At 40.2% G+C, this 288,358-nt stretch overlaps 4 protein-coding genes across 5 annotated transcripts; 2 read left to right on the top strand and 2 right to left on the bottom strand.

The window, feature by feature from the left end:
• The first annotated feature begins 147,829 nt into the window (after nucleotides 1-147,829).
• PPP2R3B (protein phosphatase 2 regulatory subunit B''beta) lies at nucleotides 147,830-193,271 on the top strand. Of its 2 annotated transcripts, XM_065741239.1 has the most exons (15): nucleotides 147,830-147,890; nucleotides 148,162-148,243; nucleotides 148,881-149,328; nucleotides 176,287-176,472; nucleotides 177,842-177,945; nucleotides 178,491-178,593; nucleotides 179,826-179,900; nucleotides 183,236-183,322; nucleotides 183,738-183,894; nucleotides 185,035-185,083; nucleotides 186,047-186,136; nucleotides 186,965-187,140; nucleotides 190,539-190,657; nucleotides 190,802-190,908; nucleotides 192,999-193,271. In XM_065741239.1, the coding sequence occupies exons 3-15, from the start codon at nucleotides 148,981-148,983 to the stop codon at nucleotides 193,141-193,143; spliced, it is 1,746 nt and encodes a 581-aa protein (XP_065597311.1). In that variant the 5' UTR covers nucleotides 147,830-147,890; nucleotides 148,162-148,243; nucleotides 148,881-148,980; the 3' UTR covers nucleotides 193,144-193,271. The 2 variants fall into 2 exon arrangements, with proteins under 2 accessions (XP_065597311.1, XP_065597312.1); XM_065741240.1 differs by lacking the exons at nucleotides 147,830-147,890; nucleotides 148,162-148,243; nucleotides 148,881-149,328 and adding an exon at nucleotides 163,386-163,734.
• A 1,064-nt stretch (nucleotides 193,272-194,335) lies between these two features.
• On the bottom strand, nucleotides 194,336-248,387 carry LOC136051678 (cohesin subunit SA-2-like). The gene is made up of 32 exons (XM_065741230.1): nucleotides 248,235-248,387; nucleotides 243,826-243,910; nucleotides 243,069-243,215; nucleotides 241,154-241,250; nucleotides 239,975-240,081; nucleotides 237,012-237,083; nucleotides 234,284-234,488; nucleotides 233,111-233,262; nucleotides 231,819-231,892; nucleotides 231,272-231,395; nucleotides 227,030-227,128; nucleotides 224,800-224,879; nucleotides 216,685-216,792; nucleotides 214,682-214,790; nucleotides 213,670-213,787; nucleotides 212,739-212,842; nucleotides 212,219-212,311; nucleotides 212,028-212,117; nucleotides 210,826-211,029; nucleotides 209,373-209,449; nucleotides 208,324-208,411; nucleotides 207,422-207,499; nucleotides 205,574-205,666; nucleotides 204,739-204,907; nucleotides 203,201-203,352; nucleotides 202,538-202,639; nucleotides 201,091-201,245; nucleotides 200,867-200,995; nucleotides 197,634-197,824; nucleotides 196,708-196,882; nucleotides 196,310-196,397; nucleotides 194,336-195,467 (listed from the first exon to the last, which is right to left on the bottom strand). The coding sequence occupies exons 1-32, from the start codon at nucleotides 248,276-248,278 to the stop codon at nucleotides 195,459-195,461; spliced, it is 3,618 nt and encodes a 1,205-aa protein (XP_065597302.1). The 5' UTR covers nucleotides 248,279-248,387; the 3' UTR covers nucleotides 194,336-195,458.
• A 456-nt stretch (nucleotides 248,388-248,843) lies between these two features.
• GTPBP6 (GTP binding protein 6 (putative)) lies at nucleotides 248,844-259,312 on the top strand. The gene is made up of 10 exons (XM_065741220.1): nucleotides 248,844-249,225; nucleotides 252,584-252,721; nucleotides 253,132-253,202; nucleotides 254,324-254,454; nucleotides 255,183-255,253; nucleotides 255,700-255,858; nucleotides 256,915-257,123; nucleotides 257,747-257,895; nucleotides 258,194-258,346; nucleotides 258,783-259,312. Exons 1-10 carry the CDS (start codon nucleotides 248,844-248,846, stop codon nucleotides 258,922-258,924), a joined length of 1,605 nt encoding a protein of 534 aa, XP_065597292.1. The 3' UTR covers nucleotides 258,925-259,312.
• Nucleotides 259,313-260,952: 1,640 nt separating this feature from the next.
• PLCXD1 (phosphatidylinositol specific phospholipase C X domain containing 1) lies at nucleotides 260,953-272,125 on the bottom strand. Its single transcript, XM_065741219.1, has 6 exons — nucleotides 271,999-272,125; nucleotides 268,808-268,944; nucleotides 266,655-266,783; nucleotides 265,719-265,874; nucleotides 262,002-262,185; nucleotides 260,953-261,401 (listed from the first exon to the last, which is right to left on the bottom strand). The coding sequence occupies exons 1-6, from the start codon at nucleotides 272,108-272,110 to the stop codon at nucleotides 261,097-261,099; spliced, it is 1,023 nt and encodes a 340-aa protein (XP_065597291.1). The 5' UTR covers nucleotides 272,111-272,125; the 3' UTR covers nucleotides 260,953-261,096.
• Between the last annotated feature and the right edge of the window lie 16,233 nt (nucleotides 272,126-288,358).

The following is a 288,358-nucleotide window of genomic DNA, read 5'->3' as shown; positions in this document are numbered from 1 at the left end:
AGCCAATGGTTTCCCTATTGAAGCAGAGTGATTTACAGGTGATGTGTGCAGCCTGGAAGATTAATCTAAGTATCAGCCTGACAGTTTTCACACTGGATAAGAATAAAATTGATGGATGAAAAAATATAAAAATATGTGCTGCATGTTTAATATATTTTCAATCTTTCCAAAAATATACCTGGGAAATATATATGCTACTTCCTTGGAAGAAAAATACGATTTGATCCTTCTCTAAACTACCTGTACTGCAAGCAGACATCAAGATGGAAACCAAGGAATCATAACTCTATTTATTAATGGAATCACCGTGATCTAAAGGGCTGTTGCAGGGAGTGCAGTCATATCCAAGCCTGCATGATCCATACAGATAATACAGTTAAATTCTGATGGGAAGGCGACAGTCATAGGCATGATCCCCCAAAGATATTAAAAGACAAGCTCTTACAACTTAGGAAGCAACCTAAAAGGAAAAAAAAAGAGGGAGACATGTCATGTCAGTCATGAAACATTTATATTAAGAAATTGTTCCACCGAAGTTGGGTGAAACTAACAGAGAACCAGGAGAGAACATTTATAGTTCTAACACAGATTCAGGTTAATAGAAGAAACGTAGTGACACCAAGGACTGAAGATGAAAAAGTACTACACAGTTGATCTTCGTACACATAAGTCACTCTGCCACATCTGTACTTCATTCTTGGGAAACAAGAGGAAAAGATGACACTTTAGGCATTATTGAACCTGCAGTCCATGCTTCACATGAAGACCATGCAGTCCTCTGCTTAGCAGAGCAAGACTTCCTCATGTAAGTCCTCACTCAGCCACTGAAGAGCATGAATTCATACACAGGAGTCTGTCTTCTTCATCATCCCACTCAAACCCAAGCCCGTTGGTCCCGTCCACACCAGCAGTCCAGAGGCCACTTGTGAAGCCTCCTTTGAAGGGTGTACAGACAGATAGTTTAGAAAAATGCATATCTAGAGGATGCTTTTAAGAGTATGAGGAGTCCTGTAGAGAGCCATCATGCTACTCCAGCCTGAAATTACCCACAATTTTATCTCTGCAGTTATAATGATGTTACTTGGGTGGGAAGCAAAGAAAGCAGGAGCCAGCACAACCCATGTTCATGGTCACTGCCAAGCTCACTTTTTCCAGTAGTACAGATACAGTCTTCATGATCCCCAAACAGAAGTTCCACTGGGCAAAAACAGACTTCAGGTCTTTTTCTAGGCTTGTTGCTTGTTTTTTGATTTAGCAAAGCTAATTCTTCGTTTTAAAGTTCTGATAGTGTAGCAGACAAGCCACACTTCATAAGAACTGAAGGCAGGAAGAGCACATTTCTCAGTTCAAAGACACTGTCAGGTTGGAATAGCAGTGACTCTAATAGCAGAAATATTTAGACACTTTCACATGTCACATAATTGTTTGTACTGTTTTTGTGAAGACAATGAGCAAAGAACAAAATGTACTTCTTAGAAAGGTAATCAATATTGAATCTAAGCTAATAATTTTTCTATGACAAAAACCTGAAAAATTATGAAAAAATATAAAATATTCCTAGAAGAAACATACTCGTCATATTTTTGTCACTGGGCAGTACTCAAAGGTTGACAAGATTATTCATAATGCTATTTTCTCTCTTTTCCCTTCTTCCTCTTCTATTTTCATTAGCATTTCCCCCTTCTGTTAATCACACCTAGACAAAACAAGTGTTAAATTGTATTGAGCACTGGAAGGAAGCACTGAACATCTTTTGTAGCAATAAGAAAGCCTCCTCTCATATTTCATCATAATTTCATTCCTCTTTTAAGGCCTGATTTTGCAATGTTCTTCAAACACATTGAGTTTAAGCAAATTTTCCTCTACCCAGGAGCACCATGAAGGAGCCAGGTGCTGCTCTGTAGAGAAAACCAAGACGTTTCCTTTCACTGCATCAGAGCAGAACTTGCATGAGCTCATTTACCCACATAATTATTTGCCTTACATTTCCTACTTTGCCAAAGATGTTAACTTTATTGCTTGTTTCTTTAACTGTTCTCATTCCCTCTTCAGTGTTTTCTCTGTATAATCTCTTATGCATGAACTATCTGCTTTCACTTTAATAAATTTCAGTACCTTCTTCCTTCACCTCCTGTATCTACTGTTTTTGTCTCCAATGGCCTCCTAAGTCTCTGACCCATAAAACTCAAGTTCCTTGCAGATTGTTGAGTTTCCCATCATTACCGATCCTCACAGCTTTTTGCTGGCTGGACCATGAAAAACAAAAAGGACAGAGATCCAATTAGATATTGCACAGATCTAAGAGCAGATCCTGTATACTTAAAAAAAATCCCATCAAATTCATAAGTGGTACCTATTATTAATATACCTGTCATAAAAGATTGCTATAATTAGCAATGAAAGATAAAAAGAGAAACATTCTTTTTCCCCATCTTCCCATCCTGCTTACTTTGTGCATTTAGCAATTATTTGCCTCAGCTTTATGGCTCTGTTGGGAGTAGGCTTCCCTCCTCTAGACTCAGCAAAAGGAGCTTTAAGAGACACAGTAGTAGCAGAGCTATGGGGGAAAGAAAACAGGCTATGAATAGCAGGCAGAAATACACAGGAGAAGGAGATCTTTACTATTGTGTAAACAGCAGAACCCTAAGAGGTGTTCAAGACCAGGTTGGATGGGGACCTGGACAGCCTGATCTGGTGGATGGCAGCCTTGCCTATGGCAGGGAGTTGGGACTGTATGATCTTTTAGGTCCTTTCCAACCCAAGTCATTAGATAATTTGATGATTCTGTGAAACGGGTAAGCATAGAATAAAATATGTTTGACTTACACAACTGGCTGGTTTGAAATTCACCCCCCATTTTGTGGGGTGGCATGTTTCTTTCAAGAAATACTACACAGTGAACACTAGCAGCATAATGCACACAGATAACTTCAGTGATGCCTATGAGGTAAGCAAGGGAGATGCAGAGAGTTTTCTGCTCCCGGGGTCCAACTAACTCAATGGGGCAAGCAGCATGCAGGCTGTGGCACCAGCGCAGGTTTGCTGGGTGTTGTGCAGCCGGATCTGAGCGATGGGAGTTGCAGCTGTCTGCTCCTTCCCCACCCAGCAAAGCTCCCCTCAGCTCACAGTCTATCAAGTATGACAGAAGTATGCCTTAAGTCTCTAGCCAGAGGATTAAAGCTTTACAAATCTTTTAAAATCACCCAGACGGCTCTAGCACTACTTAAAGCTTTTGCCTCATTTCAAGCCTGGGTGCTCCCCAAAACTGGACTAGAAATAATAAGCGTGAAGGAAACCACTTAATTGTGTCGTAATAGATGGGAGGCCTGCTATGACTGCAGAGATTACTGGCACTACCTCAGAAAGCACAGGAGAAACATTACAGGTTTGCAGCAACTTGCATGAGGAAAGAACCAAGGTGATTGCTGCATCCTATACTGCACACGAGGGAAATCATGGAAAGGGCTCCAGCCCTGTAAATCTGGGCTGTTTTCCTGGTAAGAAAACAAATGCAGTGCTTCAGCTGCAGCTAGCACCATGCCCAGGTACCTACAAACTGGTTTCACCACACCTCCTCCAAACACTTCCTCCCTGCAGACCTGGCCCACATCCACGAAGATTGCTGAATAGTTTATTCTAGCAATTTTTATTGGCTTGATCTGCATGCCAGCACCTACTGACTTGTCACAGCCAGAGCCACTTAACGCACAACTTATCCCAAGGTGTGTCCATAATGCCCAGCATGGTGGCCCTGGCAGAACTGTGAGGCTTTGTGTACTCTGCAGGGCTGCTACAGGTCTGCTTTCTCTCTTTCGAACGCAAGGTGTCTCAAATGCAGTAACAGATACCAACACAGCATGTCCAAAATGCTGACCCCTTTACCCTGTTCCTGACTTTCCTGAACATGTTCCAACTGTGGGAATTTCGTTGCTGCCATTTTGCTGAATTCCTCATTGAAGGGTGAAGAGCTTGCCCTGGGACTTGGTGCTGGCCATAGGCACCCATCCATGGCACCCTCACCCATACCAGTACCCTGACATTTCTGGAGTGCTGCCTCCATCCTTCCACCACCCTTCACTTGGTTTTGGTTTTATTTCCATGGATATTCTTTAGTTACCTGGTGTGATCTACCTACCCCAATAGCCAAGACTGCTACTTTCAGCCCTTTCTTTGGGCAGCTTGCTGGACATTTTTCTCCAGATCCACAAATGCAGACTTTGCATTCTCTGTCCTCAAGATAGAAAGAAAACAGACCAGCTCCTCAGGCTTGGCTGAGGGCACCTATTTAATAGAACCATGGAATCAAAGAATCAGGGAATGGCTTGGATTAGAAGGGACCCTAAAGATAATAGAGTTCCACCCTTCTGCCATGAGCAGGGTTACCATTCACCAGATCAAACTGCCCAGAGCTGCATCCAGCCTGGCATTGAATGCCTCCAGGAATTGAGTGTTCCACTGCAAAATGATCACATCTTAAACACACTACTTATCTCCTGCCTGGTGGCAAGATAGACTTAAAAATATACAGAAAAAAGTATTTGGTTTTGTTTCAGTTACATATAATGACTTAATTTTATTCTTCTCAATCAACTTGTTTTTAGTTCAAATTAAAATTTAAACAAGCTTTATTTAGCCCTAAACATAATACATGCAAACAATCAAACTTAATTAAAGTAGTCCTTAAGCAACTGCTGTTTTCAAGTCAAACGGGTGACATTAAGCAAGTCACTGTTTGAGCACCAAACACAGCTGTTGCTGAAGCAGTAAAACCAGCTCTTGGCAGGGCTGATCTGTTATGCAGGTGCCAAGAGGAGAATTTCTTCATTTCAGCTTACTACAGCATCAATTCCAAATAACTGGCTCACGCAGTAGTGGGAAATGGAGATATGCCAAAAACCTGGAAACTTTGTTTTCCAGCTGAAGAATGTGGAATAGTGTGAACTATTGTTTTCAAAAGTTTAAAGGCCAGGGATTGCCCCAAAAAAGGCACAGTTCAAAAGTCAAACAAGAAAAACTAGCTGGCTAAGATACCTTTTTTCTTGTTAAGAGAGAAAATTTTCATTTGCCATAATATGATGTAATGGTCAGATACTTTGAATACCATGGACTGATTGGAGTCACTGGTTTCCTGATACAGTACTCATCCAATCCCTGAGCCCTTCCATTTCCTTCGCATTTTGTAGGCACTCATCCAGGGCATGGTGTGCTTCCTCCCCAGTTTCTCTGACAAACATATCCCAGATAATGCTTTCATTTCTGACAGGGAACATTTTGGCTTACATCACCAGAGATAGAGACTCTGCCACAATCTATTCTGCCTTTACGGCCCTCCACGGTCTAGATCTGACTTTCCCTGGCTTGTGTGTGGGAGACCTGCACAGTCTCCATTACCAGAGTCAGCACTCAGAGTATTCCAGAGCTTTTCCTATAGACAACACCAAAAGGAACAAATCTTGGTGCAATGTGTAGAGTGATTTTGATTAGATATCACAAGCGGAGAAAATTCTCTGGATTCAGTACATAAGGAGAACAACAGGGCATCCTGTGGCATTATGGTTTTTAAAGTAAGGCCAGAAGATGGACTTGGACTAGACTTCAATACACCATGTTTGAGGAGACAAAGTTTTCTAAGACTGAGTTTGTGCTGAAAAGTAACCTGTGATTTTATTTCTCAATATTTACTGGGAAAATATTATTAGTCATTATTTATACTTTAGTTGGGAAAAAAATGAAAGTTAGTTTACTGAAGACTTTAAATACGTTCCTGTCTGTAAGATGGAAAGAATTTTTAGGGTTCTCTTTCAAGGAAAATTTGAAAGCTTTTCTTCTTAAAATGAAATACACAAAAAATTATACATTCAAATGAGCATTTAATAAAAACAGCAATTATATAAAATGTTTTGTCTGACACCTCAGCTTTAAATCCCCCTAAAACTTACATGACTCACTTCTGCAGTGGACCATGCTGTGAGATCAAATTACAGAGCTCTCGGTCAAGAAAATATAGTTCAGAGGTTGTTGCAAGTAATTACTGACATGGCAAAACAGTAAATTAATTCACACTGTGAAATAATTATATCCTGCATCACTTTGACTTTATATTTATGCCATTACCATTATTATTACTCTCTTCCATCTGAACTCTTGACTGAATTTGACTTATAAGGACCATCTTCCCATGTTTCTGAACTTGCATCACTAAGTGAATCCCCAAGCAATGAATGACACTTGCTTACATAAATTTCAGTGTTATCAGTTCTTGAGAGCTTACTCGAAATTTCTTGATAGTGCTCTTCTTAAAGCTTCAGTTCCAGAAATCAGTTACTTACATGGAAATTCCAACTTTAATTTCAAGAAAGAAAGCCTCTCACCCTCAAGATTGAAGGGAAAAGTTTGAATGAAAAATAAAAGATAAGGAAAATACAAGCATCCATAAATGATTACTCTTTACAATCACATTGTTATTAAGTCAATCTCTTTATTTAAGTGTCTTTGTAGGGGATATCTGGAAGGACATTTGTGATGGGAGCTGCTGATCACCATCTTGCAAGATATTCTGTCTTCTGTTCAAGGGGATGCAATGAATAATACACTCACCTACTTTTACATTTGCAAAATTTCTATTAATGCCCTTCAGTGTTTAGTAACCAGAACTAGAAGTCATCCCCATCATATTTTGTTCCATAAGAGTATTGCTTTTGCTATTTCTGGAGTCAGTAACATAAACTGAAACTTCTTTGTTTAAAACATTCCTTGTCCCTAATACCATTTGAGTCTTCTGTTCTTCATCTACTATGCTGCAACATGTCACATAGAAGTTCAATAGACAGAAGAAAAGTCTCATGACATTAACTTGTGAGATGGCAAGGACTCAATTTCCCTTTTCAAATGTATTTTCCCCTTCCCAAGTCATTCCCACTGTATGTGCTGCAAAAAAGTACTTTTAAAGTCTTATCCATCTTGTAATTGACAAAGATATTGGTGGGCTGTAAGATTTGAATTGTAAGATTATGTCCTAGGAAAAAAAAATGTCATTCTCTGCTCAAAAAAGCAATTCAATATAAAAAGAATGTTTATTTCTTGGTTCACCCAATGGTAATACTATACAGCAAACAAGTCGTTATTTAGAAGAAACCAGAAGTCAAACCAGATAGACATCTAGCTACCAAGTGTCAGTTTATCACTTGCAAAACAAAATTTCCCTTTTCAAATAAATGTCCTTCTGCATTATGCACTTTTACTGCTTTAAACTATTAGACTGCTGCCCAGCACTGCAAATATGGATGTGCTTAGAATGCCAACATATTCAGACATCTACATCAGCAATAAAATTTGAATTCACGCTTCTTAAAACTAGGCTGCATAATTTGAATTTGTATTCACCTTCCATACTCAATCTTGTCCACAATTTACCATGCATATCTGAAAGTAAAATGTAAATCCAAAACAGGTTCCAGGGTGCTTAGGGGTTTCAAGACTTGCTAGCACTAGTTTAAACAACAACAAATGGTTTTCTCTACTTTATTATATGGACCACATTCTGGACAGAGCTGAGCTTCCTGGATAAGAAAAACCCTTGTAACTTCCTACCTCCATTTCTTGCCTCTTTTTTTTGGGCTTCTTGAAATGATGTATCTGTGGGGTAAATAACTCCCAAGGATGGTACTACGCAAAGAAATAGTACAGATGATGGTATATTTTAAGTAGTTCTATAGAGATAGGATACAAATAATCCAAAAGAGAAGATAGCTCACCTTCAGAATATCAAGGCTCACAAGGGACTACACATGGGAGGGATCTCCAAGAAGAGATACTTCCCTGGTGGTGTTCAGCCCTTAAATGGGGTTTGGGAGACGTGGAGCCAGGCTCCACCCCTTCCAATCGCACAGGTATATCACCTTCACCTGTGCCCTCATGGCTGACTCGGTGCTCACCTCAGGTGATCAATCAGTGGTTCAGGTCATGATTCAGCAGTTCTCATACAGTATGGAACAAACCAAAACAAATGTGACTTCAGAAACCTTTACAATTTTATGTTTGATTTCCATTTGAAAACTCAGTGATTTCATTTTTGTTCCAACAGGATGTTTCCATCATTGATGTACATTACTTTGTTCTAAAGTTTACATTTAAAAATATAATTCTCACCATTGCTTTTATAATTGAGAGATCAAAGTCAAAGAAAAGTATTGTTACTAAGACGCAAAAAATCTCAGTTACCACTTCTGGTCCAGAGTCTCTTTGACAGATCTGCCAGATGATTGAGCTGGTAACGCACCACTTTCCTGCAGTCTTATTTATAAGGTCAATATTTAATGCTCTAGGCGCTGATGTTTTCCTCAACAAAAATCAGTGTAGCTCTCAGCTCATGTAAACTAACACCACTATTGCCAGATCTGACTACAGATCCATCTGAAGATCTGTTTTTCTTTTATTTGAAGTTCCTTATAAGAAGATCACTCTGTGCATCATTACCTATGCCACTCTACACAGTGCTGTTTAAAACACCAAATGAAGCTACCAAGCAATATCAAAAGTCATCCTGTTGCCACATGTGATGCGTCACCATCTGTAAACTTTTAACGTGGCCAGTGTTTCTTTGTATCTGAACAATCTAAATTAGCTGCTTTTTAATTATCAGTAAATCAAAGACTCCCAGTAAACTTTCCAGCCTTTGTTGTTCACTTTTTCCCCAGCAGAAGAAAATGATATGGAGATCAGCCACAGTATCAAACGCAGCAAGACATCCAGCAAACAGAACTGCTGGGTTGTGCAGCCAGCTCCCACCCTGGCTGGTGAACAGTGCCCCATCTTCTGCCCTGATGGACTTAGTCCCTGCCCTCCCAAGATCCAAGTCACCCTGTGCCAATGCATTTGCTGTCTGAATGCCTTAAGATGCATCAGGCAGCATGTGAATGTGGGCATGCCTACATGGCCACAGCCGCCTTGTTACAAACCTACAGTGTTTTTAGCCCTCCCTGCTGACTGCAACATTACGGATGATCACTCCTCCACTCCCCAGCCATGCTGAGATGGACACTTGGCTCTTGTATTGCAGCTTTCTCCTCCCTTCCAGCAGCCAAGTGAGAGAGGACAAGGTTTAGGCTTCGAATATTCATTTGTGCTTTCTTCCTGTGGTTTGGAAGGTTGTGACACTTGTGTAGAGTATAGTCGGTTATGTTTGTGTTATGCTGAATGTGCTTAATTATTTCTTTGTTTGGATGTCTCACTTGGTATCAATCAGTGTTAGACTGGCTAAGTGAATCCTTTCCTTCTAAACTACAATGACAAGTATTAGATTATTTTGGCCCCAAAATTTCATACTGCTTATGTTTTCATCATCACAGTTACCCTTTGGGAATGCACATAGACAAAACAAGTGAGCTTTAGAGATGCCTTGGGGAAGTAATCACACAACTCTTTTTTTTCTTTCTTTTTTTTCAGTCTGAAATCCATAGGTTCATCCACAGATCACTCTGAAATTTCATGCAGCAAGTGCAAAAAGCAGTTCAGTAAAACATTCCATCTGGAGGAGAATTGATATTTCCAAACTATGGTTTACAACTTAAACAGTGCTGTAATTTCTTAGCATCACCTCATTTCCATCAAGTATACCACAATTTGTGGAAGCTGTGAGCTCACAGTCATCTTTTCTTTGGAAGAAAAAACCTAAAATTGACTTCAAGTTGCCATTTATTCAAAAATATAAGAACAACTATTTCAATATCTTCAAAGCAATTTTTTTTTCCACCTTAATATGGACCTTTTCTCTACCTACCAAAGAAGTTTTTTCATAAGGCTTAGAATTAACTTAGAAAGATTCATGAACTCATGGGACAGCGTAATCAAAAAATAAAATACCTGAACATTTATAGGCAATATAAATATTTATCAAAAACACCCACTGGACAAATATTAAATAAATATTTTGAAGGGCCGGAGAACAAGAGATTTGTCTACCACACAGAAGAAAAACATTTTGGGAAAAACTAAACCAGACTAGCTTCAGGGGGTAATACACAACCTGTTATTGGTCCAAAAGCTGTGAGAAATGCTGTTGTCATTTTGTCATACATACTTTGACAGAAAGGTCAGAGGAAGAATTTATGGGAATACTACAGTCATTAATGTGTGCTACAGAGAAAAAGCGATCCATCAGACAATGACATTTTTTTATTCTGTTTCAAACAACAAAGCCTCATGTAATGCAGCCCTTTCCCATCTTCATCATTTGATGAAAAAAAATGGTGAAAAAAAAGGCAAACAAACAAACATAATTTCATCAAATCCAAAGATTCCAAACAGCATTTTGATGACATTCATAATCCACAAGAATACATTTTCTTTCTATTTTTCCTTGAACCATGACATATTGCCACTTTTAAAAGGTCATTTCAACTGACATTCATGAGTACAGGAGAGAGGCTTGCTCGTTTGTAGAACACTGCAGAGATTTTATTATTATTTCATCTCTCAAATGTTTTTGTTGACGACTGCATCACCAAACCAGCTACGTTTTCCTTTCAGCACTTATATCAGACACTTGTCAGCAATGGTTGTCGGAAGCTGGAAAGGATTTGATGCACAAGTGATCTGGAAGTCACCTTGTGTCTATAACCCTGACAGCCTTTTGCAAGCCAAGGAGACTCCTGATTCTGGGAGTCTATGAAGAGCTAAGAGAAGGAGCTTTTACCCAAGATGAAGACTGATGATACAACTGTTCCTCTCCTCAGTTCGTAGTTCATTTACTTGGGAAGCAGCCATGTCCAAGGGAGAAGCTAAGAGAGGGTTTCTGGCTGCTAGGAATGCAAATGCATCAGTTTAAAAACCTCTAAACAAATAGACTTGACATAAGCATGGTAAAAATTACCTTCAGTTAAGAGAAACCATATTTTTTCCAAGCGACTAAGATACATGCTAATATTTACTGTTAAACATTTTTCCTCTAACACTTAGATAACTAAAACAAATAAGTATAAACCTGCTTTACAGTTGCCTATGGGGCACTCAGCTTAAGAAAGCAGAGACTTTTTAGCCAGACCAGCCCATGATTCCGAAATACCAACAGCAAGTGATACATTATGCAAGATGTGCAATCAATCACAAGTACTTGTATGCCAACCTTTTGGGTAATCTGTCCAAGACATAGTCCCTAGCAAGGCAGGCTTCTATCAGGTTTGTTCAAGAGGGTGTGGGCTCCAGGATCTACTTTGATAGCAAACCAAGGCAATGTGTTTAATTGCTCTGCAGTTATAATAGGAAGGAAAGCTTGAGAAGAAAGGTGTAAGAACATAAACTTTTTCCCCACCTTTGATGTCATGCTTCAAGCAGTGAAGAAACAGGCACACAGAGTGTGTCTAACAGAGTACTTTGCTGCACCAGAGAGCTCACTCTCTCTCTCTCCTTTCTCACGGGAGTATAACTCTATCTATCTGTCCAATCAGCCTGTTAAGAGATCACAGTGACATTTGGTCACTCACATGCATGTGGAGGATGAATATCTCAAGCCAGATTTATAAACACAGCAGTTAAAAAAATCCATGCTGTTGGAGGTTAAATTCAGTGGATGGGTCAGATGGAGATAGGACTATACCAAGCATGATCCTCGAGTGAATAAAAGCCTTGTCATAAGGTATTTTAGATGGTAGGTAAGGAAGAAGCTAGCAGAGACAACAAGACTTCAAAAGATAGCTTGTGCTTTGAGCCATTGTAGCTTAAATTAGCACAAAAATACATAGTTCACCTTCAAGAGAAAGAAGAAAGTATGATTATCATGGGCAACAGGCCTAAAGTTTGAAAAAGGCTATTTACAGACATTAGAAGATGTAATGGATAATAAAAAAAAAAGAGCTCAGCATAAGGTGGGAAGTGAAAAAAAAAACAAGAACAGGAGCTGGGGACTACTCACTCATCAGGAATAGCAGCTTTGCTGGAAAGGACTGGAGGACCATGGTGGATGGCAAACTCGGCCTATGCCTGCTATGTTCCTTAGCAGGCTTGAACAGGGGGCATGGCCCACAGAAGAAAACCCTTTAGGAGGGATTTGTCCCCTCTATACAGTACTCATCAGGCTATGTTTAGATGACATATCCAGTTTTGGGGCCCCTAGCATAGGACAGACAAGGACAGACTGTGAGGAGCTCATCAGGAGGAGCTCATCAGGTAGCCCCAAGGTGTTGGGGTCTGGAGCATTCACCCTGTGAGAAGCAGTGGGGAAACTGGGCTGGGTAAGCCTGGAGAAGGAGCCGCTTTGGTGGCACCTGATAGTATCTGATGGCCTAGAAGGGGCCACCAAGAAGATGGGACTGAGCCCCTCACAGTGGCACATGGAGAGAAGAGAAAACAGACAGCAAAATGCCAACTCAAGATGTTCAACCAGGTTATAACGAGAAGCTTTCTCCCAGTGAAGACATCCAGGGCAGCAAAGCAAGTTGCTCTGAAAGGCTGTGGTACCACTGCCACTGAGGGTTTTCAAGACCCAGTCAGACAGCCCTGAGCAGCTTGATTTGACCTCAGGGCTTTGAGCAGGAGTTTGGAGCAGAGACCTCTAAGGTCTTATCTGAATGATTCTTGGTAAGTTAAAGGATTTCCATCAGCGATTCATCCCAAAGTTTTATTCTGAGTAATTTGAAAATGTTTTAGTAAAGGTTATTTTAAAATAAAGAGCCTTTTTCCTGATTGCAAAGAAGAATCTAGCTTCTCATTCTAGAAGTGCAAATTTCAATTTGAACTGAACATACTAAAAAGAGCAACAAGTGAATAGAAATAAATAATACCTGCTGTCTCTTCCCATTCATTGTAAACTTTCCCAGTTGCTTAGGTTAGAGGTTGCAAACAAGTGCCTTTGCCACGCAGCAAATGCCTTCAGCTTTCATTCCCTTTGAAAATTCCCCCATGAAAGCTGCTTCCAAGCCACAAACTGCAAAAAGAGAGATTTGACAGTAAAATGCAAGGAAGTCATTGCTTTCCTGGAGAAAGGAAATATCTGGGTTCTCTGGTCTCTATAGCAACACTGTAAATATAATTAGCATTAACAAGAAAGTGTGTAATCTTGGGTGAATCTTTTATCTTCACTTACATTTATAACTCATTTTAAAGGCCATTCTTGGTAATATTATTCTTATATGTAAGCTCTTTATTGGGCTGTTGGAAAACTCTATGAGTCACACTCATTTCTGCTATAAATCTTCCGACTCACACTAACAAGAGTAAGTACGTCTCTCAGTCTATGACCAAAGAGACAAAAAGATTTTCTTTAAAGTTGCACAGCAAGAGCTGCATATTTATGAGAGTACGCCACTTTGAGGATTATTTATCACAAGTAACAGACTGTGCAGACAACTGAGCAACCTTATTACAAACGTGTACACACTGGCCTATTTCAGTTATACACATTTCTCCCACTCCATAACAAGAATAAAAAGACATGATAAACCTGGGTATGTCATCCTGAGCCACTGGGAACATGCACTGCACTGTTGTGCATACTGTTGGTTAGATACATGACTGTGGTCATATTGTTCCTTTTCTCTTTCTCTTCTCAAAGACTGGAGCAGGCTCCCAGGGTGAATTTCAGGGCCAGGCAATAGGGTATTTAAAGGAGATAAAATAGGGTATTTAAAGGAGATCTCTTGATATCCTAGGGTAAAATCTAGTCACTGTCTTCCCTATGCAAACACAGTGGTTATTTTCTACAGGAAAAAAAAACCTCATTTTGCAGACAGCCAACATTTACATGGACCTCTACTGGATCATCAATGATCTCTGGTGGGAGAGAAAGTATCGTACATTTTCCTCACTTTAGAAAGACAGTAGTACAGCTGAATGCTGTTCCCCTCCGTTGCAATGTGCAGTGTAATTACACGCATGCAGGCAGATTCTCTTTTTCCAGTGGATACTTCTCTTACACTTGGAAAGTCATTTTGAGTATCACTGTGAGTCTTTAATTTTTTTTATGTAAATGAACAGATCCACTAAGGCAATGAGATCTGCCTGTGTTAAAGGGATTGGAGAGAGTCCTGTCTCTCCACATCTTGTAGAGTGATGCTTACTTTCCCAGTTGCTAGGACTCATCTTTTCACTTGTATCAGGCTGTGCAATATTACACACCACCAAAAGGAAAGGCAGCAGTGAGAGAAGATGTCACCACGTCTGATTTACACTACATTTTGTGTCCCCACTGCTCCTGATAGAGAAACTTCACAAATAACCAGTTAAACTGGCAGCATGCTAAAGCCACGTGCAAATACTAATATCCCCTTCAAGGCTGTGAAGAATAAGGCCCTCCTATCTCCCACTAATCAGACTACATATCAGGTATCCTCTTGGCAGCAAAGGGATCATGTAACAAAGACAGAACATGCCTAGTATCTAAGATGAAAAAAAAAAGGTAATAAAGCTCCATTTATATCATGTATTGGCCCTTTTGGACAGTCTTTGGAGCATTACTGATGTCAGTCCCATGTGCTAGTTGCCTTTTGAAGACCTTCATCTGTTTGAAGCTTTTCAAACACTTTTGAAAGAATGTCTACAAAGTCCTGCAAACGCCAAGAGCACTTGATTTAACACGACTCTAACTAAGGCAAAATGAACTGAAGCAATTTCTCCTGTCCCTGCAGGTACTGTGTTGAAATATTTTATCTGAAGTCTTCAGAACTATCCCATTGAAAATATCTTTTAAGAAGCTTCAGTCTCTTCACACATCAAAAAAAGTGTACAGTGTATTTGGAGGGAGGGGAAAATCCCTAAAATCAATGTTGTTATTGCGGTCCTAATAGGCTCTGCCATATTCTAGGCAGTCTAGTTTTGATAGCAGCAAATTTCATTAAGATCTGTCTCGAGACACCACACAGTTTCAGAACTCCTTAGAAGTCAGAGTTTTCCTTCAAAAACATTTCAAGCCAAGACTATAAAAATAAGACTAGGGGTCTTTTCCTTGATCACAGTGGTACCTCTGGGAAGGGAGTTATTGCTACTTTTGTAGTTTGGTAAAAAGGGGCTACTGTCCGTTCTTTAATGTGATTCATTTCATCACAATGTGGGGACTGTGATGTCTGCTTGTTGTCTCTATCTCCTCCTACATGCACCTCTGTCATAATATTTCTGCTGATGCTGTATTTTGTACATTTTTAAAGAAATCTGCCAGGTAAAGATATAATTAGCCAAAAACACGTAACCCTCATGAGAACAAAGTCATTTATATTTTCATGACTTCATGTATATAAGATAGTCTGAAGAACAGTATGTGCATATCTAGGAACTGTGTGGTGTGTAGGGAGTGAGAATTGAGAAAATTTTTGAAAGCCACGCTAAAAAATATAAGCAGTTTGAAAAAATGTGTTCTCATTCTGGGGGGCAAGAGGGGTTATTAGTAATGTACATTACATTAGCAAAAAAAAGACTCACATAGAGAAAACAGAGAGAAAATGGGTCCTTGTCAAAAAAGACTGCTATTCAAAAGAGATTCCAAAATAGTTTTGAATCTGTCCTTTTAAGCAGGTAGCTCTCAGACAGACGCTACCAACATTGTGCTTTCCTAAGGCTGCAGTAACAATATTCATTTCATCTGCACATCCTGTTTTCAAGAGAACAGAGCAATTTTTTAACCTGCTCTCAGACCTTAATTGCTATTGTTCAGGTATGTCTTACACTACACTATTTCCAGGGAATCACAGACTGCAAAATTAAAGTGGATACTGATGTATTTTAGTGAAGAGTGTCATACAGACAATCAAAGAAACACTGATATTTTAACTCTTTTATCCAAGCAGAGCCTGCCTTGCTCCTGACAGTTGAATCATGTCCCAGCCATGAAGTTTCACTGAGGGTTTCCTGACCATCCCAGCTCCCAGTCATGAGTGACATGGCTCCACTGCTGGCCTCAGCACTATTTTTCTACAGAGGGACGTCTTCAGCTGCCATCTGCCTTTTATAGGTATGACAGTAGATCTAGAAGGCTAATTGCTACAGGTGAAGGTAAAGTCAAAGAAAGTGAAGTTAAACAGATGAATCAATACAGTAAAATACCTCATTAGTCTTTTGGGTGGAGGAGTTGAATACCATACGAAGGTCATACTCAGAATGGAGCGTTTTCACCCTCTATCATCTGTGATAGGTCATGGAGAATGGGAGAGATGACTGAAGACTGGAGGAAAGCTAATGTTACTGCAATCTTCAAAAAGGGCAAGAAGGAGGAGCCAGGAATCCACAGGCTGATAAGCTTTACCTCTGTCTTTGAGAAGGTGACAGAACAACTTACTCTGGATGTCATCTCCAAGCAAACAGAAGAGGATTATCAGGAGTAGTCAACATGGATTCACCAGGGGAAAAACATACTTGACAGATCTTGTAGCCTTCTATGATGTCATGACCTCTGGGTAAATGATGGGAGAACAATGGATGTTGTGTACCTTGAATTCATCAAGGCTTTTGACATTCTCCCATAATATACTTGTTGGTATGCATAGGAGATGCATGATAGATAAGCAGACAGTGAGGTGGATTGAGAACTGGCTGACTGGCAGAGTTCAGAAGGTTGTGGTCATTGGCACAGAGTCCAGGAGGAGGCCTGTAACTAGTGGTGTTCTGCAGGGGTTGGTCCAGTCTTGTTTAACATTTTTGTCAATGATCAGTGAAGAGACAGAGTGCACCCTCAGTTAAGTTTTCTGATGATACAAAGCTGGGACGAGGGGCTGACCCACCAGAAGGCTGTGGTGTCTTTCAGTGAGACCTGGAAAGGTTGGAGAGCTGGGCAGAGAGGAATCTTAGGAAGTTCAACAAGGGCAAGGTTATTGCCCTGGAAAGGAATAACCGCATGCATCAGTATGGGTTAGGGGCTGAGATGCTGGAAAGGAACTCTGCAGAGAAGTACCTGGATGTCCTAGTGAGCAACAAGATGTCTGTAAGCCAGCAGCGTGGCCAAAAAGGCCGATGGTATCCTGGGCTACATTAATAAGAGCATGGCCAGTAGGTTGAGGGAGGTGATCCTCTCCATCTACTCTTCCCTGGTGAGGCCACAGCTGGAGTACTGTGTCCAGTTCTAAGCTTCCCTGTTCAAGAAAGACAGAGGTCTAGTGGAGAGAATCCAGCAGAGGGATAAGATGATGAGGGGCCTCAAGCATCTCCCTTTTGAGGAAAGGCTGAGAGACCTGAGTCTGTTCAGACTAAGGAAGAGAACACTGAGAGAGGATCTTATCAATGTTTACAAATATCTAAAATGCAAGAGCCAAGAGAGTGGAGCCAAGTTCTTTTCAGTGGGGCACAGTGACAGAAAAAGGAGCAATGGTCATAAACTGAAATTCAGGAATATGAGAACATGAGAACGTAAGAAGAAAATTCTTTACTGTAAGTGCTCCAGAGACCTGGTACAGACAAGTTGTGGATCCTCCTTCTCTGAAGACATTCAAAACCTTCCTGGATGTTATATTGTGAAATCTATTGTAAGGAACGTGCTTCAGCAGGGGGAATGGATTACACGGTCCCTTCTGAATCCTGTGATTCTTACATAAACACTAGCCAAGTGTTCCCATATCACTATTAATTATTGTGAAGAAATCAAAATGAAAATGCAAAGCATAACCAAGGATGTTATGATCATACGGATAGGATAAGCCAGGAAACATGTGCCAGGCTGCTGTTTTCTGCAGTCCTTGTCCCTAGGCTGTACCATGTTAGAGATCCCCAAAAGAGCACACATCCCATTTGGAGCTCAGTAAAGGTGCAGTATAAGCAGATGCTATACAAATAGATGGTGTAGAGACAGGAAAGCATGCAGAATCAATGACTGCCTCAATGACAGATACTACCCCTCTGACTTGATATAACATGATTCAGACTGATAAACAGAAACCTCAGCAAGGAAACAACTGAAGACTTTACAGGATGCAACAAACAGCATTGCTAACTACCTTTATCTGTTAACCGTGGGGAAGAAAGCAGAATAATGCCCAGCTTTTCTTGCAGCAGACATTCAGCGCATTAATACTAACATCTAGCTAGAGTGATTTTAGAGACCTATTTTTTTTTTATGATGGCTGAATTGTCAAAAAACCTGTATTAAAATCCTATGAATCAGTTGTGGGGTTTCTTTTTCTTGTTGTTTGGGTGGGATTTTGGAGTGTAGAAATAGATGACTGGAACAGAAAACACTGCATTAATGATCTGTATTTTTTTAAGATATGACTTCATATAGCATTGTCACTTTATTTTGCTGAAAGATTTTGCCATCTACCTAGATGAATATTACTGCATTGGGAACTTTATTCTATGTATTTATTTATTTATTTAAGAAATCTGTTATTTTTAACATCCTCTTTTCTCTATCCATTGCATAGTCAATTATAAATTGGAAGCTGTATTTTTTCGTTTTTTTTTTACCAGTGAATGTGAAGTTATGAGCTACAAAAATGAATGAAAAGCCAGAATGTGCATGCAGTTGAAAAATGATTTTAAAGCCAACTTGTGGTGGCAAATGTCAGGTCTGCAGACTGACAGCAAGAAAAGCCTGTTCCATCTCCATATCCTCTTTAATTTTACTTGATGAAAATTGCCTTTTCAAATTAGATATATTGATTTTTGTGTATTTTTGGTGGAGAGGAAAAGTAATCATGCTTTTATGGAGTAATAATGAGCTCAGCAAAAAGGCTTAGCTATGATTATGTCAACAGTTTAGAAGCAATCTATATCTAAAGCCAATAGAGGATTTCATTTACCTAGAAAATAACCAAGGGGAAAACAGCTTGGTGAGGGCATTAGAGCACGCCCAAAATCGAGGGTAGATTTGCATACAGTTGAGACGATTAGAAAAAAAAAAGGGTCCTTATCATTTTTATGAAATCAAACTGAACCTCTGGAGTACCCCAAATACACAGGGTGGCACTGGGCACTCTCTGTTCTCACACTTCACAGGATTTCAAGTGGGTTTCCATTTCATTTTGCTAATATTGCATCAGACAGCTTTGGAAAACCAGAGAGAAATAAACCACAATGCCACAGTAGTGGAGAATATTTTGCTGTATTTTTTTTCAAAAGACAGTCTCCTGAGCCAGGCATTTGAATCATAAGGACTTCTGGGATGGGATTTTCACTCAGAGATCTCCATTCTTACGTGGATTAAGGGGATTAAAAACCATTAAATGACCATCCTCCAAGTCCCTAAAGCAGATTTGCCTTTTTCTATCCTCCTTCAACTGGGGCAGACTTGGGGGTAACAAAGTACTGCACAAAAGGCTCCCTTAGCATGACAAAAGGTGAAACAATCCACTGAACTGCCAATGTACCAGACAATGAAGTCGGTGCAGTCTACTCAGCTCATTTTCATCAGAACAAATGGTATCAAACTTGGCGATGGCATTGTTCTTAAACTTGAACATGGGGCTCCTTTTTCCCCCCTCTTCTTTTTTTATTTTTTATTTTCCCATCCGAAGCTCAAGGTGTCATATTAATTATTTAAATCTTCAGAAGATTTCAACTGTATCCTCCAAGGCTCTGCTCAGTGCCAGAAGGTCTCCAATCTGCATTAGCTTTTGTTAATTAGAGCTGAAACAAGGACTTTGATCTCAATGAATATAATAACAAAAAAAAAAAAAAAAAAGGAAAACTTCCTGTGTGATTTATCTTTTACCTATTTTCTGCCTTTACTGTTTTTCCACTCTATTAGACTTTGATTTACCTTGTCTGAGTAACATTAAACAACTAGGGTACAAAAGAACTTAAACAGCTTCAAAAGCCTGACTGAAATGGTAGTTAAATGGTACATGAAGTGATCCTGAGTCTTTAAACTTTGAGAGAAAATGACACCATTTTACTTTATTTTATTTTATTTTTCGATAGCAGGGACTGGCGTGGGGGGGGTCGGTTTGTACAGCGTGGATGCTTGTCTACTGATGTCAGATATCACAGGTTTTCCTGTAGGGATTGATCTTTCCTCATTAAGAGCCTTGTTTCTAGAGCTATAGTGCTGATAGAACAGAAGGCCAGTGATATTCTGCAAGATGTTCCTCATGCATCAGCCTTGCCCTGAGTTTGTCGCCGTGCTTAGATCCAAGAGGGTCACTGCCAGGGCTTGCCTTGTTAAAATTTTTCTCATTAGCATTTATCTTATTGAATAGCTCTGAAAGGCAAATTTTTTAAGCCCAAAAAGAAAAAACTAGCAAATTTTAGAATCAGATGAGATCTAGTTGTATATTCATTTGAGCAGGAACTTATCGCTGTTTCCCTAATATGAAAAAAAATAATCAAAGAATATCCAAACACTGCAAGTAAAATCTACATCTGAAATATGTGGGATACATGAGGGTAAATTTTCATTGTGATGGACAAAGAGTTGTGGTCACGGCCTTCATTAATAACAACATGCAGTGCTGAAAATATACCCTGTGTCTCTTACATAAGGCTCACTACAGAATGGTGCAGCCCCTGGAGACTGGTCACTCTTGGTTTATCTCATTTTGGAGTGAATAAATTAAAGGATAACTTGTGAATTCTGGACAGAAAGTAGGAGAACATAAGAGAATAGTCTTAAAAAAAATATCTAAGAAGTGTGGTAACCTGACTGAGAGGAAGGAAGTTCGTCTAGAAAGGAATAGGATTTTGTTGGGGAATTTTGGAATGGATAAAGGGCTTGAGAAAAAATGTTGCACTGCCAATGGGAGTTTCAGCTGTGGGCCCAGGAGAGTCTAGGTAGCATAGTGCAGGCCTCCCTACTCACACCATAAATGTGCTTCAGCTCCAGGGCTGAAAACAGGCTGGGAATTCAATAATGGTCCTGATATATCCCCTGCCAAAAGATGTTGAAGACTTTCAGATGGCTTGAAGATGCTCCCCATCAAACAAAGCCTTAGTAGAGCTGCTTTAATTGAATCCCAGGGACATAAATACCCATCCCTCGGTTGACTAAGACAACCTTTTCCTATCCACAAGCCTTTTTGCTTTCTTTCCAACCCACTGTACCAACAGTGGTGTCATAACAGTTACATTTCTGGCCACACTCAGCAGCCGTCTAGCCTGGACAAAGCTAGAGATGTGAGAAGAGCTGCTGCAGCTGATCCAGTAGCAGGGAGCACAGCATGTGCCACACCTCCAATGCAACATAAGGCTGCAGTCAAGAAAAAGTTTTATATACTGATCCAAAGCATGAGTCCTATTGGCTTTAACCACTGCTTCTTTTGGAGTAGAACTGGTTAGTGTTTTCTTTTTTTTCCCCAAAGCTAAGTCATTTTGTCAGTGTCACATCTATTTTCCTGTATAGAGGTGCATGATAGAGGGAGAGGACTCTCATGCAGCACTTCAAATGAATATCACAGAATTACAGAATCAAAAATGTTGAAAAAAGACCCCCAAGTCCAACCATCAACCCATATGACAATAATGATACTGCTTTGCTATTTCTCTTCCATCTTAATTAATAGAAGTTGAGCAAAGAAGGACTAGCAGATTGTCTACAAACATAGATGTTATGTTAAGCCAGGACTTTGAATGCTGCCACTCAGCTCACCACCCTGATCTGCCATCCCACCACCAGGCAGCAAATCCAGTCAATGTCCTGTAACACTTAAAATCTCCACCCCCGCCTTCCCCACTGTTCACACTCTCAACACATCACAAGTTCTGGAACTTTCCTACAAGTCTGGGCTATTTCAGACCAAGAAATATAGGGTGCGGCCCACAAACCCTTGAGAGGGGTTGCACATTGCCACCTTCCCTTAAGCTGTTGTACTCAAGGAGAGCTCATGTGGCTTTGCTCACAGATACTGCCCTTTATGGGACAGGGTCCTCCTCTATATAGTTTCCTCTTACAGGCTGGGAGCACTGACAGCACATTTTAAGCAAAATGTACTGAAAGCACATAGCCACCACGCTGAAGCTGCTAAGTGTGGGAGGATGGTCGAGGCTGGTGCCCCACATACACATGGGTACCAAATCTTCCTTCCTATCTTTCTATGCTCTGAGAAAATTGATTCTGGCTTGCTTCACTTTCATCTGTCAGCACAGGTTAGTTTAGTTCATACCAATGCTATCACAGACATATGCTGATTTTTTTTTTCTCAGCCAGGTTTGTCTCTCTCTTTGGACTCTGCATGAATGCCAGCACCTGCTCCATTATGTGCTCCTGAGAGAAGGGGAAGCAGTGTCTCCCCAGCATGAGGACTTCTCCTCGAGAGGCTCAGCACTGGAGAGCACATGGACTTTGGAGCAGGAGGGGCAGGATGCCAGGTAAGTGGTGGCAAGGATGGGCTGACTGCTATGGGTGCCTATCAAGGTGAGCTCTCACTCCCTCACTTTGTGAACTGTCCACAAGGACAAGTCCTACAACAAATGCTTCTCAGACATGCCTGATGTAAGGGGCAGGAGTGCAAAGCTATTGAATAAACGTCCCCAGTGCTGTTTTAAACTCAAGGGATGCTATCCACTGGTCTTCAGAAAGCTTATTTCTTGGAAGAAAATCCTTGGAATTTGTTTGAGGTCAGAGTTTACTGCTTACCCCAAGATGCTTGGCTGAGTTTATCAGTTAGGAGGCAGATGTCAGAGAACAAGTAACTTAGTTTGATGAAAAAGATAAGAGAAAATCCAGAGAGGGCAGGAAGTCAAAGCAATGGACTAGGGAAATGGTCACTGCTGCAGCAGTTTCCCAAATAGACTTAAGGACAGCAATATTGCTTTCATCAATGACAGAGAAAAGGATGTTGAAGTAGTTGAGACATAATCTTATTCCCCTGGAAGTCAAAGTAAAAATACTTTCTGACTTCAAAAAAAACATCATCAGCCCCTAAATCATGAACATTTCTCCCAGGGTATGAGTTCTGTTGGTTTACTCTACTCTGTGGTTTAATCTACTTTTCAACATGGTAATTTATAGAAAGTTGCCTATCATTTTAACCTACTAATCTTATATCTCACTTGAATTCTTTTTTGGGAAAGAGGAATTGATTATCACTTTTAGTTGCTTTACTTATTTTAGAAATTATCATTTTAAAGCCTTATCACAGAGTCACAGAATCATAGGGAGTGGAAGGAATCTCTGGAGATCATCAAAACCAACCCAGAGCTCAAGCAGGTTCCCTACAGAAGGTTGCACAGGTAGGCACCCAGATAAATCTTGAATATCTCCAGAGAAGGAGACTCCACAGCTTTTCTGGGTAGCCTGTTTCAGTGCTCCACCATGCTGACAGTGAAGTTCTTCCTTGCATTAGTATGCAACTTCCTGTGTTCCAGTTTCTGTTCATTGCCCCTTGTTCTACTGTTGTTCACTGCTGAAAAGAGTCCACCCCACTAGACTTGACTCCATTCCTGACTTATTATTTTTCTGTATTTATTCTACTTGAAACTCAGATAATATATCATCTTATTATGATTTTTTACAGCTATTCTTTTAGATGGGCTCAACAGCATCCTTGATTTAATTCAGTACACCTCCATATAAAACAACAGTGTGTTGTATGTGCATAGCTTTATTTGAAAATGATGTACACGATAATATATTTCTGTCTGCAGATTGTATCTGATTTAGCTGACAAAAGATTGCAGCAGTCATTGTGGCCAGAAGCTATTGGAAAGCAGCCAGCTTTAATAACAAAATAAATACAAAGCAGAAGCAAGTGGTGACATAAAACACAAGGACAGTGGGTTACACTTTTCTGCATGAAGTGGCATCGCATCATGTACACATTTACCAGTAGGGTGAAAAGAATCCCCCCAAGGTTTGTACTTCCCACACCACTAAAATGGTCCCATTCTAAAGGAAGCCCTTGGGCTCAGCACAGCGTATCCTTGGAAAACAAACACATTGCATGGCAGTCTCTGTGGGGATAACACAAGTAGATAGGATGGCTACAGAAGAAGAGCCCTTTCCAAGAGGCACTTAGTACAAAGACCTGCTATTTTGACTCTTGTGCTGCTGACAGCCATTGCAGTAACTATATTTAAGCTGTGAAAAGCCTGATGCCTTTGGCCTTGTAGAGCCAAGAGTCATGGCTAAAGCTCAGCTCTGAGGAGATGAAAAAGTGCAGGTTTCATCTTGATTTGCAGAACAGTGGAAACAGGCAGAGCAGTGACCAGGCTCCCAATCTCAATCCCACTGAACATTTTTCTGAGCACATTATAACATTTTCTGGAATGTTGTCATGAAGGAGATGAGAACAAGATCCCTGCCCACACAAGTTCTAGAGCTGCGTGTGACCTACTACAGCAACATTATCACTTAATTGCACTTCTGCTTTGTCAACCCCAGAGGAGGACAGAAAAACTCCAGTGGTGGGGGCCTCATGAGACTCTGAAGCTGAAGTCAGCTACCCATGCAAAGTCGCACATTCCTGTGATTTAAGACAGCTGCAACTTCTTCAGGAATTCCACTTCCAGACTGAGGTATGAAGCTTTGCTATAATACAGTTTCGGAAGATGTGCATGGTTGCACTCAAGTCTTTGTCTTCAAGGACAGGAATATGTATATTTTGCTAAAGATGAGAGACAAGTATTTTTTTTCATTAAGATAGTGCTACCAATTTAACCAACTGTATAGCACTGACACTCCACCACACCTGTGAGGAGAATCCTGCCCAGTGACTCCAGCTCTCCAGGAGCCAGGAACTGGCTTTGAAATGCTCCTCTGTGCTGAAGGGCACAGCTGTTATTTTCTCTGGGCTGCATTTGAGCCAGCCTCTCTTCATTCAGATCCTTCTTGTTACCCTGATAACTGGAATCAGTGTCTGCTTCAAATGAAAGCTACATGCATCACCAGCATACTGTCCTTATTTGTGCCTGCAGCATTTCATAGTGTCTTCTGGAGGTTTAATGATGATATGCAGCAGATGTTGACTTTGTTGGAGTTACATAGTTCGGTAGCACAGTTTGGACCTACTCCTTTATCTGAAACAGCAATGTTTTACTGAATTAACTGTTGGTAGATTTTGAAACACTTTCTGAATTGCAGTAACTCTCTCAATAAGGTATAGTCATTGACCTACAAATTTTTCAACTGCTGAATGCAGTGACTGAAGATGGAAGTGCAAGATGGAGACAAGAAGAAACAAAAATAGAAGACAAAGCAGTCTGAACAGTCAAGTCAGCTGCTGTAGGAACACCTCTGGAGTGTCAGATCTCTCCCCAAGTGAACTGCAATTGCAAATGCCATTGCTGAAAGACCTACAGTACTTATGCAGTGGTTCACACTGAGGATGCTGAGCTGTGGCACTTCCACTGATGCCTTCTTTCCTCAGCTTCCAGCCATTCTGGGGCAAACGACTTGGTACCAAAAATGGCAAGGATCAGAATTCTTCACACTCTTCTCACCCATGGATATGATCCATGTAGTCCTCTTACATGAAATGCAAGGCTCTCTAATGACATCAAAGCTGAAGTCAGTCAGCTTTGTCATCTCATTCCTAATGAGTTATCATAGATAGATTAATAGATTCATAGATACTTAGGTTGGAAAGGACCTACAAGATCATCTAGTCCAACCATCCTCCTATCACCATCCCTACCCACTAAACTACTAAATCAAATCCCTTAGCACCTCATGTAAACGCTTCTTGAACAGCGCTAGGGATGGTGCCTCAACCACCTCCCTAGGCAGGCCATTCTAGTGCCTGACCACTCTTTCAGAGAAAAAAATTTTCCTCAAATCTAATCTAAATCTTCCCCGGCACAACTTGTGGCCATTCCCTCTCATCCTGTCATTATTTATCTGGGAGAAGAGGCCCACCCCCCCCTCACCACAACCCCCCTTCAGGAAGTGGTAGAGTGCAATAAGGTCTCCTCTGAGCCTCCTCTTCTCCAGACTAAACAATCCCAGCTCCCTCAGCCGCTCCTCATAAGACTTGTGCTCCAGACCCCTCACCAGTTTTGTTGCCCTTCTCTGAACACGCTCCAGGGCCTCAATGTCCTTCTTGTAGTGAGGGGCCCAAAACTGAACACAGTACTCGAGGTGCGGCCGCACCAGAGCTGAGTACAGGGGGATGATCACCTCCCTGCTCCTGCTGGCTACACTATTTCTAATACAGGCCAGGATGCCGTTGGCCTTCTTGGCCACCTGGGCACACTGCCGGCTCATGTTAAGCCGAGCATCAACCAACACCCCCAGGTCCTTTTCCTCTCTACATTCTTCAAGCCATTCTGCCCCAAGCCTATAGCATTGCATGGGGTTAACACTTACAAGGTGTGGCTGGACCAAGACTGTCAGAGAAGAAATGACTCAGTTGCTTCACAATTGACAACTATGGGAGATGGATGCACTTAAGAGGGTAGTTCTTTAAGTTTTAAGCACATATTTTACAATGGGGACAATCATCCTCTGGAAAACCTTATTCTGTTTATTCCTTGTGTTGTACATCTTAATGAGTTCTCTAATTGCTCATTCTTCTAATGACTGAAGAGATGAATAGATATATTGAACAATGTCAAGGGTCTATGGTCTGGTCTGTCACTTTTCACAGCTATACCTAGCTAGTATGAAAAAGACTAGAAATCTCAGGCATACAATGTATTTCCAGCACCCTTTTCTCTGCATTTATTGAGAAAATTGCCACAATTTTGCATTATTCCTGGAGAATGATAAAACTAGTCCTTTATTCATCACCCCTCCCCCCACCCCCCCAATCTAGACTTTCAACAGAAAAATAGTGTCTCACAAAAGCATTCAGGAAAATATAGTATTCTGTTTATGCAAGTTCTCTGCAGAGAACAGGCATTTTCTGGAGTGAGGATTACATCCTTGATAGTGCTTTGAAATCTCAGCCAATGATGCAACCTTATTATGTCAGCATTGTTAAAAGACAGAGGAAAGCACTGGTCCCTTTCCCAAAGGGGTTCCAATGTGGTTTGACTAAACAAGGTGGAAATTGCGATGAAGCATTATGTAGATCTCTTGTTTCTTCTCCAGGTTCATTGATGTCCTCATCACTGTTCATTGACGTCCTCATCACTGCATAACCTAAGTACTTTCAGCAGGTCTGCAATCCACTGGTGACAGATATATTTACATTACAGTTGGCTTATTCTTCCTCTCAGGTCTGCCTGAATTTTGGAGAGAAATGTGAAATTTGTGGTAGTTTTAAATTCCTAGTGGATATTGTGGGCAAACTCTCAAGAAAGCTGGATGTAATTCACTGGCAGCGAACAGCTGTATTTTTAGTTAAACAACAAAAAACTACCAAACTAGAGCATAAGTGCACTACAGACATAAGGGCCAGTCACTGGAGAGGCCATAGTACATTTTAATGTTCTGTCATTAGAAAGCAAATAGCTCTTTAATAAATTTTTTAAATGTTTCTATCCATCCATCCATTCATCATGAAGAAAATACAGAAATGGGGCTTGGACATGATGTTTGGCTAAATCCAAAGTAAGTTTTCTTGACCACTTTCTGCATATTTTTGGTGTTCTGTCCCTTATGTTCTGTTTGTCTGTGTATTCCCTTCCTGTCTCTTAGAGAAAGGTCAACAAGAGCCCAGCCAGGGAGTTGCTCCCCCTGATCAACCCCCTTATCCTGGGAGAAGTTCTAGGTCAAGGAAGGAGTATGTTCATGCTGTCTTCCTTGTGGCTCTTTTTTCCTGACAGAGGGAGATCCAGTTTCCCCTGACATGAAAGGGAGATGTCAATCTCCATTGCTTTACAAGACAGGGACTAAAAAGGCAAGGGTACCGTAAAAGCAGACGATGAGAAACTGCTAAAGGCAAAAGGGAGTTCCTTATTACAAGCAAATACAGTTTGTACACCTCCCTCTCTCTCAGTTCTCTTTATTCTCACTTTTGCCAAAGTATGCATTGCTTTTCACAGCAGCTGTTTCACAAAACTAATGTGGTTGCTCCTCCAACTCACACCCTGTGCTCCCCACTTACATCCATTCTGACACCTCTGAACTGGTCTGCACACTCAAGTATTGCATTTGCACTGGGATTTTGTGTGTGTGTGCTTGCTTACTGTATTTCGAGGGCTTGGTTCCTTGCTTTTGCTGTTGCAAGTTCATCGTTCTTCCTTCTTTGTTTCTTTTTTGTTTGTTTGTTTCTTTGTTTTCTTTAAAGGCTGATGAGCTGGGGTGAAAAGATCAATTATTCCTTTAGTCAAGGTTCTTATCCAAGGGTTCATTTAACCTGGTTTGAATGTGTTGCTGACTCAGAGGAATTAAGCTGGAAAGTAGCCAAGTCCAGAAGAGAAAGTTAAGACACAATGAAGTTAATAGGTTCCCATTGGCTGCTTTTGTTAGACCTAGCCCTAAAAACAAAAACAAACCCACATGCAAGTCTGATTTCCTGTGTGGTAAGCTGAGTGCTTTACGGGGACTTCCGTTATGTCATGATTCATTATTTCCTCTTCTCAGCCTAAATGGAGGCTGAAAGTAGAATTAATAGCAATGGGGTCTTCATTAGAAGGGCTCTTCTGAAAAGGAGAGGACTGTGTCTTCCGTGGTAGGGGTCTCAATTTAACACTCTTTCTTTCTTTACGCAGTACTGTACGTGCACACAGCACTTTAACACATCTCCCGTTTGACAAAGTCTGATTAAAAAATAGAATATTGCCCCATCATAATTAAATAGAATTATTTGGGAACACTACACAATAAAGTAGGTGAAGTTTATGTTTCTTCAGACTTTTAAAACGGTTCTGTTAAACTCAAGTGAGAAGTAGATCCCTGCAATAAATGGTACACGGAGCTCAAAATTATTCTGAGAGCTTTACCTTCTCTATTAAATTCTTCTTGTCATAGGGAATGAGACATGATCTCTGCATCTGGGAGGGTTACAGTCTTCATGTAATAACATTTAAGCCTTGCCTTGTAAGTCAGAGATACCACACTCACTACTAGTGCTCTAGGCCATATGGAGCACTGTCTGGGAACGATTCATACTCAGTTCTGCTTCCACTTAGGGCTCAGACCCTGGGGTAGAAGCTTCATCTGATCAGCAATATTGTCAGTTGCTTCCAGTTGGGGAATTCTGTAGGCAGAAGTGGGGGGCTGTGCCTGAAGTCAACAAGACATGCCACTGCAATGGTGGAGGTGTCCCTTGTTTTTCCCTGCAGGCAGTCAACAGTAAGTCTATTGATTTGGATGGTTTGTGTACTTCAGAAGACCAAATGTTCTGCTCCCAATTAACTCCTTGCCAGTTATAGAGGATAAGTGCTACTAAATGCATTTGTTTCTAAAGTCCATCTTGGAAGAGCCCCTTTCTGTCTTTTAACGTCATAGAATCCAGATTTCCCATTTCTATGCAGCAGTTACCTTAAAACTCTTGCAAACTTTTCCCTACTCTTCAAAAAGAGTAGATTGCTATTTAATCACGATGTATTTTTCCTCACTGTTATGTCTCAGTCAAGCGCATGTTACGAAGCACGACTGGCTTAGTATGGTAAACAAAGCAAGGTTTGGTGGCTTTTGTCCCTCCAGTCACCAACCTACCTTTCAGCCCCACTCTAGCAGTTGTGGGTGAACTGTAGGATACAGAAGATTATCTTGCAAGACATTTGGCCAGCACTGCTTTCTTTTGGAAAATTAGTTGTGCTTGTTGGATGTGCCAGTCCCTTGCTCCAGGACCATCTCTACAAGGAAATCTTTTAATTACCTCTTCCCCCCAAATGACAGCTTTCACCACTGGAGTTGAGTTCTTGGACATTAGCAATTGAATAGGAAGCCTTCGTACTGTATATCATTTTAATCTTTCATGTTTAAGTAAGCCAGATGGCTTATTATTACAAGCTCTGTTTCAAAAAGGCACAAACTTTCTATCAGAGGATTTGTAAGATGATAGTAAAAAAGGGAGATTTTGCATCACACAAAATAGCCTGAATTTTAATTGCACATCATAGTTTGGCAGCAATTTTCCCGTAATTACCATTCCTGCTAAATGAATAGGTGGATTAAATGGATAACTAAAATGGCATTGAAACTTCCTAGAATGGAGATTTATCCTCTAATGTATGGAATAGCTAAGTAAAGTTGTCAGTTGCTTGGGTGTAATTCACGCAGTTTTAACATTTCTCCTCAGCTGAGGATCCGCTTTACTAGCAGTAAAACCTTGTCTGTTATTGGTGGGGCTTTTTGCTAGTGGTGCTTTATCCCAGCATTTCAGATTATGTCAGATGTCATTTAGAGTGTTTCACACAGAAGCTTTTGATCGATGAAGTTGAAAAATAAAAGATGCTTTCATTTTGGTCTTGGCTGAGTTCCTTCCACGCACGTAAGAATATTGTTCCTGTTCTTCCTCCTGGGGGTGTAATCCCACAGTCATTTATCCTTGTGACACATCTCTTGTACACAGTCATGTACATAGTCACAAAAAAGCCAAAAAGGACAGCTTAGATGAGTTATGCTCCTCCTACGCCTGAGTAATGGTAACACGGTAGCTAGTGCAATTTAAACAGATGCAGAAACATTGCTGCCACATAAAGTGAGGAGCAATTAAATCATTATCGAGACCGTTGGGATGGCAGAATATATTCTTGCTCAAATGCATGTGGATTTTTTTAAAACCATGTGCATTGAAGAAACAGAACACAGACTAAGATGTGCATTCACGGATCACCCTAAATCTACTGGTCCAAACAAAATATCATGTGATGAATAATAAAAGCTGCTATTATTCAGCAGGTCTAACCTCTCTGTAACAATGTCTGTGATCCATCCTGCATCCTTTGAATTCAAGGACAAAATTCTGTGGGCTTCCTCTCTCTTATACAAGACCAGCGTTATGCCATTCAGGCAATGCTTAGATGCCCTAAGGTCTATTTAAGTATTATTTACATCTTCTGTATGGCTTCGTGCCACTGCCAAAGTGGGGTAAAGGGCATTACTTGTCAAACAGAATCAGGCCATCTGACAGAATGGCTGTCATTGGCTGTCACCGAATTTGTGATACACAATATGTAGAGCCAGGTATGACAGCATTATTGAGCTGTCGGTCAGAAGCATTAAGTTCTTCTTTCACTGAGAAGATGTGACAGAGCGGATACATTTGCACAAATGAAGTTTGTATCTTAATCGTGGCATCCTATAGTTAGTTGGGTGGAATTCACGCGGCTTAATTTTATCTATTAAAATGCTCAGCTAAATCAGCTATGTGGACACCCACCAGAGTCAGCAAGGGGATTCATAGGCTGTAGACATCACTTTTAGGACAGGATGAGTTGTACGGGAGTAGACACTGAGCGCAGAGGCTGCTTAGGTGAGTGGCTTATACTGAATTCCTATGTCTCAGATAGCCTAAAAAGGCAAGAAAATCAGGTATCTTTCATATAAGGTGAAGAGTATAGATCTCCAAAGGAGATGGAGTTTTGTACTTCCCCTGTGACTAAATACAAACAGTTCATAAAGACATTCATGTACTTCTTTCTGCTGAAAGTCAGCAAAAAGGGTAATCATCCCTCATTTTCTGCAAAATAATAGACATTCTGCTTGTGCTATCTGAGCAGCTGCCACTCAGCATTGCTGTTTCACTTGAGGGAATGGAGAAGTTAGTAAGAAACAACAGGCACAACTGAAATGCTTTCCTGGGAGAGCAATGATTTTAGCAGGGCTTCCTAAAGACTCGGGATTGCTTGCCAATTTGGTAGATCAGGAGACAGCAACCTTGAAGCCATTGCATTTCTTTCAGTGTTACACATCATGTCCAACATTAACAAATTGCCCAAGCCACTGATCTGATTGTAGTTTAGCAACTCAGGTCGTAGCTTTATAAGGATTCATTCTGCTTGAAAAACTAGTTGATCACAGAAGTGTCTCAAACAATTGAAAGCTTACCATAAGTATTAGCAAACCGTCTGAGAAGTGAAAGGAAAATCTTTTCTGAGCATGTTTGAAATTACGTAGTTAATACTCTCAGCTGCCCAAGCCTTATTGTCTTAAGAGGTTTAAGTGGTCTTCAAGTCTATTATCCGCATTAACAAAGAGTTTGTATCCCTCCTAGAGGCACTGCTTCCCAGTGTGGTACGGCACTGTAAAGTGAAGCCGTCACTGCACCTCTGGGAACAATGACACTATCACAGATTTCAGCTCCTGCTCTCTGCTGTTCCCAGACAGGAGCACCGGGTTTAACACAGTCATGTCATTGAAGAGGCAAAGCTCTCTTCAGATAACAAATCTGGGAGCCGCCGCTTGCCGCTGCTATCTAGCATCATCACAGAACAAAAGTGGTGCTGCACATCAGCTGCTGCATCACTGCTGTGCTGCCCTGCATGCTACCCAGTGCCACACACTCCTGGGCTGCTGCTGTCACGGAGAGGATAGGGGTATTATCTTCCATGGTCTTCCCTATGAGATCTGTTGCAAAATGACTGATCAGCTGGATCCACGGATGCACTGCAATGCTTGCAGGGCACGAGTCTGCATATGCATTATGGGCAATTTGGAAACTGATGCAATTAATGAGTGTGATTCCTCTGCTCTGGTGTCACTACACCAGAAGTAACCCTTCTATGTGGTTATGTTGGTGAAAATTCAGCTTGTTCTTCAACGGAGCAGAAAATCAGAATCTGAGCATTTAGGCACTATAGATAGATAGATAGATAGATTAGATAGATAGATAGATAGATAGATAGATAGATAGATAGATAGATAGATAGATAGATAAATAGATAGATAGATAGATATGTATATAACCTGAGCATTCACACTTGCTTGAAAATACCTATTAAAATAGTTCAGTTCCAACCAACCAAGCATTCCCCTGCCATATTTGCAGTCCAAGAATCCATCTGTCTGAGTGTTTTAAGCTGCCAGCCATCAGGAGGCTCTCCGAGTGGCATCCATACAAAATCTATAGTAATTGCAGCCCTCTGTCAGTACCTGGGATCTGGGAAGTGAAATTAGCTGGTGGTAGCCAGAAATAAAATTAAGTTCATCGACCTCTAATATTTTCATTGTCCAATTAGAAAGAAATGAAATCACAAATGTGTGGCACGCTGTGAGAAAGAACCAAATATGATTTCTTTTTAATTATTTCACTGCTAATAATCTAAGAAACTGAAAGTGATCTAGGTGAAGGAACTTGAGAATCGTAGTTTCTTTAAAGAATATGCATTTTCTTGAGCATAAAGCATTGCAGCCTGGCCTGTGAAGGGATGAGGTAAATAAATCTGCAAGGCGTGCTGCTGAAGTTACTTTTTCAGCAACCAACCTTTGTGGAAATCCCACAGCAAGATCCATCTGTCTTGATAATGCAGAGAATCTACAGCTGAAAGCAGTTTAACAACTGCAAAACAACTGGTTGCTGAAGGAAAGGAAAAAAAAGGTAATAAAAATAAAGGAGGCTTTAGGGAACAGAAATCATTTTCAAACATTGTAATAGTTAAACCATTTTAACCTTACATCCATTACTTGCAAACAAATGTGACATTATGAATCAACTGTAGTTATGTTGTTAATAGACTTTATTAATAGCAAGGAAAAATAATATACAGAGTATCCTCAATGGATGTATAACTACCCTCTCAAATGGAGTTTCCTGATATTTCAAATGAATGGCGGGGTTTATTTTGGCAGCAGCATCACATAACTAATGTTTCTTATTACACGCAAAAATGATTTTGGTGCCATTCTTGAAATGAAATGTTTCATTTCAATAAAAGCATGTAATTGTAACATTTAAATGCTATCATTAATAGCGAAAAGAAAGTTCTTCCGGCAACATTAAAGAGTGAACTTCCCCACTCTTTCCTCTATTACAGCCAATGTCTTTTTATTGTCTGTTTTCATCTCCATTTTACTTTATCTGCCAAACTACTTTGCATTTCAAGACATTTCCACTCACCTTGAGTTCTTGGTTCAAAAAGAAACAATAAAGTTTAATCTTTTCACTTGACAATGATGTATGGGTCTGCTGAAAAACACTTTTCAGGTATTATCATTAAAAAGTCTCCCATTTTTTAGTTTCTCTCCAGCTCCTGGTACAGAGGGAAATACAAGATGTCACCCACGTGAGGTTTTTTATCAGAGCTCCCAATAAGACCGCTTAATTAGAAACTAAAGCCCGTTAATGTTCTTTCCGAGAGCTCCTCGGGAAAGTCTTCCCCTAGCTTTAGCCGTTCCTCTTCAGCTAAACATTGTCTAATGACTTTATTAGTGATTTCAAAGGCTTGCAAGGGCTACCACTCCACTCCTTTCTTTCCAGATTACATCTTGCTGGTCAGGGAATTTGCTGAGCTCTACCATCAAGCAACTGGTTTGAATTAGGATTTTTTCCCCCTCTCATGCAGTTAGCTACTTATTAGCATTTGTCAAAACAAAGGGAAAATGCAGCCTCTGAATGTTTAATATTGTTCAGCGTTCTCTGAGAAACGCCGTCAGACAATGAAAATACAGCAATTGTTCCCCACGCTGGAACGCGCGGCCCTGCCGAAACCCCGCCAGGCTTACCAGGAGTAAATGCCCTTAACTCAATCAGGCTGATCACATAACTGCGCCGGAGTTATTTAACTTTTCTTAGTATTTTTATAAAAGCCTCGGAAAGAATTTTTAAAATGCGTGATTCGTTATGCAGGAGCCATTCAGGAGCCCGCCAGCCAATGCAAACAGACTGCCTCACCAAATAAATGAAAACTGCCTGCCTGATAATAAAAAAGGTTTGGGTGGTATTCATTTTCTTTTTTTTTTTTTTCTTCTTTTTTTCTCCAAAAGCTATTGCTTAAATATATAACGTTACCAATTCTATTTCCAGGTATTTACCAAATCTGAGGGCATCTGTTAACAAGGGGGAAAATGCTTTTTCCACTGCAGGCTCTCAAATTCACGTCCAGCTACACTGAGCTAAAATACTCCAAGGATGGGAGCTTCCTTTCCAAAGTGGATTAATTTCCTTAAGAACATAAAGCTGATTGCACTCGTTCGGCTGCTTATGCTGAAAGCCACTGCTTTATCCCAAACAGAGAGGTGTAATGGGATGCTGGGAGAGAAGGAGGCGCAGTGGAAGAAGCCATGTTAATTACATTAAGAAGCAGATTTTGCTCATACAGCCCCTCGAGTACAGGCCGTGAATTTATCATTTCAGCTGAATGGTACATTCCATTCCGCACAAAGCTGGAGCTGAACTCCCTCTCTCTCACTCATTCACTATTCAGAAACACTTAAGAAATTATTACCACATGTCCAGGAGTCACTCATGATGATGACCACTAATGCCATTCCTCTTGTTACAGTATTAACTCAAAATATACCACTGTTGTCTTTGATTAGCATGAGCAAAGCTAAGAACAAAGACATACCACTGACATAATGACAGTTTTATGGCTCCCGTCTGAAAAAACCTCTGCTCATTAGCATTCAAAATATAAAACACTCTCTTCAGTACTTCAGTGCAAAACGACGTAATCTTCTTTTTGCTGAGAAACCTCAAAACCACTGGCAAGTTACTTATTTCCTGCAACACACGTCTGGGGGACCTGCTAAATATGGAAATGAAAACACCAGGTAAGCTGGGCCTAACTAATATTCCTCTGCAGTCCCTTCCTTCAGCCACAGGACAAAGCCTTCCTCTGGCCCAGTCCCCATAGCAGCCATCCCAGGGACACTCCAGCAGTAAAGTGTCTGCAGGTGTGGCAGGAACCAGCCCCCTCTGAGCTCTAGAGCCCACGTGCAGGCAGAAGAGCCCTTTGGCTTCCTCCTGACGAGCGGTACAAAACAGCACACATAAAGTTAACTTTGGTGGTGCCTTCCCCTCCTCCCCTACCTCTGGAAGAAGCCTGACAGATTTCCCACTGGGTTCCTCTGAAGTCCAAATCAATAACCTATTTATAAAATGTTTCCTCTAAGCATGACAGAAGCAGCTATTTATTTGCTCTTCAGTGTTTAAGCTAATGAGGTACGAGCACATCTGCAATAACTAAAAATAACACGCACCTCATTGATATTAATGAACTGACTGGACTCCCATCCAGAGATGCTTCGTTCCTTCTTTATTCCTCTGCTCAGGGAGGAGATGGACCAGAGGGGTGGGGAGCTCGGGTTACAGAACTGAGGGCCCGCAGCCAAGCGTGCTCCATCTCTGGTCCCCAGATGTTGCTATCCAGGGAGCCCTATCTCTTTGCTGCCACACGCAGACATCTCCTGCAGTTGTCCTAGGGAGCTAACTCACATGCAACAGCAATGTTCGGGTTGGGGGCTGGAGCCTGCTAGTGAAAACATCCGTGCGAATGTAGCACCATCGATCTTCAGTGCCACAGTGGTTCATCACATAGCCCACATAGGGCTGCGAGGATCAAAACGAACACATTGAGTAGCATGTAGAAATAAACAGAGAGATAGGGCAGCCAGCAGCAAGGAGGTTTTCCATGTTCCCCACACTTCGTGCCAACAAGGAATAAGCCACATTTTGCACTTGCCTAGACTCACAGATTGAAGACGTACCACATGTGAAACCTCTGCAAGGGAAACTGCCTGACACTCTCGGATAAGGCAGCGGTGCATGTGGCCTCTCCTGCCAGTCCCACCAGAGAGGCAATTTGCTGCCACCAGATCACTCCTGTTGCTGGAGTAAGCCAGAATCTCTTCATGTCTTTCTGCTCTGACTCCTCTGTGAGTATGTCTCCTCGCTGGTACGGGTGGGATGCTGGGAGACAGCTGGTGAGGTGGCCTGGCAGTGCTGGTAGCGGTTGTGTGAGCATGGGGGCCAGAGTCCCACACAGTGCAATGCAAAACGCAGAACCCCAGCTTCCTCCAGCAGATAGATCTCCCTTAGGCCTTACCACGAGAACAAACAGAGCAAGGCACTTCAAAATGCTTCCAGCACTGTGGCCTCAGCCTCACTTTGCAGCAGGGCCCTCGTTGAGAAGCTCAGGTCAGCCCCAGGGTGCAACAGGAGGAAGGCACTCACAGGGAAGCAGGAAAGGGCTGGGGTTTACCAGGGCACCAGGCAAGCAGGCAGCATTGTGCCAGCCCAAACAGCAGCAAGGTGCCCCTGCCCTCCAGGCAGCATCCCGGTCTCGATAGGCTGGGTGATGTTCTGGCAGTCAGGCTGCCCAAAGCCTTAAGCTCTACTCCTCAGTATAGTGAGGGTGTGCTCCACTCAGGCATGTTTCTATGAGGGTTTTTAAAATTACATTCTGCTTATGAATAAAAACAGGGAGGAATCCACAGTCAGAGGAATCAATAATCTAATTAGTAATTAGTGCTAATTAGAGATTTATTAGTTCAAGCTACTCATAAATGTTCAAGTAATGCAAAGCCGCTCATGAGAATACCAATGCAGCATTTAGTTAAAATAAAATACCATGTGTACTGCTCCCCAGGATTTGAGCTTTCATTACCACAGGCTCCAATCTTTCTTCCAAACAGAAAAGACACTAATGAATGGTATACAGATTGTGTGTGAGAAGAACATCAGTTTTTATTCAGCAAGATGAGAGAGACTTAAACCAGAATTAAAGATAAATTACATGTGAGGGATCAAGTTTTGCTCTCATTTACACTGATGTAAATCTGGAGTTGCTCTGTTAACTTCAGTTGTGTTGATTTCAGTGATTGCATATTTATATTAATGATACCGAGCAAATAGTAAAAGCAGTGGGGAAAAAAAAGACCAGCATTTCTTCCTTAGCAGACTCATCTGCAGCCTGGGATTTTAGAGAGATCAATTACTGAAATTTTGTAGTTGAAATGTTTGCATATGTCAGTTGTAATGAGTCCAAGAACCGGGTTTCAAGTACACAGAGCCACTTATAGTGTTCTAGTACAGTGTACAAATATGTCATTTTTCATGCCCAATTTTGCTATAAAATGTTACAATTTGAGACACCCAGACTCTTCCATACCTGCTATTATTGGAGTGTATATGGAGGCAGTGATGTTGGTTCCTTGAAAGATAATCCCTGAGAAAACACCATCACAAATAAATAAATATACTAAATAAAATATAAATAAATATAAATATAATATAAATAATATAATATATAAAAATATTTAAAAAATAATAAATAAATATACGTAAAAAGGAATTGTGGCTAAAATGAGACATCTGAAAATAAATCAGTATCCAAAAAAGCCCAGCTGAGCAGAAACAGAAGCGAAGCCAGGAAGATGAAGCCTGATAAGTCAAATGAGTGAAGACTTCCATCATATCAAGGAGTTCAAAACTGGTGCTGGCACACAGAGGGATGCTGTTTACACTGAATGAGGTGTGCAGACGTGGTGGGACCAACACCAAGCTTTTGGTTGCCAGTTCACAACTTCAGTAAAGATGAAATATAAAACAGCTTTGGGATCGGCGCAGCTTTTTGGCTCTAGATGGTGCCAGGAAGCTGCAGCCCTAATGCATCACTCGCCAGCATGAGAACCCATCAACCTGTCCATGACCTCCTGTAACACCCTGTGTGCCAGCAGGCAAGAGAGTTAGGATTCACTGATTGCAGCTCTTGCACTCATGCTTTCCACGTGGTTCTAATTCTCACAGGGAGGCACTAGTTCAAATACTGATGCTGGGAGTTGAGTCAGAGGCTGGGCTACCTGCTGTGCTGTTAGCTGCCTGGTGAATTCACACAGATCTGTACATGAGCACTGGGAACCAATGGCTCCAGTGTCTTGCACACCCACTTCTCATCAAGTTTCAGCAATGCAGATCATCACTAATTGAAGGCCCTCTGCCAAAGACAGCAGTGCTGGTGGGATCATATTTGAGAGGAAGTTAACGATCCTCCATGCCATGATGCTCCTGGAAATAAGGAGGAAAAGCAGACCCATAGTTATCAGGTTGCATCAGACACAAGTCTGGGGACCCCATGAGTCCCCCAAGCACTTCCCTAGAAGCCACCAGCCAGCACCTGCACCTCAAGTCACAGAACCAGCAGGCAGCATAGAGCAGCCCCCAGTATGGTCTCTATCTCCTCTGAGGCAGTGGAGAAACCCTCAAAGGCCAGATGCAATCTCCAGGACACAAGAATACCCCAGGCTTTTGCTGAGCGCTTGAATACCAAACAACAAAGATAGGCAGCTTACGGGATGGCCAGCATGAGATTTCAGTGTGAGTGAAGTGGCTAGATGCTTTAGAAATCCCCACTAGAGCTGCCTCCTGAGGCTAGGAGATACCTTTAAAACCCTCTCCCATGTGAGTAACAGCTGTGCATGAAACATCAGCAAATGCTCTGAGGGCCATCCACCATGGGCAGAGCTCACTTTGGAAATCATTTAAGCTGGTGTCCTTATGAACGCTGAGAGGGAGTAAATCTGTTGCTACTAATATTCCAGCTTGCAGCTCTGCTTAGTTCATTAATTGTGACACAGAACTGTGCACAAGATTCAGGATGTATAGCTTATAGCAATCTGCTTTTTTATGCTCTGATCTACTCTTGTGCTTAGATACCACAGCAATGGGCTACTTAAATTGAATAGCTAGAATTCTTTGTTCTTTTGAATCCCTTCTCCATATATAATGCAATTAAGTGTGTTGTTAAGGCAGTCCAGATGGGCACTGTGTTATCCTCTGATATACCCAAATATCAAAATGTTAATGATTGTATAGTGTTTCATTTAGTTTGTTTTTCCCCCAGTTTCCTAACAACAGCAGCTTTTGAAGTTAAAAAGACCAAAAGAGGGGAAGAAAAAGAAATCTTACCTACAGAAGTTACAGTTAAATGAAGAATGTGATCAAAATACAGTTAAGCAAATAGAAGCTCAGCTGATATCTGCCTCCTTTTCTGGCCAGTCCACAGGAGACATGAGCTTTACCATTCCCAGGTTCATGGGCAAGAATATTGCCTGAAGCTGTGGAGGGTTTTGACTTTTAACAGAGGAGAATACTCATTAAGCAAATATTGGCTGGATTCACTGCCTTCTTTGTATTTGTGTACCTGAAGAAGGAATTTGGCATACTATACTAGATGAAAAGTGTTCATTTCCCAAAAGCTCATTTTATTCACATGTGAACTGCTGAGTACTTGATATCCTTGTGAATTTCAATTATTTTTATTATGGAAGCAAGGTGTGCTTTGTGGTAGGAGACAGTTCTTGCCTGAAAACCCATACAACCTAAATATTTGAGACAGGAGGAATCACTGAATGATGGCTGAACTACAATTAGGGCCTGACTCAGTGTAGAAGTTCAATTTCCTGTTTCTCCTGGTGTTTGAACAACTCACTTTGGATGTGATTCAGCTCAAACACTTGAGTTTAGCGATTCAGCTCCCATTAAAGCAGTCACCCTTTTTTGATCAGCTGAGCAGTACAGCAGGCTGCACTACCAGCACCAATGGGAGATCCATCAGACAATTCCCAGGCCAGGTAAATGTGCACACCAGCTAGAACAAGCACACCACAGTGTCGTGCTGCCTGGGAGCCACAGCCACCCTCTGGTGCACCTACCAAAGTCTTTGGAGCATACCTGTGGAGGTAATTCAAAGCAAGAACCTGATTTATGTGGGCAGAATCATCTTCTGGAGGACCCTAGCTCTGTGTACTGCATTTACAGAGAGACAGATAAGCCAAATCCCTCAAATTAGATGGTGACAATATCACCTGAAGGACAGATTTCTTATTTTTATCCTGTCAGTACTGCCAGTGCTGTCATTGACCTGCAGGAAATGCAATAGAATTCCTGACTTCACTGCTTTTACCTTAAGTATTTATTGTTCACTGACTTACCTCGTTAATGAACATCAAAATCAGCCTCACAAAAGCTTTTCTTGGCTGACAGAATGCCAGGCAACTGCAGCAGGAAGCAGAAAATCACCCCTGAAACAGAAGGGGCTGTGCTCGTGGACCCCAGCTCATCTCTCTATCTCTGGGCTTCACTTCAGTCACTGCTGTCGCAAGGAGGAGATGAAGCAAGCCTGACTCCACTTCTCCCCATCAACCTCCTCCTTGTCCTGAGACACTAGGGAGGCAATGGAAAGAACCAGGAGGTGGCTCTGCCAGGAGCATCCCAGACATCCCATACGTCTGGCTCGGCAGCCCCAGTACCCAGGGAGCTTGCCCCAGTGGATGCCATTTGCCCAGCTTGATCCCACTCCCAGCCCCTAAACCACCACTCTGTGATTTTCATATGTAGAAAATACTCAGCGTATGTCATGCTTATCTGTCTGTCCATCCATCTAGCCACTGCAGTGCTGCAGAGCCCTGTCAACTTGCCCAGCTGCTTTTGCTCTTTTTCTGTCTCCCTGCAACCAGGTCAATGCAAATCTGTTGCCAGCACTAGTGGCATCTCTGAACGTCGAGCAAGCCCTTTCATTCAACCTCTTTCCTCATCTGGAGTTTTTAAAGATAACGTGCAGACACACTAACAACAAGACCAGCGAGTGGGAGGCTGGCATGTATATTAAAACTCCTGCAGAAAAGTGCCTCATGTGCAAGTTCGCTTGGCACTTTTTCTGTTAAATTACCGTGTTGTTTGACCTCTTTCTTCTTTCTCCCACCCAACCCCCCATTTTCCAAATACCCAAAGCAATTAGAGCACATTAGAGATTAAATCACTTGTTAAATTTCAGTTTTTAAGTCAAAGCCAATTCTTAACTGTTGCAAGCAAAAAAGAACCTTAATTGCAGTAAAGCTTAGGGCACTTTGCCGGTCCAAGCTGCCAGATTTCAAGAGGATTATTGCTATTATAACACAGCAGCAGTACGGCGAGGCAAGACACTGCTAACTTCCCGAGTGGGATGTGAAAAAAAAATGGATTTTTCCAACAGTTGAAATAGAGAATATGATGCTATACTACATTTATAATGATTGGTAAATCAAACTACGCATTTAACTCTCTGAGTAGATTTCAGGTGGGCACAGAAATTCACTTCTGGTTATTCTCCTCTTCCCTCCAAATGAATTAACAGCCTGAGGGGAAATCCTCTACCTGTCTGACACTAATGCAGACTTTCCTAACTAATACTTTTCACCTATGACAGTCACAGGTCAATCCCAATGCTTGGCGCCTGGGACGGATTCAGCCCGTATTTTCAGTGTGGGAGAACAAATAGGGCTGCTGCCACCATGGCCCCTTGTGGTACGTGGGGCTCTGCTTTTGGGGTGCTCATAGGGGAAGCAGTGACCAAGGGCCGCCCACCTGCCCCGCTGAGTGATGACGGTTGAGCCCCAGCCAGAGCCGAGTCTCAGGTGAATTTTAATCCTTCATTATTCAGGACATACTGTTTTTTCCCTTTCCCTCTAAAATGACAGTCATGCTGTTAAGCATAATAATTGTTCATGAGTGAGCACTGCTTTTTGTCCCTCTTGATTTTGCCTCTAAGGCAGGCTTCTTACTCAGCAGAGGTCAAGGGTCGCCTGCTAAATCATGCATACCCACAATCCCCTGTGAATTATGCAGTTGACAAACTGCCGCTAATGATTAGTACAACCTGCATTAAAACCCTGGCACTAAATTGATATTACTTGAGTGATGGATTACACCTCTAATGAGCGGATTATTGCCACAAGTGACCTTGTCGGCTGAAAGAGTGTTTCAATATAACTAACATCTCTCCCATTCTCATGGCACAACAGTTCTAAAAAAATATTCTTTCACCTTTTTGATTTTTTTTTCCCTCCAATGTTGCTTTCTAGTCTTTCAAACAAGGGGATAATCTGTAAACAACACCTCTAATGGGATTAGTCATTAGGCTGTACCCCAATTAGCACAGCCTCGTGCCTCTGATATAGCTGGTGCTCAGAAAGATTATTTTGTTCTGATGGAAACTGCTGGTTTTGGTTTGCTCCCTCTTCCTCGGCACACTGCATTTCCCCCACCCCCTAGCACCTCACCTTTCTGCCGGGGGCTCACCTGGCCCTGAGGTACTGGCAGACTTGTTGCCGTTATGTGAAGAAGGGATGAAATGGTGGTGGTGAACTTGAGTGCTCTTTGAAAGGCAGAACCTCCTGCTTGCGGGCTGTATGTGGCAGAGGTGTTGGTGTTCAGAGCAACCTCCTCACAAAGCACTGGGCTTGCTTCCCAGGATAGGGCAGCGCATTGGTGTTTGTGAGGCACTGTCAGAAGGGCCTGGGCTCACTACACTCAAGCGGTGCTAATTCACCAGGAGGGAGGAAGAGTCTGTGCTAAGTGCTTCCCCAGCCACCAACAGCCTCCCACCCAGGGGCTGTGCCCAGCCGAGGCCACGGCCTGTCTGTGCAGCTAATGGACCCCTGGCGGTGCCTCCTCACGCCTTTGTCTGCACACAGCCAGTGGTACATTCACAGCTGCCTGTCACGCCACACAAGTGCAGATGAGGCTGGGGGGAACCCCGCATTGATGGAATTAATTGAGCATAAGCCATGCTGACTGGCGGGGAAAATCACATGAGAGAAACAAAACACACGTGCCTCGCTGGCTATGTGCACTAACAAAGGACAAGCAGCTACAAACAAATAAAAATCGTGGCAGAGGATGTTGGCACGAGCTCTTTATCATCTCTGGTGGCGTCTCACTCCCAAGAGGGACCCTCATGCCCCTCCAACACTGGGCTCATTCCCCTAGTCAGCAGCTCTGTGCTGGGGAAAACTGGCTAAAATAAATTTGCTATTAAAGTCCTGTGACAACCTTGGGCAGGGTCAGCTTCAATCTCCTGGCCCACCTTGTTTCCCTCAAACCACAGGTCTGCCTTCCTGCTACTTTCCCCCCACACCATCCAATACGTTTGATGTTCTGTAAAATGAGGAAAAGCCTTAGCACTGTGGCTGTAATGAGAGCATGTTCTGGGGATGCCCAGTAATTAATCCTGGGAGACCCTACTCCCCTACACCCTGAGCTGCAGGCATGGGGCAGGAACAGAGGGAACAGCTGGTGGTGCACCTGTGGGCACGGCTTTGAACACCTCTGCCCATCTTGGAGCCTGCTGGACCCCATCCTTCTCCTGTTGACGGATGTAGAAGAGGAAAAGCACCTTCAGTTTGCACTGAAACATTGCAGTGAACATCGGGACTAGGCAGATCACCCCATGCACATAGCAGCTGGCCACAAAATAGCCAAGGCAGCTGGATCCAGAGGCACCTAATGAGCTTGCTTTGCCTCTTGTCCGTGGGTGTTTATGTTACATGCAAGAGCAGCATTCTCCTGGTGCAGAGCCCTCTGCTTTTTTTTTTTTTTTTTTTTAAATACTCTCAGCATTTGGTTATGTCTTGGAACAGCTTTACTGAAAGAGAAAATAAAAAGTCACAGTTTGAACCTGACATGTATGTTCATCCTAATGCTGCCACTTAGTAGTGGAAAAGGTGTGAAAAGAGGGAAAAGGATATTAAACATATCTCCAGCAAAGAAATTGTATGATGCCCTGCTTTATTTCCTGCTACTCAAAGAATAAGCTAACAAAGCTACAGAGGAATATCCTGTAACCCTTTCTGCAGTGATCATGGCACTTACTATGTGAAGCACCAAATGAAAGCAACAGGATTTGTGAGGATGCTGAAAGAGTGATGTTACCTTGGTATCCAAGCCATCGAGCGTGACGTGGCTGTCACATGCATCGGATGCCTAATGCATGGCCAATGACTTGACAGGTGGTGCAGCTCATGCTGTAGAGATGCAAGGATATGCAGTACCAGTGTTTCACAAATTCATAGAATCTGAGAATGGCCTGAGTTGAAAAGGACCTCAAAGATCATCGAGCTCCCACCCCCTGCCATAGGCAGGGCTGCCCACCACCAGCTCAAGTTGCCCAGGGCCCCATCCAACCTGACCTTGGTTGCCCCGAGGGATGGGGCACCACAGCTTCTCTGGGCAGCCTGTGCCAGAGAGAGAGCCTGTGCCCCTATTTCCTCAAGGAAGCCTTGGGAAAGCCCCCACCTCCCACCTCCATGACCTGCCCCACTATTCATGTAATGTGTCGGGTGAAACTGCTTCTCGCCTTGCTGAACTGTTCCTCATCTCTTCACCTGCAGAATAAGCCTGTACCTTTCATGTAGGCAGAGCTAAAAATTTACACCTTTTGAGTCTGAAATGCCATTTTGGACAATACCAATGAGAAAATTCACACTCTGTCCAAGTGTGTGTGAGAACGATATACTCTGTTTCTTTCTCTCTGCTGCCTGGTGTGAAGTCTGAATGCATTCCAAAATTATAAAGAAAACATATACAGACATATTTTTTCTTCTTCTCCCCAGCTCTTTTCCATTCAGAGTCAGCAGGGAATGGACTTTGTTTGTTCTTATTTATAATTGCGGTACATTGAGGAATGTTCAGTCAAAGAGATGTGTTTCACATCTTGTCTCAGAAGTTCGTGCCTATTTTGATCTTTTCCAAGCACAGTATCAGATATGTCTCTGCTTCCTTAGAAAGTTTTGTATCCTGCACATGGAATCTCTGTTCTTAAGGATGGCAAGCCAGCTTTTCTGTGGAATGTGTTGTAATTTGGAAGGAGAACATTTTGGTTACACAGCTCCTTCTAGTAAATTTGTCTTTGCCTGGTTTTGTTCATGTGAAGATGGGCCTAACACCTGCTATGCCCTATTATGAAAAGCAAAATGCAGCTCACTGGAGCAATTTGCTTTTGACAGCAACTTGCAAAGATGGGTGCCGTGTGCTGAACCAATTGTGCTGCCCACATAGCACATAGTGCCTTAATATTTTTATAGCTATGTACACAGAGAAGGGCTACTCAAATATTTTCCATAGAAAAACAGTTTAGTGAAGGTTTCCTTAAAATGCTGCTTCTTTCCAAGGAAAATTCTGACTACTGGCTGAGAAACTAAACAACTGAAAACTAGTGGGCTTTTAGTCCTGGGGCAATAACCAAAAAAATGTTAATTAAAAAAATGTAAAAATGCTGATACAGAAAACAGAACAGCTTTTCCCTTAGGAAAACTTTATAAAGCAGTTGGTGCTTTACAAGACGGATGGTTTTTATGCTTCTCTTTTATGTACAGGGTTTTTCATCTGAACTACATCACACATAACATGTGGCACTCAAAAACCTACCATGATACAATCAAGAAAATACACCGTAGTACAACAGCTACATAAATATTTGAAAGAAAAGTCACCAGTGGGAGAGAGAATTTACGCTGCTATCTTTACTAACTAATCGGTTGCCAGTCCCAGATACCAGGGACTGTTGCTGGAGAGGCCTTTCTGGTACTTATTTCAAACAATGGACAGTCTCGCTTCTACCATAAAAACAATGAAAGTGTGCAAACAGTGTTGGTTTTGGAGAAAAGATAACGTAATTTATTGTGTAATATATGCAGAAAAGTGTGTAATATGTGGAACAAAAGTTTTAGAACACAGAATGAACAAAGAAGGTTCCAAAAATACTTTATTCATTCCCTCATTTTGAACTCAATTTCACAATCTAAAAGGAAACCTAAAATAATTTTTCTCACTGACTCAAGCTGGCAGTTCTGGAACAGTTAGGTACAATAAAATGTAATAGAAGACACAGCTTGTTGAAGCTAAGGAACATCTTAGCTTTTCTTGCAATAAAATTATTTTGCTTAATTTCCCATGGTTTTGAAGCACCAGTTTTTGAGGTGCTTTGAATTGAGACAGAGATTCAAGCCAAGAAATCATAAAATCCGTGAGTCATCATGGTTTTGTTCCAATACAACAGGTTGGGGCTTATTTACCTAGTTTTCTAAGTAACTCTATTACACTAGGAATATGGTAAACATGAACATTAAAATCCTATACAAGCACAGAAATAAGATGGTTAGGTCTTCTCCATCTACACTTTCTCTGGTTCCAGGTTTCTGTGGTTTTGTTTTGATGAATTATTTCAGGAATCCTTTTTCCTATAACAATGAACATACTTGTTCTCTGTTTTAATCAGCATGAGACACAACAAGACTAATCTTGTCATATATTAAGTAATTGAAATACTTGGCCTTCAACCATGGTGATATTTCAGGAGATTACCCCTCCTGCTGGGTTACATCACTAAGACAGCACGGCTCCCATATACTTTTCCTCTTTTGGAGGGATACAGTAAAATACAAGCTAAATAGAGGAAAAGAGGAGTCAAACTGTAAGGAGTGTTGCTTTATTTTTTTCCAAATTTTTTATTGTTTTTTTTTCTTATGACAATCAACCCTTCCAGCTATCTAGAGACCACTCCAGCATGAGCTCTATGAATATATAACTTGAAGGCTAGCCAGGACTATATTAGGATCCTTTGACCAAAACCATGCTACTCTTAATCTCAGTGAACAATCTGATTGCAGTCTACCAATTCAGTTCAGTTGCCTAACTTTAGGAGCAAAGAGGAGCTGGAAGCAGCTATACTTCTGAGGACTCTTTCAAGACAAAGGATGATGTGAGGGTAAGACGCTGCCAAATGCCAAGTATCACTTTGTGACCCTTTGTGAACAAGGGAGTCTGGAAAGCACGTGTGCTGCTCTTTCTGTGTGGAAGCCAGGTAGGGGTCGAAAGAGTCAGCATTGCTTTGCTTTGTATAGTTAAAATGTTCAGTGCCACAAACTCCCACACCTCAAGAAGCCTTGGTTTAAACAAGTGATTTTGCTGTGGTCATAAGGAGCATTCCCTTACGAGCTTGTGGAGCTCAATCTCAATATAATACCCACCTTAATCTGAGTTGTCACAGAAAAAAAAAAAAAAAAGGTCAAATGAATATGCACAACTAAAATCTGAGACCCTAGGTAAAGTAGTAGGATATTGATAAAGAACCAGTATGGTCTGCAGAAACATCTGAGAGCTAAGAAATATTGCAAGTGAAATATGCACTATAGCCAGAGTGTTAAAGCATGGAGCCCTGTGTTAATGATTCCCACAGAAGCAAAAGCCAGTGTTCCAATATTTGCAGTAATCCAGTGAAATACATTAACAATGCTCTCTCCTTCCAGTAACAATGGATACAGGGAGAGCAGTTTCTTTTTTCAGAAATCACTTTCCTTTTTTCTTCCCCCTGTTTCTTTATGCCATGCAGCACAGAACATAATTACTTTACACTGTAGGCTCAAAAAGTCACTAAGCAGCTGATAAAAGGCAAAGAAATCAGTATGATTTTCTTGCTGAAAAAAGGACTTTTCTTATTGGAGCTGATAACTTTCACCAAGGGCTCCAGGCTTTTGTTACATCAATTTGAGGAGCTCATAATCTCTGCATTATGAATGTTCAACCAGGATATTTCTTGCTGTAGTGCATCAGGCACCTTCAATATCACAGCTTCTGTTGTCATTGTTGGCAAAACAGCTTTTGACATGTTTTCGATATGATTACATTAGAACAAGTGGGTCATGATTGATAACCTAATATTCAGGCCATGCAAATCATCAATCACGGGAAGTATATTAATTATTCAATGTAACCATCTAATGCAAGAATCAATGTTGGAAATGAAGAAAAGAAACTCACAGCTCCCAGCAGAGGCTACACCAGATAATAAAAAAGGAATACTAAATAATCTCAGCCCATAATCCTGTTTAATAAAATCCATTTATTTAGCTGTCAAAAACATGATACAATTATTTAAAAAAACAAGATAATGAAAAATATTTTTAATTTTTTTCCTGTGGAAAAGAGATTTTTTTGCACTTTTAAGGTGTGATTAAATGTGAGGTCTAAAAATACTCTGTAAATAATGAGAATGTCTGTGACATATGTTAAGCAAAAATATCACTCAGAGAAAAAAGATATTCTCAGTTATGCTTAGTGAGGTTAAATCAATTATGACAGTCTGACATGTGGTCTGAAACAACCCAAGAACCATACAGATCCCCTACACACCCCACAGTAACAAATCCACATAGCAGCAGAAAAATCCCTCCCTAAGTCATCCAGTGCCAAAATGTCCTCAGCAGTCAGAACAGCCCTATAGAGAAGGACCCTTGCACTGTCTGCCATACTTCTGATGTGTCAGAAATTTCATCCAAAAACGTTTGTAATTCAGAAACAGAGCAGTGCAGGTAGGCAAATCAGAAATTGCAAACTTAATGACCCACCTTGCTGATGGATTGTTGCTTAGTGGAGAGGGGAACTGATGGCACCTACCTGATCAGGTAGTTCTCTGCAGCCATTTGCTGACCCATATTCTCTGCTACCTTTCACCTTAGTGACTTTTCAAATAGTTTTGCCTGCTTTAGGCAGCCCAGAACATCTTAAACATAAAAGTCTCTGGTAACTAATGCTGGCACATCGGCATTCACCAAGGTGGGAGTCTCTGCATGGACTGCACATTTTCCTTGCAATGGGACCCCACATAATTTCCACCATAATCACTTCCTTGCTAGCTATTCCCTCCGTTCATAACAATGCCTCACCCCCACTCAACAAGGCCCCTTGCAGGTGTTAGTGTAATGTTGTTTAGACTGTCACTATGTCATCCTGACATAGCTCCCTTTCTTTTAATGCATTTTAGCTTGGAATCCCTTTTTCCATGCGCTTCCCTCCTGCATTTTATCATCAGATTTTCAAAGTATACCTTTTATTCATAAGATCTGGTTTACTTTCAAAAGAAACATAAAGATGGATTGGTTCCTCTGATAGAAAAAAAGTGAGATTTTTAATAAAAGCTCTACCACACTAGAAGGAGAAAGAAATGTAAGGACAGGATCATTTACCTTCCTCTGTAAATACAGAGCTACTCTTTTGGAAATATGTCCTATTTCAATTCTAAGATTTATAGAGGTCTTCCTGTACCGACTTTTTACATGGGCAGATAGTGAGGGGATAAGGGGGAACAATTTTAAACTAAAAGAAGGGAGATTTAGATCAGATATTAAAAGGAAATTCTGTACTCAGAGGGCAGTGAGGCGCTGGCACAGGCTGCCTAAAAAAACTGTGGATGCCCCATCCGTGAAGGCACTCAAGTCCAGGTCAGATGTAGCCCTGGGCCACCTGAGCTGGTGGGTGGCAGGCCTGCCCACTGCAGGAGGTTGGAACTAGATTGTCTCTAAGGTCCTTTCCAATCTAAGCCATTCTATGATTCTATGATTTCATGATACTCCCAGAATCACAGACTGTGACAAGATAAGAAGTCTACTGGAATGGAATGATGATCATCCATTCCATGACAATTCTCTATCAAGAAAGGTGGCTTTGAAGTTTGGATGCTATAAAGACAGCAACAGTCATAGTAGGCTTTTGCTTACAGCTCCTAGAAGCCCTAAGTCCATGAGATAGCATCCCCCTACACAGTATCTACCTCCTGAGATACATCTAAGGATATCACTACATCAGAATTATGGATGTTGTAGTTTATCTTCCTGCTAAGAAACAGCATAATAGTTACAGTGCCCAGCAGCTTAAATGGCAAAACAATTTGGCAATGTCGGGTTTAAGCTTTTGGAGAAGTGCTACAGCACTGCTTATAATCTTCTGTGCGTAGGTGGAGAATCACGGTGGCTTGTGGGAGCAGCCAGTACCCAAAGGACCATTAGTTCTCTTTACCTTGATTTTAATGTAGGATATTTGAAATTTTAAGTGAAATTTTATCTCATTTCATTAACTTTCTTTTAAATGTTGCCAATCTGGCTCTAACTTAAGTCCTGAACTGTGTACCTTCAGTTTCCAGGGGTCTAAATGTCTCCAGTGCGCACTCTTACCTCAATACCTTTGGAGTAAATTACTCAAAGAATGGTTCCCACCCATCACCTCTCTTTTAATAGTTGTCATAAGAGCTTGAATGCTTTGGACCCAGACCTAAGCCAGTTCTAGGTGCATTTCAGAATCTGAAATACAACCTTTCTCATATTCCAAACCTCTTCCCTCCTCAGAGACACATATTAACTGAATCCAACAAACCTAGAGATGTTGTAGCATTCCAAACACAATCAGTTTTTAGAAAAATAAGGATAGCTTCTAAGTTGGCAGGCCTTGATCTTACAAGTCCTTATAAAGTCATTCATTAAGAACCTGACCAGATCTAACTTGAAGGAAAAAAAGCGTATATGCATATATATGTATGCATACATGTATGTTTCATTTTGGGTTTAAACCACTCCTGTGGAAGACTGTTCTGTAATCTCACTGGTGTAATAGGTAGAAACTCTATGTTGTTTTCCAGCCACAAAGCATTCATGACAAATTTCTGCTCACTTATTCTGGTCTTAACATTGCTCTGTGCCTCTTCTCCTTCCCTGAGGTTTATTTTTCCCACTCCACTCTCCATAACATAAATATAGAAAGTGATCAAAAGATAAAGTAAGACACTCTACCTTAGTTTTGTTAGATTTACAAGCCAGAACAAGGAAACTATTCTATCTATTTCTTTGCTCATATTTCTTCACACTCCCTCAAATATTTTGGGGACACTTGTTAAATTCTGACTAAAGTTTAAAATCTCATGTGGTTTCTACTAGAAATAATAGATTTTTGCTGCCTCTGTTCTATGTAGTTATTTTATATCCTCTTGGAAAAATCCACATTAAAAAATGACCTGCCGTCATGAAAACCTGACCCTTTTTTCAGTGGTTTGCACAAGTTTTCCTCATTTCTATGCTGTCTTCTTTGGTTCTGCTTTGTCACTTGAATTACTTATCATCTTCATCAGGTAGTCAGTTTGTTTTCCTCCTCTCTGCTACCTACAAATCTGTCACTAAGTACCATCCCCACTGGATTCACATGAGAAAACAAGCTTTGATATGGACAAGACCCTTCCCATTCTTGAAAGGCAGTCCATTTAACCAGATGATCTTAAAACAACCTCTGCAAGGCTTTCCTTTGGCAGCATGGAGGTCAAAGTCTGCAGAAAATGCAGAGAAGTCCCATAGTTGTAGTACAATATACATTTTAACGCAGATGGAGCTGGAAATCTCCTGTATCGAGAATCCTTAAAGTCTCTCCCAAATTTTCACATAAATAAAATTCCTAATATTTGCTTTCTAAAAGGATGGTGAAAAATAGAAAATTAGTTGTTGAATCAAAGCTTTAAATGTTGAACCATGATAAAGGCATACTGAATTTTATGGGATCACATTTGCTTTAAAAGAAAACAGAAAATGCATATGTTCAGCTATCTCCATTCAGCTTGTAACAGTGAAAAAGTACAGACGAAGAAAATGTGTTTAAGTAACAGTCTTCCTAGACTTCTTCAGGAAGCAGTACATCTGTGCCTATCTGTTGTCTCCTCCATGACCTAGAGCACAGTTTTTCTCAGCCCAATGCACTAACACACCATCAAGTTACTAAAGAGCATTGTGATTCACAGGAGAGGACTCAGCAAAAGAAATTACAACTAACTTTCCACAATAACATTGCAAGGCATTTTGAGACTGCTAACACAAATGTTCTCATCTCTTATTCAAGCACTTGCTGTTCTTCTTTCAAGGCAAGTGAAATGATGGCACTGAGGAAAGGAAGTTCAACTGTAGTTAGAGTATTTTGATCACTACAGAAGATAGTGCCACACAGGCCTTCCCAATTCTTGCCAACTCTTGTTAGTACATTCAGAATTTTCCTTTAAAATATTTTTTAGTATATCTTTCATGTTTAGTTCTAAAACACATTGTATTTACCCCAGAGATCAGACCAAGTTTCCGCCTCCAAAACATTTAGACAGATTAAAAAAAAAATTGCACAAGAGACCCAAACTCATCTTAATGGTTTCCCAGGAAATTACATATTTAGGCAGTAAAAAAAGAAAAAAAAAATAGGTTTCCTTCCATGCCCCAGTGGGCAGTTGATTAAATACACATTATTTAGCTGTGGATTATCTTTTCAGGTTTTCAGTTTTTCAGCATTTAAATCAGAACATGTATATTGCTACCTACCTTTTTTGTATATTGCTACCTACCTTTTTTCTTGCTTGCAGAAGAGAAGAAAACCATAAGAAGTCATACAAAAGGCAACTGACTCCATACTAGTGGAAAGCTTTGGTCAAAGCCAGTGGAGCCAGATAGCCCATCAGAGAATAGAACTTGGACCAATCTGCATCATTAAATTACCTGTGACAATTTACACATAATAGTTTACCTTTTTCTCATTTTCTCTCTTCTTTCTAATTGATAGAATTGTAGTCACAACATAACTTAGACCTCACATCTTCAGAAGAAAAAGACAAAGTTTTCAGTCCTGATTGATGTTGAAAATCTCTTGGGCCAGACTTCCGTTGCCACATCCAAAGAATCTCAACGTAGCATTGAACCTCTTCTCAAGCCACCATCCTTATTCTCAGTGCTGCCACTTTAGCACATGTTGCTCACAGGACTGTGGACCAGAAGAACTCCAACATATTGCTATGTTGGTGCAGCTCTGAAGGCATTAAGTTCCTAAGCTAATATCTACATATGGAGATACCTCTTCTCCCTATGCCTTGGGTTCCTGAGTCAGTCATACCAGGACATTCAGAGCCCCAGCTCTGAATATTCTCTGAAGAGAAACTCTCTAAACCTTTTGGTTTAGAGTCAGCGAGGAGGTCACTGATTGCTTTCATAACTTCATTAGAGTTTTGATAGCGTTAATTGCCAACAGTTGGAAGAACTGACCTTATTTCCTTCTACTTGATGGCATTCATGTGCATATTTCACAGATTATTTTTACCTTCTCTCTCCAGGATATTCTCTCTGGAGAATACTGTTTCAATCTATTTTGGAAGATGTTTCTCTCATCATTGAAGATGTGGCTCTAAATGGCTTTAGGTATAGAGGATCTGATGCTAGGTTTGTCAAAATGCCTAGACAGAGGCATAGCTATCCAGCTGAGGGAAGAAAACAAGGTGATGGAGACATGCACAGCAATATGTTTTGTGCAGAAACCAATGAAGTTGGTATGCTTGTGCAACATCCTATAGGGTTGATCTGCTTGGGCAAGAAGACAGAGGGAACATCTCAATTGTGGACCCAAACAAAACTTAAACATGAAACAGGCTCTGAGCTGCTAAGACTGTCAAGGCTGATGTGCTTCTAAGAATGCCTAGAAGCAAAATGTAGGTTCCTGGAAAACTAAACACTCCTGTTGTATCAGCAGAGTTTAAATAGTAGCTGAGACGAAGTTTTCAGAATGTAGGTTTTAGACTAAAATGGAAAAGTCCCACTTGAAAACGTTTGTCTTTTCACGGATGTGGCCTTTATTTTACCAGTGCATTTATTCAAATTCTGCAAGATGAAGATAAAAAATCTTGAAGAGAATAAATGAAAAAAGACACATAAAACAGCATGTGAGGCAATGAACCTTAAAGGAAAAATGCAAGCCTTTGAAACAGAAATTACAATTCACAAGTAGCTTTTGCAAAGTAGAAGTTGAACCACCAGCAGGCTCTCAGAAAACGTGTTTTCCTTCTGGAGCAGCACAGTCATGCACCTAGCCCAGGACTGCACTGGCTGAACACATCAGTCTGTACCAGATGAATTGCCAGTGTCCCATCAGTTTTTGACTGTTTTTATCATACCATAGAACAGATATGTATGCATCATGTATGCATGTCTCTTACCCTACACAGTTCCTCCTTTGAGCTGTCCATTCTGTAGCAGAAAGAAATGTTGCTCTTTTTCCAAATAAGCCTTCTTCTGCTTCCTCCACCTTAGAAATTGACCAGAGTTCCAGAGAAATGTTCGCAGGCATTTGTTGCATGCAAATATCTGCCAAATAAATCATTGTATATTGCAGCACAACCCCTGAGGGGGTTTGTACCTATGGAACTTGCTACTGTCACTGCACTTCCCCATATACCTTAATCATGTTATTCATTCAGCAAGAAGGATGAATGTTTCAGTGTTAGACTTTAATCCTTGACTGCTGAGGATCTGATTCTCAGGGAGAAAGAAAGCAGGAAATCCAGGGAAAAATCTTTAGGTAGGAGTCAAATACCATTATTTCTCAGCTCTGGATTTAGGCTTTGGCTTTAAGGGTTGCATTATAAGAACATTTTACCAAAATACTTAAGAGCAAACTGCATAAGCACACATTCATACACATGTATATATATGCACCTATCTACTCATGTGTTTATGCACAGTCTAAACAGCGCTGTCAAAATCTTATCTACTGTCCTCTGTAGGGTAGCTCTATGGATCACAAGACTACTTGAGAAAAATGTTACCTCTACCCTCTAACTCTTGTAATTTTTTCCACAGAGACAATAAAAATGAAATAGAAGCAGAAATCAGAGTGAGAAAAGCCTAGCATTTAGTAGTAATCTAAGAGCTTGTATTTTTAATATTACTAGTACTCTGATATCTCTGGAGTTAGTGCTCTTGTATGATGGGCAATACCTAGCTTCTCAGGCTGTCCATGACAGTAACACCAAATGGATCACTTGTAGGGATATGAACACATTGTTACACCACATAATACAGCATGAAAATTAACACTAAGACTGTCTGATGCTTTTGCTTACCTATATCCTTTCTATGTTTACAGATCAACTGCTGAGAGATATGGGTTGTTTATTACTCCCTCGTTCCCTCAGCATGCCAGCTTCCATCCAGTTACAGTATTCCAAACTTAACTAGGAGTAAATAATTTCTTCCTATCATCTGATCTAAACCTACTCTCTTTTAATGTAGAGCTATTACTCCTTGTCCTGTCTACATCGGATAGAGTACAACCTTCCTCAAAAGTCTCTAATCTAGGAAAAAGCAGCATGACAAGAGTCACGAGTTTCTGAAGGTGGATATGAAGAAAGTCTCAGCTCATTGATCAAGTCGCCAGTTTCAGTAATAAATTATAATGTCATTATCATAACAGATAGTGATCAGCTGCATTTTTACTGGTCCAGGAAGGGAATGGGAAAAAATCACTTATTTAAACTACTGAAAAAGATAGACATTATATCTCTATCAATAAATCAGATTTCCCAACTTGTTAAGGAAATCTAAAGCTGCGGATACTCGCTAAAATATTGCCATAATTCAGGGATGCTGTACATCAGTACCTGTTGTTTTCACTCTTCCAGTATGTACCATTCTCCACAAGACATACTTTACACCTCTATCCATTCTGTAAGTCCCATGTGATTAGTGGTTTCTCAAGCAAGAGGAATCTGGTGTACAGGAATAGGAGAACTGAATCACATTTCTGATACTGCTACCCAGCTCAGAATGCCCACAGTGCAGAGCATAGTGACAACCATGACATTCCTGAGTCACCATGAATTTGCTGCATCAGTTTCATAGGCAAAATACAAGAGGCTATAATGAGGAATGGTGATGCAAAGTCCTTTCTCACCAAACTGGCAACGCTTGGAATGAATAATGGTATGTGGACAATCTCAGTTTACTCTCCTGCACTTTATTATTAATCATTCTATGTCCGCGAATGAAAGTACAATGGTTAACATAACAGATTAATAATTAGTGCAGCTTGATCTATAATTAAAGGATTACACGTGATAAGATTTTCAGGCGTAGGAATGGAAAAGAATAAGATGAAATACAATGTCTGTCATTAAATTCTTGCTAACTGCACTGCTGATTGCATACCAAAAGTGTTAAAGTTCTGTGCCATATCAATTCAATGTGCATCAAACACAGAGGAATGAAACTAAGGAAGCCTTCTATATTTTCAGTACTCTGAGCAGTGTGCAGATTTTCTTGAGAGCAGAAACTATTAAATCATAGGGAATATTTAGGATATGCAAAAAAAATAGTTATGTGCTCCTTTTTTTCTCTCTTGACTACTTCTTTCTATATTTTTCATAGTTCATTGGTCAATATCAAAATATCAGCAATGTTGTCAAAAACAAAAAAACAAAACAAAAAAAAAAACCAAAAAAAAAAACCAAGTAATAATAGTCAGAGTCTTTGCACAATGATATACCGTATTCTGACAGGCCATTTTCTTTTTACTTTTTTAGCAGATAAGTCATGTTTGTTTGTTTGTTTTCAGAACAAATAGGAAGACACAAGCATTACTTCTTGCAATCCAGCTTTTCCAAAGCTATAAAGGTGAGATGCTGTGCCACAGACCAGGATTTTTTTCTTGCCAGCAATGCTGGGCACTCCATTTGGCCTTCTGTTTCTCAGTAATCTCTTCTGTTAAAAGAAATGATAATAATAATAAATGGTATACTCAAATCTATGTCTGACAACACTAATACAGCATAATGGCTAATTTTCTGATTGAATATGTTATTTCTTTTTGGTGTCTGAATAAATTGGGGTATAAGAAAGAACACCACAGACCTAGAAGATAATTTCTCCTACCAACACATGAAGCTGCTGCACAGCTCTAGCCTAGAGTCTGTGACTAATGTGTCCCTTTCTTATTCTTCCTGCATGATGGAAATACCAGGGTCTGATAGTTTCTATTTCTGGGACTTGGGCATCCCCTGCACATTGCAGTGCTCCTCCACAGTGGCTGGCTGCAGAGCCCCCAACCCCCCCCCCCCCCGCCCCCCTCATCTGGCTGTATGTATAGCCAGCTACAAACTGAATGTGTAGCCAATTGCCTTTGTACCAGAGCTGCTTCCACAAGAGAAGAGCATGGAAGTATGGAAAACAGCAGATTCAGCAATATTACATATTAGCATGCCCACAAGCACACCACATAACCATGGTCAATTAGAATCAGATCCTTATCTGTTTCAGGGGATCTCCCAAAATCAACCAGCTTAGAGGAATGCTTGGATGGTGTCAAGTCATGACAGGAAATTTTGGGCCACTATGCAGAGTCTATATCACTTTGGATAGGGTTCGCCAAAGGTTTAGGGAAAAGGTCAGCTCCAGTATCTTATAGTTGATAGTGTCAAATTGATAACTAAAGGTTTTCAAATTATTTTAAAGGGTGATTATCAAACAATGTCATCAGAAAAAAAGATTATCTCTTGCATCATACAAGAATAATTTGTCAATCTGTAAATAAATATTTCTATCCATACATGTCTATATTGTTCACTGATAATAGTACGTCCTCAAAAACATCAGTTGTCAAAGAGCTGCACAGCTAGGTGGTACAGTTACTATGGAGGGAGTTTTAGGTTGACATTCTTATCTCCTTCAGAGAGCTGAAACCAGTAAGGAATGTTGGGTAATGGAGTCTTAATTCAGAATGGGATGAGTCCTCCCGAGTCCACACTGGACAAGCTTTCTCCATCACTCTCCACAACTCTGGCATTGCACCAACATCAAGCCCCAAGTCTTCAGCACATTCAGTAGATGTGGAAGAGGCAGATATCACAGTAGAGAGATATCTGCCTATCAGATGTTAAAACTGACAAGTAGGAAGCCTGATAAATATGTTGCTACCAAAGGCTGAGGACTGATATGTAATTATACACAAGGAGATTACATCTACTAAGCTAGTAGTTAGATGTCTTTTTCCTCAACATAGATTTCCTTGATGTAAAAGGGGAGGAGACGAGCAAAAAAATTATTCAATAAAGGCTCTCAGAAATTGCACCTTGTTAGCATATAAATTTTGGTGTGAGTTCTTGTGAGCTTTAAGAGAAACAGATCAATAGTATTTCATTCATCATTTTATATACCTTTATATAAAATAAAACCACCTAACCCACTCTTTTAGACTGTAGTCTTTTCATTTTCCCCCAGATACAGAGTTTTTACAATGCCTTCACACACTTCATTGCCCCCCTACTTATGCTTTATATTTTCAGTTATGATTACATTATGAAATTCCAGTATTTTCAGTGTTCATTAGTCTTCTGGTTTTCATTTCTCTTGTTTTAGCCACTGTTGCTTATTGATTTGCCCACAGTGATAGCCTAACATTTTTCTGCAGCAGTTGCAGTTTATTTAGAACCCAGAGATATGAACAAAGTTGATCAAAATATTCCTTCCAATATGTATTAACATGCATTTGTCAGCACTGGATTTCATCCAACATCATGTTCCCCAGTCGACGAGCTCTAAGTCCCACCATAGTTCCTCAGACTCTTACTTCATCTGGACTAATCTAAATAATTTTGCAGATTGTGCAACCTCATCATTTCCCTCTGCAGCTTCTTACAGTTTATAAATTGTTCAGTTAAAGGCTTGGGATTGTGCACAGTAAAATCACCACCAATTGTACCAATAATTTATTCTAGTTAAATTTGGGCCTCAAAGCTGAAAAGGGTCAGTGACAGAGTTTCACCCCTCTCTCCTCCTCTAGAATGACTGGATTTTGTTGACTTGTTTTTCTCAATGGCTTTTTGAAAAATGAAAAAAGTACCTGCTAGTTCTCAGAAGCTGAGGACAGCTCACATGTAGTCCCGTCTGGCCTTGCAGGTGCTGAATGTATTAATTTGGATGGATACCTCATCTTTTCACATCTCAGCTTCCTTATTCAGGGAAAGTCTCCTTAAATGCTTTCCCTGTTTTTATAGTATGCTATTGGCTTCTTCTGAGGCAGAAGCTGGGATAAATAGGCCTTTGGTCTAGCTTGGTATAGCCATTCTTAGGCAGTAATCTCATCTTCATTATCTGAAATATTAGGTTTCAGGTCGGGTTTTCCCCAGACTCCCTGTGATGACGAATGATTTAAAGAAATCATTAAGACAAAAATGCTCAAAAGTGGCTGATTTTGGATAGCATACGATGAAAGCTTTGTATCATGTCTGAATGTAAATAACTTCCTTCTTAGTTTCACCTTCGAATCTTTAATGGAGATGGTAAAATAAGACAAATCTTATATTAGTACACCCTGGAGCCCATCAATCATTTCCCTTTCTCAACAGAATACGATTACCTTTGTTTATGATTCTTCCTACAGTTTTGAATCCACATGACAGTGTCCATACCCAAGCACCTTTCAATGAATTAAGAGAAAAATATTTTGGAGATGCATCTTATGTTTCCCAGGCTCTTATTATCTGTATGTTCTGAATTGTATTTTATTTTAAAAAAGAAAAATAGCAGGCAAGCACACATATAAAACAGTTAATAACCCCATGCTCGTCTTCAAAACTCTACAGAAGATGTATTTCTTGCTTTTTTTTCTCTTGTATGTGTCATTTTATAGAGTTCAAATGACTTGTTAAACAAGAGATTTGATCATTTTTTATTCTGGGAGATTATTAAAATACTTGTCATTATTTAACACTAGATTTGTGTGTCTGGGTCTTAGACTTTCCCGCTGCCGTAAACTGCAAGTCTCTCAAGCAGTAACACCTGGCTCTACCTCAATTGATATTTTAAATTAGCAGCTGAAGAGTCTGGATGAAGAGCAAGTTAATAGTATTTGCACTGATTTGTTCTTTGTAGCAGGGAAGACACATTCCTTTTACTGTAAGAAGATTAATCAACAGCGAATATTGGGGAAGTATTCCTCTTCTAGCCCTGTTTCTTGCTGCCAATTTTTCAGAAATATGTGAGGTTTAGAGCAGCAGTGATTAAGCTTTGTACTTTTGGCACAAGGTCTGACATCTGGACCACCCAGGTGAAAGTGCACTGCAGTTCAGGAATCAGCTCCTTCTAAATGCCTGGGAATGACTTCTTCAAAATGGTGTTTGGAGCTGAAACATGAATTCTATGTATGCTGCAAACATCTGCTTATGCTCTCTGCTCAGAAGAACTCCAAAATATCACAATCAAGTAAACACCACAACTAATTTGTTGCTTCCAAAAGCCCAAGTCCTAGACGTCCAAATCCAAGCCTTACAGGTAGAAGAATTAGAAGGCAAGTTAAGGCAGCTGCTCAGGGATTCTCTATCATTTTCTACTGCCATTTAGCCTGAAGATGCCATGTTCCACCCACAAATCACATGTTCAGCAACCAATGCACTCAGCCACAGCCAGCCAGTAATTGTTTGCTGCACAAACTCTGTAACACTTCATTAGTTCTGCCACACATCTCCTTCCACTGAAGGCAACTTCCCAAACGAAAAAGCACAGGGCAACATTACAACTTCCATCTATTTTTAGTGCAACTTTTTAAAAAAATACAGGAAATGCAATTGAGGAAAAGAGCTGCTCGCACTACAGTTTACAATTTAAAGCAAAAATATGGCCTTTTTTTTTCTGTCAATCTTACATTTCTCCAATGAGACTGTGAGAAATGTGCAAAGCTATGTGATCATTTCTGACAGTTCTTGGCAGCTGGGCAGGCAAGCATTGGAAAGGATATCTCTCTCGCGATCCAAGATTAAATTTGGACTGAAACACAGGGCTCATTTAGGCAGCAATTAAAGGACCTTATAGACTGAGGGAGAATGAAATGATAAATGCAAAGAGGCTTATTTAATGGGGATATTAAGTAAACTGCTGGTAAAAATGCCCATTTATCATCTACTGATTCCTAATTGGTTTCCTGTTCCTGCCTGCATGTGGCATTTTCAGAAGGAATTACCTTCCTTTAGTGCGACTGTTGCAAATGCAATAAATCAAGACCATAGATTTTTAGCTAATTTAGATGGAGGCTAAATTGGAGCTAAAGCATGCAAGAGTGCTTGCAATTAATGTTCATTACAACTTTCAGCTTCAAAACCAAGAAGGATCATTTCAATGCACCATTCCCAAGCAAGGCCTCTGTTTCAGGAGTTGGCCACCCTATGTATGCTCAACTAAAATCTACTGCCTTTAAAAGCAACTGGCCTTTTTAAACACTTCCTACGAATCTAGGCTGAGTTCTAGAAACCTTCAAACACCTGTCTTTCACCTGACATTTTTTTTCACTGCATGCTTCATCTTTCTGTAAAGACAAACTTACGCTGTAAAGCTTACCTTCACCTTATCATTATTGATCCCATCTCCCGGCTATAGCAACATAGATTTTATTTCCACCAGGTATTGTGAGGAGATAACAATCTTCAGGATGAAAAATCAATGAATTAAACTCCTCCTTCCCAAGCAGCAACTTCATGAGATGGTCTACAACCTTTCTGCTTTTCCTGAAGGTCATCTTTGCAAACGAGGAGAAAATAGTCTGGCTAGATTGGGAATTTCTTCCTTTTGTCATTCTTGTAAGGTGCTTTAGAGATAGAATGTGTGTCTCATCTTATGGTATTTCATTGTTTAATAAAAGAAAGCCACTTTGCAAAACACAGTGATCCAGATTTTCTTCAGCTTTGGCACTGAAAATCTGAATGTAGCGCTGATATGTAGCATTGTGAGTGTAAACAAAACTTGATTAGCTACTGTAAATTCCAAACAGCAAAACAAACCAAAAAAAAAACCTCCCAATTCCTGAATCTGCTGAAGTTAACAGGGCTCATTCATATTCATATTCAGATTCAGATTTAGTGGGTCTTAATCCCAAGGAAAGTTTTTCTATATGTGCTGAGATTATCTTTGTTTCTCTTATCATCTGAAAGAAGTGATTGTTTGTTTGCTTTTCTTCCAAAGTTGACACAATCTAAGTATCTTATGGCACTCATGAGAAATGGATTTTGAAACACTTTCTGTCCTTGGTGTCACAAACCAGGCAAAAATCTATATTTCATTTAGACTTGAACCCAGCTATAGTCAGGTATTTTGTTCTCTCTTCTGCTAGATCATTTACCCTTTAATTCCATGGTTTTGGTTTGGTTTTTTTTTGATCACCACACAGTGAATTAACATTCAGAATGTAGTGCCTTCAAAGCTGACGTATTTGTTGCTTAAGATCAGTCTTGACTGGGATATGTTGAAACTCAAGGGGGTGATAAAGAAATCCATTAACTTACTGACATGCAAATCTTCCATCTTCCTCTGTAATGTACCCATGAATGGTTAAAGGCAGTACCCTAGGGAAGATGAGGGTTACACTTACGCTCCTCTGTATTTTTCCTCAGATAAATATTCATCGGGGGAAAAAAAATGACATGGAAATACAAATGTTGGTACTAATGTCCATAAGGAGAGATCATGCTGTGGAGAAAATGGGTTGGCAATCTGAAGATCCAATTTCCATTTTCCATGTTTTGCTACCAACTTACTATTTCGCCATATGCAAACTACTTCATTTTTCCATGTCTCATCTTCTCCTTCACAAAAGTATGCCTCACATTCCTGCAAATGACAGTTACCATACACAACTGCTACCTACGTTTACTTATTCTTTCTTATACAGATTCAGGATATGAATGGCAGCACAGAGAAACATTGGGAAATGCCTGGAAATGCTCTGCCATCACTGAAGGCAAGTAGTAAATGTTCCTGAAGTGAAGCAGTCCTTCTAGCTCTTGCCCCAGTAAGTCTTCTGGATTTATGCTTGCTGTGCACATAACTGAAATGACATACATAGCATTAAAAGAAAATTCATGATATACAGAGAAAGAGAGCACTTAAATTTACCATTCACTCTAATGATTCCAGTTTGTTTGATGTTTGATAATGCCAGCTGAATTTTCAGGTAATGAAAGTTTGCATTTCATTTAAACAACTCTTCCAACAATAGAAAGATACGATTTTACCAAGTACTTATTTCCTTTTCTTCTCTTTTTATGTTAATCCAGTACATTAATACTTCAGGGGTATGCCCAAGTTTGATTGCCCCTTTTCCCTGCTCCTATCCTACAGTCTTTTCTCAGATGATGATGCCTGCCATTTGCAGGAATTTGGCCCACTCCTTTTCAAAGCAAAAACTAGTCCTCTATGAGCCTGGGACAACCCAAAGAATTACATGAATTGGGCCAAGGTAAGTGTCCCAACCCTTGCCTCCTCCACCTGGAGGCAGGTGCCTCCTGTGTTACATGCAGCAAAATGTGTCTGCCTGCTACGAGCTCTCCTATCTTTTAGCCAGCCCACAAGGTGAATGACAGAATCACAGAACTGTAGGGGTTGGAAGAGACCTCTAGAGATCATCTAGTCCAAGCCCGTAGCAAAGCAAGCTCACTAGACCAGGTTGCAAACTAACTTCTTTCCAGTTTCTTTTTCTGATCATCAAAAGACCAGAAGCAAATTTTCCCAGCAAAAAGTATAAAGTTGCTGGGGCATGGTGCACTGTGCTATTACACTTTAAAAGGAAGGGACTGCAGATTTTGGTCAACAGACCTCTGAATTCCAAATGATTGACCTGAGCCTAGTCTCACATTCATGACTTTTATGCTACTTCAATTCCACTGACTCTACTGAAGCCACTGAAGTGTGGGGTTTTTGTCGTTGTTGTTGTTTTGGGGTTTTTTGTTTCTTTCTTTCTTTCTTTTTGGTTTGGTTTGGTTTTTTTTACCAAGGGAAGTAGCATCAGAATCTGGCCTCAGAACCCAGGCTGGTAGGTTCTATCACCTAATCTGTTTGACAGTTATTTTAAAGCCTTCTCCTTTTATCATTCTCAGGGCCTCACTGTCTTCAGAAAGGATGATGTTTGGGTTTTCTTTAAACCAAAAGTAGTTTCTCTGCCAATGTGTTTAGTCCAATTAAGTCATAATTTTATATTACTTTGCAGCCACATGTTACAACAAACAGCAGAGTAGAAACCCACATATGGTTTTTGATAGGAATAATGAAACTCAAAGAAAGAAAGAATTGAATTTCCTGTGGTTCCTTTTAAAAATATAAAATGTGTAATATTTTAATGAACTAAAATCAGTACACATGGAATATTACTTGGTCCCCACTGAATACAAGGTTGTACATTAATGGAAAAGTCCTGCTGATGTAAACGAAGAGTCAGAACACACTGAACTAAATAGCTATGAATTTATTACTCAACCAAAACCATGCACAGAGTTGGTACAAGTAAAATCTACTGGCAGAAGGAGAAAGCATGTTCACATTAAAAGCAGATGCCTGCAGCCAGTGATGGCAGCATGAGTTTATTCTGATCTCACATGCCCAAAAACGATGAGTAATTCCAGTGATTCTACAGGGGTTGCAAGTGTGCAAAACAGATATGGAGAAATCTAAATCAGTCTAAAGTGGAGCTGACTCCCCAACCTCATAAATTCATCAGCAAGAAAAGTATGATACTGCAGGTCAACTGCATTTCATTGTTTTTTAATTGGCATCCTGGTCCTGTTAACAGCCTATCTACCCTACTATGTTTGCTACCTATTTGTTACCAGTTAATGCTCTAGAGGTCTTGATTACAAAAGCTCAGTAGTGTGTGCTACTGGTCTTTCCCATACTCAAATGCATAGAATCAGTGGCCACCCAGAGTGAGAGAGGTTTAGCTCAAGCTGTTGCTATTCACACTTTTGACATCATTGATTCAGTCCCCAGTGTGTCAGCTAAGATGCCAGTAATCATACGTGGAAATTCACCATGGACTCACCTCAGGGGGCAATGGTAAATACCAACAGGGAAGGCAAAAACTTCAAACTTGGATATTTTATAGTAAACCTGGAAGATGTTCAGAGCTAATTATTTCTTCCTGTAGGGCCAAAAGAAAAATAACTGCAGAACCCAAAGTCTCTCTTCCCCCTCCATCTCTTAATCACTTGCCATGAGTTAGGAAAAGAAAGAAGTGACATAACATAGTGACCTGTGCAACTCACCTCAGAACAGTCCTGTTTGAGGAATGCTCTGTTATTAATATTCCCCTTGACATGTATTAATCCACAGTATTCTTCACATCTGTAGGGTTTCAGACACAGGAGAAAAACAACTGCAAAAATTTGAAAACAGCACAAAGTAAGAATACAATCTGTGTCTCCTGGACAACAGTAAAATGCAGCAATCCACAGGGATAAGGTGACCATTTCAAAATTAACCACAATGATTTACAGCTGAGAATTAATCTCATCTCTGTTATTATGTCAGGTAAAATAGTAGCAGTTATATGCTAACTTATATGGAATCACAAAGGAAATCCTATTTCATTAAGTGGATGAAGCATTAATGTATTACTCTTCCCGTTTTTATCTTCATTTCATAAAGTGCCTAACAGGAGGTCAAATTAAGAGACCAAATTAACATTTAAAAAAGTCGCAGTGAATGCTATACCACAGTGATTCTAACCACGCTATTCTTTATCATGATGGTACTAAGGCTATTTTAGCCTTGGTACTAGAAATTAGTAACTGTTATTTCCATAGGGGCCCGTTTTGCCTCAACGTAAATCATTCCACAAAGTCAGGCAGAAGAAACAAAAGCATTACTCATTTTCTACAAAGGTGTAAGCAGAAAGTTCTAAATTAGTTCCACTTTCTCCCCGAGTGAGTTGTAAGAAGGAGCTTTTGCAAATCTCAACTTGTGTTTATGAAGAAGCCAACAAAGTCTACTCTAAACCAATAAATCATATCCTGTTTTGAAGGTCTTTATTTAATTAATGGTTATTCAAAGCAACATGACATGATCATTGCCCACGTAACAACTCACACATGTGCAGTCTTATACACAGCTACGCAGTAGAGCAGTTCTCCAAATCAAATTCTGGTCATAACATTTTGTTTGCTTTGCCTATTTGTATTTCTTTATATCTCAGGCATTGTCCTGCTAACACGGTTTCCAAGACTGTTATTTATTGCTAGTAATTCAGATTATCCTCAACTAACATTAACGGTTTATCACTCCAATGTCATTATCTCAGCGTTCTGAGGAATTTCTACTTTATTTGTGTAATGGTGTTTATATGTCAAATGCGCATCAAGTCTGAGGGCACTGAGAGTTTAATAGCTTGGAGTATGTAGTGAAGTCACATCTGGAAAACAGCATTTCTTGGAGTCAGAATAACAAACTCATCTTACCATTATACCAATCAGGAAAGTTTTCTGTATAGAAATAAAGTACTTTGTAAAAATATTTTTAATGACAGTTTTCAGAAATATCAGTGTCAGGGTGTAGCTGAGCCATTCCGTCTAATTAGCACATATACTCTCAACTGCATTTTTCCTCATTTACTCATAACAAGGTTTAATTTGGCATTCCTTTATAACATTGGTTAAAAAAGATTTTCTGTACCACATGGGTAGGGAAAGAAGTAAAAATACCAAATGCAAATTGAACTTCTCTTCTGCCAGTAACTTAGATGTGCCATCCTTTCTACCTCCACTCCACATCTGCAAGCAACCCACATCCTCCATGTCTTTGACTAACAGCTGCTTTTTCAGAGCAAGCCATTTTACAAACATCCTTTTCCAGCAGTGCCTGGCGTCTCCTCTGTCCTCCCACACACACACATCCAAGTGTAGGTTTTCTGTTGGCTGGTATTTTTCCTTCTACATATTCCTCATTTTTTGAGGGTCAGACTTCCTTTTCATGAGGTCCACCTCCTTCCTAAGGGACTTTCCATGCTATAAAAAGAACTCAAAAACAGCTCTGATTCTCCCTCTTTCTCTATCAGCAAAGGGCATTCTGGGTGAGTTGTCAGCATGGAAAAAACTGTCTGATACCTGTGGCTGATATCTGAATTGGGAGGATAGGGGAAGACATGACTGGGAACACAAAAAGGAAGTCTTTGCTGGCCGTCAGGGTGCATCCCATGGATGAAGTAACTGAAACTGCACCTACTGTTCAGGTTACAAAACTTTTGCAAGTACATTTAGCTTGTCTGGAAGATCCATAAAACAGCATGCCAGGTCACAAAAGTTTATATGCTGGAAGTTTTATATCTCCATAGCTGAAAAGTTATTCCTTCACCATGAATAATAGCCCTGTAGCGCACAGGAGTTTAGAACAAGGAAAGGGCCAAGTATGTCTGAAATGCCCTTTTCTACCTAAGCACCTATCAATGTTAATTTTTCACAGCTATTTTTAATGTAGTTACTCTTATAGAAATGCATAAGTAGGAAGTGCTGGGTCGGTACAGTGGAAAAATTCACCAAGAAATAGTTTTTAAGATAGGAAGTTATATAGTTCTATCACAAGTACTCGAGAGTGATTCAGTATTATTCTACCTTTGTCTAGCCATTTTGTCATCAATACATCAGTGACAAAATGTAATTCATGGCAGGTAAATTCATCACTAAGACTGTGTGATGTGTGTATGGAAGGTTTTCTCTCAGCTGACTGGAGAGAAGCTCAATGACTAGTATAAAACACCTGTACTTTTACGTGGCTGAAGTGGATGAAATCAACTATGTTCATGACAGAGACCATAAATAAATCAAAACCCCTTTTTGTTGATCTACAGTAGAAACACAATTTAATGCCAGCCCCTCTCATTCAACCCAAAAAGGCAGAAGAGAAGAAGGAAAATATGATGCTACCCACTGTAGTTGATGTAGATAGTCCAGTCATCTTCTGGTTCTCCACAAAATTAATTCACAGATGTATAGATGTTCAAAGGAAACTCGTTTGTGTTGGTGCTAGCTTAACAGGGCATTTTAAAAGAGTATTTAGGAAAGATGTGTTTGATAAAAGCCACATTCATCCAGTTCAGGGAAAATTTCTTCCACGCATATCCGTTTGGACAGGGAGTCACTTGGTTGGGATCACAGATGGGACAGATTGAGGAAAGTCAGCTCAGGAGCTTTGTAAGTTCAGGAATCTAGAGCAGAGTGTAGAAAAATATGTTGAATATTTTAGAATCTGCAAGGAGTTCCGCATGGGGCAGTCAGATCACAGACCAGTTCTGTTCTGGCAAATAGAAACCAGCAAAGGGAGATGAGATGTCAGGATAGCAGAGAAGCTGCAGAATGAGGTGGGTGTCTGCTCATTTCTTCACTGCTGCTTTGGCCACATAGAAAGTAAGACCAGAAAATGAGACAGAATGGTCATACTGGCCAGCCATCCTGATGGCAGACCTCCAACAGGTGGAGTGGATTATAGAAGAAAGAATGATCTGTTTTGTACAAGATATTGCCAGATAGTTCCCAAATGTGTTTAAAAAAGGCTGCAGACTATTCAAATATCTTTGGGTGTATCTTGGTTCCTTCTCTACACTTACCTTGAAAAAAAGCAAGAGTGTTACTTATGACAGTGGCTGGCTTAATTAAGTTTAACTTTGTTCAGATAGAGCAGCTTTTGTTTGGGAAAAAAAAGCACAACATTTCCAGGAAAATCAAGAACAAATGGGACTAAGCTGATTGGCAAAAAGGGAAATGACAAACATTTGACAGAGTCCTATATGCAAAGTATCAGTGGTTTTCAGAACTCAGAAATCCAAAAGAAGGAATTGGCTTTTTTATATAGGATCACAAAGAAAAGTCCTAAACATAACCTTGCGCAAAAATGTGTAAGTTTAGATTGGTCTGAAATGAAAACACATTACTTTCAAGTACTATCAAAATGTCATGGTGGCTTATTGAGCTATGTGTTTCAGTTTTATCCAGAAGGCCTCTATTCTTCCCATCTTTGAAAGTCCATGACAAAGCTTCAAGGAAAAACTGTCTTTCCAGATACGGTCCCTTTCAGCTGCTCATTTTTTCTTTCTCTCTGCCAGTTCAGGAAAACCTCCTAGTTCCTTCTATTCAGCAAGTCCGTGACAAGCAGAAACACAGAAAACTGCTCTGAAAACAGACATTCAGACACACAGAAAATTTTGCAAACATCATAAGATTAAGGTATTCTTGGTGACTTTACCATGTTTTCTATTATTTCACTTTAATTTGAAAAACAATGAAGTTTATAGCCCTCTTTAATGCATTCACTATGTCAACCAACTGACTCTGTGGCCAAACAGACTGAAATGATAGCTTTATTCATTTAATAGGGTGTTAGCTTTTGAAGTTTAATTATCAAGTATAGGAGCTCTCCACATTCAGGGAAACACAGACTGAATTATGAAATCCAGTTGGCTGCAGATCATTTCTAGTCCATGTTAGTGCACAGAGGAATTTCGATTGCGTGCATGGAGAAGGGAAATCAGATCTGTAGATTCTTCTTGTTGCCTCTTACAATCCCAACATCCGATCCAATCCCTGCAGCCTCCTGCTAATTTCCTTCCAAGTCCTGACAAATTCTCCTCCTCCTTCCCCAGAGTGGCCCCAGGGAAAGATGAACTTGATTGGACTGGATTTTTCCTTTCTACTGCTGTCTGAGCTATCCTTTGGAGCATTCAGCATTGCAGCTTTGGCACAGACATCAACAACCACTTCAAAAATCCTGAGACTTTGGGAACCATCCCAACTGCCTAAGAATTCTCCCAGGAAACATAACGACCTTTCTCCGCTGTTCTACTCACTGGACAGTCATCTTACCTCTGTGTGAGCAAGTGAAAAGTATTTTTACCTAGTGCAAAACTCGTAATTTGCATTGCAGTGATGGAAATTAGACTGATCAATCCAACTGGCAGATCTGACCCATCCAGTCCATCCATCCTGCTGCCTTTTTTCCCGTGGCCTCAGAGGAGATCAGGAACAGTTGTCAGACCAGCACACAGAGAACAAAAGCCATTTGGAAGCCTCTTACACTTTCAGCACACGGTCAGGTACTTGCAGCAATGAGTAGCCACAGTCACATGGGATGTGAAGACAGTCCCCATGTTGGCGTTTAGCCACAGTTCAATGGAGGAAGTTAAGTCAGTCTGAATTTTAATGATCCCAGAGGTAAGATTGGCACAAGTCATGTGTATGCAGAAATACATGTCTGCTTGGGGTGAAAATTCTGGAAATCTGGAGCTTTGTGAACGTTAAACCTTAAGGTTAATAACAAGCTTCCGAGTGTTCTCTGAAAATGTCAATGCACTTCAACCAGATCATCAATCCAAATGAACCAAATTTGGTGAAAATCAAACAAATCTCCAAATTCAGCAAAGGCACTTCATCTCAGCTTACAGGCTTAAACATCAGCCTTTTTTCCTTGACCCTGGTTCTAAAGCAATGCCTGAAATGTTGCATTTGTTTCAATACACAAAAGCCCCCATTCCAGTTACTTCCAATACCTCAAAAAAAGGATAAGGAATTCATTTAAACATCCCAGAACTAAGATGGGCATTGTAAAAATCATTCATTCCTGTGCCAATGAATTAAATTAACACAACTTTTCACAAAACTGATTAGAAATCTCACATTTTTAAGATTTTTTTAGGAGTCCTATAGCTGAAAAAAGAAAAGAAAGAGAAGAAACAACACAATTATTTTGACTCAGCTATTGATTATATATCATAGTAAGCATCTTATTGCATCACTGTGGGAACACAACAGATGAACATATAATAGTGATAAGAAAGCATAAGATCATCAAATTCAGCAGGTACACTGTGGGTTTAACCAAGAATATTAAGACACTAATCACAGCCTTGATAGAATAGGAATATGCAATTAACTGCACATACAGCATTCATGGTAAACAGCTCTGTGGCTTCTCCCCTAATATTAAAAGACCAGCTAGAGAAATAAACATTTGTTTTTTTTTAAATCTCTCTTCTGACCGGAAAATTCCCTTGAACTAAGAAAAGGCAAATAAGATGTAATAATTGGGAGGTGTTATCCAATATGCAAATCTGTTCCCCAGGTTGCTCTGGAGTTGCTGAAGATTATTCAGCGGGTTTATCCAGAGACAGTGGGTTCCTTAAATAAATAAATAAATAGAAATCCTGGGAAAGAAGTCACAATGAAGGAATGAAGAGAGCCTGCCCTTTCACAGAACATCTACCTGACATGTCGCTTGCTAAAAAAATGTAAATGATTTAAAGAAAGACTAAGCAGAAATGTACATCAAGTGCCATTATTTTATCCCCCACTTTAATCACACACTGCTGTTCAGAATGGCTTGGGATGTTGGTTGTTACAGAAGAGGTTTCTGTACCATTATTAGTACCTCTGAACAAATGCAGTGAGCGGGGAAAAAAGGGGCGTTGGGGGGAGAGGGAGAGGGAGAAGGAAATGTAGCAGTGGTTAAAGCATAGTTTAATAACTCCAATCTCAGTCACTTTTTTCATATGTATTGTATGTGCAAGTCCATAGTACAGCATAATGTGTCATAATTTGGCCTCCAATTCTGACAGCACTGCTTGACTTGGGCATTAAATCATTGCCCCGAGGAATTCACATTCTGGCAATTCCTGATGGTAGGACTGTCATCTCCTCCCACACATGACCTATCATTTTTGACATGATTGAATCAAAATTAGTCAGTACATTTAGATGTAAATTAGAGACATCCAAGAATAATAATGAGCACAAAAATATAGCTCTGTGTAATTGACACGGCAACAGCTTAGTACAGTCTTCCACAGTGTCCTCGAAATTATTAATATCGTGATAACAGAAGTACTGTATCAAAAAGTGAGAAAACTTTTCCTTTCTTTTTTTTTTTTTTTTCAGAGGGACATATTTAACTAACCTTTAAATCCTAAGGAAATCTGTAAGTGTTGGCTCACCCTCACTGATGGGGATGGGCCACTCGCAGGGTCCCTCCACCAAGCAGGGCTGCCCACTGAAGGCTGTGTTGCTTCCCAAAAGCATGCAGGGGGGTCCCCAGTCCACATTTGCTTCACAATGCTGCCCCACGTAAGCACTTGTTGTTTTCTCTCTTATAAACCTCTTCTGTGCACATGTACTCTGAACCCCCAAGATCTTGTTGGGAAGGTGCCAGAAGCCACCAGCCATCCCCAGCAGCTCCAGAGCTGGCCTGTCTTTGGGCTCCCCAGCACTGGGGAGCAGAGAGGAAAATCCACAGGGAGCAAATGAAGAAGGAGCACTGATGCTCTTAGAAATAACTAGGTGGGAGAGAATGCAGCCCTTCTCCTTCAGAGAAGAGCCCTCCATGTTGACACATGTGGGGCGGTTATGCAGACAACAAAATAGGGCCTCAGAGTTCAGGGATAAGAGATCCCTCCCCTCTCCCCCATCAGATCTATAAAAATGCAGTACATAACATCACCACCTCCACACACTCCTAAAGTACTCCCAAGTCAGGTAGAGAGAGAAGGGAAATAGCAGAAATCTGGAGTTCCCCGCCACAGTTGCCCTCAGGGCAGGCAGGCACAACCACCCCTTTTGCCAAGGAAAGGACAGGCCACAGCACTAGAGCCAGGCTGAGGCAGACAAAACCAGGCACTGTATTAAGAAATATTTCCATCTGGTTTCAAATTTTTCACTACAAAATGTTGTTTAATGTATCTGGTAATGACATTTTGCACATGAACACGGCCCACCATCAGCTGTCCCAGAGCTGCTGGGCACATTGTGAGGAAAAAGCCTGGTTTTGTTGCCCCACAGGAGAACCGGTAACTGTTTAGGACCAAAACAATTCAGCAAGTCTTTTTTTTTTTTTTTTTTTTTTTTTTTTTTGTATGTTGGGAGCATTTACATGTGTTAATGTGGCACTCAGTGATCTCGATAACCCAAGTCTGTATTACTACCTTTAAGCAAGCCTAAAATCTCCTGGGGTCATGCCAACATCTCAATGGTTGCGTACTGAGTATCTCCCTAAAGTCTTTGATTACCATGTTGCCGGGGGAAAAAAGAAATTAGCTGGAACAATTTCTGTGTCAGTTGTCGGTGATGAAAGAGGAAGTGCCCAAGATTACTATGTCCTCGATGCACTTGCCATACCTTCACTCAACAGAGATGTTAATATTTTGAGTAACCAGGTGAAGCAAGTGTCAAAGCTGTTTTATAGGAATATGTTTTTCTGGAAGCCACAAATCATAAAACCATTTCTGAAACAATATAGCAAACACTACAAAAGTTTCTCTGTGCAGAGCATATATGGCCAGAAACGCTGCTTAGTGAAATGAGAGCTGGTAAGAAAGAAAATTGTCTGCCATTTGCAACTCGTTTTTCAGGGATGGTTAACAACTTGCACCCTCAACCTTGTAGTCCTCAGGTTCTTAGCACCTCTGAGAACATGGCTCATGGGTGCATGTGATGTGAAAAAAGTCAAAGCTTACTGGGGCAAGAGTACACGGCCTCAGTAACTCTGTTTCAAACAATAAAAATGCAATCCAGAAATATTTCTCTAAGAGGAAAGAAACACAAGTAGTTTTTGTGCAATTCAGGAAAGTGCTCAGCACCTTTCCCTTTCACAATTGTTGAAGGTAAAAAGCTTGTTTCTTAGATGTTTCTGCCCTAAATTGTCAATGGATTGCTACTGCCTTTTGAGTTTACTGTAGATAACGTGTGAAAGTGTCACATCTCACATTCATGACAAATGTAGTCAGGTAGCTGTACGGGTTCCTTATCTGCTTCTTGGGGATGAAAATGATCCACCCATCCATGAAAGGAAGCCAGAGAAAAAAATCTAAATGCAACTGCAGCTGGTGCCAGCTTTGGCTGGATGAGATTAGTTCTGTAGGACATATAATAAAGAAGTTCAACTGGACTCGTAAAAGATGGCAGCAGTTAAACTAATGAAGACTTGGGCACTGTACAAAGATTTACAGCCACATTATCATGTCTGTGCTAATTTATCAAAAATGAAGGACATTTCAAAATACTGTTTGGATTTGATACAGGATGCCACTAAAAGGACTGGCATTTGGGAATGTAAAAAATGCTCTCTGGTAACAAAGGGCTTTGAAATCAACACAGAATGCCTGGCTTCCTTTCAATGATTGTGCCTGGAAATGGCTGTCATCTCCCATTTCTTCTTAACAAGGACTGACTCTGTAAGGCTCTCTTATTTATGAGGCCTGTTTGTTTTTTTAAGCACAGGAGATGATGCTTCCAGTAGACATGACCGTAGTGGCCAGAAGTAACTGAAGAATTGAAGTGAAAAAAAAAGAGAGCTGTCCCTTACATTTCTCTAAGTGAAAAATAAAAATAAAAATAAAAAACCCCAAAAATAATAGAAGGGAAGGAAGACTGAGGAGGAAACAAAGAAATCAGAAATAGAAATAGAAATGGAATGCCTTTTTGGAGCAACATAACTGGAATAGGTTCATAAGACCCAGGAGAAGGACAAATGAAGGAGTTGACAAAAGACTGAGGGAAGTACATTCCCCAGTTTATGCAGGATGCAGTTGAAAATCAGTGAAGATCCAGCAAACTGCCAATGGAAATGAGTCCGGGGAGGAAAGGCCTGTGTTTTAGTGTTACCAGAGTTGGAAATCTGAATTAATCAACTATAAATTCAGTACAAGAACATCTCACTAAAACTGGAAATAATCAGGACCTACCCCTCCCACACTCCAACAACATTATATTTTAAGTCCTTGTGTTTCTGGAATGTGAATTATGTTCTCTTAGCTTGTGCTGACAGTGCTTCTGATAAGCTCTCCTGCAGTTCGCACTATATGTAGCAACCAAAAAATTCAGATTAGTGGTCAAATTCAAACCCTTCCAAGCAGCCAAAGAAATTAAGTGACATTTCTGAAGCTTCTTGAGGAGTTGCTGAATGTTTCAGAAAGTCCAAAACAAGGACCCAAAGCATTTAGAATTTTATGTTTCACTCTTTCAGACATACATACTACATGTTTGAGTCCTATCCCTTCAAATTCATTAGTGTTGAAAACAAGGGAGCAAATCACTGCATTCTATCTCGATTGTGCTATGCAGAGCTTCCCCATACAGTGAAGGAGGAAATGTTTCTTGCTCTGGAAGGAAACTGGAATTACCCACAGGAGGGAAGTGCTCTGATTGCTGCTTCCAGAATGGGGCCCTTCCCTCCAATCATCCAACTGATTGTGTATAGTTTGGCAGATTAATTGCCAAAGCAACATGTATAATTTTGTATCTGCCCTTTTTTTTTTTTTCCTTACTCTAATGGTACCAAGGAAACCAAATGCAGAAAACAAAGTTGTTAAATATTACATTATAAGAGAGAGCGTAAAGCGCCTTGATAAGGCTGACAAGATGGCCTTGTGGGGAAACATAACAAAAATAGTTCTTGCAAACTTTAGTGATGCTCTGTTGAAACAAGTCTTCAGAAATTGAGGCAAATCCCACCTCAGTCTGGCATGCAACAATAATAAAAGACAAGTGAGATACACAAAATTTCTGTCTGATAAACAGATCGACCAAGTTACATTAAATTAGGTAATTAACACTTACCTAGTTTGTCAGAGATGTTTAGAGGAACAACCTCATGCTTCAAGGTACAATTATGTCTATAGGCTCTCCTCTGGCATTCCTTTACTTGCTTGGAAAGGGTCTGATACTGCTGAAACTATAAGGTGTCTCAGATATATTTTGAAGGAGAGAGTAAGGCAAACTACATAGCTCTATTTAATGATTGCCTCTACATTGTATCAATGACTGGTCTAACTAGGACAAGGTGAAAACCCGCCTCCAGCTCTGTAGAGGCAGGAAAGCAGAATGTATGTTTATTATCATCCTGGTGAACAGAAATTCTCAAGTCAAATAATCATGCATTGTTATAAATAGGGCAACTTAAACTCCACCTGAAAAGAAGAATATCAGTATCTTATAAAAGTGCTTTGGCAAAATAAGCTATGTACCACGTAAAAAAATTATTTGGTAATAGGTATTTTAATCTCCTCTCCGTTGATATTTTTCCTTGGATTTCCACTTAGGCAAATGGGAAGCATTTTGAATATACTGTAATACTTCGATTTGTCTTCATCACAACAGGGAAAAATTATGTTATTGCACAGGCCTGCAGGAATGATGGGAGAACTGAATTATTCCCCAGATTACGTTCTAGTTGATTCAGGTGACCAGTCCTTCTGCATTGCAAAAATTCCTCAGCAAAAACATGTATCATAAAAATAAAAATAAAATAATAATAATAATAATAATAATAATAATAATAACAACTTCTCCATTTTGCCTTTGAAATTAACTGGATTTCTTTTTTTCTAATTTGCAGAAGACATCATAAATTCTGTCGTTCTGTGACACTGCAGGAATTAGGCAGCCCCTTATACTAGCTGTGTCACAGAATGTCTTTAGCAAATTAACTAACAAACACCAAGAGGATTTCGTACGAAGGAGATAAACTAAGAGTTTTGTACTCATTTGTTTTTTTTCCTCACATTCTCACAGAATTCTAATATTGCTTTGGTTTTCTTTAAGCACATTTCATTTCAAACTATTACAGAGAAAGAAGAAATTGTCATGCAGTTTGACAGACTCTTATATACTTTTTTGTTTATAAAAACTAATTTCTACAGGGACTGATTCTTTCTCTAAAAGATTTTAAACAAATTAAAGGTTTGTATTGGGACTGTAATTGGCTTTAGTAGCAGTGTTCCAGATCAAAATACTTTCCTTAGACGGAGCTAGGATTTATCCAGATTTCAAAACCTCCCTTTCATTCACACATACTCAACGCCAAATATCTAAGGCTGAGCCTCAGGAAAAGATCATCTTTTAATTCCCTGGGCTATCTTAGAATATGCTATTTTGACTGCCAAACTCTCAAAAGATTTTTTTTACACACATTGTCCATCTGTATCTCAAATATCATTGTTCCTGAATCCTGCACCTGCTCTTAGTCCAATGCCACAGATGCTTTTCACCAGATGTTGAAAAAAAAAAAAGCCTTCTCAATTGGCTGCAGTACAGTTGGCCTTGTCTTGGATATATATTTATTTATTTACTTATTTTACTCAGTTCATTCCATGTTTCTTTCATCTGCAAACTGAATGGGGGAAAAAAGAATCATTCACTTGAGCATATTGTGCGCATTTACAGTCAGAAGGAGAGCTAGAGAGCTTAAACTCAAGCCATTATGAACAGACATGCAACTCTTTATTGTAAACATGATATCTGGAAATTACCTAATGTTACATTCTTGTGTGTGTAAAACAAAACAGAAGAACCTTAGAAGAACGACTGTTTAAGAACAAGTTCCAGTTCCCCCCAAAATATGGTTTTTTTATGAAATACAGAATTCACCACAGAGAAGAATATGGTGGCCTTTCTCTTGCAAGAAACAGAGGATCATGTCTGATGAAAAGGATCACATGGAAAACAATTATCACACATTTTAAGTTTTGAATGCTCTGAAGGTACTGACCCCTGTTGATCATTTTTCTTCATGTTTCTTGCATATTTGATCATAAGTTAAACAATAGCATAGACTCTGAGACAGCCATCATTAGGCTTCAGAGTCAACAAGATATTAAAGTGAAAGGAGTGAATATAGGCCATTCTGAGCTGCTGTCTCCAGTTATTACAGAAGCTAGAGGCAACACGGCATCAATTTGCTGTCAGTCCAAGTGGGGAAGGCTATTTTTGCAATTATATGCTAGAGGCTATTTTTAATGAAGGATTAGAATTTGGAGCACAAGATGACAGCTTCCTAAAACAATAGGGCTTGTTCAGCTGCTGTGAGCCAACATCATTCATCCGCTGAGTCGTGGCCCTGATCCGTCAAAGCACTGGATCTTCAATGAGACTATTTGCATATTTTTCAGTTTTATTACTTGAGCACCTGGAAGCTTTTTGTCATGGGCAAGAATGCCAGTGTGAAAAGCACTGGATGAACAGCAACAAAACAACTCTGTTCCTTGCAGCTTACAGTATAAACTTTCTTCAAGTGTAGCATATACCCAATCATTCTCTTGGATCAAGGCCTTCCTGTATCTCCTAATCCAATGCTAGTAACACAGACGTTATAAGACAGTTGGCAGAGATGGTGCTTCTCCCTTCCAAAGTGAACCAGTGTAAAAATAAAAATAAATAATAAAATTTTTAAAAAGCTATGGAGAAATTTGAAAATTACAGTAAGACAGTAGGAAATCCTTTTTGGTTCAGAATACATGTGGGAAAATGAAGTTTGCCAGCTCATAATGCTGAATCTAAGCCGGTACTTTTTGTACTTAAGAATACAAGTGTGCTCTGTAATATCCTATTTTAGACAGTGTGCTGTCTTCTAGGAAGTCTGTAGCTTGGTTTCCAAAGCCACCAAGTCCTTTACTATGTAATTAATTTATTCCATTAAAACATACTGCAAATTCCTTGTCTGAAAGCAACAGCCTTTTGAGGGGGTGAGCTGGATTCTCAGCTGCCAACCCTTAAGCTTAGTGAAGTAACAAAATTAAAATGGGCTTAAATTGTCATTTTTGGAAGAGTACTGCTTCCCTTAGTGTTTTGGCTCATCACAACACAGACTGTTGACATGCACAAAAATCTAATGCAACATGGTGAGTCAAATTATTTGGCTAGTGTCACTCTGCAGAAGTCTGTCACTGTGTTAATACCCAGATTTGATAGATTTTGGAAAAATGTCATTGTATACCCAGTGTTCAAGTTCTTTCAGCTGGGAGTATTGTGAAAACTACTGGACCTTTAGCATTACATAGAATACTCTAGCAGGCAATTACCCTGAAGCTTTATGGTAATAACTTAACATGCAATTATGGAATATTACACAGAAATATCTGCAGATAAATGAAAACAAACAAACTCCAGTGTGGTTACATCTCAACAAGAACTCAAAGTGTCTTTCAGTGGCAAAAAAATAGCACAGCCTTTGAATGTTTAAATAGGAGAGATAGGAACAAGAGAGGAAAGTAGTTTATGGCACTGCTGAGCAGAAGTGTTCTTCATACTTTATGAAGACAATGGAAAAAAGCCTGAAATAAAATGCTCAGGGAGTTCAATGTATTTATTTTTACTGAAGCAAGGCTAAGAAGTTACACAATTTCAGTCTGTAAACACCTTCTCAGGTAAAAAAAAGTAAAAAATTCTAGGAGAGTATAACGAGAACCCAAATGCTGTGAAGCTGAAACCAGACAATTGAGAACAGAAGAAATAGATGTGCTTTTCATGCTGAAGGAAGACAAATAAAATGGAACCTCTTCAGTAGTTTTTGTTTGTCTGTTTGTTTGTTTGTTTAATTTCTTGTCCTTTTCCATGTACCATTGAACATCTTCCCAAAGATTTATTTAACAGAAGTACAAGTTATTTGGGTTCTGTATATGTAATTAAAAATCCTTAATGGTCTGTCATAATACAAAAGGCTTGATCACTTTCTGGCATTCAACTCCATATGCCCCGGGAGAACAGGTATGATTTCTTACAACAAAAATTTTCACTCTTCACTAAAATGTTCTACTTCAAAATAAAATCATTGTTAAAAATCTCCTTGTGCTCGTTGAATAAAATGGGAGTACAGGTTAACTGATTAATATTTGACTGTGTAATATCAGATTGGACAATTTTGTCTTTTTAATAGCCAGACAAGATCACTATCCCACTCTATTCAGCGTTATATAAACAGGGAATAACACATAGCCATTACCTCTAAGAGTCCACGTTTCAAGTCTGACAAACAAAGGAAAAATACATCATTATGACAGAAAACTTGCTGTTAATTCTACATTTATTCTTTATGAAAGGGCAAAGTAACATGAAGAACAAAAGGGGACAAAAGTAACATGGAAGATAGAAATGTGAGAGAAATAAGGAAGTTAAGTTGCGGCGAAGATAAGAAAAAGCCATATAGAGCTTATGATGTTTTGAGGAAGAGGAAACATGAAGGCAAATATTCAGTCAGCATATCTACTACAAACAGATTTGAATCTGTAGAGTTCTCCAATAATTTGGCTACAGGAATGGAGCCCCTTTGGGAGACATCCCTTAACTCTGCTTATCATGGAACAGAAGACTTTTCTGAAACCTCTAGGCATGCCATGCTGGGCTAGGAATTTGTGTCAACCTTGTGCACTAGTTCTAGTTAGACTGGAAAAATGCAAAAAGTAAATAAATAAATAAAACAGTGAGGGAAGTGGTACGGAATTGCTCAGTAGGAATTATCTTTCCTCTACATCAATAGCGAGCAGAGAGTTTTCCGTGTGTCTGTGACTGCCCTCTGCCAGACTCGGGTACCACACTGAGTGAAGTTAGTATTATCTATCTGGATGGAGTATTGCATCCATGTTTCCCCACCCTGATGAATGCCAGGAGAACAAAGCAGGATGTAAGGCATGAGAATTTCACCTGCCTCAGTTTGAACTGAGACAATATGCCCATAAAGAATTCAAAAACTTCAGAGAACATCACTGACTTGGTAAACTGAAATCAGATGGCACGGAGCTTCTTCCTGCATCCATATCATTGTCTGATGGAGAAAACCACAAGAACTCCTTTCCACACAATCAAGAGGATAGAAAGCACTGGCAACACCCTCCAAAGGAACATGTTACCTGTTTTGTCTCTTCCATCTTCCATCTCCAGAGTACCAGTAGTGGGGCTGTGTCCACATACCAACAAATGGGGAAAAGTTACAGCAAACAGGTGAAGAATTATGCCTTTCTCCCAACACCACTCAGTGTGCAATGGTCAAAGACAATTAATTCAGCCAATAAGTAATCATGGGTTAAGTTAAAACTGGCAGGAAAATAAAGCACAGTTCCCAGTCCAAGTTTTAACCAACCTGGGCACTGAAATAGTATTCATCCAAAAAAATGTCACTGAATTCCCAGAACAGTTTCATTAGATTTGCACTCCTGTAACTGAGAGAACTTGGGGTATTTTGTGCCATCATTCATTTAACAAAAGAAACATAATGATATATCTGATTGCTTTCATTTTTTTTCATTTAAAACAAACAAAATTTTACAAACAAACTTAATAAATTATGGGTTATCCCTAAAGATTTCTGAATTAAGATTATAAAATTAAATAGAAAATGTAATTTTTCTTTTACTTCCTTGTACTGCCATATGACATTTTCTGGCCGGAAGACAATTTTTTATTCAATTGAGCTAAACCAATGGCTGGCAGTGAGGAAAATGCACACAGTAGGAAAACATCTCTAAGTATTGTTTCAAAATATTATTTAGAACACAATTAAAAGAAAAGCAAATGCTGTCCAACGCAATGCCTTTAAGTTGTTTTTGAGGTTCAGAGGCCTAGGGCTGCAGGAGGCAGGGGGCTTCTAGTTAGGGTCCTGCTCCCACCTCAATGAAAAAGCACAGGATAGGCATAGGGGCAGTGGCCTTGACCACATGTCACAGTAGGAACATTACAACTCCAGTGGATTTCAAATGAATTACCCCATACAGATTTACAGATTCAAATTTTTTTTGCATCATAAGTAGAAAACCCTGTCCATGTCGCACACTTAGGTTTTATTTAAATGTTACTTGATGTATGAACATTAGCTTGGGGGATTAAAAATCACATTAAAAAATTACAGGAGATATAAAAACCAATGTAGACTTATGTCCTTTGAGTGTAAGAGTTTCACAAGTGACTCATGATTTTGGGAGGGCAAACTTTCAGGCATGAAGTAATTTTCATTTCCTTTAGGTCTAGTTCTTTTTTAAGGTGAGAATTTCACTGCTAAGAGTCTTAAAATTACTAAACAGCTTTTGAAGGTCTCAAGCTAAAAATGTACCTAACCACAAGAGATTGATTTCAGTTGTTTGACATCAAAACCCAATAGTTGCCTTTTCTGAGACCAAAAGCAAGGTTTCCTTTCTCTGATAAAGTATTCTCCAAAATGAACTCATTGCATCTGACGGAAAATTAACACAGGGCAAAGAAGATCACAAAAGACTATGACCTTTCTCCTATATAAATATTTAATCAGGTACTTGACCTCACTGGATTACAAATTAACAGTAATTGGGACCCAAAAGGTTTCCTCCTCTTAACAATTTTTTTTTCCATTTGAACATGTTATTAAATTGGTTCAACTATTTTTTTAGTAGAAGGGAATTAGTTACTTATGAAAAATATATTGAAGGACATAAGGAAGCCTATCATCCCTCTTGCCAGTTTTCTGAATCCACATATTTCTCTTCTTCCGCAAGAAAAAAAGTCACCTGTCCTGTCTAAGTTTCATCTGAAGAGACTGTAGATATGAGGCGTAATGCTGTTAGTCCTGAGCCCCGGTTCCAAGATAGCAGTAACTGAGAGGTCAAGAGACACCTGTTAATATAATTTTCTCCTTGTACGCATACACAACAGAGAGAGGGAAACTTCCTCCAAAGCTTTTGAACATCTCCCAAAGCAGCAAAGGATGGATTTTGACCTAACGTGGGACCTCAGATTCATTCAAGATGATGATTTTCCAGCCTGGGACTTTTGTTTGTACGCTCACAGAGCTCTTAAGTCCATAATCTGCAATCAAGCAAAACTACCACTGAAGTTTCCAAGGGGATTCTGATTTGCCCCAGGCTTTTTGACTCCAAAATAACAAAATGTTTCTTTCCTTCTTCAGTATCTGCTACTTATATTTTTATCAACAGTGCAATTATTCACCCTGTATTTCCAAAAGTTCATAAAGCATACAGGAAATATTGATATGAAAAGAAATAGTCAGCATGTTTCTGGGAGTTTTTTCTCCTTTTACTGGACATACAATAACTTGGTTCAGTTGTGTGCAAGTTAAAAGAGCAAAAATGCAAGTATAGGAATTTTGTGGGATGGGTTACTTTTTATTTATAACTGTAATTCTAAAACAGTTTTGAAATGACAGCTCTGTATTAGGACAGGGATTCGTCCGTGCCTGCAAAGTGCTATAAGCATGTTTAGTATCCTGCTCCACAAGAGCAAACAGTATGTTACAGAGGTTTTTGCCCTCCCAGGCAGGAAGATTCTGCCTTCCTGGGACTGCACATCTGCAGCTTCCATTTCAGTGGGACCTGCAGTGCTCAGTGTAGCTCAGTTGCCACCTATCAGATCTACAAAGACATGTTTTGGAGATTGAACCAGAGATTGACCCGGAAACTAAACATGGAAAGGAAGTCTGTGGAAAGAGGAGTTCAGGGTGATCTTATCAGGGGTGGTTTTTACATTTCAACTGGCCACAGCAGAAGTGAAAAGGAGTGCTCAAAGACTGTGGGAAATAGCTCTTCAGATGAATTCATATCTTCCCCATGATAACTTGAGTGCAAGGGCTGATGGAAGTATAAAGGTGACTTTGTGCTCAGAGTTGATGGCTGAGTGCTGGTGATTACGTTGTTCTAGGAGACACACAGTGCTTCTTCTTCACATTTTGAAGATCAGAAGACAGTGATCACATTCACATTCCCCCAGCCATGGGGATGACTGACTCCTCACTAAATACAGAGCTCCTGACACACCATGTGCTGCACTAGGCTTGTGCTGTGATAGCTAATGGGCAAATTCTCCAGCTCTTTTACAAGGTGACCTTGTAGATCTAATATAAAAAAGAACAGGGATATGAGCCAAATACCAAAGTCCAAATAAGTTTTCCTATAAGCAGAATATCAAGATGATAAGTTTGTCTGTGAAGTCCATTCACTGGCTCCAATCCCAGAATGTAAACCAGGTGATGTATCTTCACTCCTCTTTTCTGACAGCAGTAATCTTGCCGAAGTCTGCATTTCTCACTGTGGCAAACACCTGGTGACTGTTACAGTTTTGCATCCATTTTGGCTTCTCTAGGCTGTTTGCCAAAAATCACAGTTGTATGTCGTCCTCTGATTAAAGCTTGTCTTTGGGTCTCAAATATCTATGCAGACATCTACGGATGATTTTCCATTTTGTATCCAGGGTTCTCTTGTATCAAGTATTTTCCAAGCAAATTCTTCCTCATGCAGAGCATGTGCTCTGGTTTGCTTCTGGATATGCATGGTTGAAGGCTTAGCTGAGATGCTCACATTTGAGTACCTACTGGATTTGAAATGCCTACACTGTCCACCACAGCATCCAGCTTCCTCTCAGGAAAAAACCCATCTATTCTAAGCCCCACATCATATTTGCTGGTTCCCTGTGGATGTTCTGGGTATACCTGTGCATCTTAAATGGAACAGGCAGCCTATATACGGGTGTTATTATTCATGTGTTATAGAGGCATTTGGGTGTTTGAAATTAGCATGGTAATATCTGTTCCCTTTCTTAACAGTTATGCATCAATTGAAACACACTTGATCATCCTAAATATTTTTGACTAGTTATGTCTTGAGAGATGCTATACTTATCCTCTTAAGATCATGTTTCACTCCTTAGTTTGGAACCTGGAACATATAACTAATACAGACATCATAGTCAACTTAGAAATCTGCTTGACGCAGTTAAACCAGATTTTATTTATGTTCACCATTTATTACATCTCTCTTCATCTGTGTCTAAAGTACAGCTCCACTATGATGTTTTATGACTCATCATTTCAACGTGTCTGTGTCGATGAACCTTTTCCCTACATTTTCTTTAGTCTTACTGCGATAGCAGCTATAGGAATTTTTCCGATTTCCAGAAGACGCAATGTGAGTGTGAAAAGTATTGCTGTTTATCATTCTCTGCTTTTAGTTTGTGTGATCAATTGAATAACTCACCCATCATGTGGGTTATATGCAAAGTTTCATACACTTGTATTGATCATAAACTCTGTTACAGTTCATTTCAAGTCACCTAGTTGTATATCTTCAAACAAAGCATATCATCTTGATAGCATGCTTGTAATTACTAGTTAATATTTTAGCTGGACCCCACATTCACAGCCTCCTCTAAGCCTTCTAAAAAGTGTAGTAAGCTTGGCAATATTTCACCCAGGCCTTTCTTGAGTGTTGGAAAAAAGCAACTTGTTCTTGACTCCATGTCTTTTGATACTAGACAAAATCTCAAAACTTTCTGTGGCTCTGTGCATGTTCTACTTAGAATATGCACCTGTCTTGTCTCATTGCAGTAGCCCTTGAGGACTCTGCTGTAGACAAGTAAGGCATTGCTGATTTTATGGTCTACTTCTCCTACTAGTTTGACAATTTGGTGTTGTTCAACTTAAGGTTGTTTCTTCTTGCAGTTTCCAGTATTTTCCACAATCAGTTCTGATGTTCAATAGCAGTGCTGCCCCATTGTATTATGTTATTCTCATGCATTTTCATTCCTTGGAGATCTCCTAGTGTTTGTGTCGCTGTGCTGCAATATGTTTTTGGTGCTAAATGGATTCCAAAAGGCAATCTCAAGAAGCAGCATCTGCAAAATTGTGATTTGAAAGTACAAATTTTGAAGCATTCTGTGTCCAGGAGTATCTGCCAAAACCCTCCCTCTGAACTTGGCTTCTGCCATCTCAGCAAACATTTCATTCCTTGAGAGCAAATGGAAATGTTTCCCTTTCTAAATGATCTTGTTCAGCATCTTGTGGTCACTGCAAAATCTAAGACCAATCCTTCCTGCTATTTTTCTCCACAGCTACAAAGAACAAGCCTGTTTTATTGCCCTGGCTGATCCTGTGAATGAAGCCATCTGTTGTCATGTTTTGCTGCTCTTTTATTAGTGCCACATGTAAGAGATTCTGCATCTTCCATTAACTGTACCTTGAATGTCACCAGGTGACCCCTTTTTTTCTGTGAGCACGCTTCACTCACGCATTGGCACATTCACGTCTGGTTCAGGTTTGTTCCTGAGGCTATGAATCTACTGGGCTTTTGCACACATTCCAGTGATGAGACCAAGCTTATGCCCACGGACTACTTTCTTTCCTTAGTGCATTACCACAAAGCCTTGTTTTACTCTCTGTGCCTTTGAACATCAGTGACACTTCACACTTGGCCAGGCCTGGAATTTGTCCCCTGCTTTCAGATTTCAGTCTCACCTTTGACTTCTCCAACTTTATACTTTCTTTTGAACAAGTATGTTTCAGTTCCTCTCACTTCTTTCATTTGTGCTCCTGGGCCTAATTTGTGCGTCACATGGAGGCCATTTGTGCTTTGTTTTATTAGCCATTCTTTTGATTTTGCAGCATCTTTCTTTGTTGAGCAAATGCACAGCTCTCCCCTGCAATCTATTTATTCATTTCATTACCTGTTCTAGCCCGAGTGTTTTTGCAAACGCATGGATTCTTTTCCTTTCTTGATATTGGCACACACACTGGACCTTTTTATATTTATTCATATCAGCTGCCAAAGCTATTTTTGGCCTGAAAAAAATAAAAAAGGGAAAGAAAAAATAGGGAAGGGAAGGGAAGGGAAGGGAAGGGAAGGGAAGGGAAGGGAAGGGAAGGGAAGGGAAGGGAAGGGAAGGGAAGGGAAGGGAAGGGAAGGGAAGGGAAGGGAAGGGAAGGGAAGGGAAGGGAAGGGAAGGGAAGGGAAGGGAAGGGAAGGGAAGGGAAGGGAAGGGAAGGGAAGGGAAGGGAAGGGAAGGGAAGGGAAGGGAAGGGAAGGGAAGGGAAGGGAAGGGAAGGGAAGGGAAGGGAAGGGAAGGGAAGGGAGGGGAGGGGAGGGGAGGGGAGGGGAGGGGAGGGGAGGGGAGGGGAGGGGAGGGGAGGGGAGGGGAGGGGAGGGGAGGGGAGGGGAGGGGAGGGGAGGGGAAGGGAAGGGAGGGAAGGGAAGGGAAGGGAAGGGAAGGGAAGGGAAGGGAAGGGAAGGGAAGGGAAGGGAAGGGAAGGGAAGGGAAGGGAAGGGAAGGGAAGGGAAGGGAAGGGAAGGGAAGGGAAGGGAAGGGAAGGGAAGGGAAGGGAAGGGAAGGGAAGGGAAGGGAAGGGAAGGGAAGGGAAGGGAAGGGAAGGGAAGGGAAGGGAAGGGAAGGGAAGGGAAGGGAAGGGAAGGGAAGGGAAGGGAAGGGAAGGGAAGGGAAGGGAAGGGAAGGAAGGGAAGGGAAGGGAAGGGAAGGGAAGGGAAGGGAAGGGAAGGGAAGGGAAGGGAAGGGAAGGGAAGGGAAGGGAAGGGAAGGGAAGGGAAGGGAAGGGAAGGGAAGGGAAGGGAAGGGAAGGGAAGGAAAGGAAAGGAAAGGAAAGGAAAGGAAAGGAAAGGAAAGGAAAGGAAAGGAAAGGAAAGGAAAGGAAAGGAAAGGAAAGGAAAGGAAAGGAAAGGAAAGGAAAGGAAAGGAAAGGAAAGGAAAGGAAAGGAAAGGAAAGGAAAAGAAAAAAGGAATACCTGTATTTCTCCTACAGACCAATTAAACTTGTATTCGTAGTCATGGACTCAAATATTTAGTCTGACTATTCCAAGGGCTTTCAACTGATACGCCTTGAAGTGAGCGGTTTTGAAGAAGGGCATATTTCAGTGCTCAGATTCAGAAGAACTGGCCTGCTAGTCTCAGGTCTGTGATAAATTAGTCCGTTTTCCATTTATATTCTTGACAACACCTCTTCCAGAGGCTTCCCCCCCTTCCCCCCCGGGAGAACTTTGATCATCAAATGACCATTCTTCCACTTCACTCTTGAAAAAGTTGGTACTTCTTTGCACCAAACTCACGTTAAAAATTTTGTCCCTTTTCTGTTTTATTTGCCTTCCCATCTTTCAGATAGCCTCTATATATCTCTCTGATTTTTATCTTTTTAACATTCAACATAATGTTAAAACGTTGCAGATTTTTAGATACTCCACACTCTTTAACAAGAAGAAAAATAAGCTTCTATTTTTCTACTCAAGGAACAGCCCCAGTTGAATCTACTTTTGTTTTGGTTTTGTTTGTTGTTTCTCTCCCAGTGCCTGAAATAGATCCTGTTGGTGGCCTGCTGATCAAATCAGGGAGACACTCTATGTCTGTTAGTGATGAAAGCAATACCTTCCATCCATAAATCAGCAACCGCCCCATCAGCCATTCTGCAAGCGATCACTGCATGTCCAGCCCTTATGACTCTACAGGCAATCATACAAGATTTGCAGACCTGCCAGCTCTCCATCAATTTGTGAAAGTTGGTCCTAATGAGGAAAGGAAAATGTCACACTGGATTACACTTCCCTGGACTTTTCACCAAATCCAAAACACTCTTTTTCATTTCCCACTTCCTCTTGCAATTCATCCCCTCTCTTGGACTCCTAACACTCTGGTTTTCAGTGCATTGCACCAGTAGGCCCTCAGACTGGTGCACCAGGAGCTCAAACTCCTAAATTTAGATCTGCAGCTGATACAGAAGTGTTACACAACAAGCATCCGCTGTAACATTGCACTTTCAGTAATATATTTTTAGGGAAATCCATGGTATCTTTTTATAAATCAATCAAAAATGACCATGAAAAAATGAAACTGTGAGACAGGATATTAGAAAGCCAAGTGAGCACATTTGGATACAAATGGATGGGCAAGTGCTCCAGATACTGCAGCTGGCTCAGAGAACTGAGGCATTAAGTCTCCCCTTCTCTGAAAATGCCTTGCCAACCTTCCTGCGAGGCTTTATGCAGGACCATTTTTAACCAGAACAAAATTGCTTTGTCTCCTCTCCAGTGTAAGTAAAAACCTCACTGGCTGTACTTCTCATGAGTCATCTCAATTTCTGGCTTTGGACTTCTTTCAACGTCTCAACTGGTTCACCCGGCTCTCTTCATATTGAGCTTTGTTTCATATTTGTTATTGTTTAGCAGAATGTTCATAGACTGCAAATGTGGACTAGAAATAACTGAGATATTTGTGGGGTTTTTATTTCATTTTTCTCTTCCTTTTTTTTTCCTTTTTTTTTTCCAAATGGTAGAATTGTTATAAATGTAGTAAATGTTGTGTTCTTAACAAGTCAGGTGTAAGCGCTGTGAAGTTCATTTAGAGTCTGATCCTTAGTACTGAGCTAGGCCAGTTTATCCCAGTGAAGGCTTTACAGCATTGCTTTGGGATTTTAACTGTCATAATATTCTTCAATAATGTAGCAGGCGGTCGAGGGCTGAAGTATTATATTCATCCCTTTGAAGTATGCAGCAGGGTAGGTTGTATTGCTGAAATGAAAGTGAGCATGTCAGAGGGGTTATGGGGCAGGTGGAGTGCTGTGGTGATAAGGAGTTGATGTCATGACCATTGTACTGCCTTCAGTTAAAACCTTATTTCCAATTTGAGCTTTTTCTAGTGTTTGGATTGCCATAAGAAAACATATTTCTGATATCAAAGTTTAAATATATATACTAATATTCTTAAATTACATACTGATACAAAGTCAGCATGCAACAAGGACCCCAAGTAATGATACTAACACACTCCTTTAACATGGTTTGCTCACTTGTTTGCTTTTGAAAGTAATATAAATGAAAATCCAGCTTTGTTCACCAGAAAGTGCAAACACACCTTTCATGTTTCATATTTATTTGGAGTTGACCTTATTTTAAGAGTCAAAATACTTGCACTCAAGGGAAGGTATTATTTTCAAACCAGTCAGATCACATACTTATATTCTAAGACTAAAAAATCACTGGGTACATCACTCATAACTGCATGGGTGACAAAGGCACTTGACTGAATTTCCATCATAGCTAGGATTTGCTAGTGAGAGAGGAGGCTGGAAACCCTATCCATAAGTAGGCATCTATTTTTAATTTGGTAACAGTCTCAAATTCTAATTTAAATTTAAATTTCATTCAGTGTAAGTATTTTCAATGATTTTGGATTTAACATGCCATTACTAAGTGAGAACATTCTCTTGAAACCATTGCCATCCAGATGTTGTGCTCTAAAAGGAGCAAGCAAGTCATGAATCATGTTAAAAAGTCTTCGAAGCAAAAATGTTAGATTAACTGGTCCTACATTCCTACATCCTACATCCAATAGGGATGAAATAATAAAATGGATGAAAAAATGATGAAAAGTCACTTTTTTTCAACTCCTTACCTCCTTTGTGATAGTTAAAAAGCATTTATTTTATTTTGTATGTCATTTTATCCCTGATAATGTAAGAATTGTGCCTAATTTAAAAGTATCTACAGTCTCAACCTTTATGCTAGAAATCCTGTTCTTTTGCATGAGCTTCTCTTCAGCTGAAGTAAAAATATGCAATTGCAAGTGCAACCATCCCACTGTGCATTTCATGTGTGCATTGAGTGTTCTCTGTAAATAAGAAAAACCTACAAACTCCTAGCATCCAAACAATTGTTTCTTTTCATGTAGAAACCCAAGTAAGGTCTAGAATAGGCAAATATTAACCACTATTAGTCAAAATATGTGCTTAAGGACAGCATCATGGTAGTTCTATGCACCACCTCCTCCACAGTCCATTGAGTTAAAAGCAAAAACACAAACACAAGGCAAGCATGGTAAGTGCCATGACAGTATTTTAAGAATAGAAGCAAACCAGTGTTCATGAAAATTTAATAACCATTGACTTTTTTATTATTATTATTTTTTCTAACTGTGAATCCAGGACAAACTTTTATTTGACAACCACATGTCCTTTAAAAGAGATCCATACAACTTCAAATAACCCAGACTGTTCTTCCCTCTCCCTCTCTCTCTCTCTCTCCCTCTCTCTCTCTCTCTCTCTCTCAATCTCTTTCTGTCTCCCTTTTTAATGCCCACATCTCCACTATCAGGAACAAATATGATTTCTGATTGAACATCACTTTATTTGCCAGTTCTGTGGTCTTTTCTTATCTTGTTCCACACTTCTCAGGCTTTGTGGTTAAATTATGTATTAAGGTCAATGTCAAAACACGGAAGATCTGTAATCTACAGGGAGCTCCCTTTTATTCGTTATTACAGTGAAGGCTGAGCACAACTGTCAGGGAGCTTGGGATGTGCTCAGCATGGAGGCTTGCTACACAGCAGGGCTCTACAAAGCCTCTCTCCTTGTTCTCCCAGGACGAACCCTTGATAGATTTACCCAGATAACCCATCTCACTTTAAAGCTCTCTTGTCTCTGCTTCAATCTGAAAGCTGTCAAGTGCACCTATATAGTAATGTCATAAATCAAACGTAAAATGTGTACACTGGAGACACTGCGAGTGTCATGTATTCACTTGTACTTTGAGATCTTCTAAAGTAAAATGGTGTCAGAATAAGGAAGGCTGGGAGGAATGTTTTTTTCCTTAAAAACGACAGAATATTTGAAGAGGATGGCTGTAAACTTTTTTTTAAACTTTTGTTTCTATAAAGCCAAATTCTGGTTTATCTTAAATTAATCAGGGACAGCTATTTAGTAAATAAAAAAAAAAGAAAAAGAAGAAGTTGTAAGATATCCATCTGTAAACAATGTGATTTAATGCAAGACCATGTATTGATTTTATTTCTTTGGTTTTCTTCTTGACAAGCATTTGTCAACACAGATTTGTATTAGTTCCCAGGTTTGTTTATTAAATACGCATCATTCTTTCCCTGAACTAGAAAAAATCTCCTGAAGCAGGAGTACAACATCAAAGAGGAATCCTGAAACAAGATGCCAAGCATGACAAGAAAGTAAAGGAGCGCTATATGTGGAAGGTACCAGCACTTGACTTAATTTTTTCTTATCCTCTGATAAAGATAATTTTAATTTTTTATTGGCTGAAAAGGTTTTCTATTTCTTATTTAGCGGAGACTGCATTTTATTTTTCTTGAGGAAAGAAGGTATTGCATTTACAACATTTAGGCTGCCCTGTGATCAAATAGCTCCTAGCAAAATATAAGTGATCCTGCAATTCAGACTTTCTTGACTTAAAATGTTCTGGCTGAAAACCTGTCTGCTTTGAGGCCTGTTTGCATACAATACTTAATTAAATGTATCTGTGAATCTTTCTGTGTCAGAAGGTCACTAAACTATGTATTCCATACTGTAGCCCGAACAAGCTTGACAAGTTTACATCATTAAACTGCAAAGAGCACCAGCATAACTTTAAAGAAATTTCATGCAAAGAAACCCTACAAAAGGATTGTGTCTCCTTTTAAATCATTTGGAATTGAAAAGTATCCTGTTCAGCTGGGATCCAGAGAGTGTGCACTTTCTGGTGGAGGGTAAGGTGAGGCCCAAAAGGTGTTCTGTTCTGGAGACAGATGTTTGAGCCAGAGCTATAAACCAGCTGGTGGCAGAGGTCAGCCCAGAGGGTGCAAGATTTTTGGGGCTGGGGAACCAGTCCAAACAGGATGTGATATTAATTTTTTCACTCTCTTTCTCCTGGCTGCAAAACCCTGCAGCTCCTTCACCAAACACACCTATGGTCTGCCCAAGTTCATGGTGGCTCCTGGATCCCTTCAAAAGGCTTCATGTATGGGCAGTGACTTTCTCTGTAGCCCATACTACTAACAGAGACATCTTTGCTTTATGAGGTGCTACTTTTGCATTTTCCTAATCAGTATCATTTGTCTTCTTGTTTTCATTTGAAACAAAAACCTTTCTGCATAATAGCATCTGTTTCATCCTCTTTGAATTCGAGAATCCTTCAAAATCCCAATATGACCTTTCAGGAGCCACAACATGAGAACATAAGGTTGGCCCTGCTGGGCCATGCTGCATCATATCAGAGATTCATTTACCCAGTATCTTGTCTCCTCCTTTCTCAGCCAAAGAGAGTAGAAACCAGTCAAGTTTCACCAAACTGTTCACAAACCCAGCAATTTGTCATTCAACAAATGATTTCTTTATAATTTTTAGACATCAGTCGACTTTTCTTCCATGAGTGTATCCACTCATTGTGTCACTATTTAAATTTAAGCATCCACAGCAGGAGTTTCACAGTGTAACAACACATCATTTCAAGCAGAACCTCACTTCACACCTTTAAGCAGTTTACTCAAGATCTCTAAAATGAAAAATACACCTGATTTAAAGGAAGCCAGAAATTTATTAGAGGCTGCCTTGTCTTGTCTGGTTATCATCATCTGGAATTTTTGATTACTCTGAGCAGGAACGTTTTGTGTATCTAGATGTATAGCTCTATTTGTTGCGTTCTGAAGAAAAGCATGGTTTAATGAGCAGAGTAGTTGTAGACTGTGTGCCTCCTTTACTGGGAGAACTTTTCTTGCTCCATCTTACACATTTCAGTCATTGCAAAAAATGAGCAAGTCTGAAAAAAATTTCTGTAGTCCTCATCCATCAGCCAAATTTTTGGGGGTGATCTTCAATTACTATCTATGCCCTGTGTTACTGAAGTGTGAAAGAATCTGATATCTGCATCTTCATAATGCAGGCTTTAATTCTCTTAGAGGAGACATTGGCTACCAGAAAGAAAATACCTTGGGTGGAATAGTTGAATGTATGAATCTTTGTATATTTTTTCTTAGGTAAAAAAGCTTCTGTTTATAACTGGGATTAAGTATGGGTTTGCATTCTGAGAATCTTTACTTTCAAGACTGTTGAAGTAAAGAAAAAGGAAATAGAGCTTTACTTTTAGATAAAAGTATAGTTTAAGACGTCCATAGAAAACACGTTTTTCTCTTTGAAATGTAATAATTTCAGTTTCTTTAACTCTGTTCAAGAAAAAAAGAAACAGCCTCAGATTTTACCCAGCCTTTGCACGCATAAAGTTCTTATATCCACTCAGTGGTGTTTCCGGGTTCCAATAGTCCCTTGAATTTGTCTGCTTAGTGTAGTAACAACTAGTCTGATATGACTTTTTTTTCCCTTTCTTTTTAATAAGACACAAGTGCATTTGTTGTCCAGTGTTCCTCTTTTTTTGTTTGTTTGTTTGCTGTTTTTGTGGAGCGTGGAGGGCATGCCCTAAAAGTTCAGGGTTATATTATTACCAGCAATACCTGATCGAGAGAGCAATGACCAGTAAGAAATACAAATTGCATTATCCTCCATCATCCATATTTTGTACCTTCAAATTCTTTTCAGTGTCACCATTCCTAAATGGAAGCAACAGTAAAGAAAAGTCCCTGAAACCCCTGCATATTTTTAAGGGGTCACTCCAGAGAGCAAGTTTATGGCTTTCTTTAAATTCATATTTTTGTATTCTCAAGCAGATGAGTGTCAGGCTCACCACTGCTCCACTTTACATATATATGCTTTACACTTCAGAAGGAAAAGCTATGGTGCATCTGAAGCACACCCTATCTGAAGAGCCATGAAAATAACTTCTGACTACCAGGCCTAATTAATGCCTCCATGCTGACCTCTACATCCAGCCCATATCAAAAATGTTACAGCAGAGCTGATTCAACATGAACTTAAGATCAGGCAAGACCTGGTACTAATGAATACTAATGAACAGTAATTACTGGAACTCTGCCATGGAAACCCACTGCAGAGACATATGCTAATGGGCTTTACACAACCAGGCACAGGACTTCATACCCACTAAGAAACTTCCACTAGAATAAGAGCAAAGAGAACCATATGTTACACACAGCCCTGTTTGCATCCATTTCCTCACCTATCCCATAAGCCTGACATCCAGCTCCTGTCCTATACAGGTCAGCTCAAGTCTGGCCCATTCTGCTTCTCTCACCAAAACAGGAGGCCTTTTCCATCCACTTGACATATGAGTTCGCTTTTCTGCCCTTGGTTTCCCTTCAAGGTAGGCAAAACTTTGCATATGTATTGGAAGTGGGTTTTAGTGGGATGGGTCTCATTCTGCAACAGTTACAAAGATAACATTACCTGGCAGTGAAAAGACAGAGTGTAAAACAGATCAGAACATGACATCCATGCCTTCACTGATATATTTAAATGAAATCTACCCCTCAGAAGCAATGCACAAGATGTTTTCAACCACAGTGGTGGGCAGTTTGACTTCTCCCTTCTGCTATGTCCAGTGGTGGTCCTAGCCCCCTGTGATATCAGTGAAAGTTTTTCCTTATTAATTTTTTTTCCAATATTAATTTATGAGATTTAATTGTAGCAGTAATTAATATTTATAAGAATACATGTAAAAAAGTCAAGCCCCTTACTGAGGGCCTTATGAAATAAATTCTGAGCTAGCACAAGAGGCTGACAGAAAAAGATTACTCAGGCATAGTGCTGCATCAAGCATCAGAAAATGTTGGTGTAGGACGCCATGGAGCCAGAATGGTTATCTCTTTCTCCCTGCACTTACAGATATTTGATTCCCACAAACACCATCAGTATCTGTGTTTCTATGGAAGCCTCACCTCCTGGAATCATGGATTAGAACCTTAGCTTTCAAGTAAGTGATTTTCTAACAGTCCTGGGGATGGGTAAATGCTTGTAGGTATGACCCACATGAACAGTAATGGCTCCAAAACCAGCGCATTAGCAAAAAGTACTTATTTATTGATTTGTTTTAACTATGATATTTAAGTCAACCTCCTCTTTGGTGAAGATGTTGAATTGTAAAACTCAGAATTGTGTGCAGGCTGCACAGGGATTGTGCTGACACTGCTGCATGCCAAATAATTTGAATTCATCTTCAAGCTTAATACACAGTGACTGGTCCTTCTTTCCTCCCCTGAAATCTCTGTCACCAGGCTCTTTCTGGTCATATTTAACATGCCCTGAATTTGCCATGGGTTAGTGGTAACAGCTTCTGTGCTGGCCCTCATGTCCCTAAATACAGGAAGGAGTTTCTGGGAAAACAAAACAAAATCTCCACAAATTTCAAGCACCCCCACCTCTCTCCCACCACTCCATGTGTCCCTGCTATATGCAGAGATGTCCCAGCATCTCACACTTTCCCTGGCTTCTGAGCTGGGGACAGAGAGATTCATATGTTCTAGGGGGTTGATTTAACCTGTGAACTTATCCAGGAAGAGTGCTGTCTGCATTAACCTGCATTTAAAATTTTCCAGCCTTGTGTCCAGAATACAAATATTTCAGTTTTTCCCTTTAAATAAAAGCTTAATCCTACAGAACCTAAACCTACCACTTCGTCTGTAGGAATGCATCAAACAACAGAGAGCCATCCCATGGGCAATCTGTTTGACACCTGGTTCTTAATTCTGTACTTTTCCATCTCCTCTCCAGCCTCCTCCCTTTTCTCGTCCCTGCTGCGTTCATATCTTGCTAACTGAAATTGAACTAAACAGGACGTCACGATGTACCCATAATGGTCAGCAGAACAAGAGGTGTATTTGTCAGCTGTAACTATTTAGGAAAAACATGCAGCTGGCAGCTGAAAGCCCTCAATACACTTGACCTTCAGTCTGAAACAGCAAGCAATCGAGTTGTTCTGCTACCATCCAGACAACACATGAAAATCCATATTTCTTGACCTCTAGGCTGTTAGTGGAGTTAATCCCATTTCTCCAAGTTAAGGGGTCCTATACTTTCCTTGTCTCTTGACAAGAACTTCTCTGCCTAGCACTCTGGCATAGCTTGTACTCCTTTAGATACCTTCTGATATTCCCTAAAGACTGAAGAATGGGATGTTCATTTCCTTTCTTTTTTTCCAAAGAAGAATTTAATTTTTTTTCCTCACATTTTCTATTCTCCAAAAAGTAAGAAATTGACTTCATTACCGGTGCCTTGAATCTGACTGGATTATTTCTGCAAAAGATGGACAGTATCTTTAATCAGTTACTACAAGCTGAAGGAAATAAATACGGTGTTTATCTGCTTCGGCTGTAAGGCTGCTTCTCCTGCCATCGAGGTTATTCATTTGCCAGGCATATGGTCCCAGAGCTTGACAATTTATACTTAGAGCTGTTTGGTGTCTTGGTGGACTGTAGGGAGTTGGGTTTGACTGTTGATATACAAAATCCTAGGCAACATTGGTCCTAAATCTTGTCAGCTGTCCATTACTTCTAGCAGAGGGGGGGGGGGCAAGGCATAGCAGTAAAAGGCAACTTTGAGGACAATTTAATTCAACTTTGTTGTCAACTTGGGTGAAAATTTACTCGAGGACAGAAAAGCAGAGGAGCTCTCAAACACACATGCTCACTGGAGCATAGACGTACTCCTATTCACACAATGCTGCAACAACTAGCTTTCCCACTCCCTTAGCAGCTATAAATGACCCTGAGAAATTGTCCTATTATATCAGCTTGTCCAGTCAAAGATACTATCTAAATGACTTATAACCTTGTATCTACACAGGTAAAGCAACATATCAAATATGTATTTTATAACGTTTTAACATTAGCAATTTTCCTGAAATGTGTATTCACTACTTCCACTGCTCCTTTCTTTTTCTTTCAAAAGGTGTTTTGGAATTATATGTACTGATTCATCATTCTCTATGAACAGGATGGTATGGCAGCTTTGGTACTAGTACTCTAAGTTCCTTAAGACAGTGCACTTTGCAGGATTGGAGATGGAAAGATGTAGAAGTCCAGACTCATGAATACTTTGATAAGAACAGTGCGAGAGCCACACATGAGAAGAAGGATTTCCATCCCACCTGGTAGCACCTTTTTGTTCTAGAAGGCAAAGACCCACCTGTTTTCTAACCTCTCCTGCAAAGAATAACTTCTAAATTTGAGAGACTCTTGAAAGACAGCCTCTTTCAAAAGCTTATCTGTCATTTCTGAGGTCTTCTTGCATGTGGTAAGATATTACCTGTATTTGAGAAGGAATCCAGTCTTCCAGGGAGCTTAGAAGAGCTGCTGATTCATTCCCAACAAAAAGCTCTTCTGAATATTAATAATCAATCATCTTGTTCATCAGTATGTGAGCAATCTGCTAAGCACCTAACATACTTAAGTGATTCAAAATACAGTACGTTTTGAGCCTAAGCAATTTTAGCCTGTCTTCAAAGCCAAAACCAAACCAAGGACATGAGCAATTTGTAGCATTACTCACTCCTGAGCCTGCTTCCCGTGTCACGTTCTTCTAAGAGCTGCACAAATTCTAACAAAGCTCCACATTTCTTTATAAAGCTAGATATCATTGTGTACTTTTAAAATATGGTGGAATTCATGGCAGATTAAAGAGTCCAGTAATTTTAATCATAAAATACATCACCTGCAGGCTGGGACCTGAGCATTAAAACTTTACAGAACCAGACTACAAGTTAGCTCAATGCACCATTGAGAACCTTTAAAATATTTGGTAAGCAGGAAAATTTTCCGTGTCCTGGCAACGGAAGCAAATCAGACGCTCGACAAGCAGGATTTTACACAGCATTAGTCATGAAGCACATGAGCAATTTGGATTTTGATGAGGAATGACAATACCTCTTCTGCATGAGGCTTCAATCGTTGAAGCCTAGTCCAAAGATATCAGGACAAAGGTTAAGCCAAGGTGAACATGTATATAGATCTTGCAAGGTGCATCACAAAGCACTGCACAACTCCAAAGCAGAGTAGAATCAAATATAAAGTATGCCAGATGTAGTTATTAAAAAAGTCTAAGGAAAACTGTGATCTTACAAATCTTCTGCTGACATAACTTCAAAACTAGTAGATCCCAACATACTCTTCCCATTACTAGCAGGATATGGAATTGTTAAGCTGTTAACAGTCATTACATCACCAAAAAAGGTGTTGCTTTAGTATGCTGTCAGAACAACATGCACCCCTTAAATATTCCATAAAGAAACGTGAATTCTGCTTTGACAGGGAGCAAATGGTGTTTTAAGCTGCAGCTCAGTGGTATCCTTGTATTGCATCATTTGGGGTTCAGAATTCAGATGCTTGAATAACATGTTGAAATCACTGGGCTGGAGGTGCACCAAAAGAAGTCTATCATGAAAATGAATCACTCATCTTTTAGACTGTGTTGTAAATAGCAATGAAATAGATCTGGAATCGATAATAGATACTGAAAATATCCCATGAATTCTACAGATCTAGTGAATGGTAGGAATGGCTGATTATCTTAGACACTGCTTAAAGGGCATTTCTGTATAATAACATTACCTGAGTTTTTCCACTGACTTGTCTGCACCTTAAATCAGGTCCTACAGTGCTTGAGACTAGTTTCATTACAGTCAGATAAGTGAGTTTTTAAGTGAATCTTTAAAAATGTGTCCTCTCAGACTCTGTGTTCCTATGCCTCTTTATTCAATCACAGTGTTTTCATTGTTTTTTACTGCTTTTGACAAAATATGTTATGACAGTATTTTAAAAAATATTGTCAAATTATCACCTTCAGAAACTATCTCCAAATTCATACGGTGGTTTATTTTGCCCAACTTACAGAAAAATAATCTCATTCTGCAGTAATTTCTTCATCTTCTTTTATCCTTCAACTCACATCACTGTAAATCTCCAGATAGATCTCACTTTAATTCACTTGGTCATAATGTATGTTGTAACTTTCTGGGAATAATTATTTATACCAATTCCCTTAAAACTGTTATCTTGCATTGTTGGAGACATTTCTCAGTCGTTAAATCACAGGAGAGTAACTGGATATCAGTCAGTAACATGGGAGGAAGCTCTGTTCCAGTTCTGTGCAGGGAAAAGCTTGCTGGTGTGCTACTGTCAGAACAGGAAGCTGTGAAATCTCTGGACAGGGATCCTCTTGCCCAGAACCTTGCTTAGACCTCAGTTTGTCCTCCCTTTGACAGATAGCACATTTCACAAGAGGAAACACAAGAACAACATCCATGTTTCTGCACTGAAGGCATGAATGTTCATTGTTGTCACAGTTAGTCACCTTCATTCCAACAAGGACACACACTAGTTGACATTAGCAGAGGATGTGTAACCTCACTTACATACACATATGCCCTTATATTTATGGATGCACAGGCTTAAGACAGAGTTGAGGTAAACATCTGAGAAGAAAATTGTGTATGAATGTGTATGTGAATGATTTTATTGCAAGTGTAGCCATTTCTGGTAGTTACATACCATGACAGAACCTACTTGAGATTCTTCAATCTCGCCGTCTTTCAACTCAATCAGTTGTAAACTACTTTTCTGGACAATCCACACTATGTAATAAGTCAGAAAGTTCCAAAATATCAAAGATTTTTGCTTTCAGCTCTTCTGGTAGATTGGTGAAGTCAATGATTGTATCATAGAAAGAGATTACTGATGTGAAGGAAAGGTAAGTTATCTGTTTAGTACCTGATTTAAAATATAAAGGCAGAGAATAACTTGAAGCGTTTTTCCCTTATCTGGAAAAGCACATTTCCTGGAAAAAGAACATTAACTCCATCTAATAAAGAGACATTGGGATGTCTCTTGATGGGGAATGCCAGTGTGGTATGAAGATACAACCATTTCTGGAAGTGGCAGTATGAGGAAATGAGAGGAAGAAATGCCTTCTGAGACATTCAGAGGGAGTCTGTGGCAAGACTAGGATGAGAACTAAGCTGCAGATCCCAAATTTAAGCCCTGTGTTTTATGTGTTGATCAGGGAGGGAGAAAAGGAAAAGCATTGGGAGAAATCTATCGTTGCCAGTGTTTCAGAGCCAGTAAGGAGTAGTACCTTTCCTCTCTGGTCTTTCAGCTGTTCAGTTTGTGCTCCCTTCTTTGGTTTTCTTAAGAATTCTCCTGCCCCGATCCAGAAGTGCTGTCATTCTGTGCATACAGCAGAAATCTCCAGAGCATGGGCACTGAACTTCCATGTAATGCTTCTCTTTGTTTTTCCAGTAGCCTTTATGTGTGTCTGAAACTACTGTGGATTCAGTGTGCAGACAGTGGAATCCTGCCACCCAAAACATAATGGAGAAAGAGCAGAATTTGCCCTTTAGTCAGTCCCTGACTGTACAGCATTGTCCCCACAGACACCATTCTGCTCTTTCCCCATTGTATCCATACTGTCAAAAGTGATAAGTCAAAAGCTTTCTTTTGTACAGTTGAAAAGATTTATTTCCCAAGTCTCCTTTCAGATTTGATTGTACAGTTTTCTTCATAGATGAGATTACTGTGTAAATACAAGTCCTCATTCTAGATTTTTGATTAAAACAACCATTTCACAATTTTTCAATAACTTCTTTTACTCTTAACAAAGATATTCCTGATTCTATACGTTTCTTTTCTGAACTCAAGAATTCAATCCAATTAAATTATCATTTCTATATAGTATTTGGCATAAAAAATCTTACTGCTTAATACATGCAGTCATCTCTTTCCTCTGTTCAGTACTTTTTTTTTCTTCAGCTGTTTGTACATTGAGAAAGATATATATTTGATCAAAAGATCCTATAACACATTGAACAATTACCCCCTCCTACCTTCAAAAGATCAAAATTGTTCCCCTCTTGATCTCACAAGCTATGCAGCCTCCATCTAGTTTCTACTGGAGACAATGAAAATATAAATTCTGCTTTTAAAGCAGCTAATTCAGCCACTTGAAAAGCACCTATGGCAAATCCAGGGCATATCCAGAAGGAGGCAACACTTTCATAAGTGGAGAAAGACACCAGTTTTCAAGCTAATGGTCTGATGCTCTCATGTGCTTAAAATCCATTAAAACTATTCTTTTAAGAAATAGACAAAAAGTCCAAAATATCACGTGGCACAATAAAACCTATCGTAGCAATAAATCAGAGGTTCAGATCACAGATATTGTCTCTTATTACCTACAAAAGAAAATATAAGCCAGATATCCTATTTTGTATCCAAAATGTCTCTAGTGGTTTAGCAGCTTTCTAATGAATATCAGCTTAAAATAAGCTCATCTCCTTTGAGATCTGCTTCTGTGAAGGCAATATTCCCAAAGAAAACCCATGACTGCTAACTAACCTTTGTTATACTCATATGGCAATGATCTATTGGCCTAGGAAGCTTGTACACATTGCATAATTCTCAGTAAAAGGTATTTTTTTCCCTGGGAGGTTTTAAGAAAATCTCTTTAAAATGTTGATGTAAAACTACTTCTCTTTCCTGACTGATTAACAAGAAGTATTGCTACTGCAGAGGAGAAGTATCAATGAACGTGACAGCAACCCGGCCTTGATTTGAAAAACAGTAGAGAAATGTAGAAGACTGTAAGAGAAACCTATAAATGTAATAGTTTTTAAACAGCATACTTAGACAGTGTGAAAGCTTTTAAAGTCTTGTGTATTAAAAAAATGAGTTTTTATCACTTATGTATACTTTGCACCGATTTATATTGGAGAAGATGTAGGCTTCCGATGCAATTTTTATTGCATCCCATGAAGGCTGTTAAAAAGTTACCACATAGTACCTTATGCTAAATCAATCAAATGGAAAGAAACCCCATTATTTTACTGCACTTTCCTGACAGCTAGAGTGCAATAATGGGAAACTTTTTCAGCAACTAATCTGTATCCAGCGTAATTACAGTGTTTAATAGTTTAGTTTTGACATATTTGTTACTTAGCTCATTATCTTCCTATAAACCTAGATCATCACATTTAATGATATTTCAAAAATACGCCATCCGTGTGGAAAAGTTTTAAGCAACAGCCTTTTCCTTGCTCTTTCAGTACCTCTGGATTCTGTTGTTTGATTAGTGGATGCCCTCACCTCGTTTAAATATGCTAAAACACTCACCTCTTCTGATTAGCAGAGTCTGCCATGCAAAGCCTTTGTGTTGCACTTTCTACTGATTTGTACTGTATTACATGGAGATCCAAGTATGTGCCTGCTCTTTTCTATTGAACTCATTTATCTTTGACGGCCAGCCTCACATGTGCATTTGGTGTCAAGTGTTGGAGAGAGAAGCAGACACAGAAATGCCTCTTCTCCTTACTCTTAATTTTTGTACTGAGGGGAATGGGGATTCAATGCCTAGCAATTGCCTTTCAAGTCAGCAGCAGAACCACAGATAATTATCAGAGTTTGGATTTGAAAACACTGTGCCAGACAAAAGGCTTCTTGACAAGTCTGCCTCTAGGGGATGGAAAAACGTAGTAGGATGAAAATCTCTGTGGCCTAGCACAATGATCCACAGTAGTATGCAACCAGCTCTTGGGTCGAGCTCCCACAGTGGTTTCAAGGTGTTGTTGGTACCTCTCACCATCCACAGTAGGGGAGGATTGAATAGGTGCTCTGTGTCTTGCTGCGTCAACATTTCTAGGCTTTCTGATAAAATAAAAGGACTTCTGGCATCTTTTCTGCCAGTTATCTTTCATTTCAGTTGATTTCAATATAAATAAGTGGGCCAAGCAGTGGTGACTATATACATACACCATTTCAAAAACATAGGCTCTAATCTGATCTACTGATGCAGTTGATAGCTCTGATGATAAATCTGAAGCTTATAGCATCCCGTTACCACTAACACAGCTTCTGAGCTTACTGGGTAAATGGGACAGTTCTGCACTGAGCAAGGTGTCCCCAAGGGAAGACAAGGTGAATGACGCTGTCAGCTAAGAACAAAAAACTGGGCCTATATCATTAGGTCTTTTGCACATGCAGAAAATTTTGAAGAGCCATTAGGTGTGTCTTTCTGCTAAAGTCCAATGAAACCTTTACAGTGTCAGCTCTGAAATTTTAGTATGCCAACTCTGTTGATATTATCATCTTTATAGGTCAAGCTTTGAAACATCATAGCTAATGTTTTATCTAGCAGCTTTTGCTTGCTTCAGATGATATGTGTGCTAGCTCTCAAAGGGACACAAGGCTCATGACACATCTCACCAATCTGGAGAAGTCACACTGCCAACTCTGAGGTGAGAACTGAGCCTACCGGCTGAAAACCCCTATTAACATTCAACAGTGCATTGATTCAAAGCACTTCATTGCAATGGAAGCATACGTGCAGGCAGCATGCTGGAGTTAGCCCTGTTACCCACACATAAAGTACACTGTCTCTTGGGCACACAGCTCCCAGTCTCCAAACACAGCTGAGCAGCTCCATGATGGCCAGTCCTCCTCTTGGATGAGTCAGGGATACAAGTTGTGTTTATGCTTCTCACAATGCCTGCAGCTTTCCAAGCCCTGCAACCAGTCTTGTTCAAGTCCTCTTCGATTTCAGTCCTCCCATCTCTGCAAACAACATGAAGTTCTGGCCTTAATGGACATCCATTAGGAAAGGGGGAACTAGGGTCATGCCTGGCTCACTGATCAGATCACTCTGCAAAAGATTCACTCACTGCACACTGGGGAATTACTCTTAGAGGAGAAAGCTGAGTTACCATGGGGCAAAAAGTGGCCTCTTGGTACAGAAATACTGGCAACCCTGGCACTCCTGATGAAGATATTGTTTTTCAATGTGCAAAAAAAAAAAGAAAAGAAAAGAAAAGAAAAAAAGAAAACAATGGAAGAAGAGAAACCAAAAGAAAACACTTTTCCCCCATTAAGAAAGTCTCCTGAAAACTGTTCTTTCATCTAGCATTTGATACTCAAATGCACTTTCCCATTCACAGCTGGATGGAGAATTTTTTTTCAAGTTCAACCCTAATTTATTTATCTTAAAGCAGGCAGTGTACTGTAATTTTACAATAAAAGACTCCCAATCAAAGCTTACCTTATCCAGAGGTAATTAATACAAAGATTGTTGAATTAAAGATGTGAGTCTTGACACTTTGGCGGGGGGTAAGGGACATGGTCTCAAAGGCCCAAATTATTCCTGAAACAGACCAATTAACACCATGTATCTTCTTTTATGTTAACTTCAATTAAGGTTTCTTAAAATTTTTAAAGTTATTTTCTTCTTTACAATCTCAGAATGTCAGAAATGTACATCAAAGAAAAACGCTTCAGTGTGAACACCATAGGTAACGCTCATTTGCACACAAATCTGCATATTGCAAAGGAGTTCAGAGCCCATTTTGCATGAATTATTGCCGGATGTGAAGTCAATGAATTAAACAGCTAAAAAATAACAACCATCTAAGTGACGATAAGCTGCACCTACTTATGTTGACATAATGAATTTCAAAAAAAAGCACGTCAGAATTTGAGTTTAGTTACAGTGGAAATAAAGAGGTGATTTAAACTGTGATGCTAGGCAGGCCTGCACCTGTATTTTAACATAGTTTTCAAATTCATTTTGCTCATCGTGGTTCAAAATTCCTGTATTGTGAGGGGATTTTTTTTACTAGATGAAACAGAAATAGATGAAATTTCACACCCTTTCTCTTTTGGTTTTGACAGTAAATCCATTGCTTTTTTCAGAATAATACAATGTATGTCACATATGTAGCTTCTATTTTGCAGTCATCTGTCTATAAGATCAGTTTGCCCTTGTACAGCTCCTTCTGCAAGATGCCATTTCTTCATTTGCAGCAAGAGCCTCGTCCTTCTTCTAGTACTGGTGCAAGCGATGTTTTTCTGAAGGCATCACAGCAAAAAGGAGTGGAAGTTAACATGTCTAATGCAGAAATATCAGAGTAAAAAAAATAGATGTTTCTTCAAAGAGTTAAATTTTAATCACAGAAAAGGAGTACCAAGCAAAGAGCAGAAATCCAAAAGGTTTCAACATGAAGACTTGTTTTTCAGACTATTCCTTCTAGAACCTGTATGTGGTTCCCACTGACTCCAGTGTGCTCGCCCTTAATAAGAACAGGCTGCAGACAATGGACTCCTCTGTTGGTGCCTTTTCTTTTCCCCTTTGCAAATTCTCCACACATGGAGCAAGATATTTTTCTGAGATTGTCTGCTTTTTGTAATTGTTTGACTGACTGCTTTTACGAATAAATTTGGGTTTATAGATCTTCCACCAATATTCATAATGAGTGTTCCACAGAGATTTTGCCCTTTAGAATTCAAAGCCCAGACTTTGTGACTGGTTATATATGTCTCTTGGCATGCTTCTGCTCTCCTCATCAGATGACATCCCCTTTTATAAAGAGAGTGGTAGCTGGAGAAGTCTGAAGCTGCTTTAACTCTGCTAAAAACAAAGAAGGGCATTAGGATGGAAGTAATAAATAGGATTACGAAAATTCTGATTGCATCTGAGAGGAAATATTTCAAAGTGAGAGTGGTTATGGGCCGAAGCAGGCTGCACAGAGAAGCTGTGCCATGTACCTGTCCTTGTAGAAACTCGAAACACAACTGAGAGAGTCCTGAGCAATCTGACCTCACTTGGAAATACATGTGCTTTGAGCAGAGGTTTGAACTGAACATACTCCAGAGGTCCCTTCTGTCCTAAATCTGACCATGATTCCAACCTGTGGCTCTTCTTGATAGTGATAGAAAAGTATTGCCAGAAATCAAATGGGCCAAAAATGTGATGTAGTTAAAAATGTCTACGTTCTTCCACATAAACTCTCTGCTCTCCTAACAGTTGCCACACTCACAATGACAGTTAATTCAGTGATGGTTAAACACAGAAAGCATGTCCAGGAATAGATTTGATGGTTCTGATAACCAACATATATGTAGTAACTCTACTGTGGCCTGCATTTTTCTATAGTTCATTACATCTATTACAGTAATTATAGCAGCTTCACCTTTAAAGAGCTATAGAAGTGTAGCCTGATCTCAGCTTCCACTATAGTAACAATGGCTTAATCATTCCCTACCACCACAGGAATTAGTAACAGTTGAGATTGAACATAGGTTTTATATCTGTTTTGCTCTCTAAAGGCCCTCAAGTATTTGTAAGTTACAACAAATTTTTACACCTAGATCTAGATCACCTCATTTTTTATTTTTTTTATTTTTGATCACAGGGCAAAAACAAAAAAAGAAGTGGAGAGAGAGGGAGAAAGAAAAGAAGAAAGAAAAAGCCAGCTCAGCTCAAACTGTAAGGGCTCAAATTCCATCTGTTTTAGTTCATTTTTTCTCTGATATGTCAGTATTTTTCTAAAGACCAACTGTGATAAAGCTTATCTTTGATCAACAATTCTGAAAACACTGGCCCTTGGCCAGAACTCCATTTCTTTCTCAGTTTGGGCTCAATTCAAAAGTCTCTACTTTTTCATGAACTCTGCCATGAAACTTCTAAAGAACTGCAAGTTCCAATGGGGGGGAACCATCCTGCCAGTGTAATGGGCAAATTGTGCTATCTTTGCTACCTAACTAATCGTCTTTTCTAAAATCTGTCATGAAGCCTTATCTTTCTGACAGTCTCAAATCTCACTCGTGGCTATTGCAGAAAACTCTACTTATTAAGAGTGAATTTTGGCTTCAGTACAGAAGACATTCTAAACTCTTCTGGTTTTAAACCATAAAAATAATCTGTTTGTAACACAGACATATTGTTCCTCAGCTGTGGACTGAGAAGTAAGCAAGATCTGGTATCTGACACTTGGCCAGCTGATGGGATTGTATCACAAAGTCGGTGTTTTCAGTGAAAATCAGTGTACAGACATCTATCTGCAGTATTACTGAGTAATGCACAGTGAGTCTAATTCCTGCTCATTCAACCTCGAGGAAAGCAACAAAGCTTTAAAAAAGATCCTTTCTTTATGCGCACTTGCTCTGACTCTTGCTCTGCTAAGCATGAACAGTGCTTCCACCAATCCTCTGCAAAAAATAAAATAAAATAAAATAAAATAAAATAAAATAAAATAAAATAAAATAAAATAAAATAAAATAAAATAAAATAAAATAAAATAAAATAAAATAAAATAAAATAAAATAAAATAAAATAAAATAAAATAAAATAAAAATAACAAGCTGAGAGAAAGCCATTGGTCAAAGATGGCAATTCCATACAGTATTATTGTACCAGCGCAGGGTAGCAGAGGGAAGGCTTGCTACTAGTTAGCAGTGAATATTCACTTAGAGACAAGTTATTAAGGCTATTTAGTCACTAACCTCCCCTTCAAAATGTGCTGCAAGGCACCTGAATTGATTCATTCAAATCTCAGGAAAAAAAAAAAACTGAATGCTGTAATTTATGGTCAAACCCTTATAAACAGAATTGCAGAATTCAGTCTGCAAACATCATCATAAACCAAACCCTCCAGAATTCTCACAATTATTACTATTAGGCCAAGAAATCATATCCAAAGGTAAATGATGGAAGCATGGTTGCTCAAGTTATTTAAAGCTAGATTGGTCAATTCTCTAGGGAATACTTTGTGGGAAGAAAGTAGAGACTTTGTTAAGAGTAAACTGAGGCTATAAACAGGAAGACATTAATGCAGTGCAGCATTACCAAAAAGGCAATGCCATTCTATGTTTGTTTGTTTTTTAATCTGAAACTGGGGAAATTCTCACTTCCTACAGCAGACTCCACCATCCTCAATAGCTCCTATTACATGGACCAGTAATAACACCCTGTGGCTTTTCATTCATTCCACAGTGTTGCAACTTTTACCTTTCTTTTCATCAGATGTCAGAAACATGGGGACCTTGTGCCTCTCCCGTGAGCCTGTTTGTGACTTTTGATTCCAAGGTTTACAGCCTGTGTGCATCTGGTTGGTTCAAAGGGCTTGGATCCTAAATACAGAAGTCTTAGAGAAGAAGGTAAAAATGAGTGCTGTCCAGCAGCTCTGCTCTGACACTCCAAGATGAGAACTGCATAAAAGCTTTTTCAAGTATTCACAGCTATTACTGGGCAAAGAAGTTGTGCTCACATATTTAAAATTAAGAAGATAGTATTTCTATCCCTTCTTTAGTAATAGGTTTTAGAGGACACCATGTTTTCTTCTGGATGGCAGTGATGGAAAACATGTATTTTGATTCAGCGAGCTAGGAGAAGACATTTAGAGTAATAAGATGGATATCTGATAACTTCAAGGAAACAGTGGGCTGTCTCCTTGCCTCCCTGCCATTGTTGAGATTTACATGTACATAAATGATGGCAAAGCAGAGTTTTCCAGATCAGAAAACTCCTACTTGTGTGTTCTCCTACGTGAATCACGCATCACACATCACATACAAAGTACAGAAGAGTCATGCTTTCAGGGCCTATATGCTCTGAGGCAGAATTTCAAGGGAACATGTATCAGCAGGAAGGTTTGATGATTTCAGGAAGCTGTTTTGGGTTTTTTGTTTTTCTTTGTTTTGTGTGTGTGTGTTTGTGTGTGTGTGTTTGTGTGTGTGTGTGTGTCTGGATTTTAAACTTAGGAAGATTACTTCCTTTGCCTGACAGTAACTGTTTAAGAATTATTTGTGCATTTTCAGTTGAATCCAAGTCAGTGAAGATTGTGAAAGGGGCTTCTTTCATTGTTGGATTTCTAATTCTGCAGTTGCATAATTACAGGCACCCTCATGCAGGACGGTTTATCATTAAAACAAACCTTTTCTTCAGGTGTTTTCTTCAGATGGAGTTCACGTGCCTGTCAGTGTGAGACAGAGTGGTGCGTATGTGCACCTCTGAGATCCATAAGTTTCATTCTGCATTTGCCATGAAAATGGGACATGACATCCAGCACTAGGGGATGTTCAATCATTTCTGACCCACCTGCACCCTTGGCTTGTCAAAGCCATGCATCTGTCTTCTCAGCTCAAACAAACAGCTCTTGGGAGCAACAACTTGGTTTTTTCCCTTAGATGTTAGCATGTAGGTTTAAGCTGAAGCTGATGAAATTGTTCTATAGGCACATACACCAGAACTGGGCAGGCAGCTTCCAAAGGCTGGGTGGCACGCATGCAAACAAATATATTTGAATGCACATAGAAAACATTCAGCTGGCCTAATTCCCACCCTACTCCCACATATCTTTTTTGTCATGTTGCTATGCCCGTCGTGTTTTCCCGCAGGAATAGCGGGCAGCTTGTGTGGACAAGTATGTGAAATACCTACAGGAGGGCTATCAAGCAAATCACTGTTCATGAAAATAAATAATGGCCGCACTTCCGCTCTCCCCATGAATGCACAAGGGGACACATTGTGAGACGTGTCAGACCCCTCACTAGTTCTTGTCTGGATTTGCTGAGTCCTACTGAATACTGGTCCTTTTCAATGGTTAAAACAGTCTCTGGAAGTGTCTTTCTTCTCCACCTGGAGCAATGGGGCATTCCTGGAGGCTCACAAGAAGGAAAGATCGGCAACCCCAGTGCCACAACACATAGGCCTTCAGAGACCTGGGCCCTCCCCTCCATACCACTGCTGTGTGTGGCCTCCAGGCCTAAAAATGCTTTCCTTTCACCATAGTCGCTGCTTGTTTTAAGCCAAAAATGGAAGGAAGGAAGGAAAAACTTTCCTGCAAGCATTGTCTTACCCCACAGCGTGAGGCAGATTTTGTGTGCAGAAATGATTGCATCCCTGACACTGCCACTCAGCACACGGCTGCTGGTGGCACCTCAGCAGCTGACAGTGGGAGAACCAGAGAACCACCCCAAAGAGAAGGAACATAGGCATTTCAGCAAAGACTTGCAATTCCCTTCCCCTTCATCTCTATCAAAGTCCTTTCAGCAGCAGTTTGTGGATGTGCAGTGCTCTGTCTCCCCCGGACCTTCCCGCACAGGCAGGCCACAAGATATTTTCATATCCTCCTGCTGAATCTGGTTTCCAATCGATACTCAGACAAACAGCGGTCGCTGTCCGTGCTAGCAGCTTCTGGTTGAAGACAGAATTAGCAGGAAGGCATTTGCCAACGGAAAATAGGTTAAAAAAAATCATTGCTGTGTCTTCTCCAACACGGATTTGGAAGCACCACTGTACGCCCATTCTGATCACTTATATTTCCAGTAATTTATTCAGTGGATCTCTGAGTTCAGCCAGATAGAAATCCCCAGAGGAAATGCTTCTAACAACAGAAAGTCAGAGGGTCCACTCCTATCACAGCTTAGTCTTGCCCACAGTATTTACTTTTCCATTCCCATTCAGCTTTATGGCCATCTATTGATTATTTGCCATACTTCTAATTATATACATTTGTAGCACGAATATTTTCTAAGTTGTGTCTTCTGCTAGGACAAGAATACAAGGGAAAAGAAATGCACAGAAACTTGATTTGTAGTGGTTATCCATGTCTAGTGCTCAGTGTCACTACTGTGCTAGGATTTTGAACAGAAATTTGTCTTACAGGAGACTGCTCGTATATATCACAAACCTCATGATGTGGCAGATTTCAAACATGACCCTTGCAGTTCACTGGTAGACTTAGAAGAGGCCAAGTTAGGAGTCTGAAGCTCTTCAATTTTCAGTGGAGGCTGCCTCACCTGGTTTATTGCACTGCTAATTCTCATTGCCCCCAGAGGGTTTTAATCTGACACTTCTCAGATATTTACTGCTCTTCAACCAAAAACTGACAGACAAATCTGAAATTTAAAAGTGGGAGGGAAATGGCTAACTTTATAGCATTTGGGGGTTTAGATTCTTTGTTGCCTTTTCTGATGCAGTGAAAACTTGTGTGGTGAGTGACTCGGGTGGCAGAGTGCTTCATTTTTTCACAGCGGTGAGCAGCCTAGAAATAAATGTTAGCTACAAACAAAGGTGTGGTTATTAACTAAGTCCTAAAACTCACTTCAAAATATTTTTCTTTCCACAAAAGCTGCTTATCAAATTTCAGACTAACCCTCAGGTAACTGTCCCAGCCACTGCTGGAATGATAAGGCTGCATCTGTCATTCAAATATCATTCTACTCTATTGCATCATGTCTCTTTTCAACATGCTCTGGACAAAACAAGGTAATTTTAAGCTGAAACTGAGGAAGGTGAACCGAGATATTAAAAGGATGCAAAAAAATTTCTGTAATTATCCTTTTATTTAATTACAGTTATTCACTGTTTTCGCAAAGTACCAGGCAAAGGAAGAAGGAAGGTGAATACAGAGAAAAATATTGCTTCCGTTTATCCAAGGAGGCTGAAGTTCATAATAACCATTTTTTATTTTTAACTCTTTCAGAAATCATGAAATAAGCACAAGAGGGAACAAACTCATGACTCAGATTAGGCTAAAAACAACAGGGTACTTATGGCTTTCCATTAGACCACTTTGTCCATGTTTCCTTGACACGATGCTTATGTGTAATTTAGTTAGTAAACAGGGATGCATTTCAACACTTCTTCCTCTCATGCAGACTTTGATACCTGATAAAAGTTCCATCAGGTCAGAAGGGCAACAGACGGTGCAAATAACTACCCAAGAGATTTAGAGATGAGTTACATCTTATTAATTAGTAATCTATTTATCTCAAGTTATTTCTCTAACACATACCCAGGACTTGCGGACAATACTTTTGTCCCCCCAAGCAGTAATATTTGGGGTGGAAAAAAGCAAAATAGACCATTTTACTTTTGCCTGAGTCTAGAGGGCTCTGGCTGGATCTCATTAAACAAGCCATAACTCCTGTCGCAAAGAGTAAATTCAGTATCATAATCTATTGAAATGCTGATTTCGGTACTGTAACAGTAGATTACACTGTCATCTAGTGGCAACTAGTCAACTTGCATCCCAAAATACTTGAGGCCACTCTACAGATACTTAGAATGTTTTCTCTTGACCAGCTTTCTAGAACAGATGAAAGGAGAAGGGCTCTTTCAAGGGCTATCACCATACTAATGAAAGACACAGGTGTATATTGTGGATTTTACCCCCTTGCATACTTTGAAAACAAAAAGCCCTGAAACAACTATCTCAAAGATGCATAACCCATCTAAACTTATTCTACTTCCTGAATAATGGAAGGTAAAAACCACGAGCTGAAAGTTAGAGAAAAGCCAGAGCTCCCTATTATGATGCAAAGAAAAACACACAAGGGAAACACATCACATTAGGGACTAGCTGGTGATATTTTATTCCTTTTTATAGGTGTGCATTTCACTGGGATGTCACTGACATAAGAATGCATAAAGGCAAATATTACATTGGAAATAGATTTAGCAGTAAAGTCAAAGGGGCTTCCAGATGTTTGGAGAGCATAAATGGTAGGAAAAGGACAAATTCATCACTGGATGAATATGAGAAGTGGTTTAAGAGTGATTAAGAACCCACAGGTCAATTTAAGAGCCGCAAGTTTAAGTGTTCACCCCATTCTAACATAAAACTGCCCATAAAATATTTGATTAAGGGATTGTTAGTCAATCCATTATTGGCAGAGCCTGCCAGAAAGAGTGCAGTGGCATGGAACAGTTTATTAGTCTAAAGTACTGACCAGCTTGCTCATAGAAACACCAGATTTAAACACCAAAGCATGACATTTCCCCCCATCCTCAAGTACTGGTGTGTACATATATATGTGTGTACATATATTCTGGAATAGATTTAAGAACAGTGTAAGAAACTAATAAATGCTTTTAAAGTAGGTAAAAACAAAAACAATAAAAAAACATGGCCTTCAAACTTTTCCCGACACCAACCAAAGCTGTAGCATTCTGCTGCCTCTCACTTTTCTGAAGGTCGGTGCAGATACGAAAGAAAAACAGAAAAGAAATCCAAGGAGAAGGAAAACAGCAAAACAACAAAACATAACAAAACAGCAGGTTAAACTGGAGCAAAGACTAAAGGGTGGACCCAGGAAAAAAAAAAAAAAGACCCCCTGGGCCAGATGCCGACTGAGAGGAGTATGGCACATATACTGTGTCGTGGTCCTTAGTTGATTTCAATGTCCAGAGATCGAGATGGATAAAATCTGGGGCTGTGTGGCTGTGACTCTGCCCTGAAGCAGAGATCCTCTGCATCCTCATCCCATGGGTATATCTCTGCCCAGGAAAGAAGGCCTGGTATGTCTAGATTTGCTCCAAGAAGCAGCTGTTCCTGTGTCTACAGCACCACGGATTTAATCTACCCTTTGGAGCAGAAAAGGGTTATGACTCCCATAGTCATCTCCTGCCTGCAGTGGGCAGATGGTGTAACCATATAAAGCATCTGTGTAAGAGAAATTAGCTACGAAAAAGCTCTTTTCAGTCTGCACCTACAAGGCAGTCTTTCAGAAATGTTGCTTTTATTATTTTTTTTAATGCTGATAGTTACTTTTTTTTTTTCCCAAGCTATTTTCTATTCCATTTCTTGCATATCCTGCTGTTTTGCTCACTTCTGTGGATTACTATGGGAAAAACACTAACATTTGCTGGACTAGACATTCGGGTTGCACTTGTACAGATGTCCTGGTTGTGAAATCCTGCATACTCCATTATCCATTATCCCTTTCCCAAGCCATCCGTTCTCCAGTGAATTATCTTTTCTATGGTTGTAACAAGCAAATTTTCTGGCTTTCACTATTCATGAGGAAGGACAGTGTTCCCTAATTTATTTGTACTTACATTTTTGTAATTTGCACAAATGAAATGATCTACAGGAAGAGATTCTCAGCAGTATAAATACGTGTTATCACAAAGAATGCATTTGTAACAGCATTAAAGATGCTTCAAAACTAAAAAGCATTTTGATTGCAGCAGGTCATTTAATATGCATGCCCCTCACTGAAATTAAGTAACATTAGCTAATCATTGAAGAAATAAGAGAAGCAATATCTCTGTGTGAATTAAGAATGTTGGCTCTGAAAGACAGTTAACTGAGATCTGAAACATAGGGAATTACAAGACCACAATACTCAGAAATGGCACATGCTCTGAAGTTTCATGACACTTGTGCTTAACCAAAAAATGCCTTATTATTTAGTTCTGCCGCAGTAGGTCATGGTAGGTTTTTTAGGTCAACCACAGGATGACAATTCATCCACCTGCAGTTATGGCTCAGGTTTATCTAAGAGAAAGGTGAGGAAAAAAAGGAGAGCTATTGTTTTATCCCGTTGCTTCTAAACCTGTGTTATCACATGGTTACTGCTAGAAGCGCTTACTGCCACAGAGTCTCAGTCCTGAGGAAGAAGCTCCTTTGCTGGCACTACCCAAGAGATGCCCTTTCCTGAGGCACATCCATGGGTGGGCAGAGGTACAGTGCTGGCTATGTGTACATGGCAAGTAGGCAGGAGGTGTTGTGACCCCTAATCAAGGACCCCAAACCCTCCACAGTGTTGTAAATAGGTGAGCAGAAGGACTGTATTTCTACAAAAAAAAGACCAAAAACCTAATGTTCAATCTTATAATCTCGTGTTGATTATACATTGCACTTTTTCATGATAATGAGCTCTCAATTATTCAGGGAAATAGGGGTGGTTGGAGAGAGAATAACCCAAATAAAGCAAGAACATAGGTAATATGAAACAGATGTAAATTATGTTGTAGGAACAGAGTAAATATATTAAACTTTGAAAAACAAAGCTGATACGAAGAATGAGGTAGAAAACATAATGAAAACGAGGTGGCAGGGGAAGTGGTTAATCCACAACTTAAATAATCTTCACACAGCTAATCAAAAGTCTACTGTCCGTGCTCACACCTGCAGTAGGCCCAGCTGCTGCCCTTTTAACTACAAATGGCAGCCTCTGCCTTGTATATGCTGAGGCTGTAGAAACCTGGGGGAAAATACTGAAATCTGACTTGTAAGGGACATCCAGACTCTCATGCACATGGAGGTGCTCAAATTGTAATTAGTGAAGGTGAAAATCAGAAAATCACAACACAGATTCCTAATGCTTTGCAGGCCATAGCTTTCTAGAAGGGCACAGATCTCTGGAGGTGGGAACTAACAGAAAGCAGCAACCGGGCTCCACGTGTGTGCTGCACTTTCTTCAAACCTCCATTATTGATGGCTGGGCTGAGACAAATTCCAGTCAGGCTACGCAGTTGTTCTTGTGCACTTCTACAAAGTCAAGATGTGCTTTAATCTCTCAGAATTTGTTAAAGTTTAAAAACTGCATTGAAAATCACACATGCTAAAAAGACAATCTTCCATACAAAGCCTAGTCCTCCAGGGCTATCCCCAGAAATATACTGCCTGCTTTCAATACTGACTTAGAAGAAGAGCTGCAGAAATGGGCCACGGAGCCAGTGAGCCTTCAAGGTTTTAGAGGAGGAGTCTTCTTGCTTTCTAGATGCAATCCAATAATTTAATTCAAGAACTCTTTCCAGTTTCTGCCAAAAACCTCTTTAATTTCAGTAGGTTTGGGGCATTTTTGAAGGCTCCAGTTTATGTATTTGCACTGCCATAAAAAGCTTCATAGGAAAACTGGAAACATGCCAGATGCTGGCTAAAGCCTGTAGTGCATGATAAACATTATCTCAAAGAATTTACAAATAAAATGGATGGGGCAAATGCATTCCAGTTTTACAGACATTAAAGTGAGGCCTCATATTACACTGAAAGCCCGTGATAGAGCTCAACATTCAATTGACATTCCCAAACCTCATTTAATTATTCACCTATACATCTCTTTGTCTTTTAATTGTGCCAATTTACTTTATAATGCACATCGCTTACAGAGATTATTCAAATTGACAACTGAAAGTAAGTCTGACATAGTTTAAAGCACTAAACAGGAGAACAAGCAACGTAGTCCTGTATCCAGCACAGATTACCATGGTCTAAATTGTTGAGTTTCCCATTGCAGGGGTTTTGCTTGAGGAGTGTGATGGCCTACTGACAACCACAGGAGATTAAATAACACTCAGCTGGCTGCCTGGCACAAGTCAGCTCAACACTGATGTGTCCACAACTTTGCGCTTTTTATCAAGACTTGTCTTCATTTAGACAACCTCTCATACAAGAACGACTGGTCTTTAACAGAAATATTTTAGTTCCAGGAAAATCATTGGTGGTACAGGGGAAGCAGAACCACCATGACATTAAAGAGAATACTAGCCCTATATATTTAGAATTGACTTCCTTAGTTTACATGAATGCAATGACTGCACTGGTGATGATGTGATAGTCTTTTCCAGTTCCATTATTTTCAGAAACAAAGGCTGTTTCATCTCACACGTTAAACTATTGCTTGCAGCTTGTCTTCTGCTCTTTTAACTTGAGTCTGCACTCATATCAATTGCACTTAGCTGATACATCTGTGCTCATAAAGAGCAGTCATGATTCAGTGCCACATATCCCACAGCCACCCCTGGTCACAGAGCCCTCTAAGGTGCACGTTGCTGGAGGCTGGAGAACAAACCTCTCCAGTAGAGATGTTCCTCTCACATTTAACCCTGAGGACCTGCCTTTGGCCACCACCAGAACAACATCCAGCATCAATCACACTGGATCAGAGCAAGAGATTGTCTGAGCTCCCCTTCCTCAGCCGTGGCAATAAGCAGTTCCTTAGTGAATCAGTAAGAGTAGGTCAAGTGCAGGTGATGCTTCCCTCCAACTCTGCTAACCTCAAACCGTTTTCATTTCAGGGAACTTCTGGTTGATGAGGTTTGTCAGCCTAGTAACTCCAAGAGATTTCTCTTCTGATGACTTATCCACTCTCCTGAATCCCTCGTAAATTTTTTTTATCCCCACTAGATGCACTAAGTACAGCATGACAGGCAACTCCTTTCTGTTCGTTTTGAACCTGGCTATGGAGCTATGTGCACCTACAGTATGACCCAATACAGCTGTTCTTATTTTTTTGTACAGGTATTTGGTTTATGAGGCAAAATCTGCAGTTCATACCTAATATTTGCCATGAAACGCGTGGAAAAGAGCTGCCCGCTTCAAATGGGATTCTCAGCAGCCATCTGGCTTGCAGTGTTATTGAAACTAACTGATAGGAAAAGCTGGGAGGAAGGGTGTTTAATAAAAACCCTGACTTCTCAGGCTAAGGTCTCTAAGGCCCTGGGGAAACATCAATGTCGGATGAGAATTCATAGCCCATGCACTTCACCACTGCTTTCATCTGTTATGGGACAAAAGGAGGAGCAATTGGGCAATATGACAGGAGCTGGGACACTAGTTCAGGCAGATAGGAACATAAAAATTCTTTCCTAACCTTCCACATCTCATCTCCCACTATACAGCTCCAGCAGCTGTGCTGGGCACTGCCCACATGAGTGTCAGGGAAACCACAGTCCAGTCTCTCTTCCAGAGGAAAGAGACATGGAAAGCACTTTCTACCCAATGCAATTTATCACATTTAAGAGTCACAAATAAGTATTACAACCATGAAATTCATGATACTGCTTTATTTTTTCCCTGCTTAGATTGCAAGACCTCTTCTGTCACACTGTTTAGTCATACATACTCCAAGTGAGTGCATAGAGAACACCTGGATCCTTACGGTCAGTGCTCAGCTTTTCACTGCTTTTCTTCTGTAGTGGACAGATCCACCAGAGAGATTGAATGCATTTCGTAAGGAATAAATTTCCAGACTTTAACTAAACATATATAAAGAATGGATCTCAACAGTTTATTACTAACGGTGGACCCTGCTTGTGATTGAAGCTTTCCTGAGTCTGAATTTGCTGTTTAGAATTTTTACAGGGATTTGTCCATACTTCAGGGCCTGTAGTTTGTTTTGAACTTTCTGAGCAAGTTGTGTGCACATTCTGAGACAGGTTAATCTAGTCAGATAATATGTTCCACTGCTACATACCTTCTAAAGATCACAAAAATTATATTGCTTACTGTAGAATAGATTGATGTGCTTTCATTACAAGTAAAGCACCTGAAGTATTATGTGTATGTCCTTTATCATGAACCAACTCTTATTTCTGCTGATGTCTTTGTTCTTTAGAAGCTGCTGCAAAAAGCTTGAGCAAATAGGGTGGTTTCCTTGGATCAGTTATTTTACATATTTGACATTTGTAATTTACGCTGAGTGATCCTTACCTTAGATCAATATGCAGACATTTCTTCTCCTTGATTAGATGACAAAATTTAATGAGAGAAAAAAAAGATACAAATAGATAACTAGAGGATAACAACTGTTCACATTAATATTGCATTACACGCATTACTTGCCCCTAAACCCACACACTGATAAATCCAATGTCACTGACAAGCCACAAACAGTATTAAAAAAGGCACACAGATAAATGCACCATGAGTACAACCAGATTTTTGCCAAGTTCTTACTCTTCAGCATCTAGACAGATCTAGCCAAGCTGCCATGTTGATAGTGTTCTTTTTCTCTAAAAGAAAAAGGGATTAACTATATACACAACTGATGAATTTTATAAGCAATGGTGACATAAAATGCTGAGTAAGAGTTACTTTTCTCTTACGCCTTTTCCTTTTACTTAAAAGTCACACTCATCTAGTACATCTCTGCAGAAACTTAACATTTTCTTTAAGTACTGTTTAGAATAAGAGCCAATGATCATAAAACTAAGAATTTAGGACTACAGAAATCAAATTAATAAACTAGTGATGGTACTTACACGTAGATGCTTTCAGAGGTTCTTACATAGAGTCCACAGAAAACCACGAGAATGTGCATTTTCTTCGATGAGTTCTGGATAAACTCACGCCTTAGTAGAAGTTCAGTTCAGCAAAGCAAACCCCAATTTCACAAAGTCTGGCTCAGCCATTCGTCTGTAATCAGCTGAACTCCAGCTATACCAAACTTGTTCATACACTTCCAGAAACTATTTTACAACCCAACAGAGGCCAGATCTCAAAACAGTCATGACATGAACTGTTTGCTTTTTTGGTTTTTAGAGCCTATAGATTCAATTGCACTTACATCACATTGTAAGTTGTTCCTATCACCATGAGACTTACCAATTCATTTTACTTTTGTTAATGAATTCTTGCATAGAAAATGAAGAAGAAATGTCAAAAGTGTCAAAACACTTTCTAACATATTTTTACTGAAATGTTTTATTTCAGAAACATCAGAATCTTCTGTCTTCACCTTCCAAATAAGACTCTTGGAAAGACACCCTTTGCCTACAACTTGAAGTGGGCTTTAGATAGGAGGCATTAGAAAGGGTTACAGAACCTGATAATTAAACACTGAATTTCCCCAACTAGGCTAGTATTGGCATTGACTTTTTTTTTTTTTAAATCAAAATTTTCAAATCCTTTGTGAGGTAACCCTTAGCTGTGTGGAGGTGGCTTAGTAGTTTGAGGTGATTAGGAAGGACTTGTCATCCCAAATTTGACTGCCAGTTTTGACACCGCTTCCTCAATGACCTCAAGTACATCACTCAACTCTGCACTTCAGTTTCCTCATCCATCTCCTTGGGTTTTACTAGAATTGTATCAAAATCATCTTGTGTCAAGAATATTCATTTACTAGTATGGATTGTCATTTACTTATCAGTTTATCTGTGACAAGGCTGTCCTGTAATGTCATTGTCATCTCATTAACTGGGAAATGAGAGATTTAGGTGTATTTTTATCCCACTATGGATTACAGGAGTCTGGTTGGTGTGGATTTTTCCATCCCTTTAAATAATCAAGTGATTTTTTCCAGTGTATTTGTCTGCATTTCTAATCTGTACCCACTCACAATTGCCCCCCCGTAGCAGCTCCTTCAGAAATAATTTTACTGAATTGCAGAGAATAAAAAACATAAACGTCTTTGTAGCCATGGTGCAGCACGTGACTTCTTTTTCGATGGAGGAAAGTTTCTTTGCAACCTACTGCACATTCATGCTTTTTGCTCTCCATACAAGGAAATAAAATGAGTTTCCATACCCACGTTTTCAACCACCAGTTACACGCCAGCCTGCTGGCAAAGGTCATTATCAGCAATGCGAAGCAAAGTGCACAGAAGCAGGTGTGTGTGCCTAATTTGTGCTAGGGGACCTCTTAGAAGTTCTGCGGTATCAATTACTGGGTCAAAGTCCTCAGGAAGGCGGCAAGTTCCCACAGCTCCTTTCTTTGTCTTACCCGCTAGGTGGCATCGACTGCTAGAGAGGTGTTAAGGGGATGTGGCATCCGAGGAGGCAGCGCAGCTTCTCGAGCATTCACAAACAAGTCCGGAGAGAAGACACGGGACATTTACCAGGATCCACAAGTTTCATTTTCTAAAAATAAATAAATAAATAAATAAATAAATAAATAGACAAACGAAAATGAACCCAATGGTTTGCTGAGACTGCAGCTGTAAGTACTGAGGCTTGAGGCTGCATACCACTGCCAGAGCAGCTTGGAGACAGAAAGAAGTTTATCTTGGAAAACAAGGGATATTCAAGACCATTTTCTTGAGGATGGGGTGCTGGACCTAGAAGAAATAAATGATGTCCCTAGGGTTGCAGTGATCACCTATGAGTGAGTAGAGCAGATTCTTAACCCCCAAGCATTTTCATCACAAAGCTGTTTTCTGAAATTAAAGAGGCTTAATATGTAATCTACAGCCTCTCTTAGAGTGCAAGTGATCGACAGCACCTTCACCTGGTGTAAATTTGATTAAGCTACAGGAATTAATATCAGGAAAGAACATGACCACGTGCATTGAAGGGCAACAAAGCTGCAAAGGGTCTAGAGCGCAAATGTTGTATTAGATGTCTTATGGGGAATGGCTAAGGGAACTGGGATTGTTCAGCCTGGAGAAGAGGCTTAGGAGAGACTTTATCACTCTTCGTATTACCTGAAAGAAGACTGTAGCAAGATGGGTGTTGGCCTCTTAACCCTGGTAACAGCAATACAACGAGAGGGACTGTTCTCATTACACCAGGAGATATTCAGGTTGGGTATTAGGAAAGAATTCGATCTTAGAAAGAGCAGTGAAGCAGAGGCACAGGCTGCCCAGGGCGGTGGTACAATCACTGCAGATGTTCAAGAACCATGTGGATGTGGCAATGAGGGACATGGTTAGAGGGCAAGATGGGGATGGGCTGATGGTTGCACTAGATGATCTTCGAGATCTTTCCCAACCTTTATGATTCTATGACTGTATGCACCAGCACACACACTCATTGGAGAATCCAGAGGAAAATTCAGGTCATCTGGGAAATCTGCCTTCTGTCTGTGGAAAGCATTAGGGCTACCAGAGACAGGGACTGAAGAGCTCGTTTTGCAGCACAAGGACCAGCTGTTTCACTGCTTGTCAGTTTGTGACAGAGATCAAAACTTACTCCTAACAGAAGTACATATATATTTCAGATAATGTTGTTTGTTAAATAATTCAAAGTAAATAATAGGTGTTGCTGAGTGTAAATGTAGCTTCATTTTTTTTTATTCAAATCCAGCAATAACATCTCACAAACTTAACCTTAATGGGACTCCAGTACAGGCTTAGATGCTTTGGCAAACAGGAGTGGGTTTCACCACACAAAGAAAAATAAGCAAGTGCTTTAAATCTCAAATTCTTCCTGGAGGAGATTAGAAGCATGAATTTTCTTTTCAGTCCTAATCTGTATTTCTACTTTATTAATTTTCCTTTTAAAAATAGCCCCAGATATTTCTACTCCTTGCTGAAAATTCAGAGAATATCTTTCATCACCCCTCCTCACAAAATAACATGCACTTAACTTCATACATGCTTAAGTCTGTAAAAGATGCTTAGCATGAAAATTCCTAAGTATGACTAGCAGTTATGACTTTTGTTAATACTTCATTAAATGCATTTTTAAACCTTTTTTTTTATTTATTTTTTTAATCTATAGCAGAATTGTGATTCAATTTTCTGCTAAATATTCAGAACTTTTCATTGCGTGCCAGCATGGCAACCTTTTCTTCAATTACTTTAACTGTGTTCATACCCCACTATGATTTTTCTGAAGATACCACAGAAGGCTGAAAAATAGTTTACATGCTACAGCTCTTTTTGTGTCCCTGTAGCAGCACCGAGGCTATTTGCAGTTTTCTATTTTGTGATTACTATAATGCCACCAGATTTCCACAAGTGCTTGCTGGGTTCTGCCTGTTATGATACATAGGTGATTTTTTAACATTAAAAAGTCTTTGATTTCAGATAGATTAAAGTATTTTGATCAAAAGACAGTGTTTCATATTATGCTTACAAAGTAGTAGGCACAAACAGAGCTTGTTAATTTTCAATATCAAGTAGCCCTGATCTTCTGATACTCAATCTCTAATGAAAGGATATCTACCATGATCAAATCTTCCATCATTGATTATGGTCTATGCCAGGCCAAATCCCAAAGAAATCAATGAAAACTCATCTTTGTTGTCTCTAAGGCTTCCCTTACACTCAGTGATGATTGAACTGCTGGAGACAATCGAAGGAAACACACATACAGTTGCTTCTGCAGAAAGTCAGAAGCAAGATGCTCACCCAGTAGTGACACCCAGGCTGTCACTACTATACCCTATGCAACCCAACAGAGAAGATCCTTGAGCAAGGGGAATTTTTCTTTGCATGTTCATTTGCCTCATATTGACTTTACAAACATTTTCTCATTTTTTTCTCATTGGCCTTTTTTTCTAAATAGTCATTATTAGGCCATTATTTCTGCAAGAAAAAGAGACAGAAAAAGAAAGATGCTTGAGAATTTGATTTCTTTAGAAGTTCTGTGTTCCTCAGCACTGACATGTTCACTTTCTTCTTTGCTTTAAGGAAGCATTGCTACACACACTTTGTCTGGTTAGGCAAACCAAGCAAGAATGACTGGCAGGTACTTAAAATGCATCTTTTCCGCTACACCAAGATGAATACTGCTCTTTGCCATAGATGTAGGGTCTGACCATATTCTCATCAAAGTTAGAGGCAAATTTCCCATTTACTTCAATAGTGCAACACAGGGCTTTTACAAAATAGACAGGGCACCTTTCTATTTCCTACTGAATATGAAAAAGGAAAATCTGAGTACCGAAGTCTTCAATCAAAAAGAAAATAAACACAACTTACAGGTTTTTTAATAACTTTTCCCAATAAAAAGAGTAAAGTTGATCTGAAATTACACTTGTTTGAAAAGAAGGCATGTCTCTTTTCTAGCTAGATATTATATCATTCAATCTATGAACACAGAGATGTAATATGAAGTAATAAAGAGGAAATATAACATAAAGTAAGATTCAGATGCATTAAATTGCTTAATGAAAACACAAGAGAAAAAGAGTGAATAGAAAATATGGTTTCCTTTATTGAGAAAAATATCTTCTCAGATGCTTGATCACTAATAAAGTTCATATTTCCTGAACTGAAAAATTTTTTACATTTTTAAGAAAATATATTAAATATCTTTAATGAATATAGATTGTCATTTTTCTGCAGCATGGCCTGGCAGCATCCTGGATAGACTGTTCTCTGCCTAATCTGTTTTCATTCTGCAAGTGACTGTTCCAAGCAGTGCATTTCATAATTCCATTTCAGATCATTCCTGTCACCGAATTCTATCCAGTAAATGCAAATATACATTTGCAAATGCACACTAGGAGAAGGGAAATCCTGTAGGATCATACTGCTGGTAATTTGGAGATGACTCAAATTAACATGGAACATTTGTTTCTGCTTAACATTTTTAGGCTTTTGCAATACAGAGCAGATTGAGGTTATGAATACTGCAGTCAAACTATTGCTATTGCACTTCCCATATTCTTTGTCCCTAATTCACTGGCCATGAATTACAAAATATCCAAAGTCTACCGAATAAGATGTAAGAGTGCAAGACATACACGTACTCCACCACCTTCTATCTGAATATCTACAGTACAATCTATTTCTGAACCTTCTTTCTCCATGGGGAAGAACATAAGAATTAGCACTTAAAATAGCTGTCCTTTCTGGAAAGCCACGGAACGTTCATTTTCTCTCAGGACTCAGTGGGAGCTTTACATTTCCTGCTTAGCATAGCCATCTTTTTCCCAAAATGGAACTGCAAGAACTGGGTACCAGCGCAGTGTATTTGGGTAGGACCCAAACCTCTGCATGCAGTTCCCAAAGGAGGAGAGGTGGAAAGACATGGCAAATCTGCAAGACATCATTAACTGTGGTATCAGTGGGTTTGCAGCCTTCACAGTGCTGGCAGTCTAATAGGATACAGATTCTGTGGCATAGAGATGTGCAGAGGTCATGGAGAAAAAGTAGAAAATTTCTAGTGCCTAAGAAATGAGATGAAGGAGGCATCTGCAGTGACAGTTCAGGGAAAGAGGTATAATTTGGGAAGTTCTAGCAGGTAAGTGAGTAGATAGGCAGCAGTCGGGTGTGCTGGGAGATAAGAATCATAGAATCACAAAGTCATCAAATCACCAAGGTTGGAAAAGACCCCTATGATCATCTAGTCCAACCATCCACCTACCACCAATACTTCAACACCTCTGGCACCCCAGTGCCTCGGCAGCTTGTGCCAATGCTTTACCACTCTTTCAGAGAAAAAATTGTTCCTAATACCCAACCTGAACTGTCCCTGGCACAACTTGAGGCCATTCCCTCTTGTCTTATCGTTAGTTATGTGGGAGAAAAGGCTGATCCCCACCTCACCACAACCTCCTTTCAGGACATTGTAGAAAGCTATTAGGTTACCCCTGAGCCTCCTGTTCTCCAGACAGCAGTTCCAGTTCCCTCAGCTGCTTTTCATAAGACTTGTGCTCCAGACCCTCCACAGCTTTGCTGCCCTTCTTTGGACATGCTCCAGGGCCTCTATGTCACTCTTGTAGTGAAAAGCCCAAAACTGAACATGTTACTCAAGATGCACCCTCACCAGTGCTGAGTACAGAGGGACTATCACCATCCTGCTCCTGCTGGCTGCACTATTTCTGATACAAGCCAGGATGCCATCGGACTTCTTGGTCGCCTGGGCACACTGCTGGCTCATGTTCAGCCAAGCATCAACCATCACCCCCAGGTCCATTTCTTCCACACAGTCTTCTAGCCGCTCTGCCCCAAGCCTATAGCGTTGCCCAGAGTTATTGTGGCCAAGTGTTGGACCTGAAACTTGGACTGGTTGAACTTTTCTCAGCTCAGCTATCCAGCCTGTCCAGATCCATCTGCAGAGCCTTGCTAACCCCCTGCCAACTTGGTATCACCTGAAACTTACTGAGGATGCACTCAATCCCCTTGTCCAGATCACCAATAAAGATATCAAGCAGGACAGGCCCCAGTATCAATCCGTGGGGAACATCACTTGTGACTGGTCACCAGCTGGATTTAACTCCATTCATCAGCACTCTCTGGTCCTGTTCATGCAGCCAGATCCTTACCCAGCACAGATTGTACATGTCTAAGTCATGGGCTGCCAACTTCTCCAGAAGAATACTGTGGAGAAAAGGCGCCAAAAGCTTTGCTAAAGTCTAGGCACAGTGTCAATGGCCTTTCTCTCATCCACCAGGTAGATCATTCCATCGCAGGAGATGAAGGAGATCAATTTGGTCAGGCAGGACCTGCCTTTTGTGAACCCATGCCGGCTGGACCCAATATCCCGGTTGTTCCACTCGTGCTGTGTGATTTCACTCCAGATTATCTGTTCCATAACCTGTCCTGGCACCAAGGTCACACTGACAGGTTTGTAGTTACCCACATCCTCACAGGCTGCAGGCAGGCCAAGGTGGGCCAGAGACCCTCACAGTCTGCATGTGCCACCAGGTGTAGGTTAGCAGCATCTCTGGGTGGCTTCAAGAGATGCTCTGAAAGGCCTGTGCTGGACTGACGGATCCATAAAGCAGGGCCAGGCAGACAGAGAGGGAGAATGAGGTGAAATATGAGCGGTTACCCTTATGAAACTGTTAAGGACGTTGCATATCAACCTTACCAAATGCTGCAGTGCATTGAAGTAATTTTATTTGCATATCCGAGTTAAATTTGGCTAGTTTTTAAGGAATATTGCTATAGGCAGTATGTACGTACCACCTGGAACATCATCTCCTCCCATTATAAACCTCTAATGATGGCTTATAAACAGAAACATGGTCAACCTAGAAATAAGCTGTCACACAAAATGCTGACATCTCTAAATGCCAAGTGTATCGGAGGGAATTTTTTCTCATTAAAAATACTGCATTTGTTTTTCTCAGAGGAAGTAGAAGTCGTGAGAAAAATCAACATTATGTGACCTAATCTTTCTCATTTTCATTTTTAATTCCCCCAGCATGGGGCTAGAATAGCTCCATTCCTTGACACTGAGTGCCATGACAACCAGCAGACCCATCAGGTCTCTGCACAGCCACTCTGCTCGTTACCTGGGGATAAATGTATGTACCAAACACTCCAAGTCTTTATAAACCTATTAAATATAAATAACTAATATGATTTGACCTAGATATCTGAATGTAATATATCATAACATCCCAGCTTAAAAAAAAAAAGCCAAAGTGTAAAAGCATTAATATTTCTATATGTCATGCAGACTAAGTAAAGTTGCTACAATTAGTTCATCAGCTGTATTTATGTTTCAATAAAACTCCTCAAGTAAATTGTTTTCAAAGTGACAAAAATGAGTAAGGTGTTCAAGGTTTTCATGTACCAATTGTATGGTATAAATACAGATTTCTACAAACAGTGTAGTTAAAGTACTGAGAATATACATTTTTTTTTTTAAGGAAATGAATCTCAAATTTGGATAATGATGAGAGTTGCTCCAAAAGTAATACCTTCTATTTTATGATGTTGACCTATGACATCAGAGGCAGATGTTGGTGGTATGGGATTAAAGGTTAAACTTTCCCACCAATATTCTATAACATTATGTTGCCACGCAACAGATGGCAGGAGAGGGGCAGTCTGACTAAATGGCATCTGAAATGGAAATGTGTATAAAGCAAAAGTGAATCACTGAATTCCTCCATGCAGAAAAAATGGCACCCATTGACATTCATCAACATATGCTGAACATTTCTAGAGAGCAAACAGTGGATGTGAGTGCAGTGAGGCTGTGGGTGGTGTGTTTCAGCAGTGACAACAGCAACAGTGGGTCACCTCCATTGGAGCAGATTTTTACAAGCACGGCATGCAGGCTCTTGTTCATCCCCAGTGAAAATGCACAGCTAACAGTGGTGACAGTATTGAAAAACAGTGTTTTGTACCTGGGAATTTGCTCTATCAAAGCGTGCTACTGTGCACTTTGTATCTGCAGTAGTTTCCATGGAAATAAACAGGAGGCGTTACTTTTGGAGCATCCAAGGCAAATATATTTTAAATTGCTCTTACAGCTCTTAGCAATTGTGCCTTACTGAAAGCATGAAGGTAAAAACACCACATCTTTCAACAGTACTATCCTATGAGATAGACTGCAGTTGCAAACATTCAAGCATGAATAAGCAAGATAAAGATGTATGAATTTCTTATCGCTAACCCTTACAGAAAAACCACTTACAATCCAACTCAACTTTTAGTCTGGCTTTTCCCTTTCATCTTGCTGCTAATTGATACATGCTAGAATCTTTATGTGATACCTATGTCCAGTCTGCATTTTGCATTTTGATGTGCAAACACCAACAATACATGCAGCTTCACTCCTTATCCTTATAAATGATGCTATCATTTTCACAGACAATCTGTTTAAATGTATTAATGTGTTCCCTGAGAAGTATCACCTTTCTGGCAGCTGGCCTTTGCAAGGGAACATTAGATTTTCATTTGAAAAAGAGATGCAAGACCAAGCCTCACAGTGCTAAGCTGGCTCAAGGCTTTCATTTAATTAGCACATATTCAGCTTGGCCAAATTTAAATAAATGCATTTCCTGGTAATACAGATTTTTTTAAAAGGCCAAGCATTTGCACTCTGTGACCTAGATAAAGAAATTGCTTTAAAGATGAAGGGCTCATGGTTCTCTGATTGATTTCAACTTTATTCAACTTAATTCTACTGTCTGATCAGTGTTACCCTGTTCTACTGCAGCTTCCTCTTCGAGTAACTCTCCAGTCTTCTTCCCTCATACTACTGACTACCTAAAGCCTTTATTCTGTATTTGATTTTATTTTCTTCCTCTAAATATCTCTCCGAGCAGATAATTGCTTTTCCAGTTTCCCAGATAACATCCTGAGATGCTCAAACATTAATGGCCTTGCTTCCAGCTACTGATCAACTATATAAATTGGTTCACATACCACATCTCTTGTCGTAAAAACTGATTTCAACTCCATCCCAAACTTCAATACAAAATCTGTTTGTTATCCACTGATTTAAACCAGTATGCGACTGAACACAGTTGTCAATGTGAAACAACCACCTTCATGACCCTAATGTTTTGACTCATTTGAACACATTGGGAAGCCAAAGACAAATGAATTTCTTTTGTAGCTGGAAGCCAAATGAAATAAGTCTGGATGGAGGTACCCATGTAAAGTAATTTCATTAGGCTCCCCACTGCCTTTCATCTTGTACCATGCTCATTCATCTTTTGCTCAGAAAAAGGAAGAGAAGGCTGCTTCTTCCTAATCTGTATCTCTGCCATGCCTGATTCAGAACATAAGAACTCCAGAGAAATGCACAATTTTGCTTGAGGCAGAATCAGGACCAGAAGTTGGTGAAATCACTTGTTCTCTGCTTGGAAAATGAGAGCAAACCACACTCACGTTAGTGTAGCAGAAAGAAGGGCTGGAAAAACAATATAACCATGCTTCTCGTTCATTTTGTCCTCTGTGGAATGTTTCATAATCTGAGTTTTCATTCTTCTGCTGCATGACAGTCAAAGTGGGGGGAAAAAAAAGATAAATAATTAACTAATGTATGAGAATGCTTCTCAAGTTCACCCCAGTTATTTATTATTAGATTTTTTTTTTCTTGCTTTGCAGCTGTTGCAAGAGAATTCCTTTCACTCAAGTATCCCCTGGCTGCAGTTTCCATCAGAAAATCTATTTACTTGAATTGAATAGGAAGACTACCAGGTATGCACAGCTGCACTATAGTTTGTTCTCTAGTCATTTCTTGCATGATATTCCACTTTTAGAGTGTTTAAATGTGTTTGAAAGAGGAGCATAAGTGTACAAGATGAGGAGGAAAAATACCTAAAAATGAAAGTATCAAGTCATTGCTGCTGAAGGTACATCTAGAGAAGGAAACCAGGAAAATGAAGCCCCATATATGATCCAGGGTTAATTGTATTCAACTATCTATGAAATATATGCACATTTCTATGAGACACAGAAGTGTGAGAATGCGAATTTCCAGCAAATAAGGACAACTGACTTGATGACGCACAAGCACCATTAGCCACAGCCCTTGGAGACCCAAATCGAACAGATAACTGCTCCTATCAGAATCAGAAGCAGCAGGTAAAGAGGACAGAAAATGTAGAAGCTCAACAAATTACAGGACAATGGACTCAAACTGTAGAAATAAACCGAGTGACAACAAGCAAAGGCAAACAAGGACAATAAGAGATGTCAAGGGTACACAAATCAGCTACATTCCATTCACAGGCAGTTTAGTTCCAAATCTGGGAATGCTGCATTTTGGGACCAACTGGGGACAACTTTTGCTGAGCCAATGCCCACCAGCTCTGGATCAGCGCTCCCTCCTGCAGGCTGGCAATATTGCTGAAAAGCAATAAGCAACAGAAAAAGTGGCACATGGGTAAGGCAGTCAGCCCCTTCTTGTCAGTCAGCTGCTTTCATACGCACAGCGATGCAGTTATAAACACATCACTTTAATTTATTCAGTGTGGTCCCCTTCCCTATACTACTACTGCACGGGGCTGATCTAAGCTGGGGGGTCATTCTGCACCTCTCAACTTGTCAGCCACTGTTCTGCTAGCCTGTGAGTCTTGTTTGACACTTGCTCCTTTAGATCATACAAAAACACATATGAAAACAATGAAACAAGAAACTCCCCATCCTCCCATGGGCATGAAATACTATGTCACCACTCACAGAAAATGATACCTTTGGTCAGAACAACTGGTGAGAGGGACAACTCCTGGGCTGCTCCAGTGCTCAGCAAGTCCAGAGTCAAACTGAGGGCAGCAAGCACACAGACAGTAAAGACAACCAAACCTTCCAGAGCCCTCAAATCCAGAAGGGCATCACACAAATGCAACACACTGCTGTACCACACTGGCATTTAAAACCCCATACACAGGTATCCCAAGCCTTTCTTCAGTGAATACAACCTGCAGAAAGCCAAAATACTGACTGAGTTGCTTTCTTGCAACATTGTGTGCCAATTATTTGGCTTCTCTGCTTCTTAAACTTAGCAAAGCATTTAGCCTACTTGCGAGACCCTTCCTGCAGAGTTCACGAGTGATGAAAGCAGATGAGATAATGTATTTTCTATGTGCAATGGATGTGTGAGGAAGGAAAAAATGTAAATGTATGCTACATTTAAGGGTACATACTTTGGCATCTGGATTTTCCTCCTCCCTGTATCAGCGCAATGCTGCTTTTAAACATAGTACTTTCTGTCCTCATTTTCTGTGAACTATTCCTGTCATTTTCTCTGTCACAGGGATAAGTACACAGTAATAACATTACATAGGTGGGGGTGTTAGCCTTGCAATAACTTCTGGAGACATGGACATGTGGTTCATTAATTTACCATATATCTTTGTCTGGTTCTATTCCCCTTGTCTTCTCATCTACTTTTTGGGGCCTCATGCTAAGAATGGACATCACTGAGAAGCTATAATGCACATCTCTGCTTCTGTTCCTACCATAAATATCAGTCTAAACAAAACCAGCTCATACCAAGAACCAGTGATCAAGAAAACCCATTACTCATAACAACAACCACTTCCATACAGTTTATTTACCTGTTCTATATACATCATTTATTTCTGTTTATCAAGGTTGTTTACCTGAAACTAATTATCATCATCAGGATCATTGTTTCACAGACATCTGCAGAGACAATAGAAATGTCATTTTAAAGATGTGTTAAATAAACCACCAGTTCCCATTTTTTCAGCTCTGATTACATTCCCTCGGCCACAATACCAGTACATTTTCTAAATCTGCACTTACTCTAAAGGTATGGGATCAGACCAACCTGTCAGTATCACAGAACAGTGAGAATGAATGCAATAAACTTCTAGGCTGCCATCAGCAACAATGAGTGGCACAGAATGACAACAATCCTTCCACAGGAATACTGATCTTATTTTTGCTGAACACTTGTTTCATGGTACTTTTATAGACAACACTTCATGTGCATTACGTTATGGGAAGGATGCAAGAATATTGTCACACTCTCTTGCACAGTTACATTATGAAATTGTTCAGAATTAAAGGAAAAAATGTTCCAGTAGACAACTCAGTCAGCATTGCACTCCAGGAGGAAAAACAGTACAGACATTTTGTATGCTTGCAGCAATCGAAAACCATTTCTCTGCATAGTTGTGGTTTTTAGTTATACACTCAGAATAAGGTACATTTCACGGTAAGAGAAATAGATGCAATTTCTTACCAGGAGAAAAGCCTTTCATGAATGCTCCTAAAAGACAGCTTTGTGTGTCTCCAACATGCCATTTACCTGACTTACCATAAACGCATTGCTACTTCAGCTATCTCAAAAAGAGCAGCAAAACACAGAGGCATGGTCAGTCAGCTGTAATTGCTGCACATATGTTATATGTTATATGTTACTGCCTCACAAGCAGATAAAAGGCTGATGTTTCGGCTAGGAGAAGAAATAACAAAACTTTATCTCTGTCTAGCCCATCCCATGTAATTCAAATAGTCTCTCAAGATTTGGAAATTACTACACATCTTAAGTGAATGAAGAAAGTACCAAAGCATTACAAGGAGATAAACACTGTCTTACATGACAGAACAGAATCATATTGTTATTATCATTCAATAAAGAGAGGTATAATCTGATGCGTTGTTTTTAATAAAAGGATATAGGCATTTCTTCCTGTGTTCAATAGATAACATGGATTAGCACATATTTATCTTAACCAACATTTGCAAATAGAGTATGTCTTCTCCTGATTGCTTATGATGCAATTTATAAGCTTCACTGCAGCAATGGTAAGTCTAACATTCACAGTAAATAATTAGAAATTTTGCAATGCCAACAACATAACTCGTCACTCCAAACATGACTTGCAGTCACTGCAGAGGCAGTACTGAATATGCATTATGTGCACAGCCTCTAACATCTGCAGATGCCAAAAAGGGGAAACACGAATCTTTATTTTTTATAGGTTCACACTGTTACTGTTTCCTGAAAGGTAGGGCTAGTTACTACCAGTTAGACCAGTGCCTGAGACACAAGGAAATAGAAAGGATCTGCAAGCTGCAGTGGCAGTAATGAAATTATTCATAATTTTCTTTCCTTTTTGGAACTATTTTTGGAAGAGATGTCTTGCAACTGAGGCCAAGGTTGTAAGGAGGGTTAATATTAGTATCCAGCTGTCTTGAGATGTGAAGATTCATGGGAAATGGAAAATAGGTGAGTTTTATTTCATTGTTCTTGCTGTTGTTTGTTGTGTTTTCTGAAATAAATTACAACTTTGGAGGCCTTCAGTGACTGGGCAAGGACAAGTGCTTCACTCCCCGCAGTTAGAAGAACCTCATCTTGTTTCTGCAGTGCAAACAGGAGCAGACAACACAGTAATATGCACAGATCCTTTCCATCTGAGTTATTTAGAACTGATGAATTTGAGGCTTCCTTATTCATCCTCGGAGGAGTTATCTAAGAAGTTCAATATTCACAGTTATGTATTTTTAAGCAAAATACATAAATTATATCAGTAGCATACCAGCTGATGGGTGTTTTATGCCCTGTTCATATAAAAGCTTATTCAACAAACTCTGTTTCAGTCTCTGGGGAGTGCAGGAAGGGAGGCATTAGTTGGTGAACTGCACAGAGTTACCGCTGAGGAATCCCTGAACAGGTTCTCTAGCAATATGATTTTCATCTTCTTTCTTCAGCAGACAGCAGCACAGCCACTAGAGAACACAAAAAAAAGTTCCTCAAAGCTTAATAGACTTCTCCTTTCTACAACTAGCAGTAACTTGTCCATAGTAAGCCTTTGTACTTTACAGATCCACAAGCATGGATTTAATCTTAGTTTATACCTCTTACTTTTTCTTGCTAGCTGTACTTTTTCTGACACTTAGAATTATAGAATATCCTGAGTTGGAAGGGACTCACAATGATCATTGTGTCCAACTCCTGGATCCACAAAGGACCACCCCAAATTCAAACCCTGTGTTTGAGAGTGTCGTCCAAATGCTCCTTGAACTCTGGCAGCTTGGAGCCATGACCACTGACCTGGGCAGCCTGTTCCATGCGCACTGCCTTCCAGTGAAGAACCTTTTCCTAGCACCCATCTGACCCTCCCCTGATGCAGCCCCGTGTTTCAGACACTTCAGAAATCCTACCCTGTACAGCATCATCTGGATTTCAGAACATAGCCACTGCTTAGTTCTCCTCTTTCACATTCTTCAGTCAGGGTTCTCCCTTGCAATCAGGCAAGGCTGGCAAGTCTATGATCATGCATATGGTATGCACTCTCCATTGTGCTGCGTCATTGGAAATCCTGTACTTGGTAAATAAAAAGTTTGAGGTAAAGAAGAATTCTGCTTTGGTTCTTATCTGCTTCTGAAGCATAGAAGAAGGAAAGGGATGTTTCTTATCATAAAACCCAGCTACTAAATGAAATAATTAAGTAGGAAAATTCTGTCTACCAATCTGATATGATTTACACAAAAGACTATTCTGTATACACTCACATAAACCAATTATATGATTGAGTTTATTTTTTAATATATATTTACTTCTTCCTGAATGCAAGCCATTCGTTGCACTCTGCATTTATGGAGAGGATCCTCTCAGACAAATCTTTCCTAGGTAAAGGCTGGAGAATTTTACCAATTATTGTTGGGTTTTAATAAGTCTATGATCCAACTATCAACAAGGAAAACAGGAAAAGCATTGCTGGAGTCAGGCCTTCTCTGGGTTTTTAGCTGATTCTGTATGTAAAGAAATCAGTGCATGTGTATATTTTCATGCATTGGGAAGAACAAATTCAGATTTAACTATCAATATGCTTACCACAGTACACAATTTGTTGCTAATTAAAAAAAAAATCTAAGGAGTAAGGCTTCATGAACTTACTTTTCATTAGAAAGGCTCAATAAACACAAGTATTAGCCCTGTTCATGAGTTTAAAATTTATCACTCGTTTCTTCTTTATTGTTGCAATAGTGATTCAGCAGGAGAAAAAAAATAATTCTTATAAATAAAATAAACACAGTCATATCAACACTTCCTTAATATTGTAGAGATATAGCAATGAAGATCCTGTTGGGGTGGGGGGAGATTCATTCTCCAAATTCTTTGTAAATGGAAGAAATAGTCCTATGGGGCATGGATACACAGTTCTAGTAGTTTCTGTGTGCATTTTTTCCATTTAAATTTTACTGAAGTAAACTGCTTCCCACTACATCTGTACCTCTATTTGTTCTACTAAGCATCCTGATGGTTGCAATATTCAGTTCACTGATAGCTCAAGAGCCACAGAAAGTACCCATTGCGTTTGCACAGTCATTAAGAACTTGTTACCTACTCAAGAGAAGTCCCTCCGGCTTTCTACCTCCACTCTTCATGTTCATAGTATACACTCTTTCTGTATCCTTGTAATATAGTCGCAAATGTAAGACCAACATTAGAAAGGGCAGTCTCATACTGTTAAGCAACTGATGCTCCTTTTCCACGAGCAGAGCTTGTATGAGTGACAATGACTTCCCCCCAACTTTTCCCCACTTCTGGGGTGGAACAGAGGGAGAAGATAGGAGCTGAAACAATGCCAAGGAGCCTGACTCATCCCCTGGGCTGCTGTCCTCAATGCATAGTAAAAAGTACACTCTCCAATTGCTAGCATAAAGTCTTGTTGCAATTTGGCTCTAATGATGCCAGCTCAGGACCTCAAGGAACATACAATTCCACATGGCCATGCTGCTCTAACAAAGTACCTTGTCTGCTGCTCCACTTATGTAGTATTTTCTCCACAGTGAAATACAATAGGGCTGAACTTACTACATTACCCACAGGGAAATCCTGACTCTTCAGTGATTGATCTTATTATCCTACCACTGTGTGGAAAAGGGTTTTGATATTTAAAAAGCCTTCCCAAAAGTATTTAATTAAGTAGGTCAGTCTCATACCTAGACAACTCATTTCCTTTACTATACTACAGAGCAGTCATCAGGCTGCACTTTCAGCACTTTACCATTACAGTGATTCTCTTGCATTTAACTAACAATACCAAATGTACATATTATTATTTATCTTTGTCCTTCTACACCACTGATTCAGCCTTGCAAGTCCACGCTTGTACCTGGCATCAACTGAGTCAAGCACCTCCAGCATCTTACTTACAAGAGATACACAGGGCAAATCATCCTTAGTTATAAGACTTTTTCTTCTTTCTTGCCGACATCTTCTGGCTCCTCTGTTCTTACAGTGAAGCCTCTGAAGTGAAGAGATGGTGTTCTGTTTTACCTTTGTACATTTTCAATGTCTATAATTCTGCTCAACACTTGTCTCTCCCCAACTACTGCATAACATCTACATCACTGCACTCTGCAGCAGTTCACAGCCCACCCATTCCTCTGCACAAAGTTTGTTAAAAAAAAAAAATCAAACTCTTCTCTACAATCCAGGTGCCTTACATTATTTTTAATTCCCTTTCCAAAATCTAGGATTTAATCATAAAATTTCTGCAAAAGGTCTTCTAGATAGAATTTTATTTCCAAACACTGAGGCTTGGTTTGCTTTGGAACATTACACTCATTTATTTTATTTGACATTTATTTTTGTATTAGTTTACTGTAATTTCTTTTAATTCCAATAATAACTTGGTTTTCTTTTCTGCTCTGAATTTATAGCCTTTTGTTCCCATCACTCAAGCAGTTATTTAATGGTTAGCTATGAATTTGCATCTGTTTGATCTCAGGTGTCTTACTGCCTAAAGAATTAAGGGTGCTTTTGATAATATATACTCCAAAGGTATATTGTTTTGAACAACTCTTTTGACCTACTTGTTTCCATAATGTTTGAGGTATCTGTCAAAGTGATTTCTCTTTATCATTTTTCTTCCCTTTCCTTTACCAGAGGCTGATTTTCTTCTAACAACCTATTTCATTTCAATTCAGTAAAACTCCCTTTACTTTTTAATTTTCTTAGGTTATTGAAGTCCCTGGCTTCCAAAAACATTAATTTTACATTTTGTCAAATAGAAGGAAGTTCAGTAGATTCAAATAAAACCAGACTGAATAATCCTACCTATCTAATGTCTTTTTTCCTTCACTTTGAAAAATTCAGCAACTGCGGATGAAATTCTTGTTCTGTGATACATTGAAAAGAAAATTAAAGTAAGTCTTATTTCATTAGATCCTAAATACAAAACTCCTTGTCACTTTTCAAAAAATGAAAAAAAAGAAAATTATTCAAATCTCTATATAAGTAACACGCTGTCACTCCTGATCCACCTAGTAGGAATTTTATTTTACAAAGACCTCAATCTCGCAATCCAATCTGAACAGAAAAGCCCTTTCACTTCCACTGAAAGCCAGTGAATCCACTAGGCACAAGGCTTACAAAGGTGTTTAAAAATGCAGGCAGATACAAAGTAAAATCTTAAAAAAAAAATGTATAGGAAGTGAATTCCTATTAAAATCCTTTCCAACTCAATCAAGTGTCTGTAACATAACATGCTTTCCTTTAAATGAACCATGTCAACAAAACAAAAAAATATTTTTTTTTTGTACAAAAATATTCCAAGAGTTGGGATTTCTGGCCTATGGCACAAGAAAATACTGCTCTGGGAAGGCCTGAGCCATACAATCTAAGGGACTGTAGAGTTTTGGGGAACATGATTCTTCTCCCAGCCGCCTGGGTGTTCAGTAACTTGCTGATCAGCAGCATGTTGCTCCTGCTCCCTGCCAATATCGAGTGCAGGTGCTTGATTTCACATCTCCACAACCTGCACTTGCACCATAGCTTCTCTTGAGGGAAAAAAATGCAGGTGCATTTGTTTGTTTCCATTTTTTGCGAAGAGGATAATTTTTTGGCAGGAAAAATAACTGCAGAGTCATTATACCACATGTTTACTAATTACCCAATATTAGAGGTACAGCAAAAAGACAGTATTCAGATTCAGGTTGTTACACCGTGGTAAACTTTCCTTTTCAGGTGATATCACAAATATGACTGCATTGTGCTTCAAGGGCAACAACTTCAATTTACATTTCACAGAACGTGAGTAAAGTTTCACCTCCTAACTCAGAACCAGTACATGCAAAGCAAAACCCACTTCCTTTGACTTATAATGTATTTGAAAGCTTGGTTTTATACTGTGCTGTCTTTTCTAACAAGCAAGACTATCAGCTGATAAAAGTATTAAAAACGAGCACTTACCAAACACAGAAAGGTTTCTTCACAGAACAGTAACAACCACAGTTATTTTGTCCTAGAAAGAGCAAATGTTCGAGAAATGACTGCAAACAAAATGGAAAAGTAAAGGCAGACCAAGAACTCCAGTGCTATGTAAAGCCGCATGTGCAAAGCACTGTAACTAAGCGCAGCAGTTTAAGGAGGTTGCTATATTAGTGCTCTAGGATCTCACTAGAAATCATCTTTCCTCTAAAATTAGCCTCACATTTAGCTAAAATGCCCTTCATCACAGGAGAGCTGTACGGCCAGCACAGGCATGCTACACAGTGACACTGCTCAAGCAGTTTAGAGGGGAGCAAGCGTAGCAGCTCCTTGCTAAATCATGGCCTGTGCTTGTACCTGCTAGCATTGCAAAGGTGGCCACGTCTGAAAGGGTCTGTTTTACCCTATAAAGCTAAATAAATACATAGAAAAGCAAGCATTTTTATGGCGCGGCAGTACCATCCTTCTACAACTATTTTGAATACTGATTAATTAGCATTAGTGGGTCAGAGAGGAAAGACTGCATCACTGCAAATTGTCTTACAGGGGAAACTGATTACAAACATTTGAGAACTGGTATTCCTTCACAAGACAATTTTTTGCATGCAGAGAGTTACAATTAGATGTTTATTCCCTCTCCCACACTGCTGGTGAGCAGCTTAAAACTGAACTGGTTAAAGTGATAAAGAATTGGACAGAACACGTTCATATGAATTTTCAGTGCCTTTTTACAACTGACTGAGAATGTTTTCCAATTTATATTAAAAAAAAAAGTTTAAACTGCTTGACAAATATTTCATCGTCCTCATACAGCTCACTGCTGCCACTTGTTTGGAAAAATGAAAGGTAAGTTGAAAAACGCACCTATTCCATTTTCATCTCTAATTGAATTCTCTCTTGACCCTCTTATTCCCCATGGCTGTATTTCAGGTTTTGATGATAAGAAAAAGAATTTTGTATTTGGATAATACAATTTTCTCACTTGCCTTCAGCGACCTTCAGCTCAATTTCCTCTCCCCAGAGACACTGTATATTATAGAATTGAATCAAATTCCTTATTCATAGAAAAAAAAAGTCCCAATTTAATCTGAATATTCAGCATTTTACACTGGTCAGGGTGATGGATGGCATATTGAAATGCTTTTGGTTCAGGTAATCAAATGGTGGAATTCAGACTTGTATTGAAAAAAATAATGAAGTCTATTCAATATTCTCATAAGGTGCAAGAAAATGCACATTACACAGTAGAACTGGGGCTTTTTTTTTATTACCTAACCAATAACATCTCCATTGCAAAAAGTATAGTAAAACATTAAGAATTTATGTAGGTTAGAGCAAGCAAGAAGCAGACACTGTTGAGGGAAAAAGCAGGCATCTTCCTGAGAGTCCTCAAATGAACAAGCACAGAAAAGGGGGAAAACCAGATCTGTTCCCTGCACATACCTGCAATGCTCGGTGCTGGCTTGCTGAAATCCTTAAACATGTTTTTAAATGCTTTTCAAGAAAGCAATACAGGCTTTTGAACCGCTTCCAGTTTCTGATCTCTTGAACTATTTGTAATGCTTCATTTCAATTCCCAAAAGTTTTGTCAAGCAACAACATGAGGTACCTGGTTGTTTCAAAAGGACTATTAGTTTCATTTTGGAAAACTGCTCTGCCAGTTGTGAAGTATAAATCCAAAGTAACAATGGACTAGAACAGGTTCAGCTTGGCACCACCCTACTCACGTAGCATCCTTGGACACTTGGAGTGTCTCCAAGAAAATGAGCAAAATGATGCTGCGTGGGTATGGCTCTGGTTTAAAACTCCACCAACTACGTCAACTCCTTCCAAAGGTGCACAACATTTAGCCTGTTTTGTTTTGAAACACTGAATTAAATTTATTTTCTGCTTATTTGGAGTATTTAGGCAACAACAAATGCCCAACTGTTGCCACCACTAATATTTAAAAGAAATTGCAAAGCAGCAATTAAATGTTAAGGCACTGTAGGAAAACACAGCAGTTGGCTGCCTTCACTGACACTGCTACAGCTCATGCAGGAGGGGAAGCCTCCCCGTGTCCATCACCTCCCCATACATACACACCCCTGGAGCACAGCCATTATCTGAAAGACAGAGGACACAGACCTCCATGAGGGTAACTGCCTTAGCCCAGGAGTGTGAGGTGCCCTCCACAACATGGGAAGAACATCCTTTCTCTCTCCACATCACCAGCAGCTCACAGTAATAGTGCTTAAACTCTGACTTCTTAGATGGGAACAGAGAGTTCAGCAGGATGCTAGGCACTGGCATTGGTCAATTATCTCCTGTAGGTAACCTGCACGTGGGGTTAACCTTCCTTCATGGCCACAAGGTAAAGATGAGAGGTGAAGCACATGGAAAGAGCACGCACATAAGCACACTCCAGAACGGAGCCCAGATTATCAGACACAAAGGATGTGAAGAAATGTTTTAAAGTAGAAGCTCTTAATGTTGAATTAACTCTTTCAAATTAAGAAACATTGGCAGCAAATGGTGAGGGCTAAGAATGGTAACTTGTGATCCATTAGCAATGGAGTAGTGGGAAAAAAGCAGACACAGAAATATATTCATATCAGTCAAGATCTGGGAAAAAAAAAAAAAAAAGAAAAAAAAGATTTCATCTTTCTAGCTTAGCCCCACAGGAGCAATTTAGGAACCAAACATTACATGTCATCACTGTATTGGTGTAAGGGAGGTTCTGCCATGAGAGCCACGAACAGTTACGCTGATGAATGAGAAACTGGAGTCCAATTACAGCTCCCAGAGCCCTCAACTCTTCAGGAATAGCAGGAATAGAAGTTAACGAAATGCAATATTTCATAAGTAAAAGTGAACTGATACCAAAGGCATACACAAAGGGATGAAGTGCTGGGTGCTTTATATAATCAGAATCACACACACAAAAAAAAACTTAAATTAGTGTTCTTGTCATAGAACAGGATTTAAGAATATGATTTTGAAGTAATCCAAGTGCCTGCTTGCACTCTGCCCTGAACAGGATGGGAAACAAGCACACGGTTCTAACTAACTTACTAATTGCATTGCATGGTCCAGAACAGTAAGGACTTGTGCTACATGCGGTTACTTCAGTCAGTCTTTATTTGGAACTCTTTTTGTGACCGCCTCCTCCGGAATACAAATCCAATCTGACACTTGAAAGAAACTTATACAATGTAATACAAAAGGAAAATAGGAAAAAAAAAAAAGGGTTATTTTTTTGTTGAAAACTTGAATTCAGAGCTCAATCCTTCCAGAAGAGTTCACAGTACTCTTCCTGTAGGAGCACAAGGTCCACAGGCAGTGAGGACAGTAAGGTTGAGTGTGAGGCACCAGCAGCCAGGGAATGCCAGCACTGAAATGAACACAGTCTGGTTTTATGTTACCATGGGGGCTATTCCAAAAGGCCATTTTGGCCGGAGGACACGGGGAACTTTCACAGCTAAGGGATAACAACAGGCTCCTGAGGAGGGCAGTTCAGATCAGGAAGCCACCTCAAGCCCAGAGTCATCTGCGTCACCCCAGATCAATTTAGTCCTTGCTAATGCTCTACAGACATTCCACTAATATTCTTTAGATTATTTTTCCCAAGACTATATGAGTCATTATATGAGCCTGGTATTCTTTCTGCTTGCACTTACTTATTTCCAAAATATCAAAGTATTCCTCTAATGACCCAGACCTATTATGAGTTCAAATATTGCATCTCTACTCTAGTAGTTGTCTGCTGTGGCATTTTCTTCTCTTTCCAGCTGATAATATTAAAGGCTGAACTTTAGTTACAGGGAATATTTCCCTAACCTCGTCTCTGGGACAGATCTATTGGGGAACAGTATAGTCAATTGCAGCTGCAGTCCGTATGCCAGACTTCTCTTGCTGACAGCTCCGCATTCTGGACAACTGGGCAAGATGGGGGCCCTCAAAAGGACTACCTGGGCTCACAGCAGCCATTGGGTCATGTGCCTCACATGCCTTCTTCAGAGAGAAGGGCAAACAGCACTGTGACGGTGTACAAAATACCCTGGTTCAGCATTCAAAGGACTTCTGTTCTTCCTCTGAATGCTAACTCCAGCGAATGCAGAGAGGAGCAGAGGCTCCTATATTAGCTGGCACACCACAGAGGAGCTGCTGATACGCTGTGTCTCATTCGCTATGAATGTAAGCCAGCTTGGGTAGCAATTTAATAAAGCAGCTGAAGCTAATGCCATTTTTTTGGCACCACATAACAGAGTTTGTTGTAGGGTCACATATATGCATATAAGGGGTCATGTACCAGCAAATTTTCAGGAAATAGTAGACATGCTCGTTATTAGACTGAATTGCTGTCTGGCTCCAATATCTGAAATATGTAACCAACTCTTAACCCTAAGTCTCGGTGCTGTGGTGCATTTAAATCACAAAAACATGTAGATCTTTATATCTTAAACTAAGTTTCTGGAGTAGGAAAAGAATACCAAGAATGTAGCCCCGGATCCTACGCGGAATCACTTGAAAAGCAATACTGCTGGAATCAGTGACGCTACTGACACAATATTTGGATTAATAAACACTTCCCAAAATCTGAGATGGCTTCTAAAATTTTCTCTGTGCTCGTATACTTTGGGCTCCTATATTTTTATTTGAATTTTTGAGCCATTAATTTTATATTTCCAAGACCTTCTTTGCCACAACAGAGGTTCCTTTTAACATACACATTTAATAGAAGACAATATTGTTTCATAACCGTGGGTCTCTGAAGTTCAAGATTTAAAAGAAAAATACTAAATCTTATTAAACTCATGATAAAATTATTGGTGTTGGCTACCTTGCAGACACAAGGCTAGAGCTGCAGTGTTTCCCTCCTCTAACAACAGTAACTAAAAAGACTTTAATGAGAGTAGAAGAATGTGGCTCTGTCTACCCAGAATCTTTAGGAATTTTCACTTTTCCCTAATGGAAATGAAAACAATTTTTTTTTTCCCTTTAAGCTTTTATGGACATCTGAGTTAACTTTTGTAATGAAGAAGGATTAAGCAAACTCAGGGAAATGATAAATATGGTTTGTATTAGTGTACTAATTAGCTCATAAATTCAGAAATAGTTAAATCTTTTAGTTTTGCTGAATGAAAATAGTGGTCAAATCACAGATCAGATCTTGGAACTGGAGTAATGTGGCCTGTGAATTAAAACCCCCTGAGCACAAGTGTCTGATCCTATAGCATTATGAAAACTGGAAGTTTAGCTTCTAGCTTTGAAGTACACCAGGTAAATTTAACCAAAGTTGTAAAATATTACTCAGGCAGCCAGATACTTACCAGATAATAATAAAAAGTGTGATTTATTAGGTGCGTGCTTCTCATTGTGTTATAATCCAGCAATTAACTATGTTAATTATTTTTAGCTCACAGAGCTAGTCACAGCACTAGTGGCCAGCATAATCCTACATTTTATTTAATGTACAAATGTATGTGCACAGATATCCAAGGACGTTATTTCAGAAAAACTCCTGGTTGCCAAGTGCTAAAAATATAATTGTCTATCGCCCAGCCTTCATTTCCTTAGAACCGTCGTGGTAGAAAAATGAGCAGAGGTACTATCTGTTTTACACTGATCCCCTCACTACCTGATGAAGAATGAATACTATGATGCAACACAGAAATATGCATATTCTTCCCCAAACAAGTTTAATTCTTAGTTCTTCAGACTGGGTCCTTGCCAGGTGGTGGAGATGCACAGGCTCAGCAGACAGGCAGGGTTCACAGCATGGTAGCAGATAAGTAGCTGCCAGACCCTGCAGTATGCTGGATGCAATGGCTGAGGCTCTCCTCCTCCTCTAATGGTTGCACCAGGACAAGGTTAGAGGAGAACTGGGCTCAGTAACACTCAACATGGAGAATGAATAGACTCCCATTCTCACACCCCATAAACATCCTCATGCACACCTTGTTAAATACCACCCTAGAGACTGCATTTCAAGCAGTTTTCCATAAACTCCGTGTGACCTGGATACAATGCTAGATAAAACCATCTGATAGAATACAGCACTAGAAATATGTGAACCTGGGATTAGAAGATCAGGGTGGCTTAATGAGGAACCAGCCTTCCCATCTGGATTGATGTAAACATGGCTCAAGCCAGGGACCTCAGCAAAAAAACATCACACTGATAGTAATTCAGTAAAATGGACAACAAAATGTACATTGCTAGCCCTGCACTGACACAGAGTAAAATTAATCTCAAGCCATGACTGCAAATAACCACTGAACCAATTTTCTTCTGTGGCTCACAGTACATGTCCTCTTATAATATCTACATTTTATACTGTCTTTCTTTATTCTCTTTCCAGCAGAAATGTAAATACTCCCACATGAAACCAACCACTCGTGCAGACAGCCCGCAGTAAGGCCTCAGCCTGACAACACAGGGAGCAAAAAATGGAAGTGTGTCTGTAACCACAGAATGGTTAAATGCCTGCACTCATGGCACAAACTGACAACCTGCAGATCAATTTGTAACTATGCCTCCGATTTGCACTGAAGGAGCTGCAGATCTGCAAGCAACCGACCAGATCTGAATCAACTGCAGTATTCCAGCCCAAAGTGGTCAGAGATAGCCAAAATTCAAGCCTCAGGTCTCACTGTCACGCTCTTCTCAGAGCATGGTGGCAAACTATGTGCACGAAGTCAGCACTGCTGACATTTTTTGTCTGCATATGATGCTACTTCTGGAGGCCATATGATCTGTAGTTTACCATCTAGTGCTATTTTCGGTGAGCAGCTGCAGGAAAGGATGAAGTGGAGTGGTTAGCCGGTATGGGTGGGTAGTTTAAGGGATTCCCAGTTATTAACATTCTCTTAGCCTTTCCCTTCAGTTTAAGTAAGGTTTCATAAAGCATCCAGTGTCCTCTCCATTCTCCCCCAAAATAGTAGCAGGACTAGCAATTTTTGTGTGAGTGACAGAATGCTAGACCTCATCTTGCAGTAAGTGGAACACAACATTTACACTTCCTTGAAGTCTCTCTGACTGCATACCACAAGCAAGTTTACAGGGAACATCACCTTGGCAGCACACCTTCAATGAACACTTTTGGACAAAATTTTAAAATACAGAAACTTAAATAAAAAAACCTGACTGCCTTGTCAGAAATATTCAGCATGCTTGCTTCCAACTAACTTAACGCATTAGAGAATCAGGACACAGTTATTTTTGTTCTTATATATAGGTTACAACCCAACTTCAAGATGCTCAAATTTGAAAACTGTGAAATGTGTCAGCAAAAGTTCTGTGGGAAGTCTGGTCAAAATTCAACATTATTCTTCAAGCAGTATCCTAAGGAAGTACTGTAGCCCTCTTCCACATGTAATATGTGTGTGAAAAGCTCTAGAACAAGAACTCAGATAGATTCTGCCAGGTGAAACACATTTTGATCTAGAGCATGTATTTCACCTCATCCTTACATGTCCTGTGGAATGATGACAACTCTATATTTGAGATAACGTAAGCACAGCCCTGTGTAATCAGGTAAACTTGTTACTGCAAATACATTGACCCTACATAATTTCAAGCTTCAAAAATGTGGTTGTGTACACCTCAGACAACAATCCAGATTCTTAATCCAGAATTTCTGGAGAGAAACGAGCACTCTTAAGCCATGATTCATCTGCCCCGGATCAGCTATCTACCTCAGGATAAAGTTAATTAGACCTCAGAACTGCCCCTTCACTCCCACCACGTACAAAGGGAGTAGAGACAGCTCTTTCTTTTCCAGATTTCTATGCTGTATATATCCAAGGACACTATGAAAAAAGCCCAGCCTTTCTTGAACACAGAATGTCGGCAGAGATCTGGAATATTCCCTATGACCACTACTGCCTTGTGACAAACCAGGACAAAGAAGGACTTTGATATTTAGCTATTAACATACATCAGCAGTACTGTATTACTTTCAACATCAAGCCTGGTAAAACAAGGTCAGAAATGCCCTGGATGCGACAAAGCCAACAATAATTGGAAGCTAACGTGGCTCTTCAGTGCTGCACCAGAATTACTACCTCCAAAGCCTACATGGAGTAAGGTGCTATGCTATATGAATATCTAAGTTTTGGGTGTGCAACTTCCATGGCACAGCACAGTTTGGGCCAAGTAGTCTCGTTATTAAAGTTACAAGCTACCCTAACACACCACTGTCTCTTCACCTGTTAAACAGATTCCTGCCTTACCTAAAGAGTAGTCTGTGGATTTAACGACACAAAGTGTGACCCCATCGCTTTAACTTTCACATATCAGTCAGATATTGTGCACTCAGTACTTTTGCAGACAGTAATTATTCAATTAGACTTTCAAATAAACCCACCCTTGAAACAGACATGTTTCACACAAACTATAACACAGTTAAGTAGATGTCTGATTTCCATACACTGAAACCAACAGAGAAAAGGCACAGCTTCTGCACTTATCATTGTAACAAAAACATGGAAATAGTAGTCAAAAGGGAGTTCCAAGTTCCAGTTTTGGTGGAAGATCTAAATAAAGTGGTTCATTTTAGGCATTTTCCACTTTTGACCAAGTTTGGTCTCATGCATCTCCACAAACATACGTCTCTAATGGTAGACATACTGTTGAAGAGACCTGATCCATCCAGAGGCATGCTCAAAATATCCCTGTCAATTGCAAGTATTTTTATGACTTGGTGATGGCGCCCAAAGCACTTTCTGTTTAACAGAAGACATGTGGAATTGATTCCTTTCTCATACCAATGTTAATCATGACAAATTCTAATAAAGTCAGAATTAAAGTGCTTTGAATATACAATAGCATGCACAAGAGAATACTGTGACTGTGTGTATTGCTCAGATTTTTTTTTTTTCATTTCTTTTGTCTTATTTCTCCTTCTCCTCTGGGAGATCTCATTGCCAGTTTCAACAAAGGGCAGCATCTCTATGCAGATGATATCCAACTCTACAACTCTGTCAACTCACTCTCTGATCCCCTTCTTGCCACCTGTCTTCAATATGTCAATCACCAGATGGCTACACCATCGCTAAGGAATGCTTCAAAGGCATTCAAAATGTTTTAAAAGTCCTCTTTGTTCCATGTCCGTGGCTCTGCTATCAGTCTTCTTAATTCAGCCCTTCAGTTCTGGGCCAGAAATTGCACTCGCAATCCATAACAGAGTTCTCATTTTCTTTCTTCTGCTTTAAAGCTACTCCCATAATATTTACAGATTTAGTCATACTTTGATGTCTGCTTCCTCTATATTGAATGCATTGGAATATTAAATGAACCAGTTCAGAATAATGCCATTTTGTCCAAATTTCTAAATTTCAGCAACTGGCAGGAAACAAAGAATATTTTGAGCATTAACAAAATGTAACTGTATTGATGTGTACCAGAACTCTCACATGGCATCTAATCTTTTGCTTTCCCTTAATCCTTTCTTATCTCTGTGTCCCCTCTTCGAGTTCCCCAGGAAACATGCCCATTCCTTCATTATTCTATTTTAATCTTGCCTTCAAACCACTGAGACACATAAACGGTGTTGTCTCTGGCACAGTCTCAGCTCAGCTCCACAACATCAGCATTTCATGGAGTCGTGGCATCAATCTGTCAGAAATGCTCAGAGCACCTCTCACACCAAAGGAAGAGCACAGATGCGAGACAAGGAAAGTACGGTGTTGCGGAAGGGGGAACTAACATTAAAAAATAAAAGAGGAAAAAGTGACCTTGGGCAATGGCACACATCATTAACTTCCCATTGACAAGCACACCTGGAGCCTCACTGCTGTGCCACAAAGATGGGCAACGTCTCCATGCTTGGTACCTAACACAAAAGTCCACCAAGCGACTCTTTGTTGGCTGAAGGAAGGGATTTGCTCTTTTCACCTGCTACTGCTGCCTCCTCCCCTCTTGCCATCCCATTTGGCAACAGGACGACGGGAAACAGCCATAAACTGATGCATAGGAAGTTTTGCACAAATGTGCGTGGGAACTTCTTCACAGTGCAGTGACGGAGCAGTGGCACAGCTGCACAGAGAGGTGGTGGAGTCTCCTTCTCTACAGATGTCCAAGACCCGCCTGGACGCCTACCTGTGCAACCTGGGCTAGGGAGCTGCTTTGGTAGGGGGTTGGACTAGATTATCTCTGGAGGTCCCTTCCAACCCCTACAGCTCTGTGACTGACGCAGTAATGGCAACAACAGCAGCTGCACAGAAGCACAGCAGGCAGAGTATTCTGTATTCTCCTCTCCACGGGTTTAGCAGCTAGAAACCACAAGCACAGCTGAATTCCGGGACTGTGAGCTCCCCTCGCTAAACCAGCACCAACAACCGACCGCAAATCCCCCACACCCTCAGCTCGGGAGACGGCGGCGGGGAGGTGCCATGACGCGGGCGGGCGGGGAAGAGGCTCCGCCCCCTGCGCGTTACCACAGCAACCACTCGCCGCGTCTCCGCCGGGGTAAAGGAGTTCTCGCGAGATTTCGGAGGTCAGAGGACGGTGGTAGCAGGGAGGGCCGGAAGGCGGCGCGGATTTGAAGGTAGCGGCGGGCTGCGGTGTGTGGGGGTCGTGAGTGTCGGTTGTGCTTTTTTTCCCGGGCTGTCCGGGGAGGGGGTGCGGTCACTGTCCCTGGAGGTGCTCGAGAACCGCGTGGATGTGGCACTGAGGGACGTGCTCAGTTGGCGTGGGCTGGTTGCTGTGCTACGGGACCTCAGAGCTCTTTTCCAGCCTCAATGATTCCGTGGTTCTGTGTTGCTTCACATTGGGTTAAAGAAGTGTAGAAGTTAATATTGAAATATTTCCATTTGCAGACTATGAAGTGGGCACGTAGTACCAGGCCCTGAGGAGGTGTCTCTGCGAGTTTGCTTGGGCAGAACCCATGTGGCAACGTTGGTAGGTCACGGTGTGAGGTTTTGCATCGAGCACAGCTTTCAGGGTGAAAGTTGAGCCTTCGGTCTCAGCTCTTGACCGCAAAGTTTGCTTATTAAATCATAGCTGTGCCACCACCATGGCTTTGCGTAAGCAGTTTGCTTATTGTCTCTTACAGCTGCACTTTGTGATAACTATTTATTGAAGGCTATTTGCTACAATGAATGTGTACTTTAAAATATGTCCCTGTAGACAGCTGTATTTGAGGAAGTCAGACTGAAGTTTTTCTCTTCAGTCTCCATCACTTGTGCAGCATGCCTTAAACTATTTGCTAGGCGTCATGATTTTGCAACTTTTAATTTTTTTTATGGGTATTCCACATCATAACATGTAGTATGCTGAGAATTAAAAAGATGATGCTCCAGTTCCTCCTTATCCCTTTTTTGGGTGTGTGGGCCTACTGTCCCCCTGTCAGAGACACAGATAGGTCTAGAGATAACCTAGTGATGCTGGGCTTGACTTATGCTTCCAAAATGATTCTGTGCCATTGTATTCACGTGCTGTTGTGTCTCTCCCCACACCTGCCGTATCCTGTGGAGGTAAATATTGGTGTTTTGTTAAAGCTACATCATTAATTAGGAGTTTTTGCTTTTCTTAACAGGAACTTTGGGTTCTGTGAGACACTGAAAGTCAAGTGGAATAAACAGATAGCTGTCAAGCTTTTATTTTGAATTTCTTCCAAGAAGGGAAACTTGTAGAAAATGCCACCTGGGAAAGTTTTACAACCTGTACTGAAAATGAAGGTGGATGAACTCTTTTTGTGCTGGCTGAGTCAGCCTACAACTCAGCTGATGTTGAAGGACTGCTTGAGAAGGATCAAGAATGAGGAGAAAACTGAAATTAGCAATGGGGATGCAGGAAACAGTGAAAATGAGAGGTTCCCAACTAAAAATTCCAACTCAAAGCAAAGCATATTAGGAGATATCAGGCTGCCTTTGATGTCTTTCAGTCCTCCTCAGCTTTCTACTACTCTTACATTGGCAACTTCAACCAGCTTGAGGAATGTGTCTAACATTAAAGGAACACGTAGATCTTCAGGAACCAGACTAGTAAGTTTACAATGTACTAATTACACCTATTTGTTGAAATGGAAGTGAATTTGTGCTTGTGGGTCTGTGAGTTATGCAAGTAATGAGTTTCCCCAGCAAAAGGGGTTGGGAGTGGAGCAAAGCAGTAGTGCAAAACATGAAATCTCAATGTTAGCAGTAATGTCTAAGTGGTATCATGCATGAAGTATGTCTAATATTTTATTTTAAAATTTAGCATTTTATCAGACATGGTACAAAGGCTTTTTAGTTTAAAAAAACATCTTTTGTTTATCATATTTTTTGCAAGAAGTAGCCTAAGACAGATGTTAGCGCTTCAGTTACCAGACTTAGACTTATAAGCTCTTCCAGTATAGATGTAATTGTGGATAAATGCAAGTCCTTGTGTTTGTTTGCTGTGTTATTTTTATTAAATACTCTCTTGACTGCAGCTATTCCTTTGCCTGATGATACCAGGCACTGTTGTTAGTACAAGACTCCAACTCATCTCTACTGAGTCTGCATATTAACAGAGTAATTGTTTTGGTACTGCATGGTACATTCATTGCTTCCTTTCAAAGATGGTCTTGATTTATAATAGACAGTGCCTTCTCTGCATGAGTGACATCCCTGCCCCCTAACCTGATGTACTTAAGTGCAGTCTATTTTCTAGCCCTTTTAATACATTGTAAAAACAAAACTGGATAGAAACTGATCTGAAAACTGATGAAATTAAATGTTGCATATATAATCTGCCTTATAACTGATTTGTTAACAGAGACACACTTTTTCTGCTCTAGTAGTATAAATCTGTATACTGTTTATTTGTAAGTGTTCATTGCTCTCAACTGTTCTCCATACTTCGGTGCATAACTCAATCCAGTGGCCAAACCTTGTGTCTAGGGAAGCCGTCTGGAGTAAGAGTAGTATGGTTAGAGCTGAGAATGACTATCAGTTAGTTCTTGTTCTTGGTGTTCATTCTGTGTGTATATCCTTGTGTTTTTATACACTGGAGTAACAAGTGACTACTGTTTTGCTCTAAACCATTTAAACCGAGGTAGTATTTTTGTATTATTCATTTTAATTAAATGCCCACCCTTCTCAGATTCAAGATTTCACACTTAGGACAATGCAGGCAAGCTTTAGACACTTACCAAGCAGGGACGTGTATTTTATGCATAATTTAGCCCTACAGAAAAGCATGATAGTTTATTTAAATAATTTTTATTTGTTCATGCCATCATATTTCCTGTTTTAGTAAAAATGAAAAGAGCTAGCAGATATTCAGTTTCTTCTTCGTATCAGACAAAAGTGACCAGAGGGAGGTAGAAGCCCCTGTTAATTGATAGACTTGATCACTTGTAACTGCCTCCTGTAACTGCTCTTTGTGCATGTTCGTTGATTGCTTTCCATAGCCATCATAAATAAGAACTAGAAGAGATTCATGTAGATGCAGTGTGGTTTACTTTAGTGAAATCATTTTATTAGTGCCTATCTGGGTCGGTTGTTTCTTTCCCAGGAGCTGGACAGAAGGAATTTTCCAAGCAATAAGGAAGTTATTTGAGGCTTTATTATTCAGCTTAATTGAAGTTTCATACAAAATGTTCCTAATCTTAAAGGCTTGTAAATTGTATTTGGAGCAAGCACTGGCTCTGAGGATACTGCCAGGAGTTGAATAATTGTGTATTCTGCCACGACTGTGGATTTTCTCATAGAAAGCAAAATATACCCCTCTTCCTTCTTATATGTTTATAAATTACCTACTGCAGTGTCAAAAGTGGTGCATCTGGCTTTGTGCATTTAATTATGGTTTGCAAGCTTAGCCACAACAGCTTTACCTACTTCATCTGAGATTAAATGAATTTGAAGTCTTTGTCCTGTTTGTGTGAATGGAAGACAGTGTTTCAGATCTCTTTTTCAAAAGAGAAAGTTTGTCCTTCAGCTCTTGTAATTGAGATATTTTAAGTCCTAGAAAATGCTAAACATCCATGTGCTTAAATCTCTCTGCCTGAGGGTGTTATTAGAAAATGGTTTTTACATCCCATCATGAAGAGCTGGAGAGTTACTACCTTTAGATAATACCTAAAAGTAATTACCTTTCATTTTACATACCTTTTCAGTGTCATTGAGCTGAATCGCTACATTTGATTATGTGTAATGTTGCTGTACACCTGTTTCATATGGAGATGGAACATCTCATCCCATCAACTGGAACATCTATGGAGATGTTCCAGTTGAAATTCTTCTGAAGGACATAAAACAAGAAAGCTGGTAACAGGAGAACTGATGTTCTCAGGCTATAACGAGGCAATAATTATGAATATTTAGGATACACTGTTTTGATACTACAGATTTCTGTACTTATAAAAGCAAGTATTGCAGAATGGGAAGCATTCTTGGAAGACCAGTCTTGAAACTAATTAGGCTTTAATGTATAGTCAAGTTGCATATGAGCAAATGAAAATCCAAGCTACTGTTTTGATGGTAACTGCTAAACAGTATTGTAAGTACAATAGTTGTCAACTACAGTATTAAAGGAGATTTTATCTCTTTCAGAAGTTAGCTTGTATATAAAGTTTGAATTTCATTGTTGTTCGGAAAGTTGCCACACACTTTTGCTGGAATATTAGTGTTTCTTCAGAGAAGAATTTTCTGACTTTCAAGCAAGGTGAAGCTCTCCACTGGTTAGCAAGTCCTAAGTTTCTCGTGTAATGAGAGAAATGTCTGTATGGTAAAGTTGGACAAAAATTGAGGTACTTGTAACAAGGATTAATTTGTTCAACTTGACAGAGTACTTGAAGCCAGGTTCTGGAAGAGTAATAGACTGCAGGCTTAATCTACAGATGCATTGTGAAATCCAGACAGAACTCAGCAGTGAAAATCCATCTTAGTGTGTTTTGGTGCACAAAATGAAACATTCTTTAGGGGTTGTTTTTTTTGTTTGTTCATTTTTTTCCTTTTTGCTCCCCTGGTGTCACAGTGAGTTCAGTGTCTGGCTGCATCTGTTGTGCAAGGGTAGTAATTGCAAAGTTCTGGTCACATGAAAGGCTTGATAACACTCAGTGTTCTCCAGTTATGCTTGTGATTTGCACATCCTCAATGTATTGGAGGCACAGAGAAGCTCCACCAATGGTCTTGAATATTTTGAGTGTGATGTTGTATAGAGGAGATTCCGGAGCTGTAACTTCTAAACTTGAAAGAAAACTGTAGCAACAATTCCTCAACGTCTGTCTCTACTGTACATGGGTTTAACAGCGTTTCTGGCACTCGAGATTATCTTAAACATGGAGGATACACAATTGTACACTGTTCATCACATTGTCAAAAACGCCAGGCCTCAAGGCCTTTAAGATGCCGCAGGCAAGATGTTTAATCCAAACCAGCTGGTGTGCGAGGCATCTGGGGAAACAATTCACAGAATTTCCTATGGGCATTTTGAAAGGGGTGTGCGTGTGTGTGTGGAGAGATGTCATATGATCTGAAGAAGTTCAAAGTTATTTTCTGTTTCTGTGCAGGGTCAACCTTTGACATGAAGGTACTTCTTAGACAGATTTTTAAGTAGCCTTTTCTTGATGCACATACTGTTCTGCTTGTTATCCCGTGACAATTATTAAAGCTCCTTATCCTGTATTTTTGCAGTGTGTGAGGGGTTTTTTTTACTACTTTGATATACTGTAGTGTATAGCTTTTTTTCATCTCTTCTGTTCCTACCAAATTTGTTTCCAATTAGTTGATTCAAATGTAGTGGTTCTGCTATGCTAGAATCCTTTTTAGCTTAAAGGGAAGCTAAAATGAAACTGTTTAAAGACAAGTGCTAGGAGTTGCCTATTGGAACAAATGAGCTCTCTGGATGACTTGAGTCTTAAATCCCAATCCTTTAGATCTGTGGTGGGCTGTCTCCATGTTCTGCAGGTGTGTGCTGTACGTTTTGGGGGGAACCAAGGAGTGAAACTCTATTTTTAAAATACCAGAAAAACAAGAGGAATAATTGTGTTTGAGTCCACACAGCTTTTCTCTCTGGTCAGTACTGAACTCTGATGTCAGTCTTGACATTTCAAGTGTCTAGTCTTGTACCTCGTCTGCATCAGAATTACTACCTGGTATATGTTAATATTAGAAGCAGTATTAAGTACGAAGTCTGGGAAACACTGTGTTAAGACTGCACTACATATTAGATTGGTCTAACACGTACACTCTCTACATTAAGGAAGTCTAGCATTAGCAGTGCTATCTCCCATCAGTACAGTGGCAAGGTGGTGGATTTGGCTTCTAACTCAAGCCTGTGATTTAAAAGCAGACTGTAAATAACCTATTATCAAGCTGATGTACTTTGGGGATGATAACAAGGTACTATGATGGATGTCAGCACTTATGTTCCCAATAAAAGTCTTTCTGTGGTGCCAACAAAGGGAGGACAGCCAGAAGTTGATGTGAAAGTCTGGAAGAGTACAGCTATAGATATTCCTAGAAAATTGTTACTAGTTTCAGCTATGGCAAAATAACTGGTCAACAGAAGCAGTACCAGTTGTATGTTGTGGTATTACTCTTAAGCTGTACTGTACTGAATATCTTGGAACAGAAGAATCATTATCTTGATTGGAGAAATAATGGTTCATTTTACGTGGAAACGACAAACTGGAAGTTATTCACTGTTGTAGTTGTTGGGTTGGTTTTTTTTTGTAATTTTTTTATTACAGTAAGTTGGATCCTGGGCAACAGTAGCATTTACTCTGTTTACACGTTTCCTACTGGAAATTCAGAAGTTTTTTTATATACTGCATGCAGTCTTGGAGTTTTTGGTATTTTTAGTGATGGAAAAAAATAAATTTGGAGTTATACGTGGTCTTATTTAAACTTAAAATTCCTGTGAGGCTTGACACAGGACAAACTGAAATATTTTGATGAAATTGATGACTAAAAGGTACTCTTTCCCATGTGAATAGCTATTGCTTAAAAGCAAACAAGCAAAGAATTCATTGCTACGTGAGATCATTACATACAGATGCTTACTATGTCCAATCTTTCTAAGCATATAAACACAATTAGAGCTTTACAACAATCATTAAAATAGTAGCTTGTATTAACAGGTGGGCAGTCAGGGAGGAAATCAGATATTGGTATAAAGCAGATTGCTTTTATTTTTCTTTTTGCCTCAAAGATGGAAGAGGCTGCATGGCCAAGAACTCATTTTAGTAGTTTGAGAGCCCTCCCCCATGCCCCACACTTAACTTAGTGTCAGCAAGAAATGAGGTTGAGGACAGAAGTATGTATGAAATTACTTCAGCACAGAACAGTTAATGCCATTAACTAATTTGTCTGATGGACCAATTAGTGAGTGCTGATGATTAGTGATGGACCAACAAGTGAGTGCTCAAGACTTCACCCATTTAGCTGTCTTGAAGAACTGAAAGTTAGGCAACCTAAACAGTTTCATTAACTGGTGAAAAGTACCTGTTAAGCACTCTGTGTTCTCTGCAGTCTACATGTGAGTGCTAAATTTAATGTTTTAATTGTGACATAATATGTAAATAATTCCATTGTGTTGAGTTGAATTTTGTTCTTTTCTTCAAGTTAACCGCGTGCTAATGATAGTTGGTAGTTAACAGCATTGGTAGTTATGATAAGTTTGTGTTCTATCAGCAATGGATGCAACTTGAGTTTGTTCCACATAAGGCTAACCAGCAACTGGATGATGTTTTGAAGTATATACTGGCACTTTATGTTAGGTGTGTCTCTTCTCCTTACAGTTCACTGTTCTATTTAAAAAAAGAAAAAACCCTAGAAAATCTAGAGCTGCCCAGGTGTGTTTCTTGACCACAGGTACTTGCAGTGATAATGGGCTCTTATGGCTGCTGGGTTATCACATTACTGCTTAGTTTAATTTCATATGAAACTAGCCTTATATATTTGATCATTGCAGATCTTGATGAGAAACGTTGGCTGATTTCAGGCAACAAATAAGATCACAAACAAGTGTGCAAAGAACATTTCACAGCATTTCCAGATTTAAGAAAGCAACAATTATTCAAGGAAAACTTGTGTGGGTGATGAGGGAAAGACACCAAAATGATCAATAAAAAGTACATAGACCCATCGTGAAGGGTCTTCAGCTGGAATGAATTTAAAGCCAATAACTTTCTAAGTCTTCAGCTGCAACTTTGGAAACAAAAGAATCACTGTTGTCATTGTCTTATTCTTCAGTGTGTTACTAGAAATTATTAACTGAAATGCTGACTAGTGGCTTACTTAGTGAGTAACAGCTTAAGCATTTTTCAAACATTCTAGCTTACACCTTACGTCAAGATTATTGATAAAGAATGAAGGAAATTGCTAGTTCTGACAATGTATTTGTGCTGGTATACAGCTGTGTATTACCTTGTTGTTTTAGTCCTTTTTCTTCACGAGTTACATTTGCACCTCAGCTTTTCATATGAAAAGATGAAGTTCACAGTACTACCTGTGACCAACTTCTCTGATCTGCTTCCTTTCTCTACTCTTCTGTGCTCTGCTTGCCAGTTTTGAAGTTAAAGACCTTTCCGTTTCCTGTATCAACGTGACAGTTCTAGGTTAAGAATAGGTCTTTATAGGAGTTTTATTGGAAATTCCACTGTTAAGTTATAATTTATTGTCTTGATGAATTTCTTGTAGAACAAGTATGTCCATATGTTAAGTTTCTTGATTTGTTTGTTGGTTTTTTGTTTATTTTGTTTTTGCTTAAGTTCTCTGGGGAAGGAAATCTGGAGCAAAAACATATGCAGGAAGGTTTCCTGCAGCTGTCACTTACTCAAAACGGCTGTCTTGTGATTTCAGGGGGTAAATTACATGAGGTGTTAGCTTACGTTGCTTGCATTGAAGCAGTGATTGTGACTTCATACACAAATCATTTCAGTTTTGGAAAGGATGAAATTCTAATATTTCTCTTGAAAGGATCAATTTAAAATTCAGTTGATGTGAAGTGGGGTAGTGAGTCAGTGCTATGTTTAGTAAGTTCCTCAACAATTGAGGATCATAAATGACAATGTTTTATTATATTAGATTACTCTGTCAACTTCTAAAGTAAGGTAACAATTGGTAAATGTTATCAAACTCAAAATGAGTAGATATCCATAGTGAAACGTGACTTCGAAAAGTTGCATAATGCATAAATAAGACTGTTATAAAAAGTTTGCCTACTGAAGGAAAAGCCAAGTGGTGTTCTTAATTAATTTGACCTTTCATTTCAGTACATTTTTCAGTTCAGGGGCATAAACTGGTAAAGTTACAATTGTATGAACTGTAGCTTCCTCAGTGGATAAGCCCCGTTAGCATCATGGTTCATTTGCAAAACAGCATTCTCTTAGAGCAGGTGTAATTTGAATTTGTATGAGCCATAGGAGAGATTTTTATTATACCCATCTGAAAGTCACCTTAGCAGCATCAGTTTGGGTGTGCTTCTTTTCATGATCTGAAGAATAGGGTCATCTGAAGATCATAAAGAATAAATAGGTTCTACCTATAGAGTACCATTCCAACGACCTCTTTCCACTGAATCTATACATATATAAATAAGATGGACTGATATTGTTTTCCTAATATGGTAAGAGGTGGCAGAGAACGTGAAAATTATTCCTAACAGCATATATAATTATCCATTAACCTTTAGGCTTTGTTTTGATTTTATTCAGTGTTGACACTTGCTGAAGTTAGTCTGCCAGATGCAGTTAGCAGTCTAAAATGTCCTGTGCATGTCTTTGGAGTCCAGGCAATGTAATCATAGCAAGGTGACACGTATCTTATCTTGCTTTTAATCTGATAACGGCCTGTGGCGTGGTGTACATACATGGCATTCCTCTAGTAATGTGCAGAGGATCTGATCGGGTCACCCTTCCTCGTCTGGCAACATATATCTTCCATCTAATTCGTGTCTTGCTGCTCACTGTATTTCCTCCTAAAAACTTTTGGATTCTCCCACAGCTGTGGAAAGAACATCTAAACGTTGTTCCATCAACCCCGAGAGTAGTGGAAAATGTAAACAGCCTTTAAGGAAGGCATAGACATGCAAGTCATCCCTGGTGGGTTTTTTGTTTGTGCATTTTTAATTGTCTGTGTGCTCTGTGATGGAGGTGTTGTATCCCTCAAGAAAAAAAGAAAAAACTCATCTGGACCTAGATTGTCATGAATAAACTTCCTACTGCAGCCAAAGAAGCAGTTTCTCCCTGTGAAGGTAGGATTCGAAAGTACACAGTGACAATATTTAGCAGTTCAGTGTTGTAGCATGCTATGCTTAGAAAGTAATCAGTGACTTCAGAGCAAGCAGGGTGGTTAGCTGCTAGCTGACTGTGGGCATTATGACTTGATTTCTTCCATGGTTTGGACACTGTAGACTTAGTCTTTGTCTCCTTGGTCATTTGTGAGAGTACAGGGTCTTAAGGAGGCCTACTGTTGTTTTGCAGGTCTAAAGGTCTGCAGTAAACAATTCATTTGCACAACTAGAATTAAGTATACTGAAGTTCAGTGTCATTGGCACGTACTATTGTGCAGTAATTTCTGCCAGAATTAGGTTTGATTTGTTGAATGTTCAGACTGACTGTAGAATTTGGCAGGGAACCAAGTATTTAACAGTCAGATATCTGGTATGTACCCAAATAATGGAGCTTATCTAGTTATAGCACCTCTCAGTGTATTGAAGGTCAGGTATAGATTTATCTGGTATATTAATGGTTCTTGATAATATTAAATAATGGTGAGTCTACTCATAATCTTTTGAAAAAACGCAAGAAAAAGAAAACATTTTAGGTTTGGTTTTTTTTGGGGGGAAGAGGTGGGTTGTGTTGTTTTTGTTGGTTTCTGTGGGGTTTTTTGGTCTAGCAGAGAATTGTTGCTTTTATCCATCTGTGTCTGTCTTCTGGTATGTTTACATAATTTCTTCATTGCCCTTCCTGCCTTACAGTTGGTGTATTTAGCTCAGCATCTTCAGCTGCCGGACTCCTTTTTTTGATACATTTTTCCTGGGCTATTTACTTGTATTAGCAGTGCTGATTTTTCCATTTTAGATATCTGAAATACATTCTTTATACTATGTTTGTCATGTTATTTCATCTGTATTTTGTATTCAGAAAGATGTTATCTTGCCTTAGTTATTTTACTGCTCTGTTCTGTCCCTCACTAGTCAGGTTTTTTTTGCACAAGGTTTAATAGTTGTACATGTTGACTGTTGTAGAGATATGACAGCTTTTTCTGCAATTAACCCAGAACACACTTGAATTTCTGCAACATTACAGGCTGAGAGGTTCTGTCATGCAAACAGGGAGTTGTCCCCCTGTACTTGAGGCTGCACCTCAAGTGCTGTGCTCAGTTTTGGGCCCTGCACTGCAAGAAAGACATTGAGGCGCTGGAGCGTGTTCAGAGAAGGGCAGTGAAGCTGTGAAGGGCCTGGAGCAGAGTTTGAGGAATGGCTGAGGGAGCTGGGATTGTTCAGTCTGGAGAAGAACAGGCTCAGGGGAGACCTTATTGCTCTTTATAATTACCTGAAGGGAGGTTGTAGTGAGCTGGGAGTCAGCCTTTTCTCTCATGTAACTAGTGATAGGATGAGAGGGAACTGCTTTAAGTTCCTCCAGGGCAGATTCATACTGGATGTTAGGAAGCACTACTTCTCCAGAAGAGTGGTCAAGCACTGGAATGGGCTGCCCAGGGAGGTGGGGGAGTCACTGACCCTGGAGGTATTCAAGCAATGTTTCAACATAGTGTTGAAGAACATGGTTTAGTGAGAACTAATGGTGATAGTTGGACGGTTGGACTGGATGATCTTGTATGCCTTTTCTGACCTTGGTGACTCTGCGATTGTGTGCTGCACGCTGCAGCCACTGAGCTTGTTCAAGCAGCCTTATGTAAACTGTATCCAAAGGCCAAGCAGGTCTTCTGTCACCTTGAGTCCCATTTGATTGGGCTGCAATCTGGAACCAAGGTTATGTACAGTTGAATGCAGCACATTACACATTGGGTTTCTTATTTTCTTTGAAACTTTCTTTAATGTTTGGATGTGGGTGTTCTTTATAGCATTTGAGATCATTTCCTGTAATCTCCTCAGACTTTAAATTTGCTATCTGTTTTGTAGCTAAATGTTCATGCCTTTTTGAAATATGCTTCATATTTCCATTTCTTCAGTGTTATCTAAAACATCAGTGAATTTTGTCCAACTTGAATACTTCTGTGTTGCAACCACATAAATACCGTGCTGCTATTCTGTGTGTTCAGGCCACTGTTAAAGTGGTAAACTCCTTAAGCACTGTCCTGTGAGTCACTTCCATTCATAGTGTGTATCTTTAGCTTTGGAAGGAAGCTCTGAGCATGTATCTTTCCTTCTGTTTATCTAGCTTATAATAAGCTGCCAGGATACTTGAATAGCTTCGTGGCTGGCTTCCAGCCCTTCACCCAGGAAAATGTTTTGCCTTAGCTTTTGCTGGAGAGATTTCAGATTAGGGGGAATGTAACACTATACCTGAATGTTCCTAGTCCAATCTAGATGGAAGCTGGCTTTCCTCTCCTCCTGTGAGTAATTCCTGAGTTAAAAGGTTAAAACTGATCTTAAGGGGCATTTAACCACAGTGCTTTAAAAGTGCACGTACCTCCTTAAGTGTGGCAGTACAAAAACCTTTCCTATTTAGATGGTGAGAAGGGGGTGATTAATAGCTGCTGTTGTACTTCTCACACTGTGCTGCAACTAAATGTTCACTTGTATGTAGATTCTCTGTATATTGCAGCCTGTATGCTTTTGAAAACTATACTTGCAGGCCTATAAGCAACTATTTGTTTGGAAACCAAACCAGTGGCAATGGAGCTAATACAGCATTAAGGTATTGGTGGGATTGATGCTACTAGCTACTTCTGCCTGTGAGGTGGTATTATAACAAGGAAATTATATTCAAAATGTGGAGTGCAATATACTGGTAAGTAGTGACAGGCTCAGAGCTCCATTTGAAAGCAGGAGTAAAATCCACAACTCTTCAAAACGGGGTTGAAAACACCAGTGTCTTACTGTGAGTCCCTTCAGGGAGATTCAGGTGAGTAGGAGCTTCAGTTCTTTAGCTTAACTCTCTGTGTGGCAGTCAGTCATCTTAAGTTCATAAGTTCATAAGTTCATAAGGTTGGAAAGGACCTATAAGATCATCTAGTCCAACCATCCTCCTATCACTATCTCTACCCAACTACTAAATTAAGTCCTTTAGCACCTCATCTAAACGCTTCTTGAACAGCGCTAGGGATGGTGCCTCAACCACCTCCCTAGGCAGGCCATTCCAGTGCCTGACCACTCTTTCAGAAAAGAAATGCTTCCTGAGGTCTAATCTAAATCTTCCCTGGCGCAACTTGTGGCCATTCCCTCTCGTCCTGTCATTACTTATCAGGGAGAAGAGGCCTACCCCCTCCTCACCACAACCCCCCTTCAGGAAGTGGTAGAGTGCAATAAGGTCTCCTCTGAGCCTCCTCTTCTCCAGACTAAACAATCCCAGCTCCCTCAGCCGCTCCTCATAAGACTTGTGCTCCAGGCCCCTCACCAGTTTTGTTGCCCTTCTCTGAACACGCTCCAGGGCCTCAATGTCCTTCTTGTAGTGAGGGGCCCAAAACTGAACACAGTACTCGAGGTGCGGCCGTACCAGAGCTGAGTACAGGGGGATGATCACCTCCCTGCTCCTGCTGGCTACACTATTTCTAATACAGGCCAGGATGCTGTTGGCCTTCTTGGCCACCTGGGCACACTGCCGGCTCATGTTGAGCCGAGCATCAACCAACACCCCCAGGTCCTTTTCCTCTCTACATTCTTCAAGCCATTCTGCCCCAAGCCTATAGCATTGCATGGGGTTATTGTGGCCAAAGTGCAGGACCCGGCACTTGGTCTTATTGAACCTCATCCCATTTTGCTTAGCCCAGCTGTTCAGCCTATCCAAATCCCTCTGAAGGGCCTCCCTACCCTCAGGCAGTTTGACACATCCTCCCAGCTTTGTGTCATCTGCAAACTTACTGAGGGTACACTCAATTCCCTCGTCTAGGTCATCAATAAAGATATTAAACAAGATGGGCCCCAAAACTGACCCTTGGGGGACACCACTCGTAACAGGACGCCAGCTGGACTTAACTCCATTAACCACTACCCTCTGGGCACGGCCCTCCAGCCAGTTCTCCACCCAGAGAAGAGTGAACCTGTCCACACCACGGGCTGCCAGTTTCCTTAGGAGAATACTGTGGGAAAACAACTACCTCAAACAAGACCCCAACTGAAGTAGTGAACTGGAGTGCATCACCTTGTGAAAATGGGTGAAATTCTTGATTTAGGTGAGCAGATACCTTTCCTTACGTATCTTTGTTCTCTAAAGGAAGGCCTTTTTCTCCCTTACCTGAAATGCAATCTGCTTTGCCTGTGTGGAATACAACCTTCCTGACCTTCCCCAAACGTCTTAGTCTGGAATTGGCATCTGCTGCCAGGGTAGGATTCTTCTCCTACTCTAGCACCTCAGTCCCCTGTCTCAGGTTCCAGGCATGCTGCTGTTGCATGCCGCACTCACTGCTCTCTCCTCTGGCTTCCTTGTGAGCCAGGGTTATAGGTTAGTTGATCTGATCTTCCTAAAAGGCAGTGAGTGACAGCCAGATTTGCTCTGTGCCGTTTGTCAGTCTGGTCATGCCAAACACAACATGTCTGACTCCTGCCTAGTCAATTCCTTTCTTGTTCTCCTACTTCCGAGAGAAATAAATATCTTCATAACAAGTTGCAATAAAGAAACAGGTGGGAAACGCCGAGCACTAAATTAAACCCGAGAAAACAAACTTTTTTGACAGCATTTACTTTCTAATGGTTCTTTTTTACTTTATCAGATACTAATTTAGGCAAGTCACGTTTCACTGGTACCTTTTCAGTTTCTTTTTTCTAAGTCTCATGATCGCCTTGTGGTGTTTTACTAAATTGTTCCATGACAGTGGCTGTGAATAGAAGAATTAGGCTAAAGATCATAAACACAGTGCAGAGCTAAAAAAAATAAAGTTGTCAAGTAAGAGAAAACTTGAGCTTTGTGGTGAAATAGTTGTTCTAGTGTTTCTTGGTATGTGTACATCTTTATCTAATCAAGGAAGTTATTTGAAGCATGAGGGATGAAAGCAGAGTAACTGTCTCTGTCTTGCCATTCAGTAGCTATGCTTTGTGCATGCCCGGTTAGAGGTATCAAACTGGCAATATTCTTAGAGAATTTAAGGGCTATGAGTATTTACAACTTAATTTTATAATGTGAAAACTTCCAGTTATCATCTAATAATGTCAGACTAGAGAAGAGGATGGATAGGATACAGTGTCACTTGAATTTCTGCAAAAGCTAATCACATTTCTGCTTCTGGGAAGGAGATTGCAGTGGTCTAAAAGATAGCCTTATTCCTCATAAAAATGCATTTGAGATTCATTAAACTGAAAAGAGAGTGTAATGGTTCCTAACTCTAACTTTAGTGCTTCTGAAATTTGATAGACATGCAATCTAACATGTGGATATTGGTGTTCATAAAATTTCTATTTGAGCAAGAAAAGTGTGTCCTGTCAGTTTTGTTCAGATTTTGTTGCATCATTGATATTTCTAATGTTCTTTTTCTGTAAAACATTTGCCTTGGTGCTGCTAGTGTTTTCTGCTATGTCATTTGGGTTATCAGAGTCTTATAATACAATAACTGACACCTAGATAAATGCAAAAAATCTGTTTCATGAAGCTAGTTGAGCCACTCCGTGCAAGTTTGCAGCTTTTTTTTAGTTGTTGCCTTCCTCTTTTTTTCAAATGTAATAGGATTCCTGCTGAAGGGCTGAAGAGCTTAGAAAGAGTCAAACTGCTGTTTAGTAAGCCTTTGGTGAGGTACTTCATTGAAGCTAGACAGTGAGTGTTTTGTGACAGAATGAGAAGCTGAGGGGGATGGGAGGAGGAGGAGGAAGCTATGACATGACCACGGCTGGCCTCGCATTCCTCCAGGGCTTGCTTTTTTAAAATTGGAAGCTGCTTTTATAGATGCTGCTCCAAACAGGTTTGGCTTTTTCCATATACTATCCCGTTTAGACTTTGGAATGCGTGTACAAAAGGGCAGGCCTCCAAAGTGACTTTCCAATCTGTTTTTGTGATTCCAGCCAAGTTCCCTTTAATGTATGGAGCAGGCGAAGTTGAGCTGACTCTCATAATATCACGGAACTCAGGCGCAGCTGCTGCTTGAAGTGGCACTGTGTGATAATACAACAGCTCTGCTATTTACTGGGACTCAAGTGCCTGGACTGGCACACAGAGACATTATATGAAATCCGAAAGCATGAGGATAAAGGAAATTTCTTTGCGGCAAGATCCTGATCTGAGGAAGGAGTTGGCACTGCTAGCTCGAGGATGTGATTTTGTTTTACCTTCTAGATTCAAGAAGAGACTGAAAGCTTTTCAGCAGGTCCAGGTTTGTCTTTCAGGTCTTATGCAATTAAGTTATTGTAGTTAATTGTACCTCTTCAGCCACACAAATTTCAGGAAATATATGAAATTGTTGTTCAACTAGCAGTATTTTAATGGGTTTTGTATATGATGATCTATGTGTTTGAGAAGGCTCTGCAGGTGGTTCCCTGCAAACACGCAAAAGACGGGAGAGCTTACTGAATCGTGTAGTGTAGATAAAGTGTGGTGTTTGCGTAGTGGTACATGCAGTCAGAAGTTGGTGTTTTTAATGCCATTAGACTTCTACAGACAGCTTTCCTTAATCTGCATGCATTTTTTCCTGGGGTTTTAATTTACCTTTTACTGAAACTAGGCATATAAAATTGGCTGTAACTTTTCTTACTCAAATAGAATATGCTGAAAGGTGCTTTCTCATTTATGTGATGACCCTGAAATCTCTTTTGTTGTTTCATTCTTTTGAATGTGGGAGAGATCAGTAGTATTAGCCATGTAGCAGCATGTGCCTCTCTGCTGTTTTGCAACAGTGAGTTAAATCCACCATTTTAAGTGAGCTCATAATTGAAAATAGAAGCGTTTGAAATGCATGCGTAGTAGGAAAACTCTTTGAAACATTCGCTCTAAGTAGTTTTTTTTCTCTCTAGGAGAGAGGCAAAAGCTTACAACTGTTCTGTTGGAAAGCTGATATTTCCTCAACTACCACCTAGCTTGTGTTTTGGTGGTATGTGGATGCATCCACTTTGTCCTTACCTCACCTTCACTTCTAGTTCGTATACTAAAGGTACATCGGTTGATAGCTTGAGTGACATTTCTTCTATAAGCCTTTTTAAATAAGATTTGGCATTCAAGTAAAAATCACATTATTTTTGTATTTTTTGCTTTTCTAATCATTCTAAATATAGCCTACTACTTAATTTTGTATTCAGTGCACTAATGTCCCTTTTAGGTGACCTTCAGGAGAGGGCCATGAAGCCCCATGATGGTAAAAAGGTGTTCAGCTGGTATCTGTTAAGTTGTTATTTCGAATTTCTTTCAACTGAGTTTTATAAACAGTATTTATTCCTTTACTGAAAGCAGAATTCAAGTGTTGACCCTTCTGTTTTATGCCATTCAATGGAAATTTGTGAATGGAAGTATTTTGTTGCTTTTCATGATGAACATTAGAAACTGCTAAAAGAAGTGAAACTGATATCCTTAATTACCCAAAAGTAGCAGTTAACCTCAGAATTCAAGGCAAGCTTAGTCTAGTCATGCTGTTCTGCTGTAAACAAATGCTGATATTACCATGAGTGGTGCCCCTTAACTGGATCCGTCTTTCATCAAATGATAGTTGGATTGCTTGAGCTTGTACAAGGCTTTTTTGTGTTGAACTTGGCTTACTACGCTGAGATCTTTCCAATGCATTTCTAAAAGCAATTAAATCCTTAAGAAAACAGAAAAAAATACAGATTAGACAAGCTATTTTTATGTGCTGCAACAATGAACAATCACTTCTCATTTTCAACTAGCTTTGCTCTTTCTTGGTAAGTGGCAATCATAGAATAACATACTTTTGGCCACCTAATGGTGTTGTGGGCAAGGTTATATGGGCAGAACAAACTTAGTAGGAATGTAAAGCTAAAATCTTGCATCTTTCTTTGGTTCATTTGTTACATTTCATCCGAGGTTCCTTTTTAGATGATACTTTGATTTTACTTCACAGTAATAAGGAGAACTTTTTGAAAGTACCTTTAAAAAAAGAAAATGTGTTTAACTGTTGGTGTAGAAAGATTCTTTACCTGGCACTAATATTAATTTTGAGTTGTGCCTCATGGGTCAAGTGCATTTTAAAGAGCAGTTGTACAGCTACTACAGCATAATCTTGTTGAAATGAAAAATTGCTTGGATTTCTTGTAGAATAACTTGATATTTTCTTCCTCAGTTGCTGAGTTTCATTGCCATTGGAGTTTAGTCTCCTATGCTGCTGCAGTATTGGCTTTCAGAGAGGACAGTTTATGTATCTGATCTAAAATAGAGCAGAAATGAAGGTCAACCTATTTTTCCGTATTCTTACTATACTTCTTTAATGTTCACATCAATGAAGTCCTGGCAAATTATTAGACAAAATGTCAGATTCTTCTGGAGGTGTTCAGGGCTGTAGGAGCTACCCTCTTCAAGAGTAATGGTGGTGAATGATGAGATGGAACATGTGGCTCAACATCTGCTCTGAGGAGCTCTGAAGTGACTGTGGGTCATGCTCATACTCCAAGAACTGAAACAACAGATTTTGCACAGAGCCGTGTAGGTCATTCGTAGATATTCCTTTGCCTTTTGGAAAGGGAGTACATCAAATTGAGCTGTATGTACATAAAGAGTCAACCAGTGGTGCGATGGGTGGCTTTGGACGGCGATGCAGCAGGCTGCTTCTTGGGGTTGCATGTATTGATGAAAATTGATAAAGCAGTACGAAAGGGTATTCTGGAAAAATCAGTTCCTCAAAAACAAGGTAAAAACAATATGTGGCTGAAGTGTTCTGTGTTTTGGGGAATCGAGTTTTTGAGTAGATGCTTCTGAATAAAACTTAATTGAATGTGAATCCATCTTCTTGCATTGGTTGTAAGGACCATTGTCAGGCAGTTTTACATCACCAAAATATAGTGAACTGAGAATGCAGCACTTGAAGAGGCGCCGTATCTGTCTCGCTCATCAATTTCTCTGAAACTTTGGAGGGAAACTATCACTATGTCAAATGGACAGGCAACTTAAAGATGTGAACTGAAAGGCTGATTACCTGCTGGTAGCAGAGCTGGGTGTTCTAGCCAACAGCTGGTGACATCCCTACCTGTCAGAGCCGGAATGTAAGCAGGATCATTACCCAGGCTATTTGAGGGAAGTGCCTCTGAAGTTGAAAACAAAATATTAGCAGAATAAAAATACATCTGTGTGCAGTGACATGCTTACATACCTGTACCTTAGTGTTAGTTAAACCAGGCAAATAAGTGTTTTTAGTTACTTAATCTCACACTGCTGTGTTGTAAATCAGGTGAGTTTTAATGACTTTTTTAAAACCAAATATACCTGTGCTAAATATGACGATTTTAAAAAATGAGGAATTACCCTGAATCTTGAACTAATCCTTTAAATTTCAGCTCTACGTGCTGTCAAGTTTTCTGATATTTTATCTGCATTGTACCTTTTTCTGCTGTTACCGTATGGTGATCCCCATAGCTGAACGCGTCACACCTCAGCATGGAAATGGCAAGCCTTTGGTTCTGTGGCCACCTGTTAATGACACCAGATGCTGCTTACACGGGCTATTTATGTCAGCTGTATGTGAAATATTTCAACTTCTCCACTGTGCCTACAAGATTAGCTTTCCTCCTGAGTGAAGCTGGATGGTAGTGCCTCTTGATCTTTGCATTCCTCTGTTAGCAGAGTGCTTTATAAACTGTGGCAGGTTCATGATGACAGCAAGTACAGAGCCTGTAGGTGTTAACGTGTGCTGAGCTCGTGTGTGGTTGTGCTGCAGTGCACTGATTCTTCCCGTGATTATGATAATGTTCCAAATTCTGAGGGAAAATAAACTTTGAAAAGCTTGATTGAGATGGTTGGTTTTACATTTGTAGTCACAGAAGTCGCTTACATAACTGTCAGAGGTCTCCAGCAGGCCAGCTTTCCTTATGGGGGCCGTTTTCTAGTTTAACTTCATTTGCAGACCCATTAACAGCTTTTTGGGGGTAGATGAGTGGAGGAGTAGAGTAAAAAGTGTTCGGGGGAGATGGGAAATGGAAGTATTATTCTGACTCCAGCTGATAGCTATGTGTGATGTTAGTTTGTTGGTGTAATGCCAATTTATTACAGCAGATGCCAACTTTTAAGACACAATGAAAACATTCAAGCTTCCCACGGAGACTGGCTTGTTAAGATGAGAGGTTTCCCATAAATGGTGCGTCACTAATGGATTGCCAGACCTTGAGCTTCCTCTGTTTAGAGGAAGCTGTAAGCAAACTGGTAGTTTTCTCCCAATTCTGCAATAGATACTCCTGGTAGAGCTTCAAATATACTGGCTGCACCGTGGCAACACCTTCTTTACCTGCTTGTGGCTAGCGGTAAATTTATGCAGATGTGTATGGCTTCTTTAGAAAAGCCAGTATGGTGCTCACAGCTTACCTGACTTACATGCATGACTTAGAAGTGTAGATGTATGTACCCTCTGCAGATAAATCCTAACCCAACAGTTCAGCCACTGAGGAGTTCTCATTTACTTTTCCCTCTCAGAATAAAAGTTTCAGTGCCCTTTCTCCATTTTCATGTACTCTTACCTTTGTAACCACTAACAGTTGTGTCCTCTGTCAGTGGTACTACTTTGTTTCCTAGAAATCCTGAAACAGTTTGTTACACTTCTGTAAAATATCCTTCAACTTTTACATGATCAGAGAGATATGCGATTGCTTTCACAGTCATCTGAGTCAGAATTGGTTGGGGCATTGCCAGACAGAAGCTAACAGGACACTTACTATAATTGTTGACTGCAGCTCTGTAATGAGGCTGAGCTTACTTGATAATTTTCTTGAGTAGATTTTTTTCTATGCTCTGTTGCACTGAGGGACTGAGATTTGTTTTGTTGTAAACATGGAAGGCTGCAGAGTTTACGAATTAAGTGGATGTGTGTCTTAGACCCTATTTGTTACCTCTGATGTTGAACTGATGGCCTGTCCTGTCAAGGGCTGTTTTCCATAGACAAATGTTAGAATTGCCTGAGGTAACTGACTGTCAGTTTTTTCCCATTAAAATGATGTTTAGTCAGTCATGACTCCTTTGCAGGTAGCTAGTCCCAGTGTGATCTGCTAGCTGTGTACAATCAGAATGATTATGTACTAAGGGTCTTGCCAGCTAGTCTCCTGGAAACAGTTGAGGTGACAGAATGTGCCAGTTAAGAAATAGGAACACTGATTTAACCTGTGATCAAAGTGTTTTCTGAGAAAACTGCAACTATATGAAAAATTGACTGTGTTATTGACTTGGATACTTCATCTGACATAGTTCATAAAATGGAGAGTGCCTGATCACAGTTCATAGCAATCAACATTCTTGTACTACTTCTGTCTTAGCACTAAATGTAGTAGAAGTTGCCTTTCTTTATCTGGTTGTTTGTTTTTGGAACTTGTTTTTTTTTTTCCCTTCTCCTCATTCTATAATCTGTACCGATGACTTTTCTTTTTATAACGCTGAAGCTTTATGTAACTATGCAAAACATACAGTCAGCCTTATTTGGAGGTGCTTTTACAGCAATAATGAGTTTGCAGTTGCAGGACTGTGTTACTTGGCTTCAGCTATACGGTAAAATTGCTACCAAATCAGGGCAGTCCTTTAATTTCCAAAATCAGAATTGCAGAACTCAGGTAAGAAATCTGTTAGTGTAGTATATACAGTACTGAAAGTGAGGAGTCTGGAAAGCATGTGCCATAATGTTTGGATATCATTCAGAAAAGTGTTGTTAATGTACCCCTGATGGAGAGACTGTATTTTTGGCCGTTTGAAAGCTTCTCCCGTGCTTGCATGTTTATTCCACACTACTTCAGCGTACGTGGTTGTAATGCAGCTTGTCTGTGGTGGCATGCTTCCCACTGAACGTGTTTTTATTGCACCAGATGTTATGTATGGAATGTATTTCATAGTTCTAGGTGGAAACTTATCCTGGATGCCACTACCTACCACCTCCTCCTACATGACTATTAACACACTATGCCAAATAAACTTGCGTAGATGGTCAAGACGCTGCATACTCTGCTCAGCCAAAATACTTAGACTTTAGCACAGTTTTCTATTCAGTGGCTTTCTTATGGAGCCTGTGTTTACTATTCAAGCATGGTTTGATAAATCAAAGGGGTAAAGAATTACTGCAACTGTCAGAAGGTTTGGAGTATTTTTTTGCTTTACTAAGACCTTTAAGCTTATGAAGCAGTGGTGCTTGATGCAGCAATTTCACTCCTTTCCCTAGCTATCATTTGATAGAGAATAAGTAGCTGACGTGCCTGTTGATCTGCTGTTGTGAAACTGAAAAAAGGGGAGAAATTTGATTCAACTAGCAAGCAGTTAACATCTTTTGTCCCTCAAAGTTGGAGAGTACAACACAAACATTATTCCAGTGAGACAATATTATTCTAGCATGTTAATAAGATGAATTTTCTAATATTAAATCATAAAATTAATGTTGATTCTTATCTCTGCAACTCAGTAGACAGATATTCTAGGGCTGATATTTTTCCATTGTATTTGAAACGTGCTGTTGACAGGGACCACATGAGAATCAGAACTGCAGGGGTTGGAAGGGACCTCCAGAAATCAAGTCCAACCCCCTGCCAAAGCAGCTCCCTAGCCCAGGTTGCACAGGTAGGCGTCCAGACAGGTCTTGAACATCTGCAGAGAAGGAGACTCCACCACCTCTCTGTGCAGCTGTGCCACTGCTCCGTCACTGCACTGTGAAGAAGTTCCCACGCACATTTGTGCAGAACTTCCTATGATTCAGTTTGTAGTGGTTTCCCCTCGTCCTATTGCCATACACTGCTGAGAAGAGTCCAGCCTTGTCCCTTTAGCTCCCCTTGAAGTGTGAGAAATGTGATATTGTGCCAGAAGTACAATAAAATTTGATGCTGAGTGTTTAAAAATAAGTAAAATCATAAAAATCAACTTTTCAGAACTTTCTGTTTGCAGTTTGACCACCATTGGCCAAAAGTAAGGGTTTTGCCTGACTTTGTCAAATGGAACAAGGATTGACCAATTAGGTCCATCAACTGCTTAGTCTCAAGCTTACAGTAAGACAGAGTTAAACTATGTATTATGCTTGATGTTATCCTTTATTAGAGTTGTTTGTATGCGAACAAGAAATTGAATATATTTTTTAGGACATGGAATTGTAATTTCATTCTTCCATACAAGTTGCAGCGCAAGTGTAGAGTCTTCCGTGGATTTAACATTTACTAGTGTAAATTCCAGAAGGTGTCAATTCCAGAAACTCCAGACCTCTTCAGTTCTGCCAAAATGGGACAGTGTGCTATATGGTCACAGTCCCTGGAGTAAAGTTACTTCAAAATTAGGGGCTTTCATTTGCATTGAATGACAAAACCAAGAGACAGTAGCCTTTTTTTAATAGAAATAGTCTTGAGAATCAACTGCCAAGAACATGCATGAATCAGATGAGAACGATAACAGTTGATCTGTAATAATGAGAGAGTGCAAAACCTGGCACACCAGTGGGAGACACCCAAGGTATTTGCCAGGGCAGAATTTCAAGGTGAACTGAGAGTGGCAACGCAGACTGTGCTGGGAGGGTTACTGAACAGTTGTTCCTTACTCCTGATTCACAGGATCAATATGTATAAAATCAAGCACTGTGGCTTTAAGTACTTTTATTTTCTTCCGAACAGCATATAGCTGGAGCTTTATGGAAAAAAGTGTATTCCTTTTTCCTTTTCCTTTTGTTCACTGTGGCACTGATTTCAAGTGACTACAGGCCCAACTGGACCAGGGGACTGAGTTAAGGCTAATGGCAAGAGCAAGCCATTTCAAAACTGTCAGGGCTAAAATTAATAGATGTTTACTTGTTACTGTGGAAAGAAGAGCACGTATGATTAAAATTAGTTTTTATAGCATATCCAAAAACAGCTGCCAGATAATAACTGAACGCTTGGAAGAAGCAACTGGGACTAAAGCATTTGATTCAAGAGGACTTTGGCATATATTGCCTGACACTTGTTTTTGGCATAGGTTCATTCTTTGTAGGTGTGTCCCTAAGGTTGGCCATTCATGTACATTTTAGATTTCTGATTATGTTAAAGTAAGATTAAATGCCATCTTAGCAATGTTTTAAGAGTAATGTAGGCTTATTTCAAACAATATTGCCATAGTGTTCCTCTCATCTTCCTGAAGTTAGCATCAGGATCAAGTTGCTTCTAAGTGGAACCAACTGTGGGGAAAATGGATGAGAACAAATAGTTTAAGGTTGCTTTTCAGTGACATCTTGGTGCCTCCGGGCTCCACTGTGCTACCACTGGTACCGACACAAAGGTTGGTAAGCTCTAGATATGGGAGGTGCGGATGTACTGCCTTATGCCATGCTGTAGAACTTCATTAGTAAGCTTTCAGACTAAATTACTCTTTGCAAGCTATTTTTTCAGAGCACTAGCTAGATTTTACAGAAAGAGTCTACCTGAGAAAAAAATATATATATATATTTGAAAGCTTTAAATTGTCGAAGGATTTTCTTGTTAAGCATATGAAGCTGAATGGGAAATGGTACAGCCAGTGACTTCTTGGAATAATAAATCTGTCATTCTGCTTTGGCTAGAGGGAGCATAATGAAGAGCATACAGAGAACGAGGAAAACATCACTGCTTTAGAACAGATAATTAGAAATCCAAATGTTTACTACAAGGTCAAGAGAGTTGATGTTGCAGAATATAAGTTTTCCTGGGCTTGTTCTTAGAGTAATTCTAGAAGTAAGTTTACTTGCCTGTCCTGAAGCAGATCTTTGAAGGAGCTTTATTGTATTTGGAAGTTTGAACAGACTGTTGAAATTAATCTTTTCCTTGCAGATGAGTCTGAGCAGGCTTTTTTTGGTAGTGTGGGTCTTAAACCTGGTGTTCACAATTTAGATTCCATAAAGCTTACTGATTGCATCACTTGCTTGCCTAGAAGGAAATCAGAGTTTCACTGAACAGCAAATAGATGGTAACTTAAAGCAGAAATATTCCTGAAACTGTACTCAAAGGACTTCGACTGCTGTGGAAGAATGAGTGGGCCACAGAGCTGGTCCCTTCACCCTTTCATTTCCATCCTGTTGCCCTTTGGGTCTTCATCTTTACTTCTGTTTGCTATTGTGTCAATTAAAGAATGGAACCTCTTGCAGCATCTGATTTTCTTGCTGGCTGCTTCATGATCCTTCTAAGTGCGGGTTATGGAGATGTTAGCATTTGAAGAGCCAAGTAGTACACCTCTGCAGTAAATCTTTCTACCTCATTATGCACTCTGTTATACCCAGGTAATACTTGCTTACAATGTGAGATGCAATAATAGAAGATTTGGTCTGTGGAGAGCTAGAATTGTTTATGCACAACGCATTTAAAAAAAATTGTTTATGCAAAACATATTTAACAGTGACATTCTGCTCTTTTTTTTGGTAACTTCCCTAGTTAAATACTTAGGTCTTGAACCAAACTTGTACTTGTTGGATAGATAGAAATATCCCTCATTACCAGTATTTACTTCTTTTCCCACTAGGCCTTTGGGCAATGTTTCACTCAGCTTACCTGGTTTCAGAAGTGTACATAGTCACTAAAGGCTCCATTGTAGTGCCATCTTTTTTCATTGAGAGGAAAAATGATACCTCATTTTAAAAGCCTTCTGTCTTCATTTTTGTTTAGAGTCAAGTTAACCACTTGCATCTACCAACAGATGAGTAGCACTCAGAGGACAAACAAGGAGGCTGAACTTCTCTTGGTTGGAGTGAAGGCTATCCATGTTCCCCTCTCTAATTACTAATATATTACTATATTTTAGTTGTTTTCTTTTCCTTGTGCTTATAACTGATAAAGGATCTGGAAAGTAGCAAAATAAAACAGGAAATTTGCCCATTGAACAGTGAAGCATAAAACTTCAACTGCAGTGGCAACTTTCTAATACAGTTACAGATTTTGGACTTCACATACCCTTATTGCAAAGGTGAGTGCATCTTTCAGTCCTGAGACTTCAGCACACATCTGCTTGGATGAGTTTCTGGCAAGCTTATACAGCCATAATCCTTAGCTCCAAGGATATTACTTGTCATGCGCCATGTCATGTTACAGTGAAGCTCTTCCCTTACCAAACCGGTCTCCTTTGGCAGTTTAGCTTACCACTACTAGTACTGAAGCTTTTAACTCAAAGCCCTAAGAAAATGTAGGTCAGTTTTTAAGCATTAAACTGACCACCAAGGTGGAATGGTCTCGTGAAAAGAATAACTATTGCTGCAGATTTTCAGTTCAAAGATTTTTCCGTTAGGAGACTTCTAGCAGTTATTGCTAACGGAGAAATTTCCTGGCTAGTTAGAAATCATTTTTGAAGAGCTTAGTCTCACACAACTAAGCGTTTTGGCTGCCCTGAAATAACAGTTGTCTCCCTTCACATCTACAGAAGGAGAGAGCAGTGGCACTTTGAGCCCTTCACACATTCCCTCGTTAAGTGCACGCAGCAGAGCAGTCTCAGCTGCACTGGAAACCTTTCAGTCCTCAGCGGAGCTCCGGCTGAGGGAAGAGAAGAATCCTTGGCCCTTCTTGGGATGGCAAGGAGAGGGAGGAGGTGTAATGTAACTTTGTAGTGCCTTAGCTGGAGCTGCTCATTTTCGATGACCTGTTTCTTTCTTTGGAGTGGGCTCTTATCCCTGTGTTGACTGACGCTCACAGCACAATTCAGTTGTCCAATAGCAAGTTGCTAGTGGCATTTAGGAAGCATTAGCGTGCTGAGGACGTCCACATGGCAGATGCTGTATGAGAGCCATGCTCTGAGCTGGCTGCTGGAGAATATTCTGTGTCAGTTTGCATTGTCCCCTCGGTGGTATTCTCATGAGGCGCTTACATGCAGACACCAAATTTATCTACCAGAAAGGCACACATTACACCTTTGTAAGAGAAAGAAACATTTTTATTTTTTTTTCCATTTTTCCTTTTACCTATTCAGAGAAACCAGCGTGTAGAAATGGGAAGTATCCTTCAAAATACGGAGAGGGTTTTTACTTTGCAGGGGCAGTGTATATATACTTAAATTTTTTTTTAAAAGTGTACAGTTTTACAAATTAATTACTGATTAATCATTAGATATTAACTAAACATGCTGAATTCAAAGCGAGGCCTAAATGTAATTGTTGTATCTTAGGAAAGGCAAGCTTCTTAGCTATAGATTTTGAAATGCCTTTCTTGTCTGCCCTAGGTTTTTTCAGTGTTACCTGAAACGTGGAGGGCACATTAGCAGTCTGTAATTGACACCTGTCCTCTGCTCAGATGGGACTGTCTCACTCACCAGGCACATTAACACTTGTTCCTTTGTGGCAACTTGAGCGACTCCTGGGGGAGCAGCTCGGGTAAATGGGGAGAAGGGGAAATAAAATGACTTGGCTCTGGAACAAACAGATGGGTATCATTAAACAAATGATGATTTAATTGCTTGAGAGCACGTTAACTATGTGACTCCATGGTACCAGCCTGGTACCACCTTGGTCTTTAGCCTGCGTTTGCATAGGGTAGCTGCAGCAGCCATGCTTAAAGTGTCGATGCATAGAGCTGAGCTCTTAGATCTAAAAAATGAGTTAACACAATCATGTATGTTATTTGTAGTGCTGATGATAACGGTGCTTTGAAGGTTAAAATTTTGATGTTCTAATTCCTTCCCAAAATTTGGGAGTCTAGAGATGGAAAGGATTTTTGGTACCTCGTGGCACTTTTGTTCTAAATGGAAACCTTATTAGGTAAGACGCTAATGATGAGGTTTCACAATTGTAATTTACTGGATTCTTAGAAAATATAGGCATTGTCTGACTGTAGTTTTCACAGTTTCAAGGTTTCCTTTTTGTTTAGGCAATAAAACTTGTAACTCAATTGAGGAACTTCAACAACTAGGAATGAGAGCAGTGGCTTAAAGGCAGAGAAGGAGAAAGAAAGGTTAATACAGGCTATACTTCAGGCTATTCTAGTACATGTTGATTTCCAGTAACAGCTCCTGGGTTGGAACCCTGAAGATTAAAAACTGTTTGCCATAAGTACTTAGTTCTGTCGCTTCCTTTGGGATGAGCATCTTTACAGGCCCTTTGCAAAGATGGTAGGAGGAAAAGCAAGGGTTCCTTGGGTTGTCTTCCCCTCCCCCCTTCAAGTCTGGTTGGAAGTGTAATGTAATTCAGGATCTTGAGCATATTTACACTAGAATAAGCTGTCACATAGTGTTAACAATCATTTTTACATTTGGATGGTGGCCTTAGGATTAAAGACTTTAATCACAAATACTGAGTTGTTACTGTGCTTGCTACCTTTGTTTCTCTGTGTTATTGGACTTTTTGAGTACAAGGTAAACTCATCTTCACTGGGGTTAAATTAGTTTAAATAATTCTGCTTGCTATTGATAATTATTTTTTGGTAGTATGATATATCACAAGTTCTTGAGAAAAACATTTCAAGGCTCACGTGGCACAATTGTGTACAGCACACACACACACAAAGAAAAAGCCTCCAGTCTTATTTACTTCCCTTATGAAAATCAATCATTTTTAGGGTCAAAAAAATGTGCCTAGTATATTAATCTTGAAACTTGGTAGGTTGAAGATTGAAATTGTTTTACTAACTTTGTAGCATACCAGAAATCTTTCTAAATGATGGTATTTGGAAACGCTCCTGAATTTTCCAGTGTGCTCTCATTCTTAAATAGCTTATTCAGTGTGTCATCAAAAATCTCTTTGAAGGTGTGTTGTAACAGATCGTACCAGGAGAATCAAGCCATCTGAGGATGCCTGTTATGATTTCATCACTGCTCACTGTCAAATTTGTATTTATCTGTTTAGGTTCAGACAAAGAAGGAAGAAACTTTGCCGCCGTCGCTTAGTCACACCATTCCAACTTTCTATTTTCCTCGAGGATGTCCTAAGGAAAAAGTAAATATAGATGCTGTGATTGCAAAAATTGAGAGAACTTTCTCACAGTTTCCAAATGAGAGAGCAACTTTAGATGACATGGGGAAAGTTGCAAAGGTGAGAATTTGTTAGTGAGCTGCTTTCACTACTGAGCATCTGTGGAAAGAATACATTAATTCTGTGTGCTTTTCCTTGCATTATGTTGGTTCGTCTACTAAGTGGTACCAGTAAGATGACATGATGACTAATGTCAATAGCACAGTTGTGTGGAAGTCTTTATGTTAACCATGTCTGAAAATACCCTTGCATTACGCTTACAGAATGAAATGAACCACAGAACCAGATGTGTTTGTAGGTTGATGTGCATTTTGTTTTCAGATCTACATGGTATTAGTTGTGTGATGAAAATCTTACTATTATTAGTGTAAAATCTTCCAAAGGTTGTTTACTCATTCAGCAGTGTCATGAGCATCCATTTTAAAGATGCTGAAATACAGAATGGTTCAGCATCTTGAGAACTTCATTCTTCTGTCATAAGTGGAAAGTTATTTTATAATTACTGTAGAGTGACAAAACACTGGACTTAGAAAGCAGCTAAGATTATTCATAATGCATGTAATGCACAAAAAACTAGTTGATTTAAAATTAAATTTTAGCTTTTGAAATATTCAGCTTGGCCATGAGTGTTTGGTTCTCATTCCTGTTCTTGTCACTTTGTATTTCAAGTCCAGGGTTTAGAAAAATAGAAACAAACTTTTTCTGCAGACCAGAACTAGGTGATAAGGAACTGCCATTTTACCTCACCTGAAGTGTTTAACTGCCAAGCTGAATTATAGGGTTTCACAGCTCCTTTCCATGTAGATGTGAATGCTGGAGTTGTGGAGAGTGTACCCAGTAAGTATTGTGAAGCATACGACTGATGCTCAGTGCAGGCTGACCTAGTACTGAAAGTAGGGTAACAGTGCACATGCAAGGATGCAAATGAGTTGAGCATCTTCTGAGGCAGACAGATATATGCTATAGCTGTCATCCAGAGGTTGAGCTTGAGACAGCACGAGCAGTTACATGACTTAAAACATATCCAGCCCTTTGTGGAGCTTAATGAGCATGGACTCCATTCAGCTGCTTGGAGCATGACCATGTAGCTGCCTTCATCTATAAGGAACATTGCAAGATTGCCTTATATTTTACTTTCTTCTACTGGATTTTGGCCTAAAGCAGTTGTTTCAAATTACTTATTTTGGAGTGTATAGCTGGTTTCAGAAAAAAAAAAAAAAAAAAAAAAAAGAATCTGTGTTTGTATAGTTTCAGAAATGCTTTTAATCCCCTACAGATATGTTCAGTGTTACAAAAAGGTTTCTCCCATGAAGTTGCCTTAATGTTTTTTCTTAATGCTTGTAAAACTTAATTTGAGAGATTTATAAATGAGGGAGTAGCCCTCAGATAAACAATCAATGAGTTGACTTGATGTATGCTCTAATTATAGGCTTGTGATTGCCCACTCTACTGGAAAGGTCCTTTGTTTTACTGTGCTGGAGGTGAACGAACAGGATACGTGTCAGTTCATAAATTTGTTGCAATGTGGCGGAAGTAAGTAGATTACTTTTTCAGAGATACTGTGTTTTTATTTCTTTAATTGAAATGTATATTCTAAGCTCTGAATGAGATCCAGTGTATAAAGGGAAAGAAAAGAACTTCCTATAATCAGCTGTTGATGGAAAACTTATACAGGAGAAAATGTAAGTATATCACCCCTTCTAAAACAAGGAAACAAATCTGTACTTGTTATGAACAAAGATTTTTGAGTATTTTTTGATAAATGGCTGGCTAGTTATGGGAAAATTGAAAACCATGGGCGTGCCTTGCAGATGTCAGCTCTGAGCAAAATTATTTCTCTTCATTCTGATTTGCATTCTACTTCTAACTTGAAAATGTCTTCTCATGTAAGCAGTTGCATGGAATACCCTCCTACAAGACAACAGTGCTTGCTAATGTCTCTTGTAGCATACTTTGCCATGTGTAATTAACTTCTGAGTCAAATGTTGCAGTTGCTGTTTCATAGGTCTTTCTCAGAGCATGCCCATATAAAGTAGTATCAATAATTTTCTGTGTACATGTATGTGTTTACATTTCAGAATACTTCAGACCTGCTATGATGACGCTGCAAAGTTTGTTCATCTTCTAATGAACCCTGGATGCAACTACTTAGTGCAAGAAGACTTCATTCCTTTTTTACAAGTAAATGGCAGTAAAAACTGGTTCTGGAAACCACAACAAAATTAAGACTTTTTTATTTTATTTTTTGAGCTGAGTGTACATTTTCATGATTTTCGTTAGAGCTCATTAATCATATTTTAGTGTAACTCACTTAGTGTGGTCCACTGAGACTAGTGAGTGACTTCTAGAGTGAATCATTTGATGTCAAGCGACGTCTTTTAAAACCTACAGTATGATGTATGGATCTGAAATTGCTTGCAGGAGTATCAGACAACCTTTAATGTTTTGAAAGGCAGATGAAATTACAAAGGCTGGTCTGAAAGCAGTGTCTCATATTTTATTATGTTAGTCCTCAACATCAGAGGTGGATATTGGTGGGATGGCAGTGGAGGTTGAACCTTCCCACCGGTATTCTGTTACGTTTTGTTACTGTGCAACTGATGGCAGCAGAAGGGCATTCTGACAAAATGAATGTGGAAGTGCAGATGAAGCAAATACGTGTCACTGAATTCCTATTTTCAGAAAAGAAAGTGCACCTATTGACATTCATTGACACTTACTGGACATTTGTGGAGACCAAATAGAGGCAGTGGCAACAGCAGTGTGGGAAGACAAGCCATGTTCCAGACAACTATGCGGATCCATTTTCTTTTTGCAAGCACAGTATGCAGGCTCTTGTTCTCTGCTGGCAAAAGTACACAGCTAATGGTGCTGACTGTGCTGAAAACAGTGTTTGGTAGCTGGGAATTTGCTCCATCAGATAGCATTATTGTGCTCTTTGTAGCTGTTACAGCAATGCAATGGAAATAAGTAGGAGGCATTACTTTCAGAGCAGCCTTTGTGCTTAAGGAGGGCCTTTGAAGGGCAGAGTGCTTTTCGGTATTCAATACCTAATGCAATTTTTGTCAAATTGCACAGAAAAATACATTTATAAAACCTAAACTGACTCGAGTGACTCATCATCAGACACAGAATTACAAGTGACAGTCATCAGTAGTATTCATCTGACCAATTCATTCAAAGTCTTCTGCCCATCTAAAATACAGGAAATCACCTGTTAGTGTGGCTATTGGAAGATAATTATTTTTTTAAATGCCAACAGTATTATTTGCATGAAGCGTGCTTTAAATGAAGTTATTAATCGTAGCTAATTTGAACTGTTTTAGCTAAGGAAAGACATTCTCTCATCTGTGTTAATTGTTCAGTATAGACACTAAGGGATGCTGTTCATGATATTTTGTTCCTTTGTGTAGGATGTGGTAAATAGCCATCCTGGCCTATCGTTTTTAAAAGAAGCATCTGAGTTTCATTCTCGGTACATTACCACAGTAAGTGTTTTTTATTTGGAAAAGCTATTTCAGTTAACTGAGTATGAAAATGATTAAACTTAGACAAAATGTATAAATCTTTGTCCTTTGGAGGGGAAAAGTTAAGTTGGCTGCCAGTCTTCATGTCAACAAAACTAGAATTATTGTGAAGAAAATTAATTTCTTGAGTATCGTAATAGTCATTGTTGAAATTAATACAAGGATAAGAAACACCAAATTGTAGATGTGTAAAATAAGTTAATGAGCATTTAAATGAAGAACAGGTTGTTATCTTAAAGACTTGATTGTCGCTATAGACTGTTGGGATCTTGACTGTGGTCTGCAATTAATTAAATGAAATTTTGAATGAGAGGTCTATATTAATATGGTTATGTTCAATATCAAGTAAAATAACGATAATACTGAAGCTGCTTACCACATCCACCTCCAGGGATTTTTCTTTCTAGGCAGGAAAAGCTCCATTTCTCTCTTCCTATGGATATGTGACTGAAGTATTCTTTCTGTACACAAGGGAAAAATCAGTGACATTAAATTTTCACAGTTGTAAACTAGACAGCCAATTCCAATGAAGTCTCCAAAGATTAAAATTCCACAGAGCGTTGTTCTGTTCACTCTCTGTGTATATGAAAACTAGATTAACAAACCTTCCCCAACAACAAAAAAATGATAAAAGCACAACTGATAGTTTGACCCAGACCTAAAGTGCGGAAAACCTTTTTTTTTTTTTTTTTTTGAAGTGTTTGGTTTTGGTTCCTCCTGTCCTTCATAGAGAGGCTGGCAGCCTATCAAGCAGGTCCTAGTTCTTCAGATTTTGCTTCTTGTCGCAATTATTACACAAGCTCTCAGAGCTTTCTTGTCAAATATGAGTAAAGGAAATGTTCTAACAGTGAGTAGTTTTCTTTATTAACAGATTTTGGTTTGCATCAGAGCCTGCTCTGCTAAAAATTGTGAATAGGAAGGAGGGGGTTCTGCCATTTCCAGTTGCATTTCTTTGGCTTATTTTAGCTTATTTTAATAGGCCCGAGCCTACCAATACTGAATTAATTAGTGCTGCAAGTACTTGGCTAGCAAAATTTAGTACAGTGTCCAGGAGAAATCCACGTGTGATCAGAATTGCAGAAGAAGTACGAGTATTGGCAATATTAGAAATGCTGATCTGCAGGTAAGAAATGGCAAGATGGCTCTCTGCCATTATTTCACGTCATATTTCTGGATGCTGATACCAACTGCTGCTGGTAAATTGACCTGCTGCTACTGATATAACTGTAGGTGGTTTTCCTCTAAGATAAAATAAGGTGTTCTGTGCCTATATTCAAAGTAGCTTTAATCCTGCTATGTGAAGCTTTACTCTAAGGAGGCTGTAGGCATTACAGCTGAAGATTTAATGTCTTCTGATAACTTCCAGTTGCAAGTTAAATGATCAGTTTTTCTGCTGTGCTTCTCTGTTATGTGTATTCATACTTATGTAACCTACACCTCTATAAGGAAGAGGGCATCTTGTAACCATGGGAGCAGTTGGTTCTGTCTGCCAGGCAGTGGTGTTTGTTGGTTGGTCAGTCCAGGGGTGAGGCTTGGTGCACCGCTCTCCAAGATAAAGCTGAAATACATCAGAAACTCTTGTCCTGGCAAATGTGATACCGCACTTGATCTGCAAGTATGCTGAGTATACGCCTATGAACTCTTGAAATTGTAATCTCCAGATTCCACAATTTCTTCTCCCTTACGAGGAAATGTTGTGCAGCATAGTGAGGAAGGCAGTTCTTGGACAGTTGGCTGGTACTGTGCTTTGATTCTTTTTTAGAAAACTGTTTTTTATGCCTATTCCCAGTTGTCTCCAGCAAACATTCAATTTTGTTTTTATTTTTAGACCAGTTAAATGTATAACAGATGAGATAATGACATGCAGATGGATTAAGTTGCAAAGCTAAAGCGAAACCTTTTTAGAAAAAATTGCTTTGTAGTATAAGCCAAAAATTGGGCCTTCCCTAAAATCACAATTAGAATTGAGCTAATTAACTTTCAAAAGCAGACCAGTCTATTCTCCTTTCTGGATCTATTGAACCAGCTGTTCTTGTTCAAAGCGTGAGCTTACAAAGCTTACTGTAGCTTACTGCTTACTGGCAGCTTAAACTTCATTTTAAAAACTTTGTGAATAAATTGCTCTTCTATTTGTACTTTAAAATGGTTGGTTTCTTTAAACTATTGATATAATGCAATTAAATCTGAAGTAATAAAAACATAAATAAAAAGATCTTTCATTTAGAAAAGGATTTATTGGAGGAGGGAAGGAGTTCCTTAAGAGGTTGCCTTGTAGCTTCTAACTACTGTTGCAAGTAAAATGCTGTACATGTACAGCATTCAGTGTTTAGCTACTCAGCAGGGTACAGTGTATCTCCAGTTAAGCAATTACAGCTCATAAAATGCTCAGGTTTTTTGTCTGGTTACTGGTGAATGAATTATTTGAAATGCTTATGTGCTTGGGTCAAAGTAATTGCAGTGAATACCTAAGATACAGAAAAATGGTGTTTTAAAGCCTGTTTATAAATTAAATGAAGCAAGTTGTGCTGAATGCATGAATTTATCAAGGCAATCTACGTGTGCAACTGATTTAAATAGATTTTATGGATTATCAATTGAATGAATACGATTTTGATTCTAGTTATCACTGATGTCATAGAAAAGTCATCGTTCTTGCTAGTTCTGTTACTCAGAAATAGTTTCTGTGCTGTTTTTTATAACTGCTGTCAGTTTTTTGTCTATTTTTAAATAGAATGAAATAGAAAAAATGTATTATCTGTCCACCTGCAGGAAGTATTCTTTCTGTCAGATGTTTGTTTCTTGTATTTGTGGACTTCAGAAGTTATGGTATTCCCCCGTACTCTGGTCTTCCTTAAACAGACCCCGTTCTATTTCTGTCATTTCACTTATGAAGTAAAATACTTTCATAGCAAATACAGGTCCTTAAATCCAAAGCCATGAAAGATATTAATAGCTTTACTGCCTGTCATTTTAGAAGATAGGAAGGCCATGAAATTGTCAATAAACATATTCCACATAGCATGCAAGTATTCTGCAGATTTACTGTGTAGGATGTGGGTGCTGCAGCACTGAAGTTACCTGCATTAGGTTAGGTACAGCTGGAAATAGCTTGGCAATATGATGTGGCACATTAATGTTTCCTCAGAAGTAGTGTGTACAACAGACTTGTAAAGCCTTCATTTGGGTGGGAAGATGGAGTCCTGTAATGCAGCTAAGCAAACACTTATTTTTGGTCACAAATGCTTAGGAGGTTGCTTTGTTAGCATGACTGAAATCACCTTTTTGTTTTCCTGCAGGTTATACAGAGAATATTTTATACAGTAAATAGGTCCTGGTCTGGGAAAATTACCTGTAACGAGCTCAGGAAAAGCAATTTTTTGCAGGTACGTGGTGTCTAAAATTTTGGAAGATGTCTGTACAAATTTAAAACAAGCACTAGCTAAATGCTTTAGGGAATAAGATAAGCATTTCTTCCCCTTGCAAAATCTAGTAGGGACAGGATTATATTCAATCTCTTCCTGTAGGATATGTTTAAATGTCATTTTATCTAGATCTGTACATGTGTAAATCCGATTAGCAGAAGTCTAGCTGATCTCATTCTCCTGTGGATAGCCTTCAGCCTTGTCTGTGAAGTCTTCACTATCATGCTGTACGATGTGGGTTGTCTCAGAAAGTAAGCATTCTTCCACTGAAATACTGTTAGGTGATGGTAAGATCAGTGTGGTTATCAGAACTCGGATCGTTCAGCAGCTGTCTTAAAAATTCCTTAATGTGTTCTATTTATCCTTCTGATAATAGAATGTGGCATTATTGGAAGAGGAAGCTGATATTAACCAGCTGACAGAGTACTTCTCATACGAACATTTCTATGTTATCTACTGCAAATTTTGGGAGCTGGATACAGACCATGACCTCTATATTGATCGGATGGATTTAGCTCGACATAATGATCATGGTATGACAAATTAAGCATCTTTCTTTATGTGTGTTAAATTACTTGCAAGCTTTCAACTGAATACGTGGTTAACTGCGAAAGCCGGCGTTCAGGAGTCTGTTCCTGTAGCTGATCCCCCTGGCTCAGGGGAATAAAGCAGGACAAGTAATCTCTGATGCTGCTTTATGTCCAGCAATACCATACAGGAGGAAAACTCAGGATTTGAATTCTGATCTTGGCGAAGAAGTAGAGGAGGGAATAAGTCATTTTTCCCCCCTTGATAACAAGCCTGCACGCTTAGAAACTGAAGACTTGATATATTGTCAGTGGAGAGTTGTTTTGGAAACAGTTCATTATTATTAAAGTAGCATGACATTTATGGCAAGGTATGGATAGAGTAGAAAAGTAAGGCAAATGTACGTTGTTGCTTTGCTTACTTTAAGGTTTTGTTTATTCAGCTGCAGTATGTTTTCTTTAAATATCATTTAACAGCTTTTAATTTTCTGCATTCAAAATATACAGTAACTAAGGTGCTGTAGTCTTGCACACTCCCTACTTTAAATGTTCTTGTACCTTTTCTGGAGCTGTTATTTTTTTGGATGGTTTGTATCCCTTGTCTTCATTGTCCTCTTCAGGACTGGAAATTTATTCAAACACGAATTGACTATGGAATATTATCCCAAATTAAAAAGAAGCATCGTTCTGATTATTTTTGGAAGCTTGCTTGTAGAACTCGTTCCTTTAGGACGCTGAGAAAGGATTAGTTCATTTGTGAGGTTGCTCTAGTAGGTATGCTTATATAACTTGCCAAAAATCAAGAGCACGTAAAACAGTAATAAATAAAACTGGCACTCGAAAACATGATTTTACTTGTCAAAGAACTAATAAATGTCATCTTACTTACCAGCCAATGTTATTACTTTTGCTATGCTACTATTTCTGCATCGTCTGAATTCAAAGTTGGTTGGTTCTAACTTTGCTCTTGAGGCTGACTGCTAAGTGATCCTCTCTAAGAGGGCCCAAAAGGGTTAGTGAGCACTGTAGGTGATCTTTCTTACAGATGTTTATGTATGAGGTTTCTGATAAACTTTTCAGCTAGACAGGTACGTAGCACGTGCAACACGTAAACCACTGATACAATTTTAAATCTTTATTTCACAGCAATATCAAGTAGAATGATAGAGAGGATCTTCTCAGGAGCAGTAACGAGGTAATTATTTTGTCTGCTGATCTGAATCCAGTTTATATCTTTGCTTGTGAAACTGAGGATCATTGTTCTCAGAATTAAATGACTTTCCCTTGAAATGGAATGGTGAATTTCAGGTTTTAGTAACAAACAATCTCCAGGGTGTTCTTGAAAGCTTTGGCAGAGTCAAGCATTCTTAGATTTGTAGTCTTCTTTATTACTGTGAACACTCTGGTCATTTGGTATTATATGGTGTGTGTGTGTCTATATGTGTATATATATATATTATATATATATATGGAAGAAAGGAAGAAATGCTGGTGCTGTTCTCGTACCCTTAAATCCTAAAAGTCTCTCAGTGGGATTTGGGATTTTTAATACCGCTCATACAATCAAATTTGCAACAAATTATTGCGTCAAGTTTACAAAAACAAGTCTAGAATGTGATGATAAATAGAAATAACAAAAGCTGAACTGAATAACAAATGAAGTGAACAGGTGAATATGTCTACAGCTTACTCAGCTGTGAGAAGGGAGGGATTAGGAGTGAACCATAACAAGCTCTCAACTGCCTACCTGACTTTTTGCTAGAGAGGTTGATCGGATGTCATCAGAATGTATTTGGATGCTGTGTTCTGTGGTATGAGTAAAAAAAATAATTTTCTTGTCATGTATACTTCATGAATGCTTTGCTTCATTTTTATCTTCTTTTTTTTTTTTTTGCATTCCAACCCTTCTAGCTGATGGGGCACAGCTTTCTGTTCTTATACCACCTTTCTCTTTAAAATATATCTGTTGTGGTAGCAACAGTACAATTCCTAAGGTCCTTTTTCCTGAATGATAGTGATCACTGATGGGTCACCTTCAAGCACTGCATCTTTTGATAGATAAACAGTTAATAGCACCAAGGAAAATAATCTTCGTTTAGTAAAACCTGGATGTTTTAACATAAATTCTTTATCTTTTTTTCCTGCATCGACTGTCAAGAGGTAGAAAAGCACAAAAAGATGGAAAAATTAGCTATGCTGATTTTGTCTGGTTTTTGATATCTGAAGAAGACAAGAAGACACCAACTAGGTAAGAATACACTTGTTTTATCAGAAATAAAGACTGGCTTATATGGAGACCACTGATGCTCAGCTAGAAATCTAGAAGAAAAAAAATCATTAAAAACCTGATTAGAATACTGTCCCAGTTGGTTATATCATTCTTGTTTCTCAGTGTCTTTGTTGCTGCATAGAAGTCTTTATTAATGTCTTCTAAGTGGATAACTATTTTTCTTCATGAGGTATATGTTGACTGCTTACAGACAAGCTCATACTGAAATGGAACTACAGTTGTTTCATGATACCGGTGGCTTTGGAACCATACAGCCAGCATTAGGTGTACAGTGTTTGTTAGAAACTTAATTTTATAATATTATTTATATTATATATAAATATCTATATTTATTCATATAAATATTTATATTTATTTATTATATATAAAAATATATTTACATTTATTTATATAAATATTATTTATTTATAATATTTTAAAATATTATTGGTTTGTTCAATATGAAAAAAGAACTCTGGTTTTGATACACAGTTATAAATACAACTCCTATTGGCTTTATTGGCTCCTATGACTTTTATGTAAAGCCACGTGTTTTAAGTTTTCTCCTTCCTTATCCCTTCACAATTAAAAAGTGTGTTTTCAAATGCAAATAACTTTATATAGTATGGCAAATACCAGAAGCTGTTATCATGGTAGTTTAATGACTTCCAATGGCATTATGGAACATAGTCTTAAAACTAGCTTTGCATCTGTGTGTAGCATAGCCTTTAAAACAAGCACTGTACATTCTTAAAATTCTTGTATGCTTGTGTAAACTGCTTGTTGCTATTAATTACTGGATTTCAGCATTGAATACTGGTTTCGCTGCATGGATCTTGATGGAGATGGTGTTTTGTCTATGTATGAATTGGAGTATTTTTATGAAGAACAGTGCCAAAAATTAGATAACATGGCCATAGAACCTTTGCCATTTGAAGACTGTTTGTGCCAGATGCTGGATCTCGTGAAACCACAATATGAAGGTAATAAAACCCTTTTCCGTTCTGTAACTCCTGCTTTTCTGAATAAAGAGCTAGAGCACCACTAAGAGCATGGTCCTACCAAGAGTAAGCCTTTGGATGGTTCTCTCTCTAAAAGCAGTTGGTGTTTATTAATTGATCTACCAAGGATGGGCAAGCATTCAAATTAAATGTGCTACTTAAAAATTCCTTGAAGTCTTCTAATGGTTTGTAGCCGTGTTTGTTCTCAAGATACTCTGAAGAAAGTCTCCTGAGACTTCTGTTCGCTTCCTGCCTGCCTATCCCAGTACTCATTTAAGTGAGATTCCTTCAAATGGAGGTTTCTAAATGGTGTTTGTCTCTATAGATCAGAATCATTTTAGGTTAAAAGGAATCAATGACAGTAGTCTTAAAGACGGCTGAATGTTGAGCTATTCTTAATCCTGGCCTTTCTCTACGTTCATCTGAACCTTCAATAGACCTGCATTCTGTCTTCCTGCATTTGGCTTACGTTAACTTTTTATCCGATCAAGCTCAAGTTTGTAGCTTTAGAACATGATGATCACTCATATTAAAAGTATTTTGGTAAACATATGACTGCAGTGTTGAAGAGTGGCATCCTGAACGTTCATGGCTTCTACCCCATGTGCCGTTCCTGATATTTGTCTCAGGAGTTTGATAAAACTGTCGTAGCTGTGATGAACTAGTCTTCAAGAATTGAACTCAACACCACTTAGGTTGACTTGTATCTAAATCTAATGCCTGAATACTCGTCCATAGTTAGCTCTGATAATCCTTTTTATGGCTATGCTTTTTAATGTGAACTTCAGTGTGTACAAGGCTTTGGCACATGGTCTTGTTGCTATTATTGTACAGACTGGATCGCAATAAATGTGGAACTTGCATATTTGTCCTTGAAGTGTTTGATAGGAGTAGTAACCTCTGCCACATAACACTGATGTCTGCTGTTTTTATGGGAAAAGGAAATTGTTGAACGTCTATGCTTTTGTTTACCAAATATAATGTGCTAATGTCTTGCATGCATGCACTTTTGTAGATGAAGCAGTGATTTTTGCCTACTAGAATTCCAAGAGTCACTTCAGTAGTAGTCATTCACTAGGGTCATCCTGTTTACTGTCTGCAAAATTATAGTTAGAGTATAAATTAATAAAGGATTAATAAAAAATTATAGATATATATAAATATATACATATATATGTAAATTAATAGTTTTGTTTTGTACCCACCTCCTTTCCAGTATTAAAAATACTTAAATTACCAGAAACTTCCTTTTGTTGAAAGAAAGGCACTTCTCTTTTAAGGAGACATGAAATTTCACATACTTAGAGAACTGAAATACCTCAAAGCTTGTTTAAGAGGACTAAAAGCTTCATGTTGTGATTTAAGTAAAGTTAATGTGAATTTGCTCAGTGAAAACACATTTGTAAGGTGATAAAATTGTAAGTGAAAAAGGCGTAATATGTGTGTTTTGGCTGGAAGCTTAGTTCTAGATATCAGTACAATCCAAGATCATGTGTATAATACAAGGGAGGTGGGGGTGAATTAAAGATAAATATTTTCTGAAGAGTTTATTTCACTTTATGTTAAACATTTCCCTACAGTAGAATCCTAGACTTAAGGTGTCCCTTTCAAGTACTTCTGAAAGGCAGATGTGTTTGATAGTGTCTCAAATAAACAAGATTTTTGTGTCTCTTATGTATCGCGAAGATGATATAAGGATGTTGTGAAAGATCTTAGCTAGGAGGAAAGAGCCGTATAGGACAATGGAAGTAAAAACAAACTGGGAAGAGCTGGTGGATTTTGTAAAAACCAAACGTCGTAGAAAAGATGGATTAAGAAAAAACTCTTCTATTGTTTTCTGTTGTTTTCCTAAACACAAAACTAGCCTCATCAATTGATGTTGCAATTGATAGAATCAGAACAAAAGGTAATATTGTACAGTATGTAGCTGTACTACGATACAATTTGATACACGATGCTTTGTGTACCAAAAAGCAAATTATTGAATTTGCAGAGACCTAAATTTAGCAATGTCAATTGCATTCTGGTCTTGTTGGTCTCTGAGAGACAATGTGGGTGTCTACGTGAGTGTTAGGTATCGAAGCTTCCATTGCAGTAAATGGAAACTGGAGAGCAAATCAGTGAACCAAATATAGGTGCCAAACTTAAATTGGGAGCTTATATAACTAGGGCTCCAAATCAGTTGCTTGGTTGTGGAGAGATGCTGCCACTTGAGATGACCTGATACATCAGACATCTGTGTGGGTCTGACAGATATGACACAGGTGCCATGAGGGATTTGCGATGTTCTGGAGCATCAGCTGGAAGCTACACAGAATACACCAGGGCGCTTCAGATGGTGGCAGATGTGTGGCAGCCATTCCCAAATGGGATTCAGATTCAAAGACCTCTACTTCCCTCCAGTGCCCTTGAGCTATACATTGTTAAAGGCTGCTAAGCTAGGTTACTAAGCTGAGGAAATACTGTTGCAAGTCTGGCTTCTACCTAGCTCTTCCATAACATCTGCTCTTGGCTGCTCTTTGACTGGCAACAGAAGACTAGCCATAGATAAGGCATATTAATAAAGTCGTAACTTTCAACGATAGCCATCTGTCCTTACTTGCACATCTGATATTTTTCAGTCATTCTGCATTCAGCCTTGAGGTAAGGGAACATCTTCAAGCTGCTCAGCAGATACTCCTAACGCTTCATTCCCCATTGTTGTGAGTTTTAACTAGCACTTTATAAAGCAAAACACTTCTGAATTTCTAGCCTACCACTCAGGCAGTAAATACCGGTCAGGCTGGGCAAAGAAGACAAACTACTCTCTATAAAAAGCTCGTTTGTATGAGGCACAGTCACACGCTCAAGTCTGAAATGCACGCTGAATTGTTCAGGTCAAATAGAAATTCTTTTCCAAGTGAGAGCTGAAGGAGCTCAGTGAGATGGATTACTTTCACTTGTGTAATGCAGAATAATTTAGGCAAAAAGAAAGGGGAGCCACCATCATACAGGGAAGAGAGAGGGATGCTGCCAGAGGAGATTGCTGCCCAAACACTTGTTGGCAAGGAATGACTAGCTCATGGGAAGCATCCATTTCTTCAGGAATCTTGGACAGTTAGCTTGAATGGTTATTTTAAATCTCGGTGTGATGGAGCATCTCACACCAACATATTGAAAGAAGCAGGAGAGCAGTTAAAGCAAAGGAAAATATCTGAAATACTTGAGTGTTGTTCACTTTGAAGGGCAGTCTTCTAGTTACATATTTCATCTATTCAGAACTCTGATTGTGTTGAGCATCGGTAGCAAATGTTCTTAAGCATAATGATAACTTGAGTTACATTTCTCCTTTTTGGAGTAAGGATGATGACAGCTCTCAGTGTCTGATCTCTTGTCTACAGGAAAAATTACTCTGCACGATTTAAAGAAATGCAAGCTGACAAATGTGTTTTTTGATACCTTTTTCAACATTGAAAAATACCTTGACCATGAACAGAAGGATCAATTTTCTATTTTGCGGGTGAGTATGAAACTGTAAAATAAATAATAATTTTTTAGCTACACGCTTAATCGTTAATATAATTATCATTCTAATCATTTTAGTTGCCATGTAACAATGGTACTGTCATTATAATTTTGTCTGACCTGTAATGTGGTTGCTTAGGACAGTGAAGGTGAAAGTCCTGAGGTCTCGGACTGGGAGAAGTACGCTGCTGAAGAGTACGATATCTTGGTAGCAGAGGAGGCAGCAAGTGACCAGTGGAATGATGGGTAAGTACGTAGCAGGACAGCTGATCCGTGGCCTTTCTTCTCCTGTAGAGCCCCACCATCACTACTGTCATTTGTGCTATTATTTTTCTGGACCAGTGTTGTTGCCCGTGTTTAGCCGTGAATTTGCAATTTCTTATTCATTGCGTAAAAAGATAAGCAAAACAAATAGAAACTTAACCTGGTTTAGGCTTCAGGTTGAAATCTAGAGGTCTAGGTGTGTCATCTACATAAGCTGTAGAATGGCAAGGGGAAGGGCCATTGTAAAAGCGTTGTAGCCGTGTGGTTATGTTTGTATTGTAAACTCTGTGCTGGAAGGAGCAGACTTACTAATCCTGTGAGGAGTAGTAATTTAAGTGCTCTGCGATAATGAGTGGTGGCCCTGAACAGTCTGTATCGAGACTGGTACCATTTAATATCATCACTGTTGACATAGACAGTGGGATTGAGTGCAACCTCTGCTAGTTTGTGGACAACACCAAGTTTTGTGGTGCAGTCAACATGGTAGAGGGAAGGGATACCATCCCGGGAGAATCTGCTATGGACTTTTGCAAACCCAGGACTGGGGCAATCCCAGACTGTTCCAGGACTGGGGCAATCCCAATCAGGCTATGTGATGAGTGGAATGAGAGTATCTCTGCAGAGAAAGGCTTGGTGGTATTGGTGGAAGGACAACATGACGTGAGCCAGCAACACGGTGCTCTCACAGCCCCAAAGGCCAGCTGCATCCAGAGAAGCGTGGCCCGGAGGGAGAGGGATGTGATTCTCCTTCCTGACCGTCTGCCCTCATGAGACCCATCTGCTTTCAGCTCTGGGGGGTCCAAAGATGTGGAGGTGTTGGTGCAGGTCCAGAGCAGGGCCACAGAGATGGTCAGAGGGCACCTCTCCTATGAGGAAAGGTTGAGGGAGCTGGGCTTGTTGAGCCTGGGAAAAGTAGGCTCTGGGGAAGCCTTAAAGTGGCCTTCCAGTGCTTAAGGGGCAGCCCACAAGAAAGATGTTCTTCCCCACAAGGGGAGGGACATTTTAACAAGGATTGTGGTGACAGGGCAAGGGGTGATAGTTTTAAAACAAAAGATGTTTGTTAGACATTAGGAAGGAAGAAATTCTGGCAGTGGTACAGACTGCTCAAACAATATGTGGATGCCCCATCCATCAAAGCATTCCACACCAGTTTGAATTGGGCCCTGGGCAGCAGGGGGTTGATGCGGGTTGAAACCACAGATGATCTTTGAGGTCCTTTTCAACACAGGTGGTTCTGTGATTCTATGATGATTCTGTGGTTTTGGTAGAATAGATGTATTTTCCAAACTCTTTTTTTCGAATGCGTAATTCAGTAAGGCAACTCTTAGGGTGAGTTTTGCTTCCTATTTTGAAGGTTTTAATAATCTTGGGAAGGGCAAAATAGCGGTGGTGTTTTTTCAAGGTGATACGGGAGCGATCTGTAGCTGATGTCATCACGAAGTGTTAGATGTACTCACAGTGTTACTGAAGCTGTGTTGTTAGATTTGCCTATGAAGCTATTCAGTGGAATGATGTTCACAGTGAAAGCATTTCTCTCCCCTCCTACCTCTGATGTTCTTGCTACTCTGTTTTAGCATTCATGGTGGGTTCCTGGTGTTAAAGGCTTCTTTGCCCTATGCCATTCTCTGAAAAAATGCTTCTCCTTATCACCACAAACACCATTATAAAGTCAAATTTGAAGGTTTCCTACTGGATAACTGCAGCATCTAAAGCTTGTTTGTAGCCTGGTCTTGTTGAGCAGATGGAAATAATCCCACGCCGAGCTGCTATTTGGTAGCACCTGGGAAGATGGGCGTGAGCTGTAGTCAGCCTGGCCCAGGAAGTGGCCCTTTCTTTGCTCAGACATTGGACTGATCCCTGAACAGCACCATAGCAGATCTTCCAATAAGATGTAAGTTAAGTTACACACTTGGTTACCAAGCAGGTCATGCCCACGTGTGGTGGTCAGCAGCAGGCAATCAGCTTTCCTGCTTCTAGTTTTACCACACCATTGGTTGCTCTCCCTCCGCTGTACTCACGCCTGCTGCGTTAGGCACGTCCCGACGTAGCCAAACGTTGTCACCTGTTTGTAGGTACGAAGCTGAGCTGAATCCCTCAGACCAGCAGAAGGCCAACGTCCTGAAGTACCAGGTGGAAAAAAGACCGCTCTTTGAAATGCCTTCCCACCTGGCTGACGTAGACCTGGATGAATACGACTACGAAGAGGACTTTGAGTAGCGGTCGCAGAAGAGAAGGGACGGTCTGCAGCAGGTCTGCTACGCACCCACGTGGTTTCCGTGGGCTTCAGTTCCAGGAACTCAGCTTTGTTCTGTGCTGGAAGTATTTAATCGCCAGACTACCTTTTACATCAAAGAAATGCCTTTGTACGGAATGGCAAAACATTTTGTATTTATTCGATAGTCTATGGTTTGTAAAATAGATTACAGTATTTATTTACAGATGTTGCGTAATTCCTTCTCAGAAGAATAACACTATTTGACTTCAGAGTAAACCCGTTTTTAATTACAAAGACCTGTGTCTTTCTAACGTGTGGTGCACTGACCACCTCCATCCCTTATGTAAATAGGTATCCCTGCACTGCTGTGGGAGGGTACGTCTGCACTGACAGACAGCTCGTAGGGTTGTTAGGCCTTGGCAAGGAGGAGACGTTACTGTGAGCACAGGGCTCATCTCTTACACAGGCAGTTCCATCGCACGAGCCGAGCGTTCTGGCACGTAAGGAAAAAGTAATGCCAGAAACACGTTGCCTCTCTGCTCCACGTGGTCCTTATTTGCCCCAGCTGTTCCTTGGCCTTCTCCACTTCAGCCTTTTCAGTGATGTTCATTATAAAAAGGCGACTGAATAGCGAAGTCTGTTTGTGTTCATAGTGGATCCAAAAGGAGTGTGTTTAATTCTTGTAGGAGGAACCAATTTTTTTTTAAGATCCTTTGTGTAAGCGTTACCTGATCAGTGATGTGCACTAATTAATTTGTTGTGGGCATTCATTCAGTGCTTTTGTCTGTCCCCCCCCTCCTTCTGTTGTTTGCTATTGACACATTCCATGGATATTCATTCAGTGTCACAGCAGCTGGAAGTCGTTGCCTCACTGTTAAAGACTGTGTTGGGAAAAAAAAAATCAACTAAAAGATGTAAGTTATTTTTTGGTTGCAGTGTAGATCTGTTTAAAATCTGTTTTCAAATCAAGTTTGTATTTGCAAATAAAAATTTTCATACGTGGCATGTGAGTTCTAATTAATGCTGTGTATGCATCGAATTGACTTCTTCCCGTTAAAGAACCATCTAAGCTATGACGAGTTATGAGGGGTGGATTCTGGTCAGCTATTACACCAGGCTGTGCGGTGGTCAACGAACTGCCTCAACCCCTGCTCTCATACTTCTGCTATCCAGTGACACATGACTTGCACCTGCAGTACCCATGAATAGCAATGGCTAATGTGGTTTATTTTACAGTTACAATCCAAAATATATATATATAGTATGTATATAAAAGAGAAATAAAGTTGATGGATTAATGCAGCATACAGTTCCACGGAGCAGCAAAAGCAGCAAAAAATCCCCATCTTACTGCCTCTCCCACCCACTGTCAAGCGAAGATCACTTATTTCCAAGCTCTTAACGGAATCACGATGGCGAATGGTTGTATTTACAGCCTATTTACATTGTCTTTTCACACTTCTCATTTTCCAAGTAAATACCGCACGATTACAGTGTATGGAGAATTCATTCTGGAGGAAAACACTCAGCTGGTCCGCCATTTTCTTTGTGGCTGCAAGTCCTGATTCAAGTCTCCCGGGTACACGCCCTCATCCCCACAGGCAAATAACGCCGCTTCTGTAAGCACCGGCACTCGGGGATTCTTTCAGATGGTTGGAGCCACGTCACCTGGCATTACCCAGCAGCTCCGTGTTCATGGTGGAGCCAGGCTCCTTTCTCCCCGTGCCGTGATCACGCATCCAGCAAAACACACAAGTAGATGACACAAGCTTGCTCCAATCAGAGCTGGGGCAGAGTCTTCAAGTCATAGCATGTCAGTACCCTGATTCCAATACTTGGGTTGGAATTTCTCCCAAGACCACGTCAAAGTCGACGATGAAGTTTGAGTCGTGATGTTCACGGCTCTCCCCCTCGTGAAGCACTCCACCAGGCACACCAGGAATCCCCATCAGCAGCAGTGCAGAGAATCACAGAACTGTAGGGGTGGGAAGGGACCTCTAGAGATCATGGAGTCCAACCCCCTGCCAAAGCAGCTCCCTAGCCCAGGTTGCACAGGTAGGCGTCCAGGCGGGTCTGGAACGTCTCCAGAGAAGGAGACCCCACCACCTCTCTGTGCAGCTGTGCCACAGAACAGGTTCTGCTCCAACACAATTCAACCGCAGTGCTAGAACCTGGCATGGGGTGGGTGCCTACGGGGGGAGACTTGACACACATCTCCTGCTGCCTTGCTTGATGCCATCGCAACCCCATGGTACCGTTTTTCTTCAGATTGTGAAACTGAACGATGTTCTTCGCTTCTGTTCATCTTCTCAGTTTGTTAATTGTCCTGTACCAGGAGAAAAAACAAGTCACTCTCATACTATCAAGAAAATGTCACACAGGAGCACATCTGGAATGAGAACAAAGACAAAGCTTCCAAACATTTAGTGATGTGGCCACAGCTGGCTCTCAGAAAGCATACGGCTCACTGGCAGAACATCTTTTATTATCTGCCTTCAGTAGGAGCTGCTCCGGGCCCATCATCTAAGCAAAGATTTTATATTTGAGCAGGCCTACAACTGGAAGAAAAGGTTAGAAGTCTACTACTCAGATATGAGAAGAAATCATTTACTTAGCTTTACAAGAGCACCTCGCTTAATAAATAAACAATCAGATGAGGTCTTCGTTTGTTAGACCCCAGGTAGCCAGAGATGCTAGAAAGCAAGGGGCTCTCTGAATCACTGTCAAAACTGCCTGTGAAGCGCTGTACTGGCATCGTATCAAAAGTTCAGAGAGCAGAAGGAAATGCAAGAGAAAAAAACTGAAGGAAATGCTCTGGCCCTTTCAATGGCTCGCACAGCAAACCTTCAGAGGAAGGAAGGGCAGACACCAGCTGCAGCCCAAGAAGCCTCGTGCCCTCATTTTTTTCCCCCTTTTATCAGTCACTGCTGCAACACCCATGGTTACAACAGCCTATTTGATCTCACGTGCTCCCCTGCCCCACGGGGCTGCAAGCCCTTCACTGCCCCAAATACTCATTTCTCAGCTGAGCTGAAACCCAGACAGGCAGCTGCAGTTTGGCTACACCCTCCTATCTGATCCCACAAGGGGTGCTCACAGGGTTCTGAACTCATCTTCTCTCACCCCACACAGCCCTGCGCAGTGCTGGAAAACGCAATCCCAAATTACCTGGTCTGCACCAACCACATCAATGTCAGCATCTTCACCTGTGTCCTGTCCCTCCGCTGAGACGTCTTCTGTCTTAATCTCATCTTTGCTGGAGCGGGGGCGGAAAAATAAATAAATAAATAAAAGCAGCTACGTCTTAAAGACGTGAAAGAAAGATTTTTACATTGCACAAACTTGATTAAGGCAGCTCTGTGACACCAGGGGACAACTGGAGCAAATGCAGATTTTGGTCTGAGGAAACAAAACATGCAAGTCAAAGAGCACGTGGTCTGCATCCTTTGCCCACTGAGAGATTACAAAAAACATAAGGAGAGGCGGTTAGACTCCAGCTATTGATAATAGCTCCAGCTATTGATGCCAGGACAAACAAAGGAGCTTCTAAGGCATACAGCTCTCACCCGCGTCCCCTCTGCAGCCCTCCTGGACAATGCAATGGCAAATGTTCCTTCAAGTGCTTCTCCTGAGATTTCAGCCTCTTTCTGCTTCTCCCTGCTGCAGAGGTAAGCTGGGAAGCACACTCCACAACTGCTTCTCGGCTTGCTGCCTCAGCGTGGCTGGTCTCAGGTGAAGACCCTGGAAGAGACAGCGAGCTGATGAGTTCACCCCCAGAGGTCACATTTCCAGCAGTGCCCCTCAAGAAAGGACGGCCTTTGGGACACAAAGGAACAAGCTTCTCAAAGGCAGACCACTGAAAAACTCTGAGAAAGGATGAGAGAAACTAAAGGTCATTCTGGAAAATTCCCTTTCCTCCCCACAGAACTACGCGTGCCCAAAGCACTTAGCACTTCTACTGGCAATCGTTTTCATTATGGCCTTACTACATTTAATTAATCCCTAACATAAGCATGCAGTTACTATCTTCTTTACAGACTGGAAGTCGATGAGAGCAGCCCACCTAAGTACAATTCTCTTGGACAGAAACAGAAATGTAACTTAGAAAGCGAAGCTCCCCAGAAGTTCAGCAGAGGATGATCAGGCCCAGATCACGTGGGGAATCAGATTGTAGAAACACCCCTCCTCTTGCAATCACCTACAGGGCCTAAAGCAGCAATGCCCTTAGCAGTTGAAAGCAATGAACCAAGTCCCAGTGGCCCAGAACTCAGTACATTCACCATTATCATGCAATGTCTCCAGGCCAACCAACCCTTCTCCCACTCAGTGACAAAGAGACCTTCAGCAACAACAGCTGAAGGCAAAAGCCACAGTTCCAACTGGAAAGCCCACAAACATCCAACAAACCGTGGCACTGCTGATGCAAAGCATGAAATGCATTTTAGCTGTGTTTCTTTCGTCCCAGCAAATTCAGAGCAGCCAGATTTCATACCATTAGATAATTTCCTTTTAAAAGACAACGCCCTCGATGCGCCCATGGGAGGCCACTCTCCTGAGCTGCCAAGGACAGAGCTCTCCTCATCTTCATTTGCCAATAAGGAGTTTCTGTACAAAATCAACGGCTGCCATTTGTCTCGGCTGTAAGGCAGTGGTTCTGCTACATACCTCTGTAAGTAATCATACCTAGAAAAAAAAAAACAGAAACAAATGTAAGAGCACTCAACATTTTTCCCACTCGATATCTATGCAGGGTATTGCTAGGAAGGTATTTTCCTTTCACTGTCCAAAGACACAGACAAAACTGTCAAGGGAGAAAAAGAAAGAGCATCTCTTTCTGTATTTCTGATGGACAATCACAGACATCTCTGAAATATGTAAATATTTAAAATGAGAATGCCTTCCCAGCATTAGAAACAGCACTCGGTTCCCAGGAATCACAGAACTGCATCAGTCTCCAAGAACTTCCCATGCAGGAAGTCACTGCCAACTGCTGCTGCCAGGAGCAGCGTGAACAGAGCAGGGCCATGAGAGGGCACACCACTGCTCCTGGTTGCCCTTTCCTGCCCCAAGGGCTGGAGCACACAGCACATCTCAGGTGACGGATGCGACCCAACAGTACAGCAGGTCAAGAAGTGGAGTTCTTTTGCCAGGAGTGACTCATCTGTCAATATTTTTTTTTAACGAACAACCAATAAAACCACTTGTCTGTAACATCATATCCAAGTCCGTCCAATTCTCTTCGGTTCACAATACAATTTGAAGTGTCTGAAAACAGCAGTTGGCAGCTCTGTCATCGTGACAACACAACAGGCTGCAGAAAGTGTTGCTTCATATGCCCCTTGTGCCCGAGTCAATCCACAGACGTGACTCTGGCCCTCCTCCCGGGTGAATTAATCACCGAGCTGCCACCTCTTGTGCAGCACAGAGGTCTCCTTCAAACATCCTTCTTGAAAAAACTGTCCCTTCTGAGGACATTTCTGTCTCGTAACAATAGGAGAAGAAAACCAAAGTCTGACTCAGAGTGAAACTGGTCATTCATTGCATTTCAGCTACAGCTCGTCACTTGAAAATCAAGCCCAGCGCGGCTAAAACAGACCCCACGTTAGCAAATACCAACAGTGACAGTTTTAACACCAGCCCGTACAGTACATTATTCTTCCTCTGATTAAGAACGTGGCCTGGAAAATATCAGACATTTCATTTGCTTTGCAAAAATAAACAAAATTGGTGCTTGGAGGAGATTAGGGTAAGCGCCGACTCTGAAACAATTAGAGTCGTAGGGGCCCCAGGAATCAAGAAAGCCTGGTAATGGAATTTGTCCATTTCAAACAAGCGTGTATTGTAACTACTGTTTTCAGGTCTAATCCAACTTCTGTCCATGTCAATGGACAGACTCCTGCTGATTCCAGAATCGGGCCCTCCGTGCTGCTTGTTATTCCATAACGCAGACCGAGTGACAAGTCTGATACTTCATGGCTACAGCCTGGGCAATTACAGGCAGAGGAGGTTCAAATCCATCTGCTTTGATGGTGCTGAAATATTCTCCTTTCTAACAAAGGCCCATATTCTGCATCTCATCTTTTAAAGGAACGCTCGCATACATTAATATACAAACCTGGACATCGAACCTACGATTAATAATAAAAATGAGAGTAACCAGACGTTTATTTCTAAAAGTTAATGTTGACCCAAAACATTCCACCCAGTAATTTATGATGCAGCTCAACCTGAATATTTCTAAAGTGGAAACATAATCTGCAGCCCCCGCAAGGCGTTTTAAGCCTCCCAGAATAGAAACTGTTACACTAGAAAAAAATAGCCTGAAAGCAGTTGCGGATAAAACTCCAATTTCCCCCTTTGTGATTTTATTGTTTCCCATTTGTTCCCTGCAGCAGTGGGTGGGTCTGAGGCAGTAAGAACTCAACTGAAGGAACGTTCCCTGCTCGGTTTTGTATTTCCCACAGGAGTTTTCAATATCTAAACCTACCTGAATGTACAGAAAACATTCAGGGGTGTACTTCCAGAATACTTCCCCACCAGTCAAGAAGTTGAACAGAGCCACAGGTAAAGAAACAATCCTAAGGATGCAGCCCACATCAATGATGTATTATTCTCCCCTTGTTTAACTGAAAAAGTGCTCCTCGGAGGTAAGTGAAACCACAATGGGTAACTGGTGATCACTAGTAACATTTTGTCATGTAAATTAACAGAACATTTAACACCTTATTCCTCCTGACCATATAAAAAACCATTGAAGATTCCAATGGAAGTGAACCTCCGATTTCAGACAGAGACACAGGAACAAACAAGTGATGTGGACCTCAGCAAGATGAACAGTGCAGTAATGTACTAAGACGCTCAGAAAAGTTGATGTGTCTTAAGGCTTCATCATGCTCCCCCCTGTCCTCATATGTGCTCTGAGGAAAATGGAAATACCTAGCACATATTTGGAAAGAGTTCTTAGAGTGCTTTGTAAATAGAGGATTGAGGGCAGAGATCCAAAATAAGCAGCACTGAGTAGAGAAGCAACAACAAGGGTCAAAAACAAGGAAGTTACCTCTTTCCCAAAAGTGACTGCTGTTAAGACAGCCAAGAGCAGCAACGTCTCTCTGTTCAGATACATGATGCCCCACGATACCAAAATAATAGTATTATTCTTATATTAATATATTTAAATATATAAACGAATGTACAATGCAGAGGCTCATCTGGATCAAGGCCTACTTCCTTATAATCAGTAGTCTCTCGAGTTTAAAACCTCCATTACTAAGAGAATCATGGGTACCTCTATCCCAGATGCATTCCATGCAACTCATGATTCAGTCCTGAGCCTGTGGAATTTGACAGTCTCAAAACAGTGATCGAGGCATTACCTCTTCCTCAATATTGTTTCACTTCTCAGAAAAGCCTTTCCTGCCACTCCTCTAGCAAGCTGCAAATCTCTGCCACAGTTACCACTGTCTTTCCCTTAGAAGAACTGCCACATGTGGCCACAACCAAGCCTAAAAGAGGCCACGAATTGATCCTGCACCTTAAAGTAAATACTACAAAAGCTACTACAAAATTCTCTAAAGTGTCTCTAAAATCAAGAGTTGCAAGGGCAAACTGATTTCAAAAGTTCTCTGAAAAGCCCTTGAGCAACTCTAGCACTGAAAGTCAACAACCCGTGTACACAGATAGATAAAATACAACCTGTGCATGACAGAGTACGAAATCTGAACTTACACTAGTCTTTTGTCAGGCTTTAGCAGCTTATTGGAAAATTCACTGATGATTAACAGAAAGCTTAAGTTAGGAGGCAAGCATTTTCCATCTGCTCCAGTAGCTCCTTGAAAGGCAAATTCAATCCCTTCCCTATTAAAAGGAAACAAAAAGAGAGTGAGAATTGAGAAGTACAAAAAGTAAGTAAACCAATGATTGCAGACCAATCCATGCTACGTGGCACGTACTTGTGTATCATGGCAACAGATTCTCTAGATTTCAGCTGGTCCCAGCCAAACGTTAGTGAAAATCGCCGTGCGAGTTCTTTCATATTTGTGAAGGAAGTAGAAGACAAGTCCACACCAGTACTGCTGTCTTGGTTTTCCACATGCGTCTGAAACAGCTGCAAAAGAAGTCCCAGATCAGCAACGACATGCAATCCTACAGCCAAACAAACCTTCAGGAGATCACAGAGACACAGACCAAGCAACGGGTAGCTCACACAGACAGAAACCTTACAGAAGAGCCACGTCCTCTGATAGTACACAACCGCAGCAAGCACCAAGAACTCGTTCAAAACTTGCTGCTCTGTTTGACAGATAGGAATAAATTTTAAAAATGAAAGGTGGAAAAATATATGCATATGAAGAGAACCAATTCCTGAAGGTGATGGATGCACTGATACCATCTCTTGCTGTTGGGTCTCCTCAATCGAGCCCAAGAGGACTATTTGCCTGAGTTTCCACACTATCAGAATGCAGACGTAGCACACAAGTTTGGTGCCAGCACAGATGAATTTCCAAGAGTGAAACTGGGTCAAAAGCAACCTTCAAGTCCAATTTCTATGTTTTGGATCTTTTTTTCCCCCAATACTACATGGAGCTAGCTTGTTCCATTCAACCTGTTAACTTTCAAGGTCAAGCAAAGGCCAGAAACAGTCTGTTGCCTATGTGATAGATAAACACAAAGTCCTGACTGTGTCAGCAGAATATATGTAGCCAAGTGCTGCTTAGCTTTATCTGGGATCAGATTTCAGGGGCTGGGTCATAGATCTAAGCCCCTGGCTATGTGTGTGAAATAAGCAAAGCTCAAGTATCAGCAGCCCCTGGGAGGAGCCTGTTCTGTGGCTTACAGCAGGACCCCAAGCAGCTCTGGTCATGGGCAGAGCCAGCAAAAGCAGCTGCTAAAATAGCTGACTGGTCTCATCAGTCAGCAGCTGCAAAACCCTTCAGAAGAGCTGTGCCCCACCTTCTTCCATGAAGAATACAATGAAAGTACTGGAGCTTAGAGCTGGCCACGTTTGTAGTTCTTCAAATTCAGTAGGAATTAAGGTAGTCAGTAAAACACAGAATAATATCCTTAACCTTTGTTAGGGTTAAGAGATGTCTACCACATCCCAAGAAATATTCTGTAATCTCAAAGATAACAAATCTCAACACACTATGCCTTTGAAGATTAAAACAAAAAAATACGTGCACCAAATTATGTTTCCACAGGTGCAATGATCTGAAAGGAGTTTATTTAAGACATGCAAAACCACCTGTGAAAAGAAAACAAAGTCAAGGAAACAACTTCGTCCAGTAGGGTTTCTGATAAATTTGAGTAATTATGGCAAGGTAGGCAAAAGATGCTGGTATGAACACAGCTGTCAAAAAAACCCACAAAAACTATCCTCTTTCTTTATCATAAACTTACCTGCTGCAGACAGAGAATCAGTGTTTTGGCACTCTGAATTTTGTTACTATGTCTTGTCCTGCTTAGGGTTTCTTTAATTATGTCTCCAAAATCATTGTAGGTCTATTGAAAGCAATAAAACAAATGAGAATTATCATTTTATCATATTTTATCATATTATTTCCTTTTCACGGTGCTGGGAATACATAAAATACACAAACGTGTTCGCGTCACACAAGAAATTTGTTAATATCAGAACACCCAAGCTAAAAAAAAAAAAAACAACAAATAATTGAAACTGTACTTCTGCTATTATTTCACACCTAAAACAATGGTATGCTCCTTTGGGAGAACTGTAAAGAACTGCAGTTGTTACAAAAGAACAAAAGCTCCTCAGGAGAGGGAAAGAGAGTTTCTTATACACCTAACCAATGCTTGCTCAGTGAAGATCAATATCCATATTCAGGTATTCCATTTTCAGGTACGTCCAACATCCTGTTAGCTGACTCAAGGCAGCTGCCCACTCTGGGTTGTTCTTAGCCCTCCTCAAATACAGCTCCAAGTGGCTGAAGCTCTACCAGCTGAGCCACAGCACTATTAAGTCTGTGTCTTTCACAAACAGCGGAGTCGCTTTCAAGCTCTGAAATGCGCCGGTAGAAAAAGCAACCTTATATAAAACATTACCTTCACATAGTGCTTATAGATCTCAGCAGCTGCAGTCATCTCCACCACATTATACACTATTAGCTTGCAATATGCCGCAAGAAGACTCCGCTTTTTGTGCAAGTTGTCGAGTTTGCAGCTTTCGTTTTTTCTCTGCTCCTCTTCTGTCAGGCCTAGGGAAACAAAAGCACTGAAGCTTTGTTCTACTACTTTATTCAAGGTAGCTCCATTTTAATGACCAACTTTCATCTGAATAGCACCAACTCAGCTGTTCAGCCAACATGCTAAGCAACAGATGCTAGTGCTCATTTCTGTGTGTGTCAGAAAACACAGGTTTTCATTTCCACTTCAAAGTTTGCAGTTGATGACAGTGAAAGCGAGTTATCTGCACCATCTTCTGCTCTGATCTTCATAGAATTCTAACTTCCACTAGTCAAAATCTCCTTGTACAACACTGCTCACAGCTAGAAAACAGAACCAAGCATACTGCAAAATAAAAGGCACAAATACAGAAAGTGGAAGAGACCAGATGCACTGCAACCACATTTTTGTTTTGCTTTCCTCACAATAACACAGATGCTACAAAACCAGCACTTAAGTAATCTCACATTGCTCTGAATGTATTAAGCCTCTGCAACAAGGATTAATCACTTGCTGGACAACTTGTGGAAAGCAAATACTCTTCAAGAGTGTTCCAGCACAACTGTGGAAGTGCTTTGGATGAGCTTCTGCAGCAGGAGAGCTGCAACACACTCCTTACTGCTGGGAATATAGTCTACCAAACACCAAAAGACAAAAGGCTGCAGTCTTCAATCTATGATTCCGATGCATACCATTCCTGCTCCTAGCATGGCTGTAGGTCTAGAAACAAATATGAATCAAGTGACTGATCAGAAGTACCTGCAAATTAGAGTAAAAACTAAAATGGACCAGCAGCCAGCTCTGCAAACCCACAGCACAGCAAAATCACTTGTGCAAGAAGAAATCTGCAATGGGATGCCAGGGATGCTTTGAGGGTAGGAATGAGAAATCAAAAGCATCACACAACACAGGTCTGAAACAGAACTCAGAAGGCCATCTAACCCAAAACAGGATAAGCTGTAACAGTTTTCAGTACATAACACTGGCAACTTGAAGCACAACCAACTTCAAAAAGTCCCATGACTAGGATACTACAAACTCCCTGAGCATTTCTTCTATTTTATCTCTACCCTTACCATTCAGGATTCTCTTCTAAATATCAATTCACTCCACGCTGCCCACATCAAAATCCACTGCTTCTTTTCTCTGATGGCTTGGAACAGTCCATGCAACAACAAAATTGTGCTGTAGGAAACTGCAAGGCTTCCCACAGAGATGGTTAACACCACCTCTGCCACCAAAGTCAAACACTCATTCCCAGCCATACGTGCATTACATCAGCCTTTTCTAGCTAGGAGTAAACGGGTGCTAAGTTCCTGTGGTTGACCCATGTTGGATACAAACCAGTTAGTTTTTATTCATTGAACCATGTTATAAAGGGGCCAGAAAAAAAATGGCCCCCATTCCAGGTATGTTACCTTTGCTTCCCTCTTCTTCCTCCACAAAAACATGTTCCTGGATAAAGAAAAGCAGTTTTTCCTGAAGCGAAGCGCTGGGAAGGCAATCTAGGAGTCCTACTGCTTCTTCATTATTACTTGAATCTTGATGGCTCAAAATCAGCAGCCAGTCACAGAGTATCATGAAGGCCTGGATCAAGCAAACAAAACCAATGAAAGATTCAGAGACCAGGTCACTTTTAATGCCAATTCCAACAAACACAACAGGTCCAAATCTGGTTTCTATCCTACTTCTTCCTCGTAAGCTAAAGACTTCTGTTTTCCCTAGCCTGTGATAAAATGGCACAGCTGAGCCCTTCCCAACCCATGCCTCAGGATACAGTATATACAAGCACCATGTATAAACACCACCTAAAGAACTTCAAAATCCCCTGGAAAGGAAGAAGCACTCATTGCAGCACAATATCCCTCTTTCAACATGTGAATCATTGGGTAATTTCTCCAGATGTTTTGTTTTTTAAGTGACATTCACAGCAAGGCATTAAAAAGCAACGATAGCAACTAGTACAGTGATGAATCTAGTCAGAAAAAAAAGTGATTATCAAATGGCAAACAGTCACCCAGAATCAGGCCTTGATTCTGCAGATTCTTGCAGACATAGCTACACTTGACTAAAGCCCTAACTTCAGTGGCATTTTAATTAAAATAATTTTAATTTTCACTTAAAATAAAGAGTTGAGGGTAGTTCATTTTAAAGAGTTTTTTCTTTCCTGGTCTTTTTTACTGGTATGAAAAGAAAGGCGTTGAAAAAAAGAACAGAGCACAAATGCCAGTTAAGTGATGTAAGAACACAGACCTTTTCTCTTACATCTTTTTCCTTGTGGTGGAGGAAGCACATGCAAAGCTCACTGAAACGCCTCAGCTCTCTTCTTAACGCCAAAAGTGTCTTCTAAAAACATATGTAGGAAAAGCAACAGGACAAAGATTTCAGAGGCTGTGTTTCAATAGAGAATTTCAGCACAAACAATAGTTGCACTTTTTTTCCCACTGACACTATTCATTTAATAAAGCACAGCTGATGACATTATGAAAGAAGATGACATCTCTCAGAAGCAGCAGCTATGAATTTTACAACTATATTTTGTTTTCAGGGATGATAACTTGCATGTAAAGGTCAGTCCGTAAGAATGTGGACTTTTTGCTCCCACTCTGGTGCAGAAAGGTGACAAATAGTGGTACGTGTGCATCAGCCACACCTGCTGTGGCTTGAGGTGTTCAGGAAGCCACAAACTTTGGTTCTCCATTTGTAGATTTAGTTGCCCTGATAGCATTTATCCCTCCAAGCAACTACAAGGCATGCAGAATGTACTTCAGCTTACCCTTATAAAGCAGTGTCACTTTAGAGATGGGAATGGAGTCACTCAAATTCTAATCCATCCAACCTAATTTTCAACACCCAGCATACGCGTTGCCTTCTGGAGTTGTTCTCTCTCCTTCTACTGATTTCAGAGAGAACCCGGTTTAACTACACTGCCAACTCTGGCACTCACAGACACTTCTCTTACTTAAGACAGTGTACTTGATTTGCCCACAGCTACAGAAGACTTCCTGGTGCTTCACCAGGTCCCAGCTGCTGCACTCTACTGAGCTCTGAGCAATCGAGGAGGAGCAGGGAAGAAACAGCCCGAGAGCTGCCATCCAGGAAACATCCTTTTTCGCTCTTGGGATCTCTCTCTCAGCCAATAACCAGATTAGGTCCTGCAGAGTGGGCCGTAACATTGTGTTTCCAATCAAAATATGCTCCCATAATGAAGGGCCAACTTAAAAATTGTCCTGCCCCATTATCAGGCTAGCTAATAGTGTCTGGGCTGGAAGGCAGAACATATTAGAGCAGTGAGATGCAGACATCCAACTCAGGAATGGAATGAGACAGGAATAGACAGTGAATCAGTCTCCAATTGGGTAACCTCCCAGCTAGCATTTCTCACACAAAACAAATGCTCCTGTCACTGCCCCATTCTGTACACACATGAGCACCAAGAGGAAGGGGACAGAATAACCAAAACTGCAACACTCAGTGTAGTCAGGAGAAACTGCACAGATTGACATATGTCAATCTAAGCAAAAAAGTCTTCCTCTCTGTGTGTCTTAAACTAGATAGTCTTCTGGGCTATCTAGCAGTGTTTGACACTATACAAAGCCAAGTAGGAAGGTGAGTAGTTCACTGATGAAAAAAATAGGTAGAAATTTTGAAGAAAGTGATACGTCACATAATATATAAGTAAAACAAGAAAACAAAAATAAAGCAAAGCAACAGAGCTTCCTGGTGTTTCACCAAATATTCTGTCACTTAAAAGAAGAGAACAACAAACTGTTTGGCAGTGGAACAAATTCCTTATCTCCATTAAGCACCAGGAATTCTCTGCACATGTTCTGCAGTAAAAATAGAGGTGAACTGTTCACTTACTCTCTTGCACACCGAAAAGACATAAACACATGAAAAACAATGGGAAAAGGAGAAGAGGAAAAGAGGTGGAGAGAGAAAGGAAAGGAAGGGTAGAGAGAGGACGGTGGCAGAGAAAGAGAATGCTCCAACTCAGCTTGGTTTCCTCAAGAAAATGCGAAGTTTGTCTCCTTCCAACTAACTGAGAACAGAAAAACATCTTCTATCTCTAGAAGCACAAAATGATGTGGAAGGGCCAACCTTGGCAGAATTCTCTGCAGCCGCAGCTAGTTGCCACAGGAGAGAAAAGTACGTGCACTGGAGAGCTGGTAGGATCACCTGCAAATAAAAACATACATCCTTTATTTACAAGAAAGGCTTAATAGCAAAAGCGTGGCATTCTGACCACTGTTTGCACAACTACTCATGCACTGTAAATATCTCTAGATCCTCAACGTAAACTCAGTAAGTTTACACACAGGTCAATGTTATCTGCTGAGAACCTTCGTTACTAAAATGCTGCTTCTGACACCCTTATGTGTTCAGTGGAACATAACCACGTGCTACAAGGAGTAGTAGAACCATGTAACAGAGGCTAACTTTAGCTTAGCTTTTTAGGATTTCTCTGCAGTCTTTGGTGGAAGGCAGATTCCTTCAGAGGGCAATTCAGAGCACAGGACAAAGGTTTGTGCTCTGATGCTCCATCTAAAGCCATCTACCTTTACACACTGGTTGCAGAGCCTCGTCCACTCTTTGCCAAATAACTCTAAATTCTCTTCTGAAAATGGGGCCTGGTGATAGGAGTACTTCACCTTGTAATTCCATAACATACCTCCAACTTTGCACAGTCACTGTTTGAATTGAGGCAACCAGACAAACAAAAGGCTGCAGTTGAGACAACAAGTAATTACAAACTCTTCTCATCGAGCATCAATTTGCAATGCAACAGCTACAAGGTATTCCAAAGAACGTGCAAACCATAAGGGGATCCTCACAGTCCCAACTATTTCATATAATATTTCAGCCCCAGTTTCCCAGATTGAGAGGTGGAAACAGTACCTTTCTGTCTCATGTAACACTCATACATGGCATTATTTAACATTTTCTAATTTTCCTGCTTTCAACAAATCAAAGTCCTTCAATGTTGAGTATCAACAACTCACCAGAACAGACAAACTCCCATGTTCCATTTCAAACTGCAGTAACTTTGAAGTCTTGTCATACAAATTCCACTTGGTGAGATCATGGGCGCTGCAAGTGGGAAAAAAGAAACAATAATGACATGCTGATCAAGAAATGAAATCTGGACAAATAGGTTAAATGAATCCTATTTTTGCCTTCATGTACAGCAGTAACTTTAAATAACTAATTACTAAGCATCGGGGGGAAGGAAATTAAGCTTTTCATGGCCAACTGCTGCAACCTTTAGTCCAGAACTTTGCATTCCTGCCACAGCACTGCAGTGTCTGAGGGGTGAGGAAAGAAAAAGCTTGCTTCTATACCTCTTTCTGAACAACCCATTAACTAAGCTCTCAACAAGATCTAACAAAAAACTATTTCATTCAAACTTTAAGAGTGTTTCTAATATTCTCAAGTGTTTGCAAGTCAGCATAGGCTTTGCACTGAATAAACAGAGCAGCACTAGCATGCAGGATAAGCAATATACATGAAGCAGAAGGCCATTTCTCCAACTCTATACTACCTCGCATGATAATTTACTTGGTGAACAATCACTGGAGAAACAAGGGATTTTGAGAAAGGCTTCTGAGAAAAGCACATTCTAATAAAAGAAAAACAAATCAATCAAAACAGAGCAGACTATATCTGCTGGGAAAGGCAACAGCACTCACTGCACCTCCTTCAGACTGACCACCAGTGCTGACTGTAAGGCAGTACAACAGCATCCCACTAGGAGAGAGGCATCATGATGACCCAGCTGAAAGGACCTCTGCATCCACCCTGACATCCTAACTCTAAAACATACACTTCTTAACCCAAGCTAGGGCTGATGCTCCAATCTCAGTAACAAAATCCATAAGCCAAGACTACAGTTCTGCTCAGGAGAAATTAAATCCTGTGACATCTCTTATAGGGATCATTTTCCTGCTCTTGTAAAAATATTACTAAACCCAACAATTCTCATTTGGCATCTGTTAAAGCAATGCTTAAGTACATGGGAAAATAAAACAACATTATGTAAATAAAATCTCACTTATGAAAAGCTGCTAATCTTCTCAAAGCAGAGTGCATCCGGGAAATTTCTCCTGCATCCATACAAAAACCTTCTTCCTAAATTTTGTAGGTTTGGGAAAGAGAAAGGAATTAGCCAGCATGGGGCAAAGTAACTGCCGTGCTCTCTTTGCAACCAACCCAAAGTTTGAATTAGTCTCCTCCAGCTCTCCCCAGTCCTTACACCTTCAGCCATATTGTTTATGCCTTCCTCTACAGTAAAATGAAAGCAACTAGCTGTCTGCATAGAAATGTTGTGAGTCTCCCTATCAACACTAAATCCACAGCAGCTTCCCTAAACTACAGCACTGCTAACAGTAAAACTAGCAATTAGGCTAACACTGAAGTGTTAAACCTCACATGGTTGCAAGGTATCTCTGGAAAGCTAACTGTTCACATGGTGCTGACTCCTCTTGCTTCCAGCTGCCAGATCACATTCAAACATAGCTAAAAATACATTAAATACTTTCCCATAGATGCAATTGCTGCAGTTTCCACAAGGATGCTACGTGATTATGGAAGATGGTATATGCAACCAAGAATTAGAAGGGAGGGGTTGCAAGAGACAAATCTCTTTATTTAGGTATGGATTACACTATGAAGGAGTTGAAGTGCTAAACCAGGGGATTCTTATCTTATTTCTCATAAGTACACATTATCCCACATTGACATAGATATCTATTTAAGAGCAACAGAATAAATCCAATCTGAGGTTAAGGAATTTTTTGGCTTGACGCATTTTAGAATATTCCAGTGTCCAATAAAAACCTGCCAGTGTTAACTCTCATTCCATGGCACAACACCTGTTCATGACCACACAGTTGATCAGATCAGCTGTGGGCTTCTGTTGTCCAGTTCAGCCAGCAAGTTATTCATATCACCACCAGCTGTTTCTGCTTTTTAGCACTAATGAAAATCTTTGAGGGAGACTCTGCAGTCCTCCTTCAAGGGGAGAGTCATCATTTCCAAGATCCCCAAAGCTATGCAATCTACGTTACTGATTTTTTTTTTCCTACAGCCAAAGTCACACTCCAAAGGGCATATTGCATACATCAAATACGAAGAAGTACAGAAACATCCCACCTGGAGAACAGCCTCACCACCTATAGATCCCTAGCACTTCTTAACTATCTTGCACAATGTATCTCTGGCATAGTAATTCTGCAGTTGTGGAACCTGGGCCCATAATATTCAGAAGACATAAAATGCCCTGTTGCTGCTGTGGACCACCTCATTTATTATTACCATTCTATTCCTTCTTGTACACTCACCAAGTAAAACAAATTATCAGTCTTTTCAGAGGAGCAAATCCACCTTTGAAAGCTCTCCTCCTCTCAAACAAGAGAACAGCAGGCAAAGAATAATCCCCTTTATTTTTTCCTCTTTCGTTTTCATATGGAAACAGTCTGCTTATCTGCACAATGAGTCACACTCACCTTCTGCCAGAAGCCATCTAGTAGCTGGTTAAGCTGTCCCATCAACTCATCTATCAGCTGAGTTCGGGCACCATCCACCTTGCTGTAGATGGCGATTTTTTCACTGCAGAGGATATAGTAAGTCCTGGAGGAAGCCTCGAGGACAGACAAATCAGAATGTTTGGACACAATATCTTTTATCTCACTCAGCAAAGCATCCAAATGCTGTAAGTGACAAAAAGGGTATTACAGGTTATATGCACGTAAATCCTCTTACGCTTCAAATATATTTCACCTGGTCCATCTATCTCTCTATATAGGTCACACAACCAATATGAAATAAACTCAAATCTAAGGAGCAAAGGGGTAGGACCAGCAGATACAACTTTTTTCTGGGTTTATAGCTCTACTTTGTTATAATTGTCTCTAGATCTTCTTATTTAAAAAAATGAAGTAGCTGTTTTAACTTCACTATAATAATAAATACAATGGTAGGGAATAAAAATGCTTTTCCAAAGGAAAGGAGTGTCTTCAAACAGCAAAAGTTGTCTCCTCTGGAAGCAGAGGATGGAGGATGTTTCAGATCATATCAGCAACATGGATCTTCATACTTAGTGAGAAAAGGAAGCTTCACTTGTACTATGCTACTACACACTCTTGCAGCTAACATTTTGTGCTGAAAGTAACTTAATATTACCTCCCTGCAAACATCCTTGCTTAAGAGTACCTAAAACTATTTCAAGGATTTCATCTATCCATTTCTGACCATCCCTTTTTCCCACGAGCAGTTATAATATCTCTATTCTTAACCTTCAGTTACCATCAGCCCCTAGCAGCTGGGAGTCAGCCTTCAAGGAGCATGAAACCTATTCTGTAGTAAACTCCTGGAAGATGCCAGCTGAGACACACAGCATAACCCACCCTCCTTCTATCCAGCAATGAAAAACCCCACAGCAGGCCTACCACATGAAACCAAAACCTATCCCCCACAGGGTCCAGTCACAGCATATCTAATGATGTTGACAACTGACAAACACAATGCTTTTCTTTGTCAGCCCAAACCTGAAAAGTAAAGCCTGAATAAGACCACTTCCCTCAAGGTATGAGACCATTTATTTCTATTTCAACAGGCTTGTGTTTGTTCCAAGTCACACAAAACTCTGTACACTGTCATATAAAATTAGCACATTGCACATGCAGAGACCATCCCAATTCCTATTCACCTTCTCTAGATGTCCAGTACTGTAAACATCCAGATCGTAATACTGTGGGATCTGCAGAAGATTTGCCACTTTCTGTGCATCTGTTGAATACTGCAGAGAAAAAAACAAAAACAAAAACAACAGGATATGAGCGCACTGCAGGAATTTTAATGAAATATTTAACATGCATTCACAGAGCAGCTGTTAGTTACCTTTGCCAAGAGCTGAGGAAGCACCACAATAAAATGTTCAGTAATTTTGGTACAATCTTCTGATTGTATTTTCTTCTCTTTTACTGACAGAATCTGCAGACAAAGCATTTTGTTTCAATTATAAAATCTCTTAGATCTGAGTGGAACTTTACATGTAATCCAAGGTTAACTTAGATGCCTTTATCTAAACCAAATGAAGCCTATCTAAAGATACTTTTCCATGGAGACAACCAGATGCTTTTTGATTTTCTTGTTAACCTTAAATTAGATGCAAATCACTGGACAACTATACTGCATGGATAAAATGTTCACCGTTTGTCAGTAATTTACTTCAACTGGCTTTTTCTCTAATGCTCATCCCCTTCAACACCCACCACTACTAAGATCTACAGGTCAACAGATGTATGCCATTTCATAAAAAATAAACCATTTTATCCTAAAGATATAGGAATATGTTATCTGGCAAAGCACAGAAGGGAAAAAGAATGTGATCAAAGGACAATAAATAGGACGCACTGACTTTTTTGGCTGCACCTCTGCCCACTGGAGGATGACCTTCAGCAGCTTCTCTAACCGTTGCAACGATAATTTCGATGAGAGCACTTTCCTGAGCATCATTCAGTGCTGGAAATAAATCAATCTCCTTTCAGCTTCACACAAGAGAAACAAACATGCACCAACAGCTAATGAAAAGCCTACCCATTTATCTGGGCAACTCCAGAAGGACTACAGAAAGATGCAGTGTTGCTAAATAAACACTTCGAGTGCGTTCGATTTAATTTGAAGAAAATTATTTTCTACATTTACTGAACACAGCTGCAATTATTTGTCTCCTAAGAAAACTACTTAAGGCATCTGGGATCTCAACAACACATGCAGCTTCACTAAGGCTTCCCTGCTGACTAGTGTCTCGCTTAAGATAAACCTGTTTCTTTGAGCTCCAAAATGCTTTAAGTTATTGGGTCTGCAAACCTGAAATACACAACTCCCTCCCATTCTACTAAAGCAACTATTATTTAAGTCCACTTTAAAACATTTTTAATACAAAAAACTAACTCTTTAACATGTTAGATAGCAACACATTCAACATGTTGTTCTCCTTCTCTCCAGTCATGAATAGCAGCCCAAAATCACTGTCCATCAAATTTTCAGATTCTCATCTTTTGGGCAAACAAACAACAGAAGAGCACGATACTTAAGCTTATTTATACAAGTATTCTTGCAAAGTTTCTAAACTATCATTACACAGAGAATACTAAATAGAACAACTATGTTGATACAAGTATTGCATTGGCAGTGCACTGAGATGCATCTGCATTGTGGCTCTTGGGAGCCACAATCTGGGATCAAAGAGCACTGTGATACGGAATGGTACTAAACTGGCTGAGGCAAAGCTCAAAAACAACATCGAGAGGTTTATTCAGACAAAGATGACCACTCTGCTCACCAACCTTTTCCATCTCCTTCACCATTTTTTAACAGAAGAGTGGTCATGCATTCCCAGTCCTTCAGGAATTTGCCTGCCCAGTCCCACAAGCTGTCTACGAGGTACGCAACATGTTTGTGCAGCTAGGGATTAAAAATACAGGCTTAGAGAAGCATCATTAGAAGAAATACTGGTTCACACGTTCCTCTCCATTTTTTCCCCAATTACAAAGTTGTCATTCAAACGTACATTTGCACACGGTATTCCAATATATTTGGTTTGAGGCTAATCAGCATTTGAACAACATGTCTAGAGGTCCCTCCCAACCCCTACAATTCTGTGATTCTGTGATCTCTAGTCTATAACAACGCAAGCAAGTGGAGGGAAAAAAAAAAAGCAGAAAAAGCAGGAAAAAAAACTCTTTTTCTCTTATTATGGTATGTTTCCTTTATAATTTAAATAATCTCTCTAAAAACTAGTTTCCAATTTGCTTTTACATTGCTGTTCAAAACAAAAAATCCAACCTTGGGACAACAAATAGGTTAATATTTCAGATAACGTCTGAAATTCTTTACACATATATGAGAAATGGCTGTGCCTGAGACACTTTGGCCAGACGTAGGTCTGCATCACTGCAAAAGCCAAATAGCAAAGTACAGCACTTAATCTGACAGTATCTCAGAAAAACTAGTCCATTCTTAGCACAGAACCACGGTACAGCAACCCCTATCCACCTGCACGAAGATGCACGTGTGTACCAAAACCCACTCATGTGGTGGTACTGGTCCTTTAAGATGCTTTCAGAAGCTGCTTCAGCTTTGATTCTCTTTATTAGCAGAGCTGTAAATCAGTCTTAAAACAACAGAACAGAAACGCTCCATTCTGTCTTCATTAACAACTCATCCTAAACAGAACATCCTAAATACCAGTACTGCAGAGCTCACACCTAGAAATACCCTCCAAAAGGAAGCCAGTACCTGATTTAAAACACATCACTGAATTGAAAAGGTTTGCACTGCAAAGACTGTTGTCCTCACCTCACTCTCCAGGAAAAAACATATTAATCTTTTCAACTGGTCAGTCTTTGCTCCAATCTTCTTTTCTCCTTTGGACAAAACTTCTTCACTTTCTTCACGACTGAGCAGCCTGCCAACAGAAAAGGAAGTCAGTTAAGTTCTGCCACATTCCCTTTACGCTCATTTGCCAACACAACACAAATTCTTTCAAGAATCCCACGACTGTATTTTTTCTAAATACATACTTACTCTAAATCGTATTAGACCTTCATATGAGATGAAAGGAAGAGAGATTAAATTGCTTTCCACTATGAGAGATTTGCTGTCCCTGCGGATGCAGAGGTAATTTCTGACAGTTTAACAGGTACCCTGCCAACTTTCTGGACAACAGATGCAGATTCCAGTGTTGAACATATACTGAGGTAGACATGTTCTCATACTGCAGAAGGGGTTAGCTCTAGGCCGAATTTAAACGTTAACACAGTAAGAATACTGCTACCCAACCATTACTGTACATCTGAAAGAAAGTACAGTATCTCGTATTTGCAGGAGGCAATTTACAACATACTCAGTTTCACAAACACAGTGGAAAAACTGCTCACAATACACGATTTCCATTTTCCTCTTTACCTTAAATGAGTGTGAATGCACTACTCGTATGAAGTGCTAATCCCTAAAGACATACAGGAAAGCCATCCCCATAGATTCACAGGTCCAAATGGCTTGGACTTAAAAGCAGGATCACACTTCTCAGTGTCAGTGTAAGCTTATGCTTTCATAAAGTGCTTTCACAGGTATAATTTATGCCAGCTCTGTAACTAATCGATGTTAAAAATGCAGACACTGAGATTTCATGTATACACCAAGAAGAAAAAGAAAATCCTTTATACTGAAATTTTTATCAGCATAACCAGGAAAAGGAACTTGTCACTAACATATCTACCACACCAGAAAAGACATTTCTATACTAGTACTAGAGCCAGAGAGAGCAATAGGGCAAAGAACAAGGAAGAGGTTTAGAGGGTCAGAGTGCCCATGCTGCAGTGGGAAGCTGAGAATAAAAAGTCAAGTTATCAAGGCAATCAACTTAGTGGCAAAAGACAGCCATATTCCAGGAGGAAAAACAACTGATTTATGATAGAATATTGGGTCAAGCAGAAAAGGCTAACAGTTGAGATGGAAGATTAATCAAAAGAGAAATCTATCTTCTTTTGTCTTTCTGTTGGACATGGCAACACAAACTCTGGCACGTCAGCAGTTCAGCTAGATAGGAACAGGCAGATAGGAGGAGATTCTGCATACACAAAAAACACAAATCATTATTTCTAATTTTTTCCCCACTAGTGTCTTGCCTAAATAGTTCTATTTTCATTTCTCTTTGTAACATAACATCATCTCTCTCAGCCACAGAGGCCAGAAACTTTATTTCTTCTCTTTTTAGCGTGCCAACTCTATTCACTTCATGCAACCATTGTCATAAGAAGCCCATCTATAAGAGTTACTCCTGGGGAAGATAAACCCTGCACTTCATTAACCTGACAGAAAATTGGGAGGTCTTTTTAATCTGCTGCATCTCTCATTGTTCAAAGCCTTTACAATGTACAAGGCAACTTCCAAAGGGAAAAGAGGAGGCCATTTTTGTGATTAATCACCAATGCTATGGAAATGCAGCAGATGCCAGGTGATGAATTAGCTTGTAAGAAGGAACGCAACAAGAAAAGAAAGAAGAAAGGAGGCGTACTCTCAACATAGGATGGTACCTGAGGATCAGTCAGTTGTTTCATATTCTCTGTGTTAGTCTTGCAACTTTTCTCATACCTACTGGGGAGCGCTGTGCAGGGAAACAAGTGATTACCCCCAGACAGCATTTCTCTTCTGATTCAGCAGAAGAAAGCACACCTACTATCCTTATGGTATACGCTTCCAGCAGAAAAAATGAATGCTTAATATCCCTCTTAAATAAATCCACCTTCATTCTGAAACAAATGAGAATGTGCAAGAAGCAGGCAGGCAGGCAGAGATACCTTTTATAAAGGAATTCCCCAGCTGCTACTGCAAGCGGACGGTGCGTGGTATAAACAAACCGGTATAAGGTTTCACAGTCCTCAGCTGATAGCACATCCTCGCAGTTCCTAGGCAAAAATAACAACGGAAGTTATAGTTCGGGTTGATCTGCAAAGAATACAATGAATGAGATGTCCAGTTGTATTGGACCTGACGCTCCATAGCCTTGCTTACATAGCTAACGTTTTGTAGGACATATCTAAACATGCTATCAAATGGAAATGGCAGTACTTCTTACTCGTTTTGTAGAGAAGCTGAGGTCTGTACAAGCCATGAGTAATTAGGCCCATCGCATGGACAGAATATTAAGTTAAAGCATAATTAAGGTTGCTTAGTGGCCACGATAAAAAAAAGAGTAATACTGATCAAAGAGAAAAATGATGCATCTATGCTTAGATTATTGTCATAGAAGATTAAATAACAAGAAGCCTTCATCTTGCAGTACAAACAAAAGGCATTAGTACAGTATTTTAAAACTCATACTCTGTTACACTAGGCCTATACGGAGTCACACACAAAAAGAAATCAAAATACATACTTGATAGCATGCTTATGACTGCGGCCTTTCTGCCCAAACACACTGAAAATCATCTTTTTTTTTTTTTGACAGTCATTCAGCTACAGTTTTAACACACCACATGTCAACTAATAAACCTAGAACGCTCTATGGGAGTTCACAATGGTGTCACTATCAACCATTTACAAAACAGGAAATTGTAGCATCAAAGTTCAGTAATCCACAGAAGAGATACCAGAGAAGTGAAGACCAAACCAAGGGTTACAGTTTCAAACTGCTTGCTTTCTACTGCAATTGCAACGTCGTTGAACTAAGCTACACGAGAGAATGAGACAGCAACATATGAGATCCTTCTGCTCCCTGCAGCCAGGTGAAAGACTTCTTAATCTATTGTTGTGATCAGTTCTCAGCTAATGTCAATATAAAACCACTTATAGCTGCAATCCAACACTGCTTCTAAAACTGAGGATTTGTACTCTCCATTTGGTGGGACTGATGCCTTTAAAGAATTTGCACCCCTTCCTGTGCTTGCCTGTTTGTCTCCAATCCTAGTGCATCCTTCAGCAACCTCGCAAGTCACAAGACCCCAAAAGATTATCCTCAAACTTCACTGTAATGAAGTGAGCTCTCGTTACGTGACAGCATAACTGGGGGGCTGATTAAAAATATTTTCTGTAGCACAGGCTGGGAGCTAAAAGAAATGGGGAGGGGAAAGCGCTCATTTCTCAAAACCAACAACTTCTCATTTATGGAAGTTGAAACCTCATGAATTTTATCTTTGCTGTGTATTTACTCATGTATTGCTTGAATCTTCAACATTTTTTCCCAAGTTTGTTTATAATGGTCACTGGCATGGTAAAAATGTACTTAAATGGAAGTGGTGATGGTCTGCCTGCAAAACTGATGGGTCAGTCCTGCAAGATAATGTTTGCCCTCAATCAAAAAGAAATTTTAGCAGGTTTTGGCAGCCTCTTATAACGTGCAGTTCCCCTGAGTGTACAGTTGTGGTAACAGAACAAATAGAAAGTGCTCTGAGTATATGTAGGTATCGTGTAATCAGTATAAAGGAAAATGCTCGTGTGATTCTTATTCAGCTATCTACAGAACTGGGGAAATAGCATAAAAATGTGTTTACTGTTGTTAAAAAAGAAGATACTGATAGAGGTAATACGGTGCATTAGCAACTCTGAACAAGCATTGGTGGATCCTGAGATACCATGTTAGAGAATGAAGCTTGAAAAAGAAGAAATTTCAATGTAAGCACACTGTTATAACAGGATCTAGAACCATGTGCACATGGCACTGAGGGACACAGTCAGTGGGCATGGTGGAGATAGTCTGACAGTTGGACTAGACACTAAGAAGTCTTTTTCAACCTTAATGATTCAATGATACTTGAATTTACTCATCTTCACAGGCCCCATTTTCTTCTTCTTTGCACATTTACAGAAACAGTGAGACCTGTGTGTCTCTAACTAAAAAAAAATTCCTTGAGCTACCTGAACAATTTAGGCAAAGTGCTCATTAGCATGCCTGCAGTCTCTTTGGGTAGAAGTTAAGGATTTTGCCTTTCCAGTACAAATGAAATTCCAACCTCCCTGTTTTTAACTTTGTCTTCAGTAAGGCTAGGACTCTGCCCCAGTTACACTAGCCCACAGCAGTGTCGTTTCCTCTCTCTTAAATGCAAGAGTAGGTCAGCTGTAACAGCTCTGATCATTTACATAACAGGCCCTAGTAGCGCAGAAGCAAAGGAATGAGAAGAAACCTCTATGTACTATTACTACTTCCCACATACTATTCAACCACTACTCTGTGTAAGACAATGAGGTTTACACTCAAAGCTCCCACTTCAAGGAAGTAGCAATGCTTGGCTACACTGCCACAACTACCAGTAATGCTAGTACAGTAAATCAGTGCCTTTCTTTTTACATGCATAACCCAATAAGCACACATTCAAAGAATAGTTTAAATACAGCAATAATACTGCTGCAAATTTACAGCCTTCAGAATGCCAAGCAACAGATAAAGGTTAAACCAGAAGTGCCTGCCAGTGTTTAGGTGTCTAAAAATAAACAGGCATGGCCTTCCACATACCAGTGTCATGACACACCATTTTCTCTGTGCTTCAGTGTGAACATAGCTCAGAGAAGTTGGGATCCTCTAGAGAGAGATCACAGACCCATTTTGTTCTGCCTATGGCACCAGTTGAAAGATTTCCTATCTCACCTTTTGTTCTGTTTCACTGCATGGAAGAGACATGACTATGTGACTGCTGGAATCACCTGTTGTGGTGCTGCTTGTACCATGGATAACCATCAAAATCACAAAATAAAACCAAAATACACCTGATGCACTTTTCAAAGCATCACCTCTTTACTCTTTTGCTTTTAATGACAGGAAAAGATCATGCAAGAGAAAGGTCTGGCATATGTTAGAGGGACACTGGTAATCCAAGGCACAGCACCCCAAAGATACTAGTTCATTTTGCATTTTAAAAAAGTTCTAGTTAAATACACACATCTGCAAATACATTGCAAAATAGTTACTGTTGCATTAAGCACCACCATCCAAAAAATACCTCATGACAGCATTCTGTTCAAGAAAACAGAATACATCAGCTGTTTTTTATACCTAAAATGTTATTTCCTTTTTTCTGCCCTGCTGTCATGGCACATGCTTCAAAACAGCATTTTGATGATCAACATGAGAGAAAGTAACATGGTTGCCACACTACAGCCTAAGAAGAACACTTCTCCATGCACTTTAAAATAGGATTAGGATGTTGCAATGCACTATGATTCCGTGGCTACGCTGGGACAGAAGACAGGAAAATGCACATTAGGAAGATGTTGTATGGTACTCTGTTTTGGCTAAGAAATATAACCACAGGCAACATGGTTACATTAGGCATTCCTCTTCTTTTTTTTTTTTTGTCAGATCTTCAGATAGGAAAGATAAGACTTCAGAATAGATATAAAGGTTCTTGAACAGAGGTGTTAAGGTGACAGAACGTCACTGAAGGTTAATTTCTAGAAAAGTAAAAGCCTGCAAAGATAGAAAAAAAAAAGGAAAAGGTAGAGGAGAAAGCACACACCTTCGTTATATTTTGGTCTTCCACTTCTGTGTTGTTTGCAATAGGCTTGACTCTTCTAAATGACAAAGCACAGCTCTAACTCCACCTCAGTAGGAGGGTGGGCCTGGATGAATCACAGAGGAGCTGTGAGGAGCTCCATGCTATTCCCTTTTGCTAGTATGTAGTCTGCTGCAATTAAGTTATTTGTGCAAGAAATCAGAACTGTGCTGGGTAATTTGCTTTACTGAAGAAAGATCTTTGTATTGCTACTTCCCCACCAACATCCAAGTAACACTTAGTTAATTTTCCTAAAAAAGCACTGGACAAAACAAAGGTGGTTAACTTTCCTATGCAAAGCAACTTCTCTTAAGCTTACTTTTTATAATCACATGAAAACATGTTATATAATAGCATTTAAGCCTTCAATACAACTTGACTTTTTCTCTGAATAACCTTGCTAGACAATGCATTTGCCTATCAAATGTTTCTTTTTATTCCACAGTCCTGTGGAACAAGCCTACAGAATCACGAAGTTCAACTCTTCTCTGACTCTGAATTATCTGCCATGGTATACTTTGTCAACTCCAGTTTTCAAGATCCAACCAGAGAGTAGGCCCTCCTTCTCCAACCTAAAACAGCCATCCCAGCCTCAGAAAAAATGTTTTCTTTTTTTTGTCCTTTTTTTTTTTTTTTTTATTAAAGGTACAGAGATGATGTATCCCTAAATGACTTGGGCCTTTTGTGCAAAGCAGAACACCCAGAACTAACAAGCCCCAGTTTCCTGACCTTTAGGTTGGATAAACCCTACTTACCACTGTCAAAGTAGTGAAGTGAGAATTAATGTATTTATCAGCTCCAATAAGTAGTTTAAATGAGCTCCCAATGAGTGCAATATACTCACAGTTCTCACTGAGGCAGCTCTTCCATATTTGAAACTTCAGAGGTTTGTGTTTAAATCTCAGTTTAATTTCTACTTACATTTAACTAATGCGATATGGGGTAATTTCTTCCTTCTTTGCTCTTTACATTTCACACTGTTGGTAAATTCCTGCCCTTACATGTACTACTTGTAACTGAAGTACGTCAATGCAGTTATTTAATTACTTTTGCAACCTTTTCCACACTCTCAACTCTTTCAGCTACTTAAGTACACAAAATTGAACTGAACTGTCTGGCAGCAGCAGCCCCACTAACCTCATTTACCTACTGAAGGACAACATTTGCAGTAAGATTCCTTGGCTTCTCACTGTAACTCTATTTTTTCTCCTTCCCATTTCCACTCTCTCTCAAATTCTTTGCAGCATTAATGCTAATCGTTATGTATCATTCAGTAGCATTAATAATTTCTGTTACTCTAAGCCTCACAGGCTCATTCAGTTTCAGGATCACATCTGTAAAAATAGAAAACCACCAGCCCAAAGACCTTGGCATTCAATTGAGACAACATACAGCAAAGAAGGAGAAAAGATAGCTCAGAGACAGACAAAATGAAAATACAAACATGGATTTGGAAAAAAAAACCAAACAGGTAAATGCATAGCAAGAGGACTTTGAATTGGCACCGCCGTGGTCTTTTTTTTTTAAACAGTGTAGTACATTTAAGTGAATTGAAAAGATCAGTGTTATCATTGTCTGGCTGAGAGAGAATGTAAAGGCCAGCATCTAGAAGTTTTATGGGCCAGCAGTGCACACAGGAGTCACCTTGTCCATATTACATGCAATATACAGTGTATATTCCACAGCAGTGACGTGCAGTGAAGGTTAGGAGATAGCCATAGCTGTTACTAACATACATGTAGACTTCAACTGCAACTGTGAAACATCACAAAAAAAATTTGCAAGAGGTCTTGTTACTATGTCTACCCAAAAAGACAATACAAGAGAGTTGCTGATACAGTATTTTTTTGCCCAGAAAAGGGACAAGAGCACACAACAACTATTTGGAGGGAAACAAAGTTACTCCTGGTTTTGCCTCTCTAATATATGCCATTAAATGACAAGATTTATTCCAAGATCAGAGACGACCTACAGGTCAGTGCCTGACCAGTTAAGTTCATGCTGTTTGGTTTGTTTTTTTTTGAAGTAAAAAAAAAAAAAAAAAAGACTTCTTGTTAGCTGATTCCATGATTCCAAATCAAATATAGAAAGTTCTTACTGATGGATGTTCTTACTTTAAAAATGGAAATGGTACCATTAAAAATAGAAACTTGACCTGAAAGGTCTTTCACACCTCACTAAAAACAGTACTTTGGGCAACTAGAATTCAGTTGCCAAATCTGCAGATGGGCCATCCCAGAGGAAGCCAATAAAGCACAACTAAAAGCTGCACAAAATTTGATTACAGCAATACATACAAACAGCAGTGTCATTAACAGAAGCTATCATTTGTTATTCTTTACAGGTAGTGGAGATGCTGTCCACAGCCTCATTTCATGCCTTATTGCATGCATCAGGCAGCTTTACTGCTCAACATCCAAATACCGGTTTTTAACCATGATAAGCACTTGTGGTCTGAAACTTTTTGCTCCCACAACATCAGCAGTGAGTCCCTTTTGATATCTGTAGGTACCTCAGCATAAGCCTCTCCCCTTGCTTCAAGGAAGCATCTTTATGCAGGCTGTTACTGGGAAATCTATAGTGGGAACTGTATTATCTGCATTCTCTTCACAAAGGTTTTATAGACTGATCATTATCAGAAAGATCTGTCACTGAATTTGCCAATTATGTCCCCAATTCCCATTATTACAGTAATTAAGCAAAATCAGCAACACTCAAAGCCAGTGTGAGGGAGGAGGACAGAAAGAAGGTTGGCTACACAACAGATGAGTAAAAAGAAAGGATTGTGTATTGCTAGGTTTCCACACAGCCTAACTGAACAGAATTTTCAAATATACTTTTCATTATGAGAACGAATCTATCTTATGATGGAAAAATGTCACTGAGAAAACTTTTGATTTCCAAAGGAAGTTCCATCTAACTGTATTAAAGAAAAATCTGGGAAAAAATTGCTCAATGAAAAAAGAAACAGATCAAACTGTTGCAGTTTGCATTAATGAGATCATGATCACACGTAATAAAGCCAGAGACTCTAAACAGCTGCAGGGCCAACACAGCACTTGTTAGTTCAGATACAGAACAGGGACAGCCACAACTGGTGTTCAATATCTTTGTGCTTAAACAATGGTGTGCTGCTACTCCTGGCACAGGGACACGTTATACACAGACACAACACTGTGCTTTGTTCCAGCAGCCACACACCAGAGAACCAACTGATGCAGAAAGGGATATTGTAAACACAGAAACAATATAACCCTATCTACTAGTAGCAAGATCCAAACAATAGTACTTCCTTCAGAAGAGCATGCTGTATTCACAGTGGTCATATGCTGTTCTGATGCATATGTTGGAGTAACCTAGAGAAATGCCACTCAAAACAATGGAGTGTGAAATAGGAGTGAGTCCAGAATACAGAGCATCCCTTCAATATAGAAACATACTTGAAATTTAACATATATACCTAGAACACCATATTATTTGGTCCATTAAGTACTCTTCTAGCAATACTCAATAACCCTAGCTTAAATGGAAAAGAAATTGCTATTGAACAGTGCACCATGCCATACATGGAGACAAGCAACTGCATCAACAGAAGCCATCTTAAACCCTGAAACAGAAGAGAAACTGTCCTAAAATCTCAACTGTATTACCAAGGAAATGCACTAGGTTTGTATCATCTTGTTTTGCACCAAAAAAAAAGGGACAGAGAATTTACTCTTTGCGTACCTTGCCAAAAACAGTTCTTTCTACAATAAACACACTGCTCAAGGATACACTAATATAGGACTCACGTATTTCTATAATGTTAGTCTAGTTTTTCCCCACGCTTCCACTTTGACATTACCTTTCCACATATCTACGGCTGATCAGTAACTTCCCAACAAAACAACTTTTCTGTCAGTTTTCCACTTCAGCAAAAACAAGATGCCATGTGCTTGCTCACTTCCTGCTGCAGGCTTAACAGCTCCCAGATTCTCTGCTGCAGAGCAAAGAATCTGGAAGCCCAAATTCTAGCAACAAAGTTCAAGGCTTCCTGCATGGGGGAAGATGGCAGAGTTCCCTGAGCTCCTAGACAAGATCTGGCAAGCCTGGGACACAACATTACATGGTGGGGACTTCCCGGAAACAGGCAGATGCTCTATCTGAGAAAAGCCAACATCAAAATAATTTGGAATTCACTTTCAGGGGAAGCATTAAGGTAAATGCAACACTGTTCTCATACTGAATCTGTCCGCAAAGGTTTTCTTAACGTTGGAGCTTCCCACAGAAAGGAAATGCCATTTCTCGAGCAGTTTTAACTGTAACTCATAACCTGCTGGGACCAAACATTTCCCAGCATGTAACTGATTACAGGAAGATTCATCAGAACTTTATCTGGATCTTGTTGCCATTAAAACAATACAGTAAATTAAAAAAGAAATTATTTACTGTGACATAAGCATCAAGAGTTTCATGGCTTGAACTGCTACTTCATGGTCCTTGTCCAGAGGCATGGACACAATTCGATCCTAATGGATGTAAAATGACAACAAAAAGATGTAACATGTTTTGTTCTCAATAAACATATACTTTTGCTACAGCTAGATCATCTACACTAGTAGAGCAGAGATTTATTTTTATTTCAGCAGCTATTTCCTAAGAGACACAAGGCAACTTGATTACTAGCAAGTATTTCCCCAGCCCCTGAAAATTAACAGCATGTTAATTTTTTAACTGAATTAATCATGCAGTAATATGGTATTTTTTTTTTCAGATGTAATGTATGCGTTCACAAATCAACTACAGTCTACAAATTAAAAGTGACTGACAACTTGTTTCTAAGATGTTACTACTGACACTTCAATATGTTAAATGAAGGTAAGCCTCAATTACAAGCATTATATAATCAGTTTCTCCCATCAAAAATAAAGTGTGTGTACCTACACATTACAGAAGCCAGTACTTTGCTGGAAAGATAATTAGGAATTGAGTCATAAAGGTGCTTCATGTAATAGCAGCAATATTCCTGACCCCTAGAGTTCACACTATTATAACTTGGTGCACGTACAAACACCTCAGAAAACAGAAGTTTTTCCTGTCCTGTGTACCCAAGGACTCACACTCCACAGTTCAGCCTATATCTTTCAGGCATATTAAACCTTCAAACTTGCTTGTTTCGGGACTAACAGCTTTCTCAGTAAACACATTTCTAAACATCTAAATCCACTTTGCTTTGCATCTTCCTTTTCCTAACAGCCCAGATGTAAGGTGTGGAGGTCCATAAATTCTGAGTCTGAAAGCTCAAGGGTAACAGAAGGAACATGTGAACTACAGCTCACTGAAAATGGACAGATGTTCATGTGTATACATTTCCCATCATCAAGAAAGGGATTTCGACTGGCAGATGTTCCATCAGTTTGTATTTGCTGCTTGGATTTATTTTGTTTCGATAAAAGGAGGAGTTTGGTTTTGTTTCTTTTGCTTGCGTGTGTGTTTTTGGGTTTGTTGTTGTTTTCTAATTTTCTGTTTGGGAGGTGGAATTGGCAATAATCCATTTATACATGCCATCCTCCACACAAAGAGGCATCTCACTAAACACAGATTGGAGCTGTTTCATTGGTCTTTGAAGACCAATCCTGTTTACAAGTTTCGGTTGCTTACGGAGTTTGCAATAGCTTATAACAACCTTCCTTTACAAGGAAAGAGAGGACACTACCAAAAAGCTGTTTAAAACAAAAGTTAATCTTACATAGCCAAGCTCCAGCCTGAACAATTTATTCTTAAAATATCAAAATTAATCTGTATCTTCTTATTCGACAATAGCCCATAGATATTTACTATTAACAATTGTTCTGACATACAGGTAAGCACTGCACCTTTTGTAAAAAGCATGTGAATTACCACCACATGCAGGCACTTATGGACTGATTCTGAGGGACTGTGGTAACAACTCCTTCACAGCATCTTGAGATTTCTTGTTTGTGTACCGTAAAGATACTGCCCCATTAGGATAAGAATAGCTGACAAAATGATTACAAAGGGCAGGATTAAAAAAGTAAGAGGCTTATTTCTTGAATGAGTAAGGATGCTGGAATACGATAAAGGTTTATACATGTATGTTGGGATACAATCAAGGCATGTACATATGAAGTCTATATGGTCAGTGCAGCCACAGAACAAGCTCTCAAAATTTCAGTTCTCATCTGACTAGTTCCTTTAAGAGGCAAGGGATCCTACTTCAAGAGTCATTCTGACATGGTATATCAGCAAAGAATTATTCCCATATCAGCATAATACATAAGCTCTTAGATATTTAATTGACTAATTATCAGTAGCAAAAAAAAAAAAAAAAAAAGGACCACTAGAGTATCCTTCCCACCTTCCAAAGCTCTTTTAAAAAGAAGTCTGGGCCGTACTGGACAAATGATGGAGATAATCAGCTACAGCACACATTTACACCATTCTGTGCATAAATAACCTGAAGTGAAACAGAACATTCCACAGAAAGAGGGAAGCACCTCTGCAAAACTCCTTCAGCCACTCAGTCAAGCAGGCTGTTTCTGCAATAGCCTATGCTTCTGTCAGTCAAGAGAATGGGGAGATGAACTCCGGCCAAGAACATCACACCCTGTGTATATACCCAACCCAGGCTTAAATAACAAACCAGCCATCTATTTACCTTGAATCTGCTAGTAAAGAGATCCATCCTGGAAACAAGTTCTTTTCTGCTGTAAATTCCCTGCAGTCCAAGAAGACACTTCAACCTCACTTCCGCTTGCTACAAGAGAAAGAGAAATCTGCTAATATGTTATCTCTGATGTTATCTACTACTGGCATTTATATTATACAAATAAGAGCTCTGTGTGGGTGCTTACAGTATATTACCCGAATGCTACTTCATTTTCTTTATTAGTGATACCAGTATTCTATTCTTTGTGTGCATCTTTCCCTCTCTCCAAGAAAGCCTCCAGAGGGCCAAATGTGAAAATGACATCAAAGCTTGTTAGGCTCCCTGAGATTCAAAGAAACTCTCCAAAACATTACAGCTAATATAAGCAGAATCCAAAAGACACAGAAATTCACTCATTTAAAAATACACAAAGGTAAGATTTCAGATGACCTACTTAACACCTTAAGCACTCTTCCATAAAAGTAACACACCTATATGCAAGTCTGTCAGGACCTACTAAGCCAATACAGTACTGCAGGTGACAGTCTCTTAGGTCATATCATTACCAGAGACGTGGTATCACCAGTACAAGATAAATGGGAGACCATGGAGTGGCACCATGTGAATTCCCTGTTAATGAAAAAGTTCAAGACACAGCCTTCATCAGTCAAAGTAATGTGCACTATCAGTTGGGAAAGGGGTGATCCTTCTGGATTTCCTGCAACCCAGATAAACAATCAGCTCTGACAGCTATATCACAATGCTAACTAAGTTGAAGGCTCAAACTTCCAAGAGTCAGGCCAGAGAAGAAGACAACCTTTATCTTGCAGCACAGTAATACCAGGCCCCATACCAAGCTGAAGACCATGGAGCACATTGCCAGTCCTGGCTGCGCTGTCCCAACAAACTCACTGTGTAGTCCAGATATGGCACATTCTGACTTCTGTCTGTTCAGGCCAATGAAAGATAGACTGTGTGGGTGACATTTTCCTAGCAGTGACACTGCCATAGCAGCTGTGAAGCAGTGGGTCACCTCAGCTGGTGTAGATTTTTATGAGAATGGTATGCAGGCTCTCGTTCATCACTGGCAAAAAAAGTATAGCTAATGGGGAGGACTACGTTGAAAAACAGTGTTATGTAGCTGAGGACTTGCTTTATCAAATAGAATTATGCTCTTTGTATCCGTCGTAGTTTCCATGGAAAAAAATAAGAGGAATTACCTTCAGAGCAACCTACATACAAATGTTATGCACTCTTCGTTTCTTTTCTACACTGCATAATGTATTTTGAGCATTCTATTAAAAAGAAGAAAAAAAAAGTTGCTTTGAGTTTGGCATAGCTGGTAAACAGTTATCCCTGCAAGGTGCCTCTTGTCATTAGTACTGCTACTTTACAGATGCCCCAAAAGAAGAGGACTTTTCTTTTTCCAACTTTTAAATCATCTCCTATGCATCATTAAACCTTTGAAAGGACTAAAGCTTTAGATGTCATTAAAGAAATTATTCTGAGGAGACACTGTAGGCCTTGAATCAGTCTCTTCATATTGATTCCTTAATTCTTCTCACTAACAACAGTGGCAAGAAAAACAAGGAAATCTAAGGAGATGATCTACACATAGGCTACCTATTACTACAATTCTCTTCACCTACCAAGGATGGAAAGCAAAAGGATAACATCTAGTAGCACGGTTTGACCAAAAATCTTGCATAAGACAACTATCAGCTAGAAAAACAGAGTGAAATATCAATAGGTGGTGATGAATGCTGCTCTCTAACCTGCAGATGATAAACAAGCTGTATATATTTTCCAAACCGTGCTCACCTTTAAAATTAAAGGCCTAGTGTGAGGATAAGACTCGTCCCACCTTACTGCTTCCTAGTCACAAGTACTCCACAACATGTAACAAGCTGAGACCAAGTGGAGTTACCCAGCACTGACAACTGCCAGGAGGACCACAGGCCAAAGCTCTGCACACTGCTCATCCAGTATGCTACAAACCTCGTTTCAGCTCTCCTTATGAGCTTTCCCTTGTGAACAGACTTTTCTTCTGGTGGACGGGGACTTTTCTTTCTTTTTTTTTTTTTGTTTGTTTAAGTTTGTAATGATTTGTTGGATGATCACATAGTCCTTGGAGAACTACCACCAATCAGTAACAGTGAAAGGAAATAATATAAGCATATCTTCATTCAGGATACTCTGAACATACATTGTCCTTTGACAGTATCATAGTGTATTTTGCTCCAACCTGCAAAGACTGCCAGGAAAAAAAGTCTGTAAGACAGTGAGCAGCTCTGCTGACATCCAAGAGCTTTACACAGACTCCAGAACTGCTTAGACACATTCAGTTACAAGACTTCAGTGTTGCTCTTATCAGAGCGATAAGACCTATTCAATATGCCTTGTAAGTACAGGCTGGGACATGGATGATTTTACAAGGTCAGGTTGAGTAACTGCTCCTCCTCAACACTTTCCAAACAACAGATTAGTATTTCAAAAGGTAGACCTGTTTTCCCTGAAGTGTGAAGAAAATACAGCTTACCTAGCCTGTCAAGGTAAAACGTAGTTTAAAAAAAAAAAAAACCTGCCCCAACAAAAAGAAAAAGTCAGTAAGCATACATATATGTAATCTTTGGAAAGAAAACCACTGTGCTAACACAAACATTTGAAGCCAGTATTTCAGAAATTCTTATAACAATGGAATGCATTTTACAGTCACGTTGCATGGGAGACAAAATTAAATCTTAATTTATTGAGATTTGCCAGGAGTATCACACTGTCAAGACACAAGCTCATTTCAACAGGAGTCTGTTCCCCACAGCATTCTCTAGGTTTTCATTTGCTTGTTTGCTTTCTGTTCTGATAATCTCAGAAACTTGCCCTGAAGTCCAAGACAAAGCTAGTTTAGCATGCTGGGAGGTCTCAAGTACAAGTGTGTGTGTGCACACATCTCCATTCTCATTGCCTTTGCCTTCCTCTCTGTTGGTTCCCCTTCTACTTTCCCCATCCTTACTCTTCATCATCTCAGTTTTTCTGGTGTCTAACTCCTAACTTCTTACACAACACTTCCATTTAATCTGATTGCTGACTTAGTAGCTATATATGACCTTGGAAGAACAATAATGCCTTTGAGTAGAAGTTAAGTGTCTCAGTTTCACAAATGCACTGGTAAGTGACTGGGCTAATAAAACTGTTATACAAAACTGTCCAATTGCATACAGCCATCAAATTTACTGTCAGGATTTAGAAAAATAAAGTTATGTTATTTCTAGAAGATGAACACAAACTACTTGAAAAATGTATCTTCATAGTAACATTTTTGGAACAGTGCTAAGCCAAAGAGGGATGTTGATATACAACTTAAGGACTTATTACTGCTGAATCTGGAAAACCCTCTTGCACCTAGACCATAGCCTCTCATGTGAAAATACTATGTTTCAAATTGAGGTATAATGGCAAAGCAGTATCTCACGAGGTAGAAACAATGATTGCATTCAAATTGAAAACCAAAGACAAAATATTAACTTCATACTACTTTCTTCCTCCTTCCAAGACTCCCAGATTGAGCTTAATATCTGTTTACAGTATTGCAGATGATCCTGGCCAGATTTTTCCCCATACTTCTATGGTGATTCAACTCTGAGGCCTGAATTATTTGACAAATGTCTCTATGGAATATTCTAAAAGCAAATTAGCTCCAGGAGATATCAGTTTTTTGTTGCCCACCACCATCAAGGTAGAATGGGAGCACTTATTAAGGGTGTCATCTTCAAAAATTGCTTCTTATTCTCACGGTTTGAAAATTCACCTACCTGAACATACACTAAAAAGATATTCTGATCAGATAAAATTAATGCAGGAAAAGACAAGGGCTACTGACAGATCTGTTGCTTCTGAAAATCCACCTTTACAGGAATGTTAGAAAGCAGGGAAATAAGAAGCTTTGTGCTCCCCCTCCTGGCTCTGTGGTAAGCTACAATTTTGTTTACGGAACACATACCGAACACATACTAATACAAAGCCGAGGATGTTTCAGAATTTATACAGATACTACACAGAGACACTTTAAAGGTAGCCTGCAGAAGCACACTGAGACAATTCCAGTAATTAACCATTCATGATAAATATCCCTATACTCCTCAGATCTTCCACGCTTTTTAGAAGCATGAAAAATAGCTTAAATTGTAGGATTCTTCCAAATCAAAAGTCTTCCCATTTACTGCCCCCACACAGAAGAAAAATTAAAAACTTTACCTTATCATACAGCATCCATCCAATGTATTTTAAATAGCTATCACTTAAAAAAACATCTGGGTATGTTTTAATCCAGTTGCCAATTTCTTCAATGCAAGTAGCTCGTATCTCAGGGATCACATCACTGTGAAATTATAAAAATGAAATATTAATACATTAACATGCCTAATAAACACTAAAACATTATTCATAATATTTTTCCTGGAACTGAAGTACACACAATCCAACATATTAAAAATATCTTATATTAGTGTTCGAATTTAGCCCTCAGTCAACAACTAAGTAGCTTTTAGCTACATGTGTTTCATAGAATTGTTACTACAAATTTCTGGATACCTTCTCAATCACAAATGCACTGTTCTATAGCCAGCAGGCAAAACATAAGATGCAAACTCTAATGCAAATTGCTTAGAATAATGTAACTGCTGTATTTTACTGGACAACATCAGTGCATCTACAATGTTTAACATGATTCTGATGTCCAAACAATCTAAACAAGAACCTCTTGAGAATGCAAATACACCTCACAACTCTGTTTCATTCTTACCGGTAGCGACTTAGAAACGTCCCTTTGAAAATAGCATGCATCATGTTCTGTATCTCCACAAGCTTCTGATCATACTGAAACAGAAAGAGAACGGAATGTTTCAACTCACTTCACATGAAAAATCTGCATCAGCGCACTTACAGTACTGCTGTGGTCCAAATTATTTACACATGATACAAACACAAAACAAGTGGTCTGTATCTACACTAACATTTGGCCTTCTCACAGCTTCATACTGATAAAAGATTTATCAAGTACCGACTACAAACTGATAGCAAGCACAAAATATTTTTGATATGGTGAGTCTTGTTTTATCAATACACAGCATAACTAGCATGCAATCTTCACATGTAGGTTCACGTTCTCTTTTTATGCACTTTAAAAGAGATGAAAGAAAGGCAGGCAAGAGACTACGCAGAACAGACCTATACTACAATAAGCATGTATTTCAACCAGAACATCTAGTTCTGAAATTCTGGAAATTTGTTGCTTAAGGTAAACACTTCTTTTTTCCATCAATAGCATCATAAAGGGTGACAAAATTGGTTCTGCTTCACCCTAATACAATTTTTCCTCTATTTTCCCTCTAAGATCAAGATGTTAAAAACTCCATTCTCACCAAATACTTCTTCCTAAGGAAAAGGGGCTGTTGTAATACCAGAATAATCCTTGGACACCCAAAGCACAGAACAGAGGTAAACAGTTCTAAAGTTAGGAGAGAAGGAGCTATGCTTAACTGTCATACCCTGAGCTACCCCAATCCAGATTTATTTCTTCTAGCCCAAGTCCTGCCTCTAGAGGTGATAAGAAGCTGTTTCACTAAGCAGAGAAGGAATGATAGACACTAAGCACGAGAAAGATACAGGTCACGTTACGACCATTTTTACAGTGTTTTACTTATGCAAAGATAAGAGCTACCCCATGTCCTTTTTCATTCATTTCACACACTGAAATTCAGTTACAGACCTACAACTTTGATTTCTAATATGTATAAACATATAAACTGCACTCTCACAACTCCAGAGCCACTAAAGAAATTACACGTGCATGTAGATCTACTTGTGTAGGGATCCAAGGCTAACGAAGAATTTAGGACAGACAACACAAGTTAACAGTATATAAGTCAGTTATCACCTTAGTTATCTTTTACAACTTAACCTAGGCAAGCACACATGCACTGCAGCATGTATTAGATAGATATAAACCTCAAAGATCTGCAACTGAGGAATAAGCAGTCAGCAATCCCACTTTTTACATCTTCACTCATCTCCCATACAAAGCACCTGCCTAACCTCTTTCCTTTTTCTCTCTAGCTGGTCAAGTCTGTAATTGGTCTTCTTGCCACTTATCCTGTTCTTTTCCACCTCATATAATCGCTGAGCATTGTGCTTGTTGACATCGAGGTTCAGATGCACGCTTATAACTGCTGTCAGAAGTTTCATTGCTGTAAAAGAAACAAACCCAATCTATTCAGCTTAGCTCAGATATGTAGCATAAATATATCCACCACTTTACCACAAAAGCATATAGCTAGCCAAATCCAATTTACTACCCACAATAGAAATAACACTAGATTAAAGTAATTTGTTTTAAAATACAGCATTTGTTTTAGAGGCAGATGATGATCAAAAAGGAAAAATGTAGTGATACTTCTGGTAATTTACAACTTTTGGCAACAGTTCACTGACTTGTCAGAGATTTCCTGGGCAAGTCTCTTTTTGGTTTAAGTAATTCTTTCTGCAAAAGAATCTAGAGCTGTGGAATAGGCATGTTTCAGTTTCCAAAAAAAAAAAAAAAAAAAGTGAAGCTGTCCCCCCAGAAAGGCTGGCAATCTTGATACTTCACTTGAATCAACAAAAATTAATGATCCTTTTAAGAACATGTTGGTTTACATAGACTTAAAGTGGGCTTTTTTTTTGATCCTTTGAAGCAAGCAGACTTGGAAGAAATTATACATCAGTGTATTTTATGGCAGAGAGGTTATTTATTGGCTTTAAAAAAAAAAAAAAAAAGGCTTTAGAGACATCGTGCTGGGCCAAATAAAAATGTGCTACAAGCAGTGTTCTTTTTAGCATAGATACCACAAGAACAGCAGCTCTCCAAAGAAAGCTGTCATGGATAATGCATTTAATGCAACCTCAACCTCACTGCATTTATCACTGGAGGGAGGAAAACTAACAACACATTAAAAACAGTAACTGATCATGGCTGAACTCTAAAGTTAGTCCTATCAGGAAGTAAAGAAAACTTCTTTAGAAAGAAAAAATAGTATAAAATAATCATATCTAAAACATACAGATTTTGTTCAGTTACAAATAGGAATAGATTAATTATATTACATCAACATACATTGTTAATGAATAAAAAGAGAACAACTGCTCCAGTGGAGACTTCTCCATTTTTTAAAGTTCTACTTTGCAAACAAGTCAGAAAAAAAACATCTATAGCAACTCTGTGAGTTTTACCTGCCAAAGTGCTTGTATGTCTAAATGCTCTGATTACAGAGTCTGCTAAGCCTGTAAGCAGTGAGATGACAGTATCCATCAAGTAGCTGTCGTACAGGATGCTGCACTGGCACTGTTGAACAAGTACAGCAATGAATTCACAGAAATTGGCCTTGAACTTCTTCCAATAGGGTCCTGTTCTGATCACAGGATAGTCTTCATTGCTCTGCACGTGGAAAAAAAGAGTAAAAAACATACATGTACATCTCTCCCACTGAACACTAGAGTTCTGCTGACAGTCAGCTAAATCCTAGCTCCTCTGTAACTTTTCTCGTGGTTATTACTGCAAAGTAAAGGCATGCAACTACATTATAGGCAAGCACACAGAGAAAGTTGAGCTACAGTATCATGACAGCTTAAAGCAGCAAATGCGAGAGGACAGGTGAAGCCACACAGGTGGTATGAATAACTTTCATTGGCATAACCCACGAGAACTCCTGGCCTCTACTTCCTCACAGGTAGTATAATAGTGCTTTCCCCAATACTGCCCTTCCTGTTCCTGCAACTGTATGGTAAAATTCAAGAGGAAAATGATGCAACTGAAAAAGAACTGTAACTTGGTCGAATTGTTTCTTGGTTGGATGAGGTGGCTGTACTGGTTTTGGATAAGAGCTGACTTTCTTTGTAGTAGCTGGTATGGTGCTTTCTTTTGAATTTGTGATGCAAATAGTGGTAATAAGACACCAATGGTTTAGATGTTGCAGAGCAGTGCTTACATTAAGTCGAGAACCTTTCTGCTTCTCATGCTATCTACCCATCAAGGAGGCTGGGGACACACAAGAAGCTGGGAGGGAACACAGTAAGGACAGCTGATTCTAACAGACCAAAGGGATATCCCATACCATGTAGCGTTCTACTTAGCTACGAAAGCTGGGGGAAAGAAACAGTGCTGGAAAAAGGACACTAGGCATGATGGTATTTGTCTTCCCAAAAAACTGCAACATGCAATGCAGCCCTGCTTTCCTGAAAATGGCTGAACACTTGCCTGCAATGGGAAGCAGAGAATTAATTCCTTCTTTTGCTTCGCTTGCGCAGCTTTTGTTTTTCCTATTAAACTGCCTTTATCTCAAGTCGTGAATTTTTCAATTTTACATTTCCATTCTTTCCCCCATGCCACTTACAGTGACAGACCAAGTGGCCGTGCAGGGCTGAGCTGTATACCCGGGTTAAACTACAACAGTGGTTCAACATGTAACTACACAAAAGTGTCTTAAACAAGAGATCTGACAGTGGGGAAGCAGAAGCAAACAACTGCAGTGCAGAGCAGGGTGAGACTGTTTCCCTCAGCAGCACTGCCAGCACAAAGAGCTTAACCACACTACAGCTTGAAGGCAAATACTGAGTCACTCACCTGTGTCACCAGTACCTAAGACTTCAAACCAACCCCACAGACAAAGCAGACAATCTTTCTGATGTTATGCAAAGAGCAAGTTATAATAAAGCCACCAATGTGTTCACAGTATGTATCTCATAGGTCTTTCCCAACCTTGGTGACTCTATGATCGTGCCCAGAAGAAAGCAGATGGCAGACTCAGGGATGCCTGCAACCCAAGGAGTATAAGGAAATATAGAATCTGGGATGTGCTCCTGGATCAGACTGCAAGACTTAGTTCAGACCTTACAGCAGCAGCAAGTGCCAAGTAAGAAAGGAAAGTAATGCTGCAAGTAAGGTATGGAGAGAGTTATTACAGAAAAGCTGTTTATTTTTCCTTTTTTAAATATTCTTCTGATCAATGTCTGTGTTTGCAAGAGAATGCTCCTAGAAAGCAAGCTTTTGAGCAGAACTGTCTGCCAAAAACTGCATGCACGTGAAGAGGTTGCTGGAAGGGATGAGAAATGCACCAATCGGTCTGAAACATGACAGGAGGTGGTGTGGCTTGGTGTCCAGCAGACAGCCAACCATCGTACAACTGTGAGCTCACTCTGCCCCACAGTGGGCTTGAGGACAGAACTGAAAAAGTGCAAGAACTTCTGGGCAGGGATAAGGTCAGCTGAATATGAAAGAAAAAAAAAAATTAAACAAAAAACAAAAAACTAAAGCTGATGATGCACAACACAATTGTTCGTTGCTAGCCTACCAAGGCCAAAACAGCCAGCAAGAAACAGCAGCCCTGTCAGTCAACCTGCCCCAGTTTTACTGCTGAGTATGACATCACAGATTATGGGATATCCTTCTAGACGGATGTTCTGGTTCAGTCCCCTCCAAGCTCTTTGTGTACCCTCCCAAGCCTCCTTGCTGGCAGGGCAGTATGAAAAGCAGGGAAGCCCTTGACACAGTGTAAGAACTGCTAAGCAACAACTAAAATATCAATGTCTTATCAACTTTATTCTCATCCTAAACATAAAACACAGCACCACAACATCTACCAGGATGAAATTACCTCAGCCATAATCAGGACAGAGCCGTTCAACTTAGCCAACTCAGCAAGTTCTCTTCACTTCTCTTTAAAATGAATAGCAAGGAACAGGCACTCCAAAATGTGAGTGGTTTAAACCCAAACCAGAGGTCTAAAACAGACCAGATGAAGTAGATCTCAGAAGTGCATAATTATCTCTATTCACCAGTACACATTTTAATATCTAGTCCTCATGTACTTCTCTACATTGGAGACAGCTGCAGAATTACTCAGCAGAGATACAACTACAGAAAATGCTACACTGCAGTTGAAGAAAACTACAAGACCCTTACCACATCCACTGGCCAAGTAACTGTTAGGATCCAAGGATAGGCTATGAATTTCTTGTACTGCAATCCAGTTTCCTGCAATGCATGAGAAAAAAAAAATAAAGGATTTTCAATGAAGTATCACAGTTAATTCATAAAGATAATAAATAATAATAAAAGAAACAACACAAACCATGCATTATATCTAAAAACTTATTACGACTTAGGACAATTGGTACCATATATAGCACACACAATCCAATGCATTATGCAAAATCGAATCCCTTCTCATTTCATTATTCTTTAATTATAAGCCATGACGAAAAAAACACTTTTTAAATAAGTTTTCTTGCTACAAGTAAGAGACGATTGGTTTTTAAAATTTAAAAGAAAATATATTCCAAGTATAATCTTCATAGTTAGTTCTAATACACACCTTCCCAGCATGTATAAGTATACATCCCTTTCTAACACTTAGTAACTAGGTACTGCTGAACAGCTAAAGTCTTAAACAAAAAAAATAAAAGCACATTCTGAGCTTTTGAAATTATAAAAGAAATGTTTTCAGAATGAGCAGAGATGTTTCCTCAAATCTACAGTTACTACAAAAGGCACAAAATGTCTAGTTTTTATTAGACACAGTGAAGTACTTCTATCACCACCTGGATATACACTAATACAATAAACTTCTTTATACTATTGCTAATTTTTTCAGCAATGAAATGGGAGAGGAACCTATAAAAGAATTGTAGAATGGTTTGGGTTGGAAGGGGCCTTTAAAAATCATCAAGTTCCATCCCTCCTGCTATACACAGGGACATCTCCCTTTAGACCAGGTTGCTTAAACTCCTGTCCAGCCTGGCCTTGAGTGCTTCCAGTATAAACAACTGCTGCAAGAAATAAAATGTATACAGGAAGATACAGGAAGAAAAGTAGCAAAAAGAAACAGAATAAATTAAGAGGGAAAGACAATAGCAGCAGTCCTGAAGACAAGTCTGTCCCTCCAGTGAGGAATTGCTACAAACACAAAGAGAAAATAAATGCTTCTGAATCATTATATTAAAGTGCTTCCAAGACCTGCAGAAGCTACCTCCATGAACACCAGTGAGAAGAGCTTAGATTCCTCTTCCTCATTCCACCCCATTAAGTATTTTGACATATGCGTAAGATTTCTCTGACCCTTCTTTCCAGAACAAAGTCCCACCTCTCTCAGCCACCTCTTATATGAAAAATAACCTTTGTGGTCTTTCACTAGACTCCATTCAGTAAACCCCCAACTTTCTTGTACTGGAGAACCCAGAGCGGTACTCCACACTCTATATGTGTCTCAACAGTATACGCACAGAGGAAGGATCACCTCTCTCAACCTGCTACAGATGTTCTACTTAGAGAGGTTACCAGCCTTCTTCACTGCTGGCTCATGTCCATCTCATCATCCTCAAGTACACGAAGATCCTACTATGCAGGGTCACCTTGCTGCAGGATGGCCTTACTGGCCACCAGTGTGTAAGATACATGGGAATTCCTGGGGTAGAACTTCATGAGGTTCTCTGCCCTATTCTTCAGTAGAACATTTGGAGTTGGAGAGACAGTCAGTCAGCTCCTTCAGCACTTGCAAGTTCATCCCATCAGGGCCCATGGACTTACTGGTGCCCTTTTTGCTTAAGTGCTCCTGACCTGATTCTCCTCTTCTGCATCATCTGTCACCAGTACTGCTGCTTCATTTAGCAGTGTGGCCAGGTTTTCTTCAATCTTCTTTTCAATGTTTATATACTTGCAGTCTTCTCTTCCTGCCCCTCACATCTCTTGCCAGATACCATCACACCAAATTTTTCCACTAATGTTAACAACAATTTTGCAAGGAAGAATGGTAATACTCTCCATTCTCATTACTACTTACAGCATTATTACTATTCTAAAAAACATTTTTGACATGTAACTACTACCTACTTCTCAAGTAGCTTAATTATTAAATCACGTTTCCATTTTATTTGTTAAAGAGATAACTTTGTGAGGAAAAAAATGCAAACACAAAGAGAAAACAACTGATTTCAAAACAACACTCTACTTCAGTCTTATCATACTTCTGCTTAAAAAAAAAAACAGTTTAATCCTAAAACATTTTTTCAATCACCTAATATGTGGTTAACACAGAAATGACTGCACCTCAGACACCACTTTTCTCTATATTAATTTGATAGTCATAATATATCAAAAGTAAACCAAACAAGCTGTCAAACATCTTTAGGAATATTTCATTCCAAACAAATTATTTCAGGAATTCATTTTACAGTCTATTTAAAAACAGATCAAAAGAATTTCAGAACTCACCAAACGTAAAAAGATTTAGAGCATCTAACACAGGGATTACCATCTAGTATTCTTCTTGAGTAAAATGCTTCTCTAGCACACTGAATTACTGTCTCAAAACCAAAGTCAAGTCTCAAAAATGCTGTTTTTTATAGCACGTAGAATATAGCTTCTGAGACAACTGTAGAATCTTTCTTTTTACCCACCAAGACAGCAGAAACAGTTACAGAGCAGTAACACACACAGGGTGACGATAACAATAATTGCATCTGCATACCTTCCAGAGTATGTACCCTATCACGAGTGCTCTTTAGGGTTAATTTAGTTGGGAAAGAAGTGCCAGATTCCTAATTCATATGGCCAGACATTTATCAGATCATTTCTGTCAAATGTTAGAACTGTACTAGGTTTTGGACTAACACAAGGAAAACTATGCTGGCAAATTCATCCTCCGTGGGAATTTCTACAGCAGCTGGTCTTTGAGAGAAGCTCAGTTTAAGCAAGGCTGATGGCTATAGCTTGATAAATCAATTCAGAGGGAAAAAAAAAGGACGTAAGCAACTGCAAAAGTGCTGCAGAAAGCTCCTATGAGGAGTAGGAACTTTGCCCACATTTATTATTAAAGTAAATTCTACTGTTTTTATTTAAAAAAGTCAAAAAGTCAAAGCTGCACCTACCTCATCAAAGTTTTCTGTCATCTTTTGCATGACATCCATCCTGTTTGATGGAATTCTGTTTGTGTCTTGTTTTTGTGAATTCTGAAACATCTCTGCTGTTACCACACCTAAAAAAAGTAATTTTTAAAAAGAAAACTGAGAACCATATAACATTAACCACAGTAAGAACCCCACTTCAGATTTAGAAATACCAAGAAGGGGAGACATGGGTTTATACTGGTATGGGCAATATATACACAGGGAGACATATGTTAATTTACAACAGAAAATACAGATGAAATAAAACTAAAATACATATGAAAGAGATCTATCCTGTGCTTTCTTGTGTGGCTACCTGGCTACTTGTCTTGGCAGTCAAAAGGGCCAAGTGTACACTGGTTCAGCCATTCCTGCTCCGCACTGCTGCAGCCTCAACTCAAGCACTGTGTGCAGGTTTGGGCACCACAAAACATGGACATACAGCTGTTAGGGAGCATCCAAACAAGGGATACAAAGATGGTGAAGGATCCTAGAGGGGAAGACAAGTGAGAAGTGGCCGAGGTCCCTTCTGTTAAGCCCAGAAAAGAGGAGACTGAGGGGAGGCCTCATGGTGCTACATACTATAGCTTCCTCATGAGAGGAACAGAGGGGCAGTGCTGCCCTCTTCTCTCTTGTGACAGCTACAGGACCTGAGGGAATGGCATGGAGCTGCATCAGGGAAGGGTCAGATTGGGAATTAGGAAAAGGTTCTTCACCAGAGGGAGGTTGGCCCAGGAATGAGCTCTCCAGGACAGCTGTCACTGCCCCAAGCTGTTGGAGTTAAGTGTTTGGACAATGTAGGGTTTGAATTTTGGGTGGTCTTGCATGGAGCCAGGAGCTGGACTCGATTGTTGTGGGTCCCTTCCAACTTGGGATATTCTATAACCTATTTTCTCTGTCTACTCATTTACTTCAAAGATTTACTAAAACTTAGCCCACTGTTAATCAAAGACACCAAATACTTTCCACAGAAGGTATGTTAGTTAAAGAGCCAGAAAAAGAATTTGACACGTAAAAGGTATATTCTATCTGCTGATATTCAAGTGAACACAATAGTCTTTTTAAATCTTTCATTTGCCATTCTGAAGCTTTTAGCTAGCAAACATACTTGAGATCACTCACCCACAGGCAAAGAAAAAGGCTCTTAAAAGAGTCAATTACCTTGGCAGCCTGAGCACTGAATGAAGAAGTTGATCAGATCTAGAAGTGCCACATTCCTGTCTTGTTTATAAGCTTCAACCCAGTCATCTACCACAGACTACAACAGATTAAAAGAACTCATTAGTCAAGAGCTGAACACAGCATGCTGCACTTCATTGAGGACATCCATAATGGATACAAACATTCTCCTGTCTCCATTAAATTATGAAAATGACAACAAACTCCAAATCATTTTGTTCCATTTCTAGCACAACATACAATAGACTCTTTTGGAGCAAAATGAAGCCTTGAACTCTTCATTCCCAAGTTCTGCTTGAGCCAGTGTTGCCATTCACAGACTCTCTGCTCCTTGTTAGTAGGGAAAACCTCAGATTCAAAAATGCAACACAAAAACCAAAACATCCTTCTCCTGATTTCTTGCCACCAGTGAAGTAATAGATTCACTTCAAAAAAATAACTTCCACATCATTAATCATTAGTACAGCAACAGTCCCTCCATGTTCCCTTCTCCACTAGGTACCTGGTCTGTGCAGAAGGGCTGGAATAGCCCACATATTACTTAACCTAGAAAACAACCCTAAACTTCACTTCAACTAAAATCCAGTCTACAGCCTGTATGTGACAGAAGGCCTGCTGGGAACAAGTTATCCAGCCTTCAGCCCACCTGCAGTGCTACTCAGGTCTGATGACCTCCAGCAGCAGCAGCCTAACATCACATCCAGAACAGAAATGTGCTTTTCATACGGGCATACATGCACTTTATTTAGGGACACTACATACTGGGGGCATGTGGATAACCATGAATACAACAAGTGAAGCTCCTGGTTTTAATCTTTCGTACGCATACACAAACATAACATACAGAGATGAACACGTTCAGAGTACAGGGAGGTGGACCTCTCCACACCAAAGAAAACTGCTAACTAAACAGAAGCACAGAAAGCTGATGATTATGCAACATGCCATCAAACTGCACTGGAATGAGGTTCAAAGAAAATTGCTGAAAGGAAGGCTTCCTCAAAAAATAAAAATAAAAAAAATAAGGCCTGACTTGCAGAATCCTGAATAACAAAGTTTCCTTCTGATTAATATTTTCTGTATTTTTTTAAGATCACTGGCTTTTCACATCCAGGCATTGCTTTAGCAAAACTTTGGGTACATATGTAGGTCGCTCCAAAAGTAATGCCTCATATTTATTTCTATGGAAACTACAACAGACACAAATAGCACAACACTACTTGATAAAGCAAATTCTTAGCTATAAAACACCAGTTTTCAATTAACCAAAGTTATCTGTGCACTTTCACGAGCAAGGAATGAAAGCCTGCATGTCGAGCTCATAAAAACTTGAGTGAGTTGCCTTTCACATCACTGCTGAAATGCACCACCCACCATCTCACTGTGCTCACATCCACTCTCCGGCCTCCATAAACATTCAGCAAGTATCAGTGAATGTCAGTGGGTGCCATTTTTCGTTACCATATGGAGGAATTCAATGACACACCTTTGCTTCATCCACACTTCCATGTCAGACACCATTGTGTCCCTCTGCTGCCACCTGTTGCACAGCAACAAAACGTGACAGAATATTGGCAGGAATACTCAACCCCTACTGCTCTACTACCAACATCTTCCTCTGATGGATACTGCCAAAATAACAATAAAAAGGATGCACTACTTCTGGAGCAGCCCTCATATTTCCTTCCTCCTTTTAAACACCGTTTTCACTAATTTAATGAAGATCCATTCTTTTCAAGAACCACGCTCACACTAGTTTTCCAAATACATGTTTCTCACCCACCTATGTGAGAAACAGAACAAAATTTCAACACTCCAGAGCACAAATAATTGAAACAACCACTGTTTTCCCACCTTCCCTCCACCAACTCCTCTCAGAATTCAGAGCTGGAAATACCTGCATGGCCCGCTTCCCCATGCTAACCACTTCAAATAATGTAACTGTCTCAACCACTTCTCCATTCTGCAGCTGGCTCACTCTTCTGCTCCTGGAAGATTTTCTCCTTATGTTTTCAGACTGCTCCCGGACCTTCCGCTTCTCTCTCTGAAATGAGAGAAGCAATGAAAGCATGTGAGAAAACGAAATAACAACCAACCACAGATAAATTAACTATTCCCTAATAACAAGTTTATTTTACTCGTAATGGTTTGCCCACACTGTTAACTTTTAAGCCTTGATGAGGTTGACAAAGCTTATTAAACATGACTGTGAAGGAAAGGATTAGCCAGTTTGAAATTTTTTCCTCCACAAGTCATAAACATAGCAAGGTATAACTGGAAAGAAGCTACTGAAAGAAGCTTCTGAACAACTGTGTAATACCCATCACGCTTTTGTCAATGGTAACTAATTTCTGAAGGGTCGAAGGTATGCACAAAAGCTCCCCCTGCACCTCTTCACTCAGAGAAGACAAACCACCCACAAATTAACACCACTTGCACACGATGCACAGCTACAGAAGAGCACATGCTGAAATGAAGTGACTGTTCAAAAGACAGTACTGGCTCTGATGCCATCCAAATTTCAGCATCAAGCTGGAGACAGTGACTACCTTCTGGATACCCTGCATTGCAAGCGATTCTTGAAACACTCAATTTTGTATCAATTGCATGTGACAAAAGTAAACTCTATAAGCAAAATAAATAAACAAACTTACAGATGTTTTCAAGTTGCCATTTCTCACAGAGCTGCTGTTCTGCACAGTACACTCAGGCGCAGTCTCATCACGGACAGCATTCTCTCTAAAGCATAACAAGCACATTGAAACAGTTAGCAAAGAACCAAAACACATAGACACAAACCACAGAAGAAAACAAGAGCATACACACATTTTAATATTCCTAACAATATAGAATCACTTGATGTTATTTTGTTACCAAAAAAAAAGAAACTAACTTTAGAATGACAATAGAATTTTGGAGTCTTTTTCAAACTACTTCCTTTCCTAGAAAATACACAGGTAATCAGAAAACCCGTGAAATCACCAAAGACATCAAGGAAGGAGAAATTAAGTAAACAAAAAAAGAAAGTCAATAAATAAAACAAAATGCTGATGTTGACTTAAAGCAGCCTGTAAGAGCTTTGCACCATCAATCAATAACACAAGTATACATCCACTTTGTGGATCCTCTGCATAAGAGAATAGTGTCTGATGGATCCACAGCTTAACATGAGAGGAAGTTTTACTTGCTCTGTAAAACATGCTGAAGAAAAAAAAAAAAGACAAAAGAAATGTCATTTGTAGGTCATTGATAATATGATGGAAGAATAATTTTATAAACAAAGATGCACCTTTTGGGGGATCTGAAGCCATACATTTATCTGCAATGAAATCATGCCATTTTTCAGCATTCCCAATGCTAACAATATGCTCTGCGAAAGGCCATGTTTGAGCAGACGAGCTAGATCCCACTTGTGCAGCAGGTCCAGTACTGGTGGCTGGCTGCTATGGCCTCCTTAAGCTACGGTGGCCAGGACATGAAGCCAGTTGAGTTGTACTATAAGAAGGCACAAAAAGAAACATGAGAGTGTACATTACTTAAATTTTCATGATACTGCTGCAACAAGAGAGCACACTAACACAAGCAAGCACTTTACAGAGAACAAAACAGTGTGTTACACTGTCAGACACGGTCAACGCTCCAATATCCAGGTGGATAATTAAGCGTGCTACGGATGCAGAGCCAGCTCCAGTCTGTTAGGTTTATCAATGCCAGATAAGCACTATTCATCTTCCAAAGACAGCTTCAGTCAGATAATGACTCTGTGAAGCAAATCCCAAGGCTGCGTACCATCAGCTGCAGGACCTAGGTCCTGATGTTACTTTGTTAGTGAGAAACTTCTATTTAAACATGGCTCTGTTTATTTTCTGAACCTTTGGAACACTGTACTGTAAGTGATGTAGAATTAGGCTCCTGAAGATTCCTATGCTGCTGTCCAGACTCCATAAAAATATATCAAATTTCTAAATAAAATCATGCAAATGTGTAAGTCCCCTACAGAGAAAAATCCAATTACACTCTATAAACTTCTCCTTACAGAAGAGTTTAAAACGTGCCATACTGCTGACAGATGGAAGGTGAGAAAATAAGTTAGGATGAACCAACCCTTAGATCAGCTGTCTAGATTTCTGCATGCAATGAAAGGAAAGGACTGTACTTCACAACCAAGACAGCACGCTATAAACAAGACTTCACAGTTTTCAGAATGTTTGATTTATAATTGTGAACCTCAGAGATTAAGTTATCTCTAGCAGTACCAAAAACTTCCTGCTTCAAAAGAACAGTTAACAAGATGTTTTGCTTTTCTGATGGTTAGTTCTTCTGATTATTTTACAGACCACAAATAAAAAAGACCCAAACATGTTTGTCATGGAGCTGCAGGACATTTCAGTCAAGCACTTGTCTGAACACGTGCTGCTTTTAACAGCTCTGTCTAGATTACACCTTGCTGAAGCTTTAACTCATGCAGTTCTTCCCCAGGAGCATCCTGGAGGTCCTGAGGTTGCAGGCAGATGCTATGCACACAGAGAACACTTTCACATAACAGTCCACAGATCCTGTGCTACTTCTTTTGCCAGGCAAAATGTACCAGTAGCAAAAGGGTTAAGAAAGTAAGTGAATGCTTGGCATATGGAACAGCATGCTTACCAAAGCTCAGCGATAACAAGACTGCTGACCTACAACTTCCTCATGTGGGCTAACAACCCCAATAAAACAACAGCTCATGATGAAACCAGTCAGAGAAACTTTCTCACACGTGCTAAGTGCTGCTGAGAGCAACCAGTGAATGTACCTAAGCACTAAGGAAGTACTAAAAAGCCATTTAGCTTCTGAATCATTTTGGCTATCAGTGCACCACAACACTTAAAAAATTAATTTAAAGGATTCCACATCATAAGCCCATAAATAAAAACACAACATGGGGGAAAAAAAAAGAAACTCCTAAGAGCCTTCATAGCTTGATCCTGCTTTGGAAGGGGAAAAAAAAAGGCATTTTCACTTTGGTACAAACTTCATTATGATCTAGACTGGTAAGTTTTATTGCATTTAATATATTCCTTAATTCCCCAAATTTTTAGGTGGTTTTGCATACATTAAAAAGTCTGTAGATCTTATTTGATTCCTTTGTATTTAGTTGTAAAAATCACTGTACCTGGAAATGTTTCATTTTGGCAAAGATATTTTATATACTCATTTTTTTTTCCTTTTCTATTTTCTTTTTAACATTGCTATTTCCTGTAATACTATTCACAAGGGAAGTAAACTTCTGCCACAACTAGACCAAAGTCTACGAAGTGATGTCATTCCAAAATTAAATACTTCAATTGATTTTCTTTTTACCTGCACAACTATGATTTGTTTGAAGAAACTGTAAAAGAAAGAATTAAGACACCCTCTCAATTTCTAAAGCAAAACAGGAACTACTGCATCTAACCCTAAGGATGACACAATCACTACTTCAGTAATCCTTACACATAACGTTATTTATAACGTTTTCAACTATACGAGCATAACAGGAGGCACAACAAATTTTGAAGCAATGTGTTTTATTTTTCTGCACGTTAGGCTACACCTCGTCAAGCTTTTTGACATACCTAAACTCACTGCCTTGGGCACCAGTAAGAAACACTTCCCAACCATTTATTTTGTTTCTGTCAGTGATCAGTAAGAAAGCACAGGCAGAACGCCGATCTTATCTAATCATAATTCTAACCTTTAGACCCTGCTACATATGCCTCACAAGCACTTTTACCTTGCCTTCCTGACACAATATGGTCCTTTCACTAACACTAGAAATGTTAGTGATGAAATAAAAACACTTGAAGCAAGAAGGAAGCAATGCCCTTCTTCCAGCCCTCAAACAACGCTACTATAAGTATTTCTGACTTCAGTTTTCCCAACTTAAAAAAGATTCAACAAGAAAGCTCCCTCCTTAACACTGAGGTTATATCCCTATCTAGACTAATTGTTCCTTTCACGTTACTGGACAAATCCTATCAATAGAATTTTTCAATTAACGGCTTCACCTTTTCGAGACATCAGCACAGCTAAACAACTGCCAGGTGCCTTTCTGCCACTTTTGACATTGCAAGGTTGGCTACAGATGAAACATTCCGGAAAGGCCATTTGGCAAGCTACACTGATTGGGACCACAAAGGGCAATGCACCTCCAAAAGCTTAGGGAAGCAAAAGACCCAGAGCGTGCCTGCTCAGAATGGGACCAGAACAGCAAAGAAGATACACTGAGTCCAAAACAATCAATGCTGGATACCAAAGTTTTACCCTTTGAAACTGCGCAACATACACTATTTATATCTGCTCTTTCTATACCTTTGTATCATTCTTTTAATATGAAAAATTTGATTTATAGATTGCCTCAACTTGATGCCTAAAAAGACACACTTGGAAAGGTGGTGGACACCTGACATATCCCTATGAAAGCAGCTACAGACAAGTACATCTTCTCCCTATGCTCTACGATGGTAAGGAATATGCAGTGTCAACAGGCAGAACACAGATTAATTCAGTACTCTTTCATTTCAGAGCTCTAAATGTTACTAAAGAGAAAATACATGCCAAGATTATAGATCCGCCTGTGTTTATTCCCAGAATCACAGAATGGTTGGGCTGGAAGGTACCTCAAAGTCCACCCAGGTCTAATCCCTGCCCTGGCTGCCCCCACCAGTTCAGGCTGCCCAGGGTCCCATCCAAGCTGGCCTTGAACACCTCCAGGGATAGGGGACCCACAACTTCTCCGGGCAGCCTGTGCCAGCACCTCACTGCCCTCTGAGTAAAGACCTTCCCCTTAATATCTAATTCAAGCTAGGTTTATTTGCACTCCAATGAACAAGGCTCAGAAGTAAGACCAAGATCAGCATAAAACTCCACGTTTAGAAGATGCTAAGCAATACAACAATAGTAATTAAACGCAAGTGTTGCTAGCAAGCCCTAACACATCACAAATACCCCTTTTAACCTTCCCACTCCCAATGACACATTCCCCCACAACACAGACCCCGGGGACAGCGCTCTCAATTACCAAACGCCCCATGTCGGGCCTCACCTGTGGCTGGGGAGGTTACTGGCTGCGTTGGGCTCGGCTATCATTTCCACTACATTATTTCAGCAGCACAGGCAGCGAGCTAACCCGACCGGCACCGCTGCTTCTCTGAAGTTTACGACACCACTCTTCCGCCGCGGCTCTTGCAGGAGGAGCAAACTGTCGAGAGGAGGAAACGAGAAAGGTTAACTGCAGATGAACTCACGCCGAGAGGCAGGAGGGAACGCAGTCCCAGGGGAGAAATGAACCCATAGAGGAAGGCCCACGGGAGGGAACCCGGCAGGAGCAGCACCCCGTGCCGCGCGCAGGCCCCATTCCTCGCTCCCTTCTAGCGGAGCTAACGGCCCAGGCCAGGCGCACACGGAGCCGGAGAGAACAGCGAGACGGCGGGCGCGACCCCACCGACAACAGCAGGAACAGGATGAGGAAGCCGAACCCGCTCACCTGTCCGCCCTGAGGGGACGGCGCCCCAGCCGCCGAGCGTGCGCCCACACCGCCGCGCGGGCCGCACAGCCCGGCATCAATCACGGCCGCCCCTCAGCCAATCAGCGGCGGGGATGGCGGTCACGCAGGGCGGGCCGCGCAGACTCCGTAGAGGCCCGCCCAAACGCCATGGGGCCCGGCCGCCTCTCGCGGGCGCTGCTGCTGTACTGCCGCCGGGCGCTGTGCGCGCTCCGCTGCCCGCTGCAGCCGCCGTACGGCCGCTCGCTGAGCGCTGCCGCCGCCCTCCGCCTGTACGCTCCTCAGCGGCCGCAGGGCGGGCGGGCGGGGGGCAGGGGGCGGTGGAAGGGAGCGGCGGGTGCTGGTGGGGACGATAATAATAACGATGATGATGGCGATGATGAAGAAGAGGAGGAGGACGACGAAGAAGATGAAGCGGAGCTGGAGGAGCTGCTCGGCCCCTCGCCGCTCGGGCCGCAATCCGGCGCGCACCGCGTGGCCGTTGTGCAGCCGGCGGTGAGGTGGGGCCCGAAGAAGCCGCTGCTCACCACGGGTGGGTGGGGCGGCAGCACCTGGAGCCCGCGGTGCTCGTAGGGCTCGGGGCCCGCGGGATGAAGGGGGCTGCACTCTTGTCAGCATTGGAGAGCGGGGGAGGGGCGGCCCCGGGCGAGCCCACGGCGTGCGAAGGAGCGCTTTTGTGCGGGTGCTGAGGGACGCGAGTTGCCCCAAGTCAGGCTGCACGGGGCGGGGAGCAACCTGATGGAGCTGTGGATGTCCCTGTTCGGTGCAAGGGAGTTGGATTAGGTGCCTTTTAAGGGTCCCTTCCAACTCAAGCAGTTCTATGATTCTGTGGCACATTCACCAGTAATCGTCTGGTCAGGGCCTTCAAGCTCGCCATGGGCAAGCTTAAGTTCCATTCAGTTTCATTATTGCAACTGATTTCAACAAATTATCCTATTACAGAATTAACATAACTTTCCATTCAGAACTGAAAAAAAACCCTATGCATCACTCTGAAAGTAATGCCTCCTATTTAGCTCTACTGAAAGTAGAACACATACAAAGAGCAAATTCTCAGCCACAAGACACTTTTTCAGCATAGCTGTCACCCTTAGCTAAACATTTTTGCCTGTAATGAATAAGAGCTGGCATGCCATACAAAAAAAATGTGCACAGGTGGAGGCAACAGCTGTGCACGGCCATCTGGAACATGGTTTGTCCTTCATATCTCATGCTACTGCTGGAACATAACATGCACCACCTCACTGTACTCATATCCATTGTTAGTTAGGTCTTTATCATAAACTTTCAGAAAGCATTAATGAATGTCAGTGGGTGCCATGCATGGAAGAATTCTGTGACATACTTTTGCTTCATCTGCACTTCCACATCGAATGCAATTGTGTCAGACTGCCACTCTGCTGCCACCTGTCACACAGCAACAACATGTAATGGAATACTGGTGTGAAGGTTCAACCTGTAAGGTGAATAACCCAAAAGAATAGTATTCAGAGAAAATAGTGAGGAAGATGGTACATTTTACTGGGCTTATCTGGATGGTAAACAGACAACCAGCAATTAAAGAGAGACTCACCTTTTTCAGATGGTTGAGGTTTGCCAATAACTTCACAGGAGAGAGATCTCCAACAAGAGAGCCTTTGCTGGTGGTGGTCAGTCCTTAAATGAGGCCTGGGCGAGGTGGAGCCAGGCTCCACCCCTTCCAGTCACACAGGTACATTGCCTTCACCTGTGCTCCTGTGGCTGACTCAGTGCTCATCTCAGGTGATCAATCAATGGTTCAGGCTGTGATTCAACAGTTCCCATACACAACCTCAACTGTGCCATACCACCACCATCTTCCAATGTCATGGGCCAACATCATAAAATAGGAAGCATTACTTTTGGAGCAGCCTTTGCACAAGGGCACCTTTCTGTCCAAGCGCACAGAAGAATAGCAGCATTTCCCTTCCATTTATTTAGACCCTTAGATGAAGAGCCTGGAGTCTCAACAAATGCTTTGAAATGACTGTTGAAGTACCACAGTTACCACAGAAGCGTGTATTTGATGGGCAATACTAGCAATATGAGGAAGAATAGGAGCACAGTTATCTTTAGAAAATATGTTACTTTTGGACCAAGGTAACCTCTTTAGTATATTAAGTATGTTTTGGTGTCATGAGAAGCATGATGGGGCTCCTCTGAAAAGGAGTTTGGTGAGTCAAAGCTGAATTTACTGATCTGATAGACCCTTGTAGCTCATGTGATTTCATACAGGGCTTTGCTCTGTAGGTATTTAAAATTAATTAGTTTGAAATCTGTGTCCTTAGCACATCAGGAATCAATGTACATCCTTACATGAGTAAGTATCAGTGGAGTTAGCAGCAGGTATCTTAGTCTTTCTCCTCAGAGTGTCTGCCAGGATGCTATGTTGTAGTTCTAGGAGGAAAACTTACTAACACACCAACTGTTGTGGTTTAACCCTGCAGGTGACTGAGCACCACACAGTCATTTGCTTACTCCCCCCTTCCCAGTGGCGTGGGGGAGACGCTCTGGAAAAAACAGAACCCATGGGTTGAGATAAAACCATTTACTAAATAGAAAAAAGAAAAAGGATAATAGTTATGATCATATATATATATATGTATACACAAAAATTATGTATATATGAATGTATATAACAAGTGATGCTCAAGCAGTTGCTTACCACCCCCTGACTGATGCCCAGCTGGCCCCTCTGATGAGCAGCAGGAGAGAGATGAAATTCTCTCCACTTCAAAACCCCTTCCCCATGATGGCATATGGTATGGAATATTCCTTTGGCCAGTTTAAGTCAGCTGTCCTAATTCTGTGCCCTTCCAGCTCCTTGAGCCCTTCACTGAGAATGGCCTTGGCTCTGTACAACTGTGTGCAGCAGCAGCTATCAACATCAGTGTGTTATCAACATTGTTTTTCTCCTAGAACCAAAGCATAGCATCATACCAGACCCTCTGGAGAAGACAATTCCATTCCAGCTGAAACTAGGACAACAAAGTATGCAGTATTAATAATTCTTTACATATTGCTACAAAACAGCAAGGAATTAATAACGTGGTTTTCTGCTCATCTAAAGCTATGGTTTATTTTAAACCCAGTTACCTCCAATTTTTAAGAATAAAGCAGTGTTCAGGCAAAAGGATTTATTGATTACAAAATTCAAAATCCTTCAAAATCAACAACCATAAAAATTAAAATTTACAGTGGTAGCAAGATGCTTTTGTGTAGTAAAATTATTATATCAAACTATGAGTTTAAACAGCACCTTATGCTGCTGTTCAAAATAAATAGAAAAATAATAAATAAATAAATCACAAAACTGGTGAGGGGTCTGGAGCACAAGTCTTATGAGGAGCAGCTGAGGGAGCTGGGATTGTTTAGTCTGGAGAAGAGGAGGCTCAGAGGAGACCTTATTGCACTCTACCACTTCCTGAAGGGGGGTTGTGGTGAGGAGGGGGTGGGCCTCTTCTCCCTGATAAATAACGACAGGACGAGAGGGAATGGCCACAAGTTGCGCCGGGGAAGATTTAGATTAGACCTGAGGAAACATTTTTTCTCTGAAAGAGTGGTCAGGCACTGGAATGGCCTGCCTAGGGAGGTGGTTGAGGCACCATCCCTAGCGCTGTTCAAGAAGCGTTTAGATGAGGTGCTAAGGGATTTGATTTAGTAGTTGGGTAGGGATAGTGATAGGAGGATGGTTGGACTAGATGACCTGGTAGGTCCTTTCCAACCTTATGAACCTATGAACCTATAGACTAGTAGAATTGAAGTGTTGAGTAGAGTCTTTTGCTGTTAGTGCATGTCTTGTAGTTACTGGAAATTTAAGCAATTGATAGGTTAAAATCTTTCTTTTCCTTTTTGTGTGTGTTTTCCTGAAGCTGAATTACAGATGGCTGAAGCCGTTGCTCTTGTAGATACCCTTCAGAATTGGACAGTTTTAGATAAAATAATCATTCCTACGAAAAATCCTGACAAGAAGTTAATTTTCGGCAAAGGAAACTTTGAGGCTTTGACAGGTAAGAACTGCATCTTTGTCAAAGGAAAGCTTCTGTAGCTGAACTATTTGAGGATGGGTATAAAAATTGAGGAAGAGAGGAGGATCTTTTTCATCCTTCAGACAGGTTTGCTAACAATTTTCAGCGATGTTTTTAAAAGGTAACAAAAGCAACACTGAATAGAAGTTACTCATTTGAGAAGATGTCTGGCAACTTAATCTCTATGTTGAAGTGATTGGTATAAATGAGAAAGGGCAGCTTTTTTGACATAGTGTGAAATTAACGCAAGTACGACTGTTCTGTGGACAAAGAGTACAGTGTCATTTGGTATTTTATGAGCGCTGTGCTAGGTGCAAAATGATTTGATGTTCTGTATATTTCAAGAAGAGAACTGAAATTTAACTATGCATTTTGTACTGGTTATCTTCTAGATAAGATTAAAAAGTTGCCCCACGTGACAGCTGTCTTCTTGAATGTGGAAAGAATATCTTCACTAACAAAGGTAATCAAATACAGTATCAAATATTCTTAGCACTGTGTTATTTGGAAGATGTTGGTGATATCAGTAGCGACGATTCTGGCTCTGAGACCGCAAATGATAATAAATGGAGGGAGAAGCATGTTGATTTTTTTTTACTTTTTTTTTAACACTGTGGTAGTGAAATAGCTGGCACATGAATTCTAATGCTCTTTGAAATGCTTAGGCAAAATAAAATAAATACTTCAGCTTTTTTTGTATGTACAGTATCATGCAGGGTGTAAAATAATACTAACTCTGTAAGCAAGCATTAATCCTTTGCAGATCATTTTGAATATTCTCTGCATTATAAAATGAACACATAGATATCTTTAAGAGACAGTTATTTTCAGCACTTCAATTTATTGATGAAATGGAAATTGAAAATGTTTTCATAAATGTTTTCATCTTCTACTTCTTATTCCCTAATTTAGAGTGTGAGGTTTTTTAGTACTAAGTTTACTAAAAATCTTTTCTCAAATCTAGATCTGAGAGCAATTTGTCAGGGTACTGATTCAAGAAAGTGTATGAGAATCAAACACTTAGATCATTCTGTATTTTAGAGATGGTGATGGGGAATTGCTGCATACTTCAAGTCTCTTTGTCTGAATTTGGGCACTTTGTGGTGAGAGATGTTTAGTATTTCAGGGAAGGCAGGTCATGCAGTAATTGTCCTGGCTTCCTCTCTGTCTGTATATGTTTAATATCAATAACTGCTTTGCTTTTTCTTTATTATCCATATCTTTTGCCCTATGAGCATTTAGTAATTATTTTTTGTAAGGGCTTAACTGCTGAGATGTTTCATTACTTAATGCTGTGATATGTACCATAAAAGCTGTTGTCAGAATCTATTCAAGGCAATAAAAAGATTCATGTTGAATTCAGTGGGCCTACACATAAAGTTTTAGCTTCTAAACTCTCATTTTTCTTTCTGCCCAATCAGAATTTTGATTTGGGGTTCTCATAATCGTTAGCCATCCATTTAAAGAGAACCCTCTGAGTTTAAGTGCCCATCAGCTAACCATAATTCCGTGTACTAAGTGATTTACTGATATGCAGTTCTTGGGCAGAAAATATTTGGGTTATTTTGTTTTACATGGCTAAAGAAAGAACTGGAAGATGCCTGGGGCGTGAAAGTCTTTGACAGATACACAGTTGTACTTCACATTTTTCGCTGTAATGCCCGAACTAAGGAAGCAAAACTCCAGATTGCGTTGGCTGAAATTCCACTCCTCAGGTACCTCAAGTTGTACGTACAGGTATTTCCATGTTTTGGTGACAGTTTCTTTACACTAACAGTGTAATGCTGTACTGTAAAGAAAAATGACACCATTTTGGTCACTGCATCCTATTCTCAACGACTGCCTAGAACATCAAAATATTTGCTTTAATGTAGTTGGCTTAAACTCCTACTGTACTGAAAGGTAAAACCAGAGTGTTGAGTAAATAATGTTACAGTATGTACTTCTACTTGAAAGTTCCTCGTTCTTTCTAATGTGGAAGATGGATTGCAAGACTCCATAGAAATTTGGATAAGTGTATTTGCTATATAACATAAATAAGTGTAATAGGGAAAGCTATGAACAAGAAAAATTAAAGGCACTGTTTTTTGTCTGAATTTTTTGCATTACTGTATTACACAGCATAGAAAAGCCTGTACATGGAAGCTTGTGTGAGTTGCGTGGATTTATCAGGGGCATCTTTGGCTTTCTGAAATTTCATAACAGCCAGTATAATTTACTCAATTGCATGATTTTTCAAACCACAGTTGAGGAGCTGGAATTAATGGATTTTTTTCACCAGTCTTCTCACGATAGTCTCTCTCAGTCTTTATTTCTAGTGTTTTCTTCTAGTAAGTTTTCATCTGTAATATTAGAATGTCCATAATGCTTCATATTTACTAGGTGTTTTAAGATAGCCTGATTAAAGTAGTCTGCTTCTAATTCATTATTACTGCATTGCCAGGTCAAATCTAAAAACTGAGCTGTCTCATCTAGATCAGCAGAGAGGTGGATCAAGATACATCATGGGCTCAGGTAAAGTCTATATATTCTCGTGAACTAGAGGATTTGTTTTTCCAGAATTAAACATATTTAACTGCATCTTATTTTACTGGGAGAGGCTGGGAGGAAACACAGTTTTTGTTCTGCATCTCGATTAAGTGAACGTACAAAAAATCTGTTGGAAAGTAACTTCAGTTGTGACCATAATAAAGTTATAATGCTCAGTAAGTGTCCATGGGCAGAGTATTTGTTACCACAGGACTTTATCATAAGCATACATGGTTATTCTAAAGCACTTAGAAAATGCTTCAATAATCATTTATCACTCTGATTCTATCTTTGGCAAGAGTACATAGTCTTAGCCGCATATCTGTAATGTGATATACTGTAGTGGTAACTCACTCCATTTCCAGACATCCAACTGTTATCTGCTGTTCAGTATTACCTTGTTCTGCCAATTACTCTTATCTATTCTCCAGGTGAAACCTTCATGGAGATACAGAATCGTCTCTTGAGAGAAAAAGAACTTAAAATTAGGAATGCCTTGGAAAAACTAAGAAGAAAGAGATCTTTGCTCAGAACTCAGCGTAGAAAACGCGAGTTTCCAATTATCTCAGTAATGGGCTACACTAATTGTGGTAAGCAAAAGAGAAATTGTAACTCAAAATAAAAGTTACTTTGTCTAATTTTTAATTAGAATGTCTAGCCAGAATCTGATTTTAATATAAAATTAAATTCAGGCAAATTCAGGAGGGTTGGGCAGCTAATCTGAGAAATGCATTTAAGAAACACTGTAGCATATCATAGATTAATGTGTAGTATTTATAGAGATGCTTTCAATATAAGTTAAGTGAAGCCAAAGCTTTTTTTGATGGTGTTTTTTTGTGTTCTTTTTTCTAAAAGCTTACAACTCATACACAAGGCATAAGCTGACATTGGACTAGACACTTTTTCAGTTTACATTATTTTAAAACCATCTCATTTCATTATTCAACAATTTTATGAAAAAGAAACTTACCTTGCACTAATTTTATAATTATCTGTTGCACTGATACTTTAAAGCTACTTTTCAAAATGAAGAGTGAACAAAACATCTATGGTAGAACTTTGCACACAAAACTGAAGTACTTTAAGCTGAAGTGCTCCATATATATTCTAGATAATGACTGTAATATTCTGTGAAATAATCATGAAAAGTTCAATACATTTCTCTAGTCTTTTGTTCATGACCTAATAAAAGCATAAAAACTAATAAACCATATATTATTAGTGCTTCTGGTGATTGGTGGATTTAACAAGGAAATATTGTTTTATTGAATTGTTTTGTTTCAGAAGTACAGAGTTTTTAAGTGTGTACTTCCTAACATTATCATTGGCAGCATTCTTCAGATAATCATAGAGGTGAGACACGTAGGTCAGTGCAAGTCAGTTCAGTCTGTGATCATCTTCTCATGATTTCACAGCATAACTATCAGTCGTGGCCCAAAGTCCAGTTCCAAGATAAAAAAGTGAAGATAATCTTTGACTTCGCGACATAACAAAGATAACAAATCATAGGCTAGACTTGACTTAAACTACTGAACTAGGTACAAAAAGATAAGCTACATCATAAAACTCACCTGAATTTTGAAAATTAAGATTTTACTTGAAGTCATTACAATTTTCTCTTTTTGTTTCTGCTTTATTTTTATTAGGGAAAACTACCTTGATCAAAGCCTTGACAGGGGAAGCAGAAATTCAACCCCGAGATCAGCTGTTTGCTACTCTTGATATTACTGCTCATGCTGGCTATCTGCCCTCACGTATGGCAGTTATATATGTTGACACTATTGGGTTTCTGTCTGATCTTCCACATAATCTGGTTGAGTCCTTTTCAGCCACATTAGAAGAAGTTGCTTACTCTGTGAGTAGTTGACTACAAATTTGAGAAATCAAATTAGTTTTCTTTTAGATAATCTTAACCGCATCAGAATAGGGGAACTTAACTGGCATGTTCTTTGTACCTGATGGCTCTTTTACTTTTGGTTCGCCCTGAAGTGGTCAGGCTGTTGGACTAGATGATATTTGTAGGTCTCTTCCAAAGGAACTATTCTATTCTCTGAAGACAGAAATATGAACAAAGCTCATATCCTCAAAGACAGACAAATTCAGTGCAAGCTGGGTGTCTGGATACTTCTGAGGATTGGACTTTTAACTGTGTAATAACAGGAATTTCAAAAGCTAATTGCAGTTATCGTGTTTGTTTCTTTTTTTAATTTACTTTTCATTATAGTTTTCTAAAGTCTGAAGCAGTATCTTGAGCAAAGATGCTGAAACATTCTGAATGCAAATATTGAGTTTTCTTGTTTTTTATCATCGCAAACGTTTGACTTAGATTTGTGACATCTCTTGTATAACGTTAACCTGACAGAATATTATCTAATGGATAGAAAGGAGCTTGTATAAAACAGAAATGCAAAAAGAGTATAAAGTCTTGTGTGAAATGTTCCATTAAGTAACTAACTCTTGTATACTGACACTTGCTAGGATCTGCTAGTTCACGTGAGAGATATTACTCATCCTGAAACCGTCCTCCAGAAAGCGAGCGTTTTATCAGTTCTGAAGAGCCTTAATCTTCCAAGCCATTTATTGGAGTCAATGGTAGAAGTTCATAACAAAGTGGATTTGAAGGAAAGGTAAGCAAGAGATGCCTTGTGTACTTAAACATTTCTTACGTTCTTACGTTCTCAATTCTAGAAGAGCTTCCATACTTCCAAATACACGTGACAGTTTTTTCAGTCTTTTACATATGTTACCATAGTCCTAAAACTTAATTTATTATCCTTAAATTTCAAAAGAAATCACTTGAGTCATACAAGAAGCAGTCTCTGCAGGGATGTACAAGTGTGAAATAACACAGCTAAATTGTCTGCACTTGGAGTATGTTCACAATCTAATCCTTGCAAACAAACATGGGTAATTATTACTTTTCAGCTACGAACCCACTGAAGAAGATGCTTTAGCCATTTCTGCTCTACGTGGACATGGTTTAGAAGAGTTGAAAGAAGAAATAGAGAAAAAAATTTTGAAAGCAACGGGAAAGAAGATTCTGACAATTACAGTCAACTTACAGGGACCTCAGCTAAGGTAAACAATTTTGAGTTGTAAGAAGGACTTGGACAGATATGAAACTTGTAGTCTTGCAAGTCTTAAATTTGCCAAAACATACCACACTGATTTTAATTTTCCTTAAGAACTGCAGGGATAACTCAAAGTTCAGTAGCTTATTGAAAGTAGCCACAGTAGATACTGTGTTACTACAATGAGGTAAGCATTCTGAAAGACCATTCTACTGGTCCAGAAGCCAGATTTCTGGGGAAAACAAACAAACAAACCAGAGATCTGAAACATTTATGTAAAGACTTTATTTCCAAACAGCAAGTAGCAAATGAAAAGTTAAGTGAGGAAGTTCATCTTTTATAGTGCTGAATTACTTAGATTGGAACAGTAGACCAAAAACAAAGATTACATTTTACTCACTACAGGATGCTTTTAAGATGCTAATGCATTTTCACTTCTACAGTTGGCTCTATAAAGAATCAGCAGTTCAGGAAGTAGAAGTCATGCCTGATGACGGTACAGCCAGAGTGAAGGTGATAATCAGCAACTCTGCTTTTGGCAGATACAGAAATCTCTTTCCTAACAGTAAGTTTTTTGTACCATGAAATCCTTTTCTCAAAAAAGAAACTGATCTCGTCGAGAAGACTGGAATGAAGCTAATGGCCCACTAGCCTGGATGCTGGAGAGTTTATTTCTTACCCAGTTGATGTTGTTGGCAGATTGTAGAAGTGGACAGTGTTTCAGAAAGCTTTTGTTTGGAAACAACAGCTATGAGCTTCATTCTGGCAGCAAAAGCAAGGGCAGCAGTAACTTTTATGTTGGTTTAGTCATTGGCTACAGACTCTGAACCTCAAACGTGGGATTTGCAGGATGGCATCTAAGTTAACCTTCAGAGAAATACTACATTAAGTTCCCTACATCATATAAAGACTTTTTAAATCCCATTTTGCAGAATAAAATATTTGTTGCAGACAAAAAGGTGTCCCTTGGTCATTGGAAAATGAAAATTACCAAAGAAAATGTTGACTGTATATAAATAATACTGATATTTTCACGGATTCTGCTTGAATACTTACTTAAAATAACTACCATTTACTAATGCAGGGAAGCAGAAACAACACCAATGCATATATTTAAGCAAATAATAGTGAGCTGTGAACATCTTCTACCCATGATTCCTGCATACAGAAATTTATCCACAATACCTACTACTGTATCAATTCATAAGGAGAAAAAGTCAGCATTACAGAAAGGAGAAACAAAAGTGTATTTCAGTCTTTATTACACAAACAGGTCAAGATTCATTAGGTGAAGTAACAAGACACTTGAAGGGTACAAAAGATAGGCAGAAAAACATTCTGAGCTAGAACAGCACTTCGTGCAGGTGGCAACTCTTTAAAAAAATCAAACTGATTGACTGCTCTATATGAAGTAAACACAAGTGAAATCAAGGATAAAAAGCACTGTAAAAAAGCATTTGGAAAGCCTTCAAAGTAAGTGGAATGTTTGGTTTTCACTCCTACATAGTCTGCAATTGTGGGAGATTGCATGAAGAGGTAGCATCTTAGCCTTTCATCCCTAGAAGTCAAAGGTAACTTTGATCTAGCATCAAGTAGCAATCCATTTCAAAGTTAAGCAGCTACCTACTGCAAATGCAACATTTTGCCAGACACGTGAACTCAGCTCCTATGTGTAAAGTGCATATAAAAAGTGAGGTATATTGATGAAGCTGCATAGTATCTTTATACAATGCCTGTTTTGTTTTAGCCCTGGTATTTGCCCCTTCTCTTACCTTCATGATCATCTGTTATTGCACAGTTCATTTAAAAATTAGAAAAATAGATTTACATAAAACTGCTTCCACAATCAAAGAATATTTATCAAGAGAAAAAAATAACTATAGTGCTACGAAAATATGTAAATAAAGGACAATCAGTTGTGAAACCTCAAATAAGCATAACAAGCCAACGATCTGTATTTTTAGAGCAGTCTGAGTTCAGACTGAACGTAGACACGCCTGAAAATAATTTCTAATGTAAGGGCTATTTTTGCAGCTCTTAATACAAAAACATCAAAAACAACAGCAGCAGACAAAGCTGTGCAGGGGCCTGGCTGCAGCAGAACTGACATCGACAACAACAGGAACAAAGTGTTCTGTTACACACTTCTTGAGTAGAGTCTTGTGAAGAATGTTGTGACTGCCCTGGTAGTTAAGTGCTTCACAACTGATATTCAGCACACAACAATACAGCTGATACAAGATCTCCAGAACGATGTACATGTAAAATCTGTGGCAATAAGAATGCCAGTACAGTATCTTTGACAGAGTGTTTTTCAATTGCTCACACTGCATATTCAATACAAACTCTGAAAACAGGCAAGTTAGTTTCACACTGATAAAACACTGAGAGTTGGGGTTGCAAGTATGTGGAGAAAGAAAATAAAATCACATAACAGTTTGTGCAGCTAGTGACATAACTTCTTGCTCATAAACTGTTCTTCAGACATTCAATACTGCCAGCTGCTACAGGATCCAAGCACCTCCCAAGGAAATTAATTATGCCTATCCCACAGTTCTGTAAAGATTTCAGCAAGATCTTCCTGCTCTCTTTTTTTTTTTTTTTCCTTAAGAAAAGACTTTGAAAGCCTGATGATGTTGAGAGCACATTTCCTAATGAGTTTTTAAAACATCCCTGATTTAAGTTAACTGAATCTTTATGTAGTCCAGGATGTTTAAGCCAGGAAATATTAAATGCACACAAAGCCTTCTCAGCTTTTCAAAGAGTTTTATAAAAAGCTGGGAATGAAATGCTCTTTGTTCCAGACCCTTTGCTGGAACAGTCTAACTGAGGATTAATTTTTGTGTTAAGTTCTATCACATCTCTGACAAAATCGTCATTTCCTATGAAGTCTCCAGCAATGATGTTAATACCTTCTTTTTGTGGTCCTGGATACTGTTTCCTCACCCAGATTTTCAAGCATGGAAGACTCCGGAGCGTCATTGTCTTCAATGATCCAAATGGGTGTACAAGAATATATCTTAAATTTTCAGTAAGGTTAATCCCCGCAACAAAGAATGTTTCTGAAATAAAATATTGAAGGGTGACACATTAAATACTCCTCTGAGGAGAGCAGAGACTGCTCAGCATGGGATTAACTCAAGGTCTGGTTCACTGGGAATCATTAACATTCTAACTTAAGAATGTTTCCATATTGTTTCATAGACTTAGAACTGTTTCAGGGTGCTGTCTTCCTTTGTAGCTACTGAGTGCCACACTGCTTTTTCCTCATCCTAGAGCTGTCTACAGCAGTAAAAGCCAGCAAGCACTGGGCTCAGACAGCAGTCTCTTTATGTGTGACAAGGGCATGACAGCCAGCTGGCTGCTCGACAGGGACTGGGTTCTTTTCCATGTGATCCAACAGATGAAGGAGCTGCAGCCATGGTATAGTTTATGTACATACACTTGAGCAAAAGTTTACACAGCCAGAGAACATGACATGCATGTTGTACTTCCCCATGGGTGGGCAAGAGCACTCAGAAACATGTGTCTAGAGCATGCAGCATGCATGACAGTGTTAATCCCTCAATGCTGCAAACTCCCAGCTATTTCTATTTGTTTCGCACTACTGTACCCTTGTGTACTGTATGCCCCTTGTTTCCTTTGTGGCCCCATGTGTGTACCTGGACGGCCCATCCGCTTCATGAGTTCTAGAAACTGGATGAGAGCATGCGTGGTAGTTTTGTTTCCCCACCAGTATGGGATTGCAGGCCACAGCTCACAATGCTTCAGCATTTCCAGATCTTCTTCATATGAGACTATAACCTGGTAGCCACGCTGCCACATGGTCCGCAGAGTCGGAACCACCTAAGGAAAGTGAAGTCTGGGTTGAAGTCAGTGAGAGCTGCGAGCCAACAACATCAGCATCCCTAAAGTTCAAATACCAAAGTGTGAAGTTGCCTTGATAGCGAGGTACTGATTCGGATCAAATAACACTGCTAAATGTGCATCCAGACAAGTTGTTGGATGGGTTACAAGCTGAGTGCATCAGCCATTCTGCAAGAGGAGCTAGGAGGACAAAGCCTACAGCCATCTATAGGAAAACACACAACAAAGCAGCAACGGTTAGGGCAGCAGTGCCACACAGACCCAAGTTTGTCACCAAAGCCATTCATGAGAACTCAACTGCTTAGACTCAGTAAGTAAATACAAATCTTAGAGAGACGTTAATCTGAAAAGGGGGAAGTTTGGGAAATTGGGATGCTTCAGTCATTCTGAATTGAGAGAAGGAAAAACTCTTACAAGAAAACCAGACTGTCTGACACAGGTCCGTTTAATTTAAGTATTTCAGTACAAAATCGCATTTTCCAGTCCTCAAAAGTTGTCACTGGACACAGTTGAGGCACTTCTTTTGTTTTTTGGCAAACCCAATATTTTAACAGACATCTTTCTTTGGGTTTTTTTATTGTGGTGCTTGTGAAGCAGAAATGGTGGCTTCATGATGATCCAATTAACTTCTCATGTAAAATAAAAACCAAAGTGGAAACATTTTAATGCAAGTCTTTGAAGAGAGCCATCAACATAGAAATCCCCCATGAAAGTAAATGTAAGCCCCAACTAAATCAGAAAAATACATCAAAATTAAGACAGACTACAAAATGAGCTACAAGTGATTGACAGAGGCCTATGCATTACTGCAGCTGCCTTTCTAAAGCTCTTCATAAAAAAAAAGAAAGAAAAACACATCACCAGTAATGTAATATATGAGCACAGGTGCTTATTTTGCAAACGAAGCAGAGATGAAACTGTAGATGTCTGATAAAGGATTTTTAAACTAATACTTCAGATCAAAGGCAATTACAATTTTAAACACAATACAATGTTGTCACACTGTGGCCTGTGCCAGAGCTGCAGATCTCTGCTTACAGCTTCATAAACACTTTGCCACTTAACTTTCATATGACGCCAGAGCTGCAGTCTGGAAAGACAGTAGATATAAGATGATTTTAAATACTTGGCTTCATCCATCTCCACTGCTCATCCCCCCTCCCTCCCTCTGGAGGCAACACAGAAACATTCTTCTTCTTCAGTCACATGACCTCAGCCCATCACCTTCCTTTACCAAACTACCAGCAACAACTTATCTCTCTTACAGTTAATCGCTTCTTTCTGTTTTGGAGCTGTCTGAAAGCAAATCTGGTCATCCTCTCCAGCCTTGCTCTGCTCAGCCACAAGGTACATGCTCAAGATGTTTGAGGAAACAATAAAACGTTTTCACTCAGGCCCTCTGTTATTCAGTTGAGGCCTGAACTATCAGAATCCCTAATTTTGCTGAGAATTGTTCTATTTTAACTCTGCCGTACAAAATGCTTTGAAATGGTAATACTCAGCCCTTACCGATCCACCAGCTTCAAAGGATTAATTCAAATCGCAAACAGGGTCGTCATTATCCTGCACCCTCACATCTCCAGAGAAAACCCTCCGTGCCTGTGCATCTTTGAAATGTTAATTGTTTAACTGCTAAAAGCTCCCACACCTTGTCAGAAGAGGAAGCTAAGAACCTCAGCTTCTAAAATGTAGCAGTCAAATAATTTTCAATGATTAAAATTCGAGCTTTTCTAGAGGTTTGGGTGAGTGAAAGCGTATTAGGCTGTCTGGAAGGTCAGCTCCAGCTCAAACTCGAGAAAGAAAACCGAGGCCACCTGTGTGGTCCCTCTCTGACAGCAGCTGACAGTGTCTGCACATTCCCAAGCAGACAGGTCTGTAATGCACAGAAACCTCAGCACCAGCTTGCATCCTGCTGGCAGCTGTAGCAGAGAGCTCCCGATTCAGAGGAGACTGATCTACCTTCTCCCTCCTCACCTGGTACCTCTGGCAGAAACCTCATGAAGCTCAGCAAAGGCAAATGCAGTGTCCTAAGCCTGGATGGAATAACCCCACGCAGCAGGACAGACTGGGGACTCCTGTAAGTACACTGTGCCCAGCTGAGGCTTTCCCAGTGCAAAAAAGTCACAGTGTGCTGAAGCAAGTCCAGCAACATGCACCCAGGGTGAGCAGGGGCCAGAAACTCAAATACAGGCTGAGAGCTGAGTCTGTTCAGCCTGAAGATGACTACGGACACATCTTACTACTGCCTGCAAAGACCTCATGGGTAGCTGTAGAAAAGACAGAGCCAGCCTCAGAAATGCATGCCAAAAAGATGAAAGTCAACAGGCACAAGGTGCCACAAAAAAAATTCTGATTAGATACATGGAAAACAGGTTTACTGTGAGTGTGGGTCAAACTCTGGATCAAGCTGCCTAGAAAGGCTATGGAATCTCCATCTTCAAAGAAATCCAAGAATGGGCAGGATATGGCCTAGCACAGCTTTGAAGTAGGTCTGGTCTGTCTGCTGGGATTGAATTCCATAGTTCACTTCCAACCTAAATTCTATAGTTTTGATGATATGAACACCATCAAAATAATTCGCCATCATCACTGTCAATAGAAGAAGGTAGTCACCTCCACCTGAGACAGAAAGCCCTTGCCACAGCCTGGACTTTATTTATAACCATCCTTTTTCACAAAAATCTGGTAGAGCAGTGGATGGCAATTGTGTCCCTACTACAGTCCCACACATGACAGTCAAATTTAATTCCTTCTTCCATACCATGCTTTACCTAATAAATTTCAAGAGATAAGGACTGTTCTCAGATGCAGTAAATACTACTTTTCCTAGGATAAAAACACAAGAAAAGCAGAAAACATAAGAAAACTCAGAACCAAGCAATTAATTTGTCTTAATTTACACTTAATGTGTCTTAATTTCAGCTGGGACAGAATTGTTTTCTTCAGAGTGTCTCGTATGATGCTATGTTTTGGTTCTAGGAGAAAAACAATGTTGATAACACACCAATGTTGATAGCTGCTGCTGGGCAGTGTTGTACACAGCCAAGGCCATTCTCAGAGAAGGGCCCAAGGAGCTGGGAGTGAACAGAATTAGGACAGCTGACTTAAACTGGCCAAAAGGATATTCCATACCACATGACATCATGGGGAAGGGGTTTTGAAGGGGGTGGGAGGGCATCTCTCTTCTGCTACTGCTCAAGGGGCCAGCTGGGCATCGGTCAGGGGGTGGTGATCAATTTCTTGTGCATTGCTTGTTATATACATTCATATATAGATAGATAGAGATAGATATTCTTAACTTTTATCCTTTCCCTTTTCTCTCTCTCGGTAAACAGTTTTATTTCAACCCATGAGTTCTACTTTTGTTTTTTTCCAGATTCTCTCCCCCATCCCACTGGGAAGGGGGAGAGTGGGCAAATGACTGTGTGGTGTTCAGCCACCTGCAGGGTTAAACCACAACACACTGTAATACGCCATCCTTTAAAGAAGGTGGAGAAAGATCTTGTACTTACATTTCTGGGACACAGCTTACACTGGAAAATCTGCTTTATACAGGCAATAAGATGACAGTGAAGTTTCTTGCTTAGTCCATCAAAATTCCTGCAGGCCAAGATAACAACTTCCTGAGGATGAGTTTCCAACCACTTTAACACTTCGCACAGAATATCCTACAAAGGAAAGTCAAAGCAACTTAGAAAATCAATTAACTCTATACAGAGAAAAGGAAGTAAAATGAATTAAAACATTAGAACTTTGATGGCTGGTTAGAGCCACAGTCGCTGTAATGAAGAGAGAGCAGCAGAAAAAAAAATACTTCCTGCAGGTCTGTGCTAATTTGCTCTGGGTGTGGGCCTAACACTGTACATTTAACAGCTTTGTATGTTGGTAATACCCATAAATCTCCTACTTCTTAGAAGCAGGTTATCAGTAAACCTTCTTTAAGGACAAACACTGTGTTGATGGCAAGCTGGAAAATAAGGAAAACTGCTTGTTTAAACATGACAGGTTCTGTTTTCCCCATTATAGGTAATGACAGCTTCTTGGTGCCACACATAATTAGCAGAGTAGATGGGAACTACATCCAACTATCCCCTTGAACGGGGAATCCAATCATCATGACATGAAAGTTTCCAATGATAAACATGAAACCAAAGCTTATCTGGACAGCCTACAAACAAAAGCTGCCTTAGCTGGCTGGGCACTCCTCTGTGCCTGGCTGTAAAAATCTCAGCAAATGCAAAGAATTGATCAATGCTGAAATCTTGGTTGCAACTGCTGAGACTAGCTCAGTAACCCACCCTCTGACTTTCTCCAGTTCAAATTCCTCCCATTAGGGGCAACAAATAACCTATTCAGAAAACCTTGGGGCAGCATTTTCAGATTATGGTGACCCTTACATAAAATAAGCAGCACCGTGTGCATAGCTATTCCAAAGGCAAAGACAATACCTGTACAGTAACAGTTGTGTATACCATATGCACGAAGTACAGATTCATAGATGGATCGCCAGCCTTGTGGGCAACCCTAAAATCCAAATATCTAACTCCAGCCTCAAGTTGTTCCGTCACAGTTAGCACCTGGATAGTTTAACAGAAAACAAAGGGATTTGTTCCTTTAGATTAGATAACTGGAAGAGGTGTACCAAATTAGCCCTAGGACATTTTGCACAAGTCTTTCTTATTTAAAATGGCACTGTAAGGCACCAAGTCATAACTTTAAATTATTTTACTATCTAACAAGAGGAGCTTGATTTCCCTGTGGAACATACTCCAGATATAGGCTAGATTAGTTTCAGACCTCTGCAGTTGTTGCATTTGGAAAGTTAAAAGATCCATTAACCTGCTCATAAATACAATCTCTGTTCACAAGACTATTTGTATGAACAAATCTTGCAGGATCAGCACCTTAGAAATTCTGTATTTATTTTATTAGATCAAAGACTTTACCATGGTTGTCTCTATGGACCTCACTCATCCTCAATGGAAGGAAAAACAAAAATAGAAAAAAGTACTGGCTATTGTTCTTTTTTCTTTTTTTTTAGGATGAAGTCTCTTTAAAAATTTGAATTAACTCTCGGAAGTCCTACAAAATGCAGGCCTCCTTCTGTTTTGGATTCCTCTTGAACCTCTCCATCTGGCTTTGAGAGCTGACTCCGGGGTAAAGCGTCCCAAATGACACATCTCCCATATTTATCAAGGCTCTCTTTCACTAACAGAGTGTAATCAATTGAATTTAATACATTCAAATCCTAATTTGTCTCAGTTCAACCTGCTTGCATGGACAACAATATTAGGTTTCAGAAAAAAACTGGACAGTACTGATTTAAGTCAGATAGGATTCAACTAAAGCTAAACCAATGCAAGGTGATTTGGATACTAAATCAGACAGTGCAACTATTGCCACCAAGTGCAAAAAAGGAGGTTTGGGGAAGCGATGCAACTCAGCACAGCTATCTAAACCCGATACCCAGGTTGAGAGCTGACATCAGCCATCACACAGGAAAGATATGGGCCTCCAGGCTGACACACATAACAGCTAGTGCTGGGGCCTGGCGTAGGGCCATCCAGGAACGCATGGATCCCGCCAGCAGCAGGATGCCTCGATCACTGCTCCAGATACCAAGGGGCAGAGTCACCTTCCTGCAGAAATGGCCAGGCACTGCACTAAGGACAACAGGCCTGCAGCCAGGCCTTCCCCATCTGCCGGGACACTTCCCGCTCAGCAATCTGAGCTCCGACCATAAAATTTACTGTAATGATGCATGGATCTTGTTTATCTCCATCAAGAACACCTTGTCTACCAGCAACTAGCAGGTGAGGAGGTATCTGAACCCTTCATCAGCATAAGCAATGCAGTTAAAATAAGTGGTTCAGGAAAAGTCCCTGTGATAAGAGAAGAAGCCTAAGCATAATTATTGCCACTTTTCATTTATTCAGTTTTAAGTCACTACTAATGAACTACTCCTTCAAAAAGAACGAAAGTGAAAAGATTTCTGGGGCCTCTTTGATGACACGAAAGTCCGTTCTTTAGAAAAATCTTCAAAAGCACTAACTTAAACTATGATCCCCAATTTCATCTTTAACATACATTAGTGAGGAACAGCAGGAGATAAGTGTTAGCTTAAAATTCAGTCACTTTAAAAAATGAACTAAACCTTATGTGAAGTGTCACACCTTCATTCTCTTAAAGAAGAAGTTCCTTTACACCATGTTTTCTGCTTTTGCAGGTCACTGAAATATATACACAATATAGCAGGGCAAAACAATGGTCACTTCACACAACAGTGACAATAAAAAGGACAGTGCTTTCTGAATTAAGTGCAAGAAAAGAAAATTCCTACTACTAACTTATTTTTATTAGGATAATATTCAGTGTTAATTGTAACAATAATAAAACCAAAAGGAAGATGAGTTTCTAGTAGTCAGTATTAAGTAACATCTTTGTGAATCTTCCTTGTCCAAGCTGAACGACTTTTCCCTACAAATGAAGATCCAGTATGCACAGCACTGGTACTTCCTGACAGCTGCTGGCTGCTCTCATTGCCTTATGGGAGCACAACCTTCAAACGTGTTCAGGCTTGAGAACATCAGACAATATTTACCTGTGTTATGGACCACTTCATAATAACAGGGCGTACAATGCAGGGCATGCACTTATTTAAAAACTTCACCAGCTTGGATTCATTGCCACTGACAGCAGAGTTCTTATCCAAGCAGTAGGTCATAGTGTCATGACTCCCTGTAGAATACAAAAATAAAGGTAAAATACATGTCATTTCTTAATTACTCACCTCTTCTGACCTGCTGGCCATGCAGTGTTTAATGCACCTCACAATGCAGTTTGCCCTCTTGGCTGCCAAGGCACACCTCTGCTGAGCTGCTGTCACCAGCACACCCAGGTCCCTGACTGCTTACCTGCTCTCCAGCCATTTGTCTCCCAGTCTGTAGCTGTGTGTGGCATTGCTCTGTCCTAGGTGCAGAGTCTGGCATTTATCTTTGTGAATTTATTTTAAATTTCTTCTGATCTCAGAGTTGCTCAAATGTAGGATTTCATGCTCCACGCTCTTTGTCTTTACACAGGAAAATACACAGAACCATTACCGAAACCTGAAATTAATCTTCTTACACTTTTCTCTGGACCATTTCCTAATTTGGCACTTCAACTGCTGATGGTAAGAATGCCCTCCTGATCGAAACACCTCCGTCTACAGAAACAATAGAAGAGGTGCTCAAGGGTTTAAGGGTCTAAGTTACACATCAGATCCAAGTACAGCCTGTCCAAATGCTTCAGCACAAAGAAGCCTTAAATATGAAACACCTCTTGTCATAAAGGTTCATCTACATAAGAGGCAACTTACAACACCTTCAGGACAGGCAACCAGTGATCTTGCTAGCTTTTCTGTTCTACTGTTTCTTCTCATTTTGTAAAGCATCAATAAGAGCAGCTAAAAAACTTGATGACCTGATTTGCTGGGATCTTTACAGGGAATCTGCAAGGAATTTGCAAATCATTTTGTTTGTTTGTTTGTTTTTCAAACCTCTATCAAACAAAGCTTACACTGATGCTAGAAACTGTCTTCTTAAAAGGTCGTTTTTACTGATGCCAATAGCAATACTTTTAACAGACAAAGTGAAAGGACAAGATTGTATCCATAATAAAGGAAATTCTTTTAAACACTCAACAATAGTTTACTGTCTTACTCTACTTTACACCTTTTAAAATCTAGTTTATGTCTGTATTTCCCTGCTTTAATTAACTCAGCCAAGGTTATCACAGATGAAAGGCTGACGGGGAATACATTCAATCAAAGAAGGTTGTCTTAAAAGATGTATGAGTCAAACCATAAAATACCCATGGACGAAATCCAAGTATAAGAGAACAGGATTCCACCAATGGGTGTTGCATCTGCTGATGTCATTATTATGGATAATAATTTTTCATTGAGTTTTCTTGTGACATCACCAAGTTAAAATGAAGAAGCATATATCCACAATACAACAAATTTGATTCAAAAATAGTGAGCTAGCACAAAACCAGGCAGCTTACATAGATCTTTACATAACTCCTGCCCAGAACCTGGTGCAACACAGTGCCAAATGCCAAGAGCTGCCTCTGTCTCCTCATCATGCTTTCAGAAACCACATTCTTGAGTTTCCTGCATGCCTTACTATCTTCTCCATCTGAGATGAGCCCAGTCATCTCATAACCCTTAGGTTATGACACATTTACCATGCCCTAAGGAACAGAGGGCAGGGCTGGCTGTTGTAGGGTGGTGAGTAAGCTTCTGTTTCCGAATTGGGTTTCCTTTACCGCTCCCTTTGAAAACCTGCTAGAGCTGTCTTGATCTGGTTAGTCTTGTTTTGTTCTATTCTGATCTGGGCTAGATCAGTTTAGTAGGTCAGCTCGAGAAGAGGCTTTCTTCCAAGCTATATGGCCTGCAGTGCTCAGTAAAAGTCATTCAGCATTTGTTGAAATTTATTTGTAGAATTATAGAATATCCTCAGTTGGAAGGAGCCCACAGGGATCAGCAACTCCAACTCCTAGCTCCACATAGAAGTACCCAAAATTCAAACCCACTATCTCAGAGTGCTGTCTCTCCTTCTTTAACTTCATCAGCTTGGGGCCATGACCACAGCCCTGGGGAGCCTACTCCAGTGCCCAACTACCCTCTCAGTGAATAAACTTTTCCTAATACCCAGCTCAATCCTCCCCTTGCAGCTCCGTGTAATCCTTCAACCATTCTTTTCTTCCTCATGAGAATACCAAGATAACCATTATGAGAAGAGACAAGAAGTTAAAAGGACACGTCAACAAGTTCTTAGCATTCTAGCAAGAAACACCACTATGAAAGCTCTTTAGAAGTAACATAGTTCCTTTTATATCAAAGAACATTGGTTTTAATGGTTTTTGCAAGAGAAACAATATATAAAAATAAAATTGAATATATATATATATATATATACATATATATCTTCTGTCATAACACAGATAATTATTTTCTTATCTTGTTGCTCTACTTCCTGGTGGCCTCCCATGGTGGAGTGACAGCTTCAGTAGACTACGAAAGAACAACAGATATCATCTACCTGGACTTCTACAAGACCTTTGACAGTGTTCCACATAACATTTCTTACTTCTAAATTGGAAAGATATGAATTTGAAGAATAGATTATTCAGTAGAGAATGAATTATTTGAATGATGGCAGTCAGATGGCTGTGGTCAGGGGCCCAGGTGGATGTCGGTGACGTTATATCCTCCAGGGGTCTGCATTGGGACTGATGCTGCAATATCTTTAGCAATGATTGGGACAGTGGAATCGAGGGTACCCTCAGCAAGTTTGCTGATGACATCAAGTTAGTAGACCAGAAGAAAGAGATGCCACCCAGAGGACATGGGCAGACTTGAAAAGTAGACCCACAAGAACCTAATGAAGTTCAACAAGGTCAAGCATCACACTTAGGTTGGTGCAATCCCAGATGTGAATACAGACTGGGAGAAGAACTTATTGAGAGCAGCCCTGTGGAGAAGGACTTAGGGGTCCTGGTGGACAAAAAGCTGCACATGAGACAGCAATGTGTGCTTGCAGCTCAAAAGGGCAACTGTATTTTGGGCTGCATCAAAAGAGTGATGGTCAGCAGGGAGAGGGAAGAGATTCCATACTCCCCTTGGCTCTTCTACCCACCACAGACCCAAAAAGAAAAACACAGCAATCCTAAAATAAAACAAGCAGGATGTTCCAGTGCTTAAATGACATGCTAACAAAACAGCAGAGAACAGAAGTTAATCTTTACCTGGAAGAGATAAGTTAAAGAGGGGAGTATCCCAGAGCTTTTCTGGTAATTCTGACATCCACTGACCATTTTCATGGCACACATGAATGGAGGCTTGCAGAGGGCCTTCCATTAGCACTGTCTTAATACTTCATAGGCTGTTCTGTGAGGAAAAAAAAAAAGATAACTTATTAAATTATTTCAGTGCCATTGGACCCATTTAGAACATATTTATTCATGCTATAAAATGACAAGCCTTCTCTCAGATTACTCTAGCAAAAGGTCATGAGCTTTGCAGTCACAAAACACCGTACTTTAAACAACACTTCTCCCAGTGTGATGCCAAAGGTTCTGGCTCCAAGCTTGCAAACCAACCAACTGAAAGAATGGAGCCAAGGCAAAAATGTGAGGCTCTGTTATTGTAGAGAAACAATTATCCATGCTGGCCATTGCAACACAATATCACAAGGTGTAGCCCATTTCCAGTGGGAAATAATGTCTGCTTCCTGAATCCTTGACAGAAACAGGACATGGTCTGGCTCTGCTCCCCAGAGGCCCCTGGTGACCACAAAGCACCAATCCAGCCACTGCACAAATGCCTTTGTGGAAAGTCCTCATTTATTCTACTGGATAATGGATTTTCACATCAAGATAACTTTTGGGGTCAAAGGGGAAAACTTTCATCTTATTTCCTGTTTTGACAAGATCTCTTGATGTCTGCCCTTATCATCACTACAGAGCCCATGATTACAAGTACTTCAGATGGTGAAACCTTCCAGAAAGTTACTCTGGAACTATTCTTGAACACAGATCTCTCCAGAATCTTCTGCAAAGTTTGCAATGGTCAAGAGTGCCAGCAGGTGAACCTCAGCTATCACAGTAACCCATCATTTCAGCATACTAGAGTTACTCTGCTCATTTTTCACTTTGTGTTCTCCTGAACTGTGCAAAACACGAAGACAAGCTCCCTACATCATTTTTTCTTTCCTTTTTGGGATGGTGCCTAATGTTTAGGTGATGTTTGTGAAGATAAAAGCTTTCCTTTGTTCCAGTGATTTCAAGGCTCTTTCTTCCCCAGCTACGTAGCAGAACACTTTTTAGATCATGGCAAGGTGACTACCTGTGATAATATCCCACCCTACTTTCTCCTCCTTTTTCAAAAAGCTGGCACTGTGAACATTTCCTTGTCTTCTGTTGCAGATGTAGCAGTCAGATACACATAATGCAGCTTTTGTGCTGTGCCAGTCTTCCTGACTGGTCTTTATTACTTCTTGCAGCATCTCTGCACATTCATTCCTGAGATTGCTTCTCCCCAGCATATTCTTTGGGTTGTCTGGGGAGGTAGTTGCTTCTTCAAGATTTACAAAAGACCCGTGCTATTTATATGAAGAACCTTTGGTTTCCTTAAACACTGTGCAATAAATCTTCCTGGCAGTAATGTGAGGTCATCTGAAAGGCGATGTCAGAAATTGCTTTACTAAGTTCTACATACACACCACATATAACAGATATGATCTGCTTTTACATCTGATGATGCATGTAGCTTCACTTGGCCAGCCAGCCTGGCTACACACTTGCTGTGGCTCTGGATCAGTCCAATTGAGTTTCTGCAGCTCAGCTGAGATACAGGCAGGATCATGGCAACTGAGGAAAAAGCGCAGTGACATTGACCAAATGTCCCACATGTAACCTAGAATTTTCCCCTTTGGCTCATCCAGTCTTGGTTTTCCACTAACCTTTCAATGAACGACCCTACTAGAGGCTAGAAATCAACGCTAATCCCTGCTGACAAGCATTGGTTCGCTGTCACGTTTGCTCCCTATGAAGGTTGGCCAGTGTCCTCCAGCTGGCACGAGCTGCTTCTGCTGTCTTGACCATGGTGGGATCACGGACATCAAGAGAAGCACCCTGTTGGGCATGGGGAAGCCAGTGGGGAGCAGAAATGGCAAGACCGAGCTGACAGAAAGCAATCAAACCAGGTTTGGGCCTGTGCACTTGCAGAACACAAGCCCGAGATGCTCATGCCACTACCTCCTAACTCAGCTGCCACCTCATGGTTAAGATGTAGCACGTTCTTTAGGGCGAAACCAAGGCTTGACTGGAAGAATGGAACTGCAACTGCCACCTACCGCTTTTCATAAGTAAATCTCAAGCTCCACAAAGGAGAGCGGTGCCTTTGCTCCCACCTCCCCGCCCAGGGACCTGGCGGCGCGAAGCTACGCTCCGCACGTCGCCGCCACGATGACCCACCCTCAATCCCCGCGAGCTCCCGCCCGCTTTCTAACCTGATCTTGATTAATTAAGCTACGCAGCTTAATTACAACAGGAGGATTGTGCCGGGACGCAGACAACAAACAAGTAGTAAGCCTGAAATACGCCAAAAGAGCACCGCCCCCTGCCCCGGGATGCCAAAGAGCTTCGGGTGGCATCGGCCAGGGGTGCCCCAGGAGCAGCAGAGGGACCGGGAACACGACGGTCAAACGCTGCCAAAAGCCGTCAGGAACGCGAGACTGGCGAATGTTGAATGTTGCAAAAAACTGGCACGGAGTTACAGCACCCTCTGCTTGCACCCTCCCATCTTACCGCGGGCAGCCAGACTCCCCCTCCCTCTCCTCTCCCGCATTACCCACCGGGAGCAGCGGCCTCTCCTCCATCCCAGCTCCTCGGGGCACCCGGGCAGGAGCCGAAGGGGGACAGACCCGACCCCGCCCCGCCCGGCTCCGGGCAGCCGGTTTGGGAAGGTGCCGGGGCGGGAGGAGCCAGCGGTGGGACGCTCAGCGGGCTGAGGGTGTGCTGCTGCACGAGGGAGGGAGCGCCTGGGGACGGCCTTCGTCCCAGCAGCTGCAAAACAGCTCGAATGTGTGTTAGTAGTGCGTTAACTGCCTGCTGTAGCATGAACTCTTTCTCTGCTGTAGGACAGCTTTCCTAGTGGGTCACAAGCAGTAGAACTGGGATTGGAGCGCTCTTGGATCGTATCATGGCCAGGGCTAGGGAAAATTCAGGCTGCTGCTGTGCTGTGCCTCCTAAAGCAAAGATATCTTTTCCAATTGTTTCTTTTCCACCATCCCACTTTGGCAGAGCACACCTTGCAGTGGCAACAGCAGCTGGACTGGGTTAACGTTTCAGCTGAGCGAGCTGAACCCTCTGCAAGTCCCAGGGCAGCACAGCTGTGTCAGCACAGCAGTGTCACAGCTCATACTGCTGCCCATCGGCGATTCTTCTGCATAAAGTACCCCATAATTTTCTGGATATACAGAATAGACATGTGGCAGGTTGTAAAGCTAAGCACAAAAAGGAAGTCAAGAGGGGTGAAATAGAGCAAAAGAGAGGGATGCTGCTTAAAGGATGTGAGGATTTGCCACAGTATGATAGAAGGTAGCTGAAAACAGTTATAGGACAACTGTGATCATGATCTATGTTAGTTACAAAAAAAAAATGGGAATGTCTTTCAAATAGGAAAAGCTAATAGAAAAAATCAAACTTTAATCCTTAGTTTGCTTAGGAAGTTACGACTGGGAAGGTGTGACAAGGGAGTAATCAGGTGACTTCTGGATGCTGCCATGATGGAAAAGTGTAAAGCACTTGCGAAGCAAACCTGCGTGAATTTGTCAGGATTATCTGGGAAAATATGGCTCTAGAGAGGTAACTTTAAAAGCTATTTCTGTGTTGATTTGGCACAAACAACAGAAAAAAAAAAAAAAAAACCAGAACTGAAATCCCAAAACATTTTGTTCTATAAGCATAAAAACAAGACTTAAAGTTGTCACCATGTGACATATCTGTTGACTCACATAGAAAGGACTCAGCTCAATGGAAAGAGTCCTCTCTAACCCGTACTCTTCCAAGTCTGAGTTCGGGTCTCAGTTTTATTTCAGTTGCTCTGGAATTACATGAGATGTCAGAACGATGGTTCCTGTTTTAGTCCCTAGACCACAACCTCACTAGGGGGATTTAGGAAGCCAGTGGAAGGAGGAATGACAGGAAATTAATCAGCAAGCAATTAAGCCCTGAATAAGCACATCTCCCAAGGAAGGGTCAAGGCAAGGATAACCTTCTGCAATATTTGCAGATGCAAAGACAAGCAGATTTCTAGATGAAGAACGTGGGGGAGGTGAAAGCCCAGGATTTCTCACCACAGTTGTAAAAAAAGCATCTGCTGTTAGAAGTCTGATAGTGGAGTTCAAAATAACAGGGCAAACAAATTCTTACCCAGAAGGAGCTTCTGAAGCATTCAGAAATTGAAAGGTTTAATGCAGATCTGACTTGTTGCTATGCATCAGAGTGAAACATTTCTGGTTTGTTAGTCAGAGGGACACCAGTCAGAGAAGCTTTACCTGGACTTTATACATTTCATCAGACCCGGCTGCCCAAAATACACTGCACTCAGCCTGAGAGAAATCAGTCAAAGTTTCAGATAAGTTCCAGGTTTTTAGTTTCTTTTTAAAAAGTTTTCAACATTTGAGATATTGCATGAGATTTTTTCCTTCCCTCCCCATTTTGTTTTAATTATTTTTGTCCATTACACATCACATTTTCCCTATGCTGTAACATACAGGAATGTCACCAAGCATTTCAACAGCTTTAGCTAAATTCCCAGCGTCTGAGGTGTTTGTTTGTTCTGCGGACATTTGCAACACCCTGGCAACATGTGTTTGCTCCTGCCCTGACTGACTGATAAATCCTCTAATCCCTCACCCATTTGCTGTCCTTGGGAACAAACAGGTAGCTTAGTATTTCAGAGAGGAGGCTGTGTATCTAATAGCAGCTGTTTCTCCTGAGACTCCTGAGAGAAGAGGAAACAGTGATGAGGTGGCCTGGAACAACAGCGAGGCCTACAACAACAGCAAAGCCTGCAACAGTGGCAGAGTCTACAACAACAGCGCTCTGGGCAGTAAAAAGGCCTGAGAAGACCTGCAGCTCTACAGTCACCCCACAAACCTGGGCTCTAGATTAAAATCTTGGCCCAGGACTGCTAAGAACTGGTTTCTGGTTCCCTGTTGTTTCTGGCATTCCTGTGGCTGTGTTGACTCCAAGCCTGCAGTACTGTGTCATATAGCCATAGTCAAGACATTCAGCTACAGAGAATTAGAGAATCAGGGGTAAATCTTCAGGAAAAGGATTGGGATGGTCAAGTTAGTTGCAGTCACCTCATCTTATGGCTTCTGGGTGTATGAAAATTGCTCTGGTCACTTTGTGATACCGAGTTGGTAAGAGTTCTGCAGCTGAAGCTAGCTCTGCTGGACAGGGAAAGATAAAATGGCATTGGAAACACGAGGAGCTACTGGTTCTTCTTGTTGTCTTTCAAATAGGTAACTGGCTCTGTCTGTTGGACCACTGGGTCAGTAGACCACAGAACTCCAAATAGCATGTGGAGTCATATAAAAGGAGAGACTGAAGGAGAGGATAAGCAAATCTCTCTCATCAGATTCAGAGGCTAAGACAGGAGCAAGAAGAGAATCGGGCATTTTTGCTAGAACTTATTCCCTACACGGTGAGAACCCATCTCCCTGGAAACTAGGGGAATACAAAATGATTGCATTCCTGTCTGCTAGAAAGGATTCCAGTTACAGGGAATGAAGAAGGGAAACTGCTCCTTTCATTCCTCTCTTTTCTAAGCTTTGCTCTATTTTCCTGGGTTATCCTTCAAAATTATGTGGACACAGCCAACTTCTGCACTGTGGCAAATATTTTCTCACCATGCTCCCCATTCTACATGAATCTCTCTCTATTTTTTTTATTTTTTATTTTTTATTTGATAGCTGGAAAAGGTCAGAAACAACCTTCTGTGACATTCTGATCCTAGTGCAGAAGCTGAATCAGCAACTTATCTAACACCTTTCCTTCTTTCCTTCAGGAAGGCATCTATCAGGGTGGCATGATGAGCAGCAGCCTGGGCAGGAAGGGAGCTGTGGTGTTACTATGCCCTGCACACATCTTTCCTGTGTGCAGCTCCTAACCTGATGTCAGTCAGTGGGGAGGAGGAGGAAGGACTCCTCCAGCTTAAATTCATTACTATGGTGAAGGTGAGCGAGCAGGTCTTGTGTCCTCCAACAATCTTGATCAACTTCCCACCTTCTTCCTGCGATCAGTTGTGAAAACTAGGCATGTGCATCCTCAGAGATACGTTTCCAGTACCTTTGATACTGGGCAAAGGCTGAAGCTAATGGTATCTGGACCTTTAAGGCAACCAGACCTTAACTCCTGTGGGTTTCATGCAGGTTAAGCCTTGATGGCTTTGGGTTCATAATGGATCTTAGGGGAATAACTGTAAATATTGTCTTAAAGTTTGTTTCTGTTCCTCACCCCCACCCCCTTAATGTCATGCATTACTAATTTGCATTGCCAAACACTGCAATCACAGCCTGCCCTGGAGTAAGATCTTTTACTCATGATGTGAATTCTCTACCAGCAAGATGATAAAGGCTAGACAAACTAGATGCTCTGTGCAAAAGCAGCCCTCCTCCATGTCCTGCAACGTCACATCTGTTGCATTTATGTAGGTAGACTTGGTGCTCATGTGTGGTCTCAGCATGCATATCTGGCCATAGAGGAAAAAGCGTACAAGGATGGACATCTAGAGCAGTGCAGGTGTGATCTGCAGTGACCTGCAATAGAGGTTCATTCTCCAACAGAACATTGTTCTGCAAACAGTACAAGTCATCTAAGGCAGAGGCTAGAAGTGTAATGGTAGCTGAGCTCAGGATATCAGGCTGGGTCGAACACTGCTAATAATAAAGGCTAAGAACTGCAACAGAAAAAGATTATGTGTGAAGCAGTTCCAAAAGAGCCAGGTGACTTAACAAAATACTTCATCCACTCTTACATTTTTTTCCTTTATTACAGAGTAACAAAACAGCGACCTCATGTGCTACCACAGTGCAGTAATTTACAGGACAGATATGTATAAACTACTGTATATATATTACTGTATCTTCTTTTTTTGTCACCATGGCCTAAAAATAGCTATCCATTTCCACAGGTATTTGCTGAAAGCTTGGATCAGGAATGCAGAACTGAAAAATTGCACAAGATACACGTGGGCTGCAGCTACAGGTTAGTGCCACTCTTGCACACTCAGGATAACAACTCTGCTGGAAGTGTATGTACAAACATTCTTGTTAGCACTTCCCACCCACAGGTCAAGTCTGTGGTATGCTTTATTTTGGCTGAGCTAATTCGTCATTATCCACATACACACTCAGTAATGGCTCACCTTTGCATTCCTAATTAGGGGATGTTAGTAGCACCACTGAGCACCTCATACAGAATGCAGTGCTGTCTGGCCACAAAAACAGATTTACCAAGCTTCAGAAGACATTAACAAACCACCTCCTGTTAAAGGCCATGGCAAAAAGCCACCACCATGCACTGGGAGCTCAACATCTGCTTGAACACCACTGTTTGTATTTGACAAAGGAGAAAGAAGGAGGTACAGAGGAGATGCTCTAGCTATGACCAAACCCTAGCTGACAGTCTTTTTTTTTTCACTTGGACTCAATGTGCACTAAGACTTTTCTAACTACCCCATGCCCTGGTAGGATTTTGCACATCTCCCTGTGAGAAAAACTTCTACTGCCTGTTATAAACAAATCATGTCCTACAAAAGTCTTGGCAATTGGCTTTTCCAAGGATTATGATCTTTCTGCCAAGTTTTGCTGTACAAATAAAGTTCATTTTTCTTACAGTTGTGTGTCTCCATCACTGTGCCATCGGCATGGATTGTGACAAAGCCAACTAAGCAATTTACAGTAATAAACAACTGTAACAAAGAGTACTTACAGGAGTATATTAGTGCATTTATTGCAGTACACGTGTTAGAAGCTGCAGGGAGCAAGGACACCTGTGGCAAGTTGAAATGCAAGTTTTTCCTGTTCCTTCATTCCGCATGAAGAACATGATGGCACACTCACTTTACCCTGCTGAACCTATTAACTCTTTGTAACTGAGTAACTGTGCTGTTGGGATGAGATAAGTTCATTCCATTTGCGGGTGAGATCATAACCATCAATTCACACTGCTATAAATATACTTGCAGTATTTCCAGTAATTAAATGGTTCTCAGATCCTCCTACAGAGACCCCTTGTGTGAACAAAACTTAGTGCCAGGCTACAGAGTTAGACCCTTATTTTCAGTCTTGGAAAACAAAGCTCACATAAAGTTCAAATGAAATTATCACTGTAGCCTGGTTACCAACCCAGGAGAAGTTAAGCAAAGCCAAACAGTTGGTGACAGAAAACAGAACTAGTTAACTATGTTGATTTTTATTTTTTTGAGGAAATAAGATTTTTGAAATCACATTATCTTGTATCTCTCTTTCTTCCTTTTTTCTTACACCTAGTACATTTCAAATTAGAAGCTAAGTTCAACCAGAACTATCTGTGCAAAATAGACCTTGCTGGACTAACTTGATTAGGTATCGTTCTATCAAGTGAGGTATATGCAGCCACATTGTCATATGACTGTCTCTCCTCCTACAATATCTTCACTTTTATCCCAGAAGTTCTGAATACAAGCTAACTTCCCTTGAAAATCTTCAGAGAGAAAAGAGTGTGCCTAGCATGCCATTCATCTAGCTGAGATCAAATAAGCTCAACTTCTTCCTTGATTCTGCAAGTGGAATTCAAGAAGATCCTCCAGTTTGGACAACCAGGAGATAAGAACCTACACTTTAGGACAGGGGCAGCCAAAGGCATTGAAAGCTTTTTATTCAAGATGGGAAGTATGAGGAATTTTAAATACATTACTCACTGAGGCATTGTCAAATAGGCAGGCAAACAAGATGCCACCACGTTGCAGTGGAACAAAGGCAAGATCCAGCAGTCCGAGAGCAAATGGATGGCTAAAAATGAAACATGGCTCTGCTGACTCAACATCCCTATCTTCCAGTCAAGCAGGCTGCTGGGAAGGGAACATGCCGCTACCACATTCCTACCACTTGAAAGTGCATAATGGGATCATTACTTAGAGCTACATCATTACGGCAAGGCTAAACAAAAGGGTTTATAGAGGTGTTCATAGCGTTCATAGAAGGATGGAGATTGTTCTGAGAACATACCTTTAAGCCATCAAAAATACATAAAACTTATTCACTCCACAGTCCTGAACTTCCTCATACTTAAAATTAAAGTGAATATAAAATCCCCAAAATTATTTCAGGCTTGTAGCTGCTAGCACAAGACTGAGAAACGAAGTTCCCTTTTCTCCTAAAGCCTCTTTCAAGTCCTTCTGTTCTTACAGACAGAGTTTAGGACTATGCAGTTCTACAAGAAATGTAGCATAAAGCTGGACAAGCACATTTGTGCAGTGGTCTATGTTCCTTCTCATTGCTCTGCTTACCACAGTATGATGCCACAGAGAGCCAAGATTAGTGATACGCTTATGTCAAAATTCTCGTGTGCAACAGAACTACAAACTTACAGCTTACTTTTCCTAAAATGCTGTCTGTAGACTCTGTTTACCATCTACTTTTGCCCTGATAGCAAGAGCCGATGGTCAAGATGTGTGGATCTTCCCTCGGGATCCTGCTATCTAGGCTTTCTACCAGTGCTTTCAAAGAGCCAACTAACAGTGGTGCGAACAGATGGAGCGAGCTGCTATCTTAACAGCATGTGTTAGGGGAACCACCCCAACAGCAGAAGTCCCCAGCTTGTGTAAGGCCTTGGCATGATAATCAAGGCCAAGTAGAAGTGTTTGCACCATCTCCAGATACTGTTAAATCCAACACTTAGGGCAAAATGTCAGGCTATAGACTTGCACACGTGTAGAGTGATGTAGAAGGCCATAAAATTTCTTACATGATCTTTCTCAGGCTAAGAACAACACAAATAAAAATGTGACTCAGAAATTCTGATGGAGCAGCAGCCTCAGGCTGCGCTTGTAGCAGCACAGGAGCAGGCATGTCACTGCATACTGCTGCTTCTTGTCTCAATTCAGCAGGTTTCCCTCCAAACAAAAGCTAACAGTTTTGCTCACTTTGTGCCTGTATCTTACTGCACTCTTCTTTTAAAACAAGTCTCCGAGGGCTAGCCCATGGGCAGCAGCCATGGCTTCTCTTTGAAATGCATGCCACCTGACAGAAGTCCAAAGAAAAGGTGGATAGTCTCTGGAGGAGTTTCTTAAAGACACACAATGTCCCTTCACGTTGTGCATACAGGTGTCCTCAGGGAATGGAGAGCAATTCAGATAGCTCCTAAGCAGAAAATTCCCAAGTACTTAGCCCTTGCATGGGCAGTTGGAAAAGGAAGGCTCCTCATAGAACTACCAAGTTCACATTGTCACATCCCACTGTCACCTCTCCCTGCACACACACTCATCATTTTCCAGAGGCTGTTATGCTCCTCAGCAGCACACTGACTACTTCACCTATCAGATCTTGGCATCACCTGAAAATTTATCCAAAGCAAACTTGGATCAGAGCCACACGGCTCAGCTCCAAAATGTGGAAATTCATCTGATATTCTCTCTGGAGCTGTGTAGCGCCTCCAGAGAGCAAGTTGTTCCATCCCAACTAAGACAGGATTGCAGCCCAGAACTGCCTCTTTCTCTCCACCAGGCTCCCCTATGAAAACAAGCTGAGGGAGTTGGGCTTGTTCAGCCTGGAGAAGAGAAGGTTCCAGGGAGACCACTTGGTGGCATTCCAGCACTTCAAGGAAGCACGCAGACAAAAGAAAGATGGATTTTTTACATGGGCAGATAATGATAGGATAAGAAGGAATGGTTTTAAACTATAAGAGGAGAGATTTATGTTAGATGCTAGGTGGGAATTTTTCACTCAGATGTTGGTGAAGTGCTGCCACAAGCTGCAAAGAGACACTGCAGTGCCCCATCCCTGGAGGTGCTCAAGGCCAGGTTGGATGGAGCCCTGGGCAGCCTGAGCTGGTGGGGGCAGCCCTGCCCACAACAGGAGTTTAGAGCTCAATGATCTTTAGGGTCCCTTCCAACCCAAACCGCTTTGTAGTGATTCAATGATTTTAATGCTTACAGCCCCTGCTCCCCCAGCAGGCTGGTTTCCAGAGGAATTAAGCCTGCATTGTAAAACAGACATTCAGACAAATTCGGTTTAGGGTGTTACAGAGAAATTGTTTGCAGACCAACACTCCATAAACAGGCTTGACTGGTCACTAACATTAGCTTAACACAGCACAAGTTGATACAGCAGAACAAAAGATACCAGAGGCAGGCATGGTTATGTGGTTCAACATCAGCCACAGTATTTCTACAGATTTTGTTGTTTTCCCTTTTTAGGCTGGCTAATCCCAGCTGCATGAATCAAGAAAACTAGTATAGACTTGTTTAAACTAGGACTCAGAGCTTGTGCAAACAAGTAACTTTAGGAAGAACACAGGGACAATAGAGAAGTGAAGATAAGTGGAATTGCTGTTCACAACTCAATGGGGGAGTCCAGTGAAGATAAGGAGGCAGAATTGCTGTTGTGACACAAAGCAACCTTTAAATGTTTCACAAGGATACCACCAGATGAGCCCAGAGACCCTCCCCACATTCTAGGATGCATGGTCAGAAGGAGGGGGCATCAATGCATATGCAAGCAATATCTTGGGAACGAGTATGTATACACTACTGCTTTCCTTGGTGTGCATGTTTGGTGAGCAGCATGGGCATCCCATGCACCCAGCATTGTAATTGAGGGAATACCTGCTTGACATAACTCATTGGTGTACCAAGTTACTCTGTCAGATTTCTCAGCCTCACACAGAAGGACAGGCAGAATCTTCTGGCATAGTAGGATCTTCTGGCACAAGAGACACACCCCAGACTTTTTTTGGCATATTTAAAGCACCTGATTGAGATTTTTAAGAAGCCAGCACTGTGTGTCATTGTGCCCAAGGACTGCGATTTGGTTGAAGAGTGCCAGTGCTAGATTTATTGTGGCATGAGCATACAGCTTTGTCATGAACTGATTTTGCCTCAGGTCTTGTCTCAGATGTATCATCCATTCCTGAAAGTATCAAATTCAGCATTTGAGGGAGATTCAGTAAGAAAGGATGATGCCAACAGAGGTCAGTGTATCACTGTAACTCTCTCTCTCTTAATTTTAGCTATTAAAAATAGTTTACCTTGTAGATCAAGATGTTTTTAAACTGGGGGAAGAGATTTAGAAGATATCTATAAGTGATTCTTTTAAGAGGAACCATCCCAGCTGCTAGCTCATTGTAAGAACAGTAATAGAAGAACAAACAAAAAATCACCCTATTTTAGAAGGATGAGAAAGAACTTCAGTGAATTTCAGCACCTTTTGACATTTATTCCTCCTCCACCCTTTCCACCATGCACAACATTTTAAAGCAAATGCTGAAAACACACGAGAACATTGTAAAATTGCCATTTGTGGTTACAGTAACAAGAAAGGTCACCTTAGGAACTACTGCTCACCTTAAGACATTGTTATAGCATCAACAAGGAACTGTACAGAGACCTGAAATGTACAGTTTGTTCGAGTAAGCAGAAAGTTAACTTTCTGCTTTGTTGAGAAATCCCTAAGAACATGTAGAAAATAGCAACCCTTTCTCAGTGGCCTGCCTCTTCATGAAAATCAAGAGCAAATTCCAAGGGTATTGACCTCAAAACAGCCCCTGGCAGCTTCATGCCCTCAAGCTGAGCAGAGCTCTCCCACACCGAACATGTGATGAGGAAGTGCTCAGCGCTGACTCAGGTGACTCCCACTCACCCTTTTGCAAGTGGCTGCAAACACAGCTCCTTGGCATTCAGAGTGCATGGGAGGAGGATGGGGATGGAGCAACTGCAGCAGCAAGGGAAGATTCCATCTTTCCTCCTCTGGCTTGTTATCATCTTTGCTGGGCACGAATCTTTGCATTCCTTTCTCTCAGCAGTTACTCAGACAGGTTCCCATTCCCAAAACCTACTGCAGCCCTCATGTTGTCAAAACTGGAGCAGGACCAGGAACCAACAGATGGGGCTCTGCTGAGGCTCTCCAAATCTGCTGAGGATTTCTTAAGCAATCCTGTTTGTGCCTCAGTTACCCAAGAGCCGAGATTACAGCAGTGATCACTCTCCAGCTCTTCTAGGCAGAAGGTTTCTGTGCATCTGTAGCGAGCACGGTATCAGCTTTCCTTGGAGTCTTTTGCACTCAGCCTAATACAAGCAGTGTAATGAGCATCATGTGATGCAGGGAGGGTCAATTATCACTGGAAAAGAAGCTCATATCAAATAAGGGAAAATAAACTGAGCCACGGCAGTCTCCACTATTCATTGACAGAGAGGATTCTGTGTTGACCTACACAAATCTCTTGATTAGGGATGACCTTCAAGCACTAAGGATGTAGAAGAGAACTTTGTCACTACTAAGACTCACTGCCTACAGAGAGGCCAACACTCAGTGCTCTCCTAGCTATCATTTTTACCTGTTGGCCAATGCCACCTACATCTAAGGGAGCAGTCCAGGTCACCAAAACATTAAGGTGAGATTCGCCTCATCCGGCCTCACAAACACCTGCAGCGTAGATGTCTCCTGATGTCTGCACTTATCCAGCTGAGACTTCTTTTGTAATCAGAGGCAGTAAATAATTAAAAGGTGTAATCCCCTAGTCTTAACAAGACATCTAAACTCAGTCTGCTGACTTACAGCCTGGAGCTGCCTCATCAGAGTGAGGAATTTGTTGAATTCAAAGCAATAACCTTTTATCAAAGACCACAAACAAACAGGTTGGAGGAGAGGAGGGAGCTATGGCCCAGTTGTGGGTCTGGCAGAGGGGACAAGAGCACACAGCTGTAAGCAATCATCCCAGGAGCATTGCTTGCAAGATAGTGCAGGATCTCACACTGAAAGACACAAAAAAAAGAAGAAGAAAAAAAAACCCCACTGTCTCTAAAATCCCATAGTATCATCTCAAGCTAATCTGCATGTTTTTCTACTCCTTTTCTCCATAGCAATATCCCATATCATCTGCAGCTTTCATCCTCGGTTTGTATTTCCTAAAAGAAATTAAGCACCTGTTTCAACCTTTCTGCAAATGCACTGAGAAGAAATGTTATGTCATACTTCCGATGTTTGTTGCAGTACTGGCTGCTCTGACCTGCCATCACATAAGCAGACCCAAGCTGCTCCAAAGAAGTGTGTGCATGCACTGGTGCAGGAGTGGGCAGAAGAGGGCCAAAGGGGGATCCAAGTACATACATGATGCACAAACACAAGGCAGGACTGGACAAAGTTAGTCAACCATTTCCTCACCACACAGCATACAACAAGATAGTCAGAAAACAGCTCAAAATCCACCCACAGACCTTTATAGGTGGGGAAGAGCAGGAGAAGGAAGGCCAAGGAGCAGGCTTTCTAGCAGGACCTGATAGTGCCTGTAATGCAGAAAGATTCTGGGGTCTGTGTAGACCCCCACTATCCTGAGATGCTCAGCTTCCCAAAACTAAAACCAGCCCAGCATCTCATGACACAGTCAAGGCTTCTCCTATCTCTTCCAGTTCAATCTCACGTTCCTTGACTTTCCTGTAGTATGACCATCACTGCTTTAAACTTTTAACGTGACCATGTCACCTCAACAGTGATGACAGGTAGAATTGCACACACTACACCAATACTCCTTTTCACATTAAATACAAATGGGTCCATTGTGGACCAGCCTGTTTGGGCCTGTGATGTTTTAAGGAAGAAGAAACATCCTTGCAAAAGCATTTATTCAAATTTTTCCTTCACCATCATCTCCCCTCAGGTAGATGAAAGAGTTAGTAGGCAAGGCAGGCCAAAGTTCCACATCTCTCCTTTGTAGGCAGTGCATTATCACCCTCTGCAATCTCAATGCACATTGACACAGAGCGATAACAGCAAGCAGGTAGCAAAGATCTGTATTCGAAGATATGCTTGTAAGTCTGATGCTGATATGGAGCACGATAGGGTCAAGGTAAAATAAACAAACTCTGCAAAGCCAATTTATTTCCCCAGAGCAACTGCCTCTTTGTTCATCAAGGACTTAGTTCCTTGCAGTAGGTAGCACTCAGTGAATTTATTTTAAATCAGCTACTTTGTGTCTGTCTCCTCTCTCAATAAAAAAAGACCATCCTTATAGTTTCTCTTTGAAACAAGGTTCATAATCTGAACAATAAAAAGATAAACAAAGCTTGTTAGAAAAAATGATTGTTTTCTTAACCACTTAAGAACCTGGATACTTCCATTCTGTGCAGAGACCTAGGCACAACAGTAAAAGCTGGTGTAGCAAACCTAAATCCTTGTATTTGCCAGCTCCAGGCCTGTGAAAGTATGTGGATACAGCAGCAATGCCAGTACAGCTGTGATGTTCAACCAGCTTCATCCACATCCTGGCTCAATTTAGGAAATATTTGGAAACCTCAATTTAGATTAAACAGGCTTTCACAAAGTTGTGTCTTCTTCAGGCTGGCAAAATAGGCTAGTCACACTATCCTGCAGAAGCTAGAAAACACAAATACAAAAATATTCCCAGGTGGGAGTATCCCATTAGTGGCCACCACCTTGTTGACAAGCTTCTTCATATTTTGCCTACAGTGAATGTAGGGAAGAGGCCAAACCATCAGGTTACTCCTGAAAAGGCAGCAGACCTCTGCCATGCATCACACTCCATGGGGACAATCTCCACCAAAGCACCTACTTTGTCACCCAGAAGCTGTCTGAGAGAGGATCCTCACCAAGGGCTACAGGTACCATACTGTTCCCAAAATGCACGAAGAGAATAAACCTAGTCCCATGCCTCCTTCCTTCATGCCTTGTGCTCAGGAAAAGGAGCTTCAGTTTGATTAAGGCAGCTAGAACATAGCCCCACCATGATTTTTGGTAAACACTTTTTTTTTAATTAAAACTATAAAGCAATAATTTCTGAAATCTAAAAAGTGAAATAGCATGTCTCTGAGCAACAGAAAGACATCCATCTTTCATCTTTTCTTCAGTTTGGGATGTCTTGCTAAGCAGACAGAAATCCCAATGCACTCCGACAGTGGAGTTTGAGTGACACACACAGTATTTCCCCTTGAAGATAGGGGAAGGAGTGGCTGGAGAATTACAAACCAGTGAGCATGGATTGCATGCCCAGGGAAGCTCTGGAAGAAAAATATGAGAGCAGTAAGGATTATCATGAGCAAATTGTTTCAAAACAATCCACTTTCCTTTTTCTGGCAGAGCTTAGTAGATAGGCAATTTTGTAAATAATTGGATATCTTTTATTAAATGAAGAATCTGCACACATTTCCTACTTTTTAATTAAAAGTTAAGACACTTGACCATCCTCCAAACATCCTGCCTTCACATTCCTCTCCAGAGAGGGTAAACAGGAAATCTTGCATAACCCTCAATGTTCTTTATATCAGTTTGGCACAGGTATGGTGCCAGAAGGCATTTAACACCTCAGTTCCTTAGCTGATAAG

This window comes from Cyrtonyx montezumae, unplaced genomic scaffold (assembly GCF_038088225.1).
Source record: "Cyrtonyx montezumae isolate F1298 unplaced genomic scaffold, pur_monq_1.0 scaffold_3, whole genome shotgun sequence".
NCBI lineage: Eukaryota > Metazoa > Chordata > Aves > Galliformes > Odontophoridae > Cyrtonyx > Cyrtonyx montezumae.
This window is presented reverse-complemented; position numbering and strand designations above follow the sequence as displayed.

Coding starts and splice junctions, on each gene's coding strand:
- PLCXD1 (XM_065741219.1), bottom strand. CDS start 272,110: ATGGAAGGCCCTCTGCAAGCCTCCATTCATGTGTGCCATGAAAATGGT. Junction 266,784..268,807: donor TGAAGTGGTCCATAACACAG/GTAAATATTGTC, acceptor TAAACTATCCAG/GTGCTAACTGTGACGGAACA. Junction 265,875..266,654: donor ACACAACTGTTACTGTACAG/GTATTGTCTTTG, acceptor TTTCCTTTGTAG/GATATTCTGTGCGAAGTGTT.
- GTPBP6 (XM_065741220.1), top strand. CDS start 248,844: ATGGGGCCCGGCCGCCTCTCGCGGGCGCTGCTGCTGTACTGCCGCCGG. Junction 257,896..258,193: donor AAAGTGGATTTGAAGGAAAG/GTAAGCAAGAGA, acceptor ATTACTTTTCAG/CTACGAACCCACTGAAGAAG. Junction 258,347..258,782: donor TTACAGGGACCTCAGCTAAG/GTAAACAATTTT, acceptor TCACTTCTACAG/TTGGCTCTATAAAGAATCAG.
- LOC136051678 (XM_065741230.1), bottom strand. CDS start 248,278: ATGATAGCCGAGCCCAACGCAGCCAGTAACCTCCCCAGCCACAG. Junction 243,911..248,234: donor AGTAACCTCCCCAGCCACAG/GTGAGGCCCGAC, acceptor GTTATGCTTTAG/AGAGAATGCTGTCCGTGATG. Junction 213,788..214,681: donor GTTTTTTCCTGGAGAGTGAG/GTGAGGACAACA, acceptor TTTAATCCCTAG/CTGCACAAACATGTTGCGTA.
- PPP2R3B (XM_065741239.1), top strand. CDS start 148,981: ATGCCACCTGGGAAAGTTTTACAACCTGTACTGAAAATGAAGGTGGAT. Junction 185,084..186,046: donor TTCTCAGGAGCAGTAACGAG/GTAATTATTTTG, acceptor TCGACTGTCAAG/AGGTAGAAAAGCACAAAAAG. Junction 186,137..186,964: donor GACAAGAAGACACCAACTAG/GTAAGAATACAC, acceptor ACTGGATTTCAG/CATTGAATACTGGTTTCGCT.